Source organism: Hylobates moloch, unplaced genomic scaffold, assembly GCF_009828535.3.
Source record: "Hylobates moloch isolate HMO894 unplaced genomic scaffold, HMol_V3 SCAFFOLD_11, whole genome shotgun sequence".
Taxonomy (NCBI): domain Eukaryota; kingdom Metazoa; phylum Chordata; class Mammalia; order Primates; family Hylobatidae; genus Hylobates; species Hylobates moloch.
In genome coordinates, this window is record NW_026652286.1 from 103,639,224 (window position 1) to 103,927,581 (window position 288,358).

Below are 288,358 nucleotides of genomic sequence, written 5' to 3' on the forward strand. Positions count from 1 at the left end.
TGTCATCATGGACTACTCCCTAGATGTCTAAAGGAATCTTCAAGCAAATCCCAACCCAAAACTCTGCCAACAAGAAGTGCGTTGCAGCTTCCTGTCTCGCCCGTTGCTACTGTTGGGGCAGAGACTTCCTTTGATACAAAAGAAGCCATCATTTAGATGTGACCCATAGTTTACGATTAATCACTTCTAAAGCAAATGGTTTGATTTAGGATCAGTGTCCACTAAGCAGACTGGGCACTCCCCTGAGATGGCAGAATGTGAATCCATGCTTTCATGGTCCATATCTTTTCACTGCTGCCTGCCTTCCCACAGAAAAGGAACTCGAGAAGTGGGCTCTGCCCCTCTCTGCCTTCCCAGACCATTCTAATGTCCTCAGGAGCACTTAGAAAATGGCAACAATGCTCTGGAGAAATGTCCCTGCCACCTAGTTGGGAGCTAAAACAGAAATGTGAATGATGAACGGACTAACGACGGTGCTGAAGACTTCCCGTGGCAGTTCAAAGAGAAAGTTTACTTGGCAGCATAATCTGGAGTGTTCAGGGCAGTAAGGAAGTGACCTTGCAAGTGGGCGCTATGCCACCTGACCAGATGGTCTGGAGCATCAAGGTAGCCAAGAGTGCCTTCCTGATTCTGAAGCAGGTTTGATGGGCATGCCCATGCACTTGTCATTTGGACGGGTGTGAGCTCCTGCCTGGGGGTCTGGGCAGGCCTTGGTCTCCAAACAGATTAATCACCGGGAGGAGGTGAGAGTCAGGACTGATGTGCCCTGGTGTGTGTATGTGGGGTGAGGAGACTTGGCCACACCACTCACCATCTGGAGACATCCTTCCTTCTTTCCTTTTCCCTATTTCTCAAAACATTAAAGGCATAGTGCTAGAGTGTTGGAGAAAACAAGACAAATAAGATACAATAATTCTCCTCAAGGGACTCTCAGTCTAGTTAAAGGAGAGACACGTAAATATATAAATGTATTGAAACATGATCACGTGTGTAATGTGATGTGTTCTGATGTGTTGTAATAGAAGTGCATACAATAAAATCAAAACGCAAAGGGGGTGGTCAGCTGTGGAAGGGGGTGGCTCACAGACAGTTTTCCCTTAAGTTGGGAAATAAAAAAGAATTGAGTGTATTTTAGGAAATGTAGGGTGGTGAGAACAAGGGGCAAACAGAGGGAAGGTCTTTCAGGCAGAGGCTGCTCATAAGCAACAGGCAGAGACCATGAGAGCAAGGGGGCCCATGACATAGGCCCTGCCGGAGCCAGCCCGCACTCCACTTCAATTTTCTCTCAAAATAGAAGACCAGGAGGCTTCCTAAAGAGAAGCTCAGTGATGGGGCAAGTGAGTGAGAAGAGGCGATGGTGTGGAATTATTGCTGTGCGATATAGAAAGGGAGCTATTGAAGGTCAGGTAAAAAGATAAAGTGGGGGCTGGGCGCAGTGGCTCACGCCTGTAATCCCAGTACTTTGGGAAGCTGAGGCAGGCAGATCATGAGGTCAGGAGTGCAAGACCAGTATGGCTAACATAATGAAACCCCATCTTTACTAAAAATACAAAAAAGTTAGCCAGGTGTGATGGTGTGCACCTGTAATCCCAGCTACTCGGAGGGCTGAGGCAGGAGAATCGCGTGAATCCAGGAGGCAGAGGTTGCAGTGATTCGAGATTGTGCCATTGCCCTCCAGCAGCCCGGGCAACAGTGAGAGACTCTGTGTGGAAAAAAAAAAAAAGAGAAAGCGGGGCTGAGGGACCTATTTGTAGTGGCACCAATACATATGGTTGAGTTATTTTCTCTGGAGGTGTTTAGTATTGTATTAGTCCATTTTCATGCTGCTGATAAAGACACACTGGAGACTGGGCAATTTACAAAAGAAAGAGGCTTAATTGGACTTGCAGTTCCACATGGCTGGAGAAAACTCACAATTATGGCAGAAGGCAAGGAGGAGCAAGTCACATCTTCCATGAATGGCAGCAGGCAAAAAGAGAAATGAACTTGTGTGGGAGAACTCTTCTTTATAAAACCATCGGTCTCATGAGACTTCTTCACTATCATGAGAACAATGGGAAAGACTTGCCCCCGTGATTCAATTATCTCCTACCAGGTTCCTCCCATGACACGTGGGAATTGTGGGAGTTACAATTCAAGATGAGATTTGGGTGGGGACACAGAGCCAAACCATATCATTCCACCCCTGGCCCCTCCCAAATTTCATATCCTCACATTTCAACACCAATCATTCCTTCCCAACAGTCCCTCAAAGTCTTTACTCATTTCAGCATTATCTCAGAATTCCACAGTCCAAAGTCTCATCCAAGACAAGGCAAGTCCCTTCCGCCCATGAGCTTCCAAAATCAAAAGCAAGTTAGTTACTTCCTAGATACTATAGGGGTACAGGCATTGGGTAAATACAGCCATTTCGAATGGGATAAATGGCCAAAACAAAGGGGCTACAGGCCCCATGAAAGTCCAAAATCCAGCAGGGCAGTCAAATCTTAACACTCCAAAATTGATTCAAAAAGTGGGTTCCCCTGGTCTTGGGTAGCTCCACTCCTGTGGCTTTGCAGGGTAGAGCCTCTCTTCCAGCTACTTTCACTAGCTGGCATTGAGTGTCTGGCTTTTCAAGGTGAATGGTGCAAGCTGTTGGTCAATCTACCATTCTGCAGTCTGGAGGACAGTGGCCCTCTTCTCACAGATCCACTAGGTGGTGCCCAAGTAGGGACTCTGTGTGGGGGCTTTCACCCCACATTTCCCTTCCTCATTGACCTAGCAGAGGTTCTTCATGAGGGCCAAGCCCCTGAAGCAAACTTCTGCCCTGGCATCTAGGCATTTCCATACATCCTTTGAAATCTAGATGGAGTTTTCCAAACCATAGTTCTTGACTTTTGTGCACCCACAGGCTCAACATCATGTGGAAGCTGCCAAGCCTTGAGGCTTGCACCCTCTGAAGCCACAGCCTAAACTCTACATTGGACCCTTTCAGCCATGGCTGGAGCAGCTGGGATGCAGGGCACCAAGTCCCTAGACTACACACAGCACTGGGACCCTGGGCCCCGCCTATGAAACTATATTTTCCTTCTAGACCTCTAGGCCTGTGATGGGATGGGCTGCTGCAAAGGTCTCTGACATGCCCTGGAGACATTTTCCCCATTGTCTTGGGGATTAACATACGGCTGCTGGTTACTTATGCAAATTTCTGCAGCAGGCTTGAATTTCTCCTAAGAAAATGGGATTTTCTTTTCTATTGCATTGTCAGGCTGCACATCTTCCAAACTTTTACGCTATGCTTTCCTTATAAAACTGAATGCTTTTAACAGCACCCAAGTCACTTCTTGAATGCTTTGCTACTTAGAAATTTTTTTCTGCCAGGTATCCTAAATCATCTCTCTCAAGTTCAAAGTTCCACGAATCTCTAGAACAGGGACAAAATGTCACCAGTCTCTTTGCTAAAACATAACAAGAGTCACCTTTGCTCCAGTTCCCAATAAGTTCCTCATCTCCATCTGAGACCACCTCAGTCTGGATTTCATTGTTCATATCATTGTCAGCATTTTGGTCAAAGCCTTTCTACAAGTCTCTAGGGAGTTCCAAACTTTGCCACATTTTCCTGCCTTCTTCTGAGCCCTCCAAACTGTTCCAACCTCTGCCTGTTACCCAGTCCCAAAGCGGCTTCCACATTTTCAGGTATCTTTTCAGCAGCCCCACTCTACTGGTACCAATTTACTGTATTAGTTCCTTTTCATGCTGCTAATAAAGACATGCCTGAGACTGGGCAATTTGCAAAAGAAAGAGGTTTAATTGGACTTACAGTTCCACGTGGCTGGGGAAGCCTCACAATCATGGGGGCAGGCAAGGGGGAGCAAGTCTTCCGTGGATGGCGGCAGGCAAAAAGAGAAATGAACATGTGGAGGGGAACTCTTCTTCATAAAACCATCAGATCTTGTGAGACTTGCTCACTGTCATGAGAAAAGCATGGAAAAAACTTACCTCCATGATTCAATTGCCTCCCACTGGGTCCCTCCCACCACATGGGGGAATTCAAGATGAGATTTGGGTGGGGACCCAGCCAAGCCATATCAAGTATCCTCGGTATAAAAGAGAAGCAAGCAGGAGGTATCAAGGTAGATGAAGTGAAAGGAGAAAAGATTAGGACTTTCACATCCTGGGAAGAGAGTGGTTACAGTGGAAAATCATGGTGTCTAGGTATCTCGGAAGGAAAACGAAGCCAGGAGAGGGACAAACAGCTGTGAGGAGAGGATGAGCTGTACTGGGAGCAAGTGAGTAAGAGCCAGAAGAAAAGGGCCTGTGGCTCAAGATTGGTCCATCAGAGCCTGTGTTTGTTCTTATGGCTGCTCTACCAAATGACCATCAACTTAGCAGCTTGCAGCAAACATGTTTATTCTCTTACAGTTCTGAAAGGCAGGAGTCTAAAATGGATTCAGAGGGCTTGTTCCTGTTGGAGGCTCTAAGGGAAAATCTCTTTTTTGTCCTTTCTGGTTTCTACAGGCTGCCTGTGATCTTTGGCTTATGGCACCACATGCTCCAACCTCTGCTTCTGTGGTCACATCTCTTTCTCCCACCTTGACCCTCCTGCTTTGCCTTTTCTTTTTTTTGATGGAGTCTCTCTCTGTCACCAGGCTGGAGTGTAGTGGGGCGATCTCGGCTGACTGCAACCTCCACCTCCTGGGTTCAAGTGATTCTCCTGCCTCAGCCTCCCAAGTAGCTGGGATTACAGGCGTGTGCCACCACACCCAGCTAATTTTTGTATTTTTAGTAGGGACGGGGTTTCACCACGTTGGCCAGGATGGTCTGCCTTCTTCTTAAAAGGGCCCTTGAGCCTTCCCCAGTTATCTAGGAGAATCTTCCCATCTCAAGACCCTTAACTTAGTCTTTTGTTTCTTTTGCCAAGTAAAACAACATACCCACAGGTTCTGGGGGTCCAGATGTGAACATATTTTGGTGGAAGGGGGCATTATGTGACCTACTACAGAGCCTACGTGCCTAAAGACAAAAATGTTTTTGTGATAATAAAGTCTGGGTGTGGCCAGATGAGTTTCTGAAGTAGGGTCTGGATAACCTAGGGCTAGGGTTGAAGGAGACATTTTGAGTCTATGTTTTGGAGAAGGATGATCTACATGGGCAAGGAGGTCACTAATGTTAGGGTAGAGAGGACCAGGATCTTGGTACAAATGTTCTCAGTAAGTGAGAAGAATGATCAGGAAGTTGGAAGGTGATGTAATACGGGGAGTGATATGGTTTGGCTCTGTGTCCCCACCCAAATCTCATGTAGCACTGTGATCCTGAGTGTTGGAGGTGGGGCCTGGTGGGAGGTGATTGGACCATGGGGGTGCTTTCTAATGGTTTAGCACCATCACCCTAGCGCTGTTTCGTGATAGAGTTCTCGTGGGATCTGGTTGTTTAAAAGTGTGTAGTGCCTCCCCCTTTACTCTCTCTCTCCTGCTGCCTTGTGAAGACATGCTTCCTTCCCCTTTGCCGTCTGCCATGATTTTAAGTTCCCTGAGGCCTCCCCAGCCATGCGGAACTGTGAGTCAATTAAATCTCTTTTCTTCTTAAATTACCCAGTCTCAGGTAGTTCTTTATAGCAATATGAGAACAGACTAATACAAGGAGTAAAGAAAGTATGGTGATACCAAAATAAAAGAAGGAAATTGTGCGTAATTTGGGAAAGAATCATCTAAAAGCATCCGTGAAGAACTAGGATATTGCCAGGAGCATCTCCACATCCTGCCTTAGGTACAGTGATGGAGAAAAATAGCCACCAGAGGGCAGCAGGAAGTATGGCATCTTAAGGAGAAACTGCATCTCACTCATTCGTCATTCACATGTCTATCCGTTCACCCCACGAGGATTAAGCCAGACATTGGGAATTCAAACGTGGTCTTTACATAGTTTATCTTCCTAAAGAATTCACAATCTAATGCAAGAGATGGATATTGACACAATGTAAAAAGTGCTATAATCAAAATATGTCAAAATATGGGAAGGCAGAAAATTAGGAACAGTTACACAGAAGAGATGACTTTTGAGCTGGCCTTAAAGGATGGGTTGAATTTCCCATAAAGACAAGAGTAACAGGCCAGGCGCGGTGGCTCACGCCTGTAATCCCGGCACTTTGGGAGGCCGAGGTGGGTGGATCACGAGGTCAAGAGATCGAGACCATCCTGGCCAACATGGTGAAACACCGTCTCTACTAAAAATACAAAAATTAGCTGGGTGTGGTGGCGTGTGCCTGTAGTCCTAGCTACTCGGGAAACTGAGGCAGGAGAATTGCTTGAACCCAGGAGGCAGAAGTTGCAGTGAGCTGAGATCGTGCCACTGCACTCCAGCGTAGCGACAGAGTGAGAGTCCGTCTCAAAAAAAAAATAAATAAAAAAATAAATAAATAATAAAAAAAGGTTAAAAAAAAAGACAAGAGTAACAGGTCATACTAGGAATAAGGGAGACATGAGAAATACTGAGTAAGCTCCCGTACTTGTTTGCTAGGACTCAGAACAAACTATTACAGGCTGGGAGGTTTAAACAACAGAAATTTATTTCTCGCAGTTCTGGAGGCTGGAAGTCTAAGATCAAGGTGTTGGCAGATTTGGTTTCTCCTGAGGCCTCCCTTCTTGCCTAGCAGAAGGCCACCTTTTCAGTGTCTTCCCTCTGTGCACATGCATCCCTGGTGACTCTTCTTCTTCTTATAGGGACACAGTCATATTTGATTAGGGCCCACCCATAAGACCTTATTTAATCCTAATTACCTCTTTACATGCCTATCTCCAAATAGAGCCACATTCTGAGGTATACTGAGGGTTATGGCTTCAACATATGAGTTTTGAAGGGACAGGGTTCAGTTCATACTACCTCTTTTCTTCTGTGGGTTATGTGAATGGTCATATTTTGATTATGAGGATACCGAAAAGGAAGATAATAATTTTGATAGTTCCCAATATATATTTTTTTCATTTCATTCAAAAGTGGAAACAGCACTGAACTACAAGTTAAGGAGATCCAGGCTTAACTTCCTCATCTGGCTGTATTCAATACTAAATGCTCGAATAGCCCCTCCCTCTGCAGAACAACCAGACACTGAATAGGAGACAGTTTTTGATGAGTTAATGGGCTCAAATGAGGACACAAAATAGGTGGGAAGTCCAAGGTACACTATCCCATCCCACTCTAAAAACAAAACTTTTAAATAAGAGCAAAATGAAACAGAAAACAACTCTGAGATGAGGGTAGAACTGTCAGTAGAGAGCAGATGAAAGGAACAGGGTGGCCCCAGGGACAGATGTCCTTATCAGATCTGTAATTCAGGTTCTGAGCCTTGTTGCAGCAGGAGGAGGGGAAACTGAGCCCCTGACTCCACCTGGAGCCACAATCCTTGAAGGGGTTTGAAGAAGTTCCAGGTCAGTGGCATTTCCAAGCTTCTGGAAGACACAGAAGCAAATCCGTTCTGGAAGAAAATATTCTCATGGTAAGACCATGAAATAAGCACACATTTAATATAGAGTACTATGAACTCTAAATCCAAGACCATCAATTATGAGAAGGAAGGCTAACATGAGTGAGAATCAGAAAAAATAAACAACAGATTGAGAACACAGGGACTGTGGATATGAATATTGTCTGCTGCTTAAGATAGAAGATCCATGTATGAGCTCAAAATGAATGAAATACAAGTATGTTCTAACAATAACAGATTGTCAGAGATGCCCATACAGTTTCAAAACATAGCCAAATGAAACTTTTATAAATGAAAAATATGACTACTGAAATAAAATGCTTAATGTATGTGTTAAATAGTTGATTATATCTAGGCAAAGAAAAAATTAATGACCAATAGTACTTGTTGAAAGAAATTAGACTATAGCATAGAGAACTAGGGAATTGAATATATGAAAGAAAAATGAAGAGAAATGAATGCTAAAATAAAAATTCTAATATTTATATGATCAAGAGTTGCAGGAAGATAATAAAGAGAATGGAGAAGGATAAAAACTTAAAGAGATTTTGGAAGATAATGTTCTAAAACTGGGTGAAAAGAGATTCAGGAAGCATCAATAATATAAAGTAGATCAAAAGGCCAAAATTTGATTGTTTTAAAAGACTAATAAAAAAGAAAAAAATTTAAGTAAATTGATTGAGAATGAAAAAGAGATAAATAGTAAATAATATGGAGCCTGATAAAGGAGACATATTTATGTATGTAGTACAGTTAAAGGAATAACTTAATGACAGCAAATTTAAACTCTAAAACAAAATGGAAAAAGTTTTAGAAAAATATAAATTACAAAATAATCTAAGAAGAAATAGGATGTTTGAATAAATCTACACCTATTGAGAAATTAAGTAACATTTTAAGGTTTCTCTCAAAGCAAATACCAGATAATTTTATAGGCCATTTCTCCCAACCTATTCCAAATAGAATAGGTCATTCCAAATTTATATAATCTTATATAAACTCCTTAAGATTTCTTAAAAGTACATACTTTGCAACTCACGAATAAAGTGTAACCTTGAAATCAAGACTAGACAAGACAGAAAAAGAAAGAAAATGTATAGGTTAACCTCTCTCATCAACTTTTAGATGCAAACATTTCTTTCTCTTTCTTTCTCTCTCTTTCTTTCTTTCTTTTTCTTTCTTTCTTTCTTGACAGAATCTTGCTCTGTCACCTAGGCTGTATTGCAGTGGTGTGATCTCAGCTCGCGGCTACCTCCTCAACCTCCTAGGCTCAAGGGATCCTCCCACCCCAACCTCCTCAGTAGCTGGGGCTACAGGCACAAACCACCATGCCCAGGGATTAATTTTTAAACTTTTTGTAGAGATGAAGGGGAACTCGCCATGTTGCCCAGGCTGGCCTCAAACTCCTGGCCTCATGCAATTCTCCTGCCTCAGCCTCCTGAAGTGCTGGGATTACATGTGTGAGCCACCACGTCCAGCTAGATGAAAACATTTCTTAAACAAAATATTAGCCAACTAAATCCAGCAGGGTACTTAGGTGAAACCCTGTCTCTACTAAAAATACAAAAAATTAGCCGGGCGTGGTGGCGGGCACCTGTAGTCCCAGCTACTCGGGAGGCTGAGGCAGGAGAATGGCCTGAACCTGGGAGGCGGAGCTTGTGGTGAGCCGAGATCGTGCCACTGCACTCCAGCCTGGGAGACAGAGTGAGATTCCATGTCAAAAAAAAAAAAAAAAAGATAACACAAGGGTGGTTTAATATTAAAAACTCTGTAATTGGCCAGGTATGGTGGCTCACGCCTGTAATCCCAGCACTTTAAGAGGCCGAGGCAGGCAGATGGCTTTAGCTCAGGAGTTTGAGACCAAGCTGGGGAACATGGTGAAACCCCGCCTCAGCCAAAAATATAAAAATTAGCCAGGTGTGGTGGCAGGCGCCTGTAATCCCAACTACTTGGGAGGCTGAGGTGGGAGAATGGCTCGAACCCAGGAGGCAGAGGCTGCAGTGAGCCGAGATCACACCACTGCACTCCAGCCTGGGCGACAGAGCTAGACTCTCTCAAAAACCACAAAACAAAAAAACTCTGTGATCATCAGCCCCTACATTAAATGAGAAAATCTACACGTTGTCTCAGTAGGTGTGGTAGAAACGTTTAACAATATTCAATATTCGTTCATGATTTCAAGTAACAATTATAGGAAGGCATTTCCTTACCTCAAAATATTAGTCTGAATGGGAAACGTTAGAAGCGTTTCCCCGGTTCAGTTATTTTCTTATATTTAAATATTTTAACAGCTCTATTGAAGTATAATTGACATAAGATAAATTGCAAATACTTAAAGTGCACACTTTGATAAGTTTTGACATAAATATATGCCAATGAAACCATCACCACAATAAAGGTAACTAACACATCCATCATCTTCAACTTTCCTCCTGCTCTCCCAGCATCACCCTGCCCCCTTTCCCAGGCAACCACTGATTTGCTTCCTGTCACTTTAGACTAGTTTGTCTTTTCCAGAATTTTACATAAATGAAATCACATACAATGCACCTTGTTGTGTCCAACTTCTCTCACTCAGCATGCATAATTATTTTGAGGTGCATCCACGTTGTTGTATGAATCAGTAGTTTATTTTTTTATAGCTGAGTAGTATTCCATAGTATGGATGTATGATAATGAGTTTATTCTTTACCTGTTGATGAATATTGTCTCGCTTTTTTGTTCTTGTTTATTACAAATAAAGCTGGTGTGAGCATTTCTGTGCAAGCGTTTGGAGATGTCCTTTCATTACTCTTGGGAAAATAGAGGTTAAGCATTCCTACCTCAAAAATTCAAAATCTGAAATACTCCCAAATCCAAAACTTTCAAAGCACTGACATGATGCCACAAGTGGAAAATTCCATATGTGACCTCACGGGACAGGTCTTAGTCAGAACACAGTCAAAATTTTGTTTTTGTTTATAATTATTGAAAATATTGTGTAAAATTAGGCTATGTGTATAAGGTGTATATGAAACATAAATGAATTTTATATTAGACTTGAGTCCTATTCCAAAGATTTCTTATGATGTATATGCAAATATTATTCAAACATTCAAAAAAATTCAAAATCCGAAACACTTCTGGTCTCAAGCATTTTGAATAAGGGATACTTTACCTGTACCTATCAGTAATATGATAGGGTTGTGTGATAGGCATATGTTGAACTATTTAAGAGGCTGATAACCTGTTTTCTAAAGTAATTATACCATTTTATATTCCCTCCAGGAGTATATGAGGGTCCCAGTTACTCCACAGCTTTTCACACACTTGGTATGGGGCTTTTTTTATATGGTCTTTTTTATTTCAAACATTCTAATATGCAATTGTGTTTTTATTTGCATTATTCTAATGAATAACAATGCTGAACATCTTACAATGTGCTTATTGATAACCTGTATATATATTTTTGATGAAATGTGTTACAATCTTTTGCCTGTTTTATTGAATTTTTACAATTACTATTGAGTTGAAAAAGTTCTTTTTATATTATAGATGCAAGTGCTTTACCAGTACCTTCTCCCAGCCTGTGGCTTGCTTTACATTATCTTTTGAAGAACAAAAGTTCTTAATTTTGAAGAAGCGCAATTTTTCATGCCTCTTCCCACACCTCTTTGTCACCAACTTTCCAATCATGGTCCACCCAAGCCCCTGACCATCTAGCCTCACCATTGGCCACAGCCTGTGAGTTGGTATATAATCGCACGACTGGCCGCTTTCCTTCTGGGATGGTTAATTTTGGTTGTCAACTTGACTGGGTGAAGGACTATGTAGAGAACTGGTAATGCGTGATTTCTGGGTGTGTGCATGGTGGTGTTCTCAGACAAGACTGGCACGTGAGTCGGTGAGCTGAGTGGGGAAGGTCCTCTCTCAATGTGGGCTGGTACCATCCAATCAGCTGGCAGCTGCAATAGAGCATATCGGTGGTTTCTTCTCTCTGCTAGAGCTGGGGTGCACTTTTCTTCTCCTGTTCTTGGACATCAGAACTCCAGGCTCTCCGGACTTTGAACTCTAGGACTTACACCAGCACCCCTCACCTCCCAGGTTCTCAGGCCTTCATTCTCCAAGGACTGAGAGTTACATCATGGGCTTTCCTGTGTTCTGAGGTTCTTGGGCTTGGATTGAGGCATGCTATCAGAGTCCCAGGGTCTCCAGCTTGCAGGTGAATTCTCATGAAACTTCTCAGTTTCCACAATCACATGAGCCAGTTCCCCAAATAAAGCCCCTCACATATATGGGTATATATGTAATACGTACATATATATGTATGTATACATATGGATTTTATCCTATTCATATATAATCACATGTCTGGACACTTTCCTTCTGTGATGGTTAATTTTGAGTGTCAACTATATATATATATATCTCTTGTTGGTTCTGTCTTTACGGAAAACTCTGACCAATATACCTTCCAAGCAAAATGAACTAGGTGCACAGCTTGAGTTCTGTTCCATGGAAAGATTTTCCCTCAACACTATTTTCACGGGTGTCTCAGAAAGGGGCTCTAGTACTGCAGTTGTCCATTCTGCATGGTGCTTGTGTCAGGCAGAATCGCCTGTAAACCAAGCCTGAGTTTTCTCTTCCTCCATTAACTGATTATGGGTAACTCCCCATGAGGCCATAAGTACAGGCTGGGAGAGAGAAGGCAGTGTGGCAGGAGAGAAACCATAGGCATTTGGGCCACTTCTTCATGTAACTTACTTGTGCCTTCAGCTTCAGGGTCTACTTATGTTTATACCACTTCAATTTGGTAATGGAGTACCATTGTGTACACCCAGCTTCATGGCTTGTTCATCTGGATAATACTCAGCTCGTAATGCGCAACTCAGATTGCAGGTGAACGTGGCTGAGCATTCAGTCTCCACTAAAAACCAGTTTCAAGCCAAAAACTGTTCCTCAAAAGGAGACTCGTCGTGTGCATATGATGGCAGGGCTTTGCTTTAAAATCCTGAGTCTACACTGTGATATACCTTTAATCTAAAATCCTGGGTCAGCATTGTGATATGCCAGCCAAACACTCCAAATAACATCTTTATCTGACACTGAGTCCCCAACAACCATTGGATAGGATGGATCACTGGGCCTAACTTGCAGGGCAGCTTTCATGTCAGCTTGGACCTGTCGCAGAGCCTTCTCTTGTTCTCGGCCCCACTAAGAAATAGTAGCTGTTTGGATGATTCAATAAATGGATTGGAGTTACACACCCATATGATAAATATTTTTTCTTCTAAATCTAGAGGGTCACTAGGCATTGTGCATAAGATATTTAGGGATATTTTGACATGTGTTACACAACTAGACTCCTAGAAATTTCAAGGATAGGGAGGACATCTGAATTTTTATCAGATTTATTTCTCATCCTCTGACATACAAATGTGTCTTAGCAATTAATCCACAGTAGCTGCCACTTCTAACTTACTAGATCCAATCAACATCATATAATCACGCCATCAATGTAATGGACCTGTGCAATGGCTTGGTGAAAGGAAAAGTGATCAAGATCTCTGTGGACTAAATTATGATGTAGGACTGGAGTGCCGATACACTCCTGAAATGAGACAGTGAAGGTGTATTGCAAGTTGAAAGTAAATGGCTGCTAGTGGTCTTTAGTAACAGGTATGGAGAAAAAACATTTTCCAGCTTAAAAACTGTGTGTCAGGTGTCAGGGTTTATGTCAATTTTTTCAAGCAATGAAATAACATCTGGAATAGCAGGTGCAATTGGAATCACCACCTGGCTGAGTTCATAATAACCCACTGCAGTCTCCAAGATCTGTCTGTTTCAACTTTCCAAATAGAAGAGTGGGAATGTGGTGATCATCACCCCCCAGCCCCCAAACTCAAGTCCTTGAAGTGGCACCAGTCTCTGAAATCCTTCAAGGGATGTGGTATTGCTTTTGTTTTACTATTTTCCCAGGGATCCTGCCAGTTGCTGAGATGTCCATTCCAAGTATGCATTCCTGAACTGCAGAAATAACTATAGTGTGGACCCATGGTGAGATGTATCTTAGCTAAAACTTCATTGATCACCTGATCTCCGTAAGCCTCTACCCTGACCAAAGGGCCACAGTGACATTTTGAGTCTCCTGGAATTAGTGACAGTTTAGAGCCGGTGTTTAGTAATCCTCCAAAAGTCTGATCATTTCCTTTTCCCCAATGCATAGTTACCCTGGTAAAACTGGGTCAGTTTGGGAATTGATTGAGAGGCCATAACTCTGTTCTGGTGATTCAAGTTATTAGACTTCTCTTCACTCGATGCAGAATTCTTCCACTTAATTTAGTAGACCGCCCATCTATTTTATTTTATTTTTAAGGACAACAATCAACTAGTGATTACCATAGGCCTCTGTGAGTTAGACGATTCTGCTTCCTGCTTTTACTCTGCTGTCCATAATGGTAGCCACATGGACCTCATTTTTGGTGATTAAGTGCCACCACTTGGCCCCTTCTACCCTGTGATCCAGTTCTCTCTGGATCTTGCAATCTCTTACATTGCATGTAAGTATCCTGCCTGTGAGGTAGCGGTTCCCACTGTTATTTCTGGCCTGCAGAGAAGAGTGACTACAGACCTCTTGAAGGATGCTAGGGCTACCTTCACAATTTATTTCTCATAGTTGTGGTGAAAAGCTTGTCCCTTGGACCTTCCCAGGGTGGGTAAGCAGGCCTTATTCGATAAATGCACTCTGATATTCTAATCTCCCCAAGCCTTTGGGTACCTTCCTGTACCGTATAGCAAGGAAGAAATTCTTCACTTAGTGTTAGCCCACTTTTGGCTCATGCTTCAGCCAACCAACCAAACAAACATTTAGAGCCTTTTCTAACCCCTTGAGCTATAGCTTTGAATCTAGATTCTGCTCAGAGAGCCCATATCAATAAATCTGGCCTGATGCAACTTTATGTTCCCTTTACCATTTTCCCACATGTTTAGTATTCAATCACACATGTATTCTGCAGCTTTCTGCGTGTATTAATTTAAAACACATCCGCTTCATTTGGAGTGTAGCATACCACCTCATGGGTCATACCTTGCATCGCACCCTTTGAGGCCTGCTGGGACTTGAATCTAGCTAAAGACCTAGAAGCAAAGAAGGGTGGTGGGACGGTTCTGAGGAGAGTCAGCAGTGTCTTACGAGGCAGTTCCCTGGGGAGGACATTAAGCTCCCTCAGGAAAAGCAGGGCTAACCTCCTCATACAAAGGTGGGAGGACTGCTGCTTCTATTGGCAAAGAAGATTCAGCGGAATTTAAGGGTCAGATATCCCCAGCTTCATGGGCCTGTGAGGAACCAGGCTGCACAGCAGGAGGTGAGTGGTAGACAAACCGGCAAAGCTTCATCTGTATTTATAGCCGCTCCCCATTGCTTGCATTACTGCCTGAGCTCCACCTCCTGTCAGTGGCATTAGATTCTCACAGGGGCGTGAACCCTATTGTGAACTGCACATGCAAGAAATCCAGTTGAGCACTTCTTACAAAAATCTAACTAATGCCTGATGATCTGTCACTGTCTCCAATTATCCCCAGTGGGACTGTCTGGTTTCAGGAAAACAGGCTCAGGGCTCCCACTGTTTCTGCATTATGGTAAGTTGTGTAATTACTTCATTATATATCACAATGTAATAATAATAGAAATGAAGTGCCTAATTAATGTGATGCACTTGAATCATCCCCAAACCATCCCACCCTAAGGGTCCAGGGAAAAATTGTCTTCCGCAAAACAGGTTTCTGGTGCTAAAAATGTTGGGGACCACTGACCTTGACACTTCAAGTTCATTTATGCTGAACTTGAGCTGGGAATTTGGAGCCCTGAGATTAAGCTCATCATTTTCCTCACAGTTAGGAGCAAACAACTAGTTTCATAATACTAGTTAGCTGAACTAAAATGTTCTAAGGACCAAATATTAGGTTGGTGCAAAAGTAATCGTGGTTTTAATACATGGTCCCACAGAATCTCACCTTTTATTATAGGTGTGTGATTCGAGGTGTCCAATGGTGGTATTTTGCATTTTGCATCTGTCTGTTGCCATATCATGGAATGGACTATCTGTGCCCTTCTTCCATAGGAGAGTTATTAGTGCCTTTAAATAGTGTTAGATAAGACAACCAACTCCAGAAGCGCTAGGAACAATTCAGAAAACTCACTATTAGGATTTTATTCCTCTAGAGCTGCTCACTCTTGATACTAAGATATATATCAGTCAGGGTTCTCCACAGAAACAGAACCAAAAGTTATATTAAAGCAGCAGCCTGTGCACTGGTTACAACTTCAGCCCCCTGCATCCTGGCCTGCAGTTTCTACTGCTTGCACGAATCTGGTGAGACAGAATACTCACACAACAAGCCCAGTGAAGCAGCTTTATCACTCATCGGTAGGCAGCATGAAACCACAGAAGCTTCGGATTTATGGCATGCTGCTCTCCCATGCCTCAGTAAGCTGCCCAGATGATGGAATCTTTTCTGTGTGTGCTCAGCTTTGCGCCACCACTGAGGGACCCTGGAAAGTAGTCTACTCTGGGTTTTATACCCTGGGGCCCACATGGGTTTCATACCTTGGAGGCAACATTAGATGCTGGGCTAAATCCCTGTAAGACGTCCTGTTCTAGGAGGGAAAGGAACAGCCCAGGCTGTTCTGGAAAATTCTTTTTTAGCTCATGGTCTTGCATTCTCAACACACTTGAAAGTCATTCTTGATAACTACAAGCAAAAAAGGGGAAGAGAACTGAGTAGGCCAAAGGCCTCCAGGAGATGGAGGATGTAAGTGTGTATGTACATACATACTTAACATTATATATATAATATTACTGTTCTGTTTTATATGTGTATATATATTACTGTCCTGTTTATATGTATACAATATTACTGTCCTGTCATATATATAACATATATAAACATGTTTTTATATATACACATATATAAACATGTTTTTATATATACACATATATAAACATATATATGCTTTATTATATATATGAAACAGGACAGTAATATTGTATATAAAATATTACTTTTATAAAAACAAATATATAAAATACCTATAAATATATAAAATTGATGGGTGTGTGTGTATATATATATGTCTCTGAGATAGAGTCTCACTCTGTCACCTGGGATGGAGTGCAGTGGTGGTATCACAGCTCACTGCAACCTCCACCTGCTGGCCTTAAGTAATCCTCCCACCCATCTCAGCCTCTTGAGTAGTTGAGACTAAAGAAGTTGATAAATATTTTTACATATAAATTATCTGTCTACCTGTCTAGAGATTTATTTAACGAAATATGTCACAGAGTTTTGGGGCTGGCAAGTTTGAAATCTGTAGGGCAGGCCTTAGGTAGGAGTTGGTGCTGCAGTCTTGAGGCAGAATTTCTTCTTCTCCAGAAAACCTTTCAAAATTCTTAAGGTCTTTCAAGACTGTGGATGAGATGCAACTGCATTTTCAAGGGTAGTCTCCTTTATTTAAAGTTAATTGATTGTAGATGTTAACTACATCTACAAAATACCTTCACAGTGACACCTAGATTAGTGTTTGATTAAATAACTGAGTGCTATAACCTAGCCAAATTGATGCATAAAACTAACCATAGCATCATTAAATACTTTTTCTACCTCTATTGAGATAATCATATGGTCTGTTGATATGGTGAATTACATTGATTAATGTTGCAATGCAAACCCCACCTTGGATTCTTGGGATAAGGCTCCTTCAGTCACAATGTATTATCCTTTTTTAATATATTACTAGATTTAATTGGCCAAAATTTAAATAATTTTCTTTCATTTGTGTTTATGAGGGATGGCTATATCCTCATTATGTGTGTGTGTATACCTCATCTTGTGTATACCCACACACACACACACACACACACACACACACACACACACACACATTCCTTGACTTAAGATACGGGGTTATGTCCCAATAAAACCATCATAAATTGAAAATATGAAGTCAAAAGTGTATTTTTTTTTTTTTGAGACGGAGTCTTGCTCTGTCGCCCAGGCTGGAGTGCAGTGGTGTGATCTCAGCTCACTGCAAGCTCCGCCTCCCGGGTTCACACTATTCTCCTGCCTCAGCCTCCCCAGTAGCTGGGACTACAGGTGCCCACCACCACATCCGGCTAATTTTTTGTATTTTTAGTAGAGACGGGGTTTCACTGTGTTAGCCAGGATGGTCTCGATCTCCTGAACCTCCGATCCACCCGCCTCAGCCTCCCGAAGTGCTGGGATTACAGGCGTGAGCCAATGCACCCGGCCCCAAAAGTGTATTTTCAATGTGATGTTTTCAGGTTATGATTGGTTTATCTGGACATAACCCCCATCATAAGTTGGCACCATTTTAAAGTAAAAAAATGGTAAGTTGAATCATCGTAAGTTGAAGACCAATTCTATATATATATATGTGTGTGTGTATGTGTGTGTGTGTGTTTTATTTTTTTTTTCTTGTAATGTCTTTGGTTTGGAAATCAGAGTAATGCTGTCCTTATAGAATGAGTTGAGAAGAAGTCCCTCATTTTCAATTTTCTGCCATTATTCTTTTTGGTGCCCTGCTCCAAAATTGCCTAACGGTGTTCTTTTCAAATTGTGTTCCAGCTTTTTTTCTTGATTAGTGTTAGAATGTTATGCAGTGTTCCATGTATTTACTCTTAATATATTTGTGTTAATATACCTAAAGCGGGTTTTTATAGGTAGTTTATAGTTAGTTCTTGCTTTTTTAAATCCAATATGTCAACCTCTGCCTTTTAATTAGGATGTTTAGACCACTAACATTTATTATAATCATATATGATGATTTAAAATCGGCCATCTTGCTATTTATTTTTCATTTTTTCCATCTATACTTTGTTTTCTGTTTCATTTTCTTGGATTGTGAGCATTTTAATTATACTAGATTGTCTCCTTTGTTGCTTCATTTGCTATAATTTATTAGTGTATTTTTAGAGTTTATAGTACATCTCTTATCAGGTAATGTCATACCACTTTACATATAGTTTAAGAGAATTATAACAGTATATATCGATTTCTCTATTTTTGGCTGTTGTAATATTGTTGTTCTACATTTAATGTCAGCATATCTTCTGAGCCCTAGAATATATTTATTATTATTTTCTGCTTTACAGAGATTCAAATGATCAAAATAGATTTTATATTTATCCATGTGGTTACCATGTCTAGAGGCTCTTAATATCTTTGTGTGGATCCACATTTCTTTCTGATACAATTTTCTTTCTGCCTAAAGACTTCCTGAATGTTTTTTATAGCTCAGCTCTGTTGGAAATAAAAACTCTTACCTTTTGTATGCCTGAAAAAGTCTTTACCTGTGAAATATATATTTTCTGTCTATAGAATTCTAGATTGAAAGTTTTCTCTCTTAGTACTTTAAAGATATTGCTTCACATTCTTCTGGGTTTCATTGTTTCTGACTAGAAATCTGCTATCATCCTTAGCTTCATTACTCTGTATAAAATATGCTTTAAGATTTTTTTCTTAAATATGGTTTTTAGTAATTTGATTATAATGTGGCTTTATGTAGTTTTCTTCATGTTTCTTGTGCTTGGAGTTTATTAAGCTTCTTGGATCTGAGATTTTAGAGTTTTTATCAGATTTGCAATTTTTGGACCATTATTATTCAACTCTTTTTCTGTCCCCTAAATTCTCTCCTTCATACACTCCAAAAGACACATATATGAGCCCTTGACATTGCCACACAGCTTGCTGATTCTCTCTCTATACCCATCCTTCTGTTAGGTTTCAGCACCATTTCCTCTGTTCTGTGGTGGGCAGGTAGATGCAAACCTATCTCCAACAACTGAGGGAGCTGAGACGTCAAAGCAAGAGGCCGACAAATCCAGCTTCTCAAAAAGTAACATTCAATAGGGACTTACAAAGAAAAACTAAGTCTCAGACAGCCAAGAGTTGGTGAGTCCCCACACCCACTCTGAAGAAAGTATCTTTTTTTTTGTAGCAAGCTTCTAGAGTGAAACATGTTGCAGCTGGTCATGCCTCAGACTTTCTTGCAAAACTTGTGACCACTGGAGGAGTTAGATAAATATCTTTATGAAGGGTTACCTATGCTTCTGGCAGTGTTTCTCCACGAGGGATTTTCTATCCTAGGGGATTCCTTGGAATGCAGCAGCCTAACATTGCTCATCATGGTGAATTCACTTCAAGATGGTTTGACTCTTTCCATGCAATAGGCTGTTTTCCTATAGCTATAATCCTTTCAAGTGTGTTTTTCTCTCTGGGCGTGGTAGTTTCTTTCTTGCATTCACCAGTTGGTACTCAGTTGAAGATTTGTAGATATTCAGAGTCCTTTCTGTTAACCTTTCTCTTCTTCAGTACTCTGTGAACTGTAGCCATCTTGGCCTTCAGACTTTAGTCCATCTTCTTCACTCAGGGTAACTACCTATTTCTGTTTGTAGTGTGACCTGGAATCTCTCTTCAGGCCATTAGCAGGGTAATTTAAGAATTCATCTTGTTTGTTTTTGCACCACAGGGATGATTTTGTTTTGTTGTTTAATGTCCATTGGCTCAGGAAGCATTGTTTTGTATATTACTTTCTGGTTGTTATGGGAGTGAGAATAGGATGATCTTGCTCTACCTTTATCAGTCATGGAGGTCCTGTTTGCTTTCTACTCTTGCATAAATCACCCTTTTTGTATGTTAGGTCTCAGATGTACAGGATCGAGTTAATCATTCTTTGCAGTTCATGCCAGGCAACTTTGGCATATGTAAAAATCCTCTCATCTTAATTTTCCGTTTTTTTCTTTTGACCCCTACTATCATTTCTTTCCTTTACCACAGGTAATCATTTTAGTGGGTTTATATGTATATTTTTATCGAGTCTTACAAATATATACTGCAGATTTCGGGGTATATTTTAAATGTATATAAATGCCATTAATATGTAATCACTCTTTAAAAATGATTTATTACTTAGCACTGTCTTTAAGGTTCATTCATATTACCATGTATACATCTAGTCTATCACTGCTCTCTGTGCAGTAAACCATTGTATGCATCTACCACATCTAAGCAGTTACCCTCCTAGAAGCGAACACTCAGCTTTTCTTCAATATTCTATCACAAAATAATATTGGGATTAATATCCTTGTCCACTTTCCCTTATAGACTTCAGTGAGAAAACTGCCAGTTTCACTCTTGTGGCATCTAAGTGTCCTCTTTTTCCCACACATAGAGTAAAACTCTTCTCTAATAACTCAAAGTCTCATTCAGCTAATGCATCTGGTTCAAAATACAGGTCACTTGGATGATGCTTATTTCTTTCCATCATATCTTATTATAGCTTCTTACAGCTTACTAATAAAAAATGGCAAAGTACATTCATCCCAATACTTCACACTCATCATGAAATAGTGGATTAATGTGACTGCCTATTGTCTTTGGAAATTCCTTCTCTCTTCCATTTAATAACAGAGTTTTAGGCAAGCACATGGGTACTCAGCTGCAGACCACATTATCTAAACTTTCCTGCAGCTAGATGTGGACATGTGACAAATTTAGGTCAATGCAACATATGCAAAAGCAATGTGTGCACAGTTTCTGTTACCACCTCAGGGACAGGATACTTGCAAGCTGGAATTGACAACAACTTAGATACAAAAAGAGAAGCAACAGCGATGTATTAAGGATAACAGCTCTGACCTGTCACCATAAGGCCATGGGTTGCCTCTTAGAATCTGCTTTCTTTGGAAAATTAGCTCAGAACAATATAAACTTCCATTTTGGGATATTTTTGCTATAACAGCTTAATCTATATCTTTACTAATGAAAAAGATAATTACAAAGAAAACTACCACTTGGAAAGCAAAGAATGAGAAACATGAAAAGTCATCAAATCTTGGGGCGCATGAATTGCGAAGGCTCCATACCCTGGCAGCAAAGCAGATTCTCTGCTTAGCACACCTGGCCACCCTTAATCCTGTTTTCTGGAAGTAAATCCATTGTCCATTGTTACTTTTGTCCTTCTGAGTTTTCTTCCTCTTTCCACAATTCTCTGTATATATGTCAATGGGAAAATATGCCTTACAGGGCTGCACACTCTTCACAGTCTAATTCCTGCTAGTGCAGTTTTGGGGGGCTCAAGTGTGGCTTCAGGCATTGAATAATCTCATGCTTCTAAGTGTCAGGAATTTGATTTTTTTGTTAATATAATGCTTCACAAACTAACTAGCATTTGATCTCTGTGTTTGTAATTAGTTCCATGTAAGATAAACATCCAATGATCTCTTCATATTTTGGTTTTTACATCTGTCAGATCTCTTTTAGTTAACACCTTTTGTTCTCAGCTCATAACTCTCGCTCAGCTAATGATAGCTATATTGAGGCTATTTGCATAAATATTGTGGGGTGTGAAGGCATCATTCTTGATCTGATCTTTGCCATTAAATTATCTTCCATTCTGGTTGGTTAGAACAGTTAATGGGGTACTCTTGAAAATGCCTCTGAGTATCAGTCTCATTGCCTGTTGTTTGGGGATACAGAATTTGTTGGCTTTTCCAATACTGTCGGACCCCAATCCTAGTCTCGGTAGATTAGATTTCACCATATTTTTAAGGTTCTCATGAGAAAGTTTCACCTATCATGTCTACTCACAACCTACTGTCCTCAACTAACTCATTTGGTCACACCTTGCTGCAAGTTAGCAATGACTCCAGCTGAAATGGATAGTGTTCTATTACTAAAATGGTGGAAAAAATACATATTTCATACTGTTAGCAGTCTTTGCCACACATATAGACTGCAAATAAAGACAACATTCTTATCTCTTTCAGATACAATTACTTGTCTATAATTTAGTGAGAAATTATTAGAAATAATGATAGGATTTATCTAAATGACTAGCTACAGAACAATAATAGAAATCATTTGTCTTTCTATATATTATCAAAGAAATGGCAAAATACAGGCATAGATCTAACCAAATATATATAACTTAGGTATAGACCTAACCAAATATATATAAGAACTTTGTGGAGAAGATTATAACACTTGATTGATAGATATTAATGTTCAATGTTCATGGAAAGAAATGCTCAATACTATAAAGATAGCAATTTTCCCCAGATAGATTTATAATGCAATTCTAATACAATTTCAACAGCATTTTGAGTAGAAAATGACCCATTGATTTTGTAATTTATATGGAAACTAAAAGGGTCAAGAATAGCCAAAATACTAAAGGAGAAGAACAAGGTGGAAGGACTTGCTCTACTAGATATCAAATTTTACTATGAAGTTGTAATGAATAAAACGATGTGGTATTGGTGCTGGGACAGACAAATTGTCCAATGAAACAGGACAGAGAGCCCAAAACACACTGATGAATATATATGACCTGAAAGGCTTTCAGGGCTACTGGAGAAAAGGAGAGACAATTCAATAATAGTTCTGGGACAACTGATTTTCCGTTAAAAGAAATGACATTATATCCCTGCTGTACAAAGAGCAAAAAAATCAATTCTAAATGGATTAAGAACTTAAATGTGAAAGCAAAACTTTAAAACTGTTAGAAGGAAATGTGAGAGAATATATTTCAAACCTCAGGGTAGAGAATTATCTCTTAAAAAAGACAAAAATCACTAACCAAGATAGAAGGATTAACAGTTTTTTCTCAGTAGAACTTATAATTTCTGTGCATCCTAAGTCACCATGAAGAAAAAAGAAAGACAAGCTACATGCTAGCAGAAGTTATTTGCAACACATGTAATTGAAAACACATTTATGTCTATAAACATAACAATTAGCCAACAAGAAAAAACCTCAAATGACCCATTTTGAAAACTGATGAAATAAATGAATGGGATTCCACAGAATAAAAATATTAACAGTGAATAAGCATTTAAAATTATTTCCAAGCTCATTAGTAAATCAGGGAAATAATTAGTAAATCAAGAATAAAAAAATGCATCCCTTAAACAGACAAGATGTTTGACAAGGCTTTTAGAGAAGACATGAATGAATAGGAGCTCTCACACATGCAGGTGGCTATGTGAATCTTAAAGCACTTCAGAAAATAATTTGGCATTGCAAAATTCAATGTTTATGTAACTGATTTCCCACCAATCCCACTCCTAGATATATATCCTACAAAAACTCTTTCTCTGTACACTAGGGAACATATAAGATTGTTCAGAGCAGTATTTTTCCTAATATCAGAAAAAACTGGAAACACATCAAATACTCATTGACAGAACTACACCTACCTACAACAACTTGGATAAATCTGTGATGAAACAAACATTTAGAACAGTGCGTCTCAAACTTTAGTATACGGGCATCCTGTTAAAATAAAGATTTTCAATTAGTGGATCTGAGCTGATGCCTCAGATTCTGCATTCCTAGCAAGTTTTCAGGTGATCTGAAAAGGACATCTCCCGATATGACCCTCTGCTGCTGGGTCATGAATCACATTTTGAGTAGCAAGTCCTAAGGTTACACCTGGTAGTGGTAGATACCATGTTGATAGATCTCAACAACAATTTACTCCACAAAGGGTGTTATTTAGGTGTACAGTAAATACATATGGCATAAACCAACAAAAAGGACAATCAGAAAATCAGGATAGGAGTTAATATTCAGGGGACTGGGACTGGGAGAGAGTGCATTCTACTTGGTTGATGCAAATTATTGGTAGTATTTAAATTGTATGGTGGATCATGAATTTTGTTTTATTAACTGAATTGGCCCTGCAATTCTCTACCTTATCATTTGACACTGATTCATAATCTATAACCAAATAGGTTAGTAGGCATTTTCAGTTCTAACCGTGCACCATAATCACCTAAGAAAGTTTTCAAAAACACCAGTGCCTACTTCTAATCTGCAGATATTCTGATTTAATTTCTCTGAGTTGAGACCTGAATATTGGTGCTCACTAGAAGATCGCCATGCAGTGGTCATGTGCAATGAGGTTTGAGAACCACTATGACACAGCACCTCTAGCATCCCTGTTAATGCCAGTAGTCTGTGATTGAATACACAATTTTTTTTTCTTATTAACTGGACTTCTTAAAAAGAGTTACCTGGTTCAGCTTAAAATCATGCTCTTCAGTAATTAAGATAGGGGTTTTCAGACTATAATCTTCATGACCATAGAGACTACATTGCATGGCTCACTTTTCCCTGGTATCTTGTACAATGCACAGCAGGGTTGTCACTTAATGTACATGTGAAAGTATCCATGAATGATGGTTGACTGAGCACTGTCGCATTGAGTATTAACCAATCTCCTCCAGGCCAATTTCCCTCTCTCCTCTGGGCTCCCATAGCAACTTACATCAACTCCATTATGCCACTGCTACTTTTCATTGCAATCGTTTATTTGCAGGTCTGTCCTCTGCAATGCTGTGAGCTCCTCAAAGCCAGGGTCAGGTTGTACTATTCCTAGACTCCCAGAACTCAGCCCAGGGCCTCAGTCACTATTTAGGAAAGCAGTAGGCAAAATGACTTTCAGAAACTTTTCTGCAGTGTGATATGACCATTGGCTGCTTCAGCCCTGGTCATACTTTGATCCTTCTGGAGTCAGGACTTCCAGAGCATCAGGCTGCAGACAGGTTCTCTCATTCAAGCTCTGCAGATATGCATAGGGGAAGAGATGGGCTTAAATTAATTGTAGGCCCAACATACATCAGATAATTTTTCTCTTTAAATGGACTCTGTTTATTAGAAAAGTTTTAGTTTCACAGCAAAATTAAGCAGAAAATACAGAGAGTTCCACAATGTGCCCTGCTCCCCACATACACAGCTCCCCCGACTATTGACACCCTCCCACCAGAGTGATGCATTTGTTACAGTCAGTGAGCCTATGTGGACACATCCTTTGACCCAAAGTCCATCTTTTTGGTTAGGGTTTACTGTTGGTGTTGCACAATCTATGGGTTTTGACAGACCCATGATAACCTGTGTCTACCATTACAGCATCATACACAGTAGTTTCATGGCTCTAAAAATCCTCTGTGCTCCAGCTATTCATGCTTCTATCCCCTCAACCTTGGCAGCCACTGTTTCCATAGTTTTGTCTTTTCCAGAATGTCATATACAGCAAGCCCTTGAATAATGTTTTTTTCGTTCAACGTTGTTTCCTTATAATGCTGAGGAGAAGGAAAAAAAATGGTTTCCCTGCCTGGCCACTGTCCGTGTTGAGTTTGCACTTTTCCCCCATGTCTGCGTGGGTTTTCTCTGGGTCCTCTGATTTCCTTCCACATCCCAAAGCTGTGCATGTGAGGTGGATTGGCGTGTCTCTGTGGTCCCATTGTGAGTGAGTGTGGGCGTGTGTGCGAGTCACCCTGCTGTGGGAGGGCATCCTGTCCAAGGCTGGCTTCCATCTGACTCTTTGAGCTGCTGGGACAGGCTCCAGCCACCCACTATCCTGACTGAAATAACTGGATAAATGATTATCTTACTTGTTTTTACTAATCTTCCTTAAATGTGCATATAGGTCACATTTATTTCAAGGTTTAATTTTAGAAGTGTTTTGGTCTTTACCTAGAAGTTGGGTGGTATTTTTATAACCAGAAATATGCCATAGGAATTTAACTCTTGTTTATATCAATTAGCCAATGTAAAGTTGGTTTAATTATATAGAATTTTGCTTAAAATATGCAATTTCCAAGAACCTGTCAAAGACACTGAGGACTTACTGTAGTTGGAATCACACAGTGTGTAGCCTTTCCAGATTGAATTATTTCACCTGGTAATATGCATTTAAGGTTTCTTCATGTCTTTTCATGGCTTGATAGCTCATTTCTTCTCAATGTTGAATAATATTCTGTTGTCTGGATATACTACAGTTTATCCATTCACCTACTGAAGGACAGCTTGGTTGCTTCCAATTTTTCACAGTTATGAATAAGGCTTAGATAAACATTTGTGTGCTGGGTGTTTTTTGTGGACATGCTTTCAGCCCCTTTGAGTAAATACAAAGGAGCATGATTGCTGAATTGTGCAGTAAGAATATGTCTAGTTTTGTAAGAAACTGCCAAACTCTTTCAAAGTGGCTGTACCATTTTGCATATTTACCAGCAATGGATGAAAGTTCCTATTGCTCCACATCCTTGCCTGTATTTGGTGTTTCAAGTGAGCTGTGTGAAAGTGCTCTGCATTTGTACGTGGGGCTCCCTGGAAGGTGAGAGGAGACCCACTGATGTAAATTCTCACATAGGTGGACGGGAGCCTTAGATGACAGGTAGGCAAGAGGCTGTGGACATGGGCACCGGTTTGTTTTTGTACTCTGGCTGAGCCCAGGCAACCCCTTAATGAGCTCCTCTCAGTAAGAGGGGAGCCTGGGGTGTGGTGTATTTTATTTTCTGGATTTTGGTTATTCTAACAGGTACATAGTCTCTCCCTGTGGCTTTAATTTGCATTTGCCTGATGACATGTGATAGGAAGCATCTGTCCACATGCTTACTGGCCATCTGCATATCTTCTTTGGTAACGTGTTGGTTCAGGTTTCCATTTTTTAATTGGGTTGTTAGTTTCTCTTAATTGTTGTTTTAAGGGTTATTTTTGTATATTTTTGAATACTAGTCTTTTATTAAATTTGTTTTTTGCACATATTTTCTCCCAGTCTATGGCTTCCTTTCTCATTCTCTTGACATAGTTTTAAAAAGTCTTGGCTATAAATCTGAAATCTGATTATTTGCCTCTTTATGCCAAAAGGGAAGAAAAGAAAAAAATCTAGTTAGTTGAGGATTTAGGTTACTATTGCTGTGATTGGTTGAGGCTTTCTCATCTCTGGCTTTGGCAGGCAGCTACATGCCCATTATTTCCCCACTCCTTAAGTGTGGGTAGACAAAAAGATGGTCATGCCCTCACACCCGCCCCATCTCTGTGCCAGATCCCACCCTATCTGTCCTTACCTGGCCAAATCAACCGATATCCAAACACCTGGGTGAGTAAGAGTGACAACGAGGCCCTCTGCCCTCTCCCAACATCCCCCAGGCTCTCAGGGCAACTGATAACCACCAAAAGGTGATTTCTACATGTACAACTATATAGAGACACAGCCTGAATCATCAGAGACAAGAGGCGCCGTATATTCCTCCTTGGCAGTCTCTTAGGTAATTATTTGGTGGAACGGTGGAAACAATACTTCTTTGGAGTGGAGAGAGAGAGAGAGACAGAGAGAGAGAGAGACAGAGAGAGAGAGAGAGGTTGAGAAAGAGAGAGGGATTGAGAGAGAGAGAGACAGAGAGAGAGAGAGGTTGAGAAAGAGAGAGGGATTGAGAGAGAGAGAGATTGAGAGAGCCTGTGAGCCAGTGAGTCATGTGAAAGTGCCTAGCATTTTTACTCCGGGCTCCCTCAAAGGTGGGAGGAGAACCACTGAAGTAAATTCTTCCTGTAGGGACACAGGAACCTTAGATGGCAGACAGGCAAGAGGCTATGGACCCTGGCTGTGTTCGGGTCTGTACGCTGACTGAGGCCAGGCAAACAGTTGTGGGGAATTTTCCTTAATGGGCCACCCGAGCTTGTAAGAGGGGAGCCCTGAGCCTTAGGGCATGTCTTCTGGGTTACTTTGGGAAGTGGAAGAAATGAAAAGGCCACTTCACTGAGCAAAGAGAAAGGGCCTTGGGAGGACAGTTTCAAAGCATCAGGGAGGGAGGACTGAACATAGCCCTTGTGTGGTTCCTGTCTGTTCTTCCTGCCCACTCCACTGATTCTGCAAATAAACCTTGCCTTTTAAGTCTTTATTCTGAAGTCCAAGACTCTACCTATCTTGTTCTAGTAATCTTTCCACCTAGCCACATCTCCTTCTATTTCCCTGCATGCAACCTGTCCTGCAGAGACTTCCATTCTGTCTTCCTGACATGCACAATGCCTTTCTTCCCTTTCTGCCTCTTTCTTCTGCATCGGCCTTTAGCCCTCTTGGTCCCACTTGTTCCTCCCTAATTTTACCTGAAGGGAATTAAAGAACACAAGCATACTAGAAAAAAAAGATGATTCTTTTACTCCTTTGTAGTATTTGGAAAACAGCCTTAAACATGTATAGGTATACTAAAGCTGGAAGAGGTCTTGTGAATTTGTTATTTCCTAACTTTAGGCAGAAACTCACTGAAACCATTGCCAGGAACACCCGGTTCTCAGAAAACATTCTCTAGAAATTTCAGTAATATGCCGTTTTGAGGGAGGACATGTAGTGTGGTGGTTAAGAGCACAAACCCTGGAGCAGGTTCTCAAGATTCAATTCCAGGGCCACGACTTGCAAACTGTGTGCCTTCAGACAGGCCAGCGAAAGTTTCTGTGCCTCAGTTTCCTCATATGGGAACATTGACAGCGTTTACTTCCTAGGAATGTTATGAGAGCTAACCCAAGTTAATAGATGTAAAAGATTTTATGTTTACCAGCATGATAGAGTTTGATACATAGTAAGTGCTGTATAATATATACATGTTTGTTATTTTTAATGAGAAGCTCAACATTTGGGCTTTTACTGGGCAACATTTTTCAGGCCCTTGGGACTCTTAACATTTATAAATTCTCCCTTGGTAGGGAGGAGATGGGAGAGGAAATGATGGGAGGAACCTTTGGTAAAGAAGGCAAAATACTTCTGAACCTTGAGGTTTTGTGTTCAGCCCCAGGACAGACACTGAAGATGGAAGGCTTGGGCTGATGTCAACAGGTTTCCCAGGGGTCTCCATCCCCTCCAGCATTTATGCAAAGCCAATTCCAGCTACAGACTGCAGCTTGGGGTTATCTTCTGTAGCTGTCTACAACAGGGTCTTGACAGGGGTAAAATGAAAAATTTTATCATGATTTCTAATTTTTCTCGATGTCTCAGTCATTGAAAGTTTCACATTCAGAGCCATTTGGGTGTCATGAAAACATCAGGTTTAAAGAGGAAAGATGATGGATTGTGAATGTTTATGAGGAGATGGTAGCAATTATAATGATGGTAATGAAGAGTGAAGCGAGGAGATCAGCCTGTGGGGATGCTGCTCCCGAGTCTAGGCTGCTGGAGGAAAGTGCTCCAGTGGGCTTGGGCATTACCGTTGTACCAAGATGGATGAAGCTTCTTATCCAACAGCTCCTCCAGATTCATTATTTTTTTAGAAATATGCCTTGTGGAACCAGGTTTGCAAGTTTTACATTGAGTGAACAGCTATTTCTTATGTTAAGTTATTTCAGCTGAAGAATAGAGAATTGTTGAAATAAATGGCTAGAGAATTCGAATTGCATTCATTCTTGACATTGGAACTGACAAATAGCTTCATTCCCCACTGAAATGGAAAGCTTATTACTCTGAGATACAGGCGGGTTTTAGGGAGGGGGGCATCTGAATTTTATTTTACTGTAACTCTTGTAGATGCTGTGATACAGTGAAATAAAATGCTTTTCTGAAATCCTTCTGGAATCCATCCTTGTCCCATTCTCCATGTTTGACTGGGAATAAAACCAATTAAAACAGATTAATTTATAGCCAGTATAAAATCCACTCTGACAGCTGGCTTTTACAGCCTGAGCATGGAGTTCTCAGGTAGAGGAGGGCTGGTCGGTGGTGGAGGATGCATGAGAACTGATCATCCTGATGGGTTGAGCTGAGCCACCTTCCAATCGAGCCCTGCCCACCAGGGGTTGGGCATCTCCAAAGAGGAACCATCCATGCTGGGACGGACTCACAGGATCTGAAGGATGCTTTCACCAGAGCCCTGGAAACTGTTCATATGAAAATTGCAGATTTCGCCTTGACATCCTTGGTACTGGATGCCTCTCAACCCCCTGCCAGCATGATTCACTGCAAGGAGAGATGCATTGAGCGTGGTGGCCAATGAAGCTGTGAACATAGCGAGGCACATGGGAGCTGCAGGCTTGTGGGGTTGCTGGGCTGGACTCACCTGAGCACTCCTGTTGCAAAGTCAGCCTGAATCTTCTGATGTTGTCTTCGGAGGAAGTGGGATGCAGCTGCTCATCCTCTGTTCACCATCCCTTCCTGCTTGTATAGTCCTTGATCTTCCCACCATCTCACCTTGTCTTCTTTAACCTGTCAGGGGCCTGCGCATCTAACAGACTTCATGAATGATAACTTGCCACCCCGCTAAGTCTGTTGACTTCATACTGATGACTGATTTATAAAGTCCTGATGAAAGGGTCCCCTGAGCACTGGCATTGTCCATATGGAAATCATGGGTTTCTTCTTGATGTCTCTTTAATATCATCTGCCTTTCATTTCCTGATTCCTGGCAGGAATCCCCACTATAGAGTGTGTGGTGGTCAGCACAGCCTTATGTGTGACAGTTGTAGGTATTTGGCCACTTTCAAATTATGCACTGTGAGAGCTGGTCTTGAGGTTGAGGAACAGAGAGAGAACTTAGGGCCCAAAATCTAAGTTGGAGCTGGAATTTGGCCCTGACCAGGCCAGCACAACATAGCTTAGGGATTCTGGAGCCCCCTCTTCCACAAGACTTGAGAGAAGTCTTTTGCAGGCTTGGGGTTCCAAAAACAACCCTATCAGAGGATCGTGGGTGTGTCCAGTTTGCCTAACAAAAGCTATTTCTTAGGTCAGCTCACCTTAGTCCCTTAATTGCTTTAGAAGTAGAAGCAGTGCTGGTTTCTTTCTGAAGCTCTAGAGTCTTAAATGGAAGCAGGTAACCCCTCCTGTGATGACACTGCTGATAAAATGAGCAATGGCAGCAGCTGGCCCCTCCCACCCATGCTCATGTTGATGCCCCTTGGTGTAATTCCCTTATTTACATCTGCCTGACTTGAAAGCTCATGCTTTTCTCCACTATCTCTTATTAGATGAAAATCAGGAATCCTATGGTCAAAGAAGGAACAGGTAGGAAAGAAAGAACTACCCAGGTCTGGGGATCAAATAGATTTTTTTGCAGTCATCTGTCTGTGCTGGATAGTCCTGAGATGTTGATCCAGAGTAGCAAGATATAACTTTAGGGGTTCATGGAAGCTGCTGTCATGAGTGCCATTCCAAATGTAGGCATAAAACGGATCTAGAAGAAAAGGAATTGAGTGTCCAAGGTAGGAGCAATTATGCCTCCTTCTAAGAGTGGTCTGAATGTCACTTTCCTTTAGGAACAGGAACGTTCTAGGCCTAGATGTTAAATGTTGATAATATGGTGACATTGATTTAATGAGTTGAATTTCTCAAGTGTCTTAGTCCATTTGGGCTACTTAAAAATATCATAAAATGGGTGGCATATTGGCAACAAAGAACTGTGAGAAATTTATTTCTCATAGTTCTGGAGGCTGGGAAGTCTAAGATCAAGGCACCAGCAAATTCAGTGTTGCTGTGGGCCTGCTTTCTGGTTCATAGGTGGCCCACTTCTCACTGCATCCTCACATGGCACACAGTGAAGGGGCTCTCTAGTACCTTTTTTTAAAGGACACTAATGCCGCTTATAAGGTCTTCACCTCCATGGCCTAATCATCTCCCAGAGTCCCCACCTCCAAAATCACTTTGAGGGATAGGATTTCAACATATAAATTTTGGGAAAACACAAACATTTAGAACATAGCACCAAGTTATTCAGCTACCCTTGCTATTGCTAATAACAGCAGTTAACAATTTTGAGCCCTTGCTAGGTGCCAGTAATTATACCAAGCACTTAATATTTCACTTTATTTAATTCTCACCAGTTTGTTTTCTGCCCTCTCATGTTCAGTGAGTGGACCAGGTCAATCCCATTCTCTTACAACATTGGTTATACTTGTCCTAGACCCAGTGATGACATGGCAGCCAGGGTTGTTGGCTGTCAGTTCCAGATTAAAAGTCAACAACAATCTAGGCCCCAGGACATTCAGAAGATGGAAAAGAGATTTAAGCTCTACCACTTAGCCAATAACATGGGAGGTAGAATCCAGCTTTTTTGCTAAAGTGGAAGCAGAGAGTTAATGAGTTAGCCTCCATTCTCTATTGGACTTTTCTGACCTGGATTTATACTTTACTAGCTATTTGCAATCTTCTCATTACCAGTGAGCTGTGAACACAGTGGGGCAGCTCCCATGGGAAGTGAGGTGTGTACATTTCTAGGGCATGGTGGGTGAGTAGAGGGGACAAGATAAGATGAAGCATGAATTCTTCAGCCTGATGGGCAAGGCCAAGCTTCACTCTAAGTGAAGGCTTCACTCCAATTTGATGGTTTTGCTTCTGTCCCTGGGATATGTCTTCTACAGAATTTTCTTCTATATCTTTGTGCATTGTTACCCTGAATGGTCTTGGTCCTTCATATATAACTTCTGATTTCCACTCCTGGCCTTACAAATCTTTCCTAATCTGTGAAGCCTTTAAGCCCAACTTAGACCTCCTTCCTCCGTCTGTCTTTTCCTTTCTTTTTCCCTTCATTTTTTTCTCTTCATTGGGTTCATGTCTTTACCATGAACAATTTGCTCATCACATTGCTAGAAGCAGTTCAGCATACAGATTACGCATACAGGTGGTGGGCTTCCAATCCCAGTTTACAAGCATCTGGGCTTCAATCCCAGCTCCTTCACTGAATGTCCAGATAACCGTGGAAAACCCCTTAACTTCTCTGTGCCTCAATTTCCTCACCTGCAAATAGGGTTGATGTTTAAGTACTTATGTCACACGGTTGATGTTAACAATAAGTTATTGTGAAGAAATAACTTAGATTTTGCTTGGCATGTAGTAAGCTCTCAGTAGACATCAACTATCATAATGATGCTATCAGTATCTTTTCATATTTATACTGTAATGAAAAGAGGCTCATTTAGGTTACTGTAAGAAAAAGAGAATTGCATGACACAAGGGAACGGGCATTGAGAAGGCATTAGGATGGGGAAGAAACTGGCCGCTCTCTTCAACCTGGTCTTGTGGGCTCCATGGTCTCTCAGTCATTTTCTCAAAAGAGAAAAGAATCTTCTTTTCTCTCGGGCTCACACTACTATCAACTAAAGCTCTCCATATTCTCTAGTGTGAACTTTAGCAAAAGTCTGATCGGTTCTCTTAATTGCTGCCACTGCTTCTGGGTAGAGCTCTTTAATGCAGGCTGCCTCAGGATCACCTGAGATCAGGTGACATGCATTATAGAGACTCACACATCTCGAAGACCTAAGGGAGTATGTGCAGTCTGTCGAACTGCAGTGATAAATGCATTGTGTCAAAGGCTTAGGCACTAATTGAAGTGAGCTTCCACAGAAAATTCCATTAAAGTGTTTCTGACTTTAAGAGGTTATGAAGCAGTTTCCATTTCCCATGTGGGAATTGTCTCTCAACTTTCCCTGAACTAGCTAAATGCAGCCATGTTCATACCATGGTATTACACAGACTTGATAACTTTGCTAACAACAGAGCAAGTCAACAGCCCATGGCAAAAGACTAAGGGGACTTGAGAAAGAAGGAGGGAGGGAAAGGAGAAGGGTTGAAAAGCTAGCTATTGGGTATGGGTACTATGCTCACTACCTGGGTGACAGGATCAATCATACCCTAAACCTCAGCCTCAAGCAATGTGTCCATGTAACAAATCCGCACATGTATCCCCTGAATCTAAAGTAAGGTGGAAATAGAGATATAGTAAGTGGTGGACTGGTGGAAATAGAGACGTAGTAAGTGGTTAACTTACTATGTCTTTTGGGGGTTCCAAAAAGAACCTCAGGTGGAAATAGAGACGTAGTAAGTGGTTAACTGGAGCAAAGAATATTTGCTGTCTGCTAGCTACATATACCCCATAGTTTTTGAGGTAAGGCAGATTTCCCATGGGAGTGCATGTATCTTTATTCATTTTATCAGGACTTTGGGAGAAAAGAGCAGCATTTGAAGACAATAATTCCTTGTGGCCTGTCCTCTTGACCTCTTCCCTTCACACGCAAAGGGCCATCCTCATTCTCTATCAGAATTCCATTCCAGCCTTCTACACACTGGGTCTCAGAGTGCTTAGGAAAGGATCCTCAACAAAAGCCTTTGAAAATTATACACTTTTGTTGGGAGAATTAAAGGCTTTATAGAAGAAAGACTGCAGAGAGAAAACTGACGAAAATGCTGAAGATTCAGAATTGTGCATTTATCCACAAAGGAGCTTTTAACAGAGGTATACAAATTTAGCTGAACTGAAGAAATCATTCAGTTGGAGTCTGCAGGGAAAACCAGAGGTAGATTAAGCAATGATTGATAAATTAAGTGGGTAATTATTTCTATTTTTAAAAAAATTTTGCTTTAATTGCATTTCTCTTTAACTGTGGAGGGTAGACGTCTTATGCTGGGTTCAGACAAGTCACTTGATGTTTGGCAAATTAGTAAAAAAATCTACAAGGTGTAGCATGGAGTAAGAAAAACACGGAGACTCCCGGGAGGATGCTTGTCTTTAGGCAAAGGAAGCCAGGCCTACCAGCTTGACCTATATTAAAATAGAGCTGTGGGGCCTGAAAGGAGAAGGATTCTGGGTACAATGTGGTGATTGCCATTCAGGTTTGTGTGTGCACACAGCAGCCCCTCCTCACCTCCAATTCCTGTTCTGGGCTCTTGGAAGACAAGTGAGTGTACAGTAGTAAAAATAGAAAGAGCCACCTCCTTACAGTCTTCCAAAACTATGAAGCAAGCAGCAGGGCTTTGATATCACTCTGATCAAGTCTATTCCAAAATGGAAGTGGAGGCTCTCTTGCCACATAGCCTCAGACCACTTTGCAGCATTATTATTATTTTTAAACAGCTTTAATGAGATATAATTGACATACAGTAAATTGCACATTTCAATTTGAGATTATACCTGTGAAACTATTCATCATGATAGAGATAAAGAACATGTCCATCACCCCAAAACTTTCCTTGCACTTGATATGGTCTGTCACTTAATTTTAGACATTCTAATAGATGTGTAGTGATATCTTGTGATTCTAATTTGCATTTCCCTATTGACTAATTCTGTGACATTCTTTCCTATGCTTATTTGCTATTCAAAAGCCATCTTTGATGTATCTGTTCAACTACTTTGTCCACTTTTTATTGGGTTGTTTATTTGTTTTTACCTCATTTATTATTTAGCTTTAAGAGTTCTTTATACATAATTCTGGATACACATTCTTTATCAGAAATGTAATTTGCAAATATTTTCTCCCAGTATATCGCTTACCTTGTCTTCATTCTCTTAACAGTAGCTTTTGCAGAGCAAAAGTTCTTAATTTTGATGCAGTTCAATTTATTTTTTTAATTTTTATTTTTGTATGGATCATGCTTTTGGTATTATATATAAGAAACCTTTGCCCAAACCAGGGTCACAAACATTTTCTCTTATGTTTTCTTCTAGAAGTTTTATAGTTCTAGTTTTACACTTAGGTGTAGTATCCGTTTTTAGTTAATTTGTATAAGGTGCAAGATACGTACTGAAGTTTATTTTTAATTTTTTCTTGTATTCAACTGTTTCACCATATCTTGCAAAAATATATTTTTGTCTACTAAATTGCCTTTGCACCTTTGTAAAAATCAACAAATAAGATATGCATGGATTTATTTCTATACATTTTATTCTGTTCTATTGATCTGTCTCTCTTGATGTCAATATCACATTCTCTTAGTTACTACGGCTTTGAAATAACTTCTGAGGTCAGGTAGTATGAGCTTTCCAACTTTGCTCTTTTATGTTTTTTAATTTTTTTTTTTTTTTTTTTGAGACATCTTGCTCTGTTGCCCAGTGGTGCAATCTCGGCTCACTGCAACCTCCACCACCTGAGTTCAAGCAATTCTCATGCCTCAGCCTCCTGAGTAGCTGGGATTACAGGAGTGTGCTACCATACCTGGCTAATTTTTGCAGTTTTTAGTAGAGATGGAGTCTCACCATGTGGGCCAACAGTCTCGAACTGTTGGCCTCAAGTGATCCACTCACCTTGGCCTCCCAAAGTGCTGGGATCACATGTGTGAGCTGCCACACTCGCCCAGCTTTGTTCTTTTTCAACGCTGTTTTGGCTATACTAGAATCTTTGCATTTCCATGTGAATTTTGTTTTTTTATTTTATTTTTATTTTATTTATTTATTTATTTTTTTGAGACGGAGTCTCGCTCTGTTGCCCAGGCTGGAGTGCAGTGGCGCAATCTCAGCTCACTGCAAGCTCCGCCTCCCGGGTTCACGCCATTCTCCTGCCTCAGCCTCTCCGAGTAGCTGGGACTACAGGCGCCCGCCACCACGCCCAGCTAATTTTTTTGTATTTTTAGTAGAGACGGGGTTTCACCATGGTCTCGATCTCCTGACCTCGTGATCCGCCCGCCTCAGCCTCCCAAAGTGCTGGGATTACAAGCGTGAGCCACTGTGCCCGGCCTGAGTTTTGGAATTAGCTTGTCAATTTCTTCAAAATAGTGCCTGGTGGGATTTTGATCGAGATTGCAATAAATTTGTAGATTAATTTTGGAAGAATTGACATCTCAACAATATTTCGTCTTCTGATTCATGAACTTAGTTTATACCTATCAATTTATTTAGGTTTTCTTTAATTTCTCCCAGAAATATTTTGCATTTGTCAGTGTTTGGGTTTTGCACATCTTTATCAGATTTATCTCTAGGTATTTCTTATTTTTGATCCTATTATAAATGGTATCTTTCGTAATTTTAATTTTTTGTTGCTTATATACAGTTGGTTTTTGTGTATTAACCTTGTATCTTGTAGCATTGATATATTATTGCTTTTACTAGTTCTAATAGGTTTTTTTCGTAGACTCCATCAGATTGTATAGGTAGACAATCAGGTTTCTGCATATAAAGACAATTTCACTTCTTCCATTTTAAACATGGATGTCTTCTTTTTCTTTTCCCTGACTCATTGTACTTCTGGTTTGATGTTGAATATAAGTGGTGAGAGTAAAAATCCTTGCCTTGTTCCTAGTCTTAGGGGAAGAACATTCAGTTTTCATCTTTAAACACAATGTGGGCTTTAGTTTTATTGTGGATGCCTATATCATGTCGAGAAAGTTTCTCCCTAGTATGTTACTACTGTGTTTTTTTTTTTTTCTCAGAAAGAGATATTGTATTTTCTCCAGCTTTTTTTCTAACTCTATTAGGATGATTTTTTTTTTTTTTTAAGACAGGGTCTCACTTAGTTACCCAGGCTGGAGTGCAGAGGTGTGATCCGCCTCAACTTCCCAGGCTCAAGTTATCCTCCCACCTCAGCCTTCTGCATAGCTGGGGCTATAGGCATATGCTACCATGCTCAGCTAATTTTTAAATTTTGTTTTGTAGAGACGAGTTCTCACTATGTTGCCCAGGGTGGCCTCGAACTCCTGGGCTTAAGTGATCCTCCCACCTAGGGCTCCCAAAGTGCTGGGGTTAAAGGCATGAGCCACCATACCTAGCCAGGATGATCTATTTTTTAAAAATAATTTCAACTTTTATTTTATTTATATTTCTATACGTTATTGGGGAATAGGTGGTGTTTGGTTACATGGGTAAGTTCTTTAGTGGTGATTTGTGAGATTTTGGTGCACCCATCACCCGAGCAGTATACACCACACTCTATTTGTAGTCTTTTATCCTTCACTCTCTTCCCTTCCCACGCTTTTCCATGAGTCTCCAAAGTCCATTGTGTCATTCTTATGCGTTTGTATCCTCATAGCTTAGCTCCCACTTATGAGTGAGAACATATGATGTTTGGTTTTCCATTCCTGAGTTACTTTGCTTAGAATAATAGTCTCCAATCTCATCCAGGTCACCGCAAATACCATTAATTCATTCATTTTTATGGCTGAGTAGTATGCCATTATATATATATATATATGAATTATATATATATGAATTATATATATAATATCTATATATCTCTATCTCTACATATATCTCACAGTTTCTTTATCTACTCATTGAATGATGGGCATTTGGGTTGGTTCCACGTTTTTGCAGTTGCAACTTGGGCTGCTGTAAACATGCATGTGCAAGTATGTTTTTCATATAATGATTTATTTTCCTCTGGGTAAATACCCAGTAGTGGGATTGCTGGATCAAATGGTACTTTTAGGTCTTTAAGGAATTTCCACACTGTTTTCCATAGTGCTTGTACTAGTTTACACTCCAACCAGCAGTGTAGAAGTGTTCCCTGTTCACCACATCCACGCCAACATCTATTATTTTTTGATTTTCCAGTTATGGCCATTCTTGCAGGAGTAAGGTGGTATCACATGTGGTTTTGATTTGCATTTCCTTGATCATTAGTGATGCTGAGCATTGTTTCCTGTTTGTTGGCCATTTGTATATCTTCTTTAGAGAATTGTCTACTCATGTCCTTAGCCCATTTTTTTATGGGATTGTTTGTTTTTTCTTGCTGATTTGTTTCATTTCGTTGTAGATTCTGGATATTAGTCCTTTGTCTGATGTATACATTGTGAAGACTTTCTCCTCCTCTGTGGGTTGTCTGTTTACTCTGCTGATTGTTCTTTTTGCTGTGCAAAAGCTCTTTAGTTTACTTAAGTCCCAGCTATTTGTGTTTATTGCATTTGCTTTTGGGTTCTTGGTCATGAAATCCTTGCATAAGCCAATATCTAGAAGGGCTTTTCCAATGTTATCTTCTAGAATTTTTATAGTTTCAAGTCTTAGATTTAAGTCCTTAATCCATCTTGAGTTGATTTTTGTATAAGGTGAGAGACGATGATCCAATTTCATTCTCCTACATGTAGCTAGCCAACTATCCCAGCACCATTTCTTGAAAAGGGTGTCCTTTCCCCACTTTATGTTTTTGTTTGCTCCATCGAAGATCAGTTGGCTGTAAGTATTTGGGTTTATTTCTGGGTTCTTTATTTTGTTCCCTTGGTCTAAGTGCCTATTTTTATACAAGTACCATGCTGTTTTGGTGACTATGGCCTTATAGTATAGTTTGAAGTCAGGTACTGTGATGTCTCCAGATTTGTTCTTTTTGCTTAGTCTTGCTTCAGCTATGTGGGCTCTTTTTCAGTTCCATATGAATTTTAGAATTGTTTGTTTCTAATTCTGTGAAGAATGATGGTGGTATTTTGATGGGAATTGCATTAAATTTGTAGATTGCTTTTGCCAATATGGTCATTTTCACAGTATTGATTCTACCCATCCATGAGCGTGGGATGTGTTTCCATTTGTTTGTGTCATCTATGATTTCTTTCAACAGTGTTTTGTAGTTTTCCTTGTAGAAGTCTTTCATCTCCTTAGTTAGGAAAGTTCTAGGTTGTTTTTTTTTTTTTTTTTTGCAGCTATTGTAAAAGGGGTTGACTTTTTTATTTGATTTTCAGCTTGGTCACTGTTGGTGTATAGAAGAGCTATTGATTTGTGTACGTTAATTTTGTATCTGGAAACTTCACTGAATTCTTTTGTCAGTTCTGGGAGCTTTCTGGAGGAGTCTTTGGGGTATTCTAGGTAATAATATCATCAGCAAATAGTGAGAGTTTGACTTCCTCTTTACCAATTTGGCCCTTTATTTCATTTTCTTGTCTGATTGCTCTGGCTAGGACTTCCAGTACTATGTCAAAGAGGAGTGTTGAGAGTGGGCATCCTTGTCTTCTTCCAGTTCTGAGGGAATGCTTTCAACTTTTCCCCATTCAGTATTATACTGGCTGTGGGTTTGTCATAGATGGCTTTTATCACCTTGAGGTATGTCCCTTGTATGCCTATTTTGCTGAGAATTTTAATCATAAAGCAATGCTGGATTCATCGAATGCTTTTTCTGCATCCATTGAGATGATCATATGATTTTTGTTTTAAATTCTGTTTATGTGGGGTATCACATTTATTGACTCGTATATGTTAAACCATCCCTGCATCCCTGGTATGAAACCCACTTGATCATGGTGATTTACCCTTTTGATATGTTGTTGGATTCAGTTAGCTAGTATTTTGTTAAGGATTTTAGCATCTACATTCATTAGGCATATTGGTCTGTAGTTTTCTTTTTTGGTTATGTCCTTTCCTTGTTTTGGTATTAGGATGATACTAGCTTCATAGAATTATTTAAGGAGGGTTCTCGCTCTATCTTGTGGAATAATGTCAATAAGATTGGTACCAATTCTTCTTTGAAGGGCTGGTAGAATTCTGCTGTGAATCCATCTGGTCTGAACATTTTTTGTTGATAATTTTTAAATTACCATTTAAATCTCGCATCTTGCTGCTTGTTATTGCTTTGTTCACAGTATCTAATTCTTCCTAATTTAAGCTAGGAGGGTTGTATCTTTCCAGCAGTTATGCATCTCTTCTAGGTTTTCTAGGTTATGTGCATAAAGGTGTTCATAGTAACGTTGAATGATCTTTTGTATTTCTGTGGTGTCAGTTGTAATATTTTCCATTTCGTTGCTTATTGAGCTTATTTGGATTTTGTGTCTTCTCTTCTTGGTTAATCTTGCTAATGGTCTATCGATTTTATTTATCTTTTCAAAGAACCAGCTTTTTGCTTCATTTATCTTTGTATTTTTTTTTTTGTTTCAATTTCATTTAGTTTTGCTCTGGTCTTGGTTATTTCCTTTCTTCTCCTGGGTTTGGGTTTGGTTTGTTCTTGTTTCTCTAGTTCCCTGAGGTGTGATGTTGGATTGTCTGTTTGTGCTCTTTCAGACTTTTTGATGCAGACATTTAGGGCTATGAACTTTCCTCTTAGCACCGCCTTTGGTGTATTCCAGAGGTTTTGATAGGTTGTATCACTGGTGTCATTCAGTTAGAAGAATTTTTAAATTTCCATATTGATTTGATTTTTGACTCAATGATCATTCGGAGCAGGTTATTTAATTTTCATGTATTTTCATGGTTATGAAGGTTCCTTTTGGATTTGATTTCCAATTTTATACCACTGTGGTCTGAGGGAGTGCTTGATATAATTTAAATTTTCTTAAATTTATTGATACTCATCTTGTGGCCTATCATATGGTCTATCTTGGAGAAAGTTCCATGCACTGTTGAATAGAATGTATATTCTGCAGTTGTTGGATGGAATGTTCTATATACATCTGTTAATTTGTTCCAGTGTATAGTTTAAATCCATTGTTTCTTTGTTGACTTTTTGTCTTGATGACTTGTCTAGTACTGTCAATGGAGTACTAAATTCCCCCACTAATATTGTGTTGCTGTGTATCTCATTTCTTAGGTCTACTAGTAATTGTTTTATAAATCTGGGAGCTCCAGTGTTAGGTGTGTATATGTTTAGGATTGTGATATTTTCCTGTTGGACAAGGCCTTTTATCATTATATAATACCCTCTTTGTCTTTTTAAACTGCTGTTGCTTTAAAGTTTGTTTTGTCTGATATAAAAATAGTTACTCCTGCTTGCTTTTTGTGTCCATTTGCATGAAATGTCTTTTTCCACCCGCTTTACTGTAAGTTTATGTGAGTCTTAATGTGTTAGGTGAGTCTTCTGAAGGCAGCAGATAGTTGGTTGGTGAATTCTTATCCATTCTGCAATTCTGCATCATTTAAGTGGAGCATTTAGGCTATTTACATTCAATGTTGGTATTGAGATGTGAGGTACCATTCCATTCATCGTGCTATTTGTTGCCTGTACATGTTGGCTTTTTGCTTCTTAAATTGTATTTTTGTTTTATAGGTCCTGTGAGATTTATGCTTTAAATAGGTTCTGTTTTGACATGTTACCAGGATTTGTTTCAGGATTTAGAGCTCCTTTTAGCAGTCCTTGCAGTAGTGGCTTGGTAGTGGCAAATTCTTTCAGAATTTGTCTGAAAAAGGCTGTATCTTTCTTTCATAAGTGAAGCTTAGTTTCTCAGGATACAAAATTCTTGGCTGATAATTGTTTTGTTTGAGGAAGCTGAAGACAGGGCTCCAAATCCCTTCTAGCTTGTAGGGTTTCTGCTGAGAAATCTGCTGTTAATCTGATAGATTTTCCTTTTTTGGTTACCTCATGCTTTTGTCTCACAGCTCTTAAGGTTCTTTCCTTCATCTTAACTTTAGATAGCCTGATGACAATGTGCCCAGGTGATGATCTTTTTGCAATCATTTCCCAGGTGTTCTTTGTGCTTCTTGTATTTGGATGCCTGGGTTTCTAGCAAGGCTGGGCAAGTTTTCCTGGATTATTCTCCCAAATATATTTTCCAAACTTTTAGATTTCTCTTCTTCCTCAGGAACACCAATTATTCTTAGGTTTGGTCGTTTAACATAATCCCAGACTTCTTGGGGTCTTTGTTCATATTTTCTTATTTTTTTTCTTTGTCTTTGTTGGATTTGGTTAATTCAAAGACCTGATCTTTGTGCTCTGAATTTCTTTCTTCCACTTGTTTGATTCTATTGCTGAGACTTCCCAGAGCATTTTACATTTTTATAAGTGTGTACATTGTTTCCTGAAGTTTTGATTGTTTTTTTATTTATGCTATCCATTTCACTGGATATCTCTCCATTCACTTCCTGTATCTTTTATTTTTATTTCCTTACACTGGGCTTTGCCTTTCTCTGGTGCCTCCCTGATTAATTTAATAACTAACCTTCTGAATTGTTTTTTGGGTAAATCAGCCATTTCTTTTTGGTTTGGATTCATTGCTGGTGAGCTAGTGTGGTTTTTTGGGGGAGTTACACAACCTTGTTTTGTCATATTACCAGAGTTGGTTTTCTGGTTCCTTCTCATTTGGGTAGGCTCTATCAGAGGGAAGGTCTAGGGCTGAAGGCTGTTGTTCCGATTCTTTTGACCCGCGAGGTGTTCCCTTGATGTAGCACTCTCTCCCTTTTCCTATGGATGTGCCTTCCTGAGAGCCAAGCTGTAGTGATTGTTATCCTTCTTCTGGATCTAGCCACCCAGCAAGTCTACCAGGCTCCAGGCTGGTACTGGAGGTTGTCTGCACAGAGTCCTGTGATGTGAACAATCTGCCGGTCTCTCAGCACCAGCACCTGTTCTGGTGGAGGTGGCGGCGGGCGGGGGGGGGGGGTGTGTGTGTGAAATGGACTCTGTGAGGGTCCTTAGTTTTGGTGGTTTAATGCACTGTTTTTGAGCTGGTTGGCCTCCTGCAGGGAGGTGGTGCTTTCCAGAGAGCATCAGCTGTGGTAGTATGAGAGGGATCAGGCAGTAGGTGGGGCCCTAGAACTCCCAAGAGTATATGCTGTTTGTCTTCAGCTGCCAGGGTGGGTAGGGAAGGACCACTGGGTGGGAGCAGGGCTAGGCATGTCTGAGCTCAGACTCTCTTTGGGAGGGTCTTGCTGCGGCTGCTGTGGGAGATGGGGGTGGGGTTCCCAGGTCCGTGGAGTTATGTTCTTAGGAGGATTATGGCTGTCTCTACTGTGTCATACAGGTTGTCAGGGAAGCACGGGAATGCTGGCAGTCACAGGCCTCCCCCATCTCCCACAGAAGCCGAAGAGGCAGTCTCACTCCCACAGTGCCCCACCCAACAGTGCCGAGTCTGTTTTCAGGCACTGGGTAAGCAGGACCGAGAACTTGCCGCAGGCTACCAGCTTCCCAGCTGTGAAAGCAAGTAGGGCTTTTCTACTTCCCTGCCTGTGGAGTCTGCGCACCAGATTGATGACCTTCCCTGAGTTCTGGCCAGGAGACTTCTCGATTAGTTCAAATTGTTACAAAGTTCAGCTGGAGATTTTCTTATCCCTGTGGCCTTTTCCCAGTGCCTCTGGCCACCCTCCCAAAAGACCTTTGTGAGGCTAAGCAGAAATGGTTTGCTAGGGGACCCAGCAAACTCAGAGGGCTTTTCCTCCTGCTTCCTCTATCCCTGTATTTCGCTCGGCTCTCTAAATTGACTCAGTTCCAGGTAAGGTCAGAATCTTCTCTTGTAATCTAGACCTTTAGTTTCCCCAGTGGGGGTGTGTGTTCAGGAGCAGATAATCTCCCTTTCCCACTTCCACAGTTTGGGCACTCCCAGTATTTGGGGTGTCTCCTTGGTCCTGCAGGACCAATCCACTTCCTTCAGAGGGTCTGTGGGTCCTCTCAGGTTTCCTGATTTATTCCTGCAAATAAATCAGGAGCAAAAATTCTGGAGCAAAAATTCATTATGCGAACCTCCACATGGTGCTCTGTCCATCTGAGTCAGAGCTGCAATTTATTCCTGCTGCCCATCTGCCACGATCCACCTCAACTTTTATTTTAGATTCAAGGGGGTATATGTGCAAGTTTGTTACATGGGTATATTGTGTGATGCTGAGGTTTGTGGTATGAATGATCCCATCACCCGGGTAGTGAGCACAGTACCTGATAGATAGTTTTTCAGCTCTTCACTCCTCTTTCTCTTCCCTCTCTAGTAGTCCCCTGTGCCTATTGTTCCCATCTTTATGTCTATATGTACCTAATGTTTAGCTCTCACTTATAAGCGAACATGCAACATTTGGTTTTCTGTTCCTGTGTTAATTTCCTTAGGATGATGGCCTTCAGCTGCATTCATGTTGCTTCAAAGGACATAATTTCTTTCTTTTTTATGGCTGGCATAGTATTCCATGGTGTATATTTACCACATTTTCGTTATCCAGTCCACCACTGATGGGCACCTAAGTTGATTCCATGTCTTGGCTATTGTGAATAGTGCTGTGATGCCCGTATTAGCACATGTGTCTTTTTGGTAGAACAATTTATTTTTCTTTGGGTATAGATCTAGTAATGGGATTGCTGAGTCAAATGGTAGTTCTGTTTTAAGTTCTTTGAGAAATCTCCAACTGTTTTCCCAAGTGGCAGAAATAATTTATATTTCCATTAATAGTGTATGAGGGTTCCATTTTCTCTGCAAATTTTCCAGCATTTTATTTTTTGTCTTTTTAATAATAGCCATTCTGACTGGCATGAGGTGATATCTCATTGAGGTTTTGATTTGCATTTCTCTGATGGTTAGTGATAATAAACATTTTTTCATATGTTTGTTGGCTGCTTTTGTGCCTTCTTTTGAGAAGTGTCTGTTCATGTCCTTTGTCCACTTTTTAATGGGGCTATTTGTTTCAGGTTTGTTGATTTATTCTAGTTCCTTATAGATTCTGGATATTAGACCTTTGTCAGATACATAGTTTGCAAATATTTTCTCCCTCTGTAGGTTGTCAGTTTACTGTGTTGATAGTTTCTTTTACTGTGCAAAAAGTCTTTCACTTAATTAGGTCCCACTTTTCAATTTTTGTTTTTGTTGCAATTGCTTTTGAGAATGTAGTCATAAATTATTTGCAAAGGCCAATGTCCCCAGTGGTATTTTCTAGGCTTTCTTCTGGGATATTTAAAGCTTGAGGTATTACATTTAAATTTTTAATTCATCCTAAGTTAATTTTTGTATATGGTGAAAGGTAGGGGTCCAATTTTATTCTTCTGCATATGGCTAGCCAGTTATCCCAGCACCATTTATTAAATAGGGAGTTGTTTCCCCACTGCTTATTTGTCTTGACGTTGTTGAAGATCAGATGGTTGTAGATGTGCAGCTTTATTTCTGGGCTCTCTATTCTGTTCCATTGGCGTGTGTCTGTTTTTGTACCCAATAGATAGTTTTTCAGCTCTTCACTCCTCCTTCTCTTCCCTCTCTAGTAGTCCCCTGTGTCTGCTATGGAAAAAATAGAAAGATTTTTTTCCATTTCATCTAGGTTATTGAATTTATTTACACAAAGTTATTCATAATATTGCCTTATTATCATTTAAATATCCATAGAATCCAACTGATCTTTTCAATAAAATAAGATTTTGATTTCATTGATTTTCTTTAAACTCCGTTTTAGTTATTATAGCCTTATAGTATAGTTTAAAGTCAGGTAATGTGATGCCCTGGCATTATTGTTTTTGCTTAGAATTGCTTTGGCTATCCAGCTCTTTTTTTGGTTCCATATAAATTTTACAATATTTTTTCTAATTCTGTGAAAATTGATGTTGGTAGTTTCATAGGAATAGCATTGAATCTGTAGATTGCATTGGGCAGTATGGCCATTTTCATGATACTATTTCTTTCAATCCATGAGCATGGAATGTTTTGCCCATTTGCTTCTGTCATCTCTGATTTCTTTCAGTGGTGTTTTGTTGGTATCCTTGTAGAGATCTTTCACCTCCTTAATTAGATATATTCCTAGGTATTTTAGTTTACTTTTATTTTTTGTGGCTATTGTAAATGAGATTGTATTCTTCATTTGGCTCTCAGCTTGAATGTTATAGGTGTATAAAAATGCTACTGATTTGTAGCCAGGTGCAGTGGCTCATGCCTGTAATCTCAGCACTTTGGAGGCTAGATAGAGGGATCTCTTGAGCTTAGGAGTTCGAGACCAGCCTGGGCAACATAGTGAGACCTCATCTCTGCTAAAAAATATTAACAATATATTTAAAAAAATTAGCCCAGCATGGTGGCACCCATCTGTAGTCCCAGATACTCAGGAGGCTGAGGCAGGAGATCACTTGAGACCAGGAAATGGAGACTTCAGTGAGCTATGATCCCACCACTGAACTCCAGACTGAGCAACAGAGATAGAGCAATACACTGTATTTAAAAAAAAAAAAAAAAAAAAAGAAAAGAAAAGAAAGGAAAAGAAATGCTACTGACTTTATACATGAATTTTGTATTCTGAAATTTACAAAAGTTGTTTATTCAGGTGTAGAGTCTTTTGGAAGGGTTTTTAGGGTTTTTCTCCATATAGAATCATATTGTCAGTGAAGAGAGATAATTTGATTTATTTTTCAATTTGGATGCTGTTTATTTCTCTTGCCGGAGTGTTCTGAGTAGGACTTCCAGGATGATCTATTTTGAAAAACATCTGTTAATATAGTGAATTAAATTAATTGATTTTTAACTAACCCCACGTGTCTATGATTTATTAATCTTTTTAAAATAGAATATTGGATTCAGTTGGCTAAAATATTGTTAAGAGTTTACTAACATTTTGTTAAGTGTTCATGAGGAATATTGATCTGTAGGTTTATTTTCTTGTCATGTCTATGTTTGCTTTAGTATTAGAGCAATGCTGAACTTGGAATGAGGTTGGGAAGTGTTTTCTCCTTTCAATATTCTAGAAGAGTTTTTACAGTTTATAATATTTATTCCTTAAACGTTTGATAGAATTCTCCAGTGTAGCTATCTGGGCCTGAAGTGGGAAGGCTTGTGGGAAGATTTGAAATTATGCATTCAGTTCCTTAATAGATATAGGGTTGTCCTGATTATCTGTTTTTCTTGAGTGAGCTTTGACAGTTTGTGTATTTAAAGATTTTTTTCTATTTCATCTAGGTTGTTGAATTTATTTACACAAAGTTGTCCATAATATTGCCTTATTATCATTTAAATATCCATAGAATCCAACTGATGTTTTCAATAAGATTTTGATTTCACTGATTTTCTTTATTGCTTTTCTATTTTCTGTTTTACTGATTTCCATTCTAATATTTGTCATTTTCTTTTTTCTGCTTACTTGGCAATTTATTTGCTCTTTTTCTTAAGATGGGAGCGGAAGTCATTATTTGAGAACTTTCTTTTTTCACTGAGTTGGATATTTAGTGGTATCATTTCACTTTTTCCTGCTGTATTAGCTATGTCCTGCAAATTTCAATATATTTGATATCTAACATGTATCTTTCACAACACCCCATATATGTGTAATAATTTCACATATGTGTACTATTATATATAATGTAATAGTATATAGAAATGTATATATATATTCAGTTCAGAATGCTTTATAATTTTGCTATTGATTTTTTCTTTGATCAATATGATTCATTTCTAATTACTTTCATCGTGGTCAGAGCATATATTTTGTATGACTTAAATGTATCAAATGCACTATATTGTGACCCAGACTGTAGACTATCTTGGTTTGTGTTCTGTGTGTACTTAAAAGAAATGTTTATTCTGCTGTTGTTTGGTGGAGTGTTCTATAAATGTCAATTAAGTCAAATTGGTTGACAGTTTTTTTCATGTCTTCTTTATCCTTACTATTTTCTTTTTTGTTCTATCAATTGTTGAAAGAAAGCAATGAATCTCTAAGTGTAATTGTGGATTTGTCTCTGAAATCTACTTTATCTTATATTAATATTGCCATTCCAAATTTCTTTTATGTTGTATCTTTTCTCATTCTTTTAATTTTAATCAATTTTTGTTTTTATATTTAACAGGTTTCTTGTAGACAGTATAATATGTATGTTATTTCTTGATTTTTTGTAAAATTGCGGTTTGAGAACCACTGCCTTTTAGTTGGGGTATTTAGACTATTTAAATTTAACATTATTATTAATGGTTGGATTTATGTCTGCCATCTTACTATTTGTTTTCTATTTGTCCTATCTGTTCTTTGTTCCCCTTCTTCATATTTTTCTATTTTCCTTTGGATTATTTCTTACAATACCATTTTATCTGTTTGTTACTTATTAGCTCCGTATCTTTGTTGTGTGATTTTAGTTGTATTGTAATATGAATCTCTAACTAGTCACAGTCTACTTTCCAGCAATAATATATTACTTTGTGTATAGTATACGAATCTTCAACAATATATTTCCATTTCCCTCTCTGTGCAATTTTGACTTACTTTCTACTTTATGTTATGAAACCCACAATATATTATTTTGCTTTAAATAGATAATTATCTCTTAAATATATTTGATTAATAAGAAAAAATATTAACATATACCTACATAGTTTTTATTTCTGATGTTCTTTATTCTTTTGTAAAGTTGAGAATAGAATCTAGAATATTTTTTATTTTTATATATTTTTTACTGCTGAAAGAAATTTATTTGTTTCTTACAGAGCAGGCCTTCTGCTAATTAATTCTGCTTTTTTATGTCTGAAAATAATTTTACTTTATATTCATTTTGGAAAGAAATTTTTACTGGGTAAAGAGTTTTAGTCAGATAGTTTTTTCCAGTGATTTAAAATACTTATTTCTTTCATTATTTTTAATTAAAAAAAATCTGCTGCCATTCTTAACTTTGATCCTTTATGTAATATATGTTTCTTTCTGGGTGCTTTTAGGATTTTTTGTCACTGGTTTTAAGCAATATGAGTTGGTATAGTTTTTTTTTAAGTTTTTTTTAATGCTTGAGATTTGTTGAAATTCTTGGATCTATAGAATTGTAGTTTTCATAAATTCTGGAAAATATTTCGCCATTATTTTTAAGAAATATTTTTCTGTCTCTCCCATTTCTTCACCCCTCCAATTACACATATATCAGAACACTTGAAAAGTTTCCACAGCTCACTGATATTCATTTTCCCCAGTTTTTTCTGTCTTTGTTTTACATTTGGCATAGATTTATTGAATTTATTCAAGTTCAGTTTTTTTTTTTTTTTTTGAGACAGAGTCTTGCTCCGTCATCCAGGTTGGAGTGTAGTGGTGTGATCTTGGCCGACTGCTACCTCTGCCTCCTCGGTTCAAGCGATTCTCCTGCCTCAGCCTCCCAAATAGCTGGGACTACAGGCACTCGTCACCACTCCCGGCTAATTTTTGTAAATGTAGTAGAGACAGAGTTTCACCATATTGGCCAGGCTGGTATGGAACTCCTGACCTCAGGTGATCCACCTGCCTCAGCCTCCCAAAGTGCTGGGATTACAGGTGTGAGCCACCGTGCCTGGCCGAGTTCATTAATCTTTATACAATGTCTAATTTATTATGAATTCATTCTGTGACTTTTCCATTTCAGACATTGTGGTTTTTATTTCCAGAAGTTCAATTTAAGTTTTTAAAAATATCTGCATGTCTCTACATAACATATTAAGTTTTTATCTAATTTCTTAAACATGGGATATACTAAACACACACACACACACACACACACACACACACACACACACACACAACCTACTTTAATGTTCTGGTCTGCTAATTCTATTATATTTCTAATTACTGGGTCAGTTTTTATTGATTAATTTTTCTCTTTTTTATTATACTTTAAGTTCTAGGATACATGCACAGAACGTGCAGGTTTGTTACATAGGTATACATGTGCCTTGGTGGTTTGCTGCACCCATCAACCTGTTGTCTAAATTAGCTATTTCTTCTAATGCTCTCCCTCCCCTAGCCCCCATGCCCCTGACAGGCCCTGGTATGTGATGTTCCCCTCCCTGTGTCCATGTGTTCTCATTGTTCAATGCCCACTTATGAGTAAGAACATGTGGTGTTTGGTTTTCTGTTCCTGTGTTAGTTTGCTGAGAATGACTGTTTCCAGATTCATCCATGTCCCTGCAAAGGACATGAACTCACCTTTTCTATGGCTGCATAGTATTCCATGGTGTATATGTGCCACATTTTCTTTATCCAGTCAATCATTGATGGGCATTTGAGTTGGTTTCAAGCCTTTGCTATTGTGAGCAGTGCTACAATAAACATATGTCTGCATGTGTCTTTATAGCAGCATGATTTATAATCCTTTGGGTATATACCCAGTAACGGGATTGCTGGGTCAAATGGTATTTCTGGTTCTAGATCCCTGAGGAATTGCTACAGTGTCTTCCACAATGGTTGAACTAATTTACACTCCCACCAATGGTGTAAAAGCTTTCCTATTTCTCCACATCCTCTCCAGCATCTGTTGTTTCCTGACATTTGAATGATTGCCATTCTAACTGATGTGAGATGATATCTCATCGTGGTTTTGATTTGCATTTCTCTAATGACCAGTGATGAGCTTTTTTTTCATGTGTTTGTTGGTTGCTTAAATGTCTTCTTTTGAGAAGTGTCTGTTCATAACCTTTGCCCACTTTTTGATGGGGTTGTTTGTTTTTTTCTTGTAAATTTGTTTAAGTTCCTTGTAGATTCTGGATATTAGCCCTTTGTCAGATGGACAGATTGCAAAAATTTTCTCCCATTCTGTAAGTTTCCTGTTCACTCTGATGATAGTTTCTTTTGCTGTGCAGAAGCTCATTAGTTTAATTAGATCCTATTTGTCAATTTTGGCTTTTGTTGCCATTGCTTTTTGTGTTTTAGTCATGAAGTCTTTGCCCATGCCTATGCCCTGAATGGTATTGCCTAGGTTTTCTTCTGAGGTTTTTGTGGTTTTAGGTCTTATGTTTAGGTCTTCAGTCTGTCTTGAGTTAATTTTTCTATAAGGTATAAGGAAGGGTTCCAGTTTCAGTTTTCTGCATATGGCTAGTCAATTTTCCCAACACTATTTATTCAGTAGGGAATCCTTTCCCCATTGCTTGTTTTTGTCAGGTTTGTCAAAGATCAGGTGGCTGTAGATTTTGCCCATTCAGTATGATATTGGCTGCAGGTTTGTCATAAACAGCTCTTGTTATGTTGAAATACATTCCAGTGGCCGGGCGTGGTGACTCACGCCTGTAATCCCAGCACTTTGGAAGGCCTCACGCCTGTAATCCCAGCACTTTGGAAGGCCGAAGCGGGAGGATCACGAGGTCAGGAGATCGAGACCATCTTTGCTAACACAGTAAAACCCCGTCTCTACTAAAAAAATACAAAAAATTAGCCAGGCATGGTGGCGGGCACACTTAGTCCCAGCTACTCGGGAGGCTGAGGCAGGAGAATGGTGTGAACCCGGGAGGTGGAACTTGCAGTGAGCCAAGTACGCGCCACTGCACTCCAATCTGGGAGAGAGAGCGAGACTCTGTCTCAAAAAAAAAAAAAAGAAAGAAAAGAAAAGAAATACGTTCCACCAGTACCTAGTTTATTGAGAGTTTTTAGAATGAAGAGGTGGTAAATTTTTTTGAAGGCCTTTTCTGCATCTATTGAGATAATCATGTGGTTTTTGTCATTGGTTGTGTTTATGTGATGGATTACAATTACTGATTTGCATATGTTGAGCCAGCCTTGCATCCCAGGGATGAAGCTGACTTGATCGTGGTGGATAAGTTTTTGATGTTCTGCTGGATTTGTTTTGCCAGTATTTTGTTGAGGATTTTCACATCGATGTTCATGAGGGATATTAGCTTGAAATTTTTGTGCGTGTTTGTCTCTGCCGGGTTTTGTTATCAGGATGATGCTGGCCTCATAAAATGAATTAGGGAGGAGTCCCTCCTTTTCTATTGTTTGGAATAGTTGCAGAAGGAATGGTACTAACTGCTCTTCATACCTTTGGTAGCATTCGGCTGTGAATCCGTGTGGTCCTGGGCTTTTTTTTTTTTTTTTTTGGTTGGTAGGCTATTAATTGCTGCCTCAATTTCAGAACTTGTTATTGGTCTATTCAGGGATTTGACTTCTTCCTGGTTTAGTCTTGGGAGGCTGTATATGTCCAGAATTTATCCATTTCTTCTAGATTTTCTAGTTTATTTGTGTAGAGGTGTTTATAGTATTCTCTAATGGTAGTTTGTATTTCTGTGGGATCAGTGGTGATATCCCCTTTATCATTTCTTATTGTGTCTATTTGATTCTTCTCTCTTTTCTTCTTTATTATTCTGGCTAGTGGTCTGTCTATTTTGCTAATCTTTTAAAAAAATCCAGCTCCTGGATTTATTGATTTTTTTAAGGGTTTTTCATGTCTCCTTCAGTTGTGCTCTGATCTTAGTTATTTCTTGTCTTCTGATAGCTTTTGAATTTGTTTGCTCTTGCTTCTTTAGTTCTTTTAATTGTGATGCTACAGTGTCGATTTTAGATCTTTCCCGCTTTGTCCTGTGGACATTTAGTTCTATAAATTTCCCTCTAAACACTACTTTAGCTGTGCTGAAGACATTCTGGTGCATTGTGTCCAACATTCTGGTGCATTGTGTCTTTGTTCTCATTTGTTTCAAAGAACTTATTTATTTTTGCCTTAATTTCATTATTTACCCAGTAGTCATTCAGGAGCAGGTTGTTCAGTTTCCATGTAGTTGTGCAGTTTTGGATGAGTTTCCTAATCCTGAGTTCTGATTTGATTGCACTGTGGTCTGAAAGACTGTTATAATTTGAATTCTTTTACATTTGCTGAGGAGTGTTTTACTTCCAACAATGTGGTCAATTTTAGAATAAGTGAGATGCGGTGCTGAGAAGAATGTATATTCTGTTGATTTGGGTTGGAGAGTTCTGTAGATGTCTATTTGGTCAGCTTAGTCCAGAGCTGAGTTCAAGTCCTGAAAATCCTTGTTAATTTTCTGTCACGTTGATCTAATATTGACAGTGGGGTGTTAAAGTCTCCCACTATTATTGTGTGGGAATCTAAGTCTCTTTGTAGGTCTCTAAGAACTTGCTTTATGAATCTGGGTGCTCCTGTATTGGGTGCATATATATTTAGGATAGTTAGCTCTTCTTGTTGCATTGATCCCTTCACCACTATGTAATGCCCTTCTTTGTCTTTTTTGATCTTTGTTGTTTTATCAGAGACTAGAATTGCAACCCCTGGTTTTTTTTTTTTTTTTTTGCTTTCCATTTGCATGGTAAATATTCCTCCATTCCTTTATTTTGACCCTATGTGTGTCTTTGAGGTGGGTCTCCTGAATAAAGCACACTGATGGGTCTGGATTCTTCACCCAATTTGCCAGTCTGTGTCTTTTAATTGGGGCATTTAGCCCATTTACATTTAAAGTTAATATTGTTATGTGTGAATCTGATCCTGTCATTATGATGCTAGCTGGTTATTTTTCCTGTTAGTTGATGCAGTTTCTTCACAGTGTTGATGGTCTTTACAATTTGGTATGTTTTTGCAGTGGCTGATACCGGTTTTTCCCTTACATATTTAGTGCTTCCTTCAGGAGTTCTGGTAAGGCAGGCCTGGTGGTAGCAAAATCTCTCAGCATTTGCTTGTCTGTAAATAATTTTATTTCTCCTTCACTTAAGAAGCTTAGTTTGGCTGGTTATGAAATTCTGGGTTGAAAATTATTTTCTTTAAGAATGTTGAATACTGGCCCCTACTCTCTTCTGGCTTGTAGATTTTCTGCAGAGAGATCCTCTGTTAGTCTGATGGGCTTCCATTTGTAGGTAACCCGACCTTCCTCTCTGGCTGTTCTTAATATTTTTTCCTTCATTTCAACCTTGGTGAATCTGATGATTATGTGTCTTGGGGTTGCTCTTCTTGAGGAGTATCTTTGTGGTGTTTTCCGTATTTCCTAAATTTGAATGTTGGCCTGTCTTGCTGGGCTGGGCAAGTTCTCTTGGATAATATGATGAAGAGTGTTTTCCAACTTGGTTCCATTCTCCCCGTCACTTTCTGGTATACCAAATGTAGGTTTGGTCTTTTCACATAGTCCCATATTTCTTGGAGGATTTGTTGGTTCTTTTTCATGTTTTTTTCTAATCTTGTCTTCATGCTTTATTTAATTAAGTTGACCTTCATTGTCTGATATCCTTTCTTCTACTTGATCGATTTGGCTATTGATCCTTGTGTATGCCTCACAAAGTTCTTGTGCTGTGTTTTTCAGCTCTATCAGGTCATTCACATTCTTCTCTAAACTGGTTATTCTAGTTAGCAATTCCTCTAACCTTTTTTCAAGGTTCTTAGCTTCCTTGCATTTGGTTACAACATGCTCCTTTAGCTTGGAGGAGTTTGTTAATACCCATCTTCTGAAGCCTACTTCTGTCAATTCATCAAACTCATTCTCCATCCAGTTTTGTTCCCTCACTGGCAAGGAGTTGTGATCCTTTGCAGGAGAAGAGGCGTTCTGGTTTTTGGAATTTTCAGGCTTTTTTGGGCTGGTTTTTCCTCATTTTCATGGATTTATCTACCTTTGGTCTTTGATGTTGGTGACCTTCAGATAGGGTTTTTGAATGGATGTTCTTTTTGTTGATGTTGATTATATTGCTTTGTTTGTTAGTTTTCCTTCCAACAGTCATGCCCTTCTGCTGCAGGTCTGCTGTTTGCTGGAGGTCCACTCCAGACCCTGTTTGCCTGGGTATCACCAGCAGAGGCTGCCGAACAGCAACGATTGCTGCCTGTTCCTTCCTCTGGAAGCTTTGTCCCAGAGGGGCACCCACCAAATGCTAGCCAGAGCTCTCCTATATAAGGTGTCTGTTGATCCCTGCTGGGAGATGTCTCCTAGTCAGGAGGCACGGGGGTCAGGGACCCACCTGAAGAGGCAGTCTGTCCCTTAGCAGAGCTTGAGCGCTGTGCTGGGAGATCTGCTGCTCTCTTCAGAGTCGGTAGGCAGGAAAGTTTAAGTCTGCTGAAGTTGTACCCACAGCCGCCTTTTCCCCCAGGTGCTCTGTCCCAGGGAGATGGGAGTTTTATCTATAAGCCCCTGTCTGGTCCTGCTGTCTTTCTTTCAGAGATGCCCTGCCCAGAGAGGAGGAATCTAGAGAGGTAGTCTGGCTACAGCAGCTTTGCTGAGCTGCAGTGGGCTTCGCCCAGTTCAAACTTCCCAGTAGCTTTGTTTACACTGTGATGGGAAAACTGCCTACTCAAGCTTCAGTAATGGCAGATGCTCCTTCCCTCACCAAGCTTGAGCATCCCAGGTCCACTTCAGACTGCCGTGCTGGCAGTGAGAATTTCAAGCCAGTGGAACTTAGCTTGCTGGGCTCCATGGGGATGGGATCCACTGAGTTAGACCACTTGGCTCCCTGGCTTCAGCCCCCTTTCCAGGGGAGTGAATGGTTCAGTCTTGCTGGCATTCCAGGCACCACTGGGGCATGAAAAAAAAAAAAAAAAGGTGCTAGCTCGGTGTCTGCTCAAACGGCTGCCCAGTTTCGTGCTTGAAACCCAGGGCCCTGGTATTGTAGGCACCTGAGGGAATCTCCTGGTCTGCAGGTTGCAAAGACCATGGGAAAAGTGTAGAATCTGGGCCAGAATGCACTGTTCCTCATGGTACAGTCCCTCATGGCTTCCCTTGGCTAGGGGAGGCAGTTCCTTGACCCCTTGCACTTCCTGGTTGAGGCAACGCCCCACCCTGCTTTGGCTCGCTCTCTGTGGGCTGCCCTCACTGTCTAACTAGTCCCAGTGAGAGGAGCCAGGTACCTCAGTTGGAAATGCAGAAATCACCCGCATTCTGCGTTGATTGTGCTGGGAGCTGCAGACCGGAGTTGTTTCTTATTTGGCCATCTTGCCAGCCACTATCTAATTTTTCTCTTTATTATGGGTTATATTTTTCTGCTTCTATGCATGCTTGGTAATTTTTGACTAGATGTCAGACATTGTGAATTTTACAATGTTGGGTGTTTGATATTCTTTTTCCTATCAATATTCTTGAGTTTGTTCTGGGATGCATTTAAGTTATTTGGAAGCTATTTTTGATCTCCTCAGGTCTTACTTGTAAGCTCTGTTAAGCAGGACCAAAGAAACATTTAATCTGAGACTTTTTTTTTTTAACCACCACTTAGGTAAAACCTTTCTGAGAACTCTACTTGGTGCACTGTGAATTATGAAATGTTTCACTATTCTAGGTAGAAACAGGCATTAGTCCCAGTCTTATGTGAACCACATGTTCTTTTCTTACTGATCTATTTTGTTGGTTTGTTTTTGGTCTTATATACCTTCCTCACATACATGTGTTGACCATACTCAGTTGAATAATATAGAGAAATCTTCTGCAGATATCTGGGTTTTCTCTTTCCTGTGCAACTCTCTCTTCTGGTATTCTGTTCTACTGAATTCTAACTGCCTTAATCTCCTTGGACTCCCATCTACTTTATTCAGAGAGTGTTCTGGGCTCTGCTGGGGTTCCCCCTCCTTGTGCCATGCCCTGAAACTCTCTCCAGGCAGTAGGCTGGGCAATAACAGGATTAACTTTTTAAAATTTCTAATTTTTCAGCCATCACTGTTTCTTGATGTTTAAGGTCTAATGTCTTCAGAACCATTGTATATTTGTTTTACATTTTAGATATTTTAGGCAGATGGTTGCATCCAGTTCCTGCTACTTTCTCTTGTCCCAATATATGTGTTTTGAGTGTCCTAGGATATTCCTGAAAGTACAGAGCAGGAGGCAACTCTGCCTGAAATGCACCATGTCTCAGGATCACTGATCATGCTGTTCCCTCTGCAGATAACACTGTTCCACATATGATTCATCTAGCTAACTTCTATTAGTCCTCTAAGTCTCTATCTTCACATTACTTTGTTCAGAAACCTGTTCTATGAACACCTGTTCTCTTAAATTTCCTCTTTTAGATGATTCTATAATATTCTGTACTTCCCCTTTAGTCACACTTATTTACAGTTATAATTTCCTTTATTTGTCTTTCTTCCCTGTAAAGTTGTAAGCTCTATGAGGACAGAGCCATCGTCTTATTCCCTATAGGATTATAGTAGGTGTTTAATAAGTTTTTGTTGAATGAATAAATAAAAGATGATGACAGCAGTGTGTATAGCAGGGGCAATGGTGCCTGGTGGGTGGTGTGTACTCAGAATAACCATTAATCGTTGTTGGTGTAAATCACATGGGAGCTGACTGGAATTACTATTTATCTACACACACACACACACACACACACACACACACATATGCATATCTGACATATGTTCTGAAATTCCAGGCATAATTCATGGTTGAAGACAGAGGAAACTCCATGTAAGAAGGGGTCCTTCATGGACCAATTAGTAAGGCAGGGGCAGTCAGCAAAATCTGGATGGTTATTATCATGAGTTAACTGTCTTTATAGACTGGTGGTGCTTGGGGATGGTCAGTTTACAAATATTTAATTTATCATTATAGGTGTGTGTGTTTTGTGTATGTGCTTGTGTGTATATATGTATATATGAAGTTATATAGGATAAATGTGTATTTTTATTTGTTTGTTGCTTGTTTTACACCCTAAGACATACTTTCTAGGAAGTCAGGGAATGGCTTATTATGTTTTCTGCCCCCTTCCTGATTCTAGAGCAATCTTTTTCACATACAGGCACTCAATGAATATTAGTTAAACACAGGAATAAGATACCTTTATGCTATTCTATTTTAATTCTGGTTAAGTAGTATGCTAAACTACTTCTTTTTTTCATTTTTTGTTTATTTTTAAAAACACAATTAAGTAGAAATCAAACTACAGTCTCTCTTTATTTCATCATGCCTATAGGGAGCCTGGCTGCAGAGATTAAAATGGCTTAACTAACACTCCAATGTCCACCTGGTGGCAGCTTAACTTAATCGCAGCCAAATTACCTCAGGAAATTAACAGCTTTCCAAAAGCTGATCTTGACAACTCAAACGCATAGAAGCCCTTTGGTACCTACGTGTCCACACAGCTCTTGGCTCTGGAGACAAGAGAAGCACCATATCAAGCAGTGGGGAGACATCATTAAGGTTGTGATTAAGCTGTCTTGCCGGGCAGAAGATACCCTTCTGAGAGAAGGCCAAAGTTCTACCTGAAACATCACTACTTATTACAAATTCCTGGTAGTTTTCCTTCCCAAATAAAAATAGGAGGAGGAAGTAATACTGCCTCAACATGAAGGTTGCCAGAATAAAGACTGGGATGTGCAGGGTTAGGTGTTACAGAAGCCATAAATAAACGAGGATTTATGTACTCCCGAAGGGTAGAGTTATGGGGACAGGCAGGGTCAAGGACAGTGTAGATTCCAAGTAAGAAAAGTTGAGAATGGATCCTGAAAGGCATCAGAGACATGGTGGAGCAGGAAAACAAAGACTCAGTATTTTGGGAAAGTGTATATAGCACTGGTGATGAGGGCAGAAAGAGTAGTTTCCAGGGTGATCTGACTGAGAACAATAGGATGGCATCTTTGCTCAGATCCACCTTAAATGAAAAGCTAAGCATATGCCAGCTTTCACTGCCTGAGTGTGGATACCACCTGGCCCCTCTCTCCATGGCTGTCTTGGCTCATGGCAACACAGCGAGGTCCAGATGGGAAAGGCTAGACTCTATCTAGGTATGGGATTTGATGTGTCTATTAGAGCAAAGCGAGAAATAAGATTCCAGTGCCATACTTTAACCATTGTTGTTGTCAGGCTTCAATGCACAAAACAAACCACTCTGGGTATCTTAAGCGGAAAGGGACTTAATATGAAAAATTAGGTCCTCCAATATGATTGGACTTGCTGCAGAAATAGAGTCAAGGGTTGAAATCATCAAGTTCAAGCTGCAATCCAGGGATCAGAAAGCAACTGCGCTCGCCACAAATGCCTCTTGACGCCCACGAAGCTGGGGACTGGACATGAGAATGATGTATCGGGCCACTCTTGCTTCTTGATCTTCACATTTTCAGCACTTTACCTGCCACATGAACAGCAGCAGCAGGAAGACGGCCTCTGCTCACATCCATCTTCTAAGTGTCAATCAAGTGTATCCAATTGGCTGACCCTAAACTGCATGCAGAATCTGAGAGACTGGGAAACATGGGGTTTTGTTTTTGTTTTTAGTATTTCATTTCTCTCTAGAAGGGCTGGGACCAGAGTGAGGCAAAAGAGGCCTCTAGGGCACACTCTTCTGGCTCCTAGTTTTCTTTGCTGATCCCTTTGCTTTTTCCTAACCTTTAAATATTATAATTCCTCTAAGCTCTATTATAATCCTCTTCTTGTATCACTCTACACACTCTCTCCCTGGTGACTTCACTCATTCCCATTCCAGATTACATCTTCAAGTCTGGTATCTTGTTCTGAATACCCAAGGATACTAATACTGTCAAGAGAATATGAACATATACTGGGGACTAGGGACTCACATGCTTGTTCTATATATATAAATTGCATAAGGATTAATAAGAAAGATGCACAGTATGATACTTATTCCAGAGGAATAATGAATGAAGTAGATCAAACAAGAATTTAAAATAAGCATATGAAGTGTTTTCAAATATATAAAGAAAGATATTAGAAACATAAAGCAGAAATAAGCAGTTATTAAGAAAAGCCAGAATGATATCAGTGAAAATGGTGAAGTAAGGAATAATAAAAGCTTATCTCTCTATAAAAGCGATGAAAAAGCTGGAAAAATGATCAGAATCAACTTTTTGAATCTCAGTAAAAACAGTGAGCTTTCAGGGTGGAGCCAAGATGGCCGAATAGGAACAGCTCCGGTCTCCAGCTCCCAGCCCCAGCGACACAGAAGACTGGTGATTTCTGCATTTCTGCTTGAGGTACCGGTTTCATCTCACTAGGGAGTGCCTAACAGTGGGTGCAGGACAGACGGTGAAGCGCACTGTGCGCGAGCCGAAGCAGGGCGAGGCATTGCCTCACTCGGGAAGTGCAAGGGGTCAGGGAGTTCCCTTTCCTAGTCAAAGAAAGGGGAAACAGACGGCACCTGGAATATCGGGTCAGTCCCATCCTAATACTGCGCTTCTCCAACGGGCCTGGAAAACGGCACACTAGGAGATTGTGTCCCGCACCTGGCTCGGAGGGTCCTATGCCCACAGAGTCTCGCTGATTGCTAGCACAGCAGTCTGAGATCAAGCTGCAAGGCGGCAGCGAGGCTGGGGGAGGGGCGCCCGCCATTGCCCAGGCTTGCTTAGGTAAACAAAGCAGCCAGGAAGCTCGAACTGGGTGGAGCCCACCATAGCTCAAGGAGGCCTGCCTGCCTCTGTAGGCTCCACCTCTGGGGGCAGGGCACAGACAAACAAAAACTCAGCAAAGAACCTCCACAGACTTAAATGCCCCTGTCTGACTGACAGCTTTGAAGAGAGTAGTGGTTCTCCCAGCACGCAGCTGGAGATCTGAGAACGGACAGACTGCCTCCTAAAGTGGGTCCCTCACCCCTAAGCAGCCTAACTGGGAGGCACCCCCCCAGTAGGGTCAGACTGATACCTCATTCAACCGGGTACTCCTCTGAGACAAAACTTTCAGAGGAACTATCAGACAGCTGAATTTGTGGTCTCACGAAAATCCGCTGTTCTGCAGCCACCGCTGCTGACACCCAGCCAAACAGGGTCTGGAGCGGACCTCTAGTAAACTCCAACAGACCTGCAGCTGAGGGTCCTGTCTGGTAGAAGGAAAACTAACAAACAGAAAGGACTTCAACACCCAAAACCCATCTGTACATCACCATCACCAAAGACAAAAAGTAGATAAAACCACAAAGATGGGGAAAAAACAGAGCAGAAAAACTGGAAACTCTAAAAAACAGAGCACCTCTCCTCCTCCAAAGGAACGCAGTTCTTCACCAGCAACGGAACAAAGCTGGATGGAGGATGACTTTGATGAGTTGAGAGAAGAAGGCTTCAGACGATCAAACTACTCTGAGCTACGAGAGGAAATTCAAAACAATAGCAAAGAAGTTAAAAACTTTGAAAAAAAATTAGAAGGATGGATAACTAGAATAACCAATGGAGAGAAGGGCTTAAAGGAGCTGATGGAGCTGAAAGCCAAGTTTCGAGAACTACGCGAAGATTGCAGAAGCCTCAGTAGCAGATGCGATCAACTGGAAGAAAGGGTATCACTGATGGAAGATGAAATGAATGAAATGAAGAGAGAAGGGAAGTTTAGAGAAAAAAGAATAAAAAGAAATGAACAAAGCCTCCAAGAAATTTGGGACTATGTGAAAAGACCAAACCTACGTCTGATTGGTGTACCTGAAAATGATGGGGAGAATGGAACCAAGTTGGAAAACACTCTGCAAGATATTATCCAGGAGAACTTCCCCAATCTAGCAAGGCAGGCCAGCATTCAGATTCAGGAAATACAGAGAACGCCACAAAGATACTCCTCGAGAAGGGCAACTCCAAGACACATAATTGTCAGATTCACCAAAGTTGAAATGAAGGAAAAAATGTTAAGGGCAGCCAGAGAGAAAGGTCGGGTTACCCACAAAGGGAAGCCCATCAGACTAACAGCTGATCTCTCAGCAGAAACTCTACAAGCCAGAAGAGAGTGGGGGCCGATATTCAACATTCTTAAAGAAAAGAATTTTCAACCCAGAATTTGCTATCCCGCCAAACTAAGCTTCATAAGTGAAGGAGAAATAAAATACTTTACAGACAAGCAAACGCTGAGTGATTTTGTCACCACCAGGCCTGCCCTAAAAGAGCTCCTGAAGGAAGCACTAAACATGGAAAGGAACAACCGGTTCCAGCCACTGCAAAAACATGCCAAATTGTAAAGACCATCGAGGCTAGGAAGAAACTATAGCAACTAACGAGCAAAATAACCAACTAACATCATAATGACAGGATCAGATTCACACATAACAATATTAACGTTAAATGTAAATGGGCTAAATGCTCCAGTCAAAAGACACAGACTGGCAAACTGGATAAGGAGTCAGGACCCATCAGTGTGCTGTATTCAGGAAACTCATCTCACGTGCAGAGACACACATAGACTCAAAATAAAGGGATGGAGGAAGATCTATCAAGCAACTGGAAAACAAAAAAAGGCAGGGGTTGCAATCCTAGTCTCTGATAAAATAGACTTTAAACCAACAAAGATCAAAAGAGACAAAGAAGGCCATTACATAATGGTAAAGGGATCAATTCAACAAGAAGAGCTAACTATCCTAAATATATATGCACCCAACACAGGAGCACCCAGATTCATAAAGCAAGTCCTCAGTGACCTACAAAGGGACTTAAACTCCCACACAATAATAATGGGAGATTTTAACACCCCACTGTCAGCATTAGACAGATCAACGAGACAGAAAGTTAACAAGGATATCCAGGAATTGAACTCAGCTCTACATAAAGTGGACCTAATAGACATCTACAGAACTCTCCACCCCAAGTCAACAGAATATACATTTTTTTCAGCACCACACCACACCTATTCCAAAATTGACCACATAGTTGGAAGTAAAGCTCTCCTCAGCAAATGTAAAAGAACAGAAATTATAACAAACTGTCTCTCAGACCACAGTGCAATCAAACTAGAACTCAGGATTAAGAAACTCACTCAAAACCGCTCAACTACATGGAAACTGAACAACCTGCTCCTGAATGACTATTGGGTACATAATGAAATGAAGGCAGAAATAAAGATGTTCTTTGAAACCAACGAGAACAAAGACACAACATACCAGAATCTCTGGGACACATTCAAAGCAGTGTGTAGAGGGAAATTTATAGCACTAAATGCCCACAAGAGAAAGCAGGAAAGATCCAAAATTGACACCCTAACATCACAATTAAAAGAACTAGAAAAGCAAGAGCAAACACATTCAAAAGCTAGCAGAAGGCTAGAAATAACTAAAATCAGAGCAGAACTGAAGGAAATAGAGACACAAAAAACCCTTCAAAAAATTAATGAATCCAGGAGCTGGTTTTTTGAAAAGATCAACAAAATTGATGGACCGCTAGCAAGACTAATAAAGAAGAAAAGAGAGAAGAATCAAATAGATGCAATAAAAAACGAAAAAGGGGATATCACCACCGATCCCACAGAAATACAATCTACCATCAGAGAATACTACAAACACCTCTATGCAAATAAACTAGAAAATCTAGAAGAAATGGATAAATTCCTCGACAAATACACCCTCCCAAGACTAAACCAGGAAGAAGTTGAATCTCTGAATAGACCAATAACAGCTTCTGAAATTGTGGCAATAATCAATAGCTTACCAACCAAAAAGAGTCCAGGACCTGATGGATTCACAGCTGAATTCTACCAGAGGTACAAGGAGGAACTGGTACCATTCCTTCTGAAACTATTCCAATCAATAGAAAAAGAGGGAATCCTCCCTAACACATTTTATGAAGCCAGCATCATCCTGATACCAAAACCTGGCAGAGACATAACCAAAAAAGAGAATTTCAGACCAATATCCTTGATGAACATTGATGCAAAAATCCTCAATAAAATACTGGCAAACCGAATCCAGCAGCACATCAAAAAGCTTATCCACCATGATCAAGTGGGCTTCATCCCTGGGATGCAAGGCTGGTTCAACATACGCAAATCAATAAATGTAATCCAGCATATAAACAGAACCAAAGACAAAAACCACATGATTATCTCAATAGATGCAGAAAAGGCCTTTGACAAAATTCAACATCTCTTCATGCTAAAAACTCTCAATAAATTAGGTATTGATGGGACGTATCTCAAAATAATAAGAGCTGTCTATGACAAACCCACAGCCAATATCATATTGAATGGGCAAAAACTGGAAGCATTCCCTCTGAAAACTGGCACAAGACAGGGATGCCCTCTCTCACCGCTCCTTTTCAACATAGTGCTGGAAGTTCTGGCCAGAGCAATCAGGCAGGAGAAGGAAATAAAGGGTATTCAATTAGGAAAAGAGGAAGTCAAATTGTCCCTGTTTGCAGATGACATGATTGTATATCTAGAAAACCCCATTGTCTCAGCCCAAAATCTCCTTAAGCTGATTAGCAACTTCAGCAAAGTCTCAGGATACAAAATTAATGTACAAAAATCACAAGCATTCTTGTACACCAATAACAGACAAACAGAGAGCCAAATCATGAGTGAACTCCCATTCACAATTGCTTCAAAGAGAATAAAATACCTAGGAATCCAACTTACAAGGGATGTGAAGGACCTCTTCAAGGAGAACTACAAACCACTGCTCAATGAAATAAAAGAGGATACAAACAAATGGAAGAACATTCCATGCTCATGGGTTGGAAGAATCAATATCGTGAAAATGGCCATACTGCCCAAGGTCATTTATAGATTCAATGCCATCCCCATCAAGCTACCAATGACTTTCTTCACAGAATTGGAAAAAACTACTTTAAAGTTCATATGGAACCAAAAAAGAGCCCGCATCGCCAAGTCAATCCTAAGCCAAAAGAACAAAGCTGGAGGCATCACGCTACCTGACTTTAAACTATACTACAAGGCTACAGTAACCAAAACAGCATGGTACTGGTACCACAACAGAGACATAGATCAATGGAACAGAACAGAGCCCTCAGAAATGATGCCGCATAGCTACAACTATCTGATCTTTGACAAACCTGACAAAAACAAGAAATGGGGAAAGGATTCCCTATTTAATAAATGGTGCTGGGAAAACTGGCTAGCCATATGTAGAAAGCTGCAACTGGATCCCTTCCTTACACCTTATACAAAAATTAATTCAAGATGGATTAAAGACTTATATGTTAGACCTAAAACCATTAAAATCCTACAAGAAAACCTAGGCAATACCATTCAGGACATAGGCGTGGGCAAGGACTTCATGTCTAAAACACCAAAAGCAATGGCAACAAAAGCCAAAATCGACAAATGGGATCTCATTAAACTAAAGAGCTTCTGCACAGCAAAAGAAACTATCATCAGAGTGAACAGGCAACCTACAGAATGGGAGAAAATTTTTGCAACCTACTCATCTGACAAAGGGCTAATATCCAGAATCTACAATGAACTCAAACAAATTTACAAGAAAAAAACAAACAACCCCATCAAAAAGTGGGCAGAGGACATGAACAGACACTTCTCAAAAGAAGACATTTATGCAGCCGAAAAACACATGAAGAAATGCTCATCATCACTGGCCATCAGAGAAATGCAAATCAAAACCACAGTGAGATACCATCTTACACCAGTTAGAATGGCCATCATTAAAAAATCAGGAAACAACAGGTGCTGGAGAGGATGTGGAGAAATAGGAACACTTTTACACTGTTGGTGGGACTGTAAACTAGTTCAACCATTGTGGAAGTCAGTGTGGCGATTCCTCAGGGATCTCGAACTAGAAATACCATTTGACCCAGCCATCCCATTACTGGGTATATACCCAAAGGACTATAAATCATGCTGCTATAAAGACACATGCACACGTATGTTTATTGCGGCACTATTCACAATAGCAAAGAGTTGGAACCAACCCAAATGTCCAACAACGATAGACTGGATTAAGAAAATGTGGCACATATACACCATGGAATACTATGCAGCCATAAAAAATGATGAGTTCGTGTCCTTTGTAGGGACATGGATGAAACTGGAAAACATCATTCTCAGTAAACTATCGCAAGGACAAAAAACCAAACACCGCATGTTCTCACTCATAGGTGGGAATTGAACAATGAGAACTCATGGACACAGGAAGGGGAACATCACACTCTGGGGACTGTTGTGGGGTGGGGGGAGGGGGGAGGGACAGCATTAGGAGATACATCTAATGCTAAATGACGAGTTAATGGGTGCAGGAAATCAACATGGCACATGGATACATATGTAACAAACCTGCACATTGTGCACATGTACCCTAAAACCCTGAAGTATAATAAAAAAAAAAAAAAAAAAAAAAAAAAAAAAAAAAAAAAAAAACAGTGAGCTTTCTAACTTACCCTAGTCTTAGCCCCAGCTCCCTCATTCAGAGACAGTCTTGAGAAATAGCAGCCTGTATTTTCAGCACCAGATGGAGCAGAATAGAGCTGGAGCTCTTTCAAACACTCATACTGAAAGAAGAACCATTATCTGATCTGTCCAGTAGTTCCTTGGAAGACGCTACTTGTAAGACTTGTCCTTATCTGACCTCATTTGAACTTTCCCAGTGCTAAAAGCCTCTCCCAAAGGGGTGTTTGTCAGATGGCTTAAAATAATGGCTGTCTGAAGGCATGTATAGCAGTTGTGGTAAATGATAGACTAATGAGAAAGTTTAATAGGAAAAGCTAAGGCATGAGATTCCATAACAGCTTGGAAATCCTGTCATATATTTAAGTAATCTTAAATATATCATACATAGGGCCGTGTGCACACTCAGGAAAGATTGGAGAAATCCCTTAGCTCTCACCTTTGACTGACCTTGAACTTTGAGTAAGCAGGAAGTGAAGGCTAAGGCAGAGTTGTAAGCTGTCTGGCTGGGTGTGAAGGTGTGCCCCAACTTGCACATAGAGCACATCAATGTGTTGATTGCCTCATCTTCATTTCATTAGCGACGGAGGAATTCAGACCTTAGAGTCATGTGACTGGCAGAACACACAGCACCAGACACTGGACAGATGAGGTTAATGGTAGCTTATTAGTCACATTTACTTACAGCCTGAGAGAGGGGAACATCACATATCACACAGGGCTTTGCAAGGATTATGACTGGGATCAGAGTGAACAAGCAGGGACTGTGGAAGCAGGCTTTGTAGTAATGAGGGCATAGTGACCCTCAGAATATGACTGATTTCTTGAATAATTCTGTAGGCTAGTAGGAATCTGAATCCAGCTACTCAGTGATAAGCAGGTACTGTACATGGTCCCATAATGAGGAAGATTGTTTGGCTAGGGGACTTATTTATAGGAGCATAATAGGGAGGGGAACTTGAAGTTAGGCTATCTGAGGTACTCCCATTTCTCCCCAGGTGTCAAGGCACATATAATGTTGGACCTTAATTTTAGGACCTATACCAGTCTTGGCAAAGACTGGAAAATTTATTGGTTCCAGGCATTTAAGGAAATATCTGTTCAATCATTAGCTTACCACTAAGCTAACCAAGCATAGATTGCAGTGGCCTTGCACAACAGATACAGACTTCAAAGAATCAGTTAAAAAAATGAAAACCCGAAACAAAAACAACTACCACAAGCATAAATAACAAATAAATCATGAGCAGGAAAGAATCTTATTTCTGTACTTCCACATTATGTTATTTAAAATATCTATTTTTCAACAAAAAATGGTAATACATGACATGAAAAAAATAAAGGATGATCCATACACAAATCCAGATCTTGAATAGTTAATGGCACCCATGGAGATGATGGATTGAACAGGGAACGGGAAGGGGACACTGGAGAGAGACAAACGGGAAATGAGCATATGTTGGAATTTACCTTTCTCATTTTTTGAAGAGAAGATATGTTGATGCACTTTAAAAGTCTTGTTGATGCACTTCACAAGTTTTTAAGAAAAGTAAATGCAAATATAGGTCTTGATAACAGAAGAAATCATCAAAAGAAAAAATACTAAGTGTATAACTTTAACCAGTAGAAGGAAATTTATCTGATGGAAGACAGAAAAGTAGAAAAAAGAAAAAAATATTAGTATGACAAATAGAAAATGTGAAATAAGATGGCAGAAATAAGTTCTAATATCATAGTATTTACAATAAAAGGGTTACAGTAAAAATCATAGATTCTTAGACTACTATATTACAAAATAATATTTGGCAATAAGTTGTTTTCTTTATAAAATATAATTCAAACAAATAGTTTAAAATAGTCAGACATACAGGGATAAAAATAATATAAATGTGAAAATATACCAAATGGAAACAAGGCTAGCAATTGTAATATGTGACAAAATATACTCTAGTAAAAAATTTCCCACCAAACATAAGGGACAGAGACAAGAAGATCATGATTATGAACATCTATGCACATAATACTATAACTTATAACTTCAAAATGCACAAACTTGTTACTAACAAATCTGAAGAGAAAGAAATCCACAAATTTAGTTACCACTAGTTCTACCTATGTTAACAACTGACAGAACACCCCTAGGTTCCACATAGTTCTAGGGGTCTTAATTCAGCACAATAAAACAGGTAAAAGAAAAATGAGTATAAATGTTGGAAGAAAAGGAGAAAAAGCTATCATCATTTGTGGATGATATGATTAGGCATGAAGAATGTCAAAGAGAATCAACAAAAATTTAGAAGTTATAAGATCAACTTACAGACACCAATGGTAATAACCAAACAGAGAATACAACAGAGAAAGAGATCGCATTCATAGGACCATCAAAGATCCTAATAGCCAAAATAGATGGAATGCTTATCAGTTATCAGGAACTAGGAGTTCTACATAAATTTTTATGCTTAGCATATTATTAGAATCTTATGAGATAGGTGACATCATTAGTTACATTTTACTGTCAAGGAAACTGAGACAAAGAGAGATTAAGTAATTTGCAAGAATAAATAGGTGATGGTAGAGCTAAGATTTGAACCTGGGCAATTCACTTTCACAATCTGTGCCTGGAGCTACTACATCAGTCTATCTCAATAAAAGCAATGTATACAAATTAACCAAATAAAGAGAAAATTAAAAATCATGTTAAAGGACATAAAGGAAAAGACCTATTAAGTAGAAAGATATATCATATGAAGGAAAAGTTTAGCATTATAAAGATATTAATTCTCCTCTAAATAATATACAATTTATATGTAATATAAATCCTAGTTTTTTTTTTTGACAAACATCAAACAGATTCTAAAATGTAATCACAAATCTCCAAGGCACTTTTGAAAAGGAAAATGACATTTAGTAGATATTACCAAATACCATAAAATAAGATATTGAAAACAGTATGATACTAATTGAGGAACAAAGCAATAGACCAATGTAGAAGAATAGAGAATGCAAGAAAATTAATGTATATGAGCATTTAGCATGAGATCAAGGTTGCTTAACAGAGTAGATAGAAAGATGGGTGTATAGGTCATGGTCTGTGAAAGACTGGTTCACTATGCAAAGAAAAACACTGGATTCCTGACTGGTCTTAGATCTACTTAGTGGCTTACTAAATACCTACATCCCCCCTTTTCCTTGCTGGTTGAACTTTGACGTTGTTTAGGGTGTCACTGTCAGGCTAAGTGCTTGCTTCTGCACCCTCCCTGGAAGCTTGGATTGTCCTTGAGACAGACAGAGTTCTGACTTGTGAGACATCAGGGAGTTCTGGGAAAAGGAGTGGATTCAGCCAATGAACTCTTTTCCTTCTTCCTCCCATGAATGTGCTCATGACATCTGAGTTTGTAGTAACCATCTCCTGACTGTGAAATGAGAAACCTCATTTCACAGGGAAAGAGCAGACCATCAAGCCACTAACAAACTCCATCAGATACTATCTCCAATTCCATGAGCTCCTGCATACTTAGGGGAGAATCAAATATGTTCACGAGGTTCAGATAACTGCTGTGTCATCTTGCAGGAGCTACTGCTCTTCTCATGGTGTCAAGCTTAGTGTCTGGAGCCCTTGGGGTCCTAAGAATGTGTGGTGGACTGTGTTGGGGTGGGAGAAAACACATTTTTCCTCTAGTATGAGTCCTATTAAGGTGCAAAGTGCTAGCTGAGATACTTCCTTCCACCCTGGTTGACAAACAAAGCAGAGATTATAGAGAAGAATGTGTCTTCTGAAAATAAAGACAATAATTTATTGAGGACCGAGAGATTAAAGAATGCTGTTTCTTGATAAGAAACTCCAAATCTACAGTCTAGAGAGGCCAGAGGGATTTGATGGCCTTTTCTGAACCACAGATACAAGCAAGGAAGAAAGAAAAAAAAAGTTAGGGAGAGGATGTTTCTGTGCCCACAGGTATAGCATGTACATATCGTGTGGGGTTGAATGGTGGCTATACTGAACCCAGCTCCTTTGAAAGCTGGGGAGCATAACTGAGTGCAGAGACCTTTAGCCACTTCATCTGTAGATTTCTGAAGATGGGAATTACGCAGAAATAGATCATGTCAACTGAGCTTGAAGGGACTGTAGGAAGGATGGCCCTGTGGTGCTTGCAGAGTGGAAAAGGATCCTAAAAATTCCTGTGGACTTATATGATGGAATATAGAGACTAGTGGAGGGGTTGGAGCCATAGGATTGCCTGGGTGGAGAACGGAGGTGATATCTGCTTATCTGAATAGAAAGGGGTTGGAGTGTGTGCTGATAATGCGGGTTAACAATATATGATGTTCTTTTGGGCAAAACTGGGGAGGAGGCTGAATAATATCCTCCAAGATGAAGGGAAACCAAGATGGAAGTTAAGCTCTGCACCCCACCCCCAATGTTGTAAAATAAGACCATCTTAACAACAAAGACCACCGAGAGCACGAGAGGCAGACCAAGATTTAGGGAGCAGGGATGGGGAGGTGCCAAGGATGACTCTCAGGGCTCTGGCTTAAGTAACAGAGGGAGGACAACAGGAGGTTCAATGTGGAGAAATGGCGAGAATTCAGTTTTGAACACATTACGCTTGAGATCCCTGTAAGACATCAACGAGAAAGTGTTGAGAAAGCAACTGCCCACCTTAACGGGACTGCCAGCCACATAATTTGACTCTTCTTTCTCGTCCTGCTTCTGTCTTCTTTCCTGAACAAGACAGATGACAGGGGCACTTTCTGAAGAAGGGACTCAGGTGGGAAGGTGAGGGCAGGATAACCAGTGATAAAGAGAAGGAAGGAGAAGGAGAGAGAGGGCAAGAGGTGTCCCAGCTTGAAACTGTGCATGGGACTTAACGATATTTACACTTGACGGACATTTTCTTGAATGAAATGGAGATTTTAGTAAGTGGGTGAAATTATAGAAATCATTGAACTGGACTAAAATTTAAATAGAAATACAATGGGAAGAAAATAAAATATGTGCTACAGGTAGATTGAGTGTTCAAGGCCAAAAAAGTACAAGTAATTTTGAGAATAAAACATACTTCATGTTATAGCTAACTGAATTGAGAATTTTGAATTCACTAAACAATTATTTATTGTTGAGGCATTAGAAATAGAACAGGGTATAATTTTTATAACAATCTTTTTCCTCATGGAGCTTACTTTCTAGTGGCCACCAAACCATTTACATTAAGTGACATACCGAGGAGTGTCTGCTCAGACAGCCTGTGCCTCAGGCCCTAGGGCAGCCCTGTTCATGGGCCGTCCTGCAGTGATGGACTTGTTCCACATCTGTGCTGTCCACTAGTCACATGTGGCTAGCATGACCAAGAAAGTGAATGTTAAATTTTATTTAACTTATTTAAATCTAAAGAGCCATGGATAGAGCAGCTCCTGAGTTTTAGTGAAACTGCACAAACAGCTTTTTTAAAGCCCCCTTACACTTTAGGACTGAGAAACTGATCTGCGTGATTGTTCCATGGTCACTTGAAAAATAAAGCACAGTCTCTCTTTTCCAAACAAAGAGCTTGATAAATAGCAATTAGAGCTGCCCTATTGTTTAGGGCACTGGCATTCCTGCCAATTGCCCTGTCATGGGCTGAGAGGGTAAAGGAAAGCCTCCTTCTGCTGATGTGCTTCTGCCAGTGTCTCAGTATCCAGCATTCAGGAACTTTGTTCTCAACAGGACACTACCTTTCAGGTCATTGCTGCTTACTTGGAAATGAGTAAGTGAAAGCAGTATTTCACTTACCATTTCATACCCAACATGTGAATTTATACTCAATATGTGGAATAATAGTAAAAAGTTTGTTCATTATCCCACCATAGACCACCGGGTACCTTTGGAACTTCAAGGGCTTCTTAGCTTTGATGCAGCATGAGGTCATAGAAACAACTGTCATTCCTTGGAGATAAGAACAGAGCAGCTATCTAAATATCATGAACACATTTGATTTGCTCATAAATGCATGGGAGAAGGTCATGTAGAATTGGAAGTGAGTATCTGATGGAGTTGTTCAGTGCCTTCATGGTGTCTGACCAGCATCTTTGTGACTCTTGACCATCCCTTCATGCCTGTCACTGCATGGGGAGCAGATGGCTGCTGGAGCTCCAGACATCATGTCCTCATTCAGAAGAGGAAGGTACGGGAATGGGGAAAAAGCTTTTCCCAAGAATGTATAATTTTTTCCAGAAATGTTCTACATATGCGTCATTAGTCATAAATACGTCTGTTGCATGGGCATGCTGAGCTTCCAGGGAGGGTGGGAAAGTGAATGATTAGACTGACAATGCACACCCCACATAAAGTCAAAGTTCAGTCAGTAAAGAAGAGGAGGGAATGGATACTGGATAAGTGACTCAGTATTTAACACAGCAGGCCTCCCATTTAGTTTTCTTTATATAGTGAACCAGTTTTCCCAGAAGATAAAAACAATTACTAATTTTATACAATAATCTTTAAATCACAAATCTCCCAGTCTGCGGGATTGGAATGAGACAACTGCTAGTGATAAACTCATGCTATCCTCAGAATCACTTTTTTATTTCAATAAATAGTGTTAATGGGTTGAGCTCATTTCAGCACCTGTATTCTTTCTACCCTAATAAGAGTATTCTCTCAGGAGGCCCTTCAGCGATTCATGCAAATACATTTCTGTCAAATCTTTACATCAGTTTGACATACATGCTTCAACATGGCTAAGCCCCCGTGGAAATTACTCAGGTGAAGAGTGGGGCAGAAAGAATGGCATCACACAAGTGTAGAAACAGCTGAAACAGTCAAGAAATAAAAAGTCAATATAATAAGCTATGGAGAGATTGGCTGGAGAGAGAAGAAGGGGTTGTGTCTCCCAGAGCCCTGAAGGCCAATGGTAAGGATTGGGGATTTTATTTTAGGTGTAGTAAGAAGCTGTTGAGGTGCTTAGTTCATGCGCAGGGCATAATTGGTTTATAGACTTTACCAGGGCAATCACCCGTGGGTAAAAATAACTTACATGCATTCAAATATCTTTTGTTAAGTAAGTCATTTGTCAATTTTGATGTGTCCAGTGCATTACTTTGATAAGTGCCTTCTGTACTTCACACATCTAAGAAGAAAAATGCAGCTCTGTGTGTAAGGGAGGGCTTTCCACAGACTTCTCTCTTTCTTCCAACAGCACAGACTTGCAGAGTTCTCTGGCAGGTAAGCATCCCTTTTATGGGCTCTAGTTTCTCTTCTGTACTCTCATGCCATTGTGGGCAGCTTCATTATCTGTGTGCTAACCAAATACTGACACCCATCATGTCTGTTAAAGAAACCACTGGAGATTTGGGGTCTTGGAATGAATTACTTTTGATGGGCTTTTTAAAGAAAATGATTGGCTTCTGTATTAGTAATAAGATGGAGGGCACAAGAGCGGATTGGGGAAACAAGTCAGGAGTTACTTCAGGGGTCTCAGTGAGAGGTGGCTGCTTGGCTTAGCTTGGTGCTAATGGATCAAAAGAGCTGTAGTTAACTTGAGCTATATTTTGAAGATAAAGTAGAAAATAGTGATGTATTGAGCTAAGGAAAGGAGAGAGAAGGAATAATCAAGTATAATTCCCATAGTTGTGGGTCAAAAAGGGCTAGCAGAGTACTCATTTATTAGTCATACTTGCTGAGTGAATGTGGAAAAACAGGTGCCATAGTTACAACACGTGCAATGTTTAAACAGTGTTAAAACGTTTAAACTTCACACGTTATGATATTGGCTGGACACTTTATTATTTTTTCTTCTTTACAGATGTGGAGAACCCTCTCATAGTTCTGCCTTTGTTCATCTGGAGACTGGTCAGAGACAAAAGATGTGATGTGAAAAGGGGAGGGAACACAGCCAAAGAGGCTAAATGTATCTAGAGAAAGAGCAGGAAGCAGGGGAGGTTAGAGGGAAGTGAGAAAAGCTGTGGGCTTGCTGGAGAGAGCTTGGGTTGCTGGAGCCTCAGGGAAACTTGGGGCAGGGGCAGAGGGTGTTGAGCAGTGTGGCTGGAAGCCATGACTGGATCTCCTTTAAGTGATTTGAGGAAAAGACTGCTAATTTTACTTTTTATTTATTATTTTTTTCAGGGAAAGGTAATTACTTCTGATAGCTGGCGTATTCCGGTTTTTATGTGGTTCCAGGCAGAGGTTGAGTTCCTTAAGATTCTGACTTTAATGCTGTTTAACCAGTTGGGAGCACACAGAGGAAACGAAACCTGAGCAAAGGCTGATTTGGAAAGAAGCAGGGCGGGACTAGGGGGCAATGAAAAGCAGTGGATTTGACCAAAGTCTTATTTTGGACTTTAGTGAAGACAAAGTTGGACTGGTCCATTGGATACAGGCTATGGAAGGCTTTGAAAAAATATGAATAGGAATTCATACTAGGTCAATTTTTTTGTAAACTATTTCTCTCTCCCACTGAAAGAAATTTTAGAAAATATAGAAAATTATTAAGATGATAGAAAATATTCATCATTCCATCATATAGAAAAAACTTTTAATATTTACTGTATTTTTCCAGTCTCATATATGGGTGCATATATATGTGTGTGTAAAAACTGTAATATGATTCATGATTGGAATTGTACCATAAAAACCATTTTACAATCTATTTAAAGTGATCTGTGAACGCTTTCCTGTTAAATATTTCTCACAAAATAATTTTTGGCAGCAGTGCGGTATTTCATTGGTTGGGTATACCATGAGTTATGCAAACACTTCCTCTTAAACTTTATTGTAGCTCTTCTCCCACTTCCCTAATGAATGTTATTATCTGCTACCTCTTTTTTGCCATTATGAATTCATTATAATCAACATTCCTGTACTAAGTCTGTAACTGATAAATTTTCCAGAATTAGAATTACTGATCAAAATTAATGGACACTTTTATGGTCACTGGTATTATTGGTAGATATTGCCAAATGGCCTTGAAGGTTTGAACTCCTTTCTATTTCTTCTAGGAAATGACTGGATTTTCTATTTCCCATTTCACTGCCTCCTCCCCAGTTAACTGGGGATTAATTTTTAAAACATGAAAAATGTTATCTCATGACTTTAATTTGCATGTCTTTGGTTATTAGTGTTTTGACAATTTTCATGTGTTTACCGGCTATTCTTCTCTTAAAAATTAAATTCTTGTTTTGAGTGTATCTTTTTATTCTAACTGTCTTCATCATTTAAGACAGTTTGGTCCCTACACAGAGAGGTAACTTAATCAATATTTCTACAATAGACCGAGAATCCATATGGACTTCCACCCAGGAATCTATAATGCATACAGTTTGCTTCTCCTCTTCTGTTCATCTTCCCAAATTTAACAATTTCTTATGTGAAATGTAGTATTCAGAGAAAATGTGATTTTTTCCTATTCCCTATAGTCCTTTGAGACATTCTTTCGATTGAAACTTTTTTCTCATTTTCACTGTTCCTCATACATCATTAGTAGGAACTCTTGGGTTATGGGAGGGCGATGTATGGACTGCATATTTATTGGGCTCTAATTGTGTGTCTAAATGAATGCACCAGTCATGCAACTACAAATGTAAGTCTTAAAAATGATAATTTGCATAATTAGCTGACAGGAAGGCCTGAGTTATTATTTAAGTTCACATATAACATTACATCGTCAAGTGTTAATTTATGCTCTGTTCTTTCCAGAATGATTGAGCTGTTTGGGAGTTTTATTTATGACTCATGCTCAGATCTATTTTGCAGTGCTGATAATGTAGAGATAATGGGAATTTATAGTTAGCTCTGACAAGAGGCCATAAAACAAATGACTGGATGTTTTCTCTATTGCTACAGGCTCAATTTGTAACGTAAAGTACTTAATAATTGTTATTAATGAACTCACTATGGTTCGTGTATAGACACAGCTGGAAATCACATCTGTTATCAGGCAGCCTGGGTGGAGTAAAGTACAGACGCTGCAGGGAACTAATAGCTACAAAAGGAAATGACATCACAGAGCCATAGGAAGTGCCCATAGATGTTAGCTGCAGGGAGACAGAAGAGACTTAGGACAGAGATGCTTACAGAACTGGGCTGTTTTTATTTATTTTCTTGCATATGGATGCCAATTACAAGCCAGAGTTCCAGGATCTATCCATGTATTAAATATCAGTAAAGCTTATATGTTATTTTTTAGGTAAAAGAATTAAAAGACGCAAGATTCAGCTTGCCAACTTACCTTTTCTGTCTTATCTTCTGCTACTCCCCTTGAAACACTCTGTTGTTCCCTTGAAATTTTATATTTGCTTTTGTTTTTATAGACTTCTGCTTTCCTGCCTATGTGCTTTTCCTTATGTTTTTGCCTCCATTTGAGGCCACTCCTCTTAAATTATTTCAAAAGAGAAAGAACTATTCTTATTCATTCATTCACTTACTAACTTATTTGCATATTTCCCCAATCCCAAATTTCATTTTTTTTATTCATTCTTCATTGGCAACCATTCTATTTGGTATGTATCATTCATTTATATGTCATTTTAAAAAGTATGTTTTGTTTTGTGTGCCTGTGTTTTTAATCTATGGAAATATTGGTAAGTTGTGGATCTCATTTTGTTTCATTTACTTAGCACTGAAGTGCCACTCATGGTGCTCTGTGAACATCTAGTTCATTCTTCCTAAATGCTTCATCAAACTCCACGTGTATCCACCAAACTTGGTCTATCCACTTTTCCAGTTAGTGATGGACACTCAGATGGTGCTGAATCCCTGTCACCATAAACAAGGCTGCAATAGACATGGCTATGTATGTCACTTGTGGACCTGTGGGAGAATTTCTTTGGTCTACACACCTGTGAGTGTAATTGCTGAATTGTAAAATATATGTAAGCTTGACTTGACTAGGTGCCGACAGATAGGTCTTGAGAATATCTGCATCATTCTTCTCCCAGCAGGAAGGTATGTGGGGTCCTCTATCCCCACTCTCTACCAATAGTTGAGATTGCTTAGTTTTACATTCTAACTAAATTAACAGGGATAAGATACTATTTCATTATTGTTTTCATTTGCTCCTGTGATGACTAATGAATTTGGATGTCTCTTGATTTGCATATTAGCTGTTGGTTTTATTGCCTATTCATATTTTTGCCCATTTTTTCTTTTGGGTTATCTGTCTCTTGTTGACTTAATCCTTACATGTTTGCATATTGCCAGTTTTGGATATTGTTGATATTTTCTTATAGTCCCTTATCTGTCTTTATCCACTCTTCCTCTATTAAACAAAAATACTTAATTTTTTAAATAGATGAAGTAGTCATTTTAAAGACAGTTTTGCCTTTGGATGTATGCTTTTCAAGTTTTTAAAAAGAGTTATTTCTTGACTCTGCATTGCAAACATGTACTCTGACATTTTCTTCTATTGATTTTCTATTTCATCTTTCATCAATCTATCTGGATTTTACTTTTATATGTGATTTTAGTTAAGAATCCAATTTTATTTTCTTCCTAATGCCATAAACAAAACAACCTCTCTTTTCACCTTTGATTTTTTGGTGTTACACTTCTACATTTATTGTGATTTAAATTTTCATGTATACATGATCTTTCTCTAAGTTCAATGCTTTGTTCTATTGTTCTATTTGTCCATCTGTTCTGAAACCACTACCCAGTTATTTTATTACTACATGTTGGGTTAGGGAGTCTGCCATGGGCCCTGGGAATCCCTGAACATTCCTGCTGAGAATGCCAAACTGCAAGACTTATCTGTCTCCTGAAACTGAGCAGTTTCTGTAGCTGGTAGCACAGGCAGCCAAGTAGGTCAAGCAACCATAGCATGACTATTTGTCATTCTCTGGTGGCTGGGAGGGAAAGGGAGAGGAGGAGAGAAGGAGAGACTCTCCTATTTGCTGCTTACTTTGAATGGTGCTGTACCCATCTGAGTGGGGCTGCTTGATCATTGTCTTGCATCACTTTTATCACTCCTATTTCTAAATGTAAAATTGTAATAATTAGTATTGATGTTTTACGTGTATGTGCCATGAACTCTCATAAAATCCATGGGTGATTGTCCCAAATGAAAAGAGCCACTTGTAGAGAAATTATCACAGACAGTGGATCATTAACTAGTTTCCCAGTTCCTCTGGTGATGTACAATAGAAAGCAGAAAGAATTCTTGGAAGAGAAAAGGGAATCACAGTCATTGGGTCTGTAAACCCCATGGACCCTTCTGAACCATGGATATGTGCTACTGTTAACTGTGCTTGTTGGACTAATATGAGTGAATATTTTGTCAACAATTGAATGTGTGTATTCTGCAATTGTTGAGTGGAATATTCTATTAATATCAATCATTTCAAGTTGTTGATAGTGCTGTTCAAGACTTCTTTATGCTTTCTCTAATCTTCTGCCTATCTTATCTATCAGTTATTGATTGAGGAGTGTTTCGAGCTCTCATTTTAATTGTGGATTTGTCTATTTCTCATTTCAGCTCTTTGCTTCATATATTTTGAATCTGCTATTAGATGCATATACATTTAAATTTTAAAAATAAATTAACCATTTTATCCTCAGGAAATATTCCTCTTTATCTCTGGTAACAAGACTTGTTCTGAAGTCTGCATCATCTGCTATTATCTTAGGCATGGCAGCTTCCTTTCATTTAGTGCGCGCATGGCATGCCTGTTTCTGTCCTTTCACTTTTAACTTAACCACGTGTTTATATTTAAAGTGAGTTTCTTGCAGATCATATTTAGTTACTATTTTAAGTCCAATTTGAGAATCTCTGGCTTTAAATTGGAGTGTTTAGACCAAGGGTCAACAAACGTTTTCTGTAAAGGGCCAGATAGAACAAATGTTAGGCTTTTGGGATCATATGGTCTCTGTTGAAATCGCACTACTCTGCTATTATAGCATGAAAGCAGCAGAGATCACACAAGAATGAATGGGCATAGCTGTGTTTCAATACAATGGAACTTTATAAAAAATGATAATGGGCTGTATTTGGCCCATGGGACATAGCTTGCTGACTTACAGTTTAGACGCTTTACATGTAAAGTAAATATTGTCATAGTCAAGTTTAAATCACTCACGTTGTTGTTTCTTTTCAGTTTGACTCATGTGTCATTCATTTCCTACCATCCCCTGCCACCTTCCATATCCTTTGGATTGAGTATTTTTTAGGATTCCATTTTATCTCCATTTTTCAATGTATTATCTGTACCTCTTTGTGTTATTATTAAATGGTTGCTCTGTGGTTTCCTATATACATACCACAGTCTACCTTAATATTACAGCACTTTATAGATAGTAAAAGAATCTTCAATACTTTCACTCCCCCAGCATTTTGTGTGATTTTTTGTCATACATGTACTTTATTTAAATTATAAGACCTACAATGCGTTGCCACTACTTTTGTTTGATGCAATCAGTTATCTTTTTTAAGACAGTGATCCCAGGCCTGCTGTGTTAACTTGCTTTTTTTGCACAAGTACAATAAGGATGTATTCTTTTTCAACTAGAGTTTCACAAGATAATTAAGGCCTGCCAAAAATGATTTATGTGACCCTTTTCTCAATTTTCCCTCAGGCAGGATACAACCAATGCCTTTCTAAATGTATAGGAGACAAGTTAACTCATTACATATAACACATGTATTATGTAATGTACATTACATATTATAAAATGTAATACTATACAAAATACAGTAGTTTACTATATATAATAAATGCATTAGGGTTTGTCTTCCAGAATCTGGGTTGAATTGGTGGAGTACATTGAAAACTGGAATGCACTATACAAGCTTAGCATGACCTGATATAATAAGAGCAATGTTATCTATCATTTATCTATTAGACCAAGAGCGTCTCTGCCACTCTTCCATATTCCATGGTAGGTGAAGTAATGGCTCTCCAAAGATGTCCATGCCTCTAGGACCTGTGAATATATGACCACACACTGCAAAAGAAACTTTGGAGATGTGATTCAGGTTAAGGATCTTATGCTGGAAAAATTATCCGAATTATCCAGGTGGGCCCAATGTAATCACATGAATCCTTAAAAATGGACTATCTCTTCTGACTGTAGGCAAAGAGAGGTGTGACTAAAAACGTGTGTCTGAGACATCAAAGCTTCTGGCTTTGAAGGTGGAGGAGAGGGTCACAAGCCAAGGAATGTGAGCTGTCTTTAGAAGCTGGAGAAGTAAGGAAACATTTTCTCCGAGAGTATCTCCAGTGAGACCTGTGTTAGACTTCTAATTTACAGAATGCTGAGAGATAATACAGTTTTATTGTTAAAATTACATTTGGGCTAATTTGTTACAGCAGCAATAGCAATACACCCTCTCTCTTCAGAAATGATAACCCTATCAGGGAGGATGGTTGATCCATTAGGCATTGTTGATAGTGTTCTGGTAGTGGGGATTTATGAGAAGCTACCAAATAATATCATATTAAGACTGGGGGAGTATTCACTGTGTGTGTCAAAAAATGGTTATCGAGGATAATTATGAAAGAGACTGAGATTGTGAGCATGTAGGGAAGTCCCTAAACACCTGCAGTATTATCAGTGAACATTTCATTAAAAATACTTAACATGTTTGTCTATATTTATACTTTCAAATGAAGAAAACTCAAAGAGCATTTGTCCAATACTTTTTGTAAGTAACTTAACCTTTCTGGATATGTTTACTTGCCTATAAAATAGAAATACCATGCCTCTCCATAACCTATCTCAAAATTCTCAGCATCAACTCAGTTAAGGTATGTATAAGACCTTTGAAAGAACAGATCCCATCCAGGTGGCTCCATGTTTACTTAGTGTGTGCCATGCTTCAGAAATAGTGGTGCTGTGTATGAGCATGTCAGGTTTAATCATCCACCTGATTGCTGTCCCAAGGCTGAGTGTTGTGATCACAGTGCTGCTATTGGCACTTGTTCTTATGAAATCTCTGTGTCTCCCACTTGAAAAATTGTTTTGTTAAGTATGCAATTCTGGATTGATCTGTCTGTCTGTCTATCTATCTATCTATCTATCTATCTATCTATCTATCTATCTATCTATCTATCTATCTATCTATCTATCTATCTATCTATCTATCTATCTATCTATCTATCTATCTATCTATCTTCAGTGCTCAGACGGTATTTAATCATCTGATGGCTTCCATAGGATAAAGGTAGCTGTAAGTCTAAGTTCCTCCTTTGCAGATCATCAGTACTTTCTCTGGCTGATTTTAGGATGTTTCTAACTTTGTGTTCTGGTGACAACATTGTGTGCACACATAGGTTTCTTTTTATTTGCCCTGCATGGAATATATAGTGCTTTTAAAACCTCTACAATCCAGAGTTTTATTTGTTCATGGAAGATTAGGAAGATTCTTATTAGGAAGATTCTAGCCATTATTCCTTGCCACTCCTTCTAGAAGTCCAGTCAGCTGTGTGTGGCATTTTTTATTCTATCCCTCCATTTCTCTTAACTTCCTTTTGGTATTTTCTTTTTTTTCTGTGTAATTTGCTCATATATAAATTCTGGGTAATTTATTCAGATATACCTCCCAGTACACCAAATTATTCCTTATGCATTGGGCTTTTCCCATGTGAGTTCAATACTTTTAGTGCTATTTCAGGTCTGCCTGGTTATTTCCAGCCGTCCTTTCACTTGTTCATCTTTGTGATTTCCTCTTTTATTCCTTTGAATATTATCTACTCAGCCACTCTATTTTCTGTATCTAACAATTCTGATTTGAATGTCTGCAGTCTAAATCGTTTGTTGTTTCTGTTTACTCTCACATTGTGGATTGCCTCTCATGTATTTGTTCATATTTAAATGTGAACCCTTATTTTCATAAGTTAATTCGAGGAAATCCTGAAGGCCTACATTTTCTATTTGCTTTTTTCTAGAAAGATTTTCGTCTGGTTCTTCCAGGAGTCAAGAGCACAAGTGATCTGCAGCTACTTTTGTCTCTTCAAAAGTCTCTGATTCACCTGGGAGCCCCAGTTTTAGTTCATCTGCTTGGCGGCTGTCTCAACTTCAGTCTTAGGATCACAGAGCCGCTACTGGCCTTTGTCTTCAAGGAGACCCTGTGGCCCATTTGCTCACTACTCACTGCTCTTAGTTTCCAGCTTCTATTGAAGTATTTAAGTTAGAGGTGGTTTTTTTTTTGTCATGGGTGTGTGCACAGGGGGAGACTGTTTCCTTAGAGATTTTCCCTGATTTTTGAGAGTCTATTAATACATAAATCTTGTTACCCAGGATTTAGTTATTCTCCAGGAGTAGTCCTCCTTCCTGCCAGACTGTCTAGTCTTTGTAATGCCAGAAGCAAAATCCCTAATTTGCTTATTTTTTAAAAAAATTATTATTTTAAAATTGGGCCAAAGAAGCAGAAGTTTGAGTTCATCACACTTCTCAGTTCAGGGCATATCACTTGTCCATGCACGGGTGATCTTTTATTTATTTTTTGATTTGATTTTATTCCATTTCTCCACTTCCATCAACCCCACAACCATTTTAACATATTTACTGTGTATCCCTTTGTTTTATATGTTTTCATAAAAATTGTTTTGTATGCATATATTCAGTTAATGCATACAAATGGTATTGTGTTATCTCATTTTGTTCCTTACTTTTTAAAAGCACCATGTTTTATTTATTTCTGTTTTTAGAGAAGGAGTCTCACTATGTCGCCTAGGCAGGAGTGCAGTGGCTTTTCACAGAGATAATCCCACTACTGATCAGCATAAGAGTTTTGACCTACTCTGTTTCCAACCTGGGCCAGTTCACCTCTTCTTAGGCAACCTGGTGGGCCCCTGCTCCCAGGAAGTCACCATGTCGATGCTGAACTTAGTGTGAAAATCTGATAGGCAGAGCTGACTTCAGCCCAGAACTCCTGGGCTCAAGTGATCCTTCTGCCTCAGCTTCCTGAGTAGCTGGAACTGGGACTATAGGCATGCACCACCAGGCTTGGCTAAAGCACATGTTTTTAAGATCCACCCGGTGGCGGGGGGCGAGGTGGCTCATGCCTGTAATCCCAGCACTTTGGGGGGCCAAGGCAGTGGATCATCTGAGGTCAGGAGCTTGAAACCAACCTGGCCAACATGGCAAAATCCTGTCTCTACTAAAATCACAAAAATTGGCCAGGTGTGGTTGTGGGCACCTGTAATCCCAGCTACTCAGGAGGCTGAGGTAGGAGAATTACTTGAACCTGAGAAGTGGAGGTTGCAGTGAGCCAAGATTGCACCACTGCACTCCAGCCTGGGCTACAGAGCAAGACTCCGTCTAAAAAAAAAAAAAAAAAAAAAAAAAATCCACTCAGATTTCTCTATGTATGTCTAGTTTGCTGTTTCTAGCATCTTCATAGAACTGCATGGTATAAATCCATCACATCTATTTATCCATACTTCCAGTAATAAGCATATTGCCTCTGAATCCCCATAAATCTCATTATTTTAGCAATATGAAATCAGAAGATCTGGGAGGCAAATTGTTTTGTTCAAGATACATAACTGAATTTTTTTTCAGTTTTTGAGCATAAATTGATTGATTATTGATCCAATAATAACCCTACTATATCCTATTGCTTCCTTATGCATCCTTGATTGCAACTGTTATCTGAAATAAAGCAGAAAGGTCTTGTATCATTTTGAGCGAATAACCTACCTACTATATGATCAAAGACTTGGAGTCTAGAACAGGGATCAAAATAGGCTTCATCTTGATTACAATGTTGGTTCGAATGGTAGAGGCTTCTTCAAGCACTCTCAAGAAGAACTGCAGGGCACATTTGGGATCTGCAGCAGACTGTGCTGTTATCATCAGTAGATGTCTGTCCAAAGCTTGGGATGAGGAGTATTGGTTATCTATCTTATTCCTGATCTTTCAGCTGAGCTAGAGAATGGATAAATAACATTGAAATACCTTTAATAAACACCTCTGGAAATTACAAATACAAAGCCCAAATATAGTTGATGAGGACGTTTCATTTCTCTGTGCCTTTAGTACTAGGCACATATCCCGTGACTTAGGAAATGAAGGAACTGCTATGATTTTGGAATACTTAAAGCTGGCTATTTAAACCAATTCCTTATACCCTCAAAGGGTAATATTTAATTTGGAGAAGGCACATTTGTTTAGAAATAAATGTGATATATTAATTATGTTAAAATATAATAGCTGTCTCTATGAATTGTTTTAGAAATAAAAACATGCTCAAAAGGCCATGGTAGGGCTCTTACAAAGAAATGAGGGGATGTTTGGGACTTTAATAACTGATTAAAGGACTAGAAGCTTTGTAGTGATGGTTTGGGGAGGTAATCCCCAGCAGGCAGTGTGAACAGAATCACACAGGACTCACGCAAAGATGAAGCAGACACGGTAGATTCAGACACCAGTGTGTCTTTGTCTCAGGTCTGAATAAATCTAGACTCCAAGTTTGGGAAGGAGGGACTCTGGGAGGTCATCTAATCCAGATTCTATCCATATTTAAAATATGTTACCCGTTTTTGTTTGAACACATCCATTGATGGAGACCTCACTACTGAAAAGATGGCTCATTTTCTTTTTTAAAAATTATTTGTTTTTTTAATTTTAATTTTTTATTATTTTATTTATTTATTTATTTATTTTTTGAGACAAAGTCTCACTCTGTTAACCCGGCTGGAGTGCAGTGACACAATCATGGTTCACTTCAGCCTTGACTTCCTGGCTCAAGTAACTCCCTGCTCATCCTCCTGAATAGCTGGGACTACAGACACATACCACCATGCCTAGCTAATTTTTTGTTTTTATTTTTAGTAGAGACAAGGTCTTGCTATCTTGCCCAGGCTGGTCTTAAACTCCTGGCCTCAAGCAATCCTCTTGCTTCAGCCTCCCAATGTGCTGGGATTACAGGCATGAGCCACTCTGCCTGGCTCCATTTTGTTTTTGGAAAGAATTGATTGATTGGAAGTTTTTTCCTTGAATAATTCTAAAATCTGCCTCTTGTAAACTCATTCACCAGTCCCAGTTATGTTATCTGGAGAAATCCAGAAGGAGTTCTGTACCTTTGGAATAATAATGCCCCTCTCATAGCCTCCACAATTCCATTGGTAGGAGGGTAAAGAGAGGGCTGCGGGTCCCCATATATCCCTACATCTCACCATTTACGATCTCAGGTGCTTCTAGGCATTGCCAAATGTCCCTGGGGTGGGTGGATGGGGAGCAAATCATTGCCATTGAGACCAACTGCCCTAGACTCTGTTCCTCAACCTCCTTTTCTCCACATATTTTTGTCTTTTATGATAAAATATTTTGGAAACTATCATCTTTACTTTTCATCCTAATTTTTTATCTACGAATCTCTCTTAATCCCCTTTTAGCTAAGGAGTCTGACCCTATTGCTCCTCTGAAGGTTCTCTTGTTAAGGTCACTATAGGCCTCAGTGTTGCTAAATCCAATGTTCAATTTTCAGTCATCATCTTACCTGACCTATCAGAAGTATTTGACATTATTGATCACTTTCTCTTCATTAAAGAAATGTCTTTACCTTGAATGTTACCTTGGTCTTCATTTTTCTCCTATCTTATTAGCCACCATTTGTCTGCCTTTATCATCTGACTCCTAAAACTTAGTAAGCCCAGGGCTCTGTGCTTGCACTTCTCTTTTCTATCTGCATTATTCCCTTATTGACTGTGTCCAGTCTAAATATTAATAATATCTAATACATTATTGATTTTATAGTTAGATATCCAACCTGACTTATCATTTAAACTTCACACTCTTATCCAGCTGCTACTCAGCACTTCAACTTACAAATCTATTAGATAGTTCAAACTTAACATGTTCCAAAACAAACTTGCAATTATCCTGCTCTTTAAATCCTCTCCTTCTGTAGTCTTTAACTGGTAAAAGGAAGGTTTTTTTTTTTTTTTAAATGTATCAAGGTTTCCATCACAGAGTCTACTTTATTTTTTTTCACATTCTTTTCCTATTTTTTGAAAAGTGTTTTGCATTTACCTTAGAGACATATTGGAAGTCTGGACCATTTTTATGCACCTCCAGCATTACCAGCTGGATCCAAGCTACTATCATTCCTCTCTCCATCCCCAGATCATTGCAGTAATCTCTGAATGAGCATCCCTGCTTCCTTCCTTGCTCTGCTACCTACCCCTGCTGTCTATAGTCAACATAGCCACTATCGATCTGCATAAAACTATGTTAAAATGAGGAAATGTTGGTCAAAGTGTATAAACTTGCACTTATAAGATGAATACATTCTAGAGACCTAATGTACACCATGGTGATTATAGTTAATGGTGTATTTTATACTTAATTTTGCTGGGAGAGTAGATCTTAGCTATTCTTACAACACAAAAACAGATAACTGCATGAGGTGATGGATATGTTAATTAACTTGGTTTAGGTAATCATTTCACAATGTTTACATCTATCAAAACATCCAGTTGTACATCCTGAACACATAGAGATTTTATTTATCAGTAGTACGTCAATAAAGAGTAAAATTTTTAAAAAAAAGATGAGGTTCAGTCATCTCACTTCTCAACTCCAAACCCTTCAGTGGCCTCTTATATTACTCATCTCTTCCACCATCTCCGTCTTCGTTTCTTCAGTATCCTCTTCACTGGTCCTGAAATATGACCCTCATGTTCCTGCGTAGGGGATTTTGTGTTTTCTTTTTTATTGGCTTAGAATGTTCTTCCCCAAATATCTACATGGCTAACTCTCAGATATCCTTCCAAAGCTGGCTTTTAAATGCCCTCCTCACTGAAGCCTATTTAAAATTGCACTCCCTGCTATCTCTGGTTCTCTCCTTCTTGGTCCTTTCTTTAAATTTTCTTCTTAGCATCTATCACTTCCCAATGTGCTATGTAATTTATTGTTTGGCTTATTGTCTGTCCTCCATCACTGGAATAGAGTAATCTTCAAGGTGAAAAAAGATACTTGCCTGCTTTGTTTACTGCATGATGACCAGTGCCTGAAAAAATAATACTAAAATGTATTGTTGAATGATTGACTGGAATCATAGAAAATAATTGATTTTGATTTTGATTTTGATTAATTTAGAAAAAAATCAGAGGCTGAGCCTTGTTTTCAGTTGGTCCTTTTTTTTTTATTTTTTCTTGTTTTTTTGATACAGGCTCTGGCTCTGTTGCCCAGGCTGTAGTGCAGTAGCATGATCTCAGCTCACTGCAACCTCTGCCTCCTGGCTCAAGCAATCCTCTTGCTTCCGGCTCCCAAGTAGCTGGGACCAAGTTACGTGCCACCATGCCTGGCTGATTTTGTATTTTTGTCAAGATAGGCTTTCACCATGTTGTCTAGGCTGGTCTTGAACTCCTGAGCTCAAGTGATCCACCCGCCTCAGCCTCCCAAAGTGCTGGGACTACAGGCCTGAGCCGTGGTGCCTGGCCAACTGGTACATTTAAACCTGGTTTGTCATCTGCCTCGGTAGCAGGATAGCTCAGTTATTTTTAACCTGTACTAAGATGACTTTTAAATCTACACTATAAAACTGAACATAATCCTAAACCATATGTGATCTCTATGCCTAAATTTCTTTATGTTGTACAAGTGAGTTCTGGCCCAAAGTGTCTGTGTATGCTGCTTTACGATGAATAGGTGAGAAAAACGTTATGCAGAATCATCATTGGGGTAGGTGAAAGCTCAAGCCTCTGACTTAAATTTTCTTTATATGTAAAAAGAAGATTTAAAAAATTCGGATAGGATTAATAATACATGATCATTATGATAAATTCTATTAACTCATAAAATATTAAGAAGAAAGTAAAGGTCACACTGAAATATTCACCACGAACATTTTGGTGACCATCTCTCCATTCATTTCTTTACATAATATATGCTACATATTATTTTAAATAAATGGTATTATGTTCATGTTTTTATTGCACATACATTCATAAATGACCTTCCTCTCCTGCATTCTGTTTTTCCCCACCCTCTTCACTCTTCCAGAGAATAACAATGGGAGGTGTATCTTCCATGCACTGCCTCTTCATGTCTATGTAATCATGTACAAATATAATGATGTGCCCTGTTCGGATTTTCTTTGTATTTATTCTTCTTGGAGCTCCTTGGTCATCTTGGATTTATAATTTGATGCTTTTAAACAATCACATATATCATATTTTTGCCATTATTTTTCAATTATGTTTTTGCCCCTTTATCACCTCTTCTTTTGGTCTGTCTACAATTACACGTGTGTTAAACCACTAAATGTTTTCTTGCAAGTCATTAAGGCATTTCATTTAAATTTTTTGTGTTCTTCAGATTTAAAACTTTTAATATTTCTGTCTTCCAGTAGTTGATCCTTGCTTCTGCAATCTTCAATCTAGCATTAAACCCACCCAGTGTTTTGTTATTGTTGTTTTTCCAGATATTATTCTAGAGTTTCCATTTGGTTCTTTTTTTATAGTTTCCACTTCTCTGATGCATTTCTGTGTTTTCATTCATTATGTTCATCTTTTTCTTTGTCTTCTTGAACAATAGTAGCTTTAAATTCTTATTATCTCCTTCCAACATCTGGTCATCTTAAGATCTGTTTCTATTTACTTTTTTTCTATAACATTGGACCATATTTCTTTTTTCTTTCCATGTCTAATATATTTTTCATTAGATTTTGGATACTGTAGATGTTAGCTTGTAGGAACTCTGAGTTCTTTTGTGTTCCTCCGAAAAGAGTGATGAGTTTTGCCCTTATAGGCAGTTAAATTACTGGCTAATCACCTTGAACTTTTGGAGGCTAAATTTTACACTTCGTTAGAGCAACTCTGTTTTATGTTTCCCCTCAAGTCCTAAGAAGACACTCTTAGTTTTGGGATATAGCATTTACTCCTAAATGTGGTAATTATGGGATTTCAATGGAAGCCAGGGGTGTTTGTAAGTACTTCAAATTTAGTGCGATTCAAATTCCAAATTCTGACTTCATTGCAGCTGAATTCTCCTCTCTAGTTTTGCCTTCCAACTGTTGCTTTCTGCTAGAGTCTTTGAAGCCTCCTCCCTGCATGTGTGGTTCAAGGGTCAGCCAAGGATTTCTCCATTCCCGGACTATCTTTTTTAACTTTCAGTTTCTCACACAGCCTTGAATTGTGTCCCCTGATGCCTTAAGTTAAAAAGACAGTGTGTGGTTTTCTGCCTGAGTTCTAGGGGCTGCATACCATGTGGTCTTAAAGCCTTTAGAAGAAAAGCCATACGTGATGGTAAGTTTTATGTGTTAACTTGGCCAGGTTATAATGCCCAGTTATGTAGTTAAATACTAATGTACGTTTTGCTGTGAAGGTGTTTTGTAGATGTGGTTAACATATTGGTTGACTTTAAGTAAAGAAAATTATTATCTGTAATATGAGTGGACCTCCTTTAATCAATTGGAAAGCCTTAGGAGCAAAACTGAGGTTTCTCTGAAGCAGTAGAAATTTTGCCTTAAGACCATAGCATTGGCTTTTGCCTGAGACTTTTCAGCCTCCTCCTGTGCCCTGCAGATTTCAGACTTACCAGCTCTCACAAACATGTGAGCCAAATCCTTGAAATATGACACACATGTATATATAATTATTTATATATAAATATACGTGTGTGTGTGTATCCTGTTGGTTCTGCTTCTCTGGACAGACTGATTGATATACCATGTAAACATGTGTCTGTCTCAGTTCATTTCCTTTCTTTGAAATATTTAATCTCCTCAGTTCCTGCCTGGTTTTGTCATTTTTTATGACTCGAAATAGTTTTTATACATTTTTTTCCAGAGCAGTTAGTTGTTAGCTGCATGACGTTTAACTTGATACAAGCTACTTTGGCATTAAAAAATCTGATTTTTATCGATAATATCAGGTTAACTGTGAATCCCTGAGATGAATCTAATTTGGTCATTACTGAAATACTATATGCTACTTGTTTGGTTTGTAATATTTGCCTTAGAATTTTAACATTGAGGTTCAAAATTAAAGTTTGCCTATAATTTCTATTTCTTGTACCAATTTTGTCAGGTTTTAGAATAAAGAATATGCCAATTGACTAATAGAAGTTAATGTGGTTTTCCCTTTTAAAAATAGTCTGGAAATGTTTAAAATTAAATTTTTTTCTCTTTTGCGTGTTAGGTAGAACTTGCATGTAAATATGTCTTGACCTCACATTTTCATTCAGAAAAGATTAATGAGCATTTCAAGTAAAAATAGTTATAGAACCATTTGTGTTTTCTATTTCTTTGTTAATCAGTATTAGTAATCTGTATTTTTCTCAGAATTTGCATCTTTTCTTTGTGTTTTATAATTTAGTGGCTTGAATTTTTTCATAATACTCACTTATAGTCATTTTAATATCCAATATATCTCTAGATATGCCTAGCTAAAGATACTCAATATTTCTTACATCTTATTTTACTGTTGTTGGTAATGGTGGTGTTCTCTCTCTTCCTATTCTACAAATTTGTAAATTTTATTGTTTTTTCCTAGATCTTTCTTTTTAGCTTTGCTGACCTTTGTTATTTTTTGTTTTTTATTTCATTAATGGTTACTTTTAAGTTTATTATACCCTTAATCTTGATTCGTTTTTATTCTGATTTTTTTACGCTTGTTAAGATGAGAGCATATTTTGTTAGATTTTTTTGTAATATAAGGATTTAGGGTCACAAATTTATTCTAGGTATTGTATCCTATATGTTTTGATATGTTTTATTATGTTTTAGTATTAAGTATTTATAAAATCTCCATTATAGTCTTCTACTTGACTCTTGAGTTAGTAAAAAATGTTTCCCTTTGTAATTTCAAAAATGAGTTTTTAAAACAATGTTTCCTTTCACTTACTGATTTCTGTTGAGTGACTTTTTAGTTAAGGAAGAACATATATGATATGTTACCAGTTCCTTGAAGTTTGTTGAGCTGTGTTTTATGGTCTAGTATGTTGTGAATTTTAATAAATGTCCCATGTGAATTTAAATAAAACGTGCATCCTGTAATTACCGTTGGAGTTTTAGAGGGCAGCCAACCATAATACACCTGTCTTCTCCACAAGAGTTCTGGCAGCATCAAGAAATGAAACAAAATGTTGATAGATGGTGTCCAACTTACTCATTTTATTACTGATCAAGCTGATGTTTTGACTGTGGCTTAAAGGTATGGGCAAGTGAATGTCTTAACACTAAACATTTAGGCAGAGTAACCCACGTGGTTTCAGGGCGCGTGAGGCTGATGTGGCCTTCTCTCATAATGGATGGTAGCTACTATGGCCAAATTATGGCAGAGAGTATTAGAGCAGATTATTTAGTCCCTGTCAGAAGCTTAGTTCTAAGAAAAAGAGAAGGGGAAGGATTTGGCATCTGTATGCCACATTTTTCTTTCTATGCTGAATGATAAGATTAATCCTTTAGGGAAGAGTATGTTAGGATTGAAGAATGGCCAGAAGTGTTATTCTAGTGAAATCCCCACAGGATGAAAGGACGTATCAGGTGTGTTCCTCTAACACTATTTTCTGTATTTTCATTAGGTGAAGCTTGTTAAGTGTGGTGCTCAAGTCTTTCAAGTTATTATTTCATGCTAGCTCAGCCAAACATGCAAAATATATATGTGTGTGTGTGTAAACTAAAGTTTGGGATGTGTAGCATATCATAGTGCACAAGACAAACATTTGCTTTTTGTTTTATAGATTTATGCCTTTTTATTTATAAAATATCTACCTTCTTTTCTAAAATAGTTTTGTTGTTTTCCTAATTAAAAACCTAGTAGGTCTCTTTCATTTTCAGTTTTCTTAATAATAAAAACATTTTTATGTTATCCATTATCTTCTGAGTACAGTTTTTACCTCGCTTCATGTTCTACTTTTTGTTCTATAGACAGTCTCTGACTTATGATGGTTTGACTTCAACTTTATAATGGTGTGGAAGAAACATGCATTCAGTATAAGCCATGGTTCACACTTTAAATTTTGATCTTTCAAGGGCTAGGGATGTGTGGTATGATACCTTCTTGTGTTGCTGGGCAGTGTCTGCAGGTCCCTGTCAGCCACAGAATCAGGAGTGTAATCATCTGAAACTCTGCAGTGTACTATGTCGCCAGCTGATTTTGCCCAACTGTAGGCTAATTTCAGTGTTCTAAGCATGTTTAAAGTACGCAATTGGTTAGGTGCATTAAATGCATTTTTGAGACAATATTTTCCTGTTACAATGGATTTATTTGAATGTAACAGCATTGTAAGTTGAGGAATATCTGTTTATATAAGTCAGACATAAGAAGGCTCTGAAAGGTAGAAAGAAGAATGCTGACTGGCTAGGGCCTTGGGGCCAGAGGAATGACATGGTGGTGGGTTCCCTGGATTTTCTTTTTGCCTTCTATATCCCAGACTTTTTGGTGGAGAAACTAGCAGCACAGAAATGCCAGTGGGCACAGAGAAAAAAAAAATCCCGAGAAAAGCTGGCTCTTCTAGCTAAAAGTCCAAGAAAGGGAAGGCTAGAAGGACAGAAAGGACTGGAAGTATAAACAATAACTTCTCTATTTCTGCCAAACACCACAGAAAAAACTGTGCCATCATTTCCATTCGCCCAGCAAAGGTCGAGTGGGGAGACTAGATGCCTGCCCTTGCAAGGCTGTCATGAGATGGCTCAATACCCGCCACTGGGATGGTGTTAGAGAAGACCAAGCAGGGTGTTGGGACTTCTATCCCCACCACTTAGTAGTGGAGTATCCCCACTGTGGTGTCATCGGTGACCGTATGTGGGGCCGGAACTTCCACCTCCATCTGGCAGTGACATGGCATCCCTCCCACTCCTCACTGGGATGGCATCATAGAAGGCCTAACAGAGAGTCAGGGCTTTTGTCATTGTCCAGTGGCAGTAAGGCTGCTCTCACCATGGTATCAGCGGATACCACATGAGGCACTAGAACCATCGCACCTGCCTAGCAGTAACAGGGAACACCCCACCTCAGGTGACAATGAAGGCCAGGTGGGGAACCTGCACTTCCTCTAACTGGAAGTAACAAGGTGGTGCACACCACATTCCCTCATCAGAGAAGTATCAGGAAAAGTCAGGTAAAACAAAAGGTTTAAATGAGATCCCTCCTCATAACATAATACCAATATGTTCAGGTTTCAATAAAAAAATCACTTGTCATACCAAGAGGCAGGAAGAGCTCAAAGTGAATATAGAAGGTAGTCAAGATATGCCAACACCAAGGTAACAGACATGTTAGAATTACCTCACAAAGACTTTAACGTGGTTATGCTAAAAGTTCTTCAATAAGCAATTACAAACCTGCTTGAAACAAAAATATCAAAAGCCTCCACAAAGAAACAGGAAGTCAAAGCAAAGAAATAGAGGATATAACAATAGAAATATTTACAAACAAAAAATCAAACCACGCTGGATGTGCTCAACAGCATAATGGAGAGGACAGAAGATGGAATCAGTGAACTTGAGGATAGAACAATCAAATTATCCAATCTGAATAACAGAGGGGAAATAGATTAAAAGCCCCCCCAAAAAAAAACCACCCATAAATATAGCCTCAGGGAGATGTGGGAATATAACGAAAGATCTAAGCTTCATGTCATTGGATTTCTGGAAGGAGAGGAGAAAGGGCAGGACTGAAAAACGACTTGAATAAGTAATGGCAGAAAACCTGGCAAGAGACATAAACCTGCCTTTATGAGAAGCTGATCAAACCCCAAAGAGGATACACCTAAATAAATCTATATCAGACACATCGGAATTAGAGTTTCGAAAACTAAAGTTACAGGATTTTAAAATCTTGAAAGCAGCCACAGAAAGATGATACTTTAGCTACAGGGGAAAACACTTTAAATTACAGCAGATTTCTCTTCAGAAACTATGTAGTCCATGTGGAGGTGGCACAATATTTTTCAAGCGATGAAAAGAATGAACTGTCCGCTGGCATCTTATACTGAGCAAAAATATTTTTCAGGAATGAAGAGGAAATCATCTAGTTCTTAGATGAAGGAAAACTGTGACAATTTGTTTCCAGATGATCTATACCCAGGAAGGATAGCTAAAGAAAGTTTTCTAAACAGAAATGCAATGGTAGAAGAAGAAACCATGGAACATCAGGAAGAAAGAAAGAACTTGGTAAGCAAAAATCTGAGCAAGTGTAACAGGCTAACAGGGTTTCCTTTTACTCCAGAGCTGTATAAATTACATTTTGTGATTGAAGCGGAAATGTAATACTGTTTAATGTGGTTCTAAATGTGTGCAGAAGAAACATTTAAGACAATTATATTATTAAAGGAAGAAGGTAAAAGGACATAAAAGAGGTAAGGTTTTTATAGTTTACAGAAACTGGTAAAGTTACAATTAGGCTATGAAATGTTATGTGCATATAATGTAATATTTAGAGCAACCACTAGAAAACCTATACAGAGATAACACTAAAATTATTATACATATATTAAAAAGGAATTCTAAAAATGTTTAAGTAACATAGGAAGTTAGGAAGAAAAAACCCGAGAAACTAAAAGCAGAGAAAACAAACACAAAAGAAAAAATAAAATGGTAGACTTAAGCACTGACATATCAATAATTAATTAAAAGACAGAAATTGTCAAAGTGGATTAAAATGCATGACTTGATCTGCTGTTTATAAGAAATTCACAAACTGCATGCAAGTTGAAAATGAAAGGTAGGAATAAGAGATCAACGTTTTTAGCTTTCACATAGGAATGAGAACATGCAGTATTTATCTTTCTGTTCTTGTCTTATTTCACTTAAAGTAATGTTCTCCAGGCTCATCCATAGTGCTGCAAATGACAGGATTTCATTATTTGTTATGGATGAATAGTATTCAATTGTCTATATCTACCCCATTTTCTTTATCCATTTATCCTGTTGATGGACACTTAGGTTGATTCCATGTCTTGGCTACTGTGAACAGTGCTGCAATAAACATGCCAGTACAGATATCACTTCAACATATTGATTCCCTTTCCTTTGGATATACAGTTGACCCTTAAACAATGTGGGGGTTAAAGGTGCTAGCCCCTGTGCAATTGAAAACTTACACATTAACTTATGACTCCCCCCAAACTTAACGACTAATGGCCTGTTGTTGACCAGAGCCTTACTGATAACATAAACAATTGACTAATACGTATTTTTTGTTATACGTATGATATACAGTATTCTTACAATAAAGTAAGCTAGAGAAAAATTTATTGAGAAAAAATTTATTAAGAAAATCATAAGGAAGAAAAATATATTTACTATTCATTAAGTAGAAATGGATCATCATAAAGGTTTTCATCCTTGCCTCTTCGCATTGAGTAGGTTGATTATGAGGAGGAAGAGGAGGGGTTGGTCCTGCTGTCTCAAAGATGGCAGAGGTTGAAGAGGTGAAAGAGGTGGAAGGGGAGGCAGGGAGGGCATGCATACTTGGTGTAACCTAATGGAAATACATCATCATTTTTGTCTGGCATTTTTGTTTTTTTTCCATTTCTCTAAAAGCATTTCTATATGATACTGATCCTTCTTTCATCATTAGGTTTAGTTTCAGTGCCCATATCATAGAAGGGAGCACATTATAAAAGAAGTCAAAAGTGGTCGTGAATAATTGAAACCCTCCTGCCAGATCAGCTAATGTCAATTTGTTTTCTGGCACTGCCTCTTCTATGTCTTCTTCCACGTCATCTGGTGCTGATTCAAAAGCGCACATCTCCGTTAAGTTGTCTTCTGTTAATTCCTCTGCTGTGGTGTCTATTAGCTCTTGAATATCTCTGAGATTCATATCTTGAATCCCTTCATGCCCCACCTTTTTGATATATTCACAATCTCTTTGATGATTTCCTTGGTCTGCTCTGTTGTAAATCCTATGAAGCCACGCACAGCATCTGGACACAGTTACCTCCGGCAGGAATCTATTGTTTCCCACCTGATGGCTTCTGTTGCCTTTTCTGTAACAATGATGGCACCTTTAATGGTGTAATATTTTCAAACATTCATGACGTTCTCTTCCATACAGTTGACAATCCTTTCCATAGACTACCAAGTGCAAACGAGCCTGATGACTCCCTGATCTAGAGGCTGAATTAGAGACATCGTGTTTGGTGGCAAGGAGGCCCAGCACCTTCAGTGCTGAACTCGTGGGGTTCTGGGTGGCAGGGGGCGTTGTAGAATATCAAAAGACTTTAAAGGCAATCCCTTAATGGCAATGTGTTTCTTGACTTCAGGGAAAAATCTTCACTGGAACCACTTGAGAAAAATTGTTCTTGTTGTCCTGGCCTTCTTGTTGTACAAAAAAAAAAGACTGACAACTAGTGTTTATATTTTTCCTTCAAGGTTTGGGAGTTAGTAGCTTTATAGATAAGGGCAGTCTTGATCATAAACCTGACTACATTTGCACAAAATGGTGGAGTTAGTCTATCCCTTCCCTGCTTTAAATCCTAGTGCTCACTTCTCCTCCTTACTAATAAATGTCCTTTGTGGCCTGCCCCGCAACCTCCCTCTACTAAACGGCATACTTTTGTCTGCATTAAAAACTTGTTCAGGCAGATATTTTTTCTCTTTGATGATTTTCTTTTTCTTTCCTTTTTTGGAGCTGGAGTTTTGTTCTTGTTGCCCAGGCTGGAGTGCAATGGAGCAATCTCAACTCACTACAACCTCCGCCTCCTGGGTTCCAGCGATTCTCCTGCCTCAGCCTACTGAGTAGCTGGAGTTACAGGCATGCGCCACCACACCCGGCTAATTTTGTATTTTTAGTAGAGACAGGATTTCTCTGTGTTGTTCAGGCTGGTCTCGAACTCCTGACCTCAGGTGATCCTCCCACCTCAGCCTCCCAAAGTGCTGGGATTACAGGCGTGAGCCACTGTGCCTGGCCTTCTCTTTGATGATTTTCTTAACAGCATTTGGGAACTTATTTGCTGTCTCTTGGTCAGCAGAAACTGCTTCTCCTATTTTCTTGCATTTTTAAAGCCACATCTCTTGTTAAAATTATCAAACTATCCTTTGCTGGCATTAAATTCTCCAGCTTTAGACCCTTCACTTTCCTATTGCTGTAAGTTGTCATATAATGACTGTTTTTTTCTCAAATCATAGTAGAGTCTACAGGTATGCCTTTCTTATAACAATCCTGAACGCACATAAAAGCTGAATTTTCAATATGAGATAAGAAGGTATTAATATTTCACAAAAAGTGCAAGGTTTTCATGCCTGCTGGAATAGCTGCAGTGACAGGTTCACAATTTTTCTTTCCTTTCACAATGGTCCTTACACTGTATTCATTTGAAATGGTGGGCAATTACAGCTGCACACCTCAATCTACAGTACATATCAAGTAAATCAACTTTTTCTTCTAATGTTATGACTATTCTCTGCTTCTTGGAAGCACCTCTAGCATCGCTAGTGGCTCTCTGTATGAGTTTCACAGTGTTATTCAATGTTCATGGTATGGCACTAAACACAATGAAAAATATGTGAGAACTGTGAGAGATCACTTTTTACTGTGCTATGCAATTTACTGGAGAGACAAACTGCTCACACAGAGATGATTAGTGTCACATGGTGTTTTAAGCAGATACTCGCAATACTTGAGCTCACTGCAATAGCAACAGGAGGTGGCTACAAAATTATTACAGTAACACAATGTGTACTCTAGTTCATTTTATGCAGTTATGATTTAATATTGCATTTTTATGGTTGTTTATGTTTCTCTTGATTTCCCACAGCATCATGTGTGGTCTTCACGTTTTTGTGTATGGGTTTTGATACATTTTAACTTTATAATAAATTTGTGTATATTTTATGGCAGTAAATGATAAAATAGACTAGTATCTACAAGTATTTTATACATTCACGACATGCCATTTTTTTCTTAATTTGCTCAATATTTCTAAGCTATGTGGTTTCTCAGTAAGGTTTTTCAAATACTTGCAAATCTCCAAAAAGTTCTCCAATATATTTATTTTTAAAAATCTACATGTACATGGACCTGTGTAGGTTAAACCTCTGTTGTTTAAGGGTTAACTGTATACCTAGCAGTGGGATTTCTAGATCGTATGGTAGTTTTATTTTTAGTTTTTTGAGTTATCTCCATACTGGTTTCCATAATGGCTGTATTAACTTACATTCTCACCAACAGTGTATAACAGTTTCCATTTCTCCTTAGCCAGCTCTTGTTATTTTTTTGTCCTTTTGATAATAGCCATTCTACCTGGGGTGAGATAGTATCTCATTGTGGTTTTGATTTGCATTTCTCTGATGATTAGTAATGTTCAGCATTTTTTATATACTTGTTGCCATTTGTATGTCTTTTGAGAAATGTCTATTCAGATAATTTGCCTATTAAAATTTTTCTTTGCTGTTGTATTGTTTGAGTTCCTTGAATAGTCTGGATATTAATCAGTTGTCAGATTAAGTTTGCAAGTATTTTCTTTAGGTGTAACTATAGACTGGAAAGGGAGGGGGGAAGAGGGACTAGGAAGAGGTTGGTTAATGGATGTAAAATTACAGCTAGACAGGAAGAATAAGTTCTAGTGTTTTTCAGCCCTATAGAATAGTATGGTTAACAATAATCTATATTTTTCAATAGCTATAGGAGAGGATTTTGCATCTTCCCAACACAAAGCAATGATAAACATTTGAGGTGATGGGTATGCTAATTACCCTGATTTGACCATTATACATTGTATATAGGTGTCAAAACATCACACTGTATCCTATAAATATGTGCAATTATTATGTGGCAATTAAAAATAAAATAAAATAAGTAGGAATAGATAAATCGCACAATTTTTTTTTTTTTCCCGAGACAGAGTCTCACTCTGTCACCCAGGCTGGAGTGCAGTGGCACGATTTCGGCTCACTGCAAGCTCCGCCCCACAGGTTCAAGCCATTCTCCTGCCTCAGCCTCCTGAGTAGCTGGGACCACAGGCCCCAGCCACCACACCCGGCTAATTTTTTGTATTATTTTAGTAGAGACAGGGTTTCACCGTGTTAGCCAGGATGGTCTCGATCTCCTAACCTCATGATCTGCCAGCCTCGGCCTCCCTAAGTGTTGGGATTACAGGCGTGAGCCACTGCGCCTGGTCAAATCATGCAAATATTAATTGAAGGAAGGCAGAGTGGATATATTAATATAAGATAAATTAGACTTTAGAGTACAATATGTTATAAGAGATAGAGAAGTACATTATTTAAAAAGATTAATCCCAAGTGTATATGCACCAGACAACAGAGCTGCAAAATATGTGAAGCAAGAACTAATACAACCAAAAAGAGAATTAGGCAAATCCACAGTTATAGTTGGAAACTTCAACATTACTCTATCAACAACTCTTAAAACAATAAGAAAATTAGCAAAAATATAGAAGAACTCAACACCACCATCAACCAACAGGATATAATCAACATTCATAGAACACTCCACTCAACAACAGCAGCTACATATTTTCTTAAATACCCATGGAACATATACCAAGATAGAATATCCTGGGCCACAAAACAAACTCAAATAATTTAGAAAGAATTAAAATTATACAGACAGTGCCCTTTAACCACAATGGAATAAAAGTAGAAGTCAAAAACAGGAAGATAACAGGAAATTCTCCAAAGACTTGGAAACTAAACCACACACTGCTAAATAATCTATGGGTCAAAGAAATTCTCCAGAGGCATGAAAGTAGACATTGAATTGAATGAACATGAAAATACAACATATCGAAATTTGTAGGACACAACTAAAGTGGTGCTGAGGAAGACTTATAGTACTAAATCCAGACATTAGAAAAGGCTCAGATCAATACTCCCACCTGAAGAACCTAGAAAAAGAAAAAAGTAAACTGAAAGCAAGTACAAGAAAATAAATAATAAAGGCAAGAAGAGGTAACTAGGAAATTAAAAACAGAAAATACAATAGAGAAAATCAATGAAACAAAGAGATTATGCTGAGAAGAGATAGAAAGACATTGCCAAAAAAATTGCAGAGAAAAACCAGAGAAGACACAAATTATCAATATCAGGAATGAAACAAGAGATAGCATTACACATCCTACAGATATCACAAGGGTAATAAGGGGGTGCTGGGAAAACTGGATATCCATATGCAAAGGAATAAAACTAGACCCCTATCTCTTACCATATACAAAAAATAAATCAAGATGGATTAAAGATCTGACATTATGAAACTATTACAAGAAAACACTGGGGAACCTCTCCAGAACATTAGCCTGGGCAAAGATTTCTTGGGTAATACCCCAAAAGCACAGGCAACCAAAGCAAAAATGGACAAATGGGGTCACATCAAGTTAATAAAGCTTCTGCACTGCAAAGGAAACAATTAACAAAGTAAAGAGACATCTCACACAATGAGAGAAAATATTTGCAAACTATCCATCTGACAAGGGATTAATAACCAGAATATATAAAGAGCTCAAACAACTCAATAGGAAAATATTTAATAATATGACTTTAAATGGGCAGAATATTTCAATAGACATTTCCCAAAAGAAGACATACAAAAGGCAAACAGGTATATAAAAGTGTGCTCAACATCATTGATCATCAGATAAATGCAAATCAAAACTACAATGAGATATCATCTCATCCCAGTCAAAGTGGCTTTTATACAAAAAACAGGCACTAACTAATGCTGGTGAGGATGTGGAGAAAAGGGAACTCTCATACACTGTTGGTGGGAATGTAAATTAGTACAACCACTATGAAGAACAGTTTGGAGATTCCTCAAAAAATTAAAAATGGAACTATCATATGATCCAGAAATTCCACTGCCAGGTATATACCCCAAAGAATGGAAATCAGTGTATCAAAGAGATATTTGTACTCCCATGTTTATTGCAGTGCTATGCATGGTAGCCAAGACTTGGAATCAACCTAAATGTCCATTGACAGATAATTGGATAAAGAAAATGTGATACACATATATAATGGAGTACTATTCATCCATAAGAAGGAATGAGATCCTGTAATTTGCCACAATGTGGATGGAACTGGAGGATGTTATATTAAGTGAAATAAGCCAGATACGGAAAGACAAACTCCACATGTTCTCACACATCTGTGAGAACCAAAAATTAAAACAATTGAACTCATGGAGGTAGAGAATAGAATGATAGCAACCAGGGGCTGGGGAAGGTAGTGGGGAGGTGGAGGAAGTGGGGGTGTTAATGGGTGAAAAAATATAGTTAGATATAATGAGTAAGATCTAGTATTTGATAGCACAACAGGGTGACTACAGGCATCAATAATTTGTACATTTCTGAATGACTAAGAGAGTACAATTGGAATGTTCATAACACGAAGAAATGATGAATATTGGAGGTGATGGATACTCTGTTTACCCTGATGTATTATACATTGTTTGCCTGTATCAAAATACCTCATGTACCTCACAAATATATACACCTATTACATACCCATACAAATTAAAAATAAAGAAAAATTTTCAAAAGACAGTAAAGGAATGAGGCAAACAACTCTACACACAAAAATTTTGTAACGTTAACTATCACAACACACCCAATATAAAATGGATAATTTGAGTAGCCTTATAATTGTTAAGATAATCGAGTTTATAATTTAAAAACTTCCAATAAAGGAAATCTCCAGGCTCAGATTGTTTAGATAATTCTACCAAACATTTTTTAAAAATGGATACTTTTGCTAACACCTCTGTAGATCTTTGAAAGAGATCCACACAATCTCTTTCTGAAAATAAAAGAGTACAGGCCACTTACCAATTTATTTTATGAATATAGTATTACGCTGATATAAAACAAGATAAACACAGTATCAAAAACCTACAGATTAATGTGTCTCATGAACATAGGTGCACAAATCCTTAGTAAAACATTCACAAATAGAATTCAGCAATATATGGAAAGAATTAGATAGCATGTGTTATGATCTGAATGCTTGTGTCCCCCCAAAATTCATATGTTGAAACCTAATCACTGATGTGGTATATTAGGAGGTGGGGCCTTTGACAGGTTATTAGCTCATTCAGGATCTACCGCCATGAATGGGATTAGTGCCGTTCTAAAGGAGACCCCAGAGAGCTGCCTTGCCTTTTCACCATATGACAGACACAGTGAGAAGGCACCATTTATGCACAAGGACATAGGCCCTCACCAGACTTCAAATTTGCTGGTAACTTGAACTTGGACTTCCTAGCCTCTTAAACTGTGAGGAATAAGTTTCTGTTGTTTATACGCTAGCTGGTTTATGGTGTTATAGCAGCCCGAATAATCTAAGGCACCATGACTAAGTGGAATTTATTCCATGGATATAAGCTTGTTTGATATTTGAAATTAATCGACATAATCTACCACATTTGCAGACTTAAGAAGAAAAAACACACGATCATATTACTTAAAGCAGAAAAAGTATTTGACAAAATTTAAGATCTGTTCATGATAGAAATTTTCAGAAAAATAGGAGTAGAGGCGAACTTCTTCAACTTGATAATGAGCATCTACAAAAACAAACAAACAAACAAAAAACTAGAGCTAACATTACACTTAATGGTGAAAGACTGAGTGCTTTCTCCCTAATATCAGGAACAAGACAACGATGTCTGTGCTCACTATTCCCATTCAACACAGTGCTGGCCATTCTAGCCAGTGAAATAAGGCAAGAAAAGGAAATAAAATGCATACAGTTCAGAAAAGAAGAAATAAAATGATTCCTATTTGCAGACAATGTAATTGCCTCGGTCAAAAATATCAAAGGGTCTTAAAGAAAAACACTAAAAAGCCATAAAAATTTATTGTTATCTTGATATACCAACAATAAACACTGGAATTAATAATACAACACTCTTTACAATTGCTCAAAAAAAATTGAAATACTTAGGTGTAAATTTAACAAAACATGTGTGGAACTGTGATGTGAAAACCACAGAACAATAATGAAAAAAATTAAAGAATATTTAAACTAATGGAAAGATGTACTGTGTTCAAGAATTAGAAGACTCAACATAGTAAAAATTTTAATTCTCTTCAAATTGATATACAAGCTGAAAGCAATTCTTATCAAAATTCCAGCAAGCTTTGTTTTAGATATGACAGTAGGATTCTAAAATTTATATGGAAAGGTAAAGGAACTATAATAGCTAAAACAATTCTGTAAAAAATAAAATGTGTAAAGGTAAATATATGGGCAAATATAAAAACCAGTATTATAATAATTTTGTTTGTTACTCCACTTATTTGTTTTCTATAGGATTTAAAAGAAAAATGCATAAAATAATTATATATTTATGCTTTTGGGCACACAATGTTTAAAAATGTAATTTGTTTGGGAGGTTGAGGCGGGTAGATCATTTTAGGTCAGGGGTTCAAGACCAGTCTGGCCAACATGGTGAAACCCTATAAATACAAAAATTAGCCAGGCATGGTGGTACACTTCTGTAATCCCAGCTACTTGGGAGGCTGAGGCAGAAGCTTTGCTTAAACTGGGGAGGTGGAGGCTGCAGTTAGCTGAGATCGTGCCACTGCACTCCAGCCTGGGTGACAGAGCAAGACTCTGTCTAAAAAAAAAAAAAAAAAAAGATGTAATCTGTGACATCAATATCATAAAGAAGGGAGCAGAGCTTTACAGAAGTAGGGTTTCCATATGTAACTGTATAGTATTAATTAAAAATAAATAAGTGTAACTGTAAGATGTTATATGTAACCTCTGGCTAATCACAAATAAAATATATAGAATATACAAAAAGTATACACTATATACACAAATTAACTCAAAGTAGGTCAAAGATTTAAATGTAAGAGCAAACCTATAGAACTCCTAGAAGAAAGCAGGCTAAAGCCTTCATGACATAAGATTTGGTGAGGATTTCTTGGATCTGACACCAACAGCATGAGTAACAAAAGAGAAAAATAGATAATTTCGACTCAATCCAAATTAAAAATCTTTGTGCATCAAGGGACATTATTAAGAGTTAAAAAGCAACACACAGAGTAGGAGAAAATATTTGCAAATAATACATCTCTTAAGGGACTAATAGCCAGAACATATAATGAATTCACATAACCACAACAACAAAACAAACAACCCAATTCAAAAATGGGCCAGTATATTGAATAGACATTTTTCCAAAGAAGATATACAAATTTTCAATAAGCACATGAAAAGATGTTCAACATCACTAGTCATTAGGGAAATGAAAATCAAAATTATATTCAGATACGACTTCACACCCATTAGGATGGTTATTATATATATTTAAAACAGACAACCCCCAGAATGACAAGTGCTAGTGAGGAGGTGGAGAAATTAGAACACTTGTGCATTGCTGGTGGGGATGTAAAATGGTGCAGCTGCTGTGGAAAACCGTATGGTGGTTCCTCAAACATTTAAACATAAAATTACCATATGATCCAGCAATTCCACTTCTAGGTATACACTCAAAAAAAATGACAGTAGGTACTCTAACAGATACTTGTACACCAATGTTCATAGCAGCATTATTCACAATAGCCAAAAGATGGAAACTATCCAATTGTTCATCAGTGTATAAATAGATAAACAAAATGTGGTACACGCATACAATAGATTATATTCTTTTTCTTTTTTTTTGAGACAGAATCTCAATCTGTTTCCTAGGCTGGAGTGCAGTGGCACAGTCTCACTTCACTGCAACCTCTGCCTCCTGGGTTCAAGCGATCCTCTTGCCTCAGCCTCCCCAGTAGCTGGGATGACAGGCCTGTGCCACTATACCCAGCTAATTTTTATATTTTTAGTAGAGGTGGGGTTTCACTATGTTGGCCAGACTGGTCTTGAACTCCTGACCTCAGATGATCCGCCCACCTCGGCTTCCTAAAGTGCTGGGATTTCAGGTGTGAGCCACTGTGCCCAGCCAGATATTATTATTCATTCTTAAAAGAAATGAAATTCTTACACATGGCACAACATGGATAAAGCTTGAGGACATTATGCTAAGTAAACCATACACGAAAGGACAAATATCGTATTATTTCACTTATAAGAGGTACCTTAAGTAGACAAAATCAGAGACAAGAAAGTATAGAGGTTATCAGGGGCTGAAGGAATGAAATTATTTTTTGATGTGTATGGAGTTTCTGTTTGGGTTGATGAAAGTGTTCTGGAAATGGACGTGATGATGGTTGTACAACCATCTGTGAATGTACTTAATGGCACTGAATTGTACTTTTAAGATGGTTAAAATAGTAAGTTTTATTTTATGTATATTTTACCATAATAAAAAGCAACTCATTGGAAAAATAACACATTCATATAGTTCTTTATATGCTTTTGCACCCATTTTCTTTGATTCTCTGGGTTATAGCCTCTTGCCATCCACTTCTAGATACTCTGGGTTTATCCTGTCATAACACTTGTGCCAGCGAGCTGTAGTGTTTGATTATATTGTCCTCTTCACCAGTCTGCAAGTTTTTAGAAGGCAGATTTTCTTTCTCTTGTTCACAGTTGTGTCCCAGGGTCTATTTTGGGGTCCAGCAAGCAGTAAATGCTCAAATACTTCTTGAAAGCATTAACTACTCACCGGTGTGTAAAATGATAGAAGACAAAAGTCTTGTAATTCTAATTCGAACCCTTATTTATTGGGACAATCCAACATTTTCTAATGATCTCTCTACTTCTAGTACACTACTTCTATCGTTCCAGCTGTATCTGTCTATAGATGTGAAAGGTAGATATGTCTTTATAGAAATAGCTTGTATGGGCATGTCGCTTTAAGGATTAATGATAAATTCCAGTACAATCTTTGGAGGAAGTTTCTTCTTGTATACCTGACGTTGCCTTTCCCTCATTGCCTATAAAATTACCTATAGAAATAATAAGGCAGAGTCTCTAGGCAAAAATGGAATTGAAAGATCAGTACAGGTCTATTCAGGAGTACTTTCTAATTTAATCACCTATTATTATATTCTTCCCTGAAGGTTTCTCGTTATGCTGCAATGCAAAGAATGTCCAAGGAATTATAGTCAAAACTTCAGTCAGTTAAATACCAGAAACATATGTGTCTCCAAATCATAGTTTTCAAATACATTATTTTTAAACACGTGTCTATTTTGGCATTTTGCAGGCTATAAAATTAAAATATAGCTGAGAAGCACGAAGAATTCTGGCCCAGGTCCCAGATGAGAGGGAAGGGTGGCTTGAGAGGTGAATGTATTTGCTGTGTGAACACAGAATGTGGTGGGCGAACTATTGGGAGAGGCTGCATAGGTGGTGCTGTCTCGCTTGTTCCCAGCAGAGGGTGCTTTCAGCCTGTGTGAAGCCTCCTGGGTCCTCCCAGCATTCTTCCATCCTTGCGGTTTTCTATCCTTGTTATTACTTTTAAGTCTCAGCTTTGGTGGCCATAACCTTAGGGAAAAGCATTGAGATCTGAGGTTTGGCCAATGGTTCAAGGTTTATTGAGGAATGCTATGTTCACTTTATCAGGCTGGAGGAAGCTCTCTCGAGTTTTAACCAAAGGCCTGGGGACAGGAACTAAAATTAACAAAAAAGTTTGTAAGGCAAACAGCTCCACCTCTTCTCCCAGACCCAGATTCCTTTTCTCTTTGAACAGCTGGCTTTGAAATCACACCTAGTTTCTCCAGGTGGCAGAGAAATGTGGGAGCATGCGAGATTGTTTCAGTATGGCTGGCTTGGAGAACTGTGTGTCCCAGACTAAATTATCTGAGCGTGTGAGAGGATGACAGGTAAGAAAGACGCGGGAGTAATATATCTTTCATTCGACAGCAAGCTAAGGGACATCTTTGTAGCTCACGGGAGAACCCCGGGAAGTGCCAGGTAGTCATGAATGCTAAAGCCTTTGGGATTCCTGCCAAGGAGAGGTGACCTACATGCTCCAGGCCATTACAATTTCACAGGCCACACCAAGAGTGACAGGTTGGCTTACGCTGGAGGTTTTACACTTTGTATGTTTGAAGGCACTGTTTCAGCCACCCTGCCCTCCCCAACACCCACTTTTGCAACCGTCCGCGCCCCCAGAGACGTTTGAAGACAACTTTTAAACTTTCAGTGGTAGTATTCAACTACTCATGTGAATGCAAACGGGGAGGTTGTGGAAACTCTGTGGTTTCCATCATAGACAGCTGCTGGGAGTGTTAAATCATGAATTTCTTGCTTTAAAAGGTCAAGTCTCTTATTAACAGCGGCTTGAATGGGAATCAGGCCTTGTGGCTAAGCACTGGGGATAAGAGGGGAGAAGGGACGTTTTGCTGAGTTCCTGAAATGTGCTAGGTGCTTTTCCTCCTCTGGCAACCACACAGCCCAGTGACATCAGCACAATCATCTTTTACCATGTAGTGAACTTAAGAAAGTTTAAGAACCCCATCCAAAGTCACAGTCAGGGTTAGGGCCAGAATTGGGCACAGGTCTGTCTGTGAACAAATTTCTGATTCATTTCACCCATCGATACTGGCCTCCTTGGGATTTAAGGAGATCAAAATCTTTCCATATGTGTAGCGCAGTTTCCTTCCTAGGGAAAGTGCAGATTGACTTGGGAGGCTGAAATGAAATTGCTATGGGGAAAAATGGCCTATGAGAAATAGGGGCACTTGGGTCATAGCTTCTTTTTAGTATCAAGGCTGAAGCCTGGGCTTATTCCCCAGACTGCTTTTCTCGTGGGGAGGTACAGATTGGGCCAATATGCTCTCAGAGTCCTATTAACCTGAGCCCAATCTGCAAAATCTCTGCACCCCATACAGAAGGCCCTGGGGCTTCTGGGAAGAAAATTCTTTCTTGAAGAGTCTGATTGGAGCTTTATCGCAGCCCCTAGGAAGGAGGGCGCCTGGGGAAAAATAAGAAATCATTAGGTCTATGGAGCAAAACATGCTGTATTCAAGCGTGTTCTACTGAGCAGCTTTTCCTAGCACAGATTCTGGAGACACGACTTTGACGACGATGACAGAGGGCTGGTCTAAATGAGGTGCACATGGAGTGGACTTGGGTTTGTTCACATGAAACTAGCTGATCTCCTGGAATGGAGTGAAGTGGGAACTGAAGAAAGCCGGGCAGGTGATGTGAGGGAGACAGAACCTAGGAGATGGGAGAACTCCAGCTGGGAGTGGAGGCAGTTGGCCTCTGGGCAGCCAGCAGTGGAGTTTCTCATTGTCCCTGAAATCATTCATAGGGTCCTACCATGGGCCAAACCTCCTCAGTCATGGGAGGGAGGCTTTCTAAGACCCTATCCTTTTGCACAAAGAGAAGATAAAAGTGTTCCTTCAGATATAATTCAGTTAAAGCCCCAGGGTACAGTGGGGCTTGTAACCCTTTTGTCTTCTTGCCCTTACTCATCTCTTCTTCTCTCCTGGGGTGTTCTTCCCTGCCTCCCATCATTGGGCAAGTCCCATTTATTTTCCAAGTCCCGCTTGTCATCTCCCCTCTCATTCTTCCTCCTCACTGTCAAACACAGGCACCCAAATAAAATTTTGGTAAGTCAAAGCTGAGTTTCTTGCAAAACAGGGAGGAAGAACATGACACTGATGGAGTTCTTGCAGTGTCTTGGAGGGAGGACGGCGAGGCCGGGCTAGTTCTGAGGCTGTGAAGTCTTGTTTGAGGTGGGCCTTTCAATGCAGAGGCTTGATTAGGATTGGGTAAAGATTATGAGTTGTGGACACAGAAGGGGAGGGTTTTGGCAGGAAGTTTGGGAGTGATTTGGAGCATAAAGCATCACTTGATGCTATCTACTGAAGTTGAGCAATTTTAAGTGGATTTTTAGGAATGTTCAGATAAAGAGGTAAATCTTTTTCTTTCTGGGCAAGGGTTTTTTGGAATGATAAAGTCATGTCAATGAAGACAGTGGAATAGCCAAACCACATGGCTGTGTGGTTTTGGTTCTCACCAACTGTAGAAAAACATTTTCCTCCAAGACAGACACAGCCATTTATTCAAATCCCACCACAGCACCCTTCTATTCAAGGAGGGCTGTAGCTCTGAGTCTCTCTACCTGCCCCTCATGTGGGCTCCTTGAAGGCAGGGACAGAGCTGGCAAACATTCAAATGTATAAACATTGACAACGTTCTAGAATAAATGAAAAAACTTGTCCAAATGTGGCCCCTACACCAAACACAGGTTGCATTGCAGTTTACAGAGAAATCCCACCACAGAGGCTCAATTCTACTGGTCCCGTCTTCTCTTCTATGGCCCTACCTCTTGCTCTCAAAGATGGGAGAAAAATGTGATCAATACGGAGGGAAGAAAAAATATGAAACTACAATCCGTTGCATCTAGTCTTTAATCAGAAGTGTGGATATATATTTCTGACACGGGAAAAAGGTCAAAATCGGCATTTAAAAATGTGATGTAACTTAGATAACCTCCATGAAATGTTGGCAGCATGCCTTTTTCTTCTGGATCAGTACATGAATTTCAAGCCAGGTTACCTATCTGGCTACAATATTATGGCAGCTTCATTTTCTTGCTTAATCTTCCAGAATCAATCAGAATTCAGCGTCTGAGCTTTGCTACAGTAATTGCCTGAGAGGGAGCTGGGCCAAACTAATAAGGGTCACTTCATGATTTTTCTACTGGGCTCTCAGTGGTCACCAGGAAGAAAACTCAGTCGGGACCTGGAAGTCCTGCTTTATTTACCATGTCTGTTTTCAGACAACACTTGGGAGGCATCTTCCAGCTGTCTCTTACCTACCCATGAATCCACAGAGTATTGTAGTCTGCAGTTTTTCTACTAGAACAATCAGTGAAAGGATAAAAGAAGATAGGTTGGGGAGGGAGCTGAGGGCAAGATTACAGTAGTTCCAGATAATAAGAATGCCAATAACGCACTGTGATAGAATCACATTTGCATAACAGCCTTGTCAATAAAAGCTCTTCCCATTCTCACTGAAAAAATTAAAAGGCGACAACGAATTCACTTTTCCTATCAGTGACTTGTCCGGGTCTCTTCTCTCAGATGGGATCCAGTTGAGCAAATAGCAGGGCTGTATTTTAAGGATGCAGAGTCCTGAGAAAGGGAGGGGGGAAGCAGGCATATGGCCTCCACATTGGCCCACTCCTGGCCCAAAGACCGGCTCAAGACTGAAGATGATGCCTGTTGAATGAAAGGGCAGAATCTGTGGCTAGGTGAGGATGAGTGATAGCTTAGGAAGGGACAAAAAGGAGCTCCTGGTATTGAGTAATAGCTGAGAAGTAGCTAACATTTACCAAGCCTGTAGATAATCTGTGTCATAGTCACACAATGGAATATCACACAGATGTGAACATGAAAGAACACAGACCTTCCTGGCAACAAACTTGGAAGAAAAAAAGCAAGTCCTGAAAGACTAATGTTCTATTGTACCCCTTTACAAAGCTTAAAAACAACTGAAACTAAATAATATGTTGTTAGGCATATATTTTTATAAGAATAATTTAAAGAAATAGAAAATGATGAACATATCATTTAGAATAGTAGTTATGTCTTGGGAAAGGAAGGGAAAGGAGATGGTGAGGAGCGCGTAGGTTGATATTTTATGTACAAATACGTACATAAAAGAGACCATTGCATAGACAGTTGATAGAAGCATGTCATGGACCAAGGATCACCATTAATTTAAATTCTATATACCTTAGACAAACACAGACACATACCCATAGACAACCATGAAACAAACACTGAACGAGCCAGATGCGAAGCGCTTACGTGGCAGACTCTGGACTCAGCATTTTGTGTGTCAGCTCATTTATTCTTATGACCGCTTTGTGAAGTTGGTGGTGTGATAAGTCCCATTTTACACATGAGACAATTAGGCACAAAGAGGTTGAATCGCTTGCCCAAGGTCACTCAGATATCAAGTGGGAGAGCCAGGGTTCAAATTGAGTCCAGCAGCCAAACCCTACTGTTCAGAATTCCTACCTCAGTTCCTTCCTCAACCTTGACATGGCTTACTTCAGTCAGCATCTACCGCCTTAAAACCCAGCACTTTACACAGCACAGGTTAGTATGTCAGTGTGTACACAGCATCTGTCATCTCCATTAGTCTGACAGTGCTGACCCATGGCCCGGCCCAGGGCAGTTGTGACAGGTGGTGTTTGTGCAGAAATGACCACTGATCGACTAGACGTGAATGCCCACCCTTCCCATGAGTTGTCTGGCCGTGGGGCCATAGTCTGCTGGTTGTTCTGTGAAGTGGTCTGTGGCAAGAACTTGGCCCAGGAGTGGAAAGAGCTAAGCTCATCAGACTTGAGCTCCAGAATCTGGATTGTGGAGTATAGAGAAGATTGCTCAGCAGGTAGCGAAAGGAAACGGCATGCAGGGAAGAAGAGAGATGTCAGGAGAAATCACACAGGCCCTGACATAGACCTGGTTTCTGGTGATATCATTTGCACAGGGGCATAGAATATAGTCATATCTGTGATTCTCTACATATGTGTATATACTACCCTTGCCTAATACATTATTCATCTTCGTAAACAGTGTAGAGAGACTAAGGGGAGTAATTATGAATGAGGTATGATAAATTCCATTTTCTACACAATACATGCAAAAAGATGGATGTAAATGCACCCTCTTTTCTTAAAAGAAAGGTTTCCTTTCAGCAACGCTTTCTTGGGGCTGACTTAGAGGCCACAGAGAAGGGCCTCTGGAGAGCCCAAGGAAGAAACTAGCATGAGGCATAAAATTAAGTTGAAAACCTCCTTTGACATTTAAGAAAAGTCAACAACCGTCTAAGTGATGAGAAAGACCAGAAATATAACTGGCTGAATGTCAATTTTAAAACTAGAAAGATAGCTGTTACTTTATCTCACTGAGCAGGTGTTTCTGAGCAGTAAATAACTCACGGATGGTCTATTAAACTTTAATGCTTGTGATAACAGCAAAGAGCATGTTGCCGCCCTCCTAAAAATACATATATATATATATATATAAACAAACAGCAATTTTCAACATTTATGCTTTGCACCATTTTCTTTTCACAGTTGTTTTACTGCATTATCTTTTGCTATTATCTTGGCCACAAGTCCCTTCTGTATGAAGCTGATTTGCAATCGTGGGCAGAACAACCTAATGTAATTAACTATCTGGCAAGTGTACAATGATCATTTCCACATAAAAAAGATTCTCTCCTTGAATGAACACTCTCCAAATAAGGCACTGATTTCACTGCTTGTAAAACAGGGGATGAAATTTTAATTTAAAAAAATTTTTTTTTTGGTTTGGAGGCTGGATGGGGGAGGTGTGATTTCTCTGCTTTTTTTCATTTAGTTTAAACTCATCATCTTTGTGAGGTTTTTATTGAAATAGTAATTATGGTACTTCAAAGTGACTTTAAAAAAATATCCAGAAGAGAAAAATGAAGCAACGTAATTGGAAAAAGTGTAGACATGAAGAGATGTGCAATTTGAATCAGCCAGATGAGAGTTATTACCTAATAATGAGGCTTTGCACTCCTATTACACTGCCTTTTGTATCTGAGCCTTTAAAAACCATGAGCTAATGAGGCTCTCTGCCTCCCCTGTGACTGAGGTTGTTGTTGTCGCTGTCTGATGAATGGAGAAAATAAGGCACCAGGAACAGGTGAACTTGGCTTTTCTTCAGTTCAAACCATTTATTAATGCCATGGTCTGGAATAAAATTCAGAAACCTCCGCCCCAGGTTCTCCTGCTTATTTGTTTCCTTTTCCTAGAATGCCAAGTGTTCTTATTGCCTGCCCTCCATTATGAGGTCCCAAGGTGCAGAGTGAGTGCCACACAGCGGTGATGGGAGCTATACTTACCAGCCCATATCCAATGAGGCTCAATGGACCTAGCAGTCAGGGCCCAATCCTCTTACGGAAATGGGAAGGAGCAAAGGAGAGGGACAAAGCCACGTGTAAAAGCCAATTGTTTAATATTCAGGAGTTTGCCAGCCAGTTGTTAAACCCACGGTAGCTTGAAATCAGTCATAGTGAGAGTGTTTACACCACAGATATCATCAGACACTACAAATCAGGGCTCCCCAACCACAAAGCACAGTCACCAGCATCCCACCGAGAGTGAGTAAAGAGAGCTGAGTGTTCCAGGGTGTCACATGAGTCCTCTAAAATGGTTTTGTATCCTGCATGAAAAGCCGTGTTTTGTAGTCACTGAGCAGGTGATAATGAAGTAGAGGGAGTGAGAACTGCCCTGGGAGTTTAGAAAGCTTTGGTTTGTGCTGCAAGGGCCACTTAAATCTGAGGTTTGGACTACAGTTAGGTGATTGTGGGAAAGTCGGTCATTGAAGCCAAGAAGTGAGTTTTTCCTTTCCCTGGGTGTTTGGCCTTGTTTCTAGGTCCTCTCCTGTCTCCATTTAGTTCCCATTATTCAATCATTAATTCATTCAGCAAGGTAGTGTTCATTCCTCCCTGAATAAGTACTTTTAAGTGGGAGGGCTGGGAGAAGAGGCCAAAATAATAAGCTAACACTTAATCTAACACTTTGCACAGACAATTTCTTATGCCCTTATGATTATTTACCTATTTAATCCTCAAACAACCTAATTAGGTGAATATTATTATTATCCTTATTTTATAGATAAGGAAACTTAGGCTCAGAAAGATTAATGTAATGTATCCCTAGGCTGGCAGTGCCTGGACAGGGCTTGTCTAATTAATATTTAAGCAATAACCTTCACATAGGCATCAGCCTGCTAACGAAGGCTGTTCTGACATCCTCGTCAGATTCTGTAGAAGAGGAACACTGAATCAGAGTTCTGAAGACCTGTGTTCTAGTATTTTTTTTTTCTTTTTGCTACTTCCTTTTGCTCCTACAGACTGACTCTGTTTTCTCATGCAAATGAAGATAATATCTGCTTTGTTTTCTTTATATGTTTTGGTGAGGCCTGAAGAGACATGTGTGGAAAGGCATTTTGGTTAATGGTGAATTGTTTTGCAAATATAAAACCAACCCTATTTTCTTTCTACTTGAGTCATGCCTGCATCCCTTTTCTCTTACCCTCCCCTTTTCCCAATGGTCTCCATCAATCTAAGAGATTAATTTCTATTCCAAAGAAGGTGATCTTTTAAGTCATTTCCTTAAAACTTGCTAAGATCCTTGAACTGACATGCTGTATTTTGTAGAAATGCTGACTTGTCATACTGATGTCCATATTTATGCCTAATTTTTGGGAGAGGCCTCAGATCCTCAGAGCAAATACTGACTCATTACTCCTGCAGCTCTTTAGTTAGTGCACTCATACATATGCACCCACGCACACATGCACATACATGCAGTGCATTCATTTAAACTGATAATGGGAAATGCGGAGATAGACATGACCAGCCATATGGAGAGTGATTCATGCGGCACTGATGGGAAAACTGCAAGTCATCACCTCCTCTGCTGCGCTGAGCTTGCCGCAGAGAGCAAGGTCACCTCAGCACATTCCATTGGTATCTACTGTGGCCCTGTCTCCCTCATTTCCTTTCTCTCCACCCACACACCCCTGCCTCCCTCTGCAGAGCATCATAGACCTTATGCCTCATCTCTCCAACCTGCTTCCAAAGTCGAAGCGTCCACTTGTCCCTGAAGGAGAGCCAGGTTTCCACACTATGCTGCCTGACCTGCCACCGTGGCCATTACCAGCCCACTCTACAGGGAATGTGCCCCTCCCCACACTCAGGGCAGGCTGAGTCAGCAGGGGAAGGATGGCTGGAGTGGCAGAATCAGGTTCAGCAAGCACAACAGGCTTAGACCAGTGACAGCCTCACCTGGGCTCTTGGCTGTTGAGTTGTAGCCTTGGCTCTGCCTCTGATTTGCCAAGTGATATAGGCTTAAAGAAGCTATGCCCAAAAGATACTCTTTCCAAGTCTGCTGCAAAGAGGAACATGTTGATTAAGTTAACATTTCCCCAGCACTCACTAAGTGCCAGGCACTCTTCTAGATAATTTACAAGCCCTATCTTATTTAATCTTCCCATCAACCCATAAGGTAACTACTCTTAGGACTCCCATTCTATAGGGGAGGAAGCTGAAAAGCAGGTAGGATAAGAAACTTGTTCAAAGTCACACCTTTAGTAAGACTGAAGAGCTGGGATTTCTGCATTCTCAAACATTTCTTCCTTCTACCTTTCAAAAGTGACTTTTTACATTATTTTCTGTCCAAATGATAACTAGAGGGTGGAATGCAGTAGGCAAATCCTAAGAGGACCCCATGATGTGCACCCCTTGGTGTTACTCTCTGTGTAACTTTTCCCACTTCAGTGTGGGTAGAACCTATGATTTGCTTCTGGCAATAAAATATGGCAAATGTGATGAGATGTCATGACCATGATTTTGTTACATTATATGAGACTTGTCTTGGCAGACTAGAGTGAAAGAGACTCTCCTGCTGGCTGTGAAGAAGAAAACAGCCATGAACTGCCTATAGAGAAAGCCATTTGTTGCAGCACTTCTGGTGGACCTGAAGGCAGCCTCTAGCCAACAGCCAGTGGGAATTGGAGGTCTTTAGTCCTATGTCTGCAAGGAAGTAAACTCTGCCAACAACCTAAATGAACTTGGAATTAGATTCTTCCCCAGTCAAACCTCCAGATGAGGATGCAGCATGGCTGATACCTTGATCACAGCTCATGAGACCCTCAGCAGAGGACCCATCTAAGCCATGCTGAGATTCCTAAACTACATACGCTGTAAGATAATAACTGTGTGCTGCTGTAAGCTGCTAAGTTTATGGTAATGTGTTATGCAGCAATAGAAAATTAATACATGTTAAAAAATTTGCCGAATATCATACCCTTAGTAAAATTAAAGAGCTGAGATTTGAATCCAGATGTGTCTGACACAAGAGTCCCCATTCTTAACCACTTATCTATTCTACCTCTTCCCCCATTCTCTCCAACCTGTTCTGGCCACTGCTTTGTGGCAACCTTCTACCCTTGGTTGCTGAGCACCAATGATGTCTTATTCATAGAGTTCACCTTGAAGGCATTGTCTCTGATGGTAGGATTTCAAAAGTATGAGGATCCAATTCACTATGTGTTAGAAATGACTCTAACACATGAATTAAAATAAGATCTACAAGCCTCTAGTCTATAACGTTCTCCATTTTTTTTTTTTTTTTTTTTTTTTTTGAGACAGAGTCTTGCTGTGTCACCCAGGCTGGAGTGCAGTGGCGCGACCTCAGCTCACTGTGAACTCCGCCTCCCTGGTTCAAGTGATTCTTCTGTCTCAGCCTCCCGAGTAGCTGGGACTACAGGCACATGCCATCAATCCCGGTTAATTTTTGTATTTTTAGTAGAGATGGGGTCTCACCAACTTTCTCCATTTTATTTTTCTGTTTCCTTCAAATAGGAGCAAGGTCTTTGAATGAGAAGAAGGATGGAAGAAATATAAGATCAGTAACCACATTTGGTTGACTGGAGTTTGGTGCCAAAGTCACCACAATCTGAAGATGGAGGGAATGTCATTTTTGGAAAGGAGCACATTTCTGTGGCTGCTTTCTCCCCCCGCTCTAAGCTTCAGAACTCCTATAGTGATTTAGTCTTGACATTTTTAAAATTACTTTTTAAGGTTTAATAATATATCAAGATAGATTTCCTACGTCAGATGAGTAGCTGCCCCAGTCAAGGCTGGCCATGTTTGCCAAGGCTCTGTGCACTGCACATAGACAAGGGAGTGGAAATATCCAGAGCTGCTGCCTAGCTGATCCCCAAAAGAGCAAGATTTTAGAAACTACGAGAAAGCTGAAATCAAAGGACAATGACCAATGAAACACTTTAGTAACTGCCAGAGATTTGTGTGTGCAGGCATATCAGTGACAAATGAGGCCACCAGAAATGTGCCATTTGCTGAATGGTCTATCAGAAAGCTGGTCAGAGGTGGCTCATAGTCATTATGGAAACCTCAGTTTATGATGTCTCCAGAATGAGTTGTCTTTAGCTTCCCTATTATTTTGTATAATCCAAGCACCCAACTGATTCATCCATATTTTTGTTTTCTACCCTACTTCTTTTATTCTTTCTGCATGACCCTTGGGCAATGAATTGTCTGAATGCAGCTAATCTTATCTGAAACCTGACTGGGAGGCATACTGATGTGTCCACAGCTCCAATCTGTTTGAATAAAACAGGCAAGATTTTTTTTTTTTTTTTTTTGAGACAGAGTCTTACTGTGTTGCCCAGGCTGGAGTGCAGTGGCGCAATCTCGGCTCACTGCAACCTCCACCTCCTGGGTTCAAGTGATTCTCTTCAGCCTCCTGAGTAGCTAGGATTACAGGTGTGAGCCACCACACCCAGCTAACTTTTATATTTTTAGTAGAGATGGGGTTTCACCATGTTGGCCAGGCTGGTCTTGAACTCCTGACCTCAAGTGATCTGCCTGCCTCGGCCTCCCAAAGTGCTGGGATTACAGGCATGAGCCACTGCGCCTGGCTGCAAGATCTTAATTCTACAGGTTTGCATATATTGTGTGTGTGTATGTATGTGTGTATATATACACACATACATACACATGCACACATACACATACATGAATATATATGTGTATATGTGTGTGTATGTATATATGTATGCTACAGGATTGGCTGCAAGCCTTTGATAACAAAAAGAAAAATACTGTTTATATTCACATGGGGAAGGGCTTGACTATCAGAACTGAGCTCTTCACAACATAATTACAACTTACTGAGTGCTGTGGCTCTGGTGAACAATGAAGATATAATCAGTGCACCTATTTGTCCTCCTGGATTCCAGCTGCTGAAGCAATTTCTTTTTCACAGAACCAGCAGTTTTGCGGCTCTTGTGAAAATCCACCGTTTCTCCCCTGAAATCCTGTGAAATGGAGCTCGCCAGTGGAAGGACTGTGAAAGCAGCCTGGTTCTTGCATCATCTCCATGAAATTAGGCAGATCATATTTTCAGCACTGCTATCCTGATTGCATGTTTGTTTAAAATGACAGTTGATGTTGTGTATCTCTTTCATTAGGGAAGCTCAACGATCTTGACATTATTAACTAACTGCAGTACTTGCTGCATATAAACACTAATCCATAGAGACATCTCAGATAGTACTTGAAGAAAAACAAGGCACTTTGAGTGTGAGGAACCAACAGAAGGATCTTGGCCATATGTAGAATTTGACAGGTGCATTATCAGCTATTCACAAGCAAGTCATTTTCCACGAGGCCTAAACACCAAGGTACTGAGGGCAAACATCAGCATCTGGGTTCGAGCACTTAATGGGGCCAGATGAGGTGAAGGGGAGACTGGGGACTCCTGGAGGAGTAGAACCAATGGACTTTCTTTTCTCTCGTTCTGTGAGCCCTGGCTGCACTAAGCACTGAATGCCAGATAACAAGGCAGATAGAAACAGGAATTATCCCTTTGTTTTCTAGATATTTTAATTACACAGGCACACTGAAGTCCTGATTCCAAATGATCAGAATTTGGTGAGCTGGGAAAGCAGTCTCCATCCTTTTTGGAACCAGGGACCAGTTTTCTGGAAGACAAGTTTTCCATGGATATAGTTTGATTCTCATAAGGAGTGCACAACCTAGATCCCTCACATTCATAGTTCACAATAGGGTTCACGCTCCTATGAGAATCTAATGCTGCTGCTGATCCCACAGGAGGCGGAGGTCAGGTGGTCATGCTCACCGGCCGGCCACTCACCTCCTGCTGTGCAGCCTGGTTCCTAACAGGCCACAGACCGGTAGGGGTTTGTGGCCTGGGGGTGCTGAGGACCCCTGGGCTAGAAGACCTGGATATGATTTTGGTGTTTTCTCATCCACTGTTTTTAGAGTCTGTGTGCCCTATTACCTCTTGTGGATACTGCCCCTTCAATAACAGGGAAGGGCTGGGTGGGAGGTGATAGGATGCTCGCACTCTACATCAAAGGACTTTCTGATGGTGGAGGATTCTGGTGACACTCACCTCTCTTCCTCAGTGAGACTCCTTTGTGGCTACTCCCTCCCGACCTGACCTTCCTGCCTGTCCCTCGCATGCTGCTCCTCTGAAAAGCCACTTTGCTGACAGTGAGGGTATTCCAGCGAGGCTCTGCTCCGTCTTGGTCCTGCCTTTCCATTTTCTTGCTCTACTCCTTCCTAGCTGGTCCCATTTGTCCCTTCAGTTCCTGGGCTACACACTCCCTTCCTCCAACTCCACCTGCAGCGCTTCCCCGAGAAGCCTACAAGCCTTCTGGATGCTTAAAAAGGGGATCCAACATTAGGTCTTTGCCGACCGCACGTGGTCCACTGTGGTTCCACGCTGGTCTGTTTCTGGCACAGACCTCCAATCCCCAATCTCATCCTGATTTTGGGAATGGAACAAACAGCCAGGTAATAATGACTCTTGTGAGAAGAAAGGGATGGGGTAAAGGAGTATAATTATTTTTAGGTCTAGCAAAAAGAGGGAGCAATCTTTTTTGTTTGTTTCTTTGTTTTGGAGACAGGGTCTCTCTCTGTTGCCCAGGCTGGAGTGCAGTGGTGGACTCATGGCTCCCTGCAGCCTTGACCTTCCGGGATCAAGGGATCCTCCCACCTCCCAGCCTCCTGAGTAGCTGGGGCTACAGTCACCTACCACCACGCCCAGTCATTTTTGTTTATTTTTTATAGAGACAGGGTCTCACTATGTTGCCCGGGCTGTCTTCGACTCTGGACTCGAGGGTTCCTCCCATCTTGGCCTTTCAGAGTGCTGAGATTACAGGAGTGAGCCACTGCACCTGGCAAGTGTGAGAAATCTTGATATCTTCAAAATAATTGCTTTTACCTCCCTTTTTTCCTCTTCCTCTTCCTCACGGATGTCATTAATTTTGCTTTGTTGATCCTTCTCCAGAATGGGGAATGGGAAGGTGGAGTGGGTATTCTTGGCCAAACCAAGAATACACCACATAGGGGCAACAGAGAGTTTATTATAGATGAATGAGCTAGAGACGGGGTGGATCTAAACATCCTGAGAGTGACCTCCACTGATGGCTTGAATGTACATGTTGCTGAACTGCTTAAAATACAGGTCCAACGTCAGCACAGTACTAGAAAGCTCAATTGCAGAAGGTTTGCATTGTACGATCAGTTCACCATGGAAATAGTAGTAAGCATCTCCATGTAAGAGGGTGACCATCTTTTCTGAGTTGTCTAAGGCAGTCTCAATTTGCTTCCGAGGTCGTAAGTTAATTATAAATAGCACCTCCCTTCAGTTTCAAATGTATTCAGATTTGGATGATGGCGGACACACTCACCCTATGCACAAGTTCTTTGGTGTCTTTAATTGGCCTAAATTCCAGATGAGACCAGTTCTGGGAGTGGGAGGGGATGAGCAAGAGTCAACAAGAAAAATAATTTTTAAGATGGGTTTGGAAAGTGAGTTTGGCAATAAAAATGGTAAACAACCCCCAAAAATATATAACCAAAGCAGAAGAGCAGAGGTGGGAATGTGAGATAAACTAAGAGTTTCCAGAAAAGTTAAACATGGAAAGATCCCCAGATGTATCTGTGTCTGTAAGTGGGAAAGAAGACTTCGATAGGCTGCTGGCCTTGGATGGAAAGGGTGTCATTACTGGGAGTAAGAGTTTGGATATGACAGTTTATTAATTGAGAACTTTTGATCCTTCTTTTTAGACCCTTATCCATTGGGCTGTCTTCAGGGTTTTAATAGGTGGAGGATCAGCCTGGCCCTTTGCCAAGGGAAATGATAATGTATTCTTTTGGTTTTCCAAAGTGTTCATGTGGGAATTGTTAATTTCTGAAATATAAGAGTTGATCTGGTGTTTGATCACACAGGGGACACCACCATCTGCCATAGGCCCTTTGCCCTTCTGGAAAATTACTGAACCACAGTATATCAAAACGATACACAAACAAAAATCAATTGCTTGAGATTCCAACTCTGACCACAGAGTCAATAAGAATGACAAGGATAAATTTGTTCTTCCCTTAAATGCTCTTACAATACAAATAGAGTGAAACTCAAGTATGGAGACAGGTGTAGAGAAACACTTGAAGACTGGGGAATTCAGAAGAAGTGGGAGAATCCAAAAGAGGATAATAGGGTCAAGGACAGATAATAAATAGAACAAGAAAGTAGACATGAGGAAAACCACCAGAAAAAAGCCCAAAGTCCTCTTCTTTCTTGAAAATTGTATACGCTCTTGCTATTTTTCTGCAACTTTTTCATGTGTCTCAAGGGTAGAACAGCAAATAATGGCAACTGCAAATAGCTCTGTGATGCTTGCCAGAAGCTGGGAGATGGGGAGATGATCGTCCTATAGAAAAGGGTGCAGAATCAGTGCGTTTAGGCAAAGTAGCAATGATGCTGCTAATGGTAAGAATGTAATGATAGCTAATTCTTCTCGAGCTCTTAAAATGTGTCAGGCATTTTCTGAAGTGCATGTTTTTAATTTATTTAATTGTTATAACTACTGTTTAAGGTAGGCTATATTACAATTTTTATTTTAAAAATGGAGAAACTAAGGCACAAAGCAGCCAAGTTAATTGCCCAAGTCACATGACCAGTAAATGTCAGATTTCAGATGTAAGGCAATTGATTAGAAATGGAGATGAAAGGAAGTTTTTGGCTGTATCCAAGATTCAATGAACATAGTGAAAGACATTCAAGGAAAATTTCCAGAGGCTAAATATGAAACAAAAGCACCTTAATTTCACATATTTATTCAAGAAAGAAAATCAAATGCCCATGGTTGAGGGTGAGGTAAAACCCTCTTGGAAGATCTAAGTCTTCCAAGATATACTTGTGGCTAATTCAGTCTACCCCTTAATACTCGTTGTTTATATGTATAATAACTAAACTTATATTATTATTGTAACCTTTTTATATGCATGCTTGCCTGATATTTTAGTGTGGAGGTTGGGGATGTGGAAGATTGGTCAGACACTAAGTAATATTTTATGAAACAAATGATCTGGAAAAGGTTTGTGAAAGATGACGTAAGTGATGGGGGACTCATAAGGAAAAGAATGTGTCTTACAGAATGAAGGACACTCACCCAAGCTCTGGCAGCAAAGATCATAGAGCAAAACGAGGGCACCAGATTACAGGGACATTTGCTGAAGTTAAGGGGATCACTCTTATCATGATTTCTACTGCCTTTGTTTATCATGCATAAAGCAATTACGTGAACTTAAAGTATAAGAATAAAAAAATAGTAATAAAGAAACTCTTCTCTCAAGGAGTTTATATTTTGGCTGGACAGACTGGATCTATATGACAAGGTATTTGCTAATATTCAACCCAGGTAGATTGCAGCCTCCGAAACGGCGAAGACTGTATCATCTCAAATAAAAGAAAATCAGCTAAAAATGGCTCAATCAAGAAGATATTTATCTCACAGAACAAGGATTTCAGAGATGGGGTGTGGTCACTTTGACTAATTCACTGGTTCAAAGTTATGCCCAAGCTGCAGGATTCACTTCTCTGTGACTGTCTTGGCGTTCCCCTTATGGTTGCAAGACCACTCCTGCTGCTCCAGAAGTCCCAGGTGGTGTCAATGTCTAGAGTCATAAAAGCAAATGCCTTTCCAGTTTTAAGCATAAGTGAGACCTTCCAAGAAGTCTCTCAACACATCGGTCATAGGCCAAAGTTGCCTCATGCATTCAGGACTAAACCAATAACTTGTAAAAACAGTGGCAGATTAAACTGCCAGCACCTTAGCATGAATCAAGGGAGTGGCATCCAATTCTGCTGGTAGCCATCGTATTATTCACTGCCACCTGCTCACAGTAAAGAAGAATGCCAGTTTCACTTAAAAATGTCCTTGATGAAGCAATAAAAGTTACTAATTTCATTAAGTCTTGGCCCATCAATACGTGTCTTTTTAATATACTATGTGACAAACTGGAAGGTACACCTAAGGCACTTCTGTTGCATTCTGAAGTATGATTGTTGTCTGGTCATCTTGAGGCAAAAATGCATGTGTGCTTATGTGAGTTACAAGCTGAAGTATTTACTGTTTTCACAGAACATCATTTTTACTTGAAAGAACAACAGAGAAACTATGATTATTCAGACGTGGGTATTTGGCAGACATTTTCCCAAAAATGAATGAAGTGAGTCACTTCAAGGAAAACAACCAACAGTGTTTGTTGACAATAATAAAATTTGAGTTTTCAAGTGAAAATTGGAATTTTGGAAAAACCTGTATCTGCGTCAGCTTGACAGTTTCTCAGTATTTAAAGACTTTTGTGATGAAATTAGTGGCAATGTTAACAAATGTAGTTTTTAAAATTTTCTCTCAAAGTAAACAAGACATTTGGAAGATCTGAATAATTCAGTGAACCAATATTTTCCAAATGACCAAGGCATGCTGTTACAAAATCATGCATGAGTAAATGATCCATACAAAGAACAAGAGAAATAAATGGATCTTAGTGAAACATAATAGAAAAAGTTCATGGACTTGGTTTAAGATTCCACATTGCAACTAAGCTAAATTACCACTTGTCAAGTTTTGGAATATCAAAGAAGAATATCCACAATTAGCTAAAAAGGAAATATTCCTCTTTCTCTTTCTCTCTCTCTTTTTAATTGCATACCTGCATTATTAAAGATGAGATTTTCTTCCTATACTTCAACCCAAACAAGTATTGCAGCAGATTGAATGGAGAGGCAGTGATGGGATGCAGCTGTCTTCTATTAAGCCACGTTTAAGAGATTTACAAAGGTGCAAACCAATGCCACTTGTCTAACCAAATTGTTTTGGAACATGTAGTTATTCTTCATTAAAAATGTATTATTTATGTTAACATGTACTGGGCTTATTATTGTTCCTTTGAAATGAATTTACAAATATATTTTTTTAAATTCTCAATTTTGAATTTGAATATGGTAAATATAAATAGAAATAACCCATATAAACAAAAGGCCATTGAAGAGGGTATTCTGAAGAGTTGAGGTCCTGAGACCAAAAGGTTTGGGAATTGCTGGCTTAAAGAAACAAGATTCATGCCTGGGCCTGGGAGGGACCAGTCTGCCTTGAAGCAGATGGATACCTGATACCTGAATCCTGAACCAGTTAGGAATCCTGTCAGGAAGGAACACGGGGAGGCTGGATGGCCGCTCAGTGTTTGTCGCAGAGATCATTCAGTGAGAAATGGAAACTGGAAGTAAAAACTACTCTTACAAGAGGGAAAACCATAGTGCCACTGAGGAAACAAGGCCCACAGATGTTGATGACCATGACTCCTCCTTCTTTCCCCTCTTATTTTAGAAAAGAAAGACTAGGCAAGGAGGGCAAGCACCAGTGGAGAAGACAGTATACAAAGTTGAGAAAACAAGCCCAAGCGCGGAGTCTCACGCCTATAATCCCAGCACTTTGGGAGCCGAGGTGTAATGAATGCTTGGTGTAGATTAGGGACTACTGAAATGCTTGTTCTGTGAACCCCTACTTCTAAGGACAGTTGTGACCTGGAGGTATTTTATACTGCTGGAGGAGCTCAGGGATGGGGCACACCTGGGGTGTCATGGAACGCACCTGCAGTCAGATTCCACAGAGGCTGAAGGCCTGCCTTGCACAGTCTCACTGGGCTGTCATCCAGGGTGCCTTACCCACCTGCAGCCATCTTGCTCCTGTCCCTGACTCCTTGAGACCCTGTGTTTTCTCTCTTATTCCATCTCATGACCCCTAATCCAAACTGCCCTTAGCTTCAGCTTCTCTGGACCACTGGCTATGAAAAGTTAGCCCCTCATCTTGCTCCTAGTCTTACCCTCTCTTGCACACGCTGTTCTCTTGACCTGGAAGGGCCTCCCTTGGTTTCCCACCTGGCAAACACCTATTCATCTCTCAAGATCCAGCTTTAAACTTTCAAATTCTGTGACGTTTTCCTGGGTTCTCCAGGAACCATTAATTATTTCTTTCTCCCCACAGCTTTTTATTTGCATCTTTGCTATAGCCATTCTTACAATGGATCAGGCTTTGCTGGTTCCACACGTTACCCAGAGTATGCTTGGAGCTCCAGGGAGTAGAGGCTTTGCCTTACTGTCAATGGACATGCAGGAGAAGGAACAGCCTAAGGTATGTGTTTCACAAATGCTTGGGAATCAGTGAAAGAGTGAGAGCAACATCTCAGGGCTGAATCTCAGAGCCATGGGTGTAGGCAAGCCTTCATCCTCTACAGAGTTCACCCCACTTACTCATTCTCCTTTCTTTTTCTCATTCTTCTTTGCCCTCAACCAGAAGCCTGAGCCTTTCATCTGGTGTTCAGGGAGCCCACTTCTCACCTAGCGCTCAGAGGCTGAATAATCTTTACCAATTAGAATACACAGGTATTGTCATTTAGCATAAGTTTTCACAAGGCAGTGTCCTGTCCATACTAAGTAGTTATGCATGTGGGTACACTGGATGGAGGATGCTTTTCAAACAGTGAATTGATTAACCTATTAACTGGTATGTATTGAGTCCCTGCAACGTGACTGGTACTAGTGATGTGGGGTTGAGGGAGGAAGAACTTAGATTTTTATGCAGTTGACACTATTTGGTGCTAACAAAATTACCTCTAAACTCAAGGAGTTTTTATATAGCTGGAGTTGCCTAATGGCCATATATTGCAAAAGTGGAGGCCAGGGAAAGGTGAACATAACCACCAGAGGATGACAGAAGGAGAGGCTGCTAGGAGGCTGGGGAGCAGAACTTGCCTTGGGTCCTGAAAGTGGGTAATAGTTGTATGCTGGAAAATAACATACCCTAACACCGGAGGACACAGCGAGCTCTGTGTGTGGGGCAAACTGGCAAGAGCCTGGTGGAGACCTTGTGCCTGTAGGGAAACAAAGCCACCTGGAGGGGCAGGGGCCAGATCCTAGGGGCAGTTAAGAGTAAGCCTTACCTTACCTTCTTACTTTGGCTGTTGTAGATTCAGGACAAGCTGGGAATTCCAGAGTTGTGCTTTGTGGAGATTAGACTAGCAGTGTTCTAGACCTGTGTGGGAAGCCCTTTTTCTTGAAAAGTTTTCCTTTTAAGGTTTTTTGTTTTCATCCAAGGATACTAATTAGCAATGAAGGCATGTTAGATTAACTAATTTCCTCGAAAGGATATTTCCTTTAAAGATTACCTCGTCTCACATAAAGAGAGGTCAAGAATAAGATCCTCGCTGTGCTTACAATTTTGATAGTATCTTCTGAGGCATGCTCCAGCTCTGCTCGGGGCCTCCGAATGCATTCCCACCACTCTCATCTTGAGGGGGTGTCTTGGTGCTGGGCATCCCAAGCTGGAGGTCTCTGCAGATGCTATTTCCTGAGTAGGGCTCTAATCTGGAGGCTCGTAGCATCTCAGAAGTTCCTCATGCCCAGTGTCTGTGAAAATACAAAAAAGCTTTTCACCTAGGCTTTTTTTTTTTTTTTTTTGCTGTCGAGGGATTTTTAGCTCGATGACTGGAGGTGACACAGCTCCAACAATGGTCTGCAGTGGGTTATCTGAGACCACTAGGACACACTTATGGAGCTATAACACAAGCAACAAACAAACAATAAACACTTGTATCACAGCAGAGGGTGGCACTATGTTGAAAATCCTTAAATGAACTCAGACCATGTTCTAAACTGACTTCATAGTGCATAATGGACTGTCCCATCTAACCACTGCTTCTGTCCTTGTTTTGACATGAAAACCCTTTTGGATTGCAAGTCAAGAGCTCAGGTATGCATTTTTCTCTAGTGCAACTGTGAGAAAGGGAAGGGATCCTCTTCACCTTTGCTCTTTGCCTTGAAGAGCAAACAGGCTGCTCACAGCCCTGGCAGTGGGACTTGGGAGTGTGGTGACCAGGGAGAGCTCAGGCTTACATCTGCTGTCCTGTGTACCCACGACTGGAGCTTCCAGGGACAGCTCAGGTTTATGCCCACTGTCCTGCGTACCCACGACTAGAGCCTTCTTTCGTTTTCAGAAGTTCCGGGTTTGGACAATACAATGAAATACGCGAAACAGCCGATCACCGGAATGACCCTACTTATGAGGCCTTGAAGGCTACAGCAGGGAAGGAAGGAGGTGGCGGGAAGGAGGAGGGACGTGGGGATCTGAGTATGTCTGTGGGAGTGGCGTGCTGGGGGTGCACAGTCTGCTGGTGGCAAGCCCTTTACATCTCCCGGGATGACACCAGCCGGGAAACATTTCTAAAGAAGGTCTTGGCAGCAAGGATGATGTAAGGGCTGATTTCTACTTAGGAAAATTGTCCAAAGAGACCAAGAGGAAGGGAAAAAATGAGAAACCCTGAGAAGGGGCTTAAAGAGTCTGCTCCTCTCCTGTCACCGACTCTTCCTCCTTCTGGTATAAGAGGCACTATGTTTTATTTGCTGAAAATTCTGATGAATGTGGGAAGGAAGAGAATTCAGCCAGATTCTCAGGGCTACTGGGTGGTGGGCGGGCACCTCTCAGCCTGGGCAGGCACTGATTCCTGCAGAACAAAAAATGGCTGTGAGATGCCCACTTGGGAAGGAGCGGCAGGGCCTCCTCAGCCACAGCACCTACTCCTGGGGCTTAGTCCAAGGCAGAACAATCCTATCCATGCTGCCAGTGGTTCCCCTGCTGTCAATAGGGGTTATCATGTCAATAAACCCACAAATAATTGCCTTCACCAACTACTCAATTTCCCAGAGAAGCTAATCCCCGAGGAGGAGAAAAAAAAACCAGCTAATGAACCACATCATCAGAAGGCAAAGCAGAAGGAAAATCTCTCCTGGAAAAGTCAAGGCAGCACAGGCTTCTCCGTGAGATGATAACGCAACTGCGTGAGTGACTGGGAGAGACTCGTAGCTGCAAACTAGACTGAGGAGGTCGGGAATCGGGGGATGGCGGGAGAAGGAAAGAGAATCAGCTTTTTGCCCTGTTCGCCTCATAAAATGAATGATCAAAAGTAAATTACAGACTTGCAAATGGGTGGTTAACGACTGAGACAATATGAGTGCAGGGAGAAGCTCATCAGAACACACTGGGCAAGAGCAGGGGAGAGGAGTGCTGAATACAAATGCTTGCTGCAAAACTGAGCATCAGCGCACAAGGTCCCCAGCAGAGGGATGGGTCATTCACCACACCTGGCAGGGGCGAGGGGAGAACGTGCTTGTGGAGCCTTCTTTCAAACGAGGGGTAGAGGAAGAGACTGCATGGAGGGAAAGAACATTGGAGAGGAAAAACCCCAATGGCACGGAGCACCCAGCTCCCTGGGAAGCTGATGAAACCAGCCCTTTCTTCCCTAGACGGTGGGGTGGGACATCATTGGCAGCTGGACAGGAATGGAGAGCTATTTGTAGCTGGGGTGGTGGGTGGGTAGGAGAGGCTGAGGGAGATAGGTGAATTCTTTGTAGCAATTCACTGGTTCTGGACCCATGACTTCCCTGAGTTGTAGAAGTCATTGACGGGAGTGAGGCTGGGGTCGGGGAGCTCCAGAGTCACATAGGATCCTGGTGAAGCCCTGTCAGCTGCTTAGTCCTTCAGCTGCTGCTCATGCCCTGGGAATTTCAGTGAAAGCTGGAGAGCTCAAATGTAGGGAGTGTTTTACTGGGAAGGAGGGTGCCAAGGCAGAGCCATGCTACCACAGAGGAATGGGGGCCACAGGTATTTCTAGGGGTGAGCACCCATGTAGCAACCTCTCCACCAGTTAGTGACAGAATGAGAGATTTAGTGAACCATTAGAGCTGGCTTCTCCAAAGAAGACCAATCCTACTGCATATTACAGAGCTCTATGCATTCTGTGGACCGTGGTTAATCATGAAATGAGTAAGTTTGAACCCTCATGATGTACCAGGTACTCTGCTAGGTGCCAAGGGTACTCAAACGGTTCTGATTTGTCCCTGCATTTAGGAAGCTTCCAGTACAGTAGGGAAGATGGATATACAAATAATTCAGGAATAATTGCATTATAACAGAAAAATTGCAACATGCAGTTCTTTTCCCAGAGGAGAAAAGGACAGCTAACGCTGAGCACCGTGGGAAGCGTTACAGAGGAGGTGGCGTAAGATCCGGGTCTTAAAGTGCCAGATGAGGGTGTGGGGCGAGGGTGGCAGCAGAGGACAGAGTGTACACAGGCACAGAGTTGAGGAAAGAACATGAGGTGCTTAGAGAATGGCAAGCAGTGTAGTGTGGCTTGAGAGTAGGAGATGAGCGTAGGGGTGAATCCGGAAACGTAGACTGAGGATAGATTGGAGAAGGTCTGCAAGTCATTCCAGAGAGACTGGACCACCTAAGGTTCCTAAGTAGGGGAAGCTCATGCTGCTGTCTGTGTTTGAAAGTCCTCCCTAGCCACGGGGGATTCACACACACAGAGATGCCTGGGGACATTGGTCCTTCGGTGATTGGGTACATCAGCTGTGCCAGGTGCCTACCTGTGTATGGATAGGGACAGGTGCAGGAGGAGCAGCATGGGAAGAGCAGATTGGCAGGGAGAGGCTAGCCATGGGTACAGATGTCTCATTCTACATGAGGGAGAGCCACCTACCCCATGCAGGCTCAAGCCAGCCACACATTAGGCTCTTTCCTGAAGAGCACCTGCTCTTCAGGCTTAAGTGGTAAATGCCAATACAAAGGGTATAGGAATGCAGAGCAAAAGAGAGCTATAGGCAAGTCAAAGCATTCACATTGGCATCCGCCCATAAATTGCCTTAAGAAGCAGGAAATCAAGAAGCTTTCCAATAGGTCCGAATTTCTGATAAATTAGCCAAGACAACTAAGATGGTCTCTTTGCTCCCCTTATCACTTAGGCATGGCATTTGCCCTGATTTAATTTTCATGTGTTGACATTTGCAAAGGATGTTGGGACTGGAATCCTTTTGCTCTCCTGCCACGCTGCTATTTAATTGAATCCCATTGATCCTATAGGTCACGGTTTAAGTGTCACTTCCTCAGAAGAACCTTTCTCAGCTCCACAGGCTGGCTCTGGCCCTCTCGTTTTGTGTCTCTCCTATCTCTTCAGCAATGGTCTGTTTTAGATCCTTTATTATTGTTTTCCCCTCTAATTTCTACTTCAAAACGCATCCACCCCATGACGCATTCTCCCAAGGCTTAGGAGCTGGCTAAATGACTGACTGAAGCCAGAAATACACAGACGAAAGATGTAACGTTAGGACTGCACTCGGCTAAGTGTGTTGCTTAAGTGAAAGGGGGTGGTTAATTCTTTGGATTTCAGGCATTTGTCATTAACTTATGAGAGGTCCTTATTCCCCAGTAGAAAGGGCCACTCAATGCAAAGGGAAAGAATGGGGACATATTTGACTTGGTGGATCTTCTCCATCATCTCTTAAATTCCACAGTATTATCATATGTCCCCAAGAGACCCTCGTATTTCTGATAGCTCTATCACTTCCAAGGCATTGGCTGGAACATATGGCTCCATCCCAAATGAACAGCAACAAGCGTTGCTTGCCAGCTTCATTCTCCACTCCTTCCTTTTAAAGATGAGTGTGTTAGGAGCAGCATAATATCCAATTATGTCTCCTAGCCTCCTTTGTACCTGGAGGTAGACATGTAACACAGTTATGGCCCATAAGATGTCAGTGGAAGTCATTCTGCAAGGCTTTTGAAAAGGTATAAGGAAAACTGTTTAAGGGAACTAGACTCAGCTGGCACATGTACCTTTTCCACTTCCCACATACTGGAACTAGGATGTGGTGACTGGAGCTGGAGCAGCAATCTTGCAACCATGCAGCAAACACCAAGCGAATTCCAGCAACCTTTGCTTTGACACTTTTGAGCCAGTAAATCAATGTTAGCAACTGACCACATCTGGATTTCTCATTAAGTGAGAAAAATTAACACCAATCTTGTGTAAACCACCATATTTTGGAGTTTTCTGTTACATGCAGTAAAACTGAGTCCTGAGCTGACACACCCATCCATCCATTATGGTTTGCAAATTATCTTAGTGAGTGAGCCAGTCAATGTTCTTTGAGTGCCTACTGTGTATGGCACTGGGTTGGGCACTAGGAGACGTCTCTTCCTCAAATTATATAAACACCAATAAACAAGTGCATTTGCCTTCTGTGGGTCTGCAGGACCCTGCTAGATCAAGCTCCTGCCTCCCTCTCTCATACCATACTTCATTTCCTGCCATTTTCTCCTCTTTTCCTGCAACGAGCTCTAGTCCCACTGGTCAAATCTCTGGGGCACACTTTTCCTGGAGGCAGGGCTTTTGGGCTTATTGTTCTTTCTGCTTGGAAGTGCCTCCCTTCCTCTCCACCTCTCACCCAGCTCTCTGCAGGGCTTCTCAAGACTTCCATAAATACCACCACCTAACCTTGACTGTACATCTAAAGCAAGCCCTTTCCTCTTTTCCCTATGATTTTTGATCTTAACACTATAAAAAAACCATTCACAGCACAATCACAATTTGAAACTGTTTTATTAATTTTTGGTCTACGTGTTTTGTTTTGTTTTACATGTTTGTCTCTCTATGTCCCGTCACCGCACCTCCACCTCATCTGAGGACTATAGACTCTGCAAGTGCAGGACCACTTCTGTATCGCCCAGCATTTTATTCTCATGGCACCTGCATAGCATCTTATGTGCTGCCAACATAAAGGATGTGATATGGTTTGGCTGTGTCCCACCCGAATCTCATCTTGAATTGTAGTTCCCATAATCCCCGCATGTCATGGGAGGGACCCGGTGGGAGGTAATTGACTCATGGGGGCGATTACTCCCTTGCTGCTGTTCTCCTAATAGTGACTGAGTTCTCAGGAGATATGATGGTTTTATAAGGGGCTCTTCCCCCTTTTGCTTGGCACGTCTTCTTGCTGCCACCATGTGAAGAAGGACTTGTTTGCTTCCCCTTCCACCATGATCGTAAGTTTCCTGAGGCCTCCCCGGCCATGCGGAAATGTGAGTCAATTAAACCTGTTTTGTTTGTAAATTACTCAGTCTTGGGTATGTCTTCATTAGCAGCGTGAGAACGAACTAGTACAGGGTGCTCGGTAAGGACAGTCCATGCTGTTTATTCATGGATTTTTATTTGCAAATTTACCTACTCGCTAGCATTTATTTGTAACCCCCAAAATTGATACCCATAGTGATTTTGCAGTTTTTCACACATATATTCAGAGCTTTGAAAAATTTGAGTCACCCGACGTGCAAGTTCCCAACTGAGGTGGAACAAGGCGATGCTCTGCCGTCTTGTTTCAGCTCTCAAACGAGTGTCCTTTTCTCAGTCTTTTTAGTGTTATGTTTTTCGCATTTGTGAGCTTTTTCATGGTGATTTTGTTGTTTAAAATAGTCCCAAGCATAGTGCTGAAGTGCTGTCTAGTGATCCTATATGCAAAAAGGCCTTAGGGACAAATACCTGTGTTAGATAAGCTTTGCCCAGGCATACATTACAGCATTATTGGCCATGAGTTCAGTGTTAATGAATCAGCAATATATATTAAATAAAGTGTCTCTAAACAGAAACATACACAAAACAAGGTGATGTATTGATCCATTGACAAAAATGTACCCAAAGGCTTGCAGGACCCTAACCCCGTGCTTCCCCCTAGGAGCAAGGCTTCAGTGTTTGTTACTTCAGTGTTCACGGTGACTTCACAGAACTACTGCACATAAGAATTAACTGTATTTGTTGATGAATGTTAAAGTTCGTGCAGGGCACCCTGGGGGCACAGAGGAGGGAATGGGCATCCCCAGCATGCCAGCCAATGCACAGCCTGGCTGTGTTCTCTACTCTTGATCTGGCTGATATTGCCGTTGTTCATTAGTTGTTTATTGCAGGTGGAGGGACATTTCCCTAGTTCTCTTGGCACCTTCCTGCAGAAAGACTGCAGTGAGTGCCCGAGAATCCACAAAGTGCCCTGAGGTGGTGATGTTTTGGGAAAGGAAATTAAGAGCCAGCACCTCTCCGTGCCTGCCTGTGTCAGACGATTACAGAGAAGAAGAATGACAAGAGAAAATGAAAAGGAAATGGGCTGACAGCCTGCAGAGTGGTATTTCAACTCCAACACAAAACATTCCCTAGTAATTATAGAATAACCTTCATTTAAATGCAAATCAGCCTGTAATTAAGATAAGGGATCTACCATTTGCCAGCATTTTTTTGTTGTTTCTTTTTATTTTTTAAATTTTTGGGGTGACAATTATGGTTTCTCAGGCATTCCTCTGTTTTATTGATGCATAGTCATTATGTTTATGGATTATGTTGTGAGTGCAATATTTGGATAACTGCAGAACATAAATTAGTGTCACTTACTTTCAGCTGCCCCCAGCAAAAGAAAAAAAAATGCGCACAGCGCGTAATGTTGACATAAGCAAAACTTCCTAAGTGACATGGCTCTGGACGACATCAAATAATGTGCCGTCCCAGATCACCAGGAGCCTGAGACAAATGCACTGAGTCCAGAATTACTGGGGGAAACAAACAGCTTTCCTGATGACTTCTAGCAGAGTCGCTGAGCCCTTGCAAAACACCTGCAGTTGAACCAAGTGCTTTTCCTTGGCAGAAAATGGGCAGAATGAAGATAGCATTTTTAGACATCACAATAGGATCCCCAAAAGGAAAAGATGATGACATGACTGTGGTCTGCATGTTAGTTTGTGACACAGGAAGGTAACCTCTTTTGCTAGGTTAACATTGACCACCTCACTGTCAGCTGCTGTTAACTGTGGTTGACTTGTACTCTGGATTAGAGAAAGTCAGATCCCTGGGGTAGACTAAACACAAAAGGGCTATTTGCAAGGTAAGCATTAATTCATTCAATAAATACACATATACATATACATATATATACACACACACACACACACATATTCACATCTATCTTTATCTGTCTATGTAATCTATCTAATCTCTCCCTCTCTCTCTCTCTCTCTGTCTCTGAGCATCAACAAGTGCCAGAACTGTTCTAGATGCTTGGGTGTATAGCAGTGAACCCTTTTTAGGCATAAACCTAAAACAAACCCACACAGCACATGCTGCGGACCTCTTCCACAGCCACACCTGGCTGTGATTCCAGGAACCTCACCCTGAGGCCTGGTCCGGCCACCTCTACCAGTCCCTGCTGCCACTACCAGTCCCTTTTCTGAACTTATTGACATAGCTTGGAATGAAAGCTTTCTTTTCAGCCAGAAAGCATTGAAAACAGGGGGTTTCAGAGCAGCTGAAAGGTCCAGCAAGTTCAGTGTGTTCTTTTAATTAGCAAGGGGATTGCATTAATAGTTCATTAGCCATCACTTAATTAAAAAAACCTTTTTCCCCTTAAGGCCGGGCATGGTGGCTCACGCCTGTAATCCCAGCACTTTGGGAGGCCAAGGCGGGTGGATCATGAGGTCAGGAGATAGAGACCATCCTGGCTAAGGCGGTGAAACCCCTTCTCTACTAAAAATACAAAAATTTAGCCAGGCGTGGTGGCAGGCGCCTGTAGTCCCAGCTGCTCCAGAGGCTGAGGCAGGAGAATGGCGTGAACCCGGGAGACAGAGCTTGCAGTGAGCAGAGATCGCGCCACTGCACTCCAGCCTGGGCTACAGAGTGAGACTCCGTCTCAAAACAAAAACAAAAACAAAAACAAACAAAAACACCTTTTCCCCCTTAAAATGTACAGAACCCAAACTAGGACTTCCCAAGGCATTGTTCTTTTCCATTGGTTTGTTAGGCCGTCTGTGTGCCATCCTACATCCTTCAGGAGAAAGGCAGCTGCCTCCTTGATTTTTTGTTTGTTTTGTGTTTTTAATGAAAAAAGCTCTGAAAGGATACAATGTATGTCTGGGATTCTTTGCTGAATTGGAGAGTTTGGGACAATTAGCTGGGTAAAGAGAGGACAGACGAGTTCAGATGGCAAATCTGACAAGCCTGACACTCCTCACGTGGGGTTGTCACCCCCCATTCTCCCTTGTCCTCTGCCACCTTCCCTCAACACCAAGAGGATTTCCCCCCAAAAAAAAATTAACACACCTTGCCTGAAAGGTGGTTCCATAGCTTTCCTTGGACTCTTTATCTCTATCAAGTGTTATCTGTTTATCTGGCTATAGATGTTTCCTAGGGAACCTCAGATGCCCTTGATAGAGTTTACACACTGCTACCGAAGACTGAAATGTGTTTGATGGATTAACTGGGGAACTTACAAAACTTTAATGTCTTTTTTTTAAGTGTCTAACTTTGTATCCTCTGGGGTGATTGTTAACTTTAAAAGCCATTTCAAGGTTCAATAAAACTAATGGAGGTGAGATGGGCTGAGTAGAGCATTCCGATTCCTATTCTCACCATTCTTTATCATCCACATGATGAGCTTGCTGGCAACTCTGCAGTCTCCATGCATAATGTAAACTCATCCTTCATTTTAACTCAAATGACACCTCCTCCGTGGAGCCTTCTCTAACATCCCCTGAGAATACTAGAATTAATTAGATATTCTGTGAGAATAAGACATCATTCCCCCACCACCCAATGCTATTTGAATACTCCATGTTTCTTGGGGTAGAAAATTGATCTTAAAATTGTTGAAATTTATTATTTGGGGAATCATATGCTGCTTCTACATTCTAAGGAGAAAGCTCAGGTTTGTTCTGTGCCATTCCTTTGTCCTAGAAAGGGTCACCTTTTTGAGCATTGCTTTTGTGCAGCTTTGAGGCAGATAGCATCCATCATTTTTAAGAATTCTTAAACTTAGGGGAAATAATCTAAATTCAGATACTTCAGACTTACGTGTTAGATATTCTGTTTAATAATTAAATAAGGCTGTCTTCATATATGTATTTGGAGAGGATGTCATGAATTAGCAAGTTTTTTATTCCTCTGCTTGTGGCCAGAGAGTTGGGATGAGTTACCTGAATAAGAGGGAAGGAAAACAATTGGAAATGGCTCCTGTCCTGGTGGTCAGTGAGCCTGGGTCACCCCGCAAGCGGTTGAAAAATAGGGATGACTATTTGGGCCACTTTGGAGAGATTGGCCACTGGATTCTGGGAAAGTTACTTATCATAGTCTAATTTTAATTTCCCCTTTAATTCTTGTAGCTTCTTTTTCCCTAAACTTCAGTCAAGTCTTTAAAATATTACAGTTCGGTATTAGCTGTGCTTAGAGCCATAAATGGAGATATTTATATCTGCACTTTGAGAGAAAGAACACAGAGGAGCGTCAAAGCAGTGTTGATAGCATCTATGAGAAATCTGAGGTAACGGACAAAGAAACCTGAAGCAATGACTTGGAGAAAAAGCTGCTGAACAACAATGAAGATGGATTTGTGCAAGGTTGCAGTACTCCTGCTTGAGGAAGGGACTAGACTGCTTGCAGTTATGCAGATGAGGGCTCAGTACAATAATTTGGTTCTATAATTTATATCCACATGAGTGATAAGCCCCACCTGCCTTTGGAGTTTGGGGAGAGAATTTACTCATTCCTTCTGTTCTCTGGCTTCTAACCAGTTAAGTGTGGATCCAAGGATCCTCATGAAGATAGAAATATAGCATTTGCTTTATTACTGGCAAATCTAGTTTGGAGTATACAGGAGAATTCTGTTCTTTTAAACCTTGGGACCTGCAGGATTCTGGCAAGGACTATTAAGTTGCAGCAGGATGAAGTAGAAATGAATATAAAACCATTCTCAGGTATCTGCAATAGACACTGTCTTAGTTTATTTCCTCACTACCTAATCGCTCTTAGTAGGCTCCACCTCCCAGTATTGTTGCATTGGTGATTAGGTTTCCAACACATGAATTTGGGGAGACGCATACAAATCATAGCAGATACTGATACTATAGTTGAGGTTTGTTACATACATTCAAATTGAGCATTTACATATATATATCTCCTTATATTTTGCTAGCAGAGTAAGTTCACAAATCTCCTAAATTTCCTCCTTGGATTCCTTAGGGGTCCGTGGACCCCAGATTAAGAAACCCTTCCCTGGGAAGAAGTTTAATAGAAGGAAAAACATCAACAAGCATTATTTTAGGGACTACCTCTCCAGGCGCATCTCCCTGGAAGACGAAAGTTGACCAAGGTTGGGAGGGCATCTTCCTGGCCCCAAAGACCCTGCTGTATGCCTTACTGTGCTCCAGCTCTGCCCTGACTTGAGCTCTTTTGCTCCCTTCACCGGCTCACCAAGGCCTTAGTGGCCTCCCACCGCCTGCCCCATTCTGAATTTCACATTGTTCTTAAGTGAGAAAAGCTCATTAAATTTCCCCTCACTCTCTTCTGAAGGGAAAGCAAAACAAACACAACAAAAAATGACAGATATCTTTCCAGACGCCTACAGATTTATCTCTTTCTTGGACATTTTATTTTCACTGTTGACAGCAGTCAGGAAACTTGGTCAGCATTCCTTCATGGATGGTTCGTTAGGGATGGGGAAGAAACATCCATGACAGTCACCATCCTAACCCATTGTGTGTTGCTGTGAAAACCACAGAGCAAAGAACATGGTCAGGAAAGCGCATAGTTGTTAGTGTGGGCTTCCTAATGACCTTCCTGACAAATGCAGTGGGAAAAAAGCCTTCTCTGCCACTTTGTTGCCACGTTTGTCTAATTACCTGTATTTGAACAGGTCAGAGACTGTGAATGTCATCCTGAACCATTTAGCTGAGTACCTACTATGTGCAGGGCGCTGTATAGGGTGCTGTGCTGATTGCAAAGAAGAATTAAATGATAAACGACAGTAAGCATCAGTCTATAGACCCTTCAGAGGATGGAGGAATACAGGTATCATGATGGTTAATTGTATGTGTCAACTTGGCTGGCTGATTGTGCCTAGATATGTGGTTAACTATTATTCTGGATGTTTCTGTGAGAGTGTTTCTGGATGTGATTGACATTTAAATTGGTGAACATTAATTAAAGCAGATTGCCCTTTATGATGTGAATGGGTCTTATCCAGTCATTTAATGCCTAGAAGGATCAAAAGGCTGACCTTCCCTGAGCAGGGGAGACCCAGACAGCAGACAGCCTTTGGACTTGACCTATAACATCAGCTCCTCTCTAGGTCTCCAGCCTGATGGCCCACCCTACAGATTTTGAACTTTGCTGCCTTCATAATTTTGTGAGCCAGTTTCTTAAAATAAATCTTTCTTTATTTGTATAGCACATTCTATTGGTTCTGTTTCCCTGGGGAGCCTTGACTAATACAGATATCTCTACATCTTGCTCTTCCATCTGTTTTGTTACTTTTAGAGCATCCTTCCCCCATGAAATTGTCTATGTTCAGACTCTCCTATAGCAGCATTGTTCCCTATTTCCTTAGAGGCTTGGTGGAGAAATTCATCTATATGTTTAATAGCAGCCTTGGATTTCTGCAAAGAGAGTTCAAGCCTGCGGAAATAGTCTTTGACTTAAAGAAAATGATAAGCAAAATGAAAATGATTATAAAATATGTAAAGATTGGCCAGGCACGGTGGTTCACACCTATAATCCCAGCACTTTGGGAGGCCGAGGCGGGCAGATCACGAGGTCAAGAGATAGAGACCATCCTGGCCAACATGGTGACATTCCATCTCTACTAAAAATACAAAAATTAGCTGGCTGGGCATGGTGGCATGTACCTGTAGTCCCAGCTACTTGGGAGGCTGAGGCAAGAGAATTGCTTGAACTTGGGAGGCAGAGGTTGCAGTGAGCTGAGATCGCGCTATTGCACTCCAGCCTGGTGACAGAGTGAGACTCCATCTCAAAAACAAAAACAAAAACACTCCAGCCTGGCAACAGAGCAAGAGTCTGTCTCAAAGAAAAAAAAGGAAAAAAAAAAAAAAAAGAATATGTAAAGATTTTCTTTCCTACTCACATAATTGGGGTAAAGAGTGATTTTCTCATCTGATAGTACAATTATTATAATCCATGGCTACAGAGAAGGGGCTAACTCCCCCATGTCTAATTCAGGATTGGAAAAATTTGGGCCAACTCACAAATGGGATTTGGTTCTGATGGTTTCCTGCTGCTCCTACTCTGTATGTTCTCTTCAGGGGTGATCATCCTAATCCATGACTTCAATGACCAATGCCATACTGATGATGCTTAGGGCCCTGACAAGCTCTGGACTCCTGTATTAGTCCATTTTCACACTGATGATAAAGACATACCAGAGACTGGGTAATTTACAAGGAAAAAGAGGTTTAATGGACTCACAGTTCCACATGGCTGCTAAGGACTCACAATCATGGTGGAAGGTGAAAGGCGTGTCTCACATGGTGGCGGACAAGAGAAGAGAGCTTGTGCAGGGAATCTCCCCTTTTGAAAACCATCAGATCTCGCGATACTTATTCCCTATCATGAGAACAGCATGGGAACGACCTGCCCCCATGATTCAATTACCTCCCATCAGGTCCCTCTCACAACAAGTGGGAATTGTGGGAGCTACAATTCAAGATGACAGTTGGGTGGGGACACAGCCAAACTATATCAGCCCCAGACCCATGTTTCTTCTGTATCTTTACATCTCCTCTTGGAAGTCTCATAGGCCTCTTTATGCTAACATGTTCAAATCTAAGTACATCTTCTTTCCTACAAATTCCAGATTCTGTCTCCTTCTTATGTCCTCTGTCTCAAAGTGCTCTGCTTACCCAACTGTGTAAACCAGAAACCTGGGTTCATTAACATAGTTCAAATTTCCCTCTTTGGCTTATTTTCTTCCACTTGTTTTAGTGCAGTTTTTTCATCTGCTCAGGACTGGATTATTACAACATCCCTTTCTCTCCTTCACTTACCTTCATACGGCTGACCGCATGACCTTTCCAGTGTCCACATTGTTGTTCACCCATTTAAAATCCTATAATGACTTTCTTTCAGTTTTAAGATAATGTTCAAACTTCACAGCATGGTCTATTATTTATGTATTGTTGCCTAACATATAACCCTAAAACCTAGCAGTTTAAAGCCCAAACATGGTCTCTCAGCATCAAGAATTTGGGAGCAAGCTTGTAGTCAAGCTGTCAGCTGGGGCGGCCATCTCTGAGTGCTTGACTGACTGGGGGATCTGCTTCCAAGCTTACTCACAAGATTATCGGCAGGGGTCTTCAGTTTCTTACTCATCTTGGACATGACCTGCCATCACTTCTGCTGTGTGCTCTTGGTCATACAGACCAACCTTGGTAGAATGCAGGAGGGGACAACATCACTGTCTGAATACCAGGATCACTGTGGATAGGGCCATTTTGGAGACTATCTTAGCTTCCTTTTCTATTGCACTGCCATATCAACCTCCGTCATAACTATTAACTTCTTCCTTGTGCTCTGGATTTTAGCTATACTAAACTTCTAATGCATTGTGTTTTCAAAATTCGTTGTCACCACTTGCTGTTTTCTCTTCCTGAAAAATCCTTTCTGTTCAATTTTTTTTTTTGCCTGGATAACTCTGTTTTGCCTTCTATGACCCTTAACTGCCAAAAGATCTCCCCTGACATCCCTTGACTCCAACTTTAGGTCTTTCTCTATGCTTTCATAGTGCTCCAACTCACCTCCATCGTGCCACTCTACATTTTTTTGTAATTATTGGTTTATGAGTCTCCTATACTCTAGTGTGATGCCCCTGAGTTGAGAGATAGTGGATTATTTGTCATCCATTTTATTCCCAATATCAAAGTGCTGGAACACAATAGGAGTTTAATAAATGTGTGATGAATGAGTGAATAAATGAATGCCGAGTTTACTGCAGAATATGAATTTTAGGGAGGAAAGAACACAAGCTCTTCTGTCAAATTTTATTATGTCTTACAATTTTGTGGGTCAGGATTATGGGAAGCCTTCTCCTAGCAATTCTTTTGCTCCATGTGGCATTAAGTAAAGTCACTCAGCAGTATTTGACTAGTTCGGAAAGTAAAAGATGTCCTCATTCATGACTGGCGCCTGGTTAACCATGCCTAAAAGGTTAGGTTCAGCTGGGAGTACCCGTTGGGGGCTCAACAGAATGGCAGCTCAGGGTAGTCTGATTTCTTGGATGGCTGTTAAGAGCTCTCAGAGATAGTGTTTCAAGAGAGCAAGTCAGAAACTTCAAGGCTCCTTCTGGCCTAGCTTGGGAAGCATCACTTATACTGCATTTTATAAGTTCCAGCAAGTCACAGAGCCATCCAGTATCCAATGACAGGAGACTACGAGGCCATGAGTAGCAGGTGGCACAGCTCATTGGGAAGCCAACTTTGGACACTAGCTCCCACAACTGTAATCAGCTATTGTCATGTTTAGCCTATGCTAACTTTCTCTACTATTTTTCTGAATGTGAAAATTTCCAATGTTTCCATCTTGTCTTTGTGAATAAAAAGGAGGAATATGGCTCTACTACTGTACGTTGAGGCAGATGAGCAGCTGAATGAAAATTATATCCATAGGGTGTTTTACATAAGTAGATGTCAAAGTTAAAGGAAGTCTATACAGGCATGATAGAGGGCTTTGTTCTTTAATTGCAACCTTTTCAATGGATAATTTGATAAAGATTCTCAACTGCAGTGGAATCTCTTTTCTAAGGGCATTTTAGAGGTGTGTAGGATGATTTTCCATTGTCACAATGTCAATCAGATGTTGTTCATTAATATTTAATTCCATCCTGCAATATGAGGGACAGTCCCACACAACAAAGAATTTTCCTGTCTAAAATTTCATTAGCACTCTTGTTGAGAAACACTGAATACATAAAGATATGCCTCTCATATTTGCGGATGTCACAACCTATTATAATTATGATATGAGAGAACTGACTCAATAGCTGATTATGTGGAAAAAATAGAGATTTTAGTTGGATGCAAGAGCCAACATCATGATGTGTCTGCCAAAAATTGCTGCTATCTTAAGCTATATTAATAGAAATTTCAGTCCAGAACACAGAAAGCTATATTAATAGAAATTCCAGTTCACTCTATACTGGTCAAAGAGCTCTTGAAGTTTGATGGTCATTTCTGGGCACCTGGTTTTAAAAGTGGCGTAGATAAATCAAAGAATGGCCAAAAGGAGGACAGAAAGTCTGGAAGCCATGCCTTACGAGTGGGGAAACATGAAAGCGATCTTCGAATATTTGAAACGTTGTGTGAAAGAAGGATTGGGCACATCCTTTGAGATTCCAGAAAGCAAAATTAGGTTAAATGAAGAAAGATTTTTTAACCACTAAAACAGTTTTTCAAAAAATGTAGTGTTCTGCCTTGTGTGATAATTATCCGTGCCTTGAAGGGTCCCTGCTGAGAGTGGACAGCCATGGGCCAAGGGGTGGTTTTAAATTAACTGAGTATTATGAAGAGAACACCTATATGAAGTGGTACCCTTCAGTTACTTTTCATTGTTGTGATTATTTTATGTTTAATGGACCCGTATTTATAAAATACTGTGGACACCACCTCTCCATGCTTCTAAAATAATGCCTCAGCTCTTAATACCTTTCTCTAGCTTCATACCCCTAAAGAAATCCCTTAAGCTAGCTAAGATTTCATTTCTTCAATCACAAAATAGGAAATTATAGTGCATGACGTATTTGTTTAACAGGATAGCTATGATCATCAAGTTACCCAATAGTTTTAAACTGTAAAGTATAAAACAAAGAAATTATTTTTTTCATCAAAGTTGTGGACTGTCAATATGCATTCCTATAACTGTCTTATGCCTAAGAGAAATGTTTTAAAATTATTTTTAAAGCCTATTCTAATGACTTGTCATTGTTTTCCAGCTTTGTGATAAGGTGTGAAGGTCTCTAATAGCTGTCAACAGTGTGTCACAGGGAGTCATTTAATTAGCACTTACTGTTCTCTTATTGGTTGGCTTTTATTTGGTCCAATACAAAGTCCAACTTTTAAACCAAGGGAGGAGACAAGAAAGGGTGAAGCAGAGATAAGCTTTTACTTAAAAAATGTTTATTTGGGGGAAAACATTATCATCATTATCTTTAGAAACACATTATATTACTAAGTGTGTATTGGCATCTACTGTCTTACTTTAAGATGGTTCCAGTTTTTGAAATAGCCCAAATCCCCCAGATTGTTACCAGAAATTATCAAAAGGAGAAGAAACACATTCACTTCAGCTGATTTTTGTGGTTGTTTATTGGAGATCCAAGGTAGTCAAATTAGCCTCAAGAAGCCCTCCTGAAATCTAAGAAGGAAAACCAAATTACTGTTCATTTAATGTTTAATTAAATTTATTACAGCTAGTAGGCTAGTTTTAGGCTGAATTTACGGTAGACTAATGTTAGAATTTTATGCATTCTATGTACACTTGATAGCACATTGGGGTCTATTGTATAATCAACATGTACAATACACTTATGCCCATTTTATATGAGTTGGAACACACTTTTACTATTTTAAATGATCATAGAAGTTTATAGTTATATTTCTCCCCTTAAATTGTTAGTGATGTCTATAATTTATTTGATGCCACATTCTTGATATGGAACACAATTCCGAATTAGCAATCTTCCTACAGGGAAAATTCTACTTGGTTCATAACGATGCATTTTAGTATGAGATTTCTAGGAATGCAGTTACAAAACGAGGCAACCGTATGCATTTTCACTAGAGGTAAATGGCTGTTTTTGTTTTTTTTTAAACTATTTTAACTAAATATAAAGATGATAGTTCTTCACATGGAACTGCAAATAAGTGAAAGTAAATACTGATTTCTCCTGACGTTGCGAGCGTTGGTCTTCAGTGCACTTCCATTTAGAGTCATTCTTTCCTTTACCCCCTGCAAGTGTTTCTACATCAAAAAACAGAGCGGAAAGGAATTTTCGAAAACATCTTGTCCTAGTCTGACCCTGCACGTATAAAAATGCTGAAGTTGGGGTGTCACAAGTGACTTGCCTCGACCTGTGGGGCTGGGAAAGGCGGGAGCCAGGCTTGATTTCAGACCTGAATTCAAACCCAGGACGATTTTTCCTATCCACATTTCTCCTTACTATTGTGGTGAAACTTGAGGAAGCAAGCAGGAGGCAGCATATGTTATTCCATACTAAGTCCCTGCTGTAGAAATGCCCCTCCCTACGCCCGTCCTCCTCTCCAGGTGTTCTGATGATAATCAATAGTGTTCCAGTCACATTGGGCAATGTCTGGGAAGTTCTAAAGCTCTGCCTAGAAAAGGAAAATGCCATTTGAGTAGCCAGAACAAAATAAATTTGACAGATTCCCTTACCTCTAAGGTACGCTCCTTGTGATAATTACCCCTTTATTCTCTCTGACCCTTCAGGGCCCAAGGCCTCCCATGCCCGGATTAACTGGTTACTATATACTTATTTATGTTCCATCAGCCAATATCCTTCAGCAAGAGTAGCTGCAACCTTGATTTGTTTTCTCCTTTTACAGCGATGTCGCTGGAAGAGGTGGATGGAACATTTAATTTGGCATTAAATTCGATGCTAGTGCATCGTCCCCTATGGCAAAAGTGGTGTGGACGGTTTGCATTTATGATTTTGCTCAGTTCAACTCATTTTTCTGCCCAGGGAAAGTTTTTGCTCAAGCTTTTCGTGCTTCTATTGCAGTTTTATTTCTCATTTCTTAGAGATGATTTCGTAGAGGTAAGCAGTCTGCTTTCCCTTTGTATTCAGACTACCATTTTCCATTTAGAAGTGTTGGCAACACCCTTGCTTCTGTGTGTATGTGCAAAAGAAATAGAATGTTTGAATTTCGAGTGGAGTTCTCTTGTCAGGGGATGTGATCTGTGTCAGAGGCAGGCATGACGGGGATACCTTGTATCTGTGAGCTTTTGCCATCCAATGTGCCTGGGAGGGAAAGAGATTCCTCTCAGCTCTTCCTGTCGTGTTTCATTCCCTCCTCTGATTTCAAAGTGGATGTTGCAGTGGAGGGTCTATGGTCAGCAGGATTCACAAGCGACTTGTTCTGTGCTTTCCAGTGATCACCGATGGGATGAGTTGCCTCAAGGCTTCGCTGGATAGCTGCCGGCCCCGAGACCTGCCGACAGTCTCCTTCTTCTCAAGACCCCACAACACTCCAAATTGCTGCTTTCTCTGCTGAGAAATGCTCTTTGCTCTCTATTTCCTCTTACAGTGGCCCTTTGTCCTCAGCACTCGGCTCAAATTCCTTTCTTCACAAACAATAAAAAGGTATGCCCTCAATTTCTCCCTCCCACCCAAGCATTGACCACATTAGCCCTGTCATCTTTTTTTCTTGGCCTTTGTCTACTCTTGTTTCCCAGCACGTCCTTGGTCAGGAGCAGTGTGTGTGTGTGTGTGTGTGCGTGTGTGTGTGTGTGTGTGTAAAGTGAACTGCAGAGGAAGAAAACAAAGAAGGTGCAACGGCGAAAGACTGCAGGGGCAAGCGAGGCTTCTGGAGGGAACTCGGGCGTCACTGCCACTCTCTTACCTCGTCCAGGGTTTCTTGATCACTGATGAAACCAAGTTGATATTGGCAGTTTTGAAGAAGCCTTTGTTCTTCACGTATGTGAGAGAAAAGGACTAAAAAGGAAAGAAAAACCACAATTGAAGCTGCTAATCCTGAACAGGGCCCGAGGCTGTGGAAGACAAAAAGCATTGTGCAAAATAAATTGCAAAAGAGAAACAAGAAAATACACAGTGGTTTCCTATGCCTGGCCTATTTCTACAATTCTTCTGTTAATGAATATTCGTTTTCACCTGTAGTTCAGCACACTGTTAGAGGAAGAATCAGTCCTCTAACCACACATAGGCTTTCCCATGCTGGAACATTCCAGTCTCGTATCACTGGGACAGAACCCCCAAGAGCCACAGGGCGAGACACGACAAGTCCTTCCAGTGTCGATCGCTAGATGGAGCCCGTGCTATGCACAAATCCAGCCCCAAGGGTCCTGGGGTAGCTGGTGAAACCATTAGCTGGAGGGCAGCAATTTTAAAGGGTGGTACTTGATTAAGAGAATCCATTTCTCCTCCAGTTAGGCCAGAAGCCCAATTGCTCTTGCAGGTGCTTAAAAATTTTCAGTATGTGGATTCACGTTATTTTCTCTCTCTCTCTCTCTCTCTCTCTCTCTACCTTGATCAACTATCGCAAGACTGGATGAGCTCCACTGGCAGCGTCGGTCCCTCCAGGCATCTCGGCAGTAGCTGGAAGCCCCACATTTGGGGTGAGACTCTCTGGCTTCACTCACATGCTGCTTCAATATAATTAGCTGTCTAACTGCTCACCCACACTGAGCCCATATGTGTGTTACTAATTATGATTTATTTAAAAACTCTCTGTTTGCCATTCTTTGTTCTCTATTTCCTCTTTATTGAAGGGCCGAGGGAGGGATTTGATTTGGAAACTGTTCTGAATGGTGGGTTTTACTTTCCTTTGCATTTTCTGGACTTTTCCTTCTAGTTTCAAAATCTAGGCAGCTTCTGGACCTAACTCTCAGCATGCTGACCTGCTGCTTGCTACCTCTCCCTCCAGCAACGAAAGGTACCAGGACAGGTGTGGTCACAGCATTTAGAAGGAAGTAGCTATTACAAAAAGGGCCACTTCAACATGTCTGCTGCTCCCAAGTCTGTATTTCCAACACAGACATTATACCCAAGCTTCAAACCCATATATACCATTGCTTACTGGACATCTCCACCTAATTGTACACAGGCAGTTCCAACTCAGTGTGTGCAAAACTGGACCCCAAGTCTTAGCCCCAAACTTGTTCTCCTGCTGTACCTCATCTTGTCCAGAGTAGAAACCCCAGATCCTCAAGTCCTCCCTCTCTCTCTCTCTCCATCTTTACCTTCATGTTTGATGGATTTCACTCCCTCCCAGCTCTCTTCCTGTCATGCTTTCTGTTTCCAGTGCTGCTGTTTAAACCAAACCCTCCCATTCCTGCCTACAGCGTGGCAAGGGGCTCCCCTGACCTTCCTCTGTCCAGTCCTGAAACTCACACTCCATCCACACCATGGCCAAGCTCATCTTCCCAGTACACCATAGGCTCAAGTTCTTCACCTGTTTAAAACCATCAAAGACCCCTCACAGGCCTTAGCAGACCTTTCCTGAGAGCACGCTGTCCCTGGCAGGACCCTCATCTCTGGAGGCTGCTCCCACCCCACCCGGTCGCTGCAGCTCCCTCAGGTCACGTTGCCGTGTGGCTGCAGCCCTGGAAGGGACTTTCTCTCCCTCCTTGCCTGGGTGGGCCCCGTTTACTTCACCCCTCAGCTTGAGCCGAGCCCGATCCCCACAGGTGCATGTTGTCTCCTCCTTTGTGTCGCTGCAGTCCCAGAGCGTGTTTCTGCCAGGACTGTTGTCACAAGTCCTTGCAGTTGCCTCTGCTTGCTTGCCTTCCCCTAGAGACCACAAACTCCACGAGGCCAGCACTATGCCACGTGACCCACAGGTATCTGCACAGAGTGCCTAAAACAGCACCTACTAGTAGCTCCAGAAACACTTAGTGAATGAACAGAAGCCACTACTAGCATCAGCGCTGGAGTGGGGTGGTGCTCATCAATGGCCAGCTGGACTGACTGGTGTTTGCATGTTTAATTATGTGTGTGTGTGTAAGAAAGAGAGAGGGGGAGGGAGAGAGAAACAGAGAGAACAGGACTATTTCTGGGGCTCACAGCAGGTCCTCACTTCTCTCCCTTTTAGTTAATTATTATCTAAATGAAGACCTGCAGGGCACATGGCATTTTGCTTGCAGCCTGAGGGAGGCTACCTACAAAGTGAAATATTCATAAAGTATACAGATGTCATACACTACAAATTCATGCCTGAAGGTGAGAAGAACATTTGAGAAAGAGACACCAGAGAAAGCAAAGGACTGCTAATGAGAGACTTGTGATCAGGAGCCCTGGATTCCAGACAGACCTTAACTAGTCACCCTCCTGGGACAAGGAGGGGCAGAGGAAACAGAGATGCCCTGGAAGGTCCCTTTGAGCTCTGAAGCTGTTGACGTTGAGACTGGAATGTGGGTGCAGTACTTTGCGAGTGTGGCAGATATGGGGAAGTGCTGCTCAAGGCCGTGGAACTGGCTGCCCAGCTGAGGGGTGTCCCCTCAACAGTCAGCCCCTCCAGGGTTTGTCTCAACTGCAGCTCACATCTGGTGACCGAGCTGGGTGGAGGTTCAGAGGTCCAGCCTCCTCAGCTTGACAGGAGACAATGCTGATGGGCAGTGGTCACTCCAGGGCTCCCGCTGGCTGGCTGAGGCTTATTCAGGTCAACATCACAGTTGAGCTTCTCCCTCTTCACAATGATTTCTCTGCCCTTGTTTCTGGCAGCATTGGTCTCTGATTGCATATTATGTTATGCCCCACTGCATCTCAGGGTCTGGTGTAGACAACTGAACCTCTGAAGGTGCCAACCTACGATAGTACTAAGATATGGCCTGAAATGCGGCTTTGAAGCTGGATCACTTCCTGACTGGCCAGAGGACTCCTTCACCAGAGGTAGGTGAGCAATAGGAAGTTTCTGGCACAAAGTGGGGGTCCAGTACTTAAAACTCACTGGTGGTGTACTGGCACAAGGAAAGGCACTCATGGGCATGATATATCAGGCGTTTGAAAGATATGGAGAAAACAGTATAAGGAAAATGAGGGTTATTGATGCACTACAGAGTGAAACTAACCAGTGGTGAGTAAGAAGCAATTGAAAGCCTGGTGTGAAAGCCAGAGGATGTCTTTGGTTGCAGACAAAGAAACTCGAACACTCAGGTGGGCTGAGAAAGCTGAGCACTAAGCCTAGGACATATCAAGCAAAGTCACTGAGCTTCAGTTGCCTGGTTAACCACCCAACAAAGGCAGGTCTGTTATGCAATAGACAAGGTCTTGATAGTAACACTTGGGATCCAGGCTGACTGGTCAGGGGCCTGAAGTGACAGAGATTGAAAAACTGCGGACTAGGAGGTCAAGGGTAGTGGCATGTGGATGGGCATGTGCAAGGCACCATGTTGAAGATCTTCATGTCATTCCTTAATGCTCACCAGATACCATCCTCCAGGGAAAGGACACTCAAAAACCATCAAAACAAAAGAAGCCAGGGAGTTGATATTAGCCATAAGCGTCTGAATGACATGGCCATGGTGGCAGAGGTGGAGGTCCTGCCTGGGTCAAACAACATGGGCTCCCACTCACCAAGACTGATTCCTGCTACTGCTATGTTCAACCTGCCAGCAACAGAGACTAATGCTGAGACTCCGAAATGGCATATCATGAGGCAAGATACCTCAAGGAGACCAACTGAACACTTGAAGGCAAGTTGGCTACATTAGGCCCTTTCCATCCGGACAGAGCCCAGGTTTTCTTTCCAGAGAAATAGACACGTTTTAGACCTGGGTTTGCCTTTCTGACTGTCAGGTCTCAGCCAGCAGTGCTATCACAGAGCATATGGGGAGTTTAATTTGCTAATTCTGACTCCCACATATCATTGTGCCAGAGCAGGGAGCCCAGTTTAAAGTAGTGGAGGTACAGGAGTGGTGCCATGACCATGGGATCCATCAGACACAGCTCATGCCACACTACCCAGGTTCTGCTGAATTCATAGAGCACTGGGGCTTGCTAACAGCATCAATAGAGTATTAGTATGAAGGCAATATCATGCAAGGATGGGGTGCTGTCCTCGAAGATGCAGTATACTCACTGAACTGAAAACCTTTACATGGAACTTTATCCTCAATAGAAGACAAACACATGAGTCCAGGAACCAAGGGGTAGAAGCAGGAATGACCCCACTAGGACATCCCTAATGGCCCTCTGGGGAATACTGCACAACTCTGGGCCCTACAGAGTTAGAGCTCCTGGTCCCTCTAAAGGTTACACTCACCAGGGAACACAGCCAGATTTCCATTGAAGTGTAAGCCATGCCTGTTGGCATTTCGGGAATATTGTGTTTTTGGATCAATGGACAAGAAGAGGAGTCACAGCTTGGCATCATCAGGAGTGGGTAGAGCTGTCTAACCCAATGGGGCCAGGGAACGATGCCAGTGGGCATTTCTTGGTACTGCCTTGTCTAACTGTGACTATAAATGGATAGGCCCAGCACCCCAGCCCCAGGAATGACATGGTGAGCAGAGGCCCAGGCCCCTCCTCTTGGATTAGAGTCAGTTTGCTAGATAAGCCATTGTGGCCAGCAGAGAGGTGCTAGCTGAGGGTGAGGGTCACCTAGACATGGCTGTGGAGGGTGGAGACGAACAGCATCAATTACAGCTCCAGGACTAACAGGCTGTGGCTTGTGCCAGCAGCTTCCCTGTCCTAAGTTTCCCCTCTGGAAGGATGACCCACCAAAATTCTGGAGGAGTTACTCCCCGAACGTACATGGAGAAATGGATCCAAGTGGCAAAGTGGTAGACTGTGGAAGACATGGGGGTGTGTCACTCGGATCCTCTCAGGGATCCTGCCCAGATGTGGTGCAGGCATCTTCCCATTCTCAGGTCCTCAGCGCCTACCTCTGTGGAAGGAGTGGCCTCACCTGAGGTGACGCCATCCTTTCGGAGGCAGCCTATGTTTGGTGGCTGGGCAAAGTGGGCATATAAATGCCTTATATTGGCCATTGTGCTCAACGCGAGGAAACTTTGTCAGACACTACTCGCTGAGAGTTCCCTGCCACACGGCACCTCCTCTTCCCTCTGCCCAGGCCTGCCTGCTCCCCTTTCTCTCCTAGTTGTTGATTCCTAATGGACACCTTGCATACCACGCTCTCCTCACAGTCTGCATCCACACAACTCAACCTACAGCACTGTCCACTAGCAAGAACCTTTCTGCCTCTGGCTAGGACAGATTATTATTATTTTTTAAAGTTCAATAGCTTTAAGATTACAAATGATTTTTGGTAACCTGGATGAATTGTATAGTGGTGAATTCTGGGATTTTAGTGTACCCACCACCTGAGTAGTGTACATTGTACCTAATAGGTAGTTTTTCATCCCTCACACCTCTTCCCCCTCTCCCCTTCTGAGTATCCAATGTCTATTATACCACTCTGTATGCCTTTGCATACTCATAGCTTAGCTCCCACTTATAAGTAAGAATGTGTGGTATTTAGCTTTCCATTCCTGAGTTACTTCACTTAGAATAATGGCCGCCAGTTCCATCCAAGTTGCTGCAGAAGAGTTATTTCTTTTTTTATGGCTGAGTAGTATTCCGTGATGCATGCACGTGCGTGCGCGCGCGCACACACACACACACACACACACACACCATGTTCTTTATTCTCTCATCAGTTGATGGGCACTTATGTTGATTCCATATCATTGCAACTGTGAATTGTCCTACAATAAGCAATGACTTCTTTTCTTGTAAGTAGGTAACTAGCAGTGAAATTTCTAGATAGAATGATAGATCTATTGTTAGTTCTTTGAGAAATCAAGATGCTTCTTGGTTCTTATGTTAAGAGCCTATTGGTCAGTGCTGAGGTTGTGGAGTTGAGGGCAGCCTAAATTCTCCTTGGTAGACCTCTTCTCTAGCTCCTGCTTAGTTCTGAAACACAATGCATAGAGGGCCAGAGTGGAAAGCATTCTATCTTTAGTTTCAAAGTGAAAATCTCCTATTAATCTTGACCACACATCTGACTCTTGGCTACAAATCCATTTCTTCTCATACATTCATATGGTCCTTTCAGGGAATTGAAATTCAATTTAGTGAAGGAAGCTTTGATCTAGTGTTCCCGTGATTGGAGCAAAAATAGGAGAAAAATTTCTGTTCAAGACCAGGTGGCGCAACTTGGTTGGAAGAAAAGGGTGAATCAAGATAAATGTACATGTTTGAAAATAACAGCTCTGAGAGAACAACAGCAATAGTAATAGCCGACCCAGCAAATGTGATGTCCAGATCCATTTGGCCACTCTGTCGCCCCCTCCCTGCAGCCTTAGCCACTTTCCCCAGGAAGCTTCCTGGGGCTGGGTCTGACAGAGCAGCCATGTAAGGGCCCTGGCTTCTCAGAGAAGCATGGTCACAGTACTCAGAAGGACCAAGAAGTAGGGCTCTGTGAGGTGAACTATGACCATTAGAAACGGGAGATGCAAAGGAGGCAGGAGATACACTGCTGTCTTTTCCTTCCTAAGGGATTCTTCTTAGATGCAGTAGTTCTGTGTGGCCTCTCTGGAGAGGACTTGTGGAATGAACAACCAGCAGAGTTTTCTTGTGAAGCTGTGGCCATCCTGTTATCACAGGATTTTGGACCTTTCCCTCCTTCCTTGTTTCCCTTCCTTTCCACCTCATTCTTGTTTCCTGGGATTTCACCTACCTCCTTCCCCTTATTAAGGGTTATCACATGAGCTCTGCCTCAGTTTTCCAGGGAACCTAGGCTAAGGAAATAATAAATACTGAGTTTTGCTAAGTGCCAGGCATCCTTCTTAGTGTGATATGGGTATTAAATCATTTATTCTCCACAGTAACACCATGAAGTAGGTACTATTATAGTCTCCACCTTACAGATGAAGTGAAATAGACAGTGTAGATGACTTTCCCGAGGTCACTATGCTAGGAAGTCTTAGACACAAAACTCAGATCAGATATTCTGGCTCCTGAATCTGTGCTCCTGCATTCCGAAGAATGGCCATTGTCAGAGCATCCGCTAAAATTTCCATGTTTGCAACACCACATGGACTGGCAGCTCAGAGAACTTTGCTGATGAATAAAGGAGAAGTGTTACTCCTTTGTGAAATGAGACTCTTAACATGCTCTGCATTGAAAGACCATTTGTTGAGTATCCATTGTTGCAGACTGGATTCTGAAAATGAATCTATTTACAGATTTTTGTTGTTGTTGTTCTTACAGTTTGATTGTTGACTGTCAGTTCTGACTGTTGATGAAGGCCCCCAGAGAGCACGGGCCTTTCTCTTTCCTATCTTAAATGCACAATGTTACACCAGATGTTGATAAGCTCTATGATCTACTAATGTTCTAGCTCAAAACATCAAAAAGAAGCTTATGGCTGGGTGTGTGGCCTTGAGTGAAATCTGGGGAGAAAGGTGAACCAGGAGAGAAAATATTCTACCAGCTAGCCTCCTAGAAATGCAAGCCTTCCTCACCATGGGTCTATGAACACCTGATATCCTATTCCTGTAAGGATCCACAGGCACACTGGAAGTCCATGAAGAGCCTAAAATCTATTAAAATGTTGTGAGTAGGTCAGTATCTGCACTTCCTTTTCAGTCAGGGGAAGACATATAGATTACATCATATTCTTGAAACTATTACTATTATGGATAGAAAACTAAAATTTGAGGCTTGGCGTTATTTTTTTCTGGTGGCCTTGTGTAAGTCATTTAACAAGCAGGATCTCAGTTTCCTCATATGGAAATAGAACATGGTACTTTCCAATGGCCAAGGTTGTTGTGAAGATCAGATGAGATGAAAAATGCCAGTAGAGGAATGGTGTAATCTCCAAAGTATCTTACCAATGTGGGCTAGATGAACATTGTCATTCCCCATCTTCTGAGCCTGAGACCATAAGATACAGAAGGAAGACTCTGACAGTGACTAAGTACATATGTCTTAGGTTTGGTTCATCCAGATGTGGATCTTGGGAAGAGGATTTGAAGGTGAGTAGTTTATTTGGGGTGTGATGTCAGGATGAATTGGTAGAGGAGTGTTTGGGTGAGAGGGGAAGGAAGGAAGGAAGCCTATCAGCATGTGATCATAAGCAGGTTGCTTCTGTGAGCAACTAGGACTCAGTCCCAGAGTATAGAAAATGCCTTTCAGTTGTCTGACTTGAGGGCCAAGCACGCACCTGCAGCCAGAGAAGCTTTCAGGCAAAGAGTCACAGGTGCTTGCACTAGGAGGCCATCTGCATGTACTAGGGTGGCAAGTGCCAAGAGGAAGCATGGGTGGGACATTGACAGCCAACCGTGTCTGCTACAGCGAATTGTAAGCTAGATACGGTCATGTGCATTATCTATATTAACTTCTAAGTCAGTGGTTCCCAAACATAGCTTCTCACCAGAATTGCCAGGCAAGTGTAAAAAATGTCAGACTTTGAGACCCATATTTAGGAAATTTTAAATTCAGAATGTCTAGGGCAAGGTCTAAGAATTGACTTTTTTTTTTCAAAGGCTCTATAGGTAATGCTGATTACCAGTCAGTTTGGGGGAAACATGATACTTAAACCATTCAATGCAGGCATTTAAGAAAACTGACCTTGGTGTGTTCAGTATTTTATGCAGTTACATCTCTATTGAGGTGGAAGCAAGATTCCTACCCAGTGCTCATCCCTTTACTTCAAGGTCACGCTGCCTCTTCAGGGACCTGTTTCTCTTGCAGAGGCCAGGACCACATCTCTTAAACCCCAAGGGAAAGGGTGGGATGCCTGCATTATGAAGTGTGGAGCCCTGAGCCTGCTCCTGCCAGTCATATGGACTGCCTACCTATAGAAGGAGGCTTCTCAGCGGTCTTTCAACACACTCCTTTTCCACCTTGTTCTTTGCAGTGGCCAGATTCTTACCATGCCGTGCCTGGATCATTGAAACTTCCTGCTCGTCCACCTTCCTGCCTTAGTCCTCACTTCCTCTAGTCCCATGTCTCACTGCAACACACCCTGCATCACCACCCTCTTTCTCAGATGGACAGGGCTCCCCACTCCTGATCTGTAAAATGGAGTCAAAAGCTCTTGGCGGTGTATAAAGTCCTGCACGACCCAGTTTCATTCTGTATTGTATCTCTTGTAGGATATATTAGTCAGCCTACAGGGAGGAGAACAGGAACCTCTCTATGTATTTGAACAGAGAAAATATGGAACCAATGAGCCTGGTGTTGCAAGACTGAAAATATGAAAAGGGGACACCAAGGTATACAAAGGTTTAACCATAGAAGGAGCTATTGATCCTAAAGCTGGAGGGTCAAAAAGCAGAGATTGGAATTATTACAACCTAGAAGCTTAGGGAGCGGTGGAGATGTGGCTGAGATTTCCGAGGAGGGAGAAGTGCTAGACAGCTGCTAGTACCTCAGTGACTCGGAGGAGGATTCTCTCAGGGGAGGTTCTCATACCTCTAAGGAGAAGAGGGGTTACTCAACTTCTGCTGGGATTCAGAAGTTTGGAGAAAGCCCCTTGTGGAACTGGGCTTAGACCTCTAATCAGAGGGAGCCCCCCTGCCAGGGCTTGCACTTGTATGAGAGGCCCCGTAAGGCTGGGAGTCCAGGATCCTAGAGGCTGGGACACTTGCAGCTGCCAGGATGAATACTGGGGCAATGCTGATGGGAAGCACGGCCAGCAGGTAGGGGCTCCCTCTCTAGAGCCAGCTTCTTGTGGGTCCTAACCTGCAGCCAGCTCCAAAGGAGGCCCCAGCCCTAGCACCACACAGCTGGGTAGAGAAGGGCAATGAGGAGCTGAGGGGACAACACCTTAATAACTGGCACAACACCTGCAGTGTTAGAGTCACCAAAGATGCTTGGCCCTTATGCATCTCAACTCTTTGGCGAAGGCTATCCTCTCTCTTTAGAATTTTCTTCCCATCCAAAGGTTGTTTGGCTCCCGTCAGCACTCAAATGTCTCCTCCTGTGAAGCCTTCCAGGTCTGCCCCTATTTCTAAATCCCCAAGCCAGAAAAACACCCTTTTCGTATCTAGTTTCTCCTGGCGTTCATGCAATGATCACATTTTAAAATAATTACTTGCTTCAGGTCTGTATCTTCTATTTGACCGTGAACTTGTCAAGAGAAAGATGTTGCTTTATTTATCTTGATGTCTTCAATAGTTCAGTAAGTGTGTATCAAACAGCAAAAGCCCAGATGTCTGAATGAAGCCAGAATGCAGGGGGCAGGTGCAGATTGCCTGCCTGCAGAGCACAAAGCCCAGAGGAGTCCACAGCTCCAGGAGAGGTTGGTGGGAGGCTGCCCTCCCTCCCTTTCAATCATAATAGAAAAACAGGGAAACAAAGACATAAAACAAACATTGTTTCTGGGAATGTTTTAGAATGTAGAAATAGCATTAGATTTCTAACTTCATATACTTTTGGCCAAAGGGAAGTCGAGAATTGGACTCAAACACCTCTTGCATGTGAAGCCTTCCAGGGACCATTCAGCACAACTTACTTCCCCATTTCTCCCACTTTTCCACCCTTCTCTTATTTCTGCAGAGCCTTGGCTGCTTACCCCTATCAATTACTTCCTGCTGAGGTCTTCAGTAATATTGGTATGAGGTTCTGAAGAGTATTTTGATGGGAATTCCCAATGGCTGGCAGTCCTTCTAGAATCTGAGGTCTGTATCGCTAATGGTGCAATTTTAGACATTTTTTTTTTTTTTTTACAAGGGGCTGTGAGTGAAGGTATTTTTGGAAAACTTCATATTCCTACTCGTGTTCTTAAAAACTCGTTTAAATTCTGATCCAGCACATGCTTATCCAGCATTAGTATATTCTAAGAATTCTATTAAGCACTTTGGCATGCATTGTATCATCCAATTCAATCTTTGCAGCAGCTCTGAGGTGGGTATTATTATCCTGTATTTATACCTCAGGAAGCTGGGAGCAGAGAGATCAAATGACATGCTATAAGTGACAGGACCAGCATCCGAAACCAGATCTACTGACTCCATGCTCACGGTTCTTTTCTTGTAAATTCTGCTTATAGGCAGGCTCAGCTCCAGACTGGATTTGGTCTCCCAGAGAGTCTGAGATTTGAAGGTATCATGGTGAAAGAGAATTTTGTCTCAGTGTCCAGAAATAGACCATGATAGAGAAAGAAAGGCTAAGTCCTGTGTAAAAGTCCCTTACTTATCCAGAGGGCAAAGACTTTTGGGTACATATTTCTCCACGACATTAGCCCCAGGTGGTGCATGAGTCTCCTACTCTGATGAGGAAATTAACTGGAGAGGTGTGGTCCAGGTGCAAGATCCCTGGCTGGGAAACCAGAGGTGCTTTCCCAGGGTCATTGACTTCCACCATCCTGGGTTTTTTCCATTGAAGAATTAGTGGTTTAAGTGACATGACCTCCAATGCTCCCCTCAGTTCTAAGATAGAACGAATACTGCCTGTTATGGAATGAAGGGCTCTTTTACCTTGAAGGTCAAGGTCTCCGTTGAGTCTTTAAGCACTGTCAAAAGACGATGAAGGGTCAAAAAATCGGGAACCTTGAGTCTCTGGTTTAAAAATCAGCTCTCTGGGGGTAGAAGCCTCAATTTCCAGCTTGCAACCTGTGAGAGAGATGAATTAGCAGGTCTCAGGCCCAGCATGGACAAATGTCCCCAACATTAACTTTAGTCGTCTCAGCCAAACACTCTCCCCAAATCTCTATGGATTACCCCAATCATCGCCCACTCAGCATTTGGAGCTGGTCTTGCGCTGCCCTAGTGAAATGCTAAATAATTCATTACACTCTCTTTTCCTGCTATTGTTGCCTTGAACAGCTCTTGACTCTGCCCTTTGCCGCCGCTCCCCAGAGCTCCTGTGAATTAGGTTTGGGGAAGAAGACATGTGAGGCTCAGAGGATGCCAGTCCCTAGGGGAGGCAGACAAACATAATCTTGGTTTCTATAGCACCCTGAGACCCCAAACTGCGGAGCCTCCCACATCTCTTATCGTAACATTAAGAGCCGCCTTGTAGTTCACCCGAGGACATGTTCCAGGGAAATCATAGAATATTTATTAGCGTTATTACATTTTCTGCAGCACCTTTCATCCCAAAGGATCTCCAAATGCTTTGCTAACAAAATATCCAGGGAGATGTTATCCACTTCTAAAGTCAAGCCACTGTTCCACACTTTCCCCCTCACCACACCCCTTCCATTTGCCTTCCCCCAATCCATTTCTGCCAGGATTGTCATGACTCTTCATTGCTTATTGGGTAACACTCAAATGCCTTCTCCTGGTCATATGAGTTTCCTGTGACTGCTCTAACAAATTACCACAAACTCAGTGGCTGAGAGCAACACACACTTATTCTCACACAGTTCTGAAAGCCAAAAGTCCTAAAAGTGTTTCACTGTGCTGAGAACAAAGTGTTGGCAGGACTGTGCTCCCTCTGGATGCTCTAGGAGAGAACGCATTTCTGTGCCTTTTCCCACCTCTGGGCCTGTATTCCTGCTTTCCTTGCCTCATGCCCTTTCCACCACCTTCAAGACGAGCAGCTCAGCATCTTTAATCCTCTCTGTCCAGGCTTCACATTGCCTTCTCCTCTACTATCAAACCTTTCCATCTCCCACTTATGAGGACGTTTGTAATTACATTTGGGGCCCGTCACCGAATCCAGGATAATCTCCTCATCTGCAAAGTCACATTTGCCATAGAAGAAAACATTCACAGGTTCCAGGGATTAGACCCTGGATATTGTTGGGGACCGTGGTTTAGCCTACCACGCCTGGAACTGAAGGCCTTTTCCCCTGACCAAAGTCAGCATCTAATTCCCACCACCCCCCCACAGCAGACTGCACACCACGGCCACACTGAGCTGCTCAGTTTTCTATTCAGAAAGTTTTGCCTGTTTCTACTTCTGTGTCTGTGCTCTTGTCTCTTTCTTTGGAATGGAAGTGCCTGTTTTCCTCCGTGACTCCCTGTTCTCCCCGTTTGCCTTTGCTGGAACAAATCCTCTGACTTGCGAGCCGTCCCTGCAGCCTCGCTGTCCCGTAGTGTGCGTGGTGTTCGCTGGCACCCCATTCCAGGATCCCCTTTCACATGGGACGCGCTCCTTGTCTTCACATGGACGGCCTTTAGGAAATGCCACATAAATTATTCCCATGGGAATGATAGCACAGGGAAGGGTTTCAGGTTGATTCCACAACTATGCTTTTGACATTCAACATATATTTATTACTCATTTAAAATACTTATGAAGTTCTTCCTCTGAGTCTGGCCCGATTCATATTGATAAAGATGTATGCCTTAGCCCTTAAGGAATTTAAGGCCTGCAGGGCACTGAACAACAACTGCAAGTCCCACCACTGCTGAGTCAGAGGAACTGATAGGTGATAGGGTGCCATAAGATCATACACAGAGGGCCTATCTGGCCTCACGGTGGGTGAGAAGTGAGGGAAATTAATTTGGCAATTAGAGATTCTACTAAAAAGACAATCATAATGTTATTATTCATAGCAAAGATCCACCTTCCATTTGCATAGTGTTTCTTATGAGGTGTGACCATAATGTAATAGAATGAGTTTTCTTATAAAAACCAAACATAACAAATTATATTACAGGGAATCTCAGCGTTGGGAAGGACCTTAAAGGTCATATTGTTCAACTTTCTTTCTGATGCAGCTCTTCCCTCTAAACTACACCTAATGCCTGTGCTTGCCTGAATTCTGCTTGAAAATCTCCAAGGAGTGTGGTTTTTCATGAAAGTCACCTTGGATTTTATATGTATGTTAGAGAATAGAAAGGAAAGAGGGTACCCTATACTACTGTCTGCATATGTACATATCAATATATAAAATTTGTGTATATATTGTATATATAGATATATCTGTATATATATATATATATATGTATGTGTGTGTGTGTGTGTGTGTATATAAAGCAATTGTGCTGCAATTCCAATTCTGCACAATTGTGGAAGTTCCAAAAATGTGTTGCAAAATTGCATTAATGTTAGAACCTATTGGGATGTATGTATATTCTCTCAAAGTGACTACTTTGACCAGGAACACATACATGCATACACAGGTCTGGAGGTATTTAAAAATTATTTTCTTTATAATTATTTCAAAATAATTTCACAGGGTAAAATGACGGCTATTCCTTTTTTCTAAAATGGAGGTTTGTGCTGAAATGAGGGTGGTTTAGTAAAAAGACTATGAGTCTCAGACAGACATGAGATCAAATCATGGCTCTTCTTCTTAGGAGCTACACGGCCTTAAATACATTATTTAATATTTCTGAGTCTCAATTTCATCTGTAAAATGAGGCTAATATCATTTTCCTTATAGGACAGTTACAAAAATAAATATGCCTAGCACATAGCAGAAACTCAAATTATTTTCTACTCTTTTATGAAGAAGTTAAGATGGGTCTTATGGCTAGTTTTGTGGTAAATAAAATAAGAAAGAAGAATGTAAGATGATTTTTCTAGGGTTTCATAAATTTCTAAATACCAAGGCTGGGTTAGTTGTTTCTGACACGCCCTTTATTTTTCTCCATTGCAAAAGATGTACATGGCTTTTGCTTTTTTAATGGAGAAATACAAATGTCTGCCTATGTGCGCATGCACCTTTAACATCTCCTGACACGTTGCCTCACTTTTTGGTTATGTATATTCGCCTACTCAGTTACCTAAGGAAGAATGTATTGGGACCTTCTCTTTTGGAATTGGAACCCATATCAGTTATCTCTGGAGAGAAGCATTTTTTAATAAGAGGGTACATCTTAAGATGTTTAGGATGCTTTGTGATACATGAAAGCCCACCTGCAGTTTGTCATTGTCATCTCTTTGACTTCTAATCCTGTAGTAGTTTGTTTTACTAAAAGGCTGCATCCAATTCCTCCACCTACATGTAATTCATCAAGCAAGTCCACATCACCCTTTGCTCTCATTGAGTGAACCAGCTCCAGCATCAGAGATGAAAGGGTTGCTGTGTTATAAGTCATGATTCAGCCAGGGAATCACTCATGGTAAGTGTGGGTAAGATGTTTATGATGGCAATTAGACCTTACATAATTGAGAAGGAACAGGGTAGCAGAGGTCCACGAAAGGAGTTGGAGGAACAGAATATGAGTCAGTAGCCAATGGACAATCTGAGACTATGTCCAGTCTCTGAAGTCAACCATAAAGGGGGCATCTTGGAGGACCGTGGGAAGTGTTGCTTCTATGCAGCTATAGCCTCTGTGGGTCTGCAGCCAGGTGTCTGATGGTGAGCCTGAGTATTTTCTGGGTTACCAGGTGTGTCACTTGAGGAGAGGGCTGAATGTGGAGTGGAAAAGAATGAGAAAAAAGCGAAACCAGTCAGGCAATTTGCATGTGTTTATCACTACATCTGACCATGGCAGCTTCAGAGAATATTGGTTGCTATTTCACTCCTACCTTCCAGATCTTGTGCAAATGTTTCTTTTGGCCAATTCTAACTTGGAAATACATACAGAAGAAATTCTGAGATAAGTTGTTTCAGTTTAACCAAGTTGATGCAGAAGAATCCACCAGCATTGCTTACTAAAGAAGACAGAGAGAAAAGAGCTCTGCTGTATATATGCTTGTCTGCTTTCACCTATACTCAGCAGAAAGCACCTTGACCTTCTTGTGATGTAGTCTACCAAGAGGAAATTGCAATTTATTGTTTTTCTTATTGTGGTAAAATTCACATGCAATTAAAGGCCAAGATCTCAAGTGCAATTCAATGAGCTTTGAAAAATACATATACAGGGTAATAAACACCGCAGTGAAATCTTGTAAGTCTTGAAACCAGGTAATGTAAGCTCTCCAAACGTATTTTTTTAAATATTGTTTTGGCTATTCTAGGCCCTTGGTAGTTTTGTATAAATGCTGGAATAAATTTGTCGATTTGTATAAAGCGGCTGGTTGAAATTTTTCGTAGGATTGCATTGACTCTATAGAAAATTTGGGAAGATTAGACATTTCAATAATATTGATTCTCCAATCTATCAACCTCTTATTTCTCCTCATTTATTTATTTTTTATCTCTATCAAAAATATTTTGTAGTTTTTGATTCACAACTCTGGTACCTCTTCTGTTAATTTTATTCCTAAATATTTTTTGTTTTATAATGTTATTGTAAATGTTATTTAAACATTTTATTATTCTAATTTTGCATATTGATATTTATATAGGGACTTTATATGCTGTGATCTTACTTTATTTACTTGTAAGTTCTAATAGCTTTTTAAAATATAAATTCTTTAGGATTTTCTATGTGAACTATAATAATATAATTGAATAAATGAGATTTCCTCATTTCTAATTTTTATGCTTTTGATTTATTTTTCAAGCTTTATTTTACTGGTTAGCAGTACAATGTAGTATAGATTTAGTTAAAAGGAACATTCATACTTCGTTTATGAAAGAAAGGGGAAGGAATTCAATATTTCATTATTAAGTATGTTAATCAGTGGGCTTTTTGTAGATGTCCTTTATCAGATTAAGAAGAAGTTCCGTCTATTTCTACTCTGCTTAGAGTTTCAACTATGAACGGGTGTTGAGTTTTGCCAATTTTTTTTTTTTTTGGTTATGGTGTCTTTCTCTGTTTCCCACTGGAGTGCAGTGGCGCAATCTTGGTTCACTGCAACCTCTGCCTCATGGGTTCAAACAATTCTCCTGCCACAGCCTCCTGAGTAGCTGGGATTACAGGGGTGTGCCACCATGCCTGGCTAATTTTTGCATTTTTAGTAGGGACAGAGTTTTATCACATTGGCCAGGCTGGTCTTGAACTCCTGACGTCAAGCGATCCACCTGCCTCGGCGTCCCGAAGTGCTGGGATTACAGAGGTGAGCCACTGCACTTGGCCCCAAATAATGTTTAAGATGATTATATATTGATATAATACACAATTTTTCTTCTGGATTTTGTTAATATGATGGATTATATTGACTGATTTTTGAATATTAAAGCAATCTGGCATGCCTGGTATGAACTCCACTTGGAAGTTTTGTATATTGCTAGGTTTAATTTGCTAATATTGTGTGAAAATTTTTTGTGTTTATGCTCAGGCTTATTTGGCTGTAATTTTTTAAATTAAAATGTATTTGTTAAGTTTTGATATCAAAATTTGGTTGGCTTTGTAAAATAAGAGATGAAATGATCATTCTTTATTTTCTGAAGTAGTTTGTGAATTATTATATTATTTTTTCTCTATGCCATACAACTAATAGTAAGGCCATTTGGATTTATGTAATGGTTATGAATTTTACTTTAAAAGAAAGCTACATATGGACTATTTTTATGTTCTATAATTTTGTGTCAGTTTTATAAAATTGTGTTTTCAAGGATTTTGTTCATTTCATCTAAGTTGTTAAATCTAGAGGCATAAGTTATTATAATATACTTTATTATTCTTTTTATGTCTGTAGGATCTGTAGTGATATCCCCCTTTTTATTTCTGATGCTGGTAATTACTATATTCTCTTTTTTTCCTGATTGGTTTTGCTCAGGTTTACTCAACTTTATTAACAATTTAAATAACCACGTTTTGTTATTTTTTAAATTTATTTTGGGTTTAATTTTCTCTTTTTTTCTACCTTTTTATACTGGAAACTTAGATCACCTATTTTCAAAGTAACAAATTCCCTCTTACCACCATTTGAGAGGTATCATGCAAATTTTGACATGTTGTGTTTTCATTATCATTTAGTTCGGTACAGTCATCCCTCAGTACACATGAGGGCTTGGCTCTAGGATTCTGGTGTATAACAAAATCTGTGCATACTCAAGTCTTGCAGACATATACAGAAAGTTTGCCCCCATATACATGAGTTTTGCGTCAAGAGAATATTGTATTTTTACCACATTTGGTTGAAAAGAAATTCATGTACAAGTGGACCCGTGCAGCTCAGACTCATGTTGTTCAAGGGTTAACTGTATTTCCTGACTTCTCTTATTAGTTATACTGTGATCCATGAATTATTTAGAAGTATGTTGTTTAATTTCCAAATATTTGTGCATTTCTGCATATATATAGTTAGTATTTTTGTACTTAATCTTTTGTTGTCAGAGAACATGTGTAAGATTTCAGTCTTCTGAAATGTATTGAAACTTATTTTACATGTGTTTACAACATAACGGTTTATATGTACTGTACGTGTATATATGTTATACCGTGTATGCCTGAAAATATGTCTCTTCTATAGTTTTGGGGTTATATTGTTTTAAAAATTTCAATTATATCAAGGCAGTTTATATTGTTGTACAAACCTTTGTATTTCCTTTTTGACTTTTTTTCTAGTTATTCTAATAATTTCTCAGTGAGGGATTTAAAAATCTCCAGCTATAACTGTATATTTTTCTGTTTCTTTCTTTATTCATGTCTTTTCCTGCTTTGAGTATTTTGAAGCTCTAATATTACAAGCACATGCATTTAGGATTGTCATATCTTCCAAAAGAATTAATCTATTTTTACTATTGTGATATATCTCTCTTTGTCTTTGGTAAGATTTCTCGTTGTCTCTTTTGTCTGATATCAACATAGCCACACAAGCTTTCTTATGATTACTATTTGTGTGATTTATCTTGTTCCATCCTTTTACTTTCAACCTATCAGGGTCATTGCATTTATAGTGCATGTCTTGTAGACAGGATATAATTGAGTCTTTTTTTTCTACACAGTCTGAAAATCTATGCCCTTAATTGGAATTTGGTCCATTTGCTTTAAATGTAATTATTGATGATCCTGGATTTAATGTATCATCTTGCTGTTTACTGACTGTTTGCCTCATCTTTCTTCTTTGTTTCTCACTTTTTCCTTTTCTGCCTTCTTTTGAATTCACCAAATTATTTTAGTATTCACTTTCATTTTTTCTATTGGCTTTTTAGCTTTACCTCTCTATTTTTCATAGTCATTCTAGGAAGCACTAGGAAGTCCTTACCTTTTTACAGTCTACTTAAGAGTTAATATTGTACCTCATCATATAAAATGTAAAAATCCTATAAGAGTGTAATTCCATTTACCTCCACTCCTTCTAATATTGTTTTCATATATTTTACTTTGAAATGTGCTAAAATCATAAAATCCATTTTTTGCTGTAAAAGCCAGTTGTTTATAAAAGAAATTAAGGGAAGAAAAAAAATTATTTTTATCCAGATATTTACCTGTTCCTGAGCTCTTCATTCTTTCTTGCATATCAGAAGTTCCATTCTTTTGTTCAAAGAACTTCTTTTGAGTATTATGTCATGGAGGTCTGCTGAACATGAATTCTTTCAGTTTTCACCTATCTAAAAATATATTTATTTTATTTTCACCTTGAAGATTATTTTTTGATATCTATAAAATTCTGGGCAATTTGTTTTTTTTTTTTCATTCAGCACCACATAGAATTCACTCATTTATCTTCCAGCTTTCATTATTTCTGATGAGAAGTTAGTCATCATTCATATTGTTGTTCTACTGTATGCAATGTATTTTTTCCCCACTGGCTTCTTTAAAGATTTTTTGTTTGTATTTAGGCTTCAGTAATTTATATATAATGCATTAGGGGCTTTAAAAAAATTCTACATCTGGTGCATCAAAATCTCAGAAATCACCACTAAAGAACTTATCCGTGTAACCAAAATCCACCTACACTTCCAAAAACTATTGAAATAAAAATAAAATAAAATTCCACATTGGGTTCATTGACTTTAAGTTTGAAGGTCAAATTCTTGGCTTATTTGGAAAGTGTTTGGTTATTATTTAAACATTTTTTCTTCCCTTTTTCTCTCATCTTTTGGAAGTTAACTATGGGTATATTACAACACAAGATTTTTTTCACAGAACACTAAATTTCTGTTATTTCTATTTATTAAAAAGTCTTTCTCTCTCAGTTTAAATACTAAATAGGGATATATACAAGATCACTGATTATCTCCTCTGCCATCTCTAATTTGTGTGAAGCTCATTCAGCACATTTTATTTCAGATATTGTAATCTCACTATTAGAATATCCATTTAATTTTTAAAATGCCTTCTGAGACTTCCAAGTACTCAGTTATATTTACATTATCTTTTAATATTATATTATCTTTCGACACATTGGTGATAGCTATTTTAATATTCTTGCTTGCTCATTCCAATGGGGCCATCTTAGGGTCTGCTTCTATTGACTATTTTTTTTTCTTTATTATAGATCAAATTTTTTTCTTCCTTGCATTCTAGTAATTTGTTATTGTATGATAGACCCTGTAGGTAATACATTGTAAGGAGTCTGGATTACCTTGTCCTTTTTAACAGCAAGCTGAATTTTGTCCTGGAAGGCAGTTAAATTGTTGGCAGATCTTCTTGAACCTGTTAGGATTGCTTTTATTTGGATTAAATGGGTCAAGTTCAGTTTTATCCTTAGCCCTAGGAAGTGGCTCTTTCTTTAGGGCATGGTTCTTACTCCTAAGTGGAGACCTTTCTGAAGTCTCAATGGAATGTCCAAGGCTTACCATAAGGTCTGTATACTCACCTACTAGAATTGTGCAAACTCGAGGATCTCCATTTAGCTCTAAGGCCCAGAGCATCCATTCTCTGCTAGGCCTTGAGCCTTTCACCTCTTGAGGTAGCTTCTCTGTGCAGCTGTCTCCCATTCTTTACCCTGTTACTCAAATTCAAGGAGTTTTAGTAGTTCTGAATGCTGATGTCTGTTTCCAGGTCTCAGATGGACTCACGTGCTCTGCTTGAGCTCCTCTTTCCTGTGTCACCATCTAAAAAGCATCCTTGGTCAGAAAGCTTAATACCTCCTCTGAAGACTGATAATATACATTATCTTCCTGAACCAGTCTACAAGTGAGGGACAGTGACTATTTTGAATGGCAGCTTTTAGGTAAGCAGAGAGTATGCAGTGGGGGTGCATAAATAAGTTTCCTTGAAGTCATTTGTTTGAGGAGCTAAGGTCTTTATGTTGCTCAACTGGCTGAATCTCAGGGGTACAGGTAAATGTTGACTAATGATAGAATGAATATTAGAAGAGATTTATCACCTAATATGTACCTGAATGCTGCAACATTAAAAACAAAACTATTAAAGTTTACTTATTTTTAAAGACAAAGAGGTTAGGGTTGCTTCTTTAGTTTTCAGCAACTATAAGGTAACCTGCTTAAATAGTTAGGGTGGAAGTATAAGTTCATTCTCTTTTGAATAGTAGCCCATCAAGTGGCCAATGGATTGCAACAGTTCCCAGAGATCCTATATTTTTAAACTAATTCTCTTCTGGATTTGAACAACTTATATTTCAACTGCTTCCAAATTCCTTAAAATATTTTGGTCACCGCCTTGTTACAGGTGCTGAATCTCTTGCTCCACATAGGTCACTAGTGGGTGAATGCAACATTTGCTTACTGGAGAAAAATCATTTACATTCAGAGGTCTCAGTTGCTACAAACATAATTCTGAAAGTAGATCATACATTCCATTTAGCTACTTAGATTCCCTGTGGAAAAAAAAAAGGTGTTGAGCTCTTCGTCTATATCTTCATTATATCACATTTTATCTTTTATTATGTTTTGATGTAAGATATCTTGTTTATCTGTTGCTTATTGTCTTGTTTTCTCTGCTGTAATAGTAAGATCTATTAGAACAAAATCCTTGAAGATTTTATCCCTCTTTGGAGTTTAGAATTGGAAATAGCATTTTATCAGTAATAATTTTTATGCATATATCTTATCTTTTCTTGACAGATAACAAATCCTCAAAGAGAGATAGGGTCTTACCCATTTCTAACATGTGCTTGACTGTGGAAGACTGCCAATTAATAATGATGAGTGATTTGCTAAATAAATAAAATCTCTGAACATTGCAGTTAATGTTAGTAAGTATTAAAGTTGAAATAGTGCTTGAACGTTCAGCAGTAAGAGAAGCAGGCAAGGTCCAGACCCTGGAAGGGAAGGGAGTATATTCCGTTTTGTGAAGATTCCTTCCTGGCTATGGTCAGCAGCCACAAAATTCCCCCTGGTAATTTCTACAGAAACACTGACACTGACTCCAGGCAGTGTGTATTTGCATTATGGAGGTCAGGGACTGGAAGTTAGGATTTTGCCATCTTTTCTTGGCTCTGTTATGCTGTCTTTGCACAGCATGACCTTGTAGAATCATAGCATCTTTGTGCTATTTTGTCCCTATGGAGATGAGAGAGCAGAAAAGAAGAGCTTTTTTCCCCCTTCCCACATAAGTGTTTGTTTTTAGCCTCATGAATTTGCTAGAGTGCTTAGATACCAAGGTGACAGATGTCAGAGAAAATGTGACAGCAAAATAACTTGTTAGGAAGATATATGGAAGTGAAGTGTATTTCTTGAGGGGTGTGGAGCGTGGGGTCTGGAATAATTTAATGAAAATTTGGGAGATCTTTTTATGAATTTAGTAGACAAGTTTAGACCTGATTCAGATAGGATGTTGGCTAAAGTCAAGGAAATGAGGTAGTTCTAATGGGCATTGATCAGAGTCACCCCATACGGGTCTTAGGTAAGGCATGAATGGCAGAAGCTGAAGCCAGAAAGAATTAGAATTGACTGTTCCACCTGTCTACCCCTAACACCATTGGCCTGTTGTGGTGATTGCTGTTCCAAAACAGAGAAGCTGCCTCCAAAGATGCCACAAATCACAACATGCTACTCCAGCTCAAGCATTCTACTGTTTCGTTTTTTTTTTTTTTGTTATAGTAGCAAATAATACTGCTGTGGACAAGCAAAGAGATATAATCTTTTATTTATTTATTTTTGGGCTTCTTTGTTACCTGTGTGTAAGGTTCGGGGGACAGGGAGTAGAGATGATAATGAGGGTGGGGGAAAGGCTTAGGGAAGAGACTGGGGGAATGTGAAGCCTATCTTCATTTTTCTAACCTCTTCATTTGTAGCCACGTCACGAGAGAGAGGTACTGAGAGCAATACAGAGTTGCCATAACAACTAATAAACTGTAATTTGTCAAAGGAGGGGGAATGGAGTCAAGAGTACCAAAAAACAAACAAACAAAAAAACAAGAAAGAGGGAGAGAGAGGGGGTGGGGGGGAGAGAGAGAGATTTAAGAAAGGGAAGACTGAGTTTTCAGTGAACAGTGAGATGAATGTAAAAGTGTGTTTTAGACTGCCTTAGTGGGGAATATATGATAATGAATTAAAATATGGAAGGGGAGATGAAGAAAATGACAACCATTCATGTAAGGATATATTTTAAAACATGGAAGTTCTCAAAATGAAAGAATTTATTTGAGATAGCAAACTAGGGGAATCACACACACACACACACACACACACACATACACTCTCTCTCTCCAGAAGAGAAGGAGCCTGGGACCATCATGCAAGGCCAAATTGATGTAGATGATTTTCACGTTGATATTTCTAAGGGTGCTCTCCCATGATTGAACTGAGGCATTGTGGGGATGGTAGCATTGTGTCTCCGTGGGTCAATGCCTTTTGATGTCCTACCCTTTACCTCACAGACCGCAGATCCACACTATCGTCCCTGCCCTTCCAGTTGCCTGAAGAACTAAACCAGCAAGAGGCACAGAGCAAGGATTCCAGGAAGACGGGATGGGAGGCAGCAGGGACACCCGACAGCTTCTCCCAAAGCCTAGGCTGGGAGGTCCAGGAGTTAAGGGCAGTACTGCAGTCATTCATGCAACAGATATTTTTGGAGTCCCAAGTTTCAGCTATATGTGGGACACAAGGTGCAGAAAAATGGTCCATGACCATGGTGAAGCTGAGGTTGTACTTGTGTCCATAACTGAGAATGAAATGTAGGAAGTAAGGTAGAGAAGGAAACTCATTGTCTCTATACTTTATCCCCAAGCTCTACTGGGAGCCAGAGAGGGAGTGACCCCACGATGGCTGGCCCAGAGCAGGAGGATGGATGAAGAAGCTGAGGGATGTTTCTCAGGAAGAAGAGTAACAGGCATATTTTCACATAGTAAAAGGATTATGGTGTCTGAAACTAGGGGTCAAAGTCTCCAGTGATCAAACTGCTTCTCTCAATCTGCTTCTGTCACCTTCGGCAAGGAACACACAGATCCTTTTTGCTGCTGAGTTGAGCCTACCTCCTCCTTTGTGAGCAGGGAGGATCTTGGTCCCTTCATTGGGCTTGGAAACTGTGCCTTAGAGCAGAATAAGACTGATGAAGTATGGCCGTGCCTGTTTTCCATTAGAAACATTAGCAAACTTGACTACATAAGGCCACCTCGCAGAACAAAAAACTTGCAATGTGCAAAGTACAATGAAAATCTCCCAGCTGCCAAGACAGAGGACCTTGCAGAAGATACAGCATGAAAGAGATTCTGCACAAAACAAAAGTCAGAACACAATGGTATACATTTGAAGCACATGAAAGGCTGTGTGGCAGCAATACTAAAGAGACAGGATTTTCCTACAGAACAGGGGCAGAGGAAGAGCAGAAACCCAATCAGCCAATAGAATTGTGGTGAAGAAACAGATCTGGTCCTGTAAAGGGAGAGGGGGGAGAAAGCTTACTTTTTATGAATTAATCTCCAGTTGGTTTTCATAAGTTGTTCAGAAACAAGTGAGCACATGAATAATACATACTGTACACAGGCCCAAAAACACAGAGCTATCTCCAGTTGAGATTGTGAAAATGAAGACATTTTCAGAAAGATAATTGAGTAAATCGACCAGAAGGAAGGCATCTTAAGGTAGAGGTGTGAGCAGCAGCAAGGAACAGATACCCCAAGGGGAAAATGTATATTTCTAATTTCCCCAATTAGCTTGCAGATTCCTGGAGAGCTGGGATAATCTTTTCAACTTTAACAGAATTATATGTTCCCAGGTTATATAAAATAACACTTTCCCTGTAGTAGGTGCTAAAAATATTAACAGATAAATTAATTCAATGTTGATGTGGTAATAAATTTGACTGATAATTATGGTATCATTGGTATGGAAATAAAAAATAGAAATCTATGTTCCTGGGACCGACATTGATAGGGATGAGGTGCCTGTTAGTTGTGTAGATGAATAAATAAATCCAGGGATGATGTGCCTTCAATGATGCTTTATGTGGTGGTACAATTCATTGATTAGCCAACCAACCTCAAAGTGGCATACTTGCTTTATCTAATGACTGCAATACCGAGCTGAAGTTAGAGGTCCTGCTCAGTGCTTCCACAGAACAATAGTCCCACAAGAAGCTCTGTGGAAAAAGAATTCCATGGTCAATTAAGCTTAGGAAATGCTGCTTTCTATATTCCTCTCATTATCATTTAAAAGGCTCAGAGAAATCCTACAGTAAATTGCCCTGTTGAACCTTGTTAATCTGATACTTTCCAAACTAAGTTGACCGTGGAAGATTTTCTTTTTCTTTATTTCCATCTTCTTCTTTTAACAATATCCATTAGCCTCTTTCAAAACTAGCTTTCTATGAAGTGAACTGTGATGGTTAACATTAGATGCCAGCTTGACTGGGCTAAGGGATGCCCAGATAGCTGATAAAGCATGATTTCTGGGTGTGTTTGTGAGGGTGTCCCTGGAAGAGATTAGTATTCCATCAGTGGACTGGGTAAGGAAGATCCACCCCCACCAATGTGGGCAGGCACCATCCAATCTGTTGAGGGCTCAATTAGAACAAAAAGGTAGAAGCATGAATTATCTCTCCCTTCTTAAATTGGGACATTATTTTTCTCCTACCCTTGGACATCAGAGCTCCTTGTTCTCTGGCTTTCAGATTCCAAGATTTATACCAATTCTCCCCAAATCTCTGTTGTCAGGCCTTTGGATTCAGGATGAATCATACTACCAGCTTTTGTGGCTCCCCAGCTTGCAGATGGCATATTGTGGGACTTCTCAAACTCATAACCACATGAGCCAATTCCCATAATAAACCTCCTCCTATAGATCTCTATATATCCTATTGGTGCTTTCTCTGGAGAACCCTGACTAAGACATAAGGAACCCTGATTTTGTTGTAATGAATCAGAGTATTCACCAAGTGCCTTCCATGTTCTAGGAACAGGGGTGAGACTGGAAAGGGTGACTAACATGCAGCTCCTTCTGTTAGGGAGTTTGGGATCTTGCAGAAGAGAAAAACCATCAACCATTCACAACCATGCCCGTCTCCTCAGACCCTGATCATAGGCTGGGCTCCTTCTGAAGTACAGCCCAGGTGTGACCCAGCAGGATCTTTTCACTCCACCCACTCCAACACTACATTTCGTGTGCCTCCTTTGCATAGATCATTTCCTCTATTCCTAAGCCAAGCAGCCTTGGGCCCCAAGCATGCCCACTGTGAGTGCATGAGGGAAGCTCTGTGCATCTTATCCACTGCGGCAGCCCCCTCCTGCAAGCTGTTTTCGACTCAGAGGGCCCAGAACAATTGTTACTGTTATTCACAGATCTCTCAGATTTTCTCACACTATAGCTACTGGACAGAGAAACATCAAGTGTCTTTCCACAACTCAAAGTGGATACAAGGGTCTTCTCCGGGGAACTCCGGCTGCCAAAGTTCTCTGGAAATGGTCACATTGACCCTGTTGTGTAGCTACTTTCAGAGCGAAACCTCACAACGAATGAGCCTATGCTCTTGAGTGTCTACTAGCAGCCTGGACTATGGTAGATGAGTTTGCTGTTATTTTCTTACTGTGGAGAAGTTATCTTGAGTCTCAGTAACACAGGGCTGAGCCCATGGAGCATGTAGAGTATGTCATCAGCCAATGAGATTAGATGATTCCAGTACTGCACTTACTCTCCAGTACGTGGCAATGCAGTCTTGATGGCTACTCCGTGCTTGCTGCCGTATAAAATGAGACTGACACATCCATGTAGAGGGCAGCCACTGCTTCTCCTCCGGGAGGTTTGTAGTGATGGGGAGGAGTCTGCTGCTTCTATTAAAGTTAGTTATTTTCATTTCTGGCCCATTTCTTCATTGTCTCCCACTACACACCCACACACATCTGCTGTACACTTCCATCTTACTCACCCTGGTCCCACCCCGAGACCTGCTGCAGAGTTTCAAGATTGGGCAGTTGTAGATTCATCAGCTTTGCTACTATGGGACTCTGAGTAGATTAACTTTCCTGAGTCTCCAATTCTCTACCTGGAAGGTGAAGATGATTTCACTTATTGCATAGACTATCAGGTAATTTAATGAGCTGCCAAAGTACAGAGATCCTCCTCCATAGCAAGCACTTAATTGCTAGTTTCCTCATTCTCCTCAATTTTCCTCCAGTAGAAGTCCACAATGTTAGAAATATTTTATATCCATGCTGTTTGGCATGGAAGCTACTTAGACCCAAGTGGCTAAGTAGCATTTGAGATGTGACCAATGCAACTCAGGCACTGAAATTTTAATTTTATTTAGTTTTATTAATGTGAATAGACGCATACGGCTAGTGGATACCATATTGGTCAGCACATTGCTATATAATTTAACTATTAGTTCTTAATACTCAGCACTTCCAGAAGATGAATTAGAGCTCAATCTGGTGTGTGTGTGTGTGTGTGTGTGTGTGTGTGTGTATGTGTGTGGTTGGGGGGTGGTCAATGGCCCTGCAGGGTTTGAAGCCAGCATGAACCATAGAGAACTTCTAGAAATACGGCCAGGAAAGGGGTACCTGCCATTCCTCTCTGCCTCTGAGGCCTGGGGAGAATTCACACACCCATCTCACCAGGGATATACCTCAGGAAATGGAGACTGTGTCTTGGTGGAATTTCAAACACACTTGAGCCTGAAGAAGATGTCTATATATGCCAGAGATGTTTCAAAAATCTTGCCACAAAAATGTAAAGGGACCATCAGACTCCATCTTACTCTATTCCATACAATTGTATCCACCTTTCCAATCACTGGTCCAAAGATGAAATAACAATATTTGCCAACAAGATTTTAGAGCCTTGCCAATTAACAGAGAACACTACCTAACCCCATATGAAGTCACTTCTCTCTTAGATGTAAGCTAAATTTATAAATGTCAAGGTCTTCAAAATGTTAAAACCATTAGAGATAGAGAGTTGGGGAACTGGGGGGGATGGAGAATGTAAATTTGGTGAAAAATTAGAATATCATGCAATATTTATTTTTGTAGTGCAATTTACATATCTAAAATCATTTTGCTAAGAAGAAACATAAAATGTATTATGTATAACTTGATTTGCTCATAAAATTATCATTTAGGTAAAATTAGAGACATGAAGAACTGGAAAAACAAAATGGAAAAAATAGGAAAGAACAGATTTTTTTTTAACTGATTCATTTTCTTTATATATTTGTTTAACAAAAACATTAAGGGGGGCATGGATAAAGTTCCTTCTGAAATACTTTCCTTTTTTCTTTCTTTTCTTTCTTTCTTTTCTTCTTTCTTTTTCTTTCCTTCCTTCCATCTTTCCACTTTACCTCTTCTTCCTTTTCTTTTTCCTTCCTTCCTTCCTGGCTTCCCTTCCCTTCCTTCTTTCCATTCCTTCTCCCACTGCCTCTCTTCTTTCCTCAATTCATTCCTTCCTTCCTCCCTTCCTTCCTTCCTTCCTTCCTTCCTTCCTTCCTTCCTTCCTTCCTTTCCTTCCTTCCTTCCTTCCTTCCTTCCTTCCTTCCTTCCTTCCTTCTTTCCCTTCCTTCCTTCCCTCCTTCCTTCCTTCCCTTCCTTCTTTCCTTTCCTTCTCCTCCTGCATCTCTTCTTTCCTTCTTCCTTCCTTCCTTTGTTCCCCTCCACCTCTTGGGTCTTTACTTAAATCACTCCCTTTTTGATTTAAGCCCCCTTTGTTGTTAAGGCCCTGCAGTGAGAATAGCTAGCTGCCCTTTTCCTGAAACCACACCCTCAAGTTAGAGTGCTTTTGAGACTTCTCAGGTGTCTCTCTTTTACAGCACAGCATTCCAAATTCTTCCCCACCCCATGCTGGGTCAACTCCTTCAATTTCTTCCGGTCTTTCCCCCTGCTCTCAAGCCCAGGGTCCCACAGGCATGGGGGAGCTGGAGTTGCCAAGTGTGTCTCCATTTGGCTTCTGTGTGGGCCCACGGATTGGCCCTTTGGTCTGGGCCTATTCTGGTTGGTGGCTGGGGCAGTGCTTTGGTTCTCGTCGTTCACTGTGGAAAGAGAAGGAGCGGGGTGGTGAGGAAAACAGCTCTAATCAGGGCCCATTTCTCCTAACTGCTCACAAAGTGCCCAGCACTGCCCTAAGCACTTCATATTCATTTCCCCATTTAATCTTCCCCAAACTCTAACAATGCAATGCTATAATTATTCTATTTCATGGATAAAGTGTGGGTTATGAAGAATTAAATCACTTGCCTGCGGTCACACAGCTGGTAAACTGCTAAGCCAGGCCCTTAAGCCTGCATTCAGACCCAGCCTGCTTGACTCCAGTGTCTGGCCTGAAAAGCCACCCAATAGTGCCTTAACAACCACCAGGGGCTTCTATTTACCCAGGGCTTTATGGCTGAAAACCGTCTCACACACACTGACTTATGTGATTCCGTTGCAACAAGGTTAATAAGGAAGATATGGGAAAACTAGTGTTCCCATTTTAGAGATGTGTGGACAGTCAGAGGTCAAAGTCCCTACTCAAAGCCACGTAGTAAACGGTGCCACCAGTGTTAAAGCAGGTATTCTGACCAAAAGTCTAGTTTCTTCTCCACACAACGTTGGGTATGAACAAAGGGAAATGTCTTTGGAACGATTTGCACACACCCGTATGCAAACTTTTCAGACCTGATGCTAGTGCGTCGGGCGGGGGGAGGGTAGGAAGGCTGGCCCAGCCGAGGGAATGTCTACCACTGTCCTGATACAAAATTTACCACAAGCATTGAGAGACATCGAGAGAGTAGGCTTCTGGCTTTTCTTGCTGTTTTTGTTTATTTGTTTCTCCTTTTAAAAATCTTTTTTATGAGGCTGCCATAAAAACACTCATTAGGCAGTGTTGATTTTCATTAATGTTGATTCTCCAAGAGCTTAATCAATCTTCTGTGACCAATGACCTCATTCCCCTGGGAGAAGAAAGCTGTTTAACAAATTAGCTTTACAGATTGTAGGTAAGGCATACAGATGTGAGGTAGCCTGTGTTGCCAAAACAGGATGTGGATTAGTGGTTTAATATGCACAAAAACAATAGCATTAAACAGTCTCCTTGCTGATACCAAAATGCATCATTAGGAAGCAGCTGTCCTCTTTCCCCTGTTGCACCTGCATCCCTCCTCACTCTCCTTCCTCGTGCTCACTTTTGCCCTCTGTGAAGTCTGAGCTTTGAAAGCACCTAGAGGCAGCAGCACATCTGAAGTTGGTAGGAGGAAACAAATCACAGATGCACGAGGGATGCAGGAGGGGAGATGAGCACAGCTGTGAGTGTGGACGGGAGCCTAGCAACTGCTCCAGGAGTTCTCATTATTCCAAGGCAACTAGAAGAACTTCCTTCCAGACAGTATCCTCGCCCAGGTGTTCCTCGCCAAAAGTTGCACTGTTTATAGGGGCTACCTGCTTTGGGTTAAATTATCATGTCCTCTCCAGGTGGCCTTTTCAAAGGCAGATATTTGGTGGCCAGGTAGCCTGGTGAGTCTGGAAGAAGCCCTGGAGGTCTGAATGAAAGGGAGTCGTGGACACTTGGACAAAGGCTGGGCAAAAACAACCTTTCCCTACATCTCAGTTTGGCTCATGGCTGTGTCTGGTGGCAGCAACTCCCCGCCACAGGCCATGAGGTGTCTACGGTTGGTGCTGACCTGCTGGTTTTCGCTGTGCTGAGCAGCTGAAAGAGGTCATGGGTCCTTCCTCCACCAGACCCCGGGGGGCTGGAGCCCGGCAGCTCAGGGAGCCAACTATGCTTGGGCGCCAGCGCTTTCACTTCTAGAGCTCCTTTCCAGTGAGCCCCTGGTTTTATTTTCTTAACACTCTTGTGGGACAAGCAAGGACAAGAAGGGACAGAGTTATTGTTCTTAAGTGCTGAAGAAGAAGGGGCTCAGAGACATCATAATCTCACCATGCCTCCACAGTGGCAGAGGCAGGAGCCTGGAAGCACATCTCTTCTGAGGGGAGAAGGCAAGGTGAGTGAAGCTCTTTCTTCGGGAGACTGGCTGGTGGGGTGGAGTGAGGCGTCCTGCTGGCTCTAAGTGCCCTTCTCTTTCTGGCTTCTGACCTTGTCCCCTTGGACTTGGGCACTGAGCTTGCTGCCCAGCTGAGGCTCAGATGAGTGGCGCCGTCTGTGTGCCCCTTTAGGGTCTCTCAGAACAGGACAAATGTTTGCCCTGCTTTCCACCTGAGGCTGGCCTTTGAAATGCCCTAGCCTCCTGATGTCAGCGCAGCAGAGATGTGGGGAGGGGCACCTGGAGATGCTCAGAGCCCCATCTGTACAACTCTCCTCCTTGCCTCGGCCATGTCCCTAGATGGCCTGGCTTATACAATCAGGAGCCTCCTTCCTCAGCCTCCTGCTCAGCAGCCTGCAGTGCAGTCACATGTCCAAAATCAGGCCACTGTTGTCAGCTCTGCAGCCACACGCCACTGTGAGTCAGCCCCAGCCTGGCTGCAGAATCCTGCAGAATGGGTTGCAGTCCTGGGGTGAGAGAGATCACAGACACAGGTCCCTGTAAATTCACTCCGGTGGTGCAGGAAGCTGGTGAGACCACCGACTTTCTGCTGGCACTCTTTTCACTTAAACCGATCAATACATTTTGAGTACCTACTACATACAAAGTCCGTTAATAGGCCCTGGGGATGGGGGCAGACCAACAAGAGTAAGACACAGTCCCTGACTGCAGTGAGCTTTCTTGTTCCGCGTGGAGGCCCTTTTGCCTGTGGCTTTTATGGATCTAGGGCATTTGATAGCTTCTGTGTTTCCTGAAGTGGTAGCCCTCCCATTAGTTCTGTGTCCCCAATCCTTTACTCTTAGTGTACTAGCTATTCAATAGGATCCACCACTGTGTCCAGTGCTGAGTTGGTCCTTAATAATAATTGATGAACGACAGATAAATGGACCTCTTTGGTAGAGCCACAAATATACCCCTGTCTAGCTCCTGGGAAGAAGATTCCTATTGCTCATCTGCTGCCATGTCTTGAGCGCCTACTGTGTGTGAAGCCTGTGCTAAATGGTGTGGATAGGCCATCTCCAACCTTCACAACAATGCTCTCCCCAGTTATAGATAAGGAAGGGAAAATGCAGAGAAGTTAACTCATTGGTGTAGGATTATAATCAGAAACAGGCCAATTCAGGACTCAAGCTCATACTTTCAGACTCCAGGGCCATGGTCTTTCCCTCACTGGTTGTGACCAGGCCTAAACAATAGGTAGGATGAGTTTCTACCTATTGGTTATTATATAAGAAAAGTCAAGCAGGGAAGGTGAAGTCACAGCCTAACTGCCCACTGGAACAGTGACATCTTGATCACTGTTTCAGATCACTACGCAGGAAAAGCTGTGACTCATGGGATAAATCAGGCTCCTATCTTCCCCTGAGGCTCTGGGAAGCCTTAAGCCATAGGACTTGCGCTTACCTTCTAGGGGATCAAGGGTGCAAGATAGTGTAGAAAACAGCCTTGCAGGCTGTCTCCTCAGACTGAACTGAAACTGGCATTCAAATACTTCCCAAAGATTGTGGAACTGCTTCCCAAGAGCAATGACTTTCAGTTGCAGCCATCCCTTCGGCTGGAAGTGAGGCAGTGACCTCAAGGTGAAAGTCTCCATATCCCATTACCAATCCAATTACCTGGCACTTGCAGGTTAGATGGGAACTGCCAGACCGGAACCCAGCCATGGATCATTTAGACCTGTGTCTTGTCTCTGACAGTACTCAGGGCCGAGCGTCTCACTCAGGTGCTTCTTATTGTCAGCCTGTGGACACACCAGCACGCTTTCCCTTAAATGAGGGAATAGAGCTGGTAATGGGGATGGTGAGCAGCAAGAAACCCACTCTATTACCAATGCTCCCGCCCACCCCTGGCCCTAGCCTCAGCCCCAGCCTGTATCCCTGGATTCATTAGTTCATTGAACAAATATTTACTGAGCAGCTACTATACACTAGGCAGGGCTAGGCAGAGGATATGGCGATGAGCAAAGTCTCTGCTCTCCTGGACTTCCATTGTAATGGGAGAGTGCAGGCAATTGCACAGATGGTCATGCGTCATGACATTCGTTATAAATACAGTGTGATAAAGCGGGCAGACAGTGAGGAAGAGTTGGTGATTTGTATACTGGGTGATCAGGGAAGTCTCTCGGACAAGGTGACATTTCAGCAGAGGCTTGAAGGCATTGTAGGAGAAAGACACGACTATCTGAAGATAAGTGGGGGCCACCTGTCTTTGTCTTGTATATTGGGGGTTGATGCTGGAGCAGAAATGTAAGTGGGCACGAACTAGAAATACATTTGCAGTGCATGAGGAGTCGTGGAAGAGCAACGTGGCTGGTGTGGCTGGATAGGAATGAGTGAAGGGAGAGGTGGAGGTGACTTCAGAGAGGTTTGGGCCCTGGAGGACTTACGGGCCATTGTATTGCCATGGCTTTTACTCTGAGGGATGCAGAAGTCATTTGGAGTGTTTTGAGCAGTGTAGAACACAGTAACTACGCATTCATTAAACATGCCTTCAGGGAAATATTTGTTGAATGAATACATGAAATACTTGTTGGATGATTGAAAGAACAAATATCACTGAATCACATGAGTAAGTACACAGAGATTTCGAGAATAACATACCTGTCCGTATTTGTTCAGAAGAGAGCGAAGTCTTCTCATTGAAAGAGTGATTAACTATCAGCCGCAACCCAAATGGAGGGTAGATGGTGGTAGAGGCAGAAAATTAAGGGTAGACAGGGCACACAACAGAAGGCATACAGCTCAGTATCCTTTGAGGACTGGAGTCTGGAGAGAAAGTGAGCACTGCAGGGATTTTTAAGTTTTGACATGAAATCACAGACCCTCTAGAGGAGGCCACTTCTTTTGGAGACGCAAGATAGGTGCTCTGTGCTGGGTGTGGTTTGAGATGCTCTTTTTGTTTTCACCCCAAATATCTACCTGCCCCCTGTCTCAGTGCTTGGAATTCCACATCTTAGTGCCATCCTTTTCTTGCGCCTCGGAATCATTTTTTTCTTTGAGAGTCTCTTCTCAAACAGAATGGGAGGATAAATCCCTTCTGTGTTCTTCCCCTCTTTTCAGCAAGGGTTCTCTTCAAATGTTACTTTTAAAAGATGCCTTTCTTTAGTCTTCTCCTTGACTCCCTTTCTTACAAGATGAGCAGCTGCCTTCTTCCCTCTATCTGCATCCATAGTTCTACAAAGGACCCTGGGCCACTGTCCTGAGATCAACAGTTTGCATTTCTCTCTCCCTTCCAGACCAGAAGTTTCCTGATGCCAAGAAGCATACAATATCCTCTTTGTCTTCAGCTCCCAGCACAGTGCCTGCAAAGTGTTTTTCTTTTCCTTCTCTCTTTTTTAATCTTTCCTTCCTTTTTTATTGTTTTCTTGCTTTTGTTTTTAATCAACCAGAATGAAAGTTGTTAAGAGCATGTTTTTCAATCTCAGGAACAGTCTGGGGGGAACCATTAATACAACAAAAGAGAATGGAGCTTGAATAGAGGATCCAAATCTTAGCCTTAGTTTCTTCATCAATCAAGTGGGAACCTTGATACCCACTTCCTTGATTTAGTGTGAGAAATGAATCATATGACTATTGAAACTGTTCTGCAAGTTATAAAATATCTTTGTGAAATTTTAGACACATTTTTGACAAAAAAAAAAAATAGCTATCTTAAAACAGGTGCAACCAGGCCCAGGAGCCTGGCTTGAGATTCTTGTTGCTATGTCGGCACCTCACACATAAGGTGAATGAGGACTAAGTGTGAATGCAGGAAGCTGCTAAGTCACCTAGGCTGCCAACAAGCTGGGATGTAAGTTTGGGATGGACAAGTCCTTGGGCATATCAGATACATACAAGAATCTTACTGAGTCGTGAGCCTCTCAGGTAACTGAATTTTTGTTTTTACAGCTTTTGTTTTTATTATATAGGTAGTGCATGATCACCACCAAACAGTTAGAAAATACAGGCAATGCTTCTGGATATAAAAATCAGCTCTATTCTATCACCTGTTGGTGTTTCAGCGGTTCTCCTCCTGAGCCCTTTTTCTACAATACAGGCCTTTTAGAGGCCCCACTTGCAGGGGTACTTGCAAAAGCCTGGCAAGAGGGTTGGGAGTAGGGGTGGGCTATGGGCATATGCTCAGGTATGGACAGGCAATGATGTGGCTGCCTACAGCCTGACTCTGACCCCACCCTCCCACTTCCTTCGGCCTTGTCAGCACAGTAGGGGCCCAGGCTGGCCATCTGTCTTGTGGGATCAAGCTGCCAGAACCACCATCCATGTTATATTCTATTGTCTAACAGCTGGACACCGCTGAACTCACATTTCCCTTCTCTTCATCTCCGTTCCCAGACTTTCTGGTGCTGTCTTTGCCTGCTGTAGGAGGTCCCAGACATGGCACCTTGCCTACACATCTGACATTGCTCCATCTCAGTCTCAGAACATAAGTATCTGCCTTCTCTGGAGACTTCACAGGCTTGACTAATTTACCTACTAGAATGTTACTATTTAATCGACTGAACCTACAAAAAACAAACCCATACCGATCAATAGAGAAATAATTTTGCAAATTGTGGGCATAAATCCTTAGCGATCTGTGTGCATGGTCATTTGTTAAAATACTGAAAAGGTAAATCAATTTTCTTTATTAAAACACAATTGCTTCATCTATTGCTAGTTTAGGCAGCAGCCAGGAGGCAGGGTATGGGGAGGTGTGAGGGAGGAGGTTTTGGAAGGCTTTTTTGCACTTCACTTAGGGGTCACTTGTTAGTCTGAAAAAAGGGTCAAGTGTTGGGGAGGAGATGAAAGCTTTCAGGCTGGCAAATGCCTTAGTGTTAGAAGAAGACACAGTCACGGGCTGGTGTGACATGTGGGGAGGCCGGGATTGAGATCGCGGAAGAGGAGTTAACGGAACAGCAAGAAACCTCTTATCGTCATCATTCCAGAGCACATCAGCCAGGATAAGTCAGATGAAAGCTGCAGCAACAGACTCAAAACTACAGTGGCTTTGTCACCAAGGTGTATTTTTTTGCTTACACTACACAGGCATTGCTTGTCAGTGGGGGAATGAGGCTGCTGGAGGAGCTACAGCCTCAAAGTTGGCTACTCAAAGTGCCAGACATAGAGAGAGGAGAGTAGAGGCATGTCTTGACTCCTGGAGCTACCACTTGGAAGTGGAATCCCTGTCTTCTGTTCTCACTTCAGTGGCCAAGGAAGAGGGCACGGGGACACACAGTCCTATCACACGCCCTGATGGCAGAGAGGCAGAGTGCTCGCCTCTGCTGATGACCACCAGACATTGTGAGCGGGAACCTCTATTTTATGGTATCTTACACTGTGAGTTGATGTTATGTCACCACATCTGTGAGCACAGGGTACACTATTTCTGATTCTTCTTTGCAGCTGACATATAGCATGAAATAAAAAATGTTTGCTTTACAGGCTAAGTTAATTAATTGGTGGACAATAAAGGAGGGAAGCCACAGGACTTTGTAGAATGATATGATGAGGGAACTGCACAATTGCATCCGTGGAAGCATCTGATGATCTGGCATGGGTGACACTGTTTTTTTTTTTTTTTTTTTTCAGCATTTTATTGTGCTCACCACTGGGCTAAGGTGTTTGAGTGCATTATCTCATTTAATTTTTTCAATAACCCTCCCATCATGTATTTTCAATTTAGAAGCTCATTCCCCTCCACAATAAAGATCATCATAAATTTTGGAGATGACAGGCCCCTCCCAACTCCTATCATCATCATATCATGATAAAGTCAAAAGGACCAGACACTGTTGGTAGCCTGGGAAGAGTCACTAGCATTTTCTGGGCCTTAATTTTCTCATTAGTTAAAAAAAAAATTGGATAAACTATCCTCTAGGATCCTTTCAAATTTTCTTGTTCCACAGACTTTTGATGACTTGCCTCCAGCGGTTTGCTGGGTTAACTGGAGAGCTAAACAGGGGCTCTCCTGGGGTCAGTGTGCACAGTAAGTTACCACTGAGCCCATGTGAGGAAGAGTAAAACTCAGAGAAGCCAAGTTTTAAATCCACAGTGTCACTAGATATAATATTGTTCCCCTGAAGGCTTTCCAGTACTAACAAACTACCATGAATGTTGACTTTCAAGAGGCAATGTATGTCTCCTGTGTGACAGAGAATGTGTTCAGGAAGTGTCTGAGGAGGGAGGTTTCAGAGACAGTGTCAAGATATGTTGCATTCAACTTCATGGCCATAGGCCATATTTGGACGTTTGTACCCCTTACTCCCCTTAAAGGATCTCAAAACTATGAGAAAATGAGGTATGGCCCTGGCTACTCTGCTGCTAACTGCTCTGCTTGAAAAAGATACTGAGCCAAGTGATGAAAGTCCCTTTGGCCATACCTGGGAAGGACAGGGTCTCAGGCCATGTCCTCTTTGGATTTAATACGACAGAATGACAGGGCCAAGCGTTCAGTGAACTGAGGTGGACACAGAAATCCAAGGCATCGTGGTAGAGCAGGCATGGGAATCTGTGCTGGTTCATCCATTAAAATGTCCCAGGCATCCTCAAAGTCTCTTAGACAAGCATGAAGAGACTTATAATTGTTGAATATTCGCTATGTGCCAGAAACTATTCTTAGCACTTCGCAAGCATTATTTAATTCAATCCTCTTCATATCAACACCATGCAGAAGAGGAAACTGAGGTACAGAGAGTTTATTTAAGGAAACTACCAAGGACCCACAGGCAATAAGAGCCAGAATTTGTAGCAAGGTGGTAAATTCCCACTCTCAGCTGACATGTTTTGCAATCTCAGTGGGTCCAGGCCATTTAAAATGCCACATGGGATTGTGTTTTCCTTATATAAGAATATCAAAATAGCACACAGAAACCATGTGGAGGTGATTTTCTAACCCTCAAGCTCTGGGTTGTCTGCTGTAGCTATTTCTCGGGTCTCTTCCCCGAGGTCCTGGCAAGCAGGAACAGTGTCTCCATCATTTCTGTTTTCCTAGCACTTAGCACCCGCTACATGGCAGGTGCTCATTAACTATTTGCTAAAGAAGAAACGTGGCTAGAGCTGTTCTCTACATTTTACAAAGGATTTGAAAAGTCTGGGACTAGGTTCTTGGATAATACAAAGGACGGTTAATGAAAACCCAAATATACGAGGGGTTGGGAGTGAAATGTGGTCTGATTTTTAAATTTAATCTAGTGAAAAGGAGGCTGGGGAGATATAGGAATGGTTTGTACCTTGAGGTTTTTATAGTTCTGAACCCATTTATCAAATGTCTTTTAGGTACCCTCTACCTGTCCAGCATGGTCCTAGGTGCTGGGATTCAGTGAGCAAAAGGCTAAGGCAGCCCCTCAGGGGCTCAGGTGCTGTCTCCACCTCCACCCACCTTGCACAGACACAGTGGAAGCTTCAGGGGCTGTGGCTTTTTTCATTCCCCGGAGCGCAGTGAACAATGGGAAGCAGCCCCAGCACCTGCAGCTCCTCAAGATTCTTAAAAACAGAAGACTTCTTGATGTAGGGGTCCTGCCCAGACAGGAGAGAAATCAGTTCATGTCTGCCAGAGGGAAATAGCTAATGAAATCACAGTGGTGATTTTTAAATTTTTCACTGCTTTTTCAGTAGTTGTTAGTGAAACTCCGGGTTCTGTGGGGCTGCTAGAGCCTGGAGGAGGAAAGAGTGTGGAAAGGGGAAGGCTCAGAGAGAGGGCTGAGATTTCCATCAGAAGAACCTTGTATTGTTCTATTATTTATTTATTGGGTCCACAGATGATTTTTTCTTGTTTAAAAAAAAAGCACCTGTATTAGATCATTCTCATGCTGCTAATAAAGATACTCGAGACTGAGAAATGTATAAAGGAAAGAGGTTTAATGGACTCACAGTTCCACATGGCTTGGGAGGCCTCACAATCATGGTGGAAGACGAAGGAAGAACAAGAGATGTCATACATGGTATCAGGCAAGAGAGCTTGTGCAGGGGAACGCCCATTTATAAAACCATCAGATCTCATGAGACTTATTCACTACCTTGAGAACAGTATGGGGGGAACCACGCCCATGATTCAATTATCTCCACCTGGCCCCACCCTTGACACACGTTGATTATTACAATTCAAGGTAAGAATTGGGTGGGGACAAAGCCAAACCATATTAACACCCTACTTCTTCAAACAACAAGCAGGCCCAAATGGTTTAAAAGGTCCTGGTTTAGGGTTTCGCCTTGTGTTGTCCTTCCCCTCATCAGCACTCGTGTGAGAAATGGAGGACAGGAAACTTCCTTCCTCAGAGATGAGGGGAGGGTGGTTGCAAGGGGAATTCGGCTGCTGTATCGATTTCCTGAAACAAAACATTCACTGATGCAAATGTGCAGGCACCAGCCTCTGAGCTAAAAAGAAGGCATTGGACTTTTCTGACAAATAAAACTAGAACTACAATAGGCAAAGCTTCAGGGTAGGAGGAGAATCAGCGTCTTCTTGAAGACAGTGGATCTAGAGTGAAGGGAAATGGGTGCCCGGAAGCACTGTTGGCATGAGATGGCTGCTTAGGGTGGAAGAGGAGGCTAGCAGGGATGGGATTTCCCTTAGTCCATTTAAGTTGCTCTAAGAATGCCATAAACTAGGGGACTAATAAACAACAGAAATTTATTTCTCACACTTCTAGAGGCTGGGAAGTCCAAGATCAAAGCACTGTATTCAGTGTCTGGTGAGGGCTACTTCCTGGTTCACAGATGTCATCCTCACATCATGGAAGGGATGAGGGGTCTCCCTGGGGCATCTTTTATAAGGACACTAATGCCATTTGTGAGAGCTCCACCCTCATGACTTAATCATATCCCAAAGCCCCTACCTCCTAATAGCATCACCATGGAGGTGAGAATTTCAGCATATATATTTTGGGGAGACATAAGCATTCAGACCACAGCAGGGTCCACCCATCTTTTTAGGTTCTATATTTCTAGACTAATGAAGAGACAGAGAAAACATGGTGGAATATAGTAGGCTGCAAGGCAGAGAACTTTGGGTTCAAACTCTAGTTCTGAGCCAGGTGCAGTGGCTCATGCCTGCAATCCCAGCACTTTGGGAGGCTGAGGCAAGCGAATCACCTGAGGTCAGGAGTTCGAGACCAGCTTGGCCAACATGGTGAAACTCCTTCTCTACTACAAATACAAAAATTAGCCGGGCATGGTGGCACACACCTGTAGTCCCAGCTACTTGGGAGGCTGAGGCAGAAGAATCGCATGAACCCGGGATGCGGAGGTTGCAGTGAGCCGAGATCATGCTATTATACTCCAGCCTGGGCAACAGAGCAAGACTCTGTCTCAAAAAAAAAAAAAAAAATCACAAATCCTAGTTCTGCTATTTAATACCCAAGAGGATGCTGGCATTTTAGAACTTCCCTTCAGGTCCTTTCCCCACTTAGAAGCTGGGATGCCACATGGTTATTAACTGATACCGTAAGTAAACGCATCTGACACGGGCTCAGCACACTGTTGTTGGAATCATTTTAAAACAAAGCAAACTCTTGTAAAGTCCTTCTTAGAGGGACAGATCTTTTCTAAGGGGAAGATGTAATACAGAACAGGTAAAACTTGTGTGCAGAGCAGGCCGTTCATGCCCAGTGTGTTGAGAAGTTGGGAAGAAAATCTTTGGGAAAAGCATGCATGGGTAAGTGTGATTTTGTGAGGCGCACAGGGGAGTTATGTGGGAGTTATGAAGGAATGGAGGCAGGCGGGGGAGGACCATGCTTCATGGTAATAGAGGGCCCAGTACCAGGCATTATGAGAAACCACCTCCCCATCCATCATTCTGTCATATCACGCCAGCGGGAGGGCAAGCTTGGAATCTGAGAGGGGCAGGCTCTGGCTTGGCCGTGAATGATGGGCCAGGATTCTGCAGGCACTTTCTGGGGGTGGCAGGAGAGAAGTGATGGAGGATTCTGGGAGAGCTGGTGGTTCCAACTGACAAGATAATGGAGTGAGTAGTGGAAGAAAAAATAAAGGAGAAGAAGGAAGAAATCCATGATAAATCCACCTTTTCACGGACAGTGGAGAAAGATAAACTCTCTTTCTAACTGTTAAAGATGGCTTTTCCCTCTTTCTGTTTTTCAAGTTCATTGAAAGTGACACTAAGTTGGTACTTTGCTTCCCACTTTGCCCCCTTTACTGCAGACTTTCTGATCTTTCCTATGGGGGCCCCTCGAGGTCTTTTTTATGTCCATGTTCACATGTGTGGGAATTTATGGTGTAGAACAGCTCATGCTGGTTACAATCTGAAGTCAGCGCAGGGAAGGACTAACTGGTTCTTCCAAGGACCAGCTCAGCCCTTATGCCTGGTGTACTCCTTCCAAAATGCCAACCCAATGTTTATGCAAATCAGTAGTCTGTCTCTCTTATTCTCTCCCTTGTACTTTTAATTTCTTCATTTTTTTTCTGTAAGTGCTTACAATTCAACTTCTGCTGTAACAGTGAGTTTACATTTGTAATATTTGCCTTACATGTCATGAAGGTATGAATTATTATCTACATTGTATTGGTGAGAAACCTAAGGTTCAGACTATTTAGTTAGGATTAAAGTCAGCCTGCAAGTAACATTTATTTATCTCTCATTTTAAATAAAGTTTTGAAGCACACAGTGCAGGGGTCGTTTGACGGCCTCATGAAATTGTTAGATGTTCAGGCTCCACCATCCCTAGATGTGGCCCCCATCCAAACAGTTCCACGAGGGCAGCTAGATATAACTGCAGCTACTGTATACAAATTTCAAGTAGCAGCAAGAAGAACCAAATCAAGAAAGGGCAAAATCTTACACAGCTGTCACTTTGACCTCAGCAGCTGGAACCTGGTCATACGGCAACACTCAACTTTAAAGGGGACTAGAACATATTCTCTTTATTCCAAATGATCACGTTCAAGCTAAAAACAGGGGTTTTATTACTAAGAAATAAGTGGACAACAAATCTTGTTGGGCTCACCTGTGTCTTGCCAGGGTCACAGACCAGCAAAGGAAAGAACCTAAACCTAGTTCTTTGATTTAAGGCCCCACCTTCTGTCCATGACATGAGAGTGTCCTGAGGGGAACAGGTTTGGCACTGCAGAACCATAACTGAAAGATGAGATATGCTTTCTGCCCTGAAAGACTGCAATCTTTGATAAATTTGTAAAATATAACTGTTAAACAGTGTTTGAGTATCAAGGGAAGGAACCTGTATAGTAAATGCATTGGGAGATCAAATTAAATAAGTATTTCCATTTGGGCTGGAACTGCCAAGGAAGGTTGCATGCATGAGGGTTTGAAGTCAATTTTGAGGGCTTGCTTGCTTCATATACAGAGGGAATGGATTCTTTGACTGGGAGCTTGTTAAAGAGGTTGGTTTCTTATCTTTGGAGAATAACAGGACTCTCAAATCAGAGCACTTCTACTGATGTCTGAGCTAAAATAAAATAAAATAAGCCTTTCCTTCTACACAAATATACTCTGAAAACTCTTAACTGCAATAACAATATCTATCCACAAACATCTCTTATAGTAATAGTAGTAGCTAGAATTTAATGAGCACTTATGTGCCCTGAGCCATCACATATATCAGCTACTTATTTCTCCCACAGCCTTATGGGGTAGGACTTATGATGCTTCCATTTCAGTCAAGGAAACTGAAGCTTATAGAAGTTTGGTAACTTGCCCATGATCCCGTATTTGATAAGCATTAGAGTTAATGTTTGAATCCAAGCACTCTGGTTTCAGAATCTGCATTCTTCACCATGAGGTTATATAACTCCCTGCAGCAGCCCTTGTTTCTGGAAACGTATTTCTTTAAAGCTGCAAACTGAGAATTGTTCATGCTCTCAGAGAAGTGCTTAGGCTGGTCATGAGAGGGATTTTGCAGTTTGTTTATTTGTTTGTTTGATTACGGGTGCAGTTATTGTGTCCAGAATTTCTACCCAACTCTTCCGATTTTAAAAACAAAAAAATGGGCCGGGCGCGGTGGCTCACGCTTGTAATCCCAACACTTTGGGAGGCCGAGGTGGGCGGATCATGAGGTCAGGAGATCGGGACCACGGTGAAACCCCGTCTCTACTAAAAATACAAAAAATTAGCCGGGCGTGGTGGCGGGCGCCTGTAGTCCCAGCTACTCGGAGAGGCTGAGGCAAGAGAATGGCGTGAACCCGGGAGGCGGAGCTTGCAGTGAGCCGAGATCGCTCCACTGCACTCCAGCCTGGGCGACAGAGCAAGACTCCGTCTCAAAAAAAAAAAAAAACAAAAACGAAAAACCAAAAAATGATGTTTGGAGTCCAGAGGTTTGCGGAAGTCTTTGTACCTTCCTTGTTTTTCACTTCTGCATTGTGGTGCATTTTGAAGTTTCCAGTGAAGTTCTACTAAGCTGTGCTGCACAGTGCTAATGCTCATGCCCTTTCTAATCCACTTTCTCCATTTTCAAAACTCTAAAACATAGAACCAGGATCAGCTCAAGACATTTCAGCCACTTCATCTTGTGCCTGCATAGCTCCAGATACCACTTCACAGCCCTTAGATCAGTAATGCTCGAGACATGCAGCTTGCAGACAGCGTACACTCCCGCATCCTTGAGCTGCCCTGTAAAGACAGCCTGCACCCATTCCACAAGCATTTGCTAAGCACTTACTATGTGCCACACATAGCATTGTGCCTGGAGACATAAAGGCAAATAAGATATTGGCCCTCAGACAGCTCGGTCAGGGTGGAGGTTCTTAACATGAGATCCCTGAATGGTTTTCGGTGGATATGTAAACACCCTAAATCTGAACACAGTATGTTCATGTCTGCCAAGATGCTCACATTTTTCACAAGGCAGAAATTTTATACTTTTCATCAAATCCTATAAGGAAGAGTTTATCATCCAGAAAAGATTAAGAATCACTGACAATGTAGTCAAGGCAGAAATCTAAAGAAATAATCACAACATGATATCAGAAATGTTATGATGAGAGGCATGAATGCATTGCCCTAAAAATACAGAGATGGGAGCAAGCAACACTTTAGTATCTGGGGATTGAGGGGGCTCAGGGCTTCTTTAGCAGATGGTGTCATCTGGGGATGAGTAAGTAGGAATTTGATGGAAGGGAAGCCAAGGAGGAAGGCATTCTAGGGTATGAACTCAGAGACCCAGCAGATCTAAGCTGTCTTGTACCAAGAGAATGCATATCTAGATTTTGATGTTGAGTATACAGGCTGTGAGGATTTAGGTGCTGGTAATATGAGATCCATATAATCACGCCTAGGATTTTCTGGGTGGGTGGGGAGGGTGGCTACCAAGGACAGTGGTAGTTGAAAGTGGGTAGGGGAGAGAAGCCCAGATATACCTCTAATACTAAGCAGCAAGAATTTGACCTTAGGAGACAGGCTGTCTGCACCTCAGAGAAGGTCAACTTCACATTTCAGCTTCCTCTTCCTGAAAACTGGGCTTGATATTTGATAAATAAATCATGCAATCTTCCCTTCACACCCTGCCCCAAATGAAAACATTCACTGTTACCACCACTTCACAACCGGCCACGGTGGCCCCTGACAATCAATTACCCACCGGAGATGAAATTATTGTTTAATGGCTCCTGGAATGGGCTCCCACTCTGACATTCATCACAATCAATAATGCATGAGCAGGGACAAAAGAAATTACCTGCCTCCTGCTAAGTCAAAGAGTCCATTTATATGCAGCACAGCCCCTTCACACCTACTGAGCAGGCCACCACAGGTGGGTGTCCACATTTCGGAGCTTCTCACTCCATGGAGACTGGTGAGTGGCCTCTTGGGTGAGAGGACAAACACGACTACCCACTCATGCTCGGCTGAGTACAGGCAGGTCTCGTGGGTGTGTCAGAGATGGGCATGATGAGCAAGCAATGATGGTTTATCAATTTACAATGAGCCAGTTGCCACTCTGCCTTCCCCTATTTTTTCACTGTATATTGCATTTTCTCTGAAGATGGACAGGAAACAATTTCCTTACAGATATTTAATGGACCGCTGGGTTTGGCTTTTGGTGAATCCTGGCTCTGTAACTTCCTGGCAGAATGACTATAGGTAAATTTCTCACCTCTTTGATTTGAGTTTTCTCATCCATAAAATGGGGCCAAATAGTACTGACCTTAAAAGACTGTTCTGAGGATTAAATGATACTGTCACAGGTTCCTTGGGGTGTTGCTTTTCAGGCTGGAAACCTCTGTGACCAGTAGAGAGTGTCTTTGCTTGAGTTTTGCTCAGGACTGCTGGGCCCACTTGGCCTGGCAGGCTGTGCTCAGCTTGCACTACTGGCCTGGATCCCATGACAGCCAAAGGTGAGCGGAACAACAAGGGGTGTGGGAGCGAGTGTGGGGTCCAGCCATTATGCACAGCCAGGCATACTGGCTGTGGCAGGGCAGGCGCTCCAGGGGCTGGCCCCTGTGAGGCTCCCTGTGAGGCTGTGGCTGGACCAGGTGTACCACAAGGAGCTTCCATGGCAGGCACTGGGGAATACAGCAGTGCCCAGAAGCTTGGAGATGCCGGGAAGTGCAGAGCCCCAAGGAGGGTGTCACAGCCTTGGCTCCAGGAGCTCCTAGATCTGGGCTCCTGAGAGGCTGCAGCTCTTCTATCCTTCTCTCTTTTCTCTTTCTTGCCACCTGCAATGTGGTGAGCAAGGGGCATGTTTCAGCCATGTTTGTGTTACAGCTCTTTCAGCCCCGCCACTTGGTGGGCTTTTCTAAGTTTTTGTCCTGTGTCCAGGAAGAATGAGGTATGTGGACAAGTAGAGGGTGAGCAAGGTGAAGAGGAGTGATGGAAGAGCTCAGAGGAGACCCGCAGTGGGTAGCTCCTCTCTGCAGGCAGGGTGCCCTGATGAGTGTTCAGCTCTCAGCAGAGAGAAGATCCTGGGGTGAGCAGCTCTTCTCTGCAGCTGGCTGTCCTGTAGTCTCCTAGAGTCTAGCTGAGTCCAGGGCTTTTAAGGGCCTCAGTGGGGAAGAAGTGTGAACCAATTGGCCCATGAGCAGCCAGGGGCAGGCCTGGAAAAAGCGTCACAAGTACCCACTCTGGTCCGTGGGACCAGCAGCCCAGTCCGCAGGCTTCAGGCCCTTCCTGGCTTGAAGGTGGGACTTCACTGGGGATCTACCCACTTCTGCCCAGGAGCTCATCTGCCTCCTGACCTGTTCATGGCACCCAGGCTGCTCATGCTAAGAGGCATCTATAGGCCAGCGCTGAGCTGCCCTCAGCACCCCGTTGGCCTTCCTCCTGAGCTCGTTGGCATCCAGCATCCAAAAGGGGCCAAGGTGGCAGAGGGCTTGGGTGTCAGCACTGCCCCAAGTGTGTGCACAATTGGCTGGGCTGTGATAGTGCCCAGGCTTGGCCCCAATCTTGATCCAAGATTAGAGTGATTGCCAGAAAGAGGCCAGACAGTGAGAGCAGACATCTCTGAGCCTGTGGGGGAAGGTGGGGGCCTTCTGGGCCCCAAAGATCACAGGGATGCCTGGGTCTACAGCAATGACTTCGGCAGCTGCAGCTGTATCCAGAAGGACAGGACTCCTGCCTACTCTTGGCCCCCACTGGCTCCATGAATGCGCAGCCCCAGCAGTGCCTCCCCCACTGCAGCTGGCGTCATGGCAGCAGCTGCTCCAGATGGGCTGCCTCTGCCATCAATATATTATACATATGTAATAGGCATTCCCTTCCTTTCCCACCCATATTTGAAAGAATATTCTATAGACAGTGTGACTTATCCTGATATTGCTGATGGGTAAGGTTAATCTAAATGACAAGTCAAGAGAATACTATGTCCCCAAATCTTAGGGAGCTTCTATGCTACTTCAATCTTTATACATCAGCAAATAGCATACAGAGACCATTTATACTATGAAAACGGCTCAGAGTCATTTTAACCAAACCAGACACAAGGCTTCCTCTCTCTCCCTTTTTCATCCATCCATTCACCCACACATCTATCATCCATCCAACCATCCATTCATCCATCTATTCATTCATTCCTCTACTGGATTTTTATTGGGTGCTGACTATTAACCAGGTACTATGTTAGGTCCTGAAAATATATAGATAAAATAAAAATATACTATTCTTTGTCTCTGAGAACTTACAGTATTGTAGATTAAAAGTTCTGAGTAGATAATCTTAGAGTGAGTGGTGTAGCAAGTACCATGTCTTCTAGGCTAGTTGTGAAAGGCTTCAATGAGGAGGTGATATGTGAACTCGCCCCTCCGGAGAGGAGGGAGTTTGCTGGTGCACAAGATAGAAAGGTCTCTTAGGTAGAGGAATGTATCTTACTGACACTTGATCATGGATTCTCCAGTGAGTTTCTTACTTTTTTTCACAATCCTAATATTTTGTGCTGTGTTCATTTTACAGATGGGTAAACTAATTTAAGGGAAGTTAAGTGGCTTGTCTGAAATCATAGAGAGATTGTAGATAAAGCTGGAATTGAAGTTCCCTTGTCCCAATTCCCAGTCTTGGGTTTCTTTTTTCCTTTTCTATTTCTTTTTCTTCTTAGAAGTTATTTGTGGAGTAACAATTTTGTTGCATAAAGTTATTTTTCTGTTTTATTGAAAAATATATATTCAAGAAGAACGTGATAATTTGGTATATGTATATATTGTGTAATGATTGCCACAATCAAGTTAATAAACATATCCATCACCACACTTAGTTACCCTTTCGTGTGTGTGTGTGTGTGTGTGTGTGTGTGTGTGTGCGTGCGCGTGTGTGGTGAGGACATGAGATCTATTCTCTTAGCAAATTTCTAGTAAACAATACAGAATTATGCTGTACGTTAGATCTCCAAAGCTTATTCATCTTATAACTAAAGGTTTGTAGCCTTTGACTGACACCTTCCCATTTGTTCCATGTCCCAGCCCTTGGCAACCGCCGTTCTACTCTCTGTTCTGAGTTTGACATTTTTAGATTCCACATATAAGTGAGATCATACAGTATTTGTCTTTCTGTATCTGGCTTATTTCACTTAACATAATGCTTTCCAGATTCATTTATGTGATTGTAAATGGCAGAATGTCCTTCTTTTATTATAGCTGAATAGTATTCTATTGTGTATGTATGCAGCATTTTCCTTATCCATTCGTCTATCAGAGGAGATATAGGTGGTTTCTGTATCTTGGCTATTGTGAATAATGCTGCAGTAAACATGGGAATTCCAGTATCACTGATTTCATTTCCACACTGGTGTTTTTAACCTTTGCTGTTGCTCTGTGGGGCCTTACATAAAGGAGCAGACTCATTCAACATCCACTGACCTGCACTGGGGTCCCCACCTTGCTAGGCCATAGTAAGGGAGGAGTTAACATAAGGACGAAAAACACTGTAATGTAAGACATGCAAATAAATGAAAACAGTGCCACAGTTAGCTTAGAAGGAGTATAACAAGCACTAAGGACCACAGAGAAAGGAATTATTCACTTTTGGAGGAGAGGGGAAGGCTCCCCAAGACAAGATGATATTTGAGGGGTTAATAACAGCTATCTTTGCTGGAATCTTCCTAGCTCAGCTCACTGTTGCCTTGAAGTAACAATAAATTCTAAGATGATAAAATTTTAACGTCACCCCTGTTTGTTACCCAGCTGCCCCATCTTTATGATGCGCTTCCTGACTGAGGAAAGCTGGGATCTGCCCTTCAACTACAGTCTTCATGCTTTCCTGTTAGAGGTCTCTCTTGAGCCCAAGTCTGGATGCTTGGCAATACTGAAGCAATAGGCTTGTGTAGATGCAGGACTCTCTGCTCACATAGGAGTGTTTTATTGTGATTAAAACACATTATTCCTTAAAACAACAATATATATTGGTAATTACATGGCGAAGTCCATCAGCTCTGTGCTCTGAAGGGTGCAACATTATTGTCAAGAAACTCGATTGCTTGCTCCTGTTTTATAATCTTGGCTTGCACTTTAGGCTCCATCCTAAATATTAATAGAGAAACCAAGAATGAGACAGTGATAAATCCAAAATACATGGATGTGCTTTACCCACGGGTTCCTGCTTCCTTGCAGTGATGGGCAGTGGGATGAGAAACTGAATCAGTGACATATTAGATGCTTGCAAAAGAGGAGTGTGAACCATGGGAACCTGCTGAACAGAGATAGAAGCCTGGACAGATTCAGCCACATGCCACATGCCAAGGCAAAGTCTTCCTGCCTTCAATCACACCTGATGCTTCCCCTGACTTCATTTTAAATTCATTTTCCCATTGGCTAAACATCCTGAAATTCCACCATTGGACATTCATTCCTTTGGATTGATGAGACCTAATTCTAGCTGATTCACTGTCTTTCCTTCTCCCTTGCTCTTTCTCAATACAAATATAGGATCATTTTACCTGTAGTTTTACAAAACTCAAGTAAGTACATTTTTCTGTAACTTGTTTTTCACTTAACAATATATCATAGACATTCCTCTGGGTCAATAGATATAGATTGAACAAGAACACATTTTTTATTAGCTGAAAAATATTTTATGGTATGAGTGTTCTACAGGGTATAAAATCATTCCCTTATTGAGGAGCATTCAGTTTATTTCCACTTGTAGTCACTACAAACTATGCTACAATAAACATCTTTGTATATATAATTTTTAGTACTCTTCCTTCATTTCTATGGGTGGGTGAGATTCAGTGGACCAACCGTATGTATATTTTGAATTTCTGAGTTTTAATAGATCTAATCAGGTCACTGTAGTACTGTAGTTTGAGAGTGTCTTACCCCTGCATTCTTGCCAGCACTGGCTCCAGGGTCAAAGGACAGTGATGATCTCAAAGGATGCAGAAAAGGCCTTCGATAAAATTCAACATCCCTTCATGCTAAAAATTCTCAATATGGCTAGCCAATTTTCCCAGCACCATTTATTAAATAGGGAATCCTTTTCCCATTGCTCGTTTTTGTCAAGTTTGTCAAAGATCAGATAATTGTAGATACGCGGCATCATTTCTGAGGGCTCTGTTCTGTTCCATTGATCTATATCTCTGTTGTGGTACCAGTACCATGCTGTTTTGGTTACTGTAGCCTTGTAGTATAGTTTGAAGTCAGGTAGCATGATGCCTCCAGCTTTGTTCTTTTGGCTTAGGATTGACTTGGCGATGTGGGCTCTTTTTTGGTTCCATATAAACTTTAAAGTAGTTTTTTCCAATTCTATGAAGAAAGTCATTGGTAGCTTGATGGAGATGGCATTGAATCTATAAATTACCTTGGGCAGTATGGCCATTTTCATGATATTGATTCTTCCAACCCATGAGCATGTAATGTTCTTCCATTTGTTTGTATCCTTGGGGAAGTCAGTGTGGCAATTCCTCAGGGATCTAGAACTAGAAATACCATTTGACCCAGCCATCCCATTACTGGGTATATACCCAAAGGACTATAAATCATGCTGCTATAAAGACACATGCACACGTAGGTTTAACGTGGCACTATTCACAATAGCAAAGACTTGGAACCAACCCAAATGTCCAACAACGATAGACTGGATTAAGAAAATGTGGCACATATACACCATGGAATACTATGCAGCCATAAAAAATGATGAGTTCATGTCCTTTGTAGGGACATGGATGAAACTGGACACCATCATTCTCAGTAAACTATCACAAGGACAAAAAACCAAACACCGCACGTTCTCACTCATAGGTGGGAATTGAACAATGAGAACACATGGACACAGGAAGGTGAACATCACACTCCGGGGACTGTTGTGGGGTTGGGGGAGGGGGGAGGGACAGCATAAGGAGATATACCTAATGCTAAATGACGAGTTAATGGGTGTGGCACACCAACATGGCACATGGATATATATGTAACAAACCTGCACATTGTGCACATGTACCCTAAAACTTAAAGTATAATAATAAAAAAAAACTCAATAAACTAGGTATTGATGGAATGTATTTCAAAATAATAAGAGCTATTTATGACCAACCCACAGCCAGTATTGTACTGAATGGGTAAAGCCTGGAAGCATTCCCTTTGAAAACCAGCATAAGACAAGGATGCCCTCCCTCACCACTCCTATTCAACATAGTATTAGAAGTTCTGGCCAGAGAAATCAGGCAAGAGAAAGAAGTAAAGGGTATTTGAATAGGAAGAGAGGAAGTCAAATTGTCTCTGTTTGCAGTTGACATGATTGTGTATTTAGAAAACCCCATCATGTCAGCCCAAAATCTCCTTAAGCTGATAAGCAACTTCAGCAAAGTCTCAGGATACAAAATCAATGTGCAAAAATCACAATCATTCCTATACACCAATAACAGACAGAGAGCCAAATCATGAGTGAACTCCCATTCACAATTGCTACAAAGAGAATAAAATACCTAGGAAAACAACTTACAAGGGATGTGAAGGACCTCTTCAAGGAGAACTACAAACCACTGCTCAATGAAATAAAAGAGGACACAAACAAATGGAAAAACATTCCATGCTCATGGATAGGAAGAATCAATATTGTGAAAATGGCCATATTGCCCAAAGTAATTTATAGATTCAATGCTATCCCCATCAAGCTACCACTGACTTTCTTCACAGAGTTAGAAGAAACTACTTTAAGTGTCATATGGAATGAAAAAAGAGCCCATATAGCCAAGACAATGATAAGCAAAAAGAACAAAGCTTAAGGCATCACCCTACCTGACTTCAAACTATACTCTGACAGTAACTAAAACAGCATGCTACTGGTACGAAAACAGATATATAGACCTATGGAACAGAATAGAGGCCTCAGAAATAATGCCACACATCTACAACCATCTGATCTTTGACAGATCTGACAAAAACAAGAAATGGGGAAAGGATTTCCTGTTTAATAAATGGTGTTGGGAAAATTGGCTAGCCATATGTAGAAAATTGAGACTGAACCCCTTCTTTATACCTTGTACAAAAATTAACCCAAGGTGGATTAAAGACTTAAATGTAAGACCTAAAACCATAAAAGCCCTAGAAGAAAACCTAGGCAATACCATTCAGGACATAGGCATGGGCAAAGGCTTTAGGACTAAAACACCAAAAGCAATGGCAACAAAAGCCAAAATTGACAAATGGGATCTAATTAAACTAAAGAGCTTCTGCACAGCAAAAGAAGCTATCATCAGAGTGAACAGGCAACCTACAGAATGGAATAATTTTTTGCAATCTATCCATCTGACAAAGGGCTAATATTCAGAATCTGCAAGGAACTTAAATTTACAGGAAAAACAACCCCAACAAGTGTGGGTGAAGGATATGAACAGACACTTTCCAAAAGAAGACATTTAAGCAGCCAACAAACATGAAAAAAAGCTCGTCATCACTGGTCATTAGAGAAATGAAAATTGAAACCACAATGAGATACCATCTCACACCACTTAGAATGGCAGTCATTAAAAAGCCAGGAAACAACAGATGCTGGAGAGGATGTGGAGAAATAGGAACACTTTTACACTGTTGGTGGGAGTGTAAATTAATTCAACCATTGTGGAAGATGGTGTGGCAATTCCTCAAGGATCTATAACCAGAAATACCATTTGACCCAGCTGTCCCATTACTGGATATATATCCAAAGGATTATAAATCATTCTTCTATAAAGACACATGCACGTGTATGTTTATTGCAACACTATTCACAATAGCAAAGACTTGGAACCAACCCAAATGCCCTTCAATGATAGAATGGACAAAGAAAATGTGCCACATATACACCATGGAATACTATGCAGCCATAAAAAAAGATGACTTCATGTCCTTTGCAGGGACATGGATGAATCTGGAAACCATCACTCTCAGAAAACTAACACAGGAATGAACAGAAAACCAAACACCACATTTCTCAGTCATAAGTGGGAGTTGAACAATGAGAACATACGGGCACAGGAAGGGGAACATCATGCACGGGGGCCTGTTGTGGGGTGGGGGGCAAGGGGAGGGATAGCCTCAGAAGAAATATGTAATGTAGATGACTGGTTGATGGGTACAGCAAACCACCATGGCTCATGTATACTTATGTAATAAACTTGCATGTTCTGCCCATGTATCCCAGAACTTAAAGTATAATAAAAAATAAAAAAATGCAAATATTCCTGGAAGGGTGTTTAACTAGCAGTCAAATAGCAATGCCTCAAATTTGTATAATGTTTTTGCAGTTGACAAAATGCTTTCTATCACATATCTCATCTAACCCCACAGCAGAACCTCAGGCCCAGAATGCAAAGTGATTTCCCCAAGGCCAGAAGGCTAATTGATATCAGAGTGACTTCAGTGCAAAATTGATCGCTCCAGGGCACTTTCCCATAGACCTAGCCTCATTTTTACCTGTGGGTATAAATTATTTTCTCTCAAGATGCAGTGAAAAGAGTGGTGCATCTATGCCCATGGCCTGGCCCTGCCATTAAAGACCTGGCTATATTGGGGCAAATTGCTTCACTTCCTGAGATTCCAATTACTCTGTAAAATGAGGGATTAAGTTATATGCTCTCCAAGGTCCCTTCCAGCTCTGAGAGTAAAGACAGAGCAATGCTGACTGATGGAGGCTAACAGGTGTGCATGCAGAGGCCCAAGGGAAAGGAATTCTTTTTTTTTTTTTTTTTTTGAGATGGGGTCTCACTCTGTTGCCCAAGCTGGAGTTCAATGGTGCGATCTCAGCTCACTGCAACCTCTGCCTCCTGGGTTCAAGCAATTCTCCTGCCTCAGACTCCTGAGTAGCTGGGATTACAGGTGCCCACTACTGTGCCTGGCTAATTTTTGTATTTTTAGTAGAGACAGAGTTTCACCATGTTGGCCAGGCTGGTCCCGAACTCCCAACCTCATGTGATCCACCCACCTCAGCCTCCCAAAGTGCTGGGATTACAGGCGTGAGCCACTGCACCCGGGCAGAAAAGGAATTCTAACTGGGGTAGGGAGCACACTGGGCAACAGGAGAAAGGAATTCTTTATAATAATCATGGAACACAGCACAGACCACAAGGGTTTTTTTTTTTTTTTTTGTACACTGAGGTTGAAACAACAAAGGTTGAAGTTTGCCTAACACAAAGCCTGGCATGTGACTCCTGCCGGTGTTTGGCACTGGAAGGACTGATTCTGAGTAGTTGCAGGTCAGGGCAGGCAGGGACTGGGGAAAATACCCAAATGATCCTGGAGCATGAGGTCATCAATTTCTTATAAATTCTGGCATTTAAAAGCTTACCATGTGCCAGGCAGAAGGTTAGTGGCTTGATACGCATTTTGCCATCTGCCCTGATGGATGGTCCTATTCTCTATGAGGGTCTTTCTGGAAGATTACAGATTCTCTGTTTTGTTGTTGTTTTGAGATAGGGTCTTGCTCTGTCACCAAGGCTGGAGTGCAGTGGTGCAATCACGACTCACTGCAGCCTTGACCTCCTAGGCTCAAGCTGTCCTCCCACTTCAGCCTCCTGAGTAGCTGGGACCACAGGCATGCACCACCATGCCTGGCTATTTTTTCTTTTTAAAATATAGAGAAGGGGTTTTGTCATGTTGCCCAAGCTGATCTTGAACTCCTAGCCTCAAATGATCCTTCTACCTTGCCCTCTCAAAGTGCTGGGATTGCAGGCCTGAGCCACCACACCTGGCCTCTGGCAGATTCTTTAATAAGTCAAATACGTCTATTCAATTTACCGCTGAGATGACATTTAGAAACCTCATTCTGGGCCGGGTGCGGTGGCTCACGCCTGTAATCCCAGCACTTTGGGAGGCCGAGGTGGGTGGATCATGAGGTCAGGAGATTGAGACTCATCCTGGCTAACACGGTGAAACCCCGTCTCTACTAAAAGTATAAAAATTAGCCAGGTGTGGTGGCGGACGCCTGTAGTCCCAGCTACTCGGGAGGCTGAGGCAGGAGAATGGCATGAACCTGGGAGGAGGAGCTTGCAGTGAGCCGAGATAGCACCACTGCACTCCAGCCTGGGCAAAATAGCAAGACTCCATCTCAAAAAAAAAAGAAACCTCATGCTGAAGTCAGGTCAATGAAAACTCCTGGATATTTTTCATACAACTTGTCAATTCAGTCTCACCTGTTCCATTAATTAAGAGTTTTTTTCTGATTACAAAGTAGCACATGCTGATTTACTGATTTTAAAGGTATAAGTATTAAAATGAGTATAAATAGACTTCTAGTCATTAAAAACTTAAAAAATATACAGTTGAGGTCCTTCTGTGTGTATACAATTTGGGGTCCTGCTTTTTTCCACTTAATGTTGTAACATCAGCATTATTCTGCTCCCCTCAGCATAGATGAAACTTACAGTCCACACGTTCCCATTAGATGCAGGTGGAGAAGCTGCGAAGATAAAATATTTTCACAGATGTGCATTATCTTTCAAAACAAGGAATTTATCCACTGTTGAAATGAGGTCCCTTGGATCTTAGTATCTTTGCAATCAAGAGAGCAATTCTTCCCCTGAGGGCAGGTGGGGAACGTATTGTGAAAAGGTCAATGGCAGTTTCCTCTCTGGGGACTGAGGCCGCCTTTGGGAGAAGAGGCCTAGGAGTTCCCTCTCCATGAACACGTTTTCCTGATTGTCTTCGAGGAGACAAAATGATGGACTAAAGACTGTTGGGTGTAGACACCTTTATGTGGTTTATTTCTCGATGAAAGATTTCAGGATGTGGGGTGACTAGGCTGAACATGCATACCTTAAAATTTCTGCATGTTTGTACAATTTAATGTGGAAATTAAATGCACGTGAAAACACTTTGAAACTGTAAAGCGACATCCAAATAACATTAAGATTATTATTGCCATTAAATGTAATTTGGTTGCTTGGGAACCTCTTTTTCAGACTGTATTTTAAAGACTTAAATAGTTATCAACATTGATTAGGCCACATCAGTTTCTCTATCTGTAAAATGAGCATAATGATAATAATAATGCCGACTTTATTTTTTTGAGGATCAAAGAAATAATGTGGGAAAAAGTGCTTCATAAACTGCAGAGTAAGGCCAGATGCTAATAGTTATTGCTAAATTAGCCACCCTTCCTACCTTTTTGTTAGCAGAAGCTTTTAAAGCAAGCCTTCTATATCTTCAATTTATAGTGAGGAGAGAAAGAACGAGTCCCTGCCATTGGTCAAAAGTGATTCTTTTTTTATTTTTTTGAGGCAGAGTCTCGCTCTGTCATCCAGGCTGGAGTTCAGTGGCATGATCTTAGCTCACTGTAACCTCCTCTTCCTGGGTTTAAGCAATTCTCCTGCCTGAGGCTTCTGAATATCTGGGACCACAGGCGCACGCCACCATGCCCAGCTAAATTTTGTATTTTTAGTAGAGTCAGGGTTTCGCTATGTTGGCCAGGCTGGTCTCGAACCCCTGGGTGATCCACCCGCCTTGGCCTCCCAAAGAACTAGGATTACAGGTGTAAGCCACTGCACCCGGTTAAAAGGGATTTTTTATGCTGGTGCTTGGAAGATGAAGTGGAGAGATTGACTGTTGTCCCGACATCTCATGGCTATGTCCCTTAAGATAATTGCCAAAGGCTGGGTGCAATGGCTCACGCCTATAATCCTAGCACTTTGGGAGGCCGAGGCGGGTGGATCACAAGGTCAGGAGATTGAGACCCTTCTGGCTAACACGTTGAAATCCTGTGTCTAGTAAAGTACAAAAAATTAGCCAGGCGTGGTGGCACATGCCTGTAGTCGCAGCTACTTGGGAGGGTGATACAGGAGAATCGCTTGAACCCAGGAAGTGGAAGTTGCAGTGAGCTGAGATTGTGCCACTGCACTCCAGCCTGCTAGGCAACAGAGTGAGTCAAAAAAAAAAAAAAAAAAAAAAAGGAAGAAAGGAAAAGTGCTCAGAACTTTGTGAGCCATATATTAGATACATTATACGTATTTATGGGTGTATATGTAGTAAGGATTAAGTGGCATATTATGTGCTTGGAAGATCATTATTGGTTAATGATTATTATGAGTTGAAGATTATTTTTCATTTTCTGATAAAAGGACAATTATCAAGTATTTTTCCTGTTCAAGGGGAGCAGGTTCAGACTGGCCAATTGGGGGACCTGAGGCTGCTACAGAATGTTTCTCTAAAAACTCCCTGTGGCTCTAGTGATACTGTTTCTGCTTTCAAACACATATGTTTACCACTGCCTTCACTAACAAGAATGCAACTAAGCAAATGCCAATCCTGGGAATTACATTATAGGACCTTGTTTTTTTTTAAACTCAAAATAGCAGGCGATGCCCTTGAAACCAAATAATTTGGGGGGAAACTAAGGCAAGGAACAGGTCTTTGGCTCTGGTTTTGCTTTGTATTCCTTTTGTTGGGGAGAGGCAGGAGTCTCGCCTCTTGACTCACATGGAGCCGGCCCTGAGCTTGGAATTCTCCTCATAGTTCTCTCTTGGTTTGTTATCCTACTCAGTCTAATTCAGACTCAGGGGGCTGCCCGATGGCTGCAGGAGGGCTCTCCAGGCTGAGAATTCTGTTAAGTTAGGAGGAGGGAAGTTGCATCTGAGGTCAGGTTTCTTACACAGAGGATGCGGAGCCCAGGGGAATTGAAGCAATGTTTCTGAGCAACGCGGGAAGATGAAGCTGGGGATGTAGGGGTGGAGCTGAGCAAGTGCTGAGGTCAAACCAAGGAAAGGAGGAGACAGAAAGAGAGGCAAATAGAAATCACAGGTGCCTGTGCTTAGCTGTAATCTAACATGACTTTCCCCTCTGTAGGCAAAGGGGGGCACATGATGTTAACATTCATTATCATGTCATATTCGATTGACTGCCAGAATTTATTATACTTTCTGTTGTTACACACTGAATACTGACAAAACCCATTCCCTTGCCCAAGAGAGGTCTCTGCTTTCTAATCTTCACAGCATAACAGGGAGGTGGAAGGCCATCAATACCAGAGTAATGAGTGTCACAGTGAGGCCGAGGCTGAGGCACCTTAATTCCAGAAACAGCAGGGGAAGGATGGAAGAGGAGGCGATGGAGGTATGTGTGCCTACCTCAAGATAATGAAGCCCTGAGGAGGGGCTGAGCCTCTAACTAGGTGCAGAGGGTGCAGCTGGAGGGGCTCGTTCGCCGTGGGGCTGTCAGCAGGTGGATCAACAATGTGGCTTTAGACAATCTTCTGCTAAGTACCGAGGACAGCAGCAGCGGAAGTCGAAGCCATTTCCAACATTGAAAGAATCCAGCCTGCAGGTGAAAATACATGTTGCCTACATTCATTAATTAACTCCAAATTATTTATTGAGCACCCACTATAGACCAGGCACTGTGCTAAGTCCCTAGGGATAGAGGAATAAACAGACACAATTCTTCAGAATGTAGCAGTCTAGTGAGAGAAACCATCTAACAGCTCTTGGACAATGTGCTAAATTCCTTAATGGAGTTTCATTTAGTCACTTGAATATTTATTAAAACTGATTATTTAAGATGTTGAGCTAGATGCTAGAAATGTGAAGATAAATAAAACAGGATCATTGTCCTCCAGGCCTTCCCAGAGAGTGCTGGGGGAGCACAGAGCGAGGATCCAATCTGAAGGCGGAGAGAGGGGCTGGGTGCGGGAGCTGACTCTTGGAGGGTGACTAGTTGTCAGGCAGAAGTGGGGAAAAGGGGCTGAAGAAGTGGGATCAGCAGGTGAAAAAGCTCAGAGCAAGAAAGAGAAAGTCCAGTTGAGAAACTGCAGCAGGTTCTGGGTGTCTAGAGCGTAGGAGTCCTGTGAGGGGAGGGCCCTGGAGAAGTTGCCTGTCCCCACTCTGCAAGGTGACATCAGCAGGATGTGTATGGCCTCAGGAAAGTCATTGATCAAGGCAGCATTTTTCTTGCACCCTATCCTTTTACCCCTTTAGGGCCCCCTTTCCCATTTCTTTATTTTATTTTTTATTGATACATAATATTTGTCCGTATTTATGGGGCACATGTGATATTTTGTTACATGCATGGAATGTATAATCATCAAGCCAGAGTATTTGGGGATGTCCATCACTTCAAGTATTTATTTTTTATATGTATTGGGAACATTCAAGTCCTCTCTTCTGGCTATTTTGAGATATACGACATATTGTTATTAACTACAGTCACCCTACTCTGCTGTGAAACATTAGAAAGTATACTTTCTATCTAACTGTATATTTGTACCCATTAACCAACCTCTTTTTTTTTTGGGGGGGGATGGAGTCTCACTCTGTCGCCCAGGCTGGAGTGCAGTGGTGCAATCTCAGCTTACTGCAAGCTCTGCCTCCCGGGTTCATGCCATTCTCCTGCCTCAGCCTCCCGAGTAGCTAGGATTACAGGCACCTGCCACCACGCCTGGCTAATTTTTTTTTTTTTAAGTAAAGATGGGGTTTCACCATGTTAGCCAGGATGGTCTCGTTCTCCTGACCTCATGATCTTCCCACCTCAGCCTCCCAAAGTGCTAGGATTACAGGCTTGAGCCGCCACACCTGGCCCCAACATCTCTTTATAACCCCTCTGCACACACACCCTTCCTAGCCTCTGGCACCTACCATCCTATTCTCTACTCCAGAAGATTAGCCTTTTTCACTCCCACATATGAATGACAAGATGGCAATATTTGTCTTTCTATGACTGACTTATTCCACTTAACATAATGACCTCCAGTTCCATCTATGTGCCTGCAAATGGCATAATTTTATCCTTTTTCCTGGTAGAATAATATTCCATCATGCATATTACCACTTTTCCTTTATATGTTTGTCTGTTGACAGGCAACTAGGGTTGATTCTATATCTCTGTTATTGTGAACAGTGCTGCAATAAATATAGGAGTGCAGGTATAACTTTGGTACACTGTTTTCCTTTGGATAAATATCTACTAGTGGGATTGCTATATTTTTGGTAGTTCAATTTTTAATTTTTCAGACATTTTCATACTGTTTTCCATAGTGGCTTCACTAATTTACATTTCCACCAAGAAAGTAGAAGAGTTCCCTTTTCTCCATATCCTTGCCAGGATCTGTTATTTTTTGTCTTTTTTAATAATGGCCATTCTAATTGGGGTAAGATGATATTTTACTATGGTTTTCATTTGCATTTTCCTGATGATTAGTGATGTTGAGAATTTTTCAAATATCTGTTGGTCATTTGTATGTCTTCTTTTGAGAAATGTCTATTCATCTCAAGTCCTTTGCCCACTTTTTAATGGGATGATTTATTTTTTTCCTGTTGAGCTGTTTGAGTTCCTTGTATATTCTGGATATGTCCCTTATCAGATGAATAGTTTGAAAATGTTTTCTCCTATTCTGTAGGTTGTCTTTTCACTCTGGTGATTGTTTCCTTTGCTGTGCAAAAGCTGTTTAGTTTAATGTAGTCCCATTTGTCTATTTTTGTTTTCATTGCCTGTGCTTTTGGAGTCTTAGCTATACATTCCTTGCCTAGACCAATATCCCAAAGTGTTCTCTGTTTTCTTCCAGCAGTTTTGGGTCTTACATTTAAATCTTTAATCTATTTTGAATTAATTTTTGTATATGATAAGCTGTAGGGGTCCAGTTTCATTCTTCTGAATACAGTTACTCAATTTTCCCAGAACCATTTATTGACAAGGATGTCATTTCCCCGGTGTATGTTCTTGGTGCCTTTATCAAATATTAGTTGGCTCTACATATGTGTATTTATCTCTGGGTTCTCTATTCTGTTCCATTGGTCTATGTGTCTGATTTCTGTTAATACTATGCTGTTTTGATTACTATAGTCTTGAAATATATTTTGTGTATATATATTTCAACAAATATATATATTTATATAAAATCACTATATATTTCAACAGTTTTATCTGTTTATATTTAAAATTATTAATATATGAGGGCTTATTTCTGTCATTTCATTAATTGATTTCTGGCTGTGTAGTACATCCTTGGTTCTATTCTTGCTCTCTTATTGTTTACTCATTATAGTTTGGTAGTTTTCTGTAGAGTAACATTTGAATTCTTTCTCTTCCTTATTCTGACTAGGATTTCCAGTACTATGTTGAATAGGAGTGGTGAAAGTGAGCATCCTTGCCTTGTTCCAGTTCTTAGAGGAAAGACTTTCAGCATTTCCCCATTCGGTATGATGCTAGCTGTGGGTTTATCATGTATGGCCTTTATTATGTTGATATATGTTCCTTCTATGCCTAGTTTATTGAGAGTTTCTACCATGAAGCAGTGTTGAATGTTATCTAATGTTTTTTTTGCATCTATTGGGGTGATCATATTCATTCATTCTGTTGACGTGATGTATCACATTTATTGATTTGCATATGATGAACCATCCTTGCATCCCTCAAGTAAATCTCACTTAATCATGGTGTGTTATCTTTTCGATGGGCTGTTGGATTCAGTTGGCTAGTATTTTGTTGAGGATTTTTGTGTCTATGTTCATCAAGAATACTGACCTGTAGTTTTCTTGTTGTGCCCTTGTTTTGTTTTGGTATCAGGGTAATGCTGGCCTCATTAGAATTAGGGAGAATTCCCTCCTCTTCAATTTTTTGATATAGTTTGAGTAGAATAGATGTTAGTTCTTCTGTAAAAGTTTGGTAGAATTTGGCACTGAAGCCATCCAGCCCTAGACTTTTCTTTGTTGGAAGACTTTTTTTATTACTGATTCAATCTAATTTGGGTCTTATTACTCGTTATTGGTCTGTTCAGGTTTTCTATTTCTTCCTAATTTAATCTCGGTAGATTGTACATGTCCATGAATTTATTCATTTTCTCTGGGTTTACCAGTTTGTTAGTGTGTAGTTGTTCATAATAGTCTCTGATAATCTTTTGTATTTCTTGAGTATCAGTTGTAATGTCTCCTTTTTCATTTCAGATTTTGTTTATTTGATCTCTCTCTTTATGGTTAGTCTAGCTAGCAGGTTATCAATTTTATCTTTTCAAAATAATTCAATTTTTTGCTTTGTTGATTCTTTTTTTCTTCTTAATTTCTATTTCATTTAATTCTGCTTGGATATGTATTATTTCTTTCCTTCTACTAATTTTGGATTTAGCTTATTCCTGCTTTTCTAGCTTCTTGAGGTGCATGATTAGGTTGTTTATTTGAAATCTTTCTACTTTTTTGGTATAGGTGTTTCTTGCTGTAAACTTCCCTCTTAGCATTGTTTTTACTGTATCCAAGAGGTTTTGATATTTTGTGTTTTGATTTTTATTTGTTCCAAGAATTTTTTTTGACTTCTTCCTTAAGTTTATTTGTTAAGTAATGGTCATTCAGAAGCATGTTGTTTAATTTCATGTATCTGTACAGTTTCCAAAGTTCCTCATGTTATTGACTTCTAGTTTTATTTCGTCATGGTCTGAGAAGATACTTTATATGATTTCAATTTTTAAAAATTTGTTGAGAATTGTTTTATGTCCTAACATGTAGTCTATCCTGGAAAATGTTTCATGTCCTGATGAGAAGAAAGTATATTTTGTAGCAATTAGATAAAATGTTCTGTGAATGTATGTTAGGTCTATTTGGTCTAATGTGCAATTTAAATCAGTTTCTTTGTTAATTTTCTGTCTAGATGATCTATCTAATGCTGATAGTGGGGTGTTCAAGTCCTCAACTATTATTGTATTACAGTCTCTTTCTTTAGATAAAATAATATTTGCTTTACATATCTGGGTGCTATAATTTTGGGTGCATATAGATTTAGAATTGTTATATCCTCTTGCTGAATTGACCCCTTTATATTTATATGATGACCTTCTTTGTCTCTTTTTATGCCTTTTGACGTGAGGTCTGTTTTATCTAATATAAACGTAGCCACCTCTGCTCATTTTTGGTTCTTGTCTGCATACATGAGGGATCTCTTTTTTATTCTTTTACTTTCAGTTCATATGTGTTTTTATAAGTGAGATAAGTTTCTTATAGGCAGCATATTGTTGGACCATTTTTTTTTAAATCCATTCAGCCAATATGTATCTTCTTAAAACAATTAGAGATGGGGGTCTCACTTTGTCACACAGACTGCAGTGCAGTGGCATGATCATAGCTCACTGCTGCCTTGAACTCCTTGGCTAAAGGGATCCTCCTGGCTCAGTCTCCCAAAATGCTGGGATTACAGGAATGAGCAATGGTGTCTGGCCTCCAGTTTGGATATTTGAAGTGGAAAGTTTTATCTGTTTGTATTTAAGGTTATTATTAAGAAGTGAGGGCTTATTCCTGTCATTTTATTAATTGATTTCTGGCTGTTTTGTATATCACCTGTTCCATTCTTGATCTCTTATTGTTTATCATTTTGGTTTGGTGGTTTACTGTAGAGTAACATTTGAGTTCTTTCTCTTCCTTATTTGTATATTTGCTCTACCAGTGGATTTTATACTTTCATGTGTTTTCATGATGGTAAATATTGGCCTTTTGCATCCAGGTGTGGGACTTCCTTAAACATTTCTTGTAGGGTTGGTCTAGTAGTAGTAAATTCCCTCAGCTTTTGCTTGTCTGGAAAAGACCTTATTTCTCCTTCATTTATGAAGAGCAACTTTGCTGAGTATGGTATCCTTGGCTGACAATTTTTTTTTCTTTCAGCACTTTGAATATTCAATCCTGCCTATCCTGGCCAGTAAGGTTTCTGGTGAGAAATCTGTTAATCTGATGGGGTTCCCTTATAAGTGACTGTACATTTTCTCTTGCTGTTTCTATAAATTCTCTCTTTATCTTTGACTTTTGACAGTTTCAGTATAATGTGTCACAGAGAAGAACATTTTGAATTGTATATGTATGGAAATCTCTGTGCTTTTTGTATCTTGATGTCTAAAGTTCTTGCTAGACTTGAAACATTTTTAGCTATTATTTAGTTAAATTGGATTTATATCCCTTTCATTTTATCTTTGCCTTCTGAAACTTCAAGAACTCAAATTTTTTGTTACTTTATAGTGTCTTATATGTCATTATAAGGATTTGTTTATTCTTTTTATCTTTATGTTTGTCTGACTGGGTTATTTCAAAAGAGCTGACTTCAAGTTCTGAAATTTTTTCTTATGCTTGATCTAGTTTGTTGTTAAGCTTTCAAATGTGTTTTTTATTTTATTTAATAAGTCCTTCAGTTCCAGAACCTCTGTTTGGTTCTTTTAAATGGTATCTGTACTTTTGGTAAATTTCTCACTCATATCCTGAATTGTTTTTCTGATTTCTTTGTATTGTTTTTCTGTATTCTCTTATATCACACTCAGCTTCCTTAGTACCAAAATTTTGAATTCTCTTTCCAGAACTTCATAAATCTCTTTTTGATTGAAATCTGTTGTTGGAGTTGTTGCAATCCTTTATCACCTTTGGGGGTGTCCTATTTCCTTGCCTTTCCATGTTTCCTGTGCCCTTATATTGACATCTATGCATCTAGTATAGTGGTTGCTTCTTTCAATTCTTTGAATTTGGTTTTGCAAGGGAGGAATTTTTCCTGAAGATGTACCTATGGCATTGGTTGGGTAGGGCACGTTGGCTTTGACTCTGGTTGCATGTAATACTATATTCTCCTTGGGATTTTTTCATCTGTAGACCATGTCAGTGGTATCTGTGATTTCCTCAGTGGTTTAGGGTGCAATTGTTAGTGAAGGCTGTAGTAAAGTTTTACTGGAGATGGGGGATACCAGGTGGGCCTGTCTTTGGGTCCCCAGTGGTAGCAGCAGTGGCCCAAGGACTTGCCTGTCCTTGGATGCTAAGGTGGCATATGCTGGCACTGGTGTTAGTGGGTCCAGGGAATCCTAATCTCGGACCTCCAGGTAATTTGCTCATGTTGGTAGTGACGGCAGTGGGCTGGTGAATGGGCCGGTTCTTGGGCCCTTGGGCAGAGGGTGTGATGTGAATAATGTCAGTAGCAGTGGTGAGACAACCCTCTGGCTCCCAAGCAGACTATGCTGGTGTTACAGTGCCTGCAATGGGTTTAGTGAGCCAGTCTCCAAGCCCACAGGTGGCATGTGCAGGTGTATGCCAGCTGTGGTGGTAACAGCAGGTTGGATGGGCCTGGCCTCCAGCCCTTAGGAGAAGTGCTCAGGTGCCAATTGTGGTGGACTAGGTTGGGTGGTCTCCAAGCTCATGGATCATGTGCTCAGGTACTTGGAATGGGGTATGGATTGGGTCTGGAAAGACCTGTCCTTAAGCCTCCAGTGGTGCATGCAGATGCTGGCTGTGATAGGCAGAGGCACAGTGATCACCAGGCCCCTGGTGGAATGCTAGGGTAGGGGTGGCAGCAGCTGTGCCACAGCCTTGCTATGGGGGAGGGCAAGGCTGCTTTTGGTGACAGTAGCCACATGCAGTTGTCTGGGGAGTGCATATTTTTCTCATGCTTTGGACTTTGTGGTGGCAATACACAGTGGCGGCAACTGTAGAAATGACAATTTATCCTTGGGGTGTGTGAAAATACATGGTTGGCCTTGCTGCTGGGGGGAGCAGGGTTGTTGCCAATGGCTTGCTCTTCAGCCCTGGTGGCAGCAGCCAGCTGTGGTGCTGGCTGTGGGCAACAGTGGCTGTGGACAGGAAATGTTATTGGGGATTCAGGGATGTGGAGATACAGAGGCAGTTGGGCAGCCTGGTAGGATGCAGCCTGCTAGGGCCTGGGCTCTCTATATGGCATCTTGCTGTGGCTCTTTAGGACATGGGAAGGGGGATGTAGGACCCAGTGTGAGCTTCCTGTCTGGAGCAGTGCCTTCAAAGTTTCCAGGCAGCTCCTGTTGATAGCCTCAGGGCCTATGAGGATCTAGGGGCTCTTGCATGGCTAGAATTGCAGGTGTCTGTGGTGAAAATATGGGCCACTGGGGGCCTCTCACTTACCCTTTATCCATATTGGTGAGCCCCTCCGGGCTCCCAGACAATCCTGGCAAACCAGGCTGCCCTGTCTCCCTCTCCTTCCTTGCTTTTGGTGTTTCCTGTCATTTCTGTTTTGAATTCCAGTGTTCTCCCTTAGATGATCTGAGGTTTCTCTTTTTCCCATCTGTACTCTACCTTATCTTTTTAAAAACATTTTCCTTTTTTAAAAATTATGTTTAATTAACACATAATAATTATAGCTTTTTATGGGATACAGTGTGATATTTTAATATATGTATATAATGTAGAATAACCAAATCAAGGTAATTAGGATATCTATCACCTAATCTTGAAGTACATTTTCATAAGCATTTTCATCTGAGTATTAGGTGAGAATATTTGATGAGTTCAAGGGGAATTACATTAATGAAGACTCCTAAAGATTGGACAGACTTCAGACTTCACACCCCAGAGTACTGGGTGGGAATGTAGGGGCAGGCAGTGGATTTTTCCAACCTCGCAAATTAAATTATCTGCTTGTGATACTCATCTGCTTGTGGGAGGTGAGAACAGAGAAAGTGAACCCTGGGTGCTCTGAATCCAGGCAAAGACCTGATTAGAGAAACCAGACTGCTGAAGGCCTCTGCTATGTCCTGGCCTGAATTTCCAAGGATAGATTCTCTTTTATTTTATTTTTATTTCTATATTTGGAGAGAGAAAATTCCAGAAAGAGGTTTTGTTTTTTACATTTATCTCAGCCCTAAAGAACATCATGAGGAGTTAAAAATATCCTTGATGGGGGTCCAGAGACTCAAGGTTTTAAATTCTGAAAAAATAGCTCTCATATGGAAAGCTGGGGGTTTATTTATATTAGAACGATTCAGATTTGCTGGAGCCCTAAGGATGGGTCAACTGAGGTAAAGTAATCTTACCAGTTTCCTGTAAACTTAAGGATACATTTGCATCTTTGTTTGTAGAAATTAAAATAATCATTTACATACACATTTGCATGCCGTACCAACTCTGTGTACATAAGACTAAATTCATTAGTACCTCTGATATGTAAGTTGTAGCTAACTAGTAGCAACAATGTTGTATTGTGGAAAGGGCTCAGGTTCTGAAGTCTTTGAAGTAGAATTGGGTCTAAATTTGACACCTGCTACTTATGGCTATAGGACTTCTCTTTGAAACTCAGTTTCTTCATAAACAAACACTGGTAAAACAATACCTACCTCAACTATTTATCATTTAATTCTCAGATAGTTAAAAATAGATACAATGTGCCTAGCACAATGCACAACACAAAGAAGGTGTGCAATATAAATGTGATCCTTCAGCAGCTCGGGAGTGTGGCCAAAGCGAGAAGAGAGAACATTAAGAGCAACCCTTAGCTGTGGCCTCTGTCTTCCCCAGGTTAGTTCTCTGAAGAAGGGACGGTTGATCCACTATACGATCCTGAGTGCATGGCCTGACACTCTCAACTCTCTATGGTTTGTCACCCTTCTCAGGGGCTCACTCGTCTTCCTAACCAACTTGGATTCATATTCAGCTCCCAACTTACAATGGGAGCTCTCCATGTAATTGCCCCTCTGTCACTCCTTCAAGAGCACTTGTTAAAGTCCAGCTTCCTGCTTACTGCATGTATGTGTGGACCATTCCTGAAACAATTGAAGATGACTGGAGAAAAAGACTCATAACCTCATTGTATTAGCTGGAATCTCTAGGAAGCAGAAGCCAAGTTGGAGCGTTAAGTGGCTTGTGGGAGAGGGTAACTCCCCTTAGAGATGATGTTGGGAGGGAGCAGGAGGAGGCAAGGACAAGTTTCAGAGTGCGAGGCAGGTCTAACATGTGCGAGGGAGCAGGAAGAGCCTTGGATTATGCTGCAATACTGAGAAAGCCTTGGCCAACCCAACGAGGAGCTTTGAGATCCCTTCCATGCTCAGTCATGAGCTGGGAGTTGCAAAGAAGAGCATGGCCTTGGCTCACATGTTCTCATGGATCCTGAATGCACTCCACAGGAAGCTGTCATCCAACTGCCTTTCCCCAGCCGACTACCCATTCTTTCTTGAAGGGCATCTGAGTTACGCATCTCCTTGGTGACTACACACGACTGCAGGGGTTTCTTTAAATTAAGACCAAAAATATCAAATGGGCCAATCCTACCACTTTCCCTTATATAATTCATTCTCCTCCCTCTGAGATTACTTCACATCTTCTTATGTCAAAGTTCTCCCCCTCTCTTGCTTTCCTACCTAGATAATTTCTATACCTTATTTCCCTGCAACAATGGAAATGGTCAGAAACAATTCACTACTCTAACTCTATCACCCTTTCTGTGACTGTAGGAAAGTCAGAAACCATCCACTACTCTAACTCTATTACCCTTTCTAGGTCTGCTCCCACACGCTCTGCCTTCTTGCCCACAGCAGTGATGAGCTGCGCCTGCTGCCATCTGAAGCCACCCTCCACTCTTGTGCTGGATCCCCTCCTGCTTGATTGCTCAACAATCTAGCTCCTTTTCTCCCCTCATTATCCCAGCAGAGAAATATCTAGTGATCACCCTGACTCAGGTCACATCTTACTTCTCTATTTGTCTCAGAGTAATACTCTGTGAGCTGATTGTCCAAATGCTTCAGCTTAATTCCTTCACTTCCAATTTTTTCTTGATCTCATTCCAATGAAGATTTTGTCTCCGCCATGCTAGTAATTTTTTCTTGTCAAGGTTATCTCAGACTTATTTGAATTCCAGGCACATTTGGCAGGGGATTTTTGTTTGCTTGCTTTTTTTGTTTTTTGAAACCCTTTCTTTACTTGATTTCTGAGATGCTGTGCTCTTGGTTTTCTTCTTCTTCACTGGTCACTCCTTAGCCTCTGTCTTAGGCTATTGAAGCATTTAGATATTTCTTAAACTGGGTGACTTATAAACAACAGTAACTAATTTCCCACAGTTTTAGAGTCTAGGAATCCAAGATCAAGGTGCTGGCAGATTTGGTGTCTGGTGAGGGCCCTCTTTCTGGTTCGTGGATGGTGCCTTCTCGCTGTGTCCTCACATGGTGGAAAGGGTGAGGCAGCTCTCTGGGGCTGGGCTTCTTTTATAAGGACACTAATCCCCTTCATGAGAACTTAACCCTTACGACCTAATCACCTCCTAAAGGCCCTACCTCCTGATATCACATTGCAGATGAGGATTTCAACATATGAATTCTGCAAGACACAAGTAGACCATAGAGGGTGTCCATTACTAGTTTCTCCTAATCTCATAAATTGGAGTACTGCAAGGACTGATTTTCATATCTCAATCCTACATAAAGTTGTTCCCTGTCTTTAGCATCTATTTACTGACATCTTTCATCTCTAGCCTCTTCTCTTTGTTGAACTCCAGACTGGAGTGCCCAACCATCTCCACTTGGATGTCTAATAATATTTGAAAATGAACAATTCAAAACAAAATTTTTGACTGTTGCCCTTCCTCTAAAACTCCCTCTCTCCTGTTTACCCAGGTATTCAGATCACAACTCTTATAGTCATCTTTGACTGCTCTTTCACACCAACATCTATACTAGCAGCAAATGATCCAGGGTTGACTTTTGAAATGTATCTGGAAAGTGATTCCTTTCATGCCCTCTAGCTCCACCTTCTACTCCAAGCCAAAGCACCTCTCCTGGCACTACTTGGATAGCCCCTCACTAATCTCACTGCAGTCTCTAGTGTATCCCTAGGCTCTATTCTTCACACAGCGGGAAGTCTGCTCACAAGCCTCCCAATGGTTGCCATCTCCTAGTATTTAAATTGTAAACTATCCCTACATTTAGTGGCCTAAAGCAGCAACCATTTTTATTATATCTCATAGTTTGTGGATTGGGAATCCAGGCAAGGCTGAATGAGGTGATTCTACATGGCATCAACTGAGGGCACTCAAAAGGATTCAGCTTGAGGCTGGCCTGGCATAGAGCATTCAAGACAGCTTCACTCTCATGATCAGCACTTTAGATGGGGAATTGAAAGGCTGGGAACCACTGGGCCCAGAGAGACCCCTTCTTTCTCACTATGTAGTCCAAAACTCCCCAGCAGGACTTCTATGTGGTTGCTAAGGGCTCCCAGAGACCAGAATGTCATGTGGCAATTCTGCTAAAGCCTAGGTCTTCAACCAGCTCAGCATTCCTTCCACCACTGTCCATGGGAAAAGCTGTCATACGCCAGCCAGGATCCAAGGGGAGGAGAAATACACCTCTCATCTCCATGGGATATGTGGCCTCCTTGAATTCACCAAATTAAAAATACAACTGTGTGACTTAAAGCAACAGAAATTTATTTTTTTGCAGTTCTGGAGGTCAGAAGTCCTAAGTCAAGTCATCTGTGGAGTTGTGCTCCTTCCAGAGGCTTTAGGGGAGAATCTATCTTTGCCTTTTCTAGATTCTCATGGCTCCAGGCATATCTTGGCCTGTGGCAGTATAATTTCAACCACTGCCTTCAGCTTCTCATGGCCTTCTCTTTCATGGGTGTCTTTTTTGCATGTCTTTTATAAGGAAACGTTGGATTTAGAGTCTTCATGGATGATCTAGGATGAATCTCATCTTGAGATCCCTGAATTACATCTCCAAAAACTCTTTTTCCACATAGTGCCATATTCACTTATTCTAGATTTTATAATAGAATGTGGACATATCTTTTGAGGGGTCCACCATCCAACTCACTACAACTTGTCCAATAAGAATTTAGATCTAAAATTCAGGGGAGCAGAAGGCTCTTGGCAGCAGCTGCAGGCTCTCGTCTGAGGTTCTCTTCTGTGGAGTACAATGCTCCGCATTATTGGATTCTGGTTGCTGCTCCAGCTGCATTTCTTTTGCTCCGTTCATTCCAGTCATCCTAGCTTCCTTGCTGATTTTTCAATATTCTTCCAATACAAGATATTTGCACTTGCTGGAAAATCCCCAAAGCATTTACACAAATCAAATCTCCCCCTGTTCATTCAGGCATCTGTTCAAATGCCACTGCTCAGAGAGGTCTCTCACCTGGCCTGGCCCAGCTCCATCCCTGCACCCCAGCCAACTGCTGGTCATTGTCATTGTCACCTGACCTGACATTACCTACGATTTGCTTATTCTTTATCATTCCATTAGAATGGACTTTTTCTGTTTCACATGCCACTGAAACTTCAGCCCCTAGAAGAGTGTTTAGTACTTCAAAGTCCCTAAGAAATATTTGTTAAACATTGAGGAAATCAAGAAACTCCTTTGTCTTCAAGGAGCTTAGCAGGGATATTGGGAAACCAGGTAGTGATGGAGTTACTCTTATCTTCCCAGCCTGCTCATTAGATATGGTTTAACTTGACTTGTATTTACTTCCTATAATTGCCTGTGGGAATCAAGGGGAAGAAAAGTCCCCAAAGTGGTGATAGAAAAGGGGGTCTGGGGACTTCCTTCCCATTGCTAACACTGGCAGCCGCCAGTGCCCTCTGCATGGCTTAAGTACATCAATGTAGTCAGGGTCTCAGTAGAGGGAGTTTTGGGTTTCCAAAGGCTCATGTCTTGTGATGGTGGGATGTGGGTAGGGCTGCAATGTTTAGTTAGAGCAGATCCTTTCTACTGAGAATTCCAGGATGAAAACGAGTTTAAAATACCATGGTTCTGCCAGTAGGCTGTTTTATTCTTCATTAAATCCCCAGCACAAAGCCCAGTGCCTGTCACATTATAGCCAGTCAATAAATATTAGGAAAATAATGAATTCTATTGAGAATTATATACATGGCATCAGTTACAATCAAATGTGAGACTTGATGCTGCTGATGGGACTCTGGCCAATTCCAAGCACTACTTGTAGGATGGGCTCTGGGCCAAAGGGGACAGGGGCATCCTGGAGAAGTCTGTTTCATTCTACCCTCACTCCTGCAAGATGGTTACTATTGCTGTAGTTGAAGCCACAGAGACCCCACATGAGCTGGCTAAAGCACAATGGCCACCATGAAGGAAGCACTGTGGGGGATCTTACAGAATCCATGGGTCTTGGCCAGCCAGGAAACCCAGCTGGGTCTCAGGAGGAAGTCAAGCTGGAGCCTGAGATGCTGGCAGCATCCCTCTATCCTGCATCTCAGTGTTTCCCTGCTGCATGTTGGCATCTTTCTCTCCTACTGGATAATGGTTTTCTACATATGGCAAAAAACATGGCCACAAGCAACATTCAAGATTTATGGCTTTAGTGAAAACAGGAAGGCTCATGTGATTCTCATAGACTCAACTTCAGAAATTGAGGAGAAGGGAATTATCAGTCCAGCGGGTTACAGGTGTCGCATCCTGAACAAATCCACCATAGTTAGAGGCTGGGTCATTTAAGAACACAGCATCTCATGTGGAACTGCATGAATTGGAGGGAGGGAAGTATGGCTCTTCTAGAAGGGCAGCACACTGTCGAGATGACAATGCTGTAGTTCTCTGCCACAGCCGCTGGAATAGGTGCAGCGGATCCACATGCAGGGCCTTCTGAGGGACAGTTGCTGTGTTTTCCTCCACACGGCCATGCTTTCTGTCTGCAGATGATTGTGCATTGTCCAAAGGCCAGCACATCCCTATACTTCACAGGTAATGCACTGGTCCAAAAGGAAATCATGGGCTAAATCAAATTCTTTACTAGGAAGTTTGGAATTGGGAAACTTGGAGATTGACGGAGTAAGCAGTGGAGCAGAGGTGGAAGGGATGCTTTGGGAGATGACACCAGGTAGACTTGGGCTCAGCAGGGCAGCCAAAGCCACGTATAGCTCAGACATGGGAGGAGGCAGCAGTCATATGGAAGCAAAGGAAGCTGCTCAGTGGCATGAGCCTGGAACCTGTGGATACAGAGACAGAGGCCAGCTGTCATGATAGTAGGGAGGGTGAGGTGGGGTGGGGTCAGAGATGTGACCCTCACGAAAGGGAGCAGCCAGTGGTTCCCAGTGCTTCCTGGGTTCCTGCTGGCATTCTCAGTCTCATTCTGCAATCTGAGAATAAGCTCTTCTGTATGAGTAAGCTTGAGTAGGTTTCCTTGAAACCAGGACACATTTGAAGGAAAAGTTCGTCTTTATCATTTCCTGTCCCACATCCCTGGTTGTGTGTTCTGTTTCCTGCTCAGGCCAGGTTCTGGAGCACAGGTTAGAAAATCAAGGGACTGGGTATTCATGGTGAAAGGTAAGGAGGTGAAGATTCCTCTCATTTTACAAGTGAGGAAACTGGTGGCCACATAGTTAGATATCTTGCAGGAGGTCAGACTGTGGATGAAATAATTCAAACCAGTTCCTTTGACTCTATACCAATGACTTTTCATTCTGTCACAGCACCCTCACCTTTGGTTACCTGCACCAAAACTGATAGGGTTCTAGGGTCCTAGGACTCTAATAGATGGGACAGAATAGCATTTATAAGAAAAACTCTACAGAGAGAAAGTATGCTTTTGCTTAGGCCTCAGTAAAAGTGACACCTTGTTTGGAAGAAAGTTTAAATTTACTTGCTATGTAGTCACACACACACACACACACACACACACACACAGCCCTCATGAAGAGAAAAAGTACATAGTTCTACACTGACTCATTATTCTCTCTGAAAAATGTTTTTATTATGATAATTTTCCCAGAGTGATTGACTGAATAATACTATGAAGAATATGATTTTTAAAAATTACCTTTCTAACTTAATTTTACTATTTAGTTTAAATGTAGCATTTATTGCATAATCAGTACCTGTGGTGGGTCGAATGGTGGCCCCTGAAAAGATATGCCCATGTCCTAATACCCAGAACCTGTGGCTGTGACCTTCTTTGGAAAAAGAGTCTTTTCAGAGGTAGTTAAGTTAAAGATCTTAAGAAGAGATCATCCTGATCATCTGAGTGGGCCCTACATCCAATGCTAGTGTCCTGGTAAGACAGAAGAGAAGTCAGAGGCACAGAGAGGTGAAGATGGAAGCAGAGATTGGAGGGTAGCCCCACGCCATGCAACACCTGGAACCACCAGAAGCTGGAGAGGCAGGGAAGGAATTTCCGCCAGAGCCTTCAGGGGAGCTCAGATCTGCCAACACCTTGAAGTTGAGCTTCTGAGTTGCAGAACTGAGGAAGAATAAAATTCTGTTGTTTAAAGCCATGTAGTTTGTGCTAATTTGTCATGGCAGCCACTGGAAACTAGTACAGTATCCCTACTTTTTCTTTTAAGAAAATCTTTCTTTTCTGTTGCCTTTATTTTCTCAAGCTAATTCATAATATTTGCTTTGTGACTTGATTATGTTTTTAAAAGCATTTATTGAGTATTTTCGGTATGTTTCAGACATTATGTTGAGTGCTTTATGGGATTATGTTGTTTAAACTTCACTACAAATTTCTGAATTTATAACATTCTACCCTCTTTCTGTGTGTAGGAAGTCTTAGAGAGGTTACACTGTTTTTTGGTGGTCACAAAGCTGGAAGGTGGAATGATCGGGATTTGACCTTGGGGATCTCATCCTGCAGGCTTGGTTTCGAATGAGAAGCTGCTGTTCCAGCTGCTTAAGGCCTGAGAGACTTAGTCGCCTTGGGAAACCTGGTTGCCCCTGTGGCTCGTTATTTGCTTGCCTGAACCGATCTGCATGGGGTGGCACCTGTGCACTGTCTTTCACATGCCAGTGCCTCCCTTGGCAAAAAGAGCCACCTTCCTCCGTGCACCTTCTCTGAGCATCTCAGCTTCTGTTCAGCTCACATCTGTATCCCAGGCCCTTCCTCCAGTCTGAAATGACCTGAGAGGTACCTGTGGAGATGGTTCCAATGTGACATGCCCTGAGCATCTCTGTCCAGTAAGGTTAAGGTTACAATGTAGCAACGAGTGTCATAATCTATGAGGGCCTTCCTCTCAGCTGACAGAGTGAATTAACATGATTACCTTTTGCATAAAATACTAGGAATCATCCTTTAGATTCTTCCCTTAATTGTATTAAAGAGCTAGGGTTAGGCTTTCTCTTCCTCTCCTTTAAATCTTCTGAGCATTGAAAATGGAATTTGAGTAAAGAAGAGCATTTGTCGAACACTCTTACACAGCAGTTTTCTTATGTCAAACTTGGCTGGTTAGGATTGTAACAATCCTTAAAGGATTGTTTTCTTGGCATAAGGTGGCATTTCTTGATCTAAGTTGACAGGAAGGTAAACAGAGCAATTAAACTCCGGACTACCTCTTTCCTCGGACTCTATTGGATTTGTTAATGTATTTGTGCTGTCTGCGAGTCCCCTGGCTGTCCATGTCATGAACAATCCCCTTTCTGCCAAGCCCCTCACAAGTGATGTAAGATATTTGAAGACAACTAACAACATTCTAAAACATTGAAGAAACAGGAGAGGAACGTAAACATCATGGCTAATGCTAGCTTTAAATTAAAAACACTATTCCTAACACACACACACACACACACACACACACCCCAAAATTAAAAAAAAAGAAGTGCATATCTAGTGGAGATTATTTATGTAAATGCTTTAAAGAATGGGCCTAAAGATATTTTTCTTCTCAGCAGCCTTTTGAGCAGTTTCTATCTTTTTCATCTGTTTTCATCTAAGCTGCACTTTAATGTCTTTTAACTGTATAGTTTTATGTGTCACCACTGATGCTAGTCGCCAGATAAATACAGCAGAGTGCTGGCATAGATCTTCTTTATGGGGTATATATACACAAAGTTGCTTCTGCATTTGTACACGTGCTCCATATTTTTGGAACCTGAAGCTGACAGGAGAAATAATAAACCAACTTTGTAAAGTAACATATTCCCAATAGTTTGAGGCATTGAAGAAATCTGGGCAACCCTGTTTATTATGATGTATAGACAGCATTCATTCAGCAGCAAACATTTATTTTGTCATTACCAAGTTCTAGGCCCTCTGCTAGGCACCGGGGATCCCACCATGAGTAAAATACGGGCTGCGCTTGAGACTGTTAAGGTCTTGAGAGGCAGGCCTGGGTATAAAGGAACCGAAACAACACAATGCAGTAATTTAAATAGAGTATCTTGGGAGCACAGAGAGGAACACAGCCAACATTTTCTAGGACAGTCAGAAAAGGCCTCAGAGCACAACCAAATTCAGCATCTTCCTGAGAAACAAAGAGTTAACTGAGGTAGATTCAGAGCTGAAAATAGCATTTATTCTACCAAGAAAAAAAAATAGGACAGTAAACAGGTGACAAATTGCTCCATGTTTATTTCTTTAAAAATGGAAATATTATAAGCCACCATGAACAGTTTTTCCTGTTTGCCAAAGTCTTCCTCTAGCTCACGTGGAAGAAGGGAATCATAAAAAGTAGCTGTGATAGCTGCCTTCAAATATTGGAGGTGTGTCATGTGGGGAAAGAATAACACTTGCTCAGAGGTGCTCCAGAGCATCATGGCGGGGACCCAGGGGCAACACTGACAAGTAAGTAGATTCTAGCTTCATGTGACCAAGAGAGCTTGTCTCCTATGCCCAGCTCCCTTGTGGGCAGTGAGCTCTCTATCATCAGGAAGATTTAAGACCAGCTGGAGGACCATGTCTGTAGGAAAAACCCAATGGGCTTTTCATTGGAAACATGCATTTGTGCTGGATTAGGGAGCAGAAGGATATTCTGGGGGAAGGGGTGAGACAAGAGGGCACAGTGGTGGCATTTAGGACAAAGGATTCTTGCTTCTTCCTTGAGGTCTCCAAGTGGAATAATTGTACGTCATTATCCACTCATACTTCTTCAGGCCTCGGGAGAGAAAGAGGTATGGATATTATCATTCCAATCCTCCAGAGGAGGAAGCCTCTAAAACACAGCAAGGGTAACACCTACCTTTCATCAAGGTAGGAGCATGAGGCTTATTTCATTATGAGATAGCGGGGGCTTGCAGATTCTCAGAAGAAAGGGAGGCAGAAGGGCAAAGTAGTGTTTATTTATAAAGCCAGATTTTACATACAGTGCCCGCCAAGGATTTAGTGCCGTGCTTCAAGTGAATAAATCCCTCCAGTGTCAGAGACATAAGACGTTGTCAAGCTGCCTGTGAGACAATGTGATCATAAAGTCTTAGAACCGAAATACCTCCAGTCACCTTGGTAAGAAAATAATCCGCTCTCAAGTGATGCTTTGAAGTTTAATGGAGTTTCTCCCTATCCAGTAAATGAAATCTGGTGTTGTTCTGAGACGGCGGTGTGCTGCTGCAAGAGTGGAGCAGGCAGCCTCCTTTCTCTCTCACTCCCAGTCCTCCCCAGGCTGACCCCAATCTGCTTTTATAGCCCCATTTCCCATAACTGTCCTCCACAAAGCACATGCCTCAGCCAAACCATTTACTCAGCCTGCCCAGGAAGGCCGTGAAGAAGAATTCAAGCCAGGGGACCTGCCAGGGCAGGGCAGGGAGTACCTTCTTCCCTTGAATGTGGTTTTGGCCAAACAGGTAGGATAAAGTCAAAACAAAGGCCAGACTAGGTTTGGTTATGTAGTCAGAGTTAGAGTCAATAATCAGCTCTGCATCTGGCCAGGTGAGCAGGGGTAGAAGTCTTGTAGAAATGTCTATCCTAACAGCAAGACCCTGGCAATGTCATGGCTGAATCCATGAGGGTGCAGAAAACAGGATAGGACATATATGGTGATTAGTTTGGGGTCAGGAAAGGAGGCTCAGAGGCTGGAGCTGGGGTATCAGCCAGCACAGAGGCCATGAAATCATAGGATTTACCCCCGGAGAAAGGAGTTTCCCTGAAAGAGCTTGCAACCCAATGCCATTTCATTGTAGGATCAATCTAGTCAAGGCTGAGTCTCATTAAGACAACCTTCTTTGCAGAAGGGAAGGCCACACTCAGGCCTCTTGTTTCTGCATGCTAGAATTCTGATTCCAATCATGAGGGAGGATCTAACCTTGTGGACCTGACATTTAGATATAACGATGGCCAGAGAGACTCCTCAACGTGGAGCTCTGTTAAGGAGACAAAAGGATTTAATTGTGACAAACTCATAATGTGTAATAAGAACTGTCCACAGTTCATTTTTCATTGCAGCATAGAGCAAAGGCAATGCTGTGAATGCTGAGATAGGCATTCAGCTTCTTTTTACCAAGGAACTGGCCATAATCCTTAATGTGGTTTAACCCACTTAGTCTTGACATAGTCTGGCTCTCTCTTGATTGTTACCCATATTGCCTTTGACTCAATATTGGAGCTAAGATAAATATTTCTTGCTGGAGGAGCTTATCTGCCAACACATTTTTCCCAAGGACAGTTTTAAGGCCTGGGCAATTACTAGTTGAGTTCTCTGGGAAGCCATACTTTCCTCTAATATGTTGCTCAAACAGCTGGTTATGATGGACATGTCCTTGAGGCACATTTGACCCCTCTCTTAGATAGATGAGGCTAGGCGTATGGGCAGAAATTAGATCAAAAGTTCTGTCAGACCAATGGGAAAGCCGAACCCACTGCCCTAGCTTCAGACCGTGGGCACTGGGGATCACTGAGGGTGAATAAGCAGGGAAGTGGATAGATAGATCAGGAAGGAGAGCATGGATGGTGGATGGCAGAGAAGCTGAATCCCAAGCACCTGTGGGCTAGGTATCTAATTTATCTCTCTTGAGGCTGGGCCCATTTCATCCTCCACTGGGCAGATCATGTCCCAGGCAGAACAGGGTGCTGGACGTGGAGTGCCTCGTGTGCCCATGGTGCACAGACATAGAAGAAGACTCTCAAATACCTGAATTAGGAGATTCAGAGTAGAAATTAACAAAAATAGAATTTGGCAGTGTAGCAGTTCTTGGTGATGGGAACAGTCAGTCTCATCTGAAAATTTGGATGAAAAGAAGCCATTATTTAAGGAATCAAACTTTGCCCTTTATTTGCCTGGCAACTGATGCTTTTTGACTTGAGTACAGTACAATTCTTTGGCCTCTGGAGCCTGTGAGATTTCATGTTTCTAGAAAGAGTTTGCTCATGGCTGGCCCAGGGGTGGAGAAATGAAGGAGGAGACTTAATGCAAACCTCTGTTCTCTTATTGAGAGGCCTGGAAGTGTTCTTCCACCACCACCAAGTTCATCTCGCATAAAAGAAGACTCTAGTGTTCTATCACCACCAAGTTTATCTCACATAAGATTACCCCTAAGAAGCCTCTTCTGTGAGATGGACTTGGTGGTGGTGGAAGAACACTTCCAGGCCTCTCTTCTTCTACCACCACCAAGTGTTCTTCTACCACCACCAAGTTCATTCTGCACAAGAAGCTCTAGGATTGTTCCAAGTTCATGGCGAGATGAACTTGGTCGTGGTGGAAGAACATTAGAGGGTTCTTGGAGGTGATTAGTCCTTTCTGTCTGTTTGCCTAGGATGATGAGGAAGGGACAAGGGCAATTGAAGTAGCAAAGTGAAGATGAATTTCTGTCAAAACTATGAAATATACCTGGGTGCTCAAAGATGATCTGCTGGGGTAAGGTTATGGAGGTGGAACGTCCCTTGGTCAGGAGAAAGTAGGACCTGTTATGAGTAATACCACTGACTGTAAAGCTGAAATTGTTACCCCAATATGGGTGGTGCCAGTAATAGAAGACACCAGCCATGGAACAGGGACAGTTCAGGCTTGGTAAAGATTAAAGGAGATTTTCAGGTTTTCTAGATTTTCTTTTGGCACAAATGGACCTTCACAAATAGCTTGATATTTTGGCATCTTGATAAATGATCACAAAGTCTCTGTCTCTGAAGTATAAAGGGTAGATTGGAACTAGTGAGAAGAGGGATAGGTGGTAAAAAGGAGGAAACCCTAACATGCCCCAGAAAGAAAACACTATGCTGTAAAGCTCAGGAGTGAGAAGGAGTGTACTGCCTTCACCAGTGGCAGGTAGTTCAGTGTGACACGGTAACGGGCGAGGAATCATGAGGAACAGGTTCATGGAAATCCTTGTAGGTCATTTTAAAGAATGTGAGCAACGAAGACCTTTAATGAGTTTTAAACTAGAGAATACAGTGACATGCTCAGATTTGGAGTTCAGGTAGCTAACAATGGTAGAAGGCTTGAGGACAGAAGGTCTACGAAATGAAACAGACAAGAGATGCTGAATATCTGAACTGAGGCCTTGAGTGCAGGTGTGGAGATGATGAGAAATACTAAAAAAACCAAAAAGAAAAATGGGCCTGAGCTGGAAATGCATGACTATGACAAGTGTGTGAGTGGGAGAAGACAAAGATGACTGCCAGGCTTCTGGATTAGATGGTGGGTCCATCACAGCAAAGGTTGAAGCAATCAATTATATTAGGGAAATTAGGCAAGGGAGAAGGTTTTGGTTAAATAGGGGCACCTGTTTTTAGATATGCTGAGTATGAGGTATTGTGAGACAAGCCAGAAAAGTTACCCATCTGAAGTTCTCATAGGAGGTCAAGACTGGAGATTTGGATTTAGGATATATTAACTCATGGGTGGCAATGAAGGTAGTGAAGTGGAGCTAAGGGGAAGCCTTAAGTGTATATGGTCCAGAACACATAGGGCCTATGATGTTCAGGTGTTCACAGCATCAGAGAACTATTCATTCCCTCCCTATTTGGACAACTCGGCCAGACGCTGACTCAGCAGCTCAAGGTGAGCTCCTTGGATCAGGTGGACACCAGCGCTAAATCCCAGTTTTTCTAATAGTGTCATTTCTTGAAAAAATGAGGTTTCAGTGCTATGTTGTCAGCTAGGTGTTCCCTGCCAACTTCTCCACTCTCCCGTAAATGTGCAATGCAATGCAAATTTATACAAAGTGACAGGGTCTGTCTCCTGGAGTCCTTTCCATGGTGGTAGCCATGGACTCCATGCACCATGTTGAGCCTGGACAGAGCTCTTCGTGGATAAGAACCAAGGCTGTATGCACTTTGCTACTCTTATCTCATTGGTTTTTCCTCAAGAACTCTTATACGTTTTCAATGTATGACATTGGCGGCGGTAGTGGTGGTGGTGGATGTGTGTGCACATGTGTGTGTCTGTGCCCTTTTTGCATGACATATATTCTTACCTGATTTTGGGGGGTAGGCTTGGCCAATGAATGAAATGACCTGAAAGCCAAGGTCCTCGCTAAATAAACCCAGGAACCTCGCTGGGAATTAGTTTGAAAGATTAGGAGCATGTAATTTATTCCAGTTGGAAATTACTGCAGGATTTTATGCAAGGGAATGACATGGTTTTCAAATTTCTTTTGGAGTATTGGCATAATCAAAATCCCATAATCAAAATGAAAGCCAGACCCCTCAAGAGTATCTTTGAAAGGAGAATCTCATAGTGGGATAGGGGTCCTGGAACCTAGGGCTCAAATTCTGCCTGTAGAAACCCTTTTTTGTGAGTTTCTTTCTGACTTCTACTGTATTGGCCAAATCATTTTTTCCTCAGACCCTTTCCCTTATATGTTCTCAATATGCCCCTGAGACAAGGTCCAGTGTTCTCACCCATTATTTTGAAATGTTATGAACACTCAGTAGCTCAAATACAACTTTGTTAAGATTTAGGGTTTGTTTGTTTGTTTGTTTTGTTTTGTTTTTGAGGCAAGGTCTCTCTCTGTCACCCAGGCTGGAGTGCAGTGGTGTAATCTTGGCTTACTGCAACCTCTGCCTCCCAGGCTCAAGCGATCCTCCTACCTCAGCCTCCCAAGTAGCTGGGACCACAGGTGCATGCCACAACATCTGGCTAATTTTTTGTATTTTTGACAGAGACAGGGTTTCACTAGGTTGCCCAGCTGGTCTTGAACTCTTGACCTCTAGCAATCCACCTCAGCCTCCCAAAGTGCTGGGATTATAGGTGTGAGCCACCATGTCTGGCCAAAATTTAGTCTTTTTTAATGACAATTATTTTATAGCAAATAATTATTGAATGTTCACTCGAAGCAGGGAATTATCTTGAGTACGTTACACGCAATCACTTAGCCTTTATAACAACCCCATAAGGTAAGTCCTGTGATGACTCCCATCTTAAGGGTAATGAAGGAAGGTAGAGAAAGAGTAAATAACTTTTCCAAGATTATTCAGCTAATTAGTGATGGAGTCAAGTTATGAATGAAAACAGTTTGCCTCCTGGTCTCTTGCTCTGTTACTCTGATACACAGCCTTCTAGTAATAAACAGAGTTATAACACATATCTAAGGGATTATACAACCTACAGCCTGGCCTCTCAAGTTCACAGATCCCTTTCCAGGAAGAGTCCATGACATGTGGGGAGGAATTCCTCCCTGTTTGCTCCTAGACTCGACCCTCGTTCTGGAGATCAGTTCAACACCCGTCACCTACTTTCTACATTCTGGAGTCCTGCCCGAGGCATCTGTTCTGTCTGGGAGATTGTCGACAGGAATTATGTTCTTTTTCTGTGTTGAGCCTACCTCCATGAAGGAGCAGGTCCCAGCTCTGTAATTCCATCCAGCGAGCAAATGCAAAAGACTTGCAGGGATTGCCTACCTGTTGGGGGGTCAGGCTGGTAGTTTCCTGATTCCTCTAGTACAACTTTCCACTTTCTTTTTTTAGGGGGGGTGTGGAGGGGGTTCTTCTTGTAATGTTTTCTTGGCTGAACCATGGTGCCTGTTTCGATCTCCTCTGGATAGTTCATAAGTGCCTAGAGTACGGTGATCTGTCCTCTGTTTCTGTATCACTTAATTCATATTTGCACACACTGGGCTCATACGAAGTAAATGTTAGATGAATGAATGACGGCATGAGTAAAATTAATGTAGATCAGCTCTGTTTAGCATCCAGCCTCCTGCCCTCATGTCCCCCTCTCTCAATTTTTTAATCTGTTGAACACTTTTAAAATCAGGTCACATAACTTAATGGTACCTTAATATATTCTTCCAGAATCTTCTATTAATTAACTTAGTGATTTAACAACACTGGACTTTATTGTCGTTTTATAGTGCTTTGCTAATCCTTCATTTTTATTCTCGTTTTATTTCCCTACCTCCTAATCTGAAATAATTTTTTACTATCTTCCGTGCAGCACTTTTTTTCCCTCATAATCAATATTAATTTCATTCTAAGATCATATTTTGAGATGGAGCTGTTTGCTTGGTTCAAGTTGGGAGATCAAGAGGCAGTTTGTAGAATCTGTGTTTTCAAAGAAAATTTCTTATTAAGATAATTATCTGCTAGGCTAGCAGGATAATTTCAATCACATTGTTGCAGAACTCACACGCGGATGTGTTTCCGCTTCAAGGTGACTCGGTCACTCTCCGAGAGAGACTGTCACAGCTTGGGAGAAGCTAGCACAGGCAGAAAAGGAAAGGAATCCAACAGGCAGGTGGCGTTCACCCCATTGCCCTGGATTTCTGTACAGTTGGCATGGCCGGGCTTGGTGTAGGGAGCCAAAAGCCCATCTCTCCAAGCTCTGGGAAGCATTTGACACGCTGTATGGCGTGAAGGTTCTAGGAACAAAGCCATCAATGGGAAAGGGCCAAAGAGAGAAAAAGATGGGAGAGAGCTGGCCTAGAGATATCAAAGGTAATATTCAGGAGAACTGTAGTGATCTGAAAACGCTTCTTTGGATATTTGTGGGAAATTTGTGCTCTAAATTCCAAGTACATTATGAATGCAAGATACTCCGTTTGTCATAAAAACTTAAAAAGGTTTCAGTAGAATTCTTTAAAGATGAATAATAGGATTAACTTATTCATCACTTAAAAAGCTAAGTTGTTGCTATACAACTGCAGAACAGAAACAAAATAAAAAATCATTTCTGTTCTTTCCGGAATCAGCATTTCTGAAAATTCAGGATAAGCCTTTCTTTTCTTGGCTTTACTTATTTATTTTTTGGAGGATCAGGAGAATGTTATCAATTGGGTAATTATGCAAAGGTTTGCACAGGGAAAATGCAGAAAATGAACAAAACTCTGTAAAAAGGAAACATATATAGCATCATGGCTTATTTAAGAAGGAGGCCTTCTGATTTATAAATACATCATGAGATGATGAGGCTGGAGGCAGAGTGAGCACTCTGAGGATAGAAATGGACTTTGTCTATTTTCTCTGTGTTTACACAAGTCTTTTTCTTTTTTCTTATTCTCTGTTTTAAACAGCTAAGTGCAAACTGCCCTAGCATCCTTTCTCTCTCCCCCTCTCTTTTCCTTTGTCTCCCTTCTCTTTCTTCCATGTCTTTTTCTCTCTCTTCCTCCTCCATCGCTCTCTTCTTCTCTTCCTTGTTCAATGTTCTTTCAAAATTGCACTCTCAGGTATCTCCCAGAATGCACACTGATTTTTATTTTATTTTATTTTGGTTTGTTTTTTAATTTTTATTTTAGATTCAGAGGGTACATGTGCAGGTGCATCATAAGGGTATACTCTCTGATACCAAGGTTTGGGTTTCTATTGACTTGGTCACCCAGATAGTGAGCACAGTACCCAGCAGGAAGTTTTTCAGCCCTTGTCCCACTTTCCTCCCTGCATTTGGAGTCACAAGTATCTTTTGTTCCCATCTTTATGTTTGTGTGTACCCACTGTTAGCTCCCGCTTATGAGTGAGAACATGTGATACTTGGTTTTCTGTTTCTGCATTAATTCGCTTAGGATAATGGCCTCCGACTGCACCCGCATTGCTGCAAAGGACATGATTTCATTCATTTTTATGGCTGCAAACTATTCCATGGTGTATACAGACCACATTGTCTTTATCTAATCAACTTAATATTATGTTATTTTCTTCAGGCTTTATTTCTTTTGAGTGGGCTTACCGATTTGAATGCTGAGACCCATAGCAGTAGGTACTCATTAAATATATTTTAATTTGTTTTATTGCTATGAAGGTTCTATTATGATGACTTTTTTATTTTTCTTTCCATTATTTAATTTGACCTTCAAAAGCACCCTGGGAAGGAGGTAGAAGTATCTCCTCCTGTTTTGTAGCCAGGGAAACTCAAAGATGACTTCACAGCTCAGGCTTCCGTGCCGTGTCAGCGGAAGACCTCAGAACCAGAGCCATGGTTTAAAATTTCAAGCTTGTGGCCCTTTCCACCCTTTCCAGCTCCTGTGGAATTCTGAAGTAATCTCCTTACTTGTCTCCCACTTTTACTCTTGCGTCTCTGCAATGTGTTCTCAAGGTAGAAGCCCACATGGCCTTTTTAAGATGCGGATCTGATATTACCATACCTTGGCATAAAAGGCTTCACGTTACTCATGGATAAAGACCAACATATTTAACCCACCTACAGGCTCTGTATGGCTCCACCCAGGTGCCTGCCTCTCAGACCTGCCCCTTGCTCCCCTTCATTCTCTCCACTTCAGCACATCACTGTTCCTTCAGCAGCGTGCTCTGCTATGCCCCCTCCCACCATGGGCTTTTTATTCTCTCTGTATGAGATGATCTTTTCTTCCCCTTATTGCCTTCCAGTATTGGCTCAAGCATTGATTCTTCTTTAAAAAGTCTCTAGCTTCCCCTCCAACACAGGGCAGATCCCTCTCTTCTATGATCTCAGGGCACAGTAGAAATTTCACCTTCACTGGATGAAATATTACATACATTGCACACATTTGATTAGTATTTATCTCCTCTAATAGACCTTAAGCTGCATGAGGCCAGGGGCTATGTCTTTATTTGTTTGTAATTTTATCTCAATAGATTCACGAAAAGTATTTGTGCCAGTGAGTAAAATTGAGCTCTGCAGGGGCCCAGTGAATACAATTTTCCTATGTGATTCATCACGGGGGGATGTGGCTCTGGGGCTGGTCAATTTAACAATCTCTTTAGAACACAGTGATTGATTAAGTATGAAACACAATGATTAAGTATGAAAAACAATGATTAAGTATGAAAATTGAGGACAGTTCAAGATAATCTCGAAGATTAAAACGAGAAGGTAGGAGGACGTAAGTCTCCAAAAGTAGGGTCAAATACTATGACATTGGTGATGTCTTTCCCAATCCACTCAGGTCCAGTTGGGTGTTTCCTGCTTTTTCCCTCAACCATCTTGTACACTCTGATTATTTAAATGACTATCTCCCCAAATTGACTCTGACCTTTGCCTCTTAGGGCAAGAATCGTGCCTGTCCACCTCTTCACATGACTTCAAACATGGTGGGCATTTAACTAGTATTTGTTGAATGAATGAATTTGTATTTATTAAGGAAAGCCAGGCCATACCTATATATCATCAGGAAGAACTGACCCAGGTAATGTTGGGCAAGGGTTGAAAGGATGTTAATGGATGGATCATGAGCTAACTGGGATTCAGTTGCGATGTCCTTTGGTTACATCTTTCCCCTGTAATACATCTGTTTCACTGAAGGTGATGAGAGATAGGTTTTAAGAATCTTATTGTTCTTATTGTGCTCATCTCAGGTTCATTTTATCTTCCACAGAAAACCTGTGGTTTGGTGAAAAAATGGTAGGTTTTTTTGTCATACAAATCTTGGTTCTAATTCTTGTCATTTGTTGGGTCTATAACCTCAGGCCATTCTTGTCACTTGTTGGGTCTGTGACCTCAGGCCATTCTTGTCACCTGTTGGATCTGTAACCTCAGACAATTGTTGTCACTTGTTGGGTCTGTGACCTCAGACAATCCTTGTCATTTGTTGAATCTGTGACCTCAGACAATTCTTGTCATTTATTGGGTCTGTGACCTCAGACAATTCACCCAGGCTTTAGATTGCTCACTATGGAATAGAGATAATAATATCTTCTTCTTGAGGTTGTCACCTAGCTTGTGAGACAGGCACACCTTTCATCACCCTGTGAATGTTCTCAGCCTTTCCTTTTCCTACTCCATATAGCTCCAACCACCCCATCAAAGAAAATGTCTTTGTTGGCAGCCAGTAAAGCTTTTCTTCCTCCTTCATCCAAATGAGAATTCTGTCTTTGACAGCTGGTTATGCAGTTTTTGTGATATAGAATCCACTGAATGAGTAGAGAGAGACTTGACTGGAAAGGTAGGAGGTAGCAGAGAAAAGAACGAAAGACTAGGGCCTGGTGGCAGGGGCTCCAGGAGGGACCCAAGGACACTGGAAGGGGAGGGTCTAAAGGAGGGCTCCAAGGTAGCTGCAGGGCAGAGGAGAGCTGGAGTTGGGAGTCAAGGTGGTTTGATTGTTTGTTTTGGGGAAGTGTTGCTCTATATTATGAATTGGATCCTCTTTTATATAGTTCAAAGAGTTAAAATTGCAATCCTCTTGACATTTATGACTTGCAGACTGTGATCATTTGAATGAATGGACTACTCCAGAATTGGGTAGGTAGAGGCCCAGATCTTAGTAGGTGTAAACCTAAATAAGATAATGTATGCAAAGCTCCTTGGGCATTGCTTGGAACATGGAAGACACTTAATACATTAATCCCATTGTCCCCACACCCAGTGGTCTTACTGATACAGTCCTGGGTTAGGTTGACAAAGTGATGTGGCAGATGAAGGAAATCATTGATGCAGATCCCTTCTAAAGCTCATTTTGCTTCAATTATTTTACTATTTCTAGGGAAAATGGTGTTTAGGGCTTGAATTATTTGGATAATTGATGAGTGGCCACTTTACTTGCCCTAAAGTGAGAAAGCACTGCAGGGCCTGTTGCAAATTTGGCTTCTGTGGGTTGCCTTTCTTTTCTAGGTTGTTGATTGAAAATAGTGAATAAGACCTGATATTCTCAAGCCAGCTGCCAATCATGAGTTAGATCCTCAAGTCCCATTGGCTAGATTTGAGGTGGTGTGCAGGTCAGCCTCTGGGGCTGCAGCTACATGATGATTCAAACTGCCAGAGCTGGGCTGACCTTTCCAATTGACATTGGCAGGTTCAGGGCTCTGCAGAAGGGGATGCAGCTCTGAATGGCAGTTTAAAAAGGAGAATAAGTGGAATAAGAAGAAGAATAAATCAAAAACAAATAAATAAAACACAAGAGAAAGGAGATTTCAACATCAAAGGAAATAAATGCTATGAAAGATAAAGAGAAGATTCTGACTATTTAGTCCTCGTTGGTGGCTCCCATCGCCTTTCCCTTTTGACACTCTTGTCTGCATTCTGGGGAAAATGGAGGAAAACATTCTCACTGATTTTTGTCAAGTGAAAGATGCTTAATATGGTAATCAGTCCCTTCTGAGGAGCATGTGAGTAGAAGCTCAGCCCCAGCAGCAATGATTATACAGTCCCTAATTGTCTCTGGTGTCGGCTCAGACCAAAGAAGATGAAGGCAAGAGGGGGGAGCCACCAAAAGAGGGAATTTTAATCATCATGTACCATGGGGCATTCTGAACTTCTCAAACCATGTGGGGGGAAAGCTGGTGATAGGGGAATTGTATAAATCCTAGTTTTTAACTTGACACTTAATGAAACTGATTTTTGATCTTTGCTTTTGTTTTTAATTTTTATAGCTTGATTCCCCCAGAAGGATTTGGGCACTTGTTTAGGAACCTGTGCTGAATCCTAATCTGCTGGTTTCCTCATGAAGTTCCTCCAGTGAAGTTTTGTTAAAAAGCTTGATGGATGACCTTAAACAGGAGTGACCAGCTCCTGAAGCTTGGCGGGGCATCCACCTGCCCAGTGCAGTAACATCAGGTATCCACACTGAGTCCGCAGCAGGTGAAAGGAAGGTGTTAATTTGCAGGGCACCAAGCAAAAAGGACAAGGCAGCTAACATTTAAAGCCTGACCTCTCTGATGGCTTGCAGAAAAGGATTTTTAAAGGCAGGGGTAAATTTCAGGAAAGCAGAAATTATAGGCAAAAATTGTTAAATCCATACAAGACGTTTCACATTGGTTTTGTCCGAAATTGGTGGGATATCTTGAAGGGGTAGGGGCTGATAGGTCAAAGGTGAATTCAAGGATTTTCTGATTTGCAATTGGTTAAGGAAGAGAAGCTTTGCTTAAAAATTGGGGTCAGCAGAAAAGCATGTGAGCTCTGGCTCATGGGTGTGACTTCCTCCGGCCCTTCAGGAAGAAATTTAGAACAAAGAATGGAGGTCAGGGTTCAGCCTTCAGTTCCCCTTTATCTGAGGTCTGTGTGCCAGTGGATCTGTTTGATGGGGATCTGGGTTTCTGAGAATCAGGAATATAGTTTAAGATGGTATCTGTAGCTTCTATAGACAACCAAACATCTCCTGACTCTACCTTCCTTGGCTATTGTTTTAAGTTACAATTACCTTCTTGCTTATCAAGTTACTCATTTACTTTTTAAGGCAAGCCAGGTGCCTGAGTTTCCTTTGAAGGAATTCAAGATTTCCCTTTGTGTTCATGCTGGCTGGTAGCAGGCATAGGACTATAAGAAGGGTCTCTGCTCCATCTCAGGACTAGGCAGCAGCAGCTGCTGCTCTCTCCTCTAGGCCAATAAAAATAAGCCTTCACTTTCAGATGCATTTGGGAGTCACTCCTGAAAAGTAAACATTGCTAAGAAGCCCTAACATGATCTCTCACCATTCATTCACCACCAAGCCATTCAGCCCTTTACCTGGAGGCAAAATACCCTGGTGAAAAGTGTGAGCTCTGGAGCCAAATGACCTGCCCTGTTACATGCTAGCTGTGTGACCTTGGGAAAGAGAGACAGTTACTACGTACTCAGTGGAGTTGTTGTGAGGACATGCATCTGTGGGGATAGGCAGACAGACACATTGTATTAGTTCGTCTTCACACTGCCAATAAAGACATATCCAAGACTGGGTAATTTATAAAGAAACAGTGGTTTAATGGACTCACAGTTCCATATGGCTGGGGAGGCCTCACAGTCATGGTGGAAGGCAAAAGGCACGTCTCAGATGGCAGCAGACAAGAGAGAATGAGAGCCAAATGAAAGGGGTTGTCCCATCAGATCTCATGAGATTTACTCACTACCACGAGAACAGTGTGGAGGAAACCGCCCCCATGTTTCAATTACCTCCCAGCAGGTCCCTCCCACAACACGTGGGAATTATGGGAACTACAATTCAAGATGAGATTTGGGAGGGGACACAACCAAACCATATCAGACATTGATAGAGAAATGGAAAGAGAGAGCAAACAAGAGGGCCCTGCTCAGTGCTGGTCACATAACCGACACTCAGAACAGGTAGTAGTGTTCAGCCTCCTTGCAAACACAGTGCCAACTCTAAGCTGGCACTGAGCTAGGTACTGAGATAGCAAAAATAAAATATATGCATCCTAGGAAGGAACTGTTTGGGAATCTAACATTATTTTTAATCTCCTGCATATAGAAACAGCAGACTACACCGTGATCTTTGCAAAGGCTTCAGCTATGCCTGAGGTGGTTGTATAGCACAAGAAGTCGGCAGGCATTTTCAAGCAAAAGGTTTTAAGGAAAATCTCATCTTGTCATTTCTTGAAGGACTGCAGAAGTAGGACTTTGGTGTAATAATGACTCTATATTGTAATTTCTTAAAAGAATTGTTCAGTCTTAATTGAGGAGTGATTAATACATAAATTTCAGGCGTCTGTAGCAGAGCTTAATGGAAGAAGATATTTTGGGGTGAGAAAGGGAATGGAGACTTTATGAGTGTCCCATAAATCCCTGCTTCTGAAACTGTACTATGAACAGACAGCACTCAGGAATCTTGTTAAAATGCAAATTTCGTAGTTGGTCTGAGGTGGGGCTTAAGAGCATTTCGGTAGCTGTGTCTACCCCTGCAGTGAGGTGGCATTGCCCCTCTGTCAGCAGGAAGGTGGGTGTGATTCATGAAACTTCCTTCTTGGACTACTTTTGCTATCCCATTGGTCCTGCCTCAGCTAAAACCCCACTTGACTCACCAGGTAAATTCTCTCCAACCTCCTAGAAACACATCTCCCAGAGAGACAACTGAACAATGGCTCCTTGTGGGCTTCTGTTTGGAGCTCAGCAGGTGAGAGATTGCACGACTTCCTTGGATTGCACCAGCAAGAATTCTATCTCTGCTGGCTGCGGCTCTTCTTATGTTTGGACAACAATGATTAAAGGCCCATGCGTTTCCAGCGAAATGTTGACAATTGGCTGGCAGGCTTGAAAACACCCACTTTTCCAGAGGTTGGTAAGCATTGGGGAAATATTTTTCATGCTGAGCAGGACTATGTAAATTGCCCAGCATCTGGAACAAATTGCTGTATGGATACCTAGGCTGTGGAGGATCAGGTGAGAAAAGGCTGCTATTCTTTGAAAAAATAAAAATAAACAGCATCCTGACTTGCAGGTGAGGGAAGGGCAGCTGCAGGATCCTGGGATGCTGTGGGACTCCCCTGTTCAGTTGTGGGGAGCAGCATTCCCCTGGTAGTGTTGGGAGGAGAAGCCCCCAACACTAGAAACCCAGAAAGCAGAGTTTTGCAGGGAAAATGGAAACATGTTCACTCTGAGGAGGGAAGTAGGGCTCACTATGGACTCCAGAGCATGTGACTCACACTGTGGCTCAAGTCTCAGACAGTAGTCATTATTTCATTTCATTTTATTTATTTATTTTTAGAGACAGTTTCTCGCTCTGTTGCCCAGGCTTGAGTGCAGTGGCGCCATCATAGCTTACTACGGCCTCAAATTCCCCGGGCTCAAGTGATCCTCCCACCCCAGCTTCCCAAAGGGTTGGGACTACAGGCACATGCATGCACTCTCAGCCATTTGTAGAGACAGGGTCTGGCTATATTGCTCAGGCTGGTCGCAAACTCCTGGGTTCAAGCAATCCTTCCACCTTGGCCTCCTAAGGTACTGGGATTCCAAGTGTGAGCCACCATGCTGAGCTCCAGACACTAGTAACAATAACTAAAAGCTGTCCCCTGCCAAGAGCATATAAGTGCTGGGGGCTGTGCCTGGTTCTTATTTGCATTACTCCATTAATCCTCAGAGCAATTATTTGAAGTAAGTTAGATGCTTTTCTAGCCCCATTTTATTGGTGAAAAAATTGAGGCCTAGAGAGGTGAAGTGAATTGCCCAAGAACACGCAGCTGGTAAGTGGAACCCATGATAACTGAAGAGACTCGGCAGTATCCTGGGATGCAAGTGTTTGCAGATTGTGAAGCAACAGGGATGGGGTCAGCAGGTCTCTTCTTCTTTGGCAGGCCCTCCTCCTGGCAACATCAGCCTGCCCCTCACTGGGCACTGAGGGGACTTCTGCTGCCCTCTTTGTGGGCGCTTTCCTCCCCACCCTAGAGCCTCTTCCACCCCACCAAGTATTGGTTCCTGTCCCCAGTTCTTTCCCCTTAGGAATATCTCCCCACCTTTAGCCATCAGAAGCTGCATGTCCCACTTTCATTGCCTCTTGCCTGTGACAAGAGTGACAGGGAGAAAGGCTGATAAAACCGGTCCATGCTGCTGCACTGCTGAGAGTGGGCTGGCTCCAGCAACCTGATGGCACCCCTCTTCCCTGGCAAGAGGGCACTTAGCAAACATGACACAGGCAGTACAACAACCAGCAAAGCCCTAGTTCCTGAGTTAGTGACACATGGCTCCTGCTCCTACCCAGGCCAACAAGCTGATGCACATCATGCACTTAGCCCAGCAGCAATAAAGATTCATGCTCTCCGCACTTCGCACGACTCATCAATCAGTCCTTTGACTTGCTTTTGGTCTGCTTCTTCTCCCAATGTTCTCAACTCTTCAGAATTTTGCTCCAATGTATCATCGCTTCCCATTTCTTTAACAATTTATTTCCTTCTATTTCTTCTCTTCTGCCCAGAATTTTACTGTTCCTCCTGTGGTAGGTGGGAAAAAAATGCCCCCCTAAAGATGTATTCATGTCCTAATTCCTGGGACCTGTGAATATTGCCTTACAAGGCAAAGGAGTGAATATCATCTTCGTTGGCAAAAGATGAGATTAAGTTAAATTTGTTGGAAGGAGGAACATGTTCTATATCATCAGGGTGGTCCTAAATCCAATCATAAATGACCTTTTGGAGAGAAGCAGAGGGAGTTTTGAGACTGGCACGCAGAGAAGGTGAAGATAGGGACTGACATTGGAGTGATGCAGCCACAAGTCACAGAGTGCCCGCAGCCACCAGAAGCTGCAGAAGGCAAGGAATAGGGTTTCTTCTGGAAGCTACAGAGGGCGTATGGACTGTTGACATCTTGATTTTGAGCTTATGACTTCTAGAACCACGGAAGAATGAATTTCTGTTGTTTGATGATGCCGGTTTATGGCAGTTTGTTATGGCAGCCTTAGGAGGTGAACACACCTCCTCCCTGAGCCCCGGCTCTCTCTTGCAGCGGCTGCATTTCTTTCATACCCGTATCATCACTCTGCCCTGAAATTTGGTTTCAACTGCCCTGATAAGGCCAGCTGCAGCCTCTTAACTCTCTAATGTCTAGGCCAGGCCTGTGGCGTTCCATGCAGCTTCCTTCCTCTCCGATGTTACTTCTAATTTTGCCCATCTTTTCTGTGTAACTGTTCCTTTCTTTTGGGCTTCCATTTCTCTGTCAATCTTTGAAGCACTGGCTGTCATCTGGATTCCCCTTGTTGATCCAGTGTCCTCTACGTCCACATGGCCTACTCGTAAGATTTAGCTAGAAGGCCCATTGATGTGGTTCAGATATTCATCCCTTCCAAATGTCATGTTAAAATTTGATCTCCAGTATTGGAGTGGGGGCCTGGTGGGAGGTGTTTGGGTCACAGACGTAGAGCTCTGACGCATAGCTTGTTGCCATCCTCACAGTGATAAGTGGGTTATCACTCTATCAGTTCCCAGGAGACCTGATTGTTAAAAAGAGCCTGGCACCTTCCTCCCTTGTCTCTCTCACTCCCTGTCTTGCCATGCAACATGCTGGCTGCCCTTCCCCTTCTGCCATGACTGGGAACTTCCTGAGGTCCTCGCCAGAAGGAGATGCTAGCACCATGCTTCTTGTACAGCCTGCAGAACCTTGAACCAATTAAACCTCTTTTCTTGATAAATTATTCAGCTTCCGGTAGTGTTTTATAGCAATGCAAATAGACAAGTGGACTAAGACCCATGGTCGCTGGCGAGGGCTGTGTTCAAGTCTTATTCCAAACCTCAATCACTATTCCTCCTCTTTTGCTCCCAACTCCCACAACCTAAGCTGACTCTACCTCTTTTGGTTTTGTTAGAATCAAAAGTAGCAATCATCCACGGCCACTAAACCAAGAGGCACATTAGACACAGCGGGACCATTGACACAGCGGGGCTCCTGTGCAGGCCTTTAATCAAGACCCTCATTGGCTGCTATCCCGGCTTTCCGAACATTCTTTGTCTTACACTGTGGAACACAGCCAGAGCTGGGACCAGAAAAGGGTTCTCTGTCCCTGGGGGTCCTATAGGCCTCACTCAGACTTTCTACCAGGTTATTCCAGTGCTTATCCAATGGCTCCTGAAAAAATGCAGGCCACTCCTTCAGCAGGAGACCAGCCCCCTGGCCACTGGCTCGCCTGGGCACACCATGCCCTCAGTATTCACGCTGCCTGTTGCTAGTAAGTAAGAAAGGAGCAGCAAAATGCTGTGAGCAGAGCCAGTAAGGGCTGAGCCTGGGACTGGCAGCTTCATAGCTCAGTAACAGGTGGGAGGAACCGCACAGCTGCAACTAGATCCCGGGAAGTGCTGTTATCTATAACAGGCTAGGCCCAGCCTTTATATTTTTAGTCACCTTCTATCAACTCTTAAAGCTGGGAATCAGAATCATTTCTCTGATTATACTTACTTAGGCCAAAAACAGGATGTAGGTATTTTCAGCATTCAGACAGCCTTCCCGGACTAGGATGAGCTATCAGCTATAATCACGTGCGCAACGAGCAGATCTTTACTTCCAGCCTAGGCAGCTCCTCTGAACTCCAGCCTAAAGTCATTCCTGCCTTGATACCCTGCATACTCCTCAGGCTCAGGCTCAGGCTCCAAATGAAATGAACTCTCTTTCTTCCCCTCTATTTAAAATGTTTTCCTAAATTACTTACCTTATTAGTCAGCAACCCCATCAACTAGCGGCTGATGCTGGACCCTAGGGAACCTCTTGACTCCTCCCTCTCTCCTTACCCCTATCCTAGCATTCCGGGGTCCCTTCTGCAGGCTTCCTAAATCTTGCCCCTGCCCTTCAGTGCTACAGCTCCCTTAGCCGTATGCCTCAGTCAAGTTCTCCATCTCCCTATAACTCATTTTCTCTTGTATAAAATAGACATCTTCATAGTGGCTTCCTGGTAGAGTTATTGTAAACATTAAATATGAAAAACTTTTAAGAGCTTTGAATGGTGTCTGGCACGTAACAAACACTCCATAAATATTAGCGGTATTATATTAAAATCTTTATCATCTTCTGTATATTAAACTACTGGGTTATTGACAGCGGATTGGGCCTTCTGCCTTATTTTGTCCTGTTCAAATCTATTCTTTCCAGAGCTACCAGAGTGATTGATGATTTAACACACAAATCTAATCATATCATCCCTTTTAAAAACCTCTTCAATGGTTTCCCCACTACTTACAGGATAAGAGAGTTTCCTAACAAGGTAAATGAGCCCCTCCGTGACATGACTACTGCTCAACTCCTCAGCTTCAACCCAGCATTTTCTGACACATTTTATGTTCCATCTGCACTAAACCATGTAAAAAATCACTTAATCGTCAGGGAGCACGTAGGTGCCTGTGCTCACAAGCTCTTTTTCTGATGTGCCCCACCCCACCTTCAGCCCACACCTTTCTTCCAGTGGCTAACTCTCGTCAGTTTGGGACTTAGTTCATGTGCCCCTTGTACCCTTTCTCACCATCTTTAGATACTGGGCCAAGCGCCCCTAACTTACAGCCCTGAGCATACTGATATAGAATGTAACCAGCTGCATAGGGAATGACGTGTTTATCTCCTCTACATCTTTTTCTGCTTTGGATCCCAGTGTGTGGCATGGGACATAGATAATGTTTCCAAAATGCTTGCTCTGCTTAATTGTCTCCTCTGTCTAGGATTAGCTAAAATTCCAGAGTGGGTTCACAGAAGCCACAGCTTTGCCACTTTGATGAATCTGGAAAGCCAGAGAGCAGGTCTGCCATGCTGTACCATGCACGCTGAGCACTGTCCAGCTCCAGGCTTTCCACGCAGGTAGATAGTGTGTTTGGCATCTCCTGGAACTCAGTGGTACAGTGGCCTCCTGGAGAGGCCACAGCAATATGAACACCATAATTAATTAGGAAGCAATTGCTCTGAACACCGTTAATATAAAACATTTAAGGTCAGTTAAGGCAAAAGGGCCCAAGTGGTAAAATGCTGGGACCAGAGGGCAGAAGACTGAAACGCTGGAAGGAGACAGGACTTGGGGACTGGAACGTCTGTGGAGGTGGCCTCCAGAGGCACGGCTGCAAGGGATGGGCACAGGTCCAGAAGGGTCCTTGCTCCAGGTAGATGGTGGGGGATGCAGGGACTTCAGCTGGGTTGCCTGCTTCTGCCCCTGGGCAGTCATAAGGGATAAGCCTTCCAGTCCAAGAAAGAACATGAAATTGAGCAATGCTGGGTAGCAGTGCCTCTCTGTGGCTCTGTGGGGTGTGGAGGGCTGGACTCAAGTCCTGCCAGGAAGGATGACCCACCGGAACCAAGGATGGGTGATGTGGGCACCTCATGGTCATGTGAACACTGTGGGGCAGGTAGTGGGGTGAGGGAGGCATTGTCACAGTGGCCATGGGTGCCCAGGCCATCCTCAGGTGCTTTCTCCCAGGAGGGAGTGGAAGCTAGAAGCCGTCAGCAGTGATAGGGTCCTCAGGCAGCCGGGCCTGGGTGCTGGGATGCTGGCTGGGGGAGGCAGCTCATTCTGCACCTCACACCCTCAGTGAGAGGATGCAGTGTCATTTTAGAAGGGTTTTCCAGGGAAAACAAGACGCCTTCCGCATGGAATGTATACATGGATCACAAGAGGTGTCCTTGTTTCAGAAATATTAAAATGAGTAGTTCAGGAAGTAGGGAAGGCGAATCCCGCAGACAGGCACTTGGGGGAAGGCAGAGGCAGCAGCCCTCAGCCAGCTGTGCATGCCCAGGACTGCAGAGGATCCTGGCGGGCAGGCAGAGAACCCCATCCCTGCGGAGACCCTCATCCCTCCCTGTGCGGCTTATGTTCTGAAGCACTGACTTGTCAGACTGCAAAGCCCCAGAGTGGCTCTGCTCTCCTCCACCCTCCAAGCAGGGCTGGGCCAGGATTCTCCCTTTGCTTCAACGTTTTCCACGATTCCCCAAGAAGATCCTACAGTCCTCAGTTGCCTGTCCAAGGACTTTGTGCCACTATCTGTCACTGACACACTTCCTGGTATCTGAGAAGCTGTCGAGCAGCAGAACAGCTGCCTGTCCCTTTTTCGGGATCTTTTTGTGCTGGGTCTTCATCCTTTCCTGGTTTGCTACCCCAGATGACGGATATTCCAGAAGCACTCTCTTTGCCTCCTGTACATTGGCAGAGAAGCAATTTATCACTGCATTTTAAAAAACCCTCATTAAGGCAAATTAAGGCAGCAAAGCTGACAACAGAGGGTTTTTGAAAAAAATAGCGTTCATGAAATATTTATTAAAACAGCCATTGTAATAAATATTTGAAAACCAGTTATTAACGTTAAATCATATCAGTGTCAAGCATACGTTACACGCCGTCTGTTCTGCTAATTGAGCGTCAGGGTCAGATGCTCCTTCTCCTGGTAGGTCAGCAGGAGCAGCGTGCCTGTGAGCCGTGATAACTTCCCAAAGTCTCCACCGAACCCGGCTCCACAACTGAGATCATCCAGTAACCGGGAACCTCCGGGAACGCGGGGCCTTCTCACAGCTTCCTGCCCACCTATGGAGACTGACAGGACAGGGGCTTGGGACAAAAAAATCAGCACCAGGAGGGGAGTTAAGGGATCCCTTAAGACAGAGAGTTGTCTCTGCCAGCACTGACGATTTCTTTGGAGATGGGGGTAGTAGAGTTATAGAATGACTGAATTCTAGGAATCACTAGAGATACGATGGAACAAGCCCTTATACCCAGCCCAGTGTGATTTAAAACTACACCACACCTGCTTTTGCTTCTATTTGTTTTGCTTTTCCTTCTCCATAAACACATCATGTCCATGGGTGACTCCAGCCCGTCATAACACCTGTAAATCCTATAACGCACACAGGGCATTTATAAAGACGCTATGGGAACCCTGACCTTTCAGCCTCAGCCCCAGCTTCCCCCTCAGCCCGTCCCCGCATGTCCTCCTCTCAGTGTTATTGACCACTATCCTGCCACATGTTTGCTCATTTCCATTTTTACCTCCTGGATTGTGTTTTTTAGTTTTCTTTAACACAAAGAAATTATAAAGCCTGAAGCACAAACAATGCACAAACAATCTACAAACCAAGGACAGACATAGTCATTTTAACCCTCCCTTTGAGGCTCGTCAGTATCACTGTTGGCTTCCTTACCTGTCTACCTGCCTCTGAACTGAGCTCTGTCTAACGTGTTCATTCCAGCAGAGTCGCTGGCTTTTCTTCCATTCCTGATGCTCTATGAGCTCCTCCTTCCATTCGTGGGGCTGTTGAATATGCCATTCCTTGGCCTGGCTTGCTGTCCCCTCAACCTTAGCCATCAGCTCCCTTCTTCTCTCTCTCCAGTCACAGCTCAGGTGCCACCTTGGGCTTCCATGGCACCATGTGCCTCAAATAGACCTCATCAAAACTGTCATTTGCTATTCATCTGTGGGACTATCAGACCAATGTCTGTTTGTCCAACTAACCGGATGATCCATGAGAGACAGGATCCACGTAATTTATCCCATCTTGAAGCCTAGCATTTAGCACAGAGCCTGACACATAGCAGGTGCAAATAAATGTGTGTTTAGTGAATAAATTAATGAGTGAATAAATAGGTGGATCCTCTCACAACTATTAATATGTTCCCTCTGGATATTTTATATAAGTTCCTACATTATGAAATCATTTAAACATGCACACAAATGTGAGTGTGTGCGTGTGTGTGTGTATATATATATTACATTTGTAAACCACTATATGTAATATCATTTACTACATAAAACCAAACAATATGACATATTCCTGTGTTTTATTATTTCCACTAAGGCAGGACTCTGAGGCTCAGAAAGCTTAGGTAATTTGTTTAGGGTCATACAGCTCGTGAAGAGTAGATCCTAGGCTTCTGATTTTATGCTTTCTCTACTACATGTTGCAGCTTCTTCTAAAGTTAGATGATTTGTGAAAGGCTCAAGTGCATAAGTCACAGTGACTATATGGATATAAAAAATGAATTTTCTTTGGGTTATCTGTTCCTCCCTTGCTCATTTCTTATGACTTCCACCCAAGATTCCTGACAACTGGGTCTAAGGTAAGTTCGTTGTGTCTATAAAAACATGGATAAAAGGCAATGGTAGAAACTGCATGTGAAAAGTGGGACATCAGTGTGCTTTGTACTTTGCACAGCAGAGTCCTGAGACAGCTGGGAGCAGGGATCTTACTTAAATGGATTCAAGTTTCTGAGTCCTTAACAGTTCCAAAGCCTACAAAGATGCTATCGCAATGTACCAGTAAACATAATAATAAGAAAACTGTTCAAACCTGATGAGGGGCAAAGCCAATGATTATTTTTCAATATAATATAAACTGAATGATTCGCCAGTGGGGCAAGATAATTATCCCATGAGCTTTCCTGAAAGAACAGAATAAATGTGCATTCTACAAACCACAGTCTCAGATGAAGCAAAGCAAGAAAATAAATCTTAATGTCAGGATAATAACAGATATTGTAAAATCAATATTGATTATTTGGAGAAAAAGGCAGTAAAAATGTTAAGTTCTAACGCTAAAATTATACTAAAAAGCTAGAGTTTAAACACAGAGTATGGGTGTGGAATGCATATAAAGCATTTTCTGAGCACCAGTACAGATATTTTATTTCTAGTGTCAACACACTCTGCTTCATGGGAGGATACGGCTGCGCGTTTAGAGGCCTCAGAAGCAGAAGGCGGTGATAGTCCCGACGGTTTCGATTAATTGGGATCTCGTGGGGTCTGTAAATCTCTTACTTTTGTTTTTGGCCCTGTCATATTTCTCCATGGCCGTGGGGACAGGATGGAGATATATGTGTCCTTCATGTTGATATAAGTGAAAAGAAGAAACAAAGAGCAGAAACTGCCAGAAAAAAAGTGAACTCAGCTCCTCCGTAATAAGATGTGTAATGCTAAGCAGCTCACTCACTTGTCTTGCTGCTTCTGTGACGTGAAGGTATCTTTGCAGCTAGGATAAAGAACCATTTGTCCATGGAGGCTCTGCAACCCACAGAGAAAGGAAACTGAGGACCAAGCAGAAGTAAAATGCAAGATAATTTAGTTTATTTTGAAACAGAAAGTGTCCTGAAGCTCGTTAAGCATACCCATTTTAACAATGAGAAAGCATAGTCCAGTTCAGCGAGGCTGCACCATGTGCGCTAAGATGTGCATGTGTGTACAGACACAGTGCACCTTTCCAGTGCTGTTGAGATGAGGGGAGCAGGAGGGTGTCAGGGGAGGAAAGGTGACAAAGAGTGCATTTGCAGGACGAGGACAGAATGGAGCTCCGAGAGAGAGAGATGGTTGCACAGGGGAAGATGCCGATGACAGAAACATGCTGGGATCAAGAGTCTTGCCCCTGCTTCTGACTGTTTTGTTTGTTTTTATTATTATTATTTTAGTTTAGCTTAGTTTTATGTGACGGTATTAATTGTATATGTTTATGAGGTACAATGTGATGTTTTGATAGATGTATACATTGTGGAATGATTAAGTCAATCTAATTAATATATTCATCACCTCACCTACTTATTTTTTTGTGGTGAGAATATTGAAAATCTCTTTTAGCAATTTGGACAGTCTCACTCTGTCACCCAACTTGGAGTGATCTTGGCTGAATGCAACCTTCGTCTCCCAGGTTCAGGTGATTCTTCTGCCTTAGCGTCCCAAGTAGCTGGGACTACAGGCGCTCACCACCACACTCAGCTAATTTTATTCTGTATTTTTAGTAGTAGAGATGGGGTTTCACTACGTTGGCCAGGCTGGTCTCAAACTCCTGACCTCGTGATCTGCCCACCTCGGCCTCCCGAAGTGCCGGGATTACAGGCGTGAGCCACTGCGCCCGGTCGACATTATTATTAATATAGTTACTATGCTCTGCAATATATCACTAAGACTCATTTGTCCCATCTAATGGAAACTTTTCACTCTTTGACCTACATCTCCCCTTTCTCCAACCCCCTCTGTCCCTCAACCCCTGGTAAGTACCATTCTACTCTCTGCTTCTGTGAGTTTGGCTTGTTTAAATTCCACACATATGTGAGATCGTGTGGTATTTGTCTTTCTGTGCCTGACTTACTTCACTTAGCACAATGTCCTCCAGATTCCTCTATGCTGTTCCAAATGGCAGGATCTCCTTCTATCTGCAGCTACACAGTGTCTTATTGTGTATAAATATCAACTATTACTCAGTCTCTCTTGGCCCCGGTCCTCTTTTCTAAAATAAGGAAGAAATAGAGAGATGACACCTCAACCCCAATGCCCCAAAGTCTACAGTGTTCAGGAGTCCCAACGTGTTCCTCACCCGGGCCCTATACCTTGGCGACGCTTCCTATTATCACATCAAATCCACCTTGAACATTGTCTATTCAGCTTTAATCAAGATAATATATGCATATTGTAATAAGTCAAGCGTTATAAACAGCCCCTGGCCCCACCCCCTATTCCCTCTATTGTCAGTCATGTTCTGTCCTTTTAGAGTGGTGATTCTCTCCTGGTTCCACTTTCCATTCACCTGGGACATTTCAAAAAACCTCAACACTCCAACCTTATCCCAGTGGAATTAAATCAATCAGAATCTCAGGGGTGGGACACAGACATCAGTATTTTTTAAAGCCCCCAGATCATTGTGTTGTGTAGCCAGGGTTGAAACCATGTCCTAATCTAGGGCCTCACAATAGAACCTAGGAAGTATGCTTAAAACTTTTCCTTCATTTCCCAGTTGTAGTCGATCTTAATTTACTTCTTATATAAATGATGAGAATTTAGGTTATCAATGCTCCTTCTACACACACACACACACACACACACTATATATATATATTTATATTATATATATGTATATATGTCTCCTCAATATTTGAAAATTTTATTGTTGCTTTTTAAAAGATTACGCTATTTGGTTACACTAAATATATATACTTAAAATATACTTAAATCCTTATTTTTACAACATCAACTTTTGATGGTATCATTTGATTATTCCCTAGTGGACACGAGGGTATTAATGTCTTTAGATTTTTATTCTTTATTTTCTTCCCCTACTATATCACACTCTTTTTCTCTCGCTTTGTCAAGGCTGATAAATCATTCACATGCTGCGCTGCAGCCACAAGCAAGGCTTCTGTTCTTTGTCCACAGATTTTCTTTAAAAGTTGAAAATTAATAAACAGCATTTACATTATTCTGACCATGAAACATATTATTCAATCTCTGGCCAAGGAGAGGGCTGGGATCACATTTCCTTCTCTATGGGAGGTCCCTCTAGGAGACAGACTATTCCTAGATTCTAAGTCAAATAGATTCTTTTCTTATACCCCATCATTTGCTTAAAATCATGCCCAGTTTACACTGTTTTCTATTTAGAACGTGCATTTATATACTTTTTCGGGAGAAATTAATATCTTTTTATGGTTGTGCCATCGTCTTTATCATGCCCTTGGTTATTTTTCAAACTCTCAATGAGACCCTCTATCTTTATGAGTCCTCCGTTTGTCCTGCCCACACCTGTCCTGGAGTGCCATCCTTCTCTCCCCATCTCTATGGATCACCTTTAGGCTCCATACATAGCAGTCATGATTAATGGACTCTGCTGCCCTCTTAAGTGGGATTTTCTGTTTTTTTGTATCAAGTTTTTCTATTCTGGGATCATCCCTATGATGGAGTCCATTCTCAAACAATTTCCCAAGAAAAGGTGCTTGAGAAGTAACACTTTTTATCCTTGCATTCTAAAAGCAACTTTATTCTACTTGTTGATAGTAGAATATCATCTGAGTAGCAATCATCTAGACTTAGTTGATTGTCTAGATGAGCACAGAATTCTGGATTAAAATTGTATTCCTCTTGAACATTGAAAGCACCCCTTCATTGTTTTCCTGAATCCAGGTTGCTGCTAACTGGGAATCAGATGGGATGCATGTTTGATTCTCATTCTTTATAGGTAACTTTTTTTTTTTTTTTTTTTTGGTCTATCTCGAAGCTTTACTGTTTGTCTGTGACATTATGTTTAGATGCAGTTCTTTTTCTTTGGAGTATGCTGGACACTCTAGGAGCTCATTTAATCTAAAGTCTCATGACTTTGATCTGTGGAAACTCTCATTTCTTGTTTCATTGGCAGTCTTTTCCTTCCATTTGTTTATTCTCTCTTTCTATGTAGGATGTGCATTAGCTGGATGTTGCATCTCTTGAATTGCTCCTCTGTAGCTTAGTTGTCCTTATAATTTCTTTTCTTTGATGTGCTTTGTATTCTAGGAGCTTTTCTTAATATTGTTTTCTACTCATAGCACTTTAAATTGTCAGTTGCATTTTTAATATTTATGAGCTCATTCTTACGCTCCCATTGTTCCCTTTTCATCGTGGAGAAAGTATCTTTGTCAGTCTCTCTGAGATGATGATGAGGATGATAATGGTGAAAGTGCTATTCTGTTTCTTAAATCATGTCTTTTTCTTCCAGAGTCCTTTGATTTTGTCTTTTTCCTGCTTCTAGTTCTCCTTATATACAAACACTCCTTGTTTAGTTGTTAACACTGATGAAAGAATAATTGGGAATTTTGCCCTGAATGGCATGGAGAAGAGCCAGAAGAAGAGTACAAACATGCTTAACTAAAAACTCAAACTTTCCACATTTTGTTCAATTTCCTTAGGGAACTTTTTTCCTCCTTTTTTCAGTTTAACTTTTCATTCTTCTATGCCTGCTCACTCCCAGCCCAGACCCTTGTAGAGTTTCATGGGGCAGTCTAGACCCCACTTCACCTGCTGGCCCCTTGTAGTTGATGGCGTTTTGTACTTGCTTCATTAGACGGCCTGCTTTCTGTCTCCAAGAAATGTATTAAAACTTCTTATTGCTTAGTGACGCCCCCGTATCCTAGCCCTCTTTACTTAGCTTACATGTTAGTTTATTTCTTTTTACACTTCTACGCTTTTGTTTCAATTGTTCTTTAGATGGGACTGGAGGTAATTGGGTATGTGCCTAGCCCACCATTTTAATCTTAGCAGAGTACAATTTGTCAAATTATTGCTCAATAAAAGTTCCTCAATTCTCATATAACCGTAATTTTTCTGAATTTCTGTTCTGGGTAGGACAGCTATCAGCAAAAGAAAAGTATTTTCTGGCCAATTGTCAGAAATCCAAACAATATTAACCTAAGCCAAATGAAACCTAGCTAATGACTGTAGGATCATCTCTTCTATGATGGGCACACACTGATTATAAAACCACAGTTCCAGAGAATTTTAGAATCAGGTGGAACCTTTCGGGTTATCTGGTAAGAGCTTCTCATTTTAAGAATGAGTAAGCTCCAGCTCAGGGACACTCACTGACCTGCCCAAATCATGCAGCAATGAAGCCAAATCTACAAACTCTCATTCCACTGTTATTTCCACTATACCAGTCTTAATTTTAATTAAATTGCTATTGATTACAATATAACCCCCAACCTTTAACTGGTGGTTAAAAGGCCATATTTGAATAGGCACAGCTCAAGAAAGAGTAATGTGATCACATAAGAAAACCATAATTTTCTAACAGCTACTTTAAAATAAAATTCAAACTTTTTAGTATGTTTCTGTGGGGATCACATGGTAGACTCAAGATGAAGACATATTAACTTTTCTCTCTGGTTTCAATATGGCATTTTTGGGGGGTCTATACCTGCAGAATCATGGCCTGCAATGGCCCACCAGAGCAAAGCAGTGTGATCCAGAGACCCTGGCTGCTGTCAATGGGGAGCAAGTGCCTTGAAGGTGGCCCAAGGAGGGCACATCCACTGGCCAATGGCTCTTACTGCCATACGGGAGAAGAGACCCATGGTCCCAGGTTTCCCAAGAGTTTTCTCTAAAGGAAAGTGAATAGTTTGTGTTATTTACAAAGCAAATAATCAGAGTTAGCTGGAGACCACATTTTTTTGTTGTAAAAAAAAAAAAAAAAAGAAAAAAGAAAGGATAATGAAGCAGAGCTCAGGTCTGGTTCACATAAAAGCTGATGTAAAGCAGATTTACAGCAGTGCACTGCGTGCTTTTATGTGAGACTGAGCTCAGAGGGGGCACATCCATCTCTGAGGAAGCCAAAGTGAGCGAGATTTAAAAGGCGGCCTTTCTTTGTTCCATAATAGGTTGGACACTTCAGAGTAAAAGAATCAAAAGGTGTTAAGGATGATATTTATAACAGTAACATTGCACACCTATTTTGGTAATAGGCTTTAAGTACTTAAGACATAGAATCGTCTTATATTTCATGTGCTCGGCTGTGTCTCTTCCTTTGTAGATTTGTCACATAGGAGTGATGTCAACACAGCTTGCAAATAAATGGTTGTCAAACCAGAAGGTTGATGTCCAGGGCCTTAGTTAGCTGTTCTAAAGGTCTTAAATTCCCAGGATGATGCAGGAAGCATGTAAACGGATTGTTTCACAGGACAGAGGAGCTTACCTACATTATGTGAAAAACCTTGTTAATAATTATAAAGTTTAGCCTTCTAGAAGTTAAGTCTATATATCATGAACTATTCAGAAATTTGATCCATCCAAAAAGGTCCCCTCTGCCCTCGGTTTTTTCTTAAGCCTGCAGACAGAGTTAGAAACATCTGCAATCATTTCTGCAGGGTGGTCTTTGCTTTTTAAGTGCAGTTAGATTTTTGGGGGGTTCTTCACAGGGTCACCAACACCTTTGGACCCTTCAGTTTTCTTTTAGATGACTGGAAAGGAGAGAAGGAAGAGGCAGCTGAGTAGAGCAGGGGAAACTGAGAAGCTTTTACTAGTGTGATAAAGCGGGAGGAGAGGCTAGACTCTGATATTGCACTTGTATCATGAAAGAAGCCAGGGAGCTTCCCCATTCATGTACACATAAGGAATTGCTGCAGAAACTAAAGGCAGGTTATGCCGGATGAGGTGAAAATGTGTTTCAGAGTCAAATAAGGGCACCTGAGCTTTGTAGAGAAAGTTAAAATGAGAACAACGTCTTTGTCCATATTGAGTGCATAACAATTAGGTGAAGATAGAAGACATATGGAGAGGAAAAGTTGATGAGTTTCCCCACTTCTGGTGTGAAAAGTTCATCAACTGAAAAGCCAAGAGTGCATGAATAACTAGGTAATAATGCATTTCACTGTCATCATCGCTGCCTTAATTCATTCCTCCCCCACCTACCCCTTGCTCCTGTCTTAGGTTCATAAAACGAATGTACATTTTTTGATGTCTGTTGGATCCCAAAGTTTTCATATGAACTCCCTGTAAGGGTCAGTGACAAGTTTCCATTGTTTGAAAGAGAATAAGAACCTAAAACGGATTATAAAACCAGACTTGCCCTGGGCCTATGCTGTCCCACTGAGCAACACAGACCAATCTAAAGGTACTAGGTCGTCTTGAGGGCCTTGATGATCTCTTCACATCCAGAGGGAATATGAATGAACATTTTCTTCCTTTTGTTGTAGGAGTTTTTGTAGCTTTCAATGCACCAACTTTTGGTTTTCCACAAGACCCCACAAATGTACATTAATAAATATGTGTATATTTGAAATTTTGCAAAAGTTTTATACCATCTTCCCTCCTTGTCAGTCAAGGATGCAGTAATAGCAGTAGTGAGTTTAAAAACAACATTTATACACAGGCATGTCCTCTTTTTCTGGAATATCTCTGAGTAGGCAAGAAAGCTGTTAACCCACCAGTTGATGTGTATTTGTCTCCAGGGTGAACTGAGACCAGATGTTCATAACACCAAACTAAGTACACATTTGGTAATTATCTGGTGAATTTTGTTCAGTGGGGACAGCCCTGGGCCTAAAGAATGTGAGCCGTTTTGACGTCGTGTTGTCCACTTTCCTTCCTGAGTTTCTCTGAATCTCTCACCTGAGTTGCCCTTGGGGCTCACACTCCTCCGTGAATGACTGGTCTTCATCTAGCTCTGTGCTAGTGGATGATCTCCTGCTTAGGTTTGTACTTCCCAGTCTCCCGAAGGCTCCATGAACAATTTACAGTGTAAATGACAGGGGGAATTTCATTAGAGTGATAGAATTTAATTATCCACTTTTAGCATTGAGCGAAGATGCAAGGCTAACAGCTCCACACTCGCCAGAAGTGCCCAGGGACCATCTTTTCTGAAGATGAGTGTGCTTGGTATGTTCAGAGCCTGGGTTTTCATGCTTCTGCAAACCCACAGAGAATCTGCTCCTCTCCCCGCTGCCGGACTCACTTCAAACCCTGCTGGGTACTGAGCCCGAATCCCAGGCAGAGAATTCCAGTCATTAGATCTCACAAAAGCTTTTTATTTTGATCATGTTTCCATTTATCTTGTTTTTGTCACTCACTCTTTTATTCCTAGTCCTATAGATGACCAGGTCACTGTATTGCCATCTTCAATAGCTGAGTTCTATTTCTCTTTGAGTTATTTTTTATGGTTGGATTTGCCGGTTTTAGGGGGAAAATAGAATCATTTCAGTTTTGCCCCTATTTGAACTTATTTTGTGCCTACATACCTCCCACTGAAACAGGAGGAGGATGTGCGGTGCTTGACATTCACAACGACCTTGTGTCGATGGAGAGCTCCTATTGGCCCCAGGGTGATGGTGTCAGCCTTGAAAACCTTTCTTCCTAACTTTCGAGATGACTTTTGTAGGATCACATGGCCTAAATAATACATGCTATGTAAGCACCAGAGCATTTAAATGTATGAAACTTGTTAGAATTTTCTGAGTTTACTCATTTCTCCCCGATACCCTGCTTGATTTACCCATTGTGTAACCTGTATGGTGTTCTCGGATAATGGAAGAAGAAAAAGCCCTAAAATTTGCCAGAATCCCTTTTGAAAATATCTTCCTCTCCCTTCTCACAGTTGGGATGACTTTTACCTTTGTAGCTCAAAGCCCTAAACTGTCCTGAATTCCAGATTTGTTTACCTAAGTGCCTAAGTGACATATCCACTCAGGCATCTAACAGACCTCTCAAAGCTAGCATTTACCTGCATCTTGATTTTGCCACCAAACCTACACCTTCCCTGGTTCTTATCTTAACAAGTGATGGAGCCATTGACTTAGTAGCTCAAGCAACCACATTGAGTTGCTTAAGCAAGAATAGAGGATGCTGTTCTTGCCTCCTTTTATCTCCATTGCATTCTGCCAAAGATAAAATCTAATGGCCAATCCTTACACTTCTGTCTCAAAAATTTATCTCGGAACTGTCTTTCCCTATTTCTATTGCTACTCTAGTCTCAATTACTATAAACTTTTACTTGGATTTCTGCAAAGGCTTTTCATCTCTTTCTTATTCTTATCTATCTATCTATCTATCTATCTATCTATCTATCTATCTATATCTATCTATCATCTATCTATCTATCGAGCTATCTAATCTATTGAGCTATCTATCCATCTATTATCTATCTAATTATCTATCTACCTATCTACACTTGCCTAATTTTAAAATGAGTTAATAAAATGACTTTTCTCATGGCTTAATAAAACATAAAAGGACATATGGTAAAAAGTGCACCTCACAATACTGTACCACATCTATTCTCTAAGTAACAAACATGAAATTTAAAAATAGCAACTTTTAAGCCAAAACATATGTAACGGCCAATTTTTGATCATTTTTGACCTTCAAAAATGTCAGTTGAATATGGTTTTATCTACTAGTTTCTTATCATTCCTTTCAGCTACATGAGAATACATAAAAAATATAATTTATGTCCCCACTATTTTACACAAAAAAACAGTATCCTTTAGATTTGGTTTGTCCCAACTTCTTCATTTAATAATAGACTGGAGACATTTTGTTAACAGTAAGGAAAGAATTATTTTTTAAACAACTATTTATCAGTCCCATTGTATGGCTATACCATTATTAATTCACCTTCTCACCCATTGATGGACATTTAGGCTGTTTCTAATATTTTGCCATCACACAATGCTGCAGTGGATAATGTACATCCATTGCTTCATGAGCACTTGCAGAGTTCTTTCACTCTTCACTTTCTCCAATTCATTTTCCAACAACCAAAGTAATCTTTTAAAAGCATAATTCTAACAATGCTACTCTTATGCTTAAGCTCCTCCAATGACTTCCCATAATGTTCAAAATAAAAGCCCAGTGCCCCATGCCAGGACCATGTGGTACAAATGACCAGCTGCTGCCAACCTCCTTCCTCTCCTGTGCCCTCCCCTGTGCCACCACACTCCAGCCTTCTGTGTGTTTCTCAAACATGCCAAGTGTATTCTATGTTGTAGGGTGAGGCAGTAGTTGCCCAGAATATTCTCTCCTGGGTTTTTCTATCACGGACTCCCTGTCATCCAGGTTTTGGTTTGAACGCGGTGGTGTGCTGGTAAATGATTAACAGGCAGCTGTCCCGGGAAAAAGGAAGCCATAATTTGGGGCATTTACCAATTTGTGTAAATATTCCACCATGGCCTATTTAAAGATACGGGAGTGATGTCAATCAGCTCGCCAACTTGTGGAAATTTTAATAATCCGTTCTTCGGAGCTGTTAGCTGCCTCCAGTTTAGCAGCGCTTGAGATGATGTTTTTCCTCTGAAGCAAGCTCCAATGATGGTTAAACCTGTTTGTTTGTTTTAAATTTCCGTCTTAACCATATCACTAGCATAGAATCTTTCTTTCTTCATTTACTTACTTACTTGACTATTGAATGATTCCTGCACCCCCACTCAGCCAAAACACACACACACACACACACACACACACACACACACACACACACACACACCCCTACCTAAGTTTCATGAAAGCAAGGACCTTGTCTGTTTTTTCAGTGCTTTATTTCCTGTGTTCAGATTGGTATTTTGGCACATAACATGTACTCAGAAAATGCTGGTAGAACAAATATACGAATAAATGAATTTCAATCAGTAATTAACTCCCCAGCTTAATTCTGACCCCAAATGCTTTGCCATGGTCCTGACTAGAGTTCACCTGAATGTGTCCCACAAATCTGATGCCACTCTCCTGAGTGCAGTCACTTTAAACGTTTCTTGGTGTGTGGCCGCTGTTTTTTTTTTTGATTGCTTGGATTGGCAATTTCTCTGTACTCAGATTGCATGAGGCCTGCCCAGCTGCACAGCCTACCTATCCTAGTCCACCAGTTCTGCTCAGTCATCTCCTCCCACAAAAGGCAATTCCAATCCCCATGTCTGCATGTTTGCATAGGTATTTACCGGCGTCTATCTGAGCATTTCCTCTACCCCTTCTTTCCAATGTCAATCCTTCACAGTCCAATTCTTATCCTCTTTCTTCCATGAAGTATTTTCCTTTCTATTCAACCCACACAGATTTTTCCCTTCTCCAAACTTCTGTTGTATCTAAAGTTGAGAAAATTGCAATCTTTGGCCTAAAACAGAGGGTACATCTTAACTGTGGACTATATGCTCTGGGGATATTAACAAATTAGTATTAATTTCCTGTGGGTGATTATGGCACTGGGGTTATGTAGGAGAGTGTCTTTATTCTTGGATAATACCTGCTGAAGAATTGAAGGATAAAGTGTCATAATGTCTACAATTTACTTGCAAATTATTTTTGATATGTGAGAGAAAGAGGAAAATGGAGCAAAATATTAATAATTGGTATATCTAGATGCTGAGTATGTAGATATTTATCACTCTGTTATACGTTCATTATTTCTGTCAGTTTGGCATTTTCAAAATGAAAAGTTGAGAGATAAACTGGTGAATTAGAAATATCTATTAGGCTTTAAAGCATACAGTTTTCTGGTTCCCACTCTCGAAGATCTGTAGCTTCTGGCTCAGTAAGTCTGGGTGGTTAAGTTCAGGTGTGGGTGTTTTTATAAAACTCCGCAGAAGATGCTGACATGGAGTCAGGTTTCTTCGAAGCCCAGTCGGAGACCATGGGCTTCGCTGGGGAATAGCCCTTAGGGAAGAGGAATCAGGGGAGCAGAATAGGACCATGGAGAGAAGCCAGGCAGGGATGGGCTTCGCTGGAGCCTGGCTTCAGGCTGAGCCTGTGGGAGAGTTCTGGAGCACAAGTCACATGGCAGACTTGGTCCCACGTGGAGGCAAGAGGCTGGTCTTCTGTATCCCTGGGCCAGTCGGGTTTGCTGAGGTCTGATCTGGAAGAGGGGCTGGTGTGGTGGGTGGTAGCTGCCCACATGAAGGTTTGGCCAAGGATGATTCTCTGGAGAGACAGCTGTGAGTTACTCATCAATGCTCCAGAGAGGGCACAGGGTCCCCTCCAGTCGAGGGCACCTGGGCAGACACCAGCAGGCTTCAGCACGTGTGGCCGAGTGTTGAAAAGTACTGCTGTGAAACAGCACAGGCTGGAAAAGTATTGCTCCTTACTTCATCAGCCCTAACTCTCCAGCTTGAGGCAGGAACCATGATTAATGTCCTCTCCAGAGGCTGGCGCCCTGTTGGGCACATTCTAAACATCCAGTGCATACTCACTGGCTAAGGGAACTGGCTTGTTTCATACCCCTACAACAGCGTCCACCCAAGCAGTAAAAGGCATTTCCTTAGGAGACAGGAATTCTTGACTCTGCTGTTGTGAGGAGGAGGGTGTAGAAGGCTAAGAAATGGAGCTTACCACTTGCTCAAGAATTCCACGTTATAATTGTCAGCTCCTGTTTTTCATTATCTGCTCTGTATCAAACTACTTAGAGCAATACATATTATTTTAGTTGGGGTCTCTTCAGAAGCAAAGATTTAAATAGTTGGTTTGGGAGGTGATTCCAGCGCACACCAGTAGAAGAGAGAGCTGACATGGGAAGGGAAGGTAACCAGTACAAGGCACATCACCAAGTGAGATGCCACCCTGGGACTCAGTCCCTCTGGGAAGTGCTGGGCCCAGCGTGGAATATGTGCCTCAGCACCATCTAACCCACGATACTAGGGTGCTAAGATACTTATATGCCAATCACATCAAAGTTTGCATGTGGGATTAGGGAGGTCTTTAATTCTCCAGTTCCAGGCCAGTGCTGCGTGGGGGCAGAGCAGTTTCTGGTCACAGAAGAAAGCCCTCAGGCGACACGATGCAGAAACACTGCCACAGTAAAAAATGGCATTTGCAACCCTGATCCCATTTCATTTTACCTACAATAGCCTTTTAGCAATATCCTCTTCTAAAGACTAGGAAGGGGGACCAGAGGAAGCTCAAGAGCTTCTAAACTGTAGCTATTTAGTAGCCATCAAAGCAAAATTTGAACACTGGTAGGCTCTGTCCCAAAAGTCAGTGCTCTTACCTGAAACAGGTCCTAAAGCTTTCGTTGGTGGTGACTCACGATTATAAGTGCTGAGTGAACGGATGGCCTAGGACGTTTGGCAGCTCTCTTTGGGCCAGAGCTCAGTGGTGAATAAAAATCCACCAGGTGTCAGTAAATTGGAAATGGGCTTAGAGGCAACGTACACCCTACTAAGTAGCAAAGGTCAGCTTGTCTAGAGAAGCATTCATGCAGGAGCCAGCTGGCACTGAGTGATTTCTCTGGCACTGCCTAAGCCTCTAGGAACACGCATCATCATTTCTGTCGGTCACAGCTCTAGCCTGCGTGGGGTTCCGGTGACTGCCTCCTCAACCTTCACGTCAGCGCCAAGCCCCTCACTCATGTCATTCTGCACCTCACCAGCTGTCTGTCAGGACCCTGACAGCTCTCTTCTAGAGAAGTCTCAGCTCAGTTGTGTTGATTGAAGACTTCTGCAATTCATAAGCACAAAAAAAGAAAACCAATGGGGAGGTCACTTGGGAACAGCTCCAAGAGAATTTACTAGGTAACAGCCTTAAGAGAGCAAGCTTTCGCTATTGCAAGGATTTCTGCATTCAGGGTATTCATGTGTCTCTGGTGTCTCAGGATTATTTGTGGTTGGTTTCACCAGCATGCTGGGTCACTGGGTTGACTAGTCCTGGGACACCACTCATATGAAAGTCCATGTCCATTGCATGGCCCGCATGCTGTGTTTACTGAGCCAGCTGGGTCTACAGCTGGAGTATGTAGATCTCAGTCTTTAGAAAGAAGCGGTTGGGTCTCCGTTGCCATGAAATAGTGGCCAAAACAAAACAAAACAAAAACAAACCTTTGGAAAGTTGCAAACTCAGAGCATTTAAGAGAAGACCAGAGGTTGAAGGATAATCCTAGAAAGCTTAGCCAGAGTGGGTGGGAAGCAGGAAGTTGGATTAGATGTTCTCTAAATTTCTTTCCCAACTCTAAGATCATGCAATTTTAAATCTCAAGACAGAATACTTTTGATCCCTGTTCATAAAATAAATTTAAGAAGGTACTGATGTATTGTTTAAATACATCAGTACTATACATGATGTACTATATATGATAAAACTCATATATAGTAGTCCTCCTTTATCCAAGGAGGGTACATTCCAAGACCCCTGGTGGATGTCTGAATCTGCAAACAATACTGAGCCCCAGCCATACTATATTTTTTCCTGTACTTACATACCTGTGATAAAGTTTAATTTATCAATTAGGCACAGTAAGAAACTAACAATAACTAATAATTGAACAGAACAATTATTACAATATACTCTAATAAAAGTTACGTGAATATAGTGTCTCACTCTCTCTCTCTCAAAATATCTTATTGTATTGTACTCACCGATTTTCAGTTGACCTCAGGAAACTGTAACCTTGAAAAGCAAAACTGCAATAAGAAGGTACTACTGTATACATAGATATTTTCGAAGGATGACATTAAAATATAAATACATATGCTAACTTTTTTTCTAGGTCCCTGATGAATAAACTTAAACTGCCCTTGAGGTATAAATATTGTAGTTTGGATATGACTGCTATAGGTGCAAATTCTTTCCTTCTCTGTTTCACCTAATACTGCTTTATAGTACCAAAGGGATTTTGACAAAACAAAACTTCCAGGAGGGCAGCATGCAGAGCCATCCAGAGGACGAGAGCTCTGGAGTCAGAGAGCCCCAGTTTTAAATCCTGGCTCCATTCGTGTTTAGCCACATGACCCTCCATTGGTTGCTTAACTTATTAAGCCTCAGTTTTTTTCACTTGTAAAAATAGGCCTAATTATAATCACAGTACCCATCTTACAAGATTGTTGAGACAACGGAGGTAAAGCATGTAAAATGCTTACGAATATCCTCGTGCATAGTAAGCATATAATAAATGGCAACTACCATTTATTTTCAAATGAATCTGCCCCCCCCACCTCCGACCCCACCCCAAAAACTTTTCCTTCCCCAGTACACAGTACTTATTGCTGGACTGGCTCAAAGATCCAAGCCCCTTACTGGGCTATGACACTGCTGTGAGGGCTCTGGTGCCTGCTGCTTCCCCCTGGAGGCCTCCAGGTCCTGAGAAGTGCCTCTCGGACAAGTTTTTAGGATGGTCCCTGGAAACTTCCTGGTTGCTTTCAGGTGTGGCCTCCTCCTGCCCAGCGTCACCATCCTGGGATTCAATGATACAGAGAAAAGAGTCTTCCTGTTGTAAGAAATGCATAGGTCCAGTGACAAGGACGAGGTTTCCAGAAAGAGCCACTCTAACTTTGAAGAGAACTTGGGAGTTTTCTTCCTCCTTCTCCACTACTCTCATCACACGCCTTTGATCCTGGAGAGTGAAGTTTCTTTCTTTTCACTATCACTTATTTTCTTTTTTGAAGCACAATGTATTATAAATTTTCCTGAAAATTTTTTATTGGTCAATATTAAAAATAAGAGGTGAAACCAGAATCTGGAAATTATAAATCCGAGCGTCAATTTGTTCATCTGTAAACTGGGGACTCAGCTTAGGATTTAAAAAAACAGCCGACGTAAGGAAGTGTGCTTCGTATACATTTCCATATGTAAGTAAGGGATTATTTTTGGCTCTTCCTCGAGGGGAAATGGTATGATAAAATTGTGAGCAACAAACCAGAAAGTCTGTTTTGATCCTCCATTCCTCTGTGGAGTCTATCATTGACAGAGAGAGCACCGCACCCTGGAGAGCCAGAGAGTGCTAAGGCAAGAAAGGGAGGGAGAGAGGGAGAGAGAGGGAGAGGCTTCTCAATATAATTTAAGGAAGTGGGCTTCAGAATGAGAGGGGAGCAAAATGAAGGGTGAGGAATGTAACTATTATAATTCTGATCTATTGCACCATCTAAAAAAGACATCTATTTGAACTCCTGTACAAGCAGCAATTACCTGGAAAATAAATGTAATAAGGATCTCCTAAGTTGGCAGTAAAATTAGCATCACTGAATTTTAATTAATAGTCCAGCTTGGAGAAATATACTACTCCGTCTGATGGAAAGAATGGCCTCATCCATGGAGCACGCTCTCTCAAATCAGTGCTTTCAGCAGGTATTTTGTTTTCCCTCTGTCTCCCAGAGATTTTTGCAACTCCAGCATTACCAGGAGAACCAGTGGGTAAGCATACTGTAGCAGCCCATCCAAAAGAAATGCTGTTGGTCACACGCTGCCTCTGTGGACCTCAGTTTCCCCATTTGCAAAATAATGGAATGGTGTGTTGTGGATGGGAAAGACTTGAATCTCTTGTGTTCCTTTAGCTTAATATTTTTTGTGTTTTTGTTCAGACACGTGTTCTTTTTAGGTTCCTCTGTGTTGAACACTGCCACAGTAACAGTGATGTAGACAATGGTTATGGGGAAGAGGGGTTTTTATTGAGAACCTAGGATGTGCGAGCACTGGATGAGAAGCTTTGCAACCATTACTGATTTCTGGTCTTCATGACTCCCTTTGAGGTAACTCTTATTTGTGTCCCCATTTCATGGATGAGGAGAGACTGCTAAGCCGAGCCTTGTTCAAGGCCATACAGCTGGCCACCAAATGGTTGTGGTGGTCATAGGATGATGAAAATTAAATAACATTGTTTTCCCTGGAACCCTTAGGAACCCCACTGCTCCTTTTGAAAGTCAGAGAAACGTCCTGCCTCTGGGACTTTTAAATTTCCCAGGGTGGAGTCTTACAAGATTCACCAGCCCCTCACCCATCACATTCCCCTACGGATTCGCTGCTCCTCCCATTTCCGCTTAGTGCAACTATTTTCTCATTGTAGTACTCTGAAAATGTTCAGATCACCTTTGGTTATCTCTTCCTCATTCTTCATATCCAAGCATTCATCAAATTCTCTGCTTTCATTACTTAATTCAGTCTAATATGTCAGATACTGCATGAGAAACTTAATCATAGTAGCTCCTTGATTTATATAGTGTTTTAGAGTTTTCAAAGAGCGTTCACGTGGATTATCTTATTTAATCCTCACAATGGCCCTTGAAATAGATGATGTATATTTTACAGCTAAAGACGGAAGCTCAGAGAGGACCAAAGTCGGATAGCTAGTGTGAAGAAGAGTTGTATTGTAGCCCACATCCAAGTTTAAAGGCCAGTGTTCCAAGTAACATGGTCTTCCTCAGTGTCTCCTGTGTCTGCCTTACTTTATTCATTTCCACAGTTTCTTACAAGTCCAAACCCATACCATCTCACCTCTGCTTTCTACGGCAGCCTTGTGGTTGGTACCCTTGATTCCTGTCGCTCTATTTTGATCCAGATTTAAACTCCAGTTCCTTGTTTTTAAACCTATGGTGGATCCTTATTATTTTGGATCTAAGTTATATTCCTCTGTAAATCTTTCAAGGTTCTCCATTATCTGTCCTGATTCTGCACTTGCAAGCCTGTGTCCCACCTTCCTCAACTCATCTGTGTGTCTCCAGAACCTAGCTCCATGCCACGCACATGGAAAAGCACTCAACACTTTGAGCTCATTTTCATGACCCTCTACATTCTATTCTCATCAATAAAAGACTAATTTTTTGAAGAGCCAACTGCACCATGTTAGAATAATCCTAAATTCTGCTTAATACTTACAGTTTATATCTTTGCTATTCAAAGTGTGGACCAGAAGGATATACATCACATCAAAGCTTGTAAGAAATGCAAAATCTTGGGAACCTTGGGCTTAATCAAGATCTGAATATTAACAAGGCCCTAGGTTACTGGTATGCATATTAAGTTTGAGAAGCACTGGGCAAAAGATTCTAGTCACGATGTAGTGGGCCAAGTAGAGGCTCTAATTCATAAGTGCCTGAGTTTGAATCCCAGCTCTGCTACTTACTGGCTTTGTAACCTGTATTAAACTTGTAAAGCTCCTTGGGTCTCTATTTCCTTGTTTGTAAAATGAGACTAGTAATAGTTCACTGACTTTGAGGCAGGCATTTTGTATGCGTTATCATTGCATCTTGGATATCCTTATTGTATTTTTGAGATGCAAACACTGGGGCAGTGTGGTATAGTCAGGTAACACAACACATTCGCTGGCAGAGTTGCAGTTCAAACCCACATCCATCTAACGACAGATAAATGCCATTTCCACTTCACTTTCCCATTCTATATGCTCTATTGTTAGGTTTGATCACATATTATTGTGAAGACCAAATGAGATTCAGGTTGTTCTGGGTTTCCTACCCTGTAAAACTACATAGAAATGTTATTAGTTATTCATATCATTGCTTGCTTAAGTTGTTCTCTAATTGCTTTACATATTTTACTTTGTTTCCTTGTAGCTATCAGTGTCCTTCCTTATTGCTTGGATATTTGAAGAATGTGAGATACCACTTCTTGCTGCAAACAAGAAATTCAAGTACACACTGAATGTACATGTGGATGCTTGCACAGGTTGATTAGTGATGGGCCAGAGAGGGAACGAAAGGAGTCAGAAGATAGAGGAGAAGAAGATCAGTTGGCATTTGGTTTATCCAGGGAAGAGAAAAGTATGAAAGAAAAATGATTAGAAGTAGGGCTAGGAAAGTAAACAAGATGAACCTGGAGGGTTTTAGATTATTTAAGTAGGAAGTAGAGAAAATTTTTGAGAATGGCTTAGGCTTAAAAAGCTAGGAAATAAACTGGTCATTGGGTTTTAGATACGAATTTCCCTAAAATGTGAAATGAGTGTAGTATTTTTTCAGGAAGTTGGGCTTTCTCACACCATGCTGTTTGTCCTTTTGTATATAAATGTATCATTCACCCATCACTGCTGCTGTGGAAGTTCTAAGATGTGGGGAATAATAGAGTGATCAAAGCCTTAGCAACATCTAGGAACCAGAGAGAGGAGGCACTTCTCCTGGAGGTGTTAGTGTCATCTGTCATATCACCAAAGGCACATCTACGGTGATTCTGGACCATTTTCCTTCCTTGGTGAATGGAGTGGTCACCACTGTGTTGAAGATACAGCCATCAAAAGGCAGCTGAATTGTGCTTTCTTTCATGTGCACCATTCTGGGCTACTCTGTTCTCAGCCATGGGAGAGAAAACAGCATATCTGATTTCCAATAGTAGAAGGAGATTTTAGAATCTGGGAAGAGAGCAAATAACTAGCAGCTTAGGATGTCTGGGATTACTTTACATGTTAGTCTCAATCTATTGATTGTGTGTAGAAAGCTGTAAGAATGAATATCTTACAGAATGGAAGCCAAGAGAGTCTAGCTTGTGGAGACAGCTGAATTCCTACGAATCTAAGGAGAAGATTCAGACTTCCTTCCTAAGCTGGATCAAGCTGGACGGTACCCCTACAATGTATACCTATAACTTGCAGATTTACATCTTGTCAGTATTCCCGTGATCCTCACACTGTCCGCAACTGGTCTATTAGCCCATGGCTGAGAAGATGTAAGGGAAAGTATTGAGAGAACTTCCAATGCCCAGTTTAAGGAGTAAACAAAGAGAGCATCACACACTTTGGTTTAGAAATAACTTCATATTTCATTCCACCTCCCAGTTGAATAATAATCTGCTTGAGGGCAGGGATCAGGACAGCTGAACTATTAAGAGAAAATTATAATCCGAGTCAGATCTGAGACTGAAAATACTTGCGTTCAAACTCAGCACTTTGCTATTTAATTGCAGCATGCTCTGCAAATGTATTTAACCTTAATCTAGAAAATGTAAAATTAACACATTTCATGGTTGTTCAGGTAAAGTATGATGATATCCGAGAACATTTTTGTAACTGTTGACTTACTTGTTTTCATGTTTGAAACTCTGCTTCATATATAGCAACTTTAAAAATTAGTGAGAGTAACTTATTGTTTGCTTTGTGCTAGGCATTGCACTAAAGATGTCATATACATTCTCTACTCCTTGGAGTATCATTTTGAAGTCGATAATATTTTTGTCCACATTTGACAGATGAGTAAATTAGGGCTTAAAAAATTAATGAATGAACCTGAGGTAGTATAACTGCTGCATGATGAAGCCAGGACTTAAATTTCCATCTGTCTCTTTAAAGCTTGGACCACCTTAGTCTCTCAACTCTAGCATCACAAGGAATGGTTGGTTGGTATTCTTAAGGACCTGTGGTTAGATTTATAATAATCTGAGGGAGGAGCAGAAGTGTTGGGTGAGCAGATCTTTGTTTCTGCAAAAGTCACAGGCCAATATCTTTGGAGACAAAGGCCTTTCATAGGGGGATTCAGTTAACTTTGAATTTCAGATAAACAATACTTTTTTTTACTATAGCTCATGCAACATTTGGAATATACTTATACTAGTAAGTATTTGTTATATTTTTATTTGCTAAATCTGGCAATGCCACTATAGGAAATCATCAGCCCCAGAATGAATTAGAGTTTTCCAGAACCCCCCTCAGGTCTTGGCTGGAGTCTGAGCAGTGATTCTGGAAGTGGGAGAGATGAAGGTCAGCGAGGCACAGTGATGAAGGTCAGTGGGGCAAGCCTACATTGGTCCTCAGAACATCCATATTCCAAGCCTTGTTCCACCCTGTCTGGACAGGCTGCCACCTTCACCTGCCTGCTGCCCATGTGGTTGCAGCAATATGCCCTTTGTGCCCGGGCTTTAGACCAGAATTGGTCAGAGTCATTGTAGCATAAATGAGTGTCATCTTCAAGAGCCAAAGTTTTGGGCAGAGACGTGGCCATGAAACAGGATAATGTCTTACAACTATCTATAGGAGCAGGGGGTGTGGAGAGAATTTACATGTAGAAACTGAAAACCAATTCATCCAGAGCTAATTTCAGCTCAGACCGGCAGGAAAATGGCTGTTCAAATTGGTATTTCTATTGCCAGGTTTATTGACAAACATGAAATAAAAAAGCCTCTTTGTTTTACGAATTTGTCATAAACTTAAAAAAAGTCGAAAGGTGGTTTATATTCCCCAGCTGGTGGCATACTGGATTTTGACAGACCTTTTCCTTTGTAAGTGTGAGAATGCTGTGGTTGCTGAGGCAGGATACAGCCCCGTTCCATGAAGAGCAACGAGGCTCTGGGTCTTTGGATAGAAACTTTCATCAGTGCATGCTTCGGTGCATTCTTCCCTCCTCCCAGGAGGCCCGTCCTCATTTCAAAGCTGGGGAAAGCAGGAGCCAGATAAGGGAAGTGACTTTCCCAAGGTCACAGACGGACAAATGTGCTAGCTGCTGGGCAGAGCAGAGCTCAAATCCTCTACAGCTGGGCCTAGACCGTCTTCCCGCCACCATGCCCCAAACCTCCCCTGCAATCTGGCCAGGGAAGCCCAGGATGCCTACAGCAGCCCCTCAAAGCAGTGGGCACTTTTCTGCCTCTCCTCACCAGTTCACAGCCACCTGTGACAGGCCTGAAAGCCTGCTCCTCCTCTCCGTCACTGTTCTCTCCCAGCCCTTTCTCACTGGTGTTTGCAATCCTTCTCGGCTTCACTGTCTGAAATATGTAGGGATCATAACTTGTGGGTTCGTACAGGAAGCCAGCAGCCCTTCCATAATTGCCTCTGACATGGAAATACAGGAGCAAATGAGTAGCATTTGTCGCTGTGTGAAAGAACAAAAACCTCTACCAAGGAATTAAAGCCATAAATATCCGACAGGGCTCCTGCCTGTGAGCTTGTTCCTGACATCTGGAATGGCAGCTCACTGGAGCCACTCTGCTGTCAGCATCCTGCTGCACGCTGGCTGCAGTGAAGCTGTGAGAGCAGAAGGGACCAAAAGGGGAAGTGGGGGGAGCCAGTCCTGAGGGTGGGGGACTTCCAAGGGAAACCTGGTGACAAACAGGTCACTTTCCCTTACCATGACCACAGCGACGAAGAGGCCCAGACTCACTCACTCCCACTTGGAGCCGCCCGAAAGCCTGCCTGCCCACAAGAGTTCCTGTCCTTGCGAGAGGCAGAGCAGCTTTGTGGCTGATCTCCCATCTGGTTGACAGGAATGACAGCTTGGAGTTGTGCTCCTGGAGGGGAAAGTGCTGAGGGCAGAGAAGAGGAAAGAAACTGCAGCTTGGGGTTGCCCACACGGTCGTGGCAGGCTCTAACAGGCTGCAGAGATGAGGGAAGCAGGCAGGAAGCTCAGAAGAAAGCCAATTGATGACCCTTAGAAGGTGGGAATTTTACTAATGGGGCTCTCTCTTAGCAGATGTTTACTATTTCTGGAGGTGGGAGGGATGCTGGCGACCGGGATTGCATCCTATGCTGGAAGCAGCTGTTGAATGTGATTCTGTCATTGTGGAGGGATTCCCAGGCTTGGTGCTTTTTCCTGGGACCAATGGTATTTGCTAAATGAAATGGATCCTTAGCTACTCATGACAATTTGCCCAGTGTTTTTTGGTTTTGTTTTGTTTCATTGTTTCCAGCTACTGTTATGAAGTGAAAGCACAGTGTTTTTCAGGGGCCCTGAGTTGAGTGCTAATTGGAAGGGTACTGACTGGAGGCATTTCACCTTTGCTTACCTTGTATCTCTATCCATCGTTCAAAACGTGTGCTAGTGTGATTGAGCTCCTGGATGCAGACCAATTCTAGCAAGCCATTCCTCATAAGGATGGCCTTGGTGGTTGCTGGAAGCTCTCATAGGCCCTTCGTGCCTTAGTTTTCTTATTTGAAAAGTAGGAGGCCAGGTGCGGTGGCTCACATCTGTAATCCCGGCCCCTTGGGAGGCTGAGATGAGTGGATCACAAGGTCAGGAGTTCGAGACCAGCCTGGCCAATTTGGTGAAACCCCATCTCTACTAAAAATACAAAAATTAGCTGGGCGTGATGGCGCACGCCTGTAGTCCCAGCTACTTGGGAGGCTGAGGCAGGAGAATTGCTTGAACACAGGAGGTGGAGGTTGTAATGGGCCGAGATCACACCACTGCACTCCAGCCTGGTGATACAGCGAGACCCCGTCTCAAAAAAAAAAAAAAAAAAAAAAGGAAAAAAATATATATATTAGCTAGTCTTTGTTCATTTGGGCTGCTATAACAAAATATCTTAGACTGGAGATGGCTTATAAACAACAGATATTTATTTCTCACAGTTCTGGAGGCCAGGAGGTCCAAGGTCAAGGCACTGGCAGATGTGGTGTCTGGTGAGGGCAACCTTCTTCTCACTGTGTCCTCACATTGTGGAAGGGATAAGGGCACTTTCTAGGTCGTCTCTTATAAGGACACTAATGCCATTCGTGAGGGCTTCATCCTCATGGTCTAATCACCTCCCAAAGATTTTACATCCTTGTAATATCACTATGGGGATTAGGATTTCAACATATAAATTTTGGAGAGATGTACGGTTCAGTCCATTGTACAGCTGCACATCGTTTTTTGATTGCTAAAGTGAGTAAGGATCTGAGATTTGAGGTCTAAAGAGCTGTCTTCCTCCTGTCGTCTACCCAGACGAAAGCAGCTGAGCTTTTGTCTTCCTGGTTCTACATAAAATTGAGACAGATGAAAATGAAGAAAATGGAAAGGAGTTCTTCCCTACAATAATTTAGGGATAGAATTGGAAATGCCATATTTTTATGTATAAACCAATTTTGAGATTCTATGAAATGAAGATAAAAATAAACAGCAGGATTCAAGATAGATGCAGGCTATCCTGTTTTACATCAAGGCAAAAATGAGTAGGCATTAGTTCAAAACATTTCCTTACTCCTGGCTGTCTTGTAGCTTCCACTTTTAGGCCCCAGTGTGGGTGATGACCAGCAGAGGAGAAAACTAGGGATTTTAAGTTGACCTGCTCTGCAGGAAAGCCTAATGCTACAGCTGCCAAATCAGATAAACATACCTGCCTTTTGACCTATTTGTGGCATCTCACCAAGACCTTGGTATAGATGGACTCTTCTTTGCTTTAACATTTAAACATGTTGCTCTAACATTCCTTGAGTTTTCATTACTTTTAAGACATAGTGGTGCAGCTTGGTAAGAAAGAAAGAGTGTGGGCTTAGAACGGAGTTTCAGCTCCACATCCTGACTTCCCTACCAGTAAACCATGGGACCTAAAGCAAACTTTCTTCTCTATGTCCTGTGGTCTTACCTAAAAGTAAGGATACTAATCCTCGCCTGCCTGTGTTGTGGAAGGGTAGGGGACCATGCCTTTGCTCAGCAGATGGTGGAAGGGTAGGGGACCACGCCTTTGCTCAGCAGATGGTGGAAGGGTAGGGGACCACACCTTTGCTCAGCAGATGGTGGAAGGGTAGGGGACCACTCCTTTGCTCTGGGCACTGAATTAATTTTTTCCTGTGCTCCTCATTCCTAGAAGTTGGCAGCACATGCCACTGCTTCTGCTAAAGGAGAGAGTAAATAACCTGGCAATATAAGCTAATTTTGTGTTTATTTTTGTAACGGAGGATGGCTGCTTTTAGCCTCACCACTTCCAACTTGCAACTCAAGATGGTATGTTCACTGAAGAAGCAAAGATAGTACATTTGACCTACTAGGCACCCAGGAAGTGAATGAATAGTCATGCAAGTAAAACATCAAAGACTTGAAAAATTCTTCTAGGGGTTTTCTGTTCAGAGGTCCAATCTTTAGGATGTAAAAAGTAAATAAGAAAATTATGTTTAATATTTTTTTTTTTTTTTTTTGAGACAGAGTCTCCTTCTGTCACCCAGGCTGGAGTGCAGTGGCGCAATCTCGGCTCACTGCAGGCTCCGCCTCCCGGGTTCACGCCGTTCTCCTGCCTCAGCCTCTCCGAGTAGCTGGGACTACAGGCGCCCACCACCACGCCTGGCTAATTTTTTTTGTATTTTTAGTAGAGACGGGGTTTCACCGTGGTCTCGATCTCTTGACCTCGTGATCCACCCGCCTCAGCCTCCCAAAGTGCTGGGATTACAAGCGTGAGCCACCGTGCCCAGCCTATGTTTAATTCTTTTAAAAATATTTTGCAAATTCCCATTAAAGATACTGTATCTAGGGGAGTATATCTCATATCTTGCCATCTATGTGAAATAATGGGATGGAAAGGCATACGTGTTTGCTTATGTATGATGGACTGTTTCTGGAATGATTCAGAAGAAATTGGTAACTGGGTGACACTAGGAAGAAGAACTTAGTGTGAATCGGGAATCAGAGGAAACTATTTCACTGGGTGCTCTTTGGCCCTTTTGAATTTTGAACAATGTGAATGTATTGATTAGCTCTTCACAGTAAAAATAAAGAAAATTAAAACTTAAAGTAGAGATTGTATCTTGTGAAAATCAATGTACTTTCTGTTCATTTCTAAGAAGTTAAATATTTGTAAAACTATGCCATGGCAAATGTACTTCAAAAATACAATGTCGACTCTAGTTAATACCCAGAGAAAATCCCCTTATTTTGTATCCATTATTATGCTGTTATGCTGGCTCACCAAGGATTTAACTCTCAGAGTAGTACTATTACCCCTGTGAATTCTGTGTGTGTGTGTGTGTGTGTGTGTGTGTGTGTGTGTGTGTGTGTGTTGTGTGTGTGTGTGTGTGTGTGTGTGTGTGTGTGTGTGTGTGTGTGTGTGCGCGCGGAGAGACTCCCCTGGCTAGGGCTCAGCCCTAATGAGGCTGAGGTCTTGGGTCTGACCTGCAGATGACAAGTTAATTGCACTCAGTTCTGGGGGCACAGAGTGTGCCTTTCACCCTGATTAGCTGCTTGTGCATGTGGCCGTTGGCCTTGCAGCTTGCAGTGGCAACCCTGGGTGCAAGCCTGATGAAATCCACACAAGTTCATCTCTGAGTAGAATGACAAGTGGGAGGTCAGGGGAGCCCCATGTAAGGGTGGAGCCAGTCTGGGTGAGGATGGGGGAATATATGGGATACTTACAAACCGGGGATAGGTCTGCCAATCCACTTTCTGCCCACTGCCCTCCTCTTCTCTTCACACTCTTGACTTTTAAACTTTGTGGTTAGAGTTGGTGCAAGTGCTTAAGTGGGCTGGGAAGGGGGTAGAGGTGTTGCAAACATGCCTATCCAGCTTTATTGGAAGTTCTAACTAAATATCTGAACACGTTTTGGGAGTCGGCAGGTCTGGGCTTAATTCCTCCTCTGCATTCTGCCTCAGATCAGCACTTGTGATATTTTAGACATGAGAAAGTTTTCAGAGTGACATGCAGGGTGTGTGTATGTGCATGTGTGTGCATGCCCAGTGTGCGGCGTGTGTGTGGGAGATGCAGAATGTGAAGGCTGGGCCTCACTTCTCAGTACTGAAAGTTTTCTAGATACCACTGAGGGTGGGAGTGGGCTGAGGGGGAGGTTCTAGTCCCTGTCTAACCATATCTGTGCCTCCTACAAATTCCCGCATAAGAGTCCCAGGCTCGCGTAGTGACCACCAGGTTGGAATCACAGTTTTAATAACATACACTTGTAAAACTTTATTTTTCTAGCCCTGCTCCCATGCTAATTGTTTCATTCATTAGGACTGGACAACCCTTGGAAATAGGCTTATCTTAATTTTGCATATGAAGAAACTGGGGCCAGTCTCGAGAGCCTCCTTCAATATCAAGTCTTGAGACTCACACTATTTCTCATCTATGAATAAGAGGTTTGGGGATATTTGGTATTTCTGCATCATGGTCTGATTCAGAAGCCAGGAAAACATGGTAAGTGTAGGGAGCTTGTTCACAAATTCAACTATATTCCTTGAAGATCATTTTCACTGGAGCCTAGATTTAAGCCAAATTTGGGGCCAGTTCTCATTTCACCTGAAGCTAGTCCTAATAGCTACCTGTTAGTGTTCATTGGTGCTTACCTAGCAGGAAGTTATTGGTAAATATCATGTGTTTACCCAGTAATTACACACCCTTGCGAATTACTCACTAATTACGCTCAGCAGGTGCAGAAGTCATTAACACAACACATCCCTGGCACTGGGGGTAAAGGAGGCAGACCATGTTGTATTAATTTAGTAATTGCTTATTATTCACCCTATCTGAGGGTAGTTTCACCTCAGAACAATGAGAAAGAGCTGTGTGGTCCATCTGCTGAAGCCATTTGTCACTGCAAGTCAAGGACAGAACTGAGCATGGGGCGGTGTGGGTGTGATTGGCCTCTCATTCTCCTTGTGTAAACTATGTGAAGAGCCAGACCTGGGGGATACTGGAGGTCTCAGGCCAGCCTTGACGGCAGAAGAGCTGGCCTTAACAGCCGTGTTGCCATTACCCACGTGGGTCTGTCCTCAGCAAATTTAAAATCCTTAGGCCAGCCCCTCAATGCCCAGCATGTTCCTCAGCTGCTGTGTGCTCAGGGAATTAAAACTAATTTTAATATTAGCCCTAAGCAAAGCACAATTAGAAAGATAAATCTTCAGCAACTTTCTCCTACCCAGGCCTCTCCACTGCCACCCCCCAGCCCCGTCCCACCTCCCTGCCATCATGTATTATGAAGCCCAATATAAACGGCTTTGAGATTATCTGTAGCAACACTAAACACATTTGTTCAGCTAATTGAAAGCTGGTTGAAAGTCAGGCAGGGAGCAGTGGTGTGAGCCCTGTGAGGTGTCCTGCCTCCAAATGCTGGGAGGAGAAGACAGCTTGGTGGGGACCTTCCCTGCTCATTCCTTCAGATGCCCAGCCCGCACGTCATTTGTTCCTGGAGTAGATGCTGGCTTATCATGGCCACAAGAACCTATAAAACCAATGGTGAGATATAAGGCTCCCTTAGACGGAATAAGGCTCCCTTAGACTTCAAATGTCCATCTTCATCTCTGGAAATAACTGTTCATCTTTCACAGCTTTATGTCACTGCAGAGAGACTCTCCTTGTTTTTGCTTGGTCCCCTGAAGGAGGAGACCAAGATGGCAGGCACGTGTCTGGCAACTTAAGGAAGGAGTGTCCATGGGGGAAATCAGATCGGCTTCCCCTGGGGGCAGGAACCATGGTCTGGAATGATGGCCAGGAAGCGGGCTACTGTCTACTTACCCACAGGTTAGGGGGAGCTGGGCTCTCTGTAGACATGAAGACAGCTAGATTCTCAATTAGGGAGAGAAAAGGGGCTTTATGATTTAGGGGGAACTTGGCCTGTGGCCTGGGTGACTGAGAACTTCCTGCTTTACTCTGTTGAAAATGGGCTTGGCTAATGATACTAGGCCATCTTGGGTAGGAAGACCAAACTCTATTTCCTAGTTCTTATTTATCTTTCTTCCAAGAACCAGCACGAGGTTGCCTTCTAATTCACGTGTCTCACCATTTCACTGAAGATTTATGGAACGTGCCCCCTTTAAAAGTGTTAAGTACTTTGCTGTCAGCATCACCATCACAGCCTGCGAAGTCGACACTAAAGAGAAAGAAGTGGGAAAGGCAAAGTAAGAACAAAAGCCAGCCACGTCACAGGGCTCAGAACTCACCCTGACAGCTGGGGATGTCCCCTCCCTCCCCAGGCCTCACATGAAAGGGCCCTTTCCAAGCTGGCTGGAGACTCTGACCCCCATTTCTTCCAGTCCTGAGCCCCAGCTACTGTGTTTTCCCTGCGGACACCTCAGACATCACCGACAGCAGACCAGAATCCTGAGCCTTCTGTTCTTCACATATTTCCCACACCTTTTTTATCCTACAACTGTCATCTTTGGCTTTCTTTAAAAATTTCTACTCTTTATATTACGAGGTGTTAAAAACAGGGAGGTGGGGGCGTGGATCTTAGCTCAATTAGGGAACTCTGGAGTCAGCTTTCTCCCGACAGTAACACCCCCATTCCTCACCCTGCCCCAAGTTCAAGTTCTAAACCTGGAGCGTTCCACCAACCCGCTTGCCCTCATTCTCTGCGGTGCATACCCCCAGATCTCTCCTGTTAAGTCTCCCAGTTATCCCCAATTTCGTGACCTGTGGCTGGTGCTCTAAAGAAACAGGCAGGATCTCGCTAGCACCCTAATCTTGAAGCTCTGACTGCGTGGGTCAGGGAGCTCTGAGAAAGGAAACCTGTGCAGAAGGTTGAGGTAGAAGGAGGTGTGTGCATCACAGCTTAATCCCCACTCGCTGGGCCGCAGGTGCTTCTAAGGCACTCGCAAGTGCATCACATACAGCACACGCACTCCTCTGTGCCTTTTCTCAGGCTCTTCCTCTGCCTGGGATTTCTTTCTCTACTTTTTTTTGTGGGGAGATATTCTTGGTTCTCATTCATGGATCATTCAGGATTACCCCCTTTTTTGATGCTTTCCCCAGCGATCTTGAGGCTGACTTAATCCCTCTCTCCTGTGATTCCCTGTTGCCCTTAGGCATAGACAAAGCATATGGGGATGGGAGGTGATTCTTCCACTAGTTTGCAGGCTTGTCTATGAGATCTGGTTCTCGTTTATCTTAACATTCCTAGTGCCAAGAGTGATACCAAGACACAAAGTAGGTCCTGAATGAGGCCGGAGTGAACGTAACTCCCAAAGCAAGCCAGCACTTTCCAAGGTCACCTTGACCTTTCTAAACACAGTCCCAGGGCTTTGTGGGAAGAGGACTGACATCTCTTAGTGCCCACTATGTGCTAAACACTGTGATAAGTCCCTTACATCTGTTCCTTCGTTTAATTCTTAGAGTAAGTGAAATGGGCATTTTCATTCTGTTTAAGATGCAGAATTACTTACAGAGGTTAAGATAGCTTAGGCTGATAAATTGCAGATTTCCTATGCAAACCCACATTTCTCTGGCTCTAAAGGACACATGTTTTCCCAGCCTTTGCTGTCTCCTCAGGGAGCTGAGCAGGAAAAGAGTATTTCCTCTTCGCCAGGAGCACCCACTTCTGAGACCTGCTTTGTTCCAGCTTTGTGAGGATTTGTCCATCCCCTTTGCAGAGATTGATTGACCCTGCATGGGGGAGATCGGGTACATTCCCTTCCTTCAGGGTACCTCTTTTAAGTCTCTGACGTAAACACATAATTTCTGACCAAATCCCAGGCTCTCCGTTATGCACTGTCTTCTATTTTCCAGCCACGTCTGCAATTGGTTGCATGGAGAAAGTCTGCCTGGCTCTGGAGTGGAAACTCCACGAATTCACTTCGAATGTAGGGAATTCACAATCGCTGCTTGAAAACAGTCCCTCTGAGCTGGCCCACCCCACTTCTCTCTTGTTAAAATGCCACTTATTTGGCTTTTCAGCCATATAAAGGTTTTATATGATCTATTATGTGGTGCTTTAATTACTGTTGTTTATTGATTATGATTGTATTCGAATTTCCATGGATTGCCAAGAATGACTTGGCAAAGGGCACACAAAGACAATATTATAATATCATTACCAGGAAGGCAGTAGGCCTGGATTACAATGTGAAAAGCTAAGTAGCAACTGAAGGGAAGGGACGGTCCTCCTGACTGGTGTGGCTGGCGTGTAATTGCGAGTCTGTAGTGGGTTGCTCATCGGGCCTTTGTTTGGAGTAAATGCTCCTAGAAGGAAGCAGCTGAGAATCTTCCCCAGTGTTGTGTAGCACTTGGTAGGACTTCAGTGAAATGTGCTGTTCTTTCCGTACAAAAATAACAGTAGCCCGCTCTCAGTGTGTTTGCCAGCAATAATGATGCCTGTGCTGGGATCTGGCTACATATACGTTTGCACCGGATCGCCACTGCGATCAGGGCCACATATCCAGTGAAAGAAAATGCCCCACATGAGTACCATTGCTCTCCACTCATCAGCCTCATATTATAAGTGGCCACCAGCATGCAGGGTTCATTTACACTAAACCTCAACGCTCTGTGAAAGGGCTTTGCTAGAAGCTGTACTCGCTGGACCATCACAGCTTGCTCATTGGCCACTGATTTATTGAAATTTTCATAAACGCCCATCCTGTGGTAGGTACTCCTCTCTCCCACCCCCCAACCTTAGTAGTTAGGGATAGGGAGTACATGGTCGTAGCTACAAAGAATTTAAAGATCTAGCACCCATCTTCACGGAGCTCAGCATCTGGTGGGGGTAGACAGAAACCCAAAACAACAATAATATCACCCGATAGGCGTTCAGGGTTTGACTTCACCACCCTCTACACTCTGATAATACTAGGTCATTACCAAGTGGTCTGCATTCATGTTCTGAGCTGCAGAACCAAAATGTCAATGTATTCCCTGCCCCCAGAATCATGTATTTATTCTCAGAAAAGATGAGCTAAAAATCAGCTCTTTGAGGAAGGAGCCACTTCGCTTGCTCACAGTTCCAGTGGTTGCTAGTCTCTGCCTTCAGTCAGAGAAGGCATCCTGCTTCTTCCTTCAGAACTTTGGGCTTTTTGGCAGAAAAGATCCTGGAGGAAAAGTGTAGATCTGCCAGAATTGAATAAAAACATCTTCAGAGAGGACAGATAAAAGGGAAGAGAGCAGCAGGTCCTCAATGGGCAGATAGGCAGCCCTATGAAGAGAGTCGCCTTCAGGGTAGTAGGTTGAGGACTGAGCAGAGGTCTGCGGTGGTGGGCATAGGGGGAGAGTCAGGGCTCAGCCCTCTCCACGGAGAAATGGAGGAAGCCAGCCGTATGTGTGCAGAGTGGCTGGGTGCCAGGCGGGCACGGGGAATCTTCAAGGGGATAAATACTCAGAGATTTCCAACCCTTTTGGGATGAGTGCCAGGGAAAGAGGCCAAGATTCCAGGGAACACAGCCAGGACAGGGTTATTATAATCCCTAGGAGGATTCGTTTGCCAGCTACCGAAGCAAAAGCAAGCAGCACCCTGAAATGGAGACTAGCTATTTCGGAGCAATTAGCCATTGGTGCCTGCTGTTGTCTTTGGAGAAGCTCCAGAAGCCAGTAGGGTAGAAAGGAGGGCAGGGAGCCCTGGTCTGCTGCAGGGGAGATGACTCTACCTTTGGTATCTCCCCACCTGACAGCTCCCTGCAAATCCAACACCAGACCTGAGATCTGAGGGGCTTCTGCTCCTACTGGGTTCACGCCCTGCCCTCAGGACAGCACTGAGCTATCACAGGCGACACATATCCAGAACAGTCCCTGGCTGCCCAAGAGCATAAAGTCCAGAATGTTAGAGCTGACCAGATTCGCTTCTCACATCAGGATTTTGAGCCTGGCACACATTAATACTTTAGAGAATTTGCCTTTGGGGGACAGTGAATCATCCCATCATCCCAAATTATTCTAGGTATATGCATTGTATATGTATATGTATAAAATTGTTCTGTGTAGATGCATTTTTTTTCTGGTGAGAAGATCCAAATATTTATTAGAATTTCAAAGGGCTGTTATTTGTTTATACTACTTTGTCCATTCTTAGCCAAACAGAGAAAGGCTAAAGAGGTCCTTACCCCGCCCATATTCTCATTATTGCTGTCAGATGTCACTCATCAACATGGCCTCTTTAAGGTTAGTCCAACAAGACCTGGACATCTTTGGGGTGAAGGCAGGATGGGGGACAATTGCACTTAAAAGCTTTAAGCTGCTGCTCCATAAAGGATTCCCTGGTGACTTTTTTCTCTCCACATTGCCTGTTCGGACAAGTTTCCAGGCTCTGGTCTCACTGACTTCTAGGCCTTTGGGGTTTCTTTCTGGACATCCTGGGCCTTGGAGCCTCTGGTGACAGTTTCAGCTCATTTGCTTTGGTCTGAGATCCTGCAAAATCCTGAGGCATGGCTTGTGTCCACTGCCCTGTGTATCTCTCCTGCTTTCCAACGGGCTTGGCTACTAATCCACTGGAGTAGAAAGAGGTGTTATTGCAGTTGAATAAAACAGCAACAAACTTCCAACTTTATGGAGCTAGAGAGGCAGTGTATGTCTGCGTTTTGTTTCACAGCATTGGATACAAGAAGAATGGATTGGATGGGTGCTGCTCCACCTGCATAGATAGATGAGACCAGAGGGGAGCCAGGCAATGCATAGGGTACGGAGATGCTATCCTAGTGGTAATAATGTTTAAAACTTTTATGCCAATATAAAGGAGTCCTCAGCAACTCTTTAAGGAAGGATCTTTTTTGTGCATTGCAAAGTAACTCTCCAAGTCTTTGTTGTGTGTACTCACCGTTCTCCATCCTGATCTTTTTCCCATAGCCCTCCACTTTCAGCCGCCTCCCCAAAACAGAGCTGTTGCTCAGGTGCTGCCCATAGCCAGGGCTGGGGCATGATGCCTTCACCCAGAGCTAGGAAGATACCAGATACCTTGTGATAAGATCATTGGAGGGGATTAGCACTTTCTAGGCTGAAGTTGAACTTGAATTACCTTTTGAGGAATCACATCTCTATGGACCTGTGCTTGCACTGCAACAGTGGAGAGAAGAGCATGACCCCAGCAATATTCTGCAGGAAGCAGCTCCAGCAAGTTCTGTGCTGGCTGCTGAACGGCGAGAAGAGAGAGGAGATAGTGGGGTATCACAGAGGAGTTTGCATGGCTAATCCCAAGGGCTTCAGCTTCAGTCCCATCCTAACCACTAAGGAAGCGATAAAGCTGCCTGTGACTCTCCCTGTCCCTGGAAGGATGGGCTGGGAGCCAGGGACAGAGGCGCAAGACACAGCAGCAGTGTGTGTGCTGCTGCTGGGTCCGTTCTCTTTGAAACTAGATGGAGAGAGAGAAGTAGGGGAAGAAGGGGAATTGCTGTGTCGTCACTGTGTTTATTTCTGACCCCCCCAGAGGACAGTAACTGTGCAGGCGGCCTCGCCTCCCAGTCATGCATATCTGTGCATTTCCTCACCTCCCCTTCCTGATCATGCTTCTCAAGGACTCACATTTGAAGAAGTTGGTATTTCTGGAGCACTCACTTTTTGGGACACAATCTAAGGAAGAGGTAGTTTAGGATGAAACATGTTTTTTAAAGCCTAACCGAGGTGAGGCCTCTGCCTTGACACCGGTCCCCTAACCTTAGGACCAGGTCATGCTCCACTGCACCTAGACACATCCCACCTGTCTGGCACTCTTTTTGTGCACCAGCCTTGCCTCCTTGCTCCACCTCAGGCTCCCGGGTGCAGGAACCTGCTTTGCATGCCTTCCTCCCTCCACCCCATGTGGCTAGCACAGGGCTCTGAGGAGGGACAGGGGCTAGGCAGCAAGGGGGCAGGGCAAGTCATTCCTTGGTGCCTCCCCTTTCCCAGGGTGCTCCTCTCTCCCCACCACTCTGAGCATTTGTCTACAAGTCAAAGACACAGGGGCACACACAGGATGTGCCCACAGCAAGACAGCACTGTGATTTCTGTGCTCTGAAGATGAAGGAGCTTATTGCATATAAATGATCATGCGTCTTTCAATGGCTTTGCTAGTATCATCAGCTGGTTGGCTGGAGACGTGCCTGTCTCCTCCCTGGGTCACCGCCAAGTTACCATTCTTTGCCAGAGTTATCTTCTGATTAGGACTCTGGGCTCAGGTCATGCCTGAGGTAATCCTTTAGCTCCCGCTTGGGCAGCGTAACTATCAAAGGCCTCCTGGACACCGGGGTGTGATGCAGGCGGCCAGGGGAGGGGGTCAGATGGCCAAGCCTCAGGCTGAGAAGTCCAGGGGGTGGCTCTGGGGCAGGACCTGGGGCTCCTGCCCATGCTGCCTGCCCAGCCGCAGGGCGCCTCTGCTAATGGGAGGGACCTGTTGTCAGGCACAGCTGAGCCCAGCTCCTAGGGATGGGCACATGCCACAGAGGCCTGCAAGGCTGACAGGAAGTTGGTAGCAGGCGTGGGTGCAGTCTGCCACCCTTGCCTGAGAGGCAGGGTCTGGCTCCCGCACCATCTGAACATCTTGATTTGCTGCTAATGAGCAGCCGACACCCACCAAACCATGTGGCCCACAGCAGCTGAGACCAGAGCCTCCAGCCCCTGGCTCACCGGGATCCCCAGAACCCATAGCCATGCCTGCCCCGAAGCTGACTGGCAGGGCCTCCAGCCAGCGAGGAGCAAGGGCCTGGCTGCAGGCCCAAGGGAGGCCAAGGGAGGCCTGGCTCCCCAGCTCGGGTGCCACGGAGCCCCGCAGCTGGCTGCACCCGGATCTCCTGAGGTGGAGCAAGGATGAAGTCCCAGCCTCATTATCCTGCTTCACACCCTCTCCATGCCTGCATGTGCTGGATGCTGTTATCCCCATTTTATGGACAAAGGAATGGAGCTGAGGAAGGAAAGACAGCCAGGAAACAGCTCACAGGCAGCAAGGCTGGGAAGCGACCCCAGGGGCACTTGGCTGCAGAGTTCATACTTGACAGACTTGAAGATGGTATCGCTTAAAAAAAGAAAAAAGAAGGATTTGTCTTTCTGTGCCTGGCTTCTTTCACTAAGCCTGGTGTCCTCCAACATGTTGATTCATGTTGTCACATGTGGCAGGATTACTTCTTTTTGAAGGCTGAATAATATTCTCTTGTATGCATACACCACATTTTAAAACCCATTCATGCGTTGCTGGCCCCTTTGGTTATCTCCACATCTTGACTGTTGTGAGTAGTGCCGCCATGACCATGGCAGCGCAGATAACTCTTTCAGATCCTGATCTCAACTCTTTCGGAGAAACAGGCATAAGTGGGGTTGCTGAGTCATGTGGTGGTTCTGTGATTCCATAGAGGCATCTAAAATAGTCCTACTCCTAGAAGCAAGAATAGAATGGTGGCTGTAGGGTGGGGGTATAAATGTTAGTTATGTAAGATGAGTAAGTTCTAGAGGTCTGCCGGGCAACAATATGCTTACAGATAACCACGATGTGTTCTCCACTTAAAACATCTGTTCAATTCAGAAGATAGATCTCACATTATTTTCTTATCACAATACAATATTTTTTTTTTGAAAAAAAAAGGAAAGAAGGAAAGAACCCATGATGACCCCATCAGCATATCATTCATGAATTTCCTTCAAGCATTATGATTCTAAATATCAGGAATACTGGGGAGAGTAGAGTCGTAGTTATCTTGTACTCACCTGATACGCGTAAAGCATGCTTTTACGTCTATCATCATATTTGATCCTCGTAACCACTTTCATGAGGTGTGTATTTTCTAGGTTTTTCAGGTATGCCTAAAACCCAAGGTCCAAGTGAGTAGGAGGCTCCCTGGTTGCACAGCCTGCCCCCACCTTTGGACGCTGGCTCAAGTGTGCTTCCCGCTTGGCACCTGGAGCCATTGGCAGAATCGGTGTTGGAATGGGCACAAATCTAGCCCAGGCCTTTGCCCTGCTTTCAAGCCCCTTGCTGCCCAGCTTTGGCCCGGCACAAGCTGATGAGTCTGTTCCAATCACTGCTCATTTTTGCGGTGTGATCCTTCAAATCCATTTGTTCCATTATTTGATTAATCCAGGGGATTAAGCCAATGTGCAGAAGCTTTGATGTGGCAGGAGGAGTGTTTAAGCATTTCTCTCTCCCCCTTGAAGTGCTTCTCCCTTCTGGTGGTACTGGGGAAGGAGAGGTAGGGCACATGCAGGTGAGAGAGAGCATGTGGCCCTGCAGATGAGAAAGGCAGCAGAAATGAAGGGAATGATCTGGAGCCTCACAGTTTTTTACTGGAAGTAAAAAATCAATCCGTGACCTTAAAGAAGTTTATGAATTCCTTGCTTAGGAATCAATGCACATCGATTTTTGGGCCTCTGCTTGGGTTGTACTATCAAGCAAGGAAAGTTGTATTTTGCTGGCGTTGGATTGGGGATGAGCAAGTGCCATTTCTCCCACATTGCCAAGAGTCAAAAAGAAAAATGAAAAAAAAAAAAAAATCTGTTGCCCAGTGAAGGTCTCAGTCCAGAGCCTGGGTCTTCGGGCTGTGTCTGCCAATCTCAGGGTTCTAGGCAGCTCTGTCAGAGGACAAGCATCATACATTCCTGAAAGCAGGATCCTGATTTTTCCTCCCAAACCCCTTTCCACGGCCCCAAACATTTCCACCTACAACCCCCCTTTCCCAAGATGGTTTTCTAAGCTTTGATTTACAGGGTGAAGGGTTGCTAGGAGAAGAAATGGTGGGAGATAAACAGAATGTGTCATGGAAAGGCACCTTCATAATTTCCATTGGAAGAACACTCTTCCATACACTATGTCCTTTGATCACAAGCTCTGGAGCTGGCTGGAGCATGTATCAATTCCTCATTTACAAATAGGGCATGGTGGTTAAGGAAGGTTGGGCCTTGATTAAGACCCTCTAGCTGATAGGGCCACACCCAGCACTTTACCCAGCATGTCTTCATCCTAGTCTCCTACACTGGGGTGGCTCCTATGATATGCAGAGGACAGAACAGCTCTGCTGTTATGGAACCTCCAGGCTAAAGGAGAACAACCTTTACATGTAGGGCAAATGTGTTGGCATGTACATGAAGCATGTGAAGGAGGTAACGTGATGGAGTCAGTGTACAAGGATACGCTCAGGGACCCTGAGGTAGAGAGGCCGGCAAAGACATCCTGAAGGTATGGCCTGGGTTGCTGCAGGAGTTGGGTCACCCTGGGGATGCCAGGTTCAGCATCTCAAACACTGAGCAGCAGTCATGGGGCGCAGGCTCGCAGGGCGGCTCAGCTGCTGGGGATACCGCCATCAGAGATGGCCCTGGCACGCGGCACATCATGCCGCAGGGGATTTCTGCATCCCAGCACCTACTCCTGAGTGGGGCTGCCATTGCATGGTGCCTTGTCCAGAAGCCCAGTGTCCTGCTGTCTTCCCTTCTGTGTCCGCTCTGTCAACAGCTCTTATTCTTTCTCTCCATCGTTTAGACAACTTTAATAAGAATTATTAGTCCCACACTGCTTTCTTCAAGAGCTGTATCTGGAATATTCTTTTTTATTTTTTAGTTGTGATACGAAAAATATGAGTTCTACTCTCATAAAAATTTTTTAAGTGTACTGCATGTTGTTAACTCTAAGGACAATGCCATACGGCAGATTTCTAGAACTTATTCATCTTGTAGGACCAAAACCTTACACACAGTGAACAGCAAATTCCTCTTTCCTCCCCCCATCCCTTGGCGACTGCCATTCTGCTCTTTGATTCCATAAATGTGACTACTTTAGATACCGCATGCAAGTGAGATCATGCAATATTTGTCTTTCTGTGTCTGGCTTATTTCCTTTAACACATTATCTTCCAGGTTCATTCATGTTGCCATGTATGGCAGGATTTCCTACTTTTTAAAGGCTGAATAATGTTCCAGGTCAATGTTCTTTATCCATTCACCTGTCTATGGACATTTAGGTTGTTTCCATATCTTGGCTCGTGTGAATAGTGCTGCAGTGAACATGGGTGTGTAGATAATTTTTGAGATCCTGCTTTCAATTATTTTGGATAAATACCCAGAAGTGGGATTGCTGGATCATATGGTGGTTCTATTTTTAGTTTTTTGAGCATCTTACATTTTTCTTGAATCTGGAGTCCATCCTCCTCTCTTATTCCCCCATCTTTCTTAGTTCATTCAGGGTCTCATAATTTCTTACATGAAATACTGGTGTCTCTTCCTTCCATGTGTGTATTATTTAATTTTTTAAATGGCCATTGTGGTAGAGTAACCAACTTTAGCTACTAATAATGATTTCTCCTGTTTTTTTTATTTATCCACTTTCTTTCCTCCTTAAAACAATAAGTCAGAAGCACTGGCCAGCACTGTGGGCATGCGGGGACCCCTGAGTGGGAGATGGTCCCCCTACTGCCTGGAATTGCTGGAGCACTTCCCAATCCTTGGCTCAATTTGTGAGGCAGCATCGCCTCAAAATCTGTGGTTAAAGTTTTCTAACAACTTTATCAGACAGGACACTTAAAGGGAGTTCCAAAAATGCTATCAATCTTATGCACCTAAATTGGTGGCCTGCAATTCCCAGACACTAGCTCCATGTATTATCAATAAATCGGAGAGACATTGAGATGTCATGTTGAAACAGAGCAGAGCCTCATTCCTCTCCCTGCACCACCCTCACCCACAGTAGCCAGAGGGGGCTTGCCAGGAAGTGCATCTCATCATTGCGCTCCCAAATTTAAACCCTCAGGGCCTCTGCATGTCTGCATATTTGAGGCCACAAGTCTTAGTAGGGTCCTGGGTGCCCCAGCCCCAGCCACCTGTCTCCCCAGCCTGCTTCCTCACTAGCCAGCCTCTCTGTTTTGTTCTCTTCATGGAATCACTTACCAACCCCAGCAGGCCCATGCCCTTCCATGCCCTTTATCAGAAAACAGCTCTCCTCTCCCAATCCCCTTGTCTCCTGGACAACTTCCAATCGATCTTAAACTCTTGTCCTCAGACATGAATTCTTCCAGAAAGCCCTGCCTGAGTCCCTGGGCTGAGCCTCGAGTCACCTCCCATGGCAACTTCTCAGAGCTGTCAAGCTGCAGGGCAGCTCCATGGTGGGCTTAGCGTTCAGTGGGCCAGGCTGCTGGGCCAGGCCTTGACGTTGTCAGCGCAGGCTGGTGACAGGCAGAGATGGTCCTTCAGGAGAAACCTGCCCCTCCGCTCTTTACACCACGGAGGGCACAGTGGGTAGAGACGAATTTGAGGCCTTTCGAGGGTTGGCTTCCATCAGGCTGCTAGCACAGAAAAATATATACCAGTAGCTTAAAATGAAAGATCAAGAAATAAGGTGTTAGCCAAAGTGACTTCTGGTAAGAAAGGTTAGTACTTTGGGAATAAAGTTTCCTCCCTTTACTTGGGCCTGTGGGTCCTTCTTTTCACTGAGGTCTAATCAGGTTGGGCTCCCTTTGGGCAAGTCCTAGAACCTGGGAGAGAGAGAGAGAGACAAGTCTCCCCACCCCACATCCCCAAAGGAGTAACAAGCCGCAGAGAAAGAGGGAGGGAGGGATCCATAGACCATTATGTGTGATTTCCATTTTCCCTTCCCTCATTCTCTCCTTAAGTTCTTTTGCATCGTCACCAGATAATTCAGCCAGCCCTTGGACATGGGGGTGGGAGGTCTTAGACTGGAAAACCTTGAGCTGATAATACTTAGGGACTCTGATCAGTGTCCATCACCACATTTGCTTGATTTTGAGGACTAGATTGGGAAGGGTTGGAAACGGAGGCTGCACAGCTGATTGTGCAGAAGGGGCGCTGGCATGGGGCATCCAGGGGGTTTGTTCCTTGGAGGAAGATGGCATAAGCTCCCAGCCTCCTCCTGCAGGCGGCAGGCAGCAGGCAGCAGGCAGCAAATAATCAGCCCTTGGTGGCCCTTGTGGCTGGAAGCCAGTCTTCCATCAGCACTGGCCTCACTTCTGAGCATCCTTTCTGCTTTTGGGGGCGCATAGTTCTGCGCGAGTGTATGCATGATGTGTGCTGTGCTGGTTTCATGCATGTATATGGATGAAGAACATAGAGAAGAAAACATGTTGTTTTCTTTCTTCTCTCTCAAGTGTTTGCCCTCATTTTGCATGGAAGGGAGCATCAATTGGAGGATGCCTGGCTCAGAATGGTGTGGAGCTTCCCGGTGCCAATCTGAGTGTGTATGGAGAAGGAAGGGCAGGGAGGGGCTCGAATGTAATCTGCAGAGCCGACTCCTAATCAGAGCAGCCCATTCCATAGGCTGACTGGGAAACGTGAACACGAATCCTCAGTGCTGCCTGGGAACACTTGCTGAGAATACACACCAGCTCCGTGGTCAGTTAAAGGTGCTCTTCGGGCTTGGGCCGCAGTACAGTGAAGGAATGCAGCCAGGAAATGACAAGGGTGGCGGCTGGGGAGCACCAAAAAGCACAGAGAAGGGGTGAGCCTCACAAGTTGTCAGCCTTCTTGATTTATTTTGTGGAAAATAAAATTCACTAAAAAAAATACAATAAAGGGGAAAATAAATAGCTTAAAGCCCGAATGAACCAGCTCCTTGCAAACCAGCCATTCTACTCCTGATGGAGAAGGCAGCTGAGGGAATTAGCAAGCTGAATCCCTCCAGCCAGCAGCTACAGGCTGTCCTGGGGCTGGATAGCTCTGATTCAAGATATTCCTTTTAATATGTTTTCTGGGGGGGGGGGTCATAGGGTAGGGGAGTGAGGAGCTATAAATATATATATATATATTTGTTTTTTGCTGGGCTAGACAAGAGTTTCCCAACCACAGCACTATGGAAATTTGGGGCTGGATCATTCTTTGTTGTGGGTCCACCTGTGCACTGGTGGATGTTTGGCCGTGTCCAAAGTGTCTACCTACCAGATGCTGGTAGTTCCTCCATCACCAAGTGTAGCAACCAAAAATGCCTCCATTGGTGGATGTGCAATGGTGGATGTTTAGCCGTGTCCAGGATGTCCACCTGTGCATCGGTGGATGTTTAGCTATGTCCAAAGTCTCTGCCTACCAGATGCCAGTAGTTCCCCCGTCGCCAGGTGTAGCAACCAAAAATGCCTCCAGATGTCCCCCAAAGTCAAATGTCCCCTGTGGGGGAGGAATTGCCCTTGGTTGAGGAACCCTGAGCTATACTCTGTTCTGGGACTTGACATGTATTATCTGGCTCATTTCTCACTGCAGGCAGACTTTTCCCTTCCATTTGACAGAGAAGGAACAAGCCTGGGACTAGTTTCCAGGTCTACCTGATTCCAAGGCCTGGAGCCTTTCTGTTACGGGCCTCTCCACTGGAGCAGAGTCTGTTCCACTATTCCTGACTGATCTGTCCTCTGCATCACAGTCCCTAATGGGGGAGCCCTTCTGGGTCCAGTTTGACCTCAGCTGTGACTTCAAGAATATATGGAAGGCCTCCTTTTCCTCTTTTTATATTTTTATTTTATTTTATTTTTTTGAGACGCAATCCCACTCCTGTCACCAGGTTGGAGTGCAGTGGCGTGATCTCAGCTCACTGCAACCTCCGACTCCCAGATTCAAGCAATTCTCCTGTCTCAGCCTCCCAAGTAGCTGGGACTGCAGGTGTGCACCACCATGCCCAGCTAATTTTTGTATTTTTAGTAGAGACGGGGTTTCACCATATTGGTCAGGATAGTCTCAATCTCTTGAGCTCATGATCTGCCTGCCTTGGCCTCCCAAAGTGCTGGGATTACCAGTGTGAGCCACTGCGCCTGGCGTCTTCCCTCATCTTAACTTCAACCACACCAGATAGTCTATGATAAGAGAGCCTATATTTTAGCTTTAAGTTAAACCTTAGTCTGCTGGGGTAGGTTAGGGGATGGGAGAGGGAAGAACCTGGAAGGGATGATCCATTAAGCTGATTCATATCTCAGTATGAATAAATTTACTAGACCCAAACTGGAAGTGCCCTTTCCTCCCAGCCCCCATGTCAATCAGAATAATACTGAAATAGGAGACGTTGTAAGCAAAAGCACAATAGGATATCCCTCCTTCCTGGTATTAGAAACCTTAGAAATAAAAATACTGTGTGCATTCATTAGGTTTCCAGTAGCTCACTGTGATAATCTTTGTAGAAACACTATCATTATGGTAGAATTAGTACCACTAGTAGTATTCTCAATGGAGGAAACAGTGCGTAAGAATTGAAATGTTTCTAAGTGGTCATCATTGATATGTATTTTTATTTATCAATTAAGGGCCTTATCTATTTCTGTCTGAAAATTTTGAATGGTCCCTAAACAGGTCTCCCTGCCTCCAGTCTCTGGCCTATCCATTTGTCCAATCTTTGCCCTTCACATTTATGTGAGACTGACTTCCCGTATTATAAATCCACCCATGCCTTTCCCCTTTCCATGCTTGGAAGGCTCCCTCTCAAACCTCGAGATACGTTTCACATTCCTTGGCATGACTCACAAGACTTTTCTTAATGTGCGTTAGCCCTACTCCTTGCTGCTCCCACATCAAGCTTATATTTCAATCACACAGAACTAATGGAAATTATCCAAGTGTATTTGGTTTCCTCATTCCTTTATAAACTTTTGCACCTGCTATACACTCTGCCTGGAATAATTTTCTCATTTTTCTCCATCTGGCTAACTCTTTCTTGTCCTTGAAGACTTAGCAAGGATCTCTTCCTTGCAGACAGTTTCCCTAACTCCCTTTTCCCTTGTCCACTCCATTTGCCTTCCACAGCACCCCATGTAGGCCACAGTGAGATCCCATGTCCTACCACAGGAAAATTACTCCTTCACTAGCCTATGAGCCTCTCCAGAGCAGGGAATGTATCATCATTTTATCCTCAGTGCCTAGCACATGCCTGACATAAAGGAGATGGAAGAGATATTCAATCAATATTTGCAAGATGACCGGCTAGCTGGCTGTGGTTTAGCCCAATCATTTTCCTTCTTCTTTTGACACCCTTACTTAAATAATATTCAGATTTTTAAATCTATTGAAAACCGTCTCAATCAGATCTTCAGAACTGTTAAGTTATTTTGGGGGGATCAGCTATTTTTATTACCCCTCTGTGGAGTGTTAATCAATTAAGCCTCCATGTTCAGCCTCTTCCACCATTCAGATGCTTAAAAGCCAGAGGGACTGAAGCTGGAAAGCACAGTGGATGTCAGGATTAAAGCAAAGGGAGCATCTTCTACCTTTGCTGGATTTGAAGTTCGCTTCTGATACATGTGCATTGTTTATCACTTATGGTTAGTTTACAGGTTCAAAATGATGGAGAGTTGTTGATATTGGGTTTCAATCATACCATGAGGTCTTTGTCTTCCTGGTTGGCTATTAGCCATCTCTTTCCTAACAGCAAGATGTTTCCTTGCATGCAGTAGGTGCTGTATAATTGTGGACCTACTGTCTGACTGACATCAGTAGCAGGTTCTTCTGCATGAGTGCAGAGAATGAAAAGAAACCCGATTAGGTTGCCTTATCCTGAGATAGGTCGTGGTAAGATTTCAGTCTGTGCCGAGCTGAGCATGCTACACGGAAACTATTTATTAATTTATTTTGTCTGTCCACCCACCTTTCTTCACAGCTGCAAATGTCTTTTGATAACAACTGTGGATTATGAAGGGTGTTAGAAATGTGTTAGGAACAGAAGGTTCGGAATTCTGTTCAGCTGTTAATAACTTGTGAGTTGTGTCAGCGTGCATAGCGGCAGCAAGCACTGAGCTAGAGACGGTGGCATGGGCACTGCCTCTGGGCCCAATGCCCGTGGACCTCACTTTCAGTGAGGGTTTATCAGGGGTGCTGCTAGCCACCTAAGGGAAGGGTCCTGTGTTGTGGGGTCCTGGAAGAAATCATGTGTCTGATGTCATCTGCAGAAGGAAAGGAGTTTTCTTCTCTCTTGGCTACAGTAAATCCATTTGTCAGCCAAATGTAGTACCAACTTGGCAGTCCAAATGGTCAGGATGTGAAGGGAATTAATAAAAGCTTTATAGTAGCACAAATGAATCCAAAACAGACACTATAGGTAATGGGCTGTGTTCACTAAAAAAAAAAAGTAACTGAATTTAGTATCTCCTTTCCCTGTTTAAGTCCAGGGAGAAGGGGCAGGATAATCTTTGTAAGGTCTTTTTGAGGAAGATGGTGTTGCATTGTCTCTGAAGAGGAAGGATTAGATAGTATTGTTTGCATTGCAGAAGCAAAAACTGTACATTCAGAGACAG

At 41.7% G+C, this 288,358-nt stretch overlaps 1 long non-coding RNA gene across 1 annotated transcript; it reads left to right on the forward strand.

Moving 5' to 3' along the window:
• The first annotated feature begins 43,771 nt into the window (after positions 1-43,771).
• Positions 43,772-145,971, forward strand: LOC131384649 (uncharacterized). The gene is made up of 3 exons (XR_009215710.1): positions 43,772-44,096; positions 144,782-144,992; positions 145,913-145,971. It is a non-coding gene; the product is annotated as an uncharacterized LOC131384649 (long non-coding RNA).
• Positions 145,972-288,358: the final 142,387 nt, after the last annotated feature.